This window comes from Ascidia mentula, chromosome 5 (assembly GCF_947561715.1).
Source record: "Ascidia mentula chromosome 5, kaAscMent1.1, whole genome shotgun sequence".
Lineage (NCBI taxonomy): Eukaryota > Metazoa > Chordata > Ascidiacea > Phlebobranchia > Ascidiidae > Ascidia > Ascidia mentula.
Genome location: NC_138570.1, coordinates 2,683,126 through 2,942,293, shown reverse-complemented (window position 1 = coordinate 2,942,293; position 259,168 = coordinate 2,683,126). Strand labels below are relative to the sequence as shown.

Here is a 259,168-nt window from a genome sequence, read left to right as displayed (position 1 = left end):
TTATCTACAAACGCTAGACTAAAAATTAAAACACAAAAATCATATGAAAATTCATACTCTACACAATCATCGCTTTTCCAGTTCAATTACGCCATGTTTTCAAGTAGTTATACCTAAAAATACAACCATCCCTACTAAAACAGCTTCCAAGCCATAGTACCCTTTATAAAAATGTTCATAACTCCCGAAATTGTGCGAATTTTAAAATAATTCGACTGTTGCCTGAATCAGTGTGAACATCAAGACGCAATGAAGCGAAAAAACTGGGTCGCTGCATTTGATATTTTTGAGCGACGGTACTGTCTAGTAAACTGAAATTTTTGGGAGTTATTTTGGTATAACCTACTTATACTGTTAGTTATTGCTTGTAAAAGGGCTTGTAAACTTTATAACACAGCTCAGGCGTTTGCTAACTGACAGCAGATGAATTTGACAGCACTTCTAAAAAAAAATTTTTTGTTTGTTTCTTTTTGTGTTCAACTGGTAGTGTATGTCAGCAAGTTGATGAAAAAGAAGGCATAACATCAAAGTATATTGATAATTGAATAGACAAGCCTTCTACCAGTGCATATAAACCTTTTCCACAACATAACAGAGACAATGTAGAAAAAAAACAAGGAAAAAAATCAGTTGTATGAAATTGAAGCTACCCTAATTACTGGGTGACGCCCACAGCCACACCCACAACTGTTGGATACTTGAACAAATTGCATGAATATGGTTCCATATATGATGCTTTGATAGCAAATTATACATTAGGGATGTTACAGAGGTGATTGTGACATGACCAAATCATCATCATTGAACTTTTTGTGGTTCTGTTTTGGATATACCCTTCCGAGAACAATTGGCGATTGCTATGCAAAGAAAAGAATATGAATAATTGAATATACAAGCCAACTACCAGTGTATAAGCCTTAGCCACAACATGACAGAGACACTCTAGAAAAAAGACAAGGAAAAAATCCGCTGTATGAAATTGAAGCGACCGTATTTACTGAGTCATGCCTTCAACGACACTCACAACCCTTTGATTCTTGAACAAATTGCATGAATATGGTTCAATATATGATGCTTTGATAGCAAATTATGCATCAGGGATGTTACAGAGGTGACTGTGACATGACCAAATCATCATCATTGAACTTTTTGTGGATATGTTTGGATATACCCTTCCGAAAACCATTGGCGATTGTTATGCTGAGGAAAGAATTACTCAATTGTCTATTGTCCGGAAAGCAAAAGCAGTGTTATGGAACCAGAATAAAAACCTGGAACTATAAGTAATGAAGGTGTTCTATTTTTTTGGGGAAATTGGTGTTTTTTTTGCTTCGGCGAAAAAAAAAAAATTTTTTTTGTTTATTTATTATAATTTTTTTGTTTATTTTTTTTATACTGCACCCTCATAATGTTTATTTCATGTTATGTACATTTCTTCCTGCTATTTTGTTGTTTTGTACGCAAAAAATACAGCAATACCACCAGTCAAAATTTGCATGCGCACATCTCGCCATTGTGACGTCATAGAGAGAAACGGAAACCGCCGATCGAAAGCTGAGACCCTCGCGCACAATACGTCTGTAGAACGTTTCGCGCTACTCCCAACGGATAATTGGCCATTTGTTGAGACATGCAATCAGACCACCTGCTGTGCTGGTTTATTGTTTATGATAAATCGTCATCACAAAGTGACTAATTACTCGAAAAATTTTAATGAGAATGTAAATTTTTTTTTTTTTTATAATAAACTTCAAGCTTCAAGCTGTCTGTTGGTGAAAACCTTAGGTCGCTAGGCCAATTACAACGGGAGATATAATTTTAGGTAATATCCTCCTTTTTTGGGCTGAGATGCGGCCCGTGGCAGTTAAAGGGTTCACAATGGGTGATGTTTTCTAACACCGTTTTACAAACAAGGCATGAATACATCAGTACTCATAGTAGATACAGCCATAATTCAGACCTTACCTAATGGTTACGTCTTCTTTGCACTCTATCAAGGGTTCTGTAAAATAAATATGTTGATATGTGATAGATGTGGAATTGTAAATGCGTTTGGTAAGCTGACTTAATCGGTTGAAAGGATTGATTGATTGATTTGATCAGCAGTGACGTCTGCTAACCCGAAATACACTTAACATGAAAACTCACGCAAAATTTAAAAAATTGATAAAAATACTGAATTTTTTTTGTACAATGCAAAACGTTTATCCTATGATTATTTGTGTACAGGGTATATCGTGCCTTCAGCAAAGTGGACCTTAGGGTTTCTATAAGCTTAGTATTGCTAAGCCAAACTCTACACGTCGCTAAACTTACCTGTATCAACTACAAGACTGAATCCACGTCTTTGCCCAAAAGAGTTGGTCACAAATGTGAGACGAAGTTTAGTCCCTGCTGTGTTAAAAATGAACGGAGACAAACTTTCACTTGCTCTCAGTGAAGGTTGGGTCAAGTCATCGGAGGATATCTATGTTGTGTTTAAACTACAAGTCTGAAGTCACCTTAACTTTTATGGATGTTATCCTGTTCAGACTTACGAAAAATGCGTCCCATGTCTCCTCGGTCAGAAAATCAGTGATATTTAACATGAACCTGTTATAAAGTCCGTTCGATATCTCCCATGTACATAACATATCGTTGCTGTAGTCACCAGGATAATTCGGAGATGTGATTTCAGCTGGAAAATTTGTAATGTTCGTACTGTTGCAGTTCGCTTCGACATCTAGAAACATTGGTGCGTTTAGTTTAAAAAGTGTAATATAGCTACCGGAAAGTCATTGTCGTCATGTTCACATTAAAATTGTACCACGAGCAGGTCGTATCAAGTGACGTGGTTCTACACCAATCAAATAAGTTAGTTTAAAAAGTCTGAAGATGAAAAAAATCATCACTAAGTTTGGTTAAATGTAGTTTACAGTTTACCTAACTTACATGGACAAACCCTTATCCTTATCGGATCAGCTGCATTTGTTTCATTTGTCTTGCAATCGTAATGGATGAAGCCATTATAGGAAAGGAGTGGACCGGTATTTGAACTGTCGCCGGTTATTCGGCCCAGCAGATTGTCTTTGGTGGAAGAATCATAAACCTGGTAAAAATAGAAAAGGCCGACATACACATTTTGATAAGTCGCTCGTAAATGTGCTGGTACCAAGGTAATTGTAACACAGCTCTCATATACCACCAGTCTCGTTGTACTTACGTCGCAGTAATCATTTTCTTCTAAATATCCTTCCCTGATAAAAGCGTATAGTGACAGCACCCCAGTGCTGTTAAATGTCCAAGTTGCAGAAGAACACGATGCTGAAACATCTCGGGTCGAGCATTGATCTGAATAAGTAGTCCCCAGTGAACAGGGTACTGAAACACCTGATCAAAAAAACAAGAAACATTTTTAGAATGTTTATTTTCTGCCTGATAAAGAAATGCCAACTGAACGACAAAAAAGATGCGATGGAACAAGGAAGTTTTTTCGATGTCAATGTATTGTGCAATACTTCACAACCAAGAGAGACGTTTGGTAACTACTTACAAATCTTACCCCTCAATACCTTTCTCAGGTAATGGGAGACCCATCATTGCATAAAATTGTACATCTTATTAGCTCCGTAAATCAAGTTTGTTAATTCTAACAATAAAGTAGCAACTAATTATTCTTTGTTTACTTACATTTTCCAGTTAGCAAAATCAAAAATAGAGCATAAGTGATCAAATTCATCATCCTGTAACGCTTTGTCCTCAACCCAAACGTACACAACACCAACCATCTATATGTAAGCGTTTAGGACGACGATCGCGTTTCCTGCTTGTTATAGCTGTTGTCCTACAAATGGACTGACTAATTCCGTGTACGGCGACAAGATTTGTAAAAACGATTTGTTAATTACTAAATTTGTCTTCAGAATTAGAATCATAAACCTGGAAAAATATCCTCACACTGGTTACACTTTCGGAACACACTCTGCACAGCGCGATTTCTTTTATAAGGCTACTTGGTCTTTTCAATTTAATTCCATTAGTTTTGTTTTGTTTTCGCCATCGTCATCGAGATATACAATGCAAATAGCGAGATAAGATTTCGCACCCTTTACCCATCAATATACCCTGATACGAATTTGATCTTTCAGTAACAGTTTGGCTCTGATAAAAAAACAAGCGTTTGTACTCAACAGCATCCAACACAAAAGCACCTACGCATCAACTCGGCTGCAATGCTGGCAGTGTTTACAACGACTGCGCATTGAACACAACTGCCTTCCTCGTTTCAAAGAGCTTGGAGTGCCGTAGCTTTTAACGTAAAACGTATAGTGCGTTAAATGTATCATTGACTAGGGCTTAAAGAAACATAGGAAGTATAATAATATTGTCAGGTGTGTATTGATAAATTTCTCTAAAGCGCCAAACATTTTTGTAGGAAACTGACTGTATCAACAAAATGGGCCTATGGTAAATGTTAAAATTGCAACTCCATACCTTCCTCGGCAGTGGAAGCAAAAAACAAATTTCGCACTACATGCGCAAAAATGCCTTTGCTAAAGAAATTTGAACACACGCACGAAACAGGTAAATGGAAAGTATGTAGAACAGAACTTAATTCGAATTCGCAAAAAAATTCTGATTTAGTCGAATAATGAGCCGGAGCGATTTAAACACATTTGAACAAGGTCATTGAAAAGACTCAGATAACCACCAACAATTAACCATTTATTAAACTTGTAACACACAAAACACCCCATTTTTGACAAATAAACAACTATAGATAACGAGTTTAATAAAATCAAACCAAAAGTAATTTTTGATTTTACAATTAGACAACCCGCGGCAATCCGAATAATATAGCAATTGTACTTTTACCGACACTGTTAACATTCTCAAACAACAGTTTTAATTTTTACGCAACGCCAGGTCATACCACACAAAACAACAAGAATGGGACAAAACAAAACAGGCGAGGTGAAAAGTTTTTACACACCAATAACACGAACCAGTGTACAAAACGGAGGCGTTAATAAAACTTTTAAATCCACATGCACAAAAATTAACATTCATGTTATGCTTTCACAAGCCTTAACGATTTCTCGGCGAGGTAAACGTACGCAATGCTGGAAGTTAGGTGGTCTTTTCAACAAGTGGTTCCTGTTGATGTTCAGATTACTTGATCGCCCACAATCCACCCAATAACAGCAACACAGAAGCGATGACCACAAGCATTGCAATGAACAACACATCGTCATCCGGTTCAACTTCACCCAACTTCTCATCCTCTTTTCCTACAACAAAGCTGGATTTTCCTATTTCGAATTACGGACATAAGAAAGGAATGCGTTTGTTTATGAACCTTCAAGACTGATGCTTTCTGGTTGAATTATGTTGATTGGACCAAATGAAACCTGTTGGTGGTTGCTCTCATCGAATGACCTCTTCTTTCGATCTGAGCATGTCTATCAACACGAAAACATATTAAAAATAAACTATCAGCAACTAAAATCTCAGATGTTATAATCCTGTTTATGTGTAGGGAATATACTGGATCAACGTAAGCCTGTCGGTTCAACAGAGAAAACTTTGCTATTATCAACTCAAACCTTTCCCGGACAAGATCCCGTTGAATTTTCACAGATTATGATGTCACAATGAAGAAAGATGACTTGCTGGTTATCGGACACGTTGGTCCAAACAAAACTTTCCAGCTTAAATGTTGCGCTGTCTATCTTGTAATTTCGAATGACGACCTTTCGGTTGGGACCTTCATCTCCACTTGGTGGCGCCGCGCATCTGTAAATATTGAAAAATGATTTTGACACATTGCGGTTGTAGTTAGTCGATTAAGTTGTTACCCGTTTCCTATGATAAGATAGGATGGTTGGTGGTTTGGGTTTTCGACGCTGGTGGCCCAGCAGTCCTCTGCCTAAATAGCAAATTGCCACAAGTAAAGATAAACAAGTAACTATAGTTACAAACGACTTACCTGCACAATAAAGGAATTAACATTCAAAGTTTCAGCTTGATTCATCTTTACTTCAGCATAAATATAGTTGGGTACAGTGATGGGTGAGTTTTCACTGACTGGCATGCTGAATCCCTGGTCACTGTAGACGTTCAATGACACATCGAACTGACCAACAACTACATCTCCTTGCACTTCAATTTCCCTTATTAATAATATGATACAAATATTACAAAGTTAGTGTTTACATGGCCTAAAGAATCGACCAATTTGGAGCTCGAAATAAAATTTTGTGTAAACGTGTGGTAAATGTCAGTGTAGCATCGTGATACGTGGGAATTTTCCCAATTTCAGAAATGAATAAACATTTTGTTTGATCGATAAAAAAGGCAAGGAAAATTACGTCATATTTCCATACAACAATTTAGAATTGTGTTTACATACTGTACAGCTGGTTTCACAAACTCCGGCGCCAGAGAATAATTTGCTGCAACTTCACACGTCACGTCCATGCTGTGTGAGACGTAACGTTGGATTAATGCCAAAGGATCCATTGCTTTAGCGTTTCGTATGGTGAAAGTGAATGACATCATGTTGCCCCGTTTCTTTGTATAAATGAGTACAGTGTTATGCAATATTTAATCGAAATCTATTAAACCCGTTGTGGACAAAGCTTTTGTAACAAAAATCTTTTATCTCTTTCTATTTTATCATATGGCCCATAGAGCGAATGAGAGCACTGGTCAACTACTACAGCAGACCTTCAACTTTGACTATTGAAGAAAATCGTCATATTTATAGGTCAACTAATAAATTAGGAACAGCTTTTGGCAAGCTTTTTATCTGCGTTTGTATCTATTAAATTTTTATGTGGATATGTTGCGGCGTTTGAAAAAAGCCCCCACCGTAAACTGCAATAAAAAAATAAATTGAAGCCTCTCAGACAAAAAAGACAGTGCTGAAAGTTCTGCAAGCTAGTATTAAACCATTGCTCGTGTGTACAATCTCTGTTCAAATTATTATATAGTCATACTTGGTAAATAGACTCGCATCGTGATATGTTGAAACGAAAAGCAGGAAGTGTTGCGTTAGTTTTGCATTCGGGAGGAACGCTGTCCAGGTTAATTTTTCGTTCAGGGGAAATATAAAGAACATCTCCATTTTCATAAGCCACTACTTCGGGTTTAAGGATTCTGAAAGTATTTCGTTTTATTTTTATTTTAAATAAGTCACATCATTGTGCGGCGGTAAACCGTAAATAATATATTTGAACAGTACAATATGCTACTGATGTTTCGTATTAGGCTGCTAACCGGATATTCAGAATGCAGGCTCTATACCGAGCATGACACAACCGGATGCAATTGATTCTAACGACGATCCCAGGCGATTTGAACACAATGGGTGATGCTTTTATACACCGTTTAACAAACAAGGCATGAATATATAAGTACACATAGTATTGGCTACTTAGAGCCTTACTTGGATATTTGTCGTACAATGAGAGACCTTACCTAATGGTTACTTCTTCTTTGCACTCTATCAAGGGTTCTGTAAAATAAATATGTTGATATCTTTTGGTTATGGTTGTGGGGCCGTAAATGCATTTGGTTAGCTGAACTAATCGGCTTTAGTTTTGATTTGATCAGCAATATCGTCTGCTAGTCCGAAACACATCAGAGCTTTCACAAAATTTTAAACATTAATAAAATCTCATATTTTCACAATACAAAACGTGGATCCTTAGGTAGATATTTTTAAAGCTTAGTATTACGACGACCAGCATAACAGATCGTAAAACTTTCCTGTATCAACTACTAGACAGAATCCACGTCTTTGTCCAGAACCATTGGACACAAATGTGAGACGAACTGTCGTCCCAGATGTGCTAAAAAGGAACGGAGACAAACTTCGACTTGCTCTCAGAGAAGGTTGGGTCAAGTCATCGGAGGATATCTGTTTGAAGTCAAAGTTTGAAGTCACTTCCACATTTACAGACCTTTCCTAGCGGATACTTACGAAAAATGCGTCCCAGGTATTCTCAGTCAGAAAATCTGTAACATGAAACATGAACTTGTTGTAAGTTCCGTTCGATAATTCCCATGTACATAATGAGGAAGAGTCGTAGTTTTCAGGATAATTCGGAGATGTTATTTCAGCTGGAAAACTTGTAATGGTCGTACTGCCGCAGTTCGCTTCCAGATCTAAAAACATGGCGCGTTTAGTTGTAAGGAGCAATTTAACTTTGCTTGCATCAATATATCCATAGCAAGCAGTGTTAAATGAAGAAGTTCTTCACCAATCAAATAACAAGTTGATGATAAACGCCCGAAATTTAAAAAGAACTTTAAACTGCTGATAAAGGCCTCGCACGTAGAGCTCGTGGCATAATGCACATTTGGTTGCACCTATTTTCATGACAAACACTCATTTTTATTATTGCAAAGTTTGTCTAAATATAGTTTACCGTTTATCTAACTTACACGCACAAACCCTTATTTCAACAAAAGTATTTGTTTCGCTCGTCTTGCAATCGTAATAGATAACACCACCATTTGTAAGAATTGGTCCAGTACTTGAACTGTCACCGGTTAGTCGGCCCAGCAGATTGTTTTTAGATGAAGAATCATAAATCTGGTAAGAATAGTAAAGGCTTACACATTTTGGTAACTCGCTCCTGGGCTGGTACCCAGGTATTTTATCGCCGTTAAACTACCAGTGGTTGTCTCGTTGTACTTACGTCACAGTAATCATTTTCTTCTAACTTTCCATCCCTTATGAAGGCGTATATTGTTCCCACCGAAAGGCCGTTGAATAACCAAGTTACAGAAGAGCACGATGATGAAACAGTTTGGGTCCAACAGCCATATGAATACGAAGTAGAAAGATCACAGGGCGATGAAAGACCTTGATCAAAAAATAAGAAATGTTTTTAAGATGTTTAATTCCAGCTTCATGAATAATGCCGCCAAAGCGAAAAAACATGCGATTTAAACAAGTTAAGGATGTTTGTCGATTTCAATGCATCGTGCGATATATCACCACCAAGAGAGGCGTTTGGTAACTTCTTAAAAACGTTATACCTACCTCAGGTAATGGGAGCCCGAGTATTGCATGCAATTCTACATCTTAGTAAATCCATTGAAAGTTAGTTGATTAAATCAATAAAGTTGCAACTAATTTTTCTTTGTTTACTTACATTTTCCAGTTAGCAAAATCAAACATAGAGCATAAGTGATCAAATTCATCATCCTGTAACGCTTTGTCTTTAACCCAGCACCAACCAAGGTCCGCACAATCTGCACGTATGATTTCGGTACGAGGATCGCGTTTCCTGCTGGTTATAGCTGTTGTTTAATAACTGCACTGACGTGGTCGGTGTCAGGCATTGTGTAAATCGAATTGTGTATTGCTAATCTATTTTCTATGGGCGCAAATCTATTCTGTACATGACACAGTGATATGTAAGCACATAAAGCCGGCTCTCACAAACCCAATCTCTAAGGATGCATTGAAGTTTAAAGCGTGTGTGATTTTTGTAAAACGTATCGTTATTGAGGGCAATGCAGCGTTGTAGCCGCCGATTGTGTTTAGACGTTCGCTTGCAGGATATGCACAAACATGCAAGCATGCTGGCAGTACACACCGAGAACGGGTGGGAATCTGTACCTTGCAAATTCACTGGCTCCACTTTACATATGCTTATTGCCCCCAAACCACGAAAGAGTAGAAACCAAACATGTTGGGCTGTTGTGTATAAGCTGCAGACAGAACGCCACTGTTTCGACCTGAAAGGTCTCATCAGTGCAGCTGGTGTGACTGTCTGCAGCTTATACACAATTCATATTATTGGCTCCACATTGCTTATCATATGTTGGGCTGTATTTGTTTCCCAATTCCAATTAAACGACTTTGTAATGCATTGTTTTTTTTTGCGACAGCTGCGAAGGCGTACACACTGCTCAGGGGGGTTCATGCTTACAATTGAACTCTCTGTTCTGAACGGGCCCTTGCGTATAGGCGTATGCTGTTAAGGAAATGTTTAGTGCTGAAAGTAACGCGGAACGGTCTAGAACAACGTTCCGTTTTTTTTTCAAACTTCAAATAAAACAAAAATCCATTCAGCGTTCATACAAGCTGTGGGCTTTGAAAATGACTTGCGGACAGGGCAACACTTGTGCAGATCACCTACACGTACATGAGGAGGCCCATGGCAAGTTGTGCACTTGCGTAGCTCAGTTGTGAGAGAAATGGGCCTGGTTAGCCCAGGACTGTGAGTGCAAACCTCACGGGGAGCTTGAATTTTCGTATATCGTTCCCATCGACTTGTTGGGTAAAAGTGACTTTACACAGATGATAAGCAGCACCTATAATACTGGTTTCCCAGTATTTGTAATACCGTAACGCTTTAACAACAGTAATCATTTCCTGCAAACGAACCTTTCGTGACAAAAGCGTAAAGTCGTTCTTTTCCAGCGCTGATTGAATTTTGTTTAAAGCGTTTAACACAGGTTTGCGCAAGAAGGTATTTTCGTCATCGAATGATCATGTTTGGTGTTAATGAGAAACACAGAGCACGTGATGTGACGTACATGGGAGGGCTTGCCGAAACGGACAAACTACATTACCCGACAGTTCAAGAAATGACTCGATTTTTTTCTAACTGAGTCATTGTAGCTGATACATGCTCTGACTAAGCGTTTTTCATACAACAATAATGTATAATTCTTGTTCCACGCTACAAGAGTTTAGCTATAAAACGTGAAGCTTGGTGGCATCAAAATTTAGTTCCTAAAGCACATTTTGGCGAAGTGGTAGATTTAATGCAAGGAATGATATGGATATATTGATAGACAGGGCACTTGGACAGCTGCTTATTTAAAACGAAAAGAAGTTTTTTACTCAGCTTTCGTCAGGCGGTGGTCATGTCTAGAAAAGTGTTTGAGACTGTGTAAATAGTGTTGACTAAGAAGTAACCCAATATTGGCAACCACAGTTTACCGGTAACTGCAACATTGTGTTTAAGAAGTGCTTGGATATGGATACATCATATTTCTAGTGGAAAAACATTGTAGTGGGCAGTAAGTCAACACAGCCATTCACGGAACGACAAATCGCCAAACAAAATAAAGTTGCGCAACAATGAGGCATCCTAAACGCGGCGTTTTCTTAAATAATAGTGGTTACATGACAAGTATACAATCAACATTATTGCCGCGAGTAGTGATGTGCAAATAAGTCCTTCACAGAGGCTATTTTGTCAAACACATTTGGTAAGCGTCATAGCTGTCTGTGACGTAACAGCGTGGTTGTTGCGTGTCTGGTCACGTGATAGAGGGTATTTTCTCAATAGATGCTCCAGTTGGTTTTGGTGGTGCAACGTGAAATAAGTGGTGTCGGGTTTACTGTGGTGTGGTGTTGTCATTACGAAAAAGCGGTACTGCCGTACATACATACCTGGTAGCCAGTATTTTAACGCAGCACAACGTAAAAGTGACTGTCCACAGATCTAACGTAATGAAACTGGCGCGCCTGAAGAATTTCTGTGTTATAATAACCAAGTAAGGTGAAAGAAAGATGAGGTTTTCAGAGTAGACAGTCAATTGATAAACGCAGGCAACTTGCTTAGCAGACTGATTCACACGCCAACAGTTGCTCAAGTATATGCGATGGGTTCTTATTTCACGTAGAAAAAAGCAAAAGCTTACAAATAAATAAACATATGAGTACAAATGTATTAAATGTATTTCTGGTTGTTTATTAGGAGAATATCCATAGCGAAGCTTGATTGTTAAACATAGAAAGCATGGCATATGTTGCTGTATTACATCACAACAAGCGTTTTGACTCCATAATGGGCGTTGCCATTGACGAAAGAAGAGCAATCAAATCGTACAAAAACAAAAATGTGATGCCGTTGGTGGCAAAAGCTTACAGGAACGAGCATGGGATATTAGTAGCAACATCGCCGTGCTCATGGGACGAGGTCAAAGTCAAGGTTAAAGCCGGGGATCTTACTTTCGGAAGGTCAGTGTGTTTTTTAGGCGTTTGGATAAAAGTTTGAAAAAGGCAAATCTCGCAAAATCATGTCACTAATTTGGATTTTGAATTTAATAAAACGTATCACTAGACACTTTTTACCACCGATGCTCTACATAAAGTACTATCGGAAGAAACAAAAGACATAGCTATCCCAATGACCGACACAGGTCATTTTAAACAAGTAAAGAAAGTCGGTTTAACGAAATTTCTCGTACCCAGAACCCCAGAACAGGCCCGCGTTTACAAGGAGACTTTGGACAAACTCAAGCAAGAATGGGACTCGATCGACAGCTATTGTCGTCACCGTTTCCTTGGCTACGATTACGTAACCAATACCCGCGTAACGCCCGGGGAATCCCCGAGGAATGTAAAATCAGTTAAAGACAACGCCCGACCAGGTTTTGTGTGTGTGTTATCGGTTGTAACTTGTTTAAACTGCATGGTTTGTTCATATTTTTTGCACATAGTCGACGTTTTGTTGGTATTGTGTCTTTTGAATTTTTTTAAATACTGCCAATAAACGTCAAAAAAATGCGCTAAAACTAAATAAAAGGGCTGAACTGGGAGTAGAATCTCCAACATAACAACAAGAAATTGTGCTGCTTCACAGATCGAGAAATCGCGCTGGTGAAAAACGATTTTCCCTACAATCTAGAGCCGGAGGTTGAGCATTTCCTTCTGTGGTCGGACGAGCCGAAGTCGAACACCGTGCTTGCAGGTATCATTGAGGGGACTTTCCCTACGGACCAATACGAGATATTCTGGTTTGAAAACATCGACAAAAACAAGTCGGTGAAGTCGGTTTTCCACATTCACCTATTTGTACGGACTCGTTTGAACGAGTTGCGACCTACGCTGTGATATTTGGCGTCTTCGTTTTTAACATTCGTTTACCTCTGAGTTTGTGTCTTGCGTGAGACTCGTTCGCGTGTATTATTGTGTTAGGTCAACGCATCATTTGTTTGTTCGCACACAAGCACCAGTTCCACTGTGACGCCATTTCCCGAATATTTTGTATTGAGTGTTACTTTGCACACTAAGTATTTATGTTGTAGGCACACCCAAATAGAAGGGATTTAGTATTTATTTTCGACGAAACATAAGTGCAGACGTATTGTGTAACCTAAGCATCTGCAAAGACTTAATCCAGTAATGGGGTGCTTTATTTAAAAGTCACGCTACAAAGTCAGCGTTTAGATCGTGTCATCAAACATCCACGTCCGCTCGCAACTTCCACATGAACATTCTGTTTATACTGCGGGTTAAAACACCACAGTAACCAGTAAAACACATGCACGTCTGAAACGTTTGACACATGGTAGGCAAACAGTGCACAGTCAAAGCAAAGGGCAAAGTGTAAATGACGAAATAAAAGGTGATTGAATGGATATAATTAGTGGATATTAAATATGCCAGTACATTCTGCCTGAGAAACAATTACAATACAGCAGAACTTTTTGGTTAATCTAGATACGATTTGCCTAACAAAATTTATACAGATAAAGCGAATATCTGAATAGTTCGAAGAGGTTTATTTCAAGCCTAATGTTGTGTAATTAGTAAGATATCGGCAAAAATAGCCAAAGATTAGACGAATTGACTGTTATTTCGTGCGCGCATGTAGGACTGGAAGTAAGCCAGAACGGTAAAGAATTCTTGCTGGTTAGCCGTTCCGAACACCCGCTGGTGTGTTCTAAATAGTTATGAGATACTTAAATGCCGTAACTTGATTCGCTTAGAAATCTCACCTATTTATTAACGAAAATACAATAGTTTATTTTCGCCCAGTATCGTTCCGGTAAGATTTTTTTTTTCTACCCTGTGGTTCAGCCAATTGCAATGAAAGTCAAAGCAATTGTTACGACAAAATATGTAAGAAACTTAGTTTGTTGAATGCAAAGTTAAAGAGGGGAAATCCACCTAAATACGAATTACGAAATGTCCATAGAGCAACTTTTGTACGAAATGAGCAACGATCCGGATTAATAATCTATATTATCCGAAGATTTTTGTCAAGAAAGCGGTTACAAATCATTTATACCTCAAGCTTAGTACGAATTCGGCGATATCTGCTCTAACCGAGTTATACCTACAACAGTGTTCTGCTGCTGTTTTAACTAACCCGATCCCATGAGCGAAAATCCTCTGTGCCATGCAGGAAATAAACGTTCGATGACGGAATCCGATATCTAATAACGTCATTCGGGTTAAAGAAAATATATATTGTATTAGTTTGTTTGCATAACAGTGTTCTGGGCGTATATATTAATGTATGGGAGCCAGGCGTATGGAAAGTAGTTTTATTGTGAACTCATAGATTCATGTACATACTTCAGAAGAGGTATAGGTTTAAGTTGTTCATACCCAACACAAACTTAAAAATGACCAAGTATGTAACATGGGACTCTATGTTTCCATAAAATCACTGATATCATCAAAGGCGTTTGAATTTACATACTGGCCCGTGCTATCTGCAACATGTTGTCAAACATTGGTTTGAATATATTTAAATAAGTCTTAATCGTACATTCGAGGCAAGTTTATCATGCATGTCGCGATTTTGCCCACATATTTGTGAGGTTAAGCATAAAACTATCACGTTCACTGGATAGTTGTTGGTAGTAGACGGACATACATGCTTCGAACAACTCAATTAATGTCGCTTAACTGTTTTTAGAAGGGTGAGACTCCATTTGGCTTGTGTAGATTTTATCAAGTTGGTTTAAGCTGTTCGTGTTATTACAACCACCGTAGATTTGTTGCACAATGTAGAGATATATTTGTGACAAACTGTGCTTTGTGTTGATTTACCATCAGATGTATTGTGGTATTTGGCAGGGTATCCGATGCGCTGTGATAGTGTTTATATCTGCACTTGAGCATGCGGGAAGAATTAATCAATCACGACCTCCGGTTCACTGACAACTTAACAGGAAAACTGAAGTGCTGCGCTCTAGAATAAAAGGGCAGTAAGCTTCAGCGCGAAGAACGTAGTTAAAGCCAAAACAAATGTCTAAATTTAAATCAATCTCTGTTAGGTCAAGCGTTAACTGGCTTGTAGCGATACCTAAGCTGCACGGCTCTCAGCGATAGTTTGCAAAACTCGAAAAGGCGCACTGTTGCAAATCAGTTCAGGAAGGATTCTTGACAAAGGAAACGTGTTCCTTGTTATAAACAAGCACTAAAACAATGTGTTAAAAGTGCATCGTAGTAGATAAGTTTTGCAACTGTAGGCCTATAGCTGTGATCTTCAAATACGTCAGATGGAAATTCACGCAGTGAATGGATTTAACGAAGATATTATGAAAGAGGTTGTTGGCTGCACGACCAACGTAAAGTACACTTGGGAAAAGTTAATGCAAGAAATCAACAAACCTTTCTTTGATCTCAAAAGGTTTGCGACTGTGTCTTATTGTCACATTCACATAGCGTGCCTGCAAATGAGTACATAGTTAGAGTACATACAATTTCGATGCCTTTCAAATAATGCAGAGTTTCTCAAATTGTTGTGATTGCGCTAATAGATTTACAAAAAAGGCTTCTGTCTATTTGACAAACTAATTTTATCAAAACGTTACTTGCCAAGGTCAGTCCAAGGACATTACAAGTACGCGATGGATACTCACAGACGGAAGGAGAAGTGGGCATCTATGGACAGTTACTGCAAACATGCCTTTTTTCACTTTCCTTACAAGACAAAACAGGTCGAAAACGAAGAAGGAGACAAAAGGACTGTAAAATACGTGGATGACAAAGACGTTCGTAAGTAACAACATGGTTTGGTTTGCATTGAAAATGTGAAAATGCAAGGAGCAATCGAAACGTTGGGGGAAAGCATTGCGTAAACGTTTTGACTTGAATGTCGACCCACAATGTTTCTGTTTGATTTTTCCACCAAATGTAGGTGAATTTTTACAAATTTGGGTAAATTCACGCGATTAGAAAAAGGTAAAAACGCGTTCGATAAAAAATCAGACAAAAATACTTCTTTGTTTTATGCAGGGCCAAGTATGACCTTATGTCGTAATAACTATCCGTACTATCTTGACGATGACATGACACACTACTGTCTGTGGTCCACTACGCATCTCAGCGCCACCCAGTGTGCAGATGTCGTTGAAATGCAATTTCCCAAGGTGTCGCACGACATCTTAATATTCGAGACGCCAGAAAAATTCAAGTCCATTCCAGATATTCATCATGTTCAAGTTGTTATCCGACCTCGAAAGACCGGAATGTTTTTTGTAAACGAGAACGGTTACGAAAAGCAAATTATAATGTCCTCATAGCGTTTTGAAATTAAAGCACAATTTATCACACATAGTTTATTTTACAATTATACTAGACAAGGCTTGAAACAAGCTGTGTGTGCGTGGTTATGATACGCCCACACAAAATATGCAAGTTGCTCGTCTGCTAGTTTCATTGAATTCTTAATACTAAATAGGAGATTGGTGTCGCTGATTAGTAAACAATGCCAACCAGAGGGCTAGATTCGGAAAAAACTAAGGGAACAGTATTGCTCGTTAAATATGCACTATTTTTACTCGTCAAATGTTTTGTATTGTAAGTTTTTATATCATGGTTCTTGGAAACTTTTGTTGTCACAGTTAATGAAATTACAGCAAAATTGATGAAACAAAAACGTAGAAATATGATATATAAGTACATTGCAGTTTTCTGAGACATTGCGTACGTGCGTTTGCACAAATTGGAAACTATGACTATGTGTTCGTGTGATCAGACAAATATGTTTCTCACATTGTGTGTAGGAAAGAAACCTCCCCAACCAGCACAAAAAAAAGAACACATTAATAGTGCTTGAAAGGTTTGCTTCGCCCTAGCTTACCAGCAGACTTACAGCTTCGGCTTCATATTTAGAGTTTATTTTGCAATTAAACTCCTAATTATTTTTTAATGACTCCACGCATACAAAATTCAACTTCCAACTTTGAAGCAACTTTTTTCATTAATGATTTGCGAATTTACTCTTTGTGCAAGTGACAAGGTGACTTTTGCAGTAAATTTAGTGTCTTTTCGCTGTGATGTATGTGGAGACTTATGGCTTAACCAATACGATCTGGACTCCACAATTTACGTTACAGACTACTGAGAGCCTTCGATACGCAAGTTTGTCAAAGCATTCCGCAATAGTTAGTGTGCACGGTAACATTACCAGACAGGCAAGAATCGCGATGGTTGGTTGATGGTTGATCACAAACCACAAACGCTCCTTGTATAAATGTGTATTTCCATCGAAAGTCAACGACCAGACGCTGAGGCAGAGCGATAAATACTAGAAAACGAAAACCGAAATTAACAGCCAATCACAGGTCGCCACGTCATCAAAGGCAATCACGGGTGAAAGGGACGAATTTGGGCTTTTCATTTTAAGGATCAATACAAATCAAGGCACTTTTAAAGTGAAAAAGACATCTGTATATAGCAGCCCTACTTCCATGCTGAGAAGACATCATGTCATGGTTCTAGTGGCGGCAATAGTTGGGCGAATTATATGCGCGACATGTGTGAAAAAAAAATCGTGGAAAGTTTTGCAGTGGGCCCAATATAATACTGTACCACCTATAATGCAAGGGACAGTACATGAAAAAGTTCTAATGTTGAAAGAGAGGACAGTGCAGGAGTCGAAATGACAGGTTTGCCGATATACAAACCGCAGTTTTTACCTTGCATTTTGCAGTGCATTCGTTTTACAAAAAAAGACTTTACAACACAACTATAACTGGTATAACACAACGGCACTTCTGCGACGACATCAACTGAATGCGAAGAAAGACAAATGTGACAAAACGACACGCCGTGACTACACATGTTACTACTACATTATATGTTATACTCATTAGAACTCAATAAATAATTCGGTTAAATTACACGTGTTTTTAAAAGAAGGTTTTGGGGTTATTTAAAGTGTCAATATTTTTTTCAAGTAATCTCAGTTCTGCACTAGCGTGGCGTGTAACTGTACAAGGTTGCGAATGAATGACAGTGGGAATCATGAATATATTGCACCATGAAGAAAACAGATCGCGTTATAACGAGCAGTTGGGTGTTGGAAACTGTTAGTGGGTCAGTATGATGAATGTGATCGGTTAAGATACTTACAACGGTGTGTGGTTATACAGAATTGATCAATTCCATATGAGGAAAATGTTATCAGCGGTCCCAGAACAAAAACATGAAACTTGTTATTGGCTATGTGTGCAGATGTTCTTGTGTACAATTATAGGGGATGGTATTTGGATGCTTTAAAACACCAGAGTTGGCCGAAAACGTTCAAATACAAAATAAGAAGTGTCCTATTGTTAAAAAATCGGCGGGGTGTTCCTCAGAAATACGGTTGCCTCAATAAACTTTCCTAAAGGCTGAAATAAGTACGTCCGGAAATTTGTGACTGTCAATAAAGTGACGCAATACAATCGGAGTTAAGTCGGCAGTGTGGGAGGCTTGTAGGGAAAATTAGCAACAAAAGACACAAAACAACTTGCGCATCCGACAAAAGGAACAAAAAACACTGGAAAATAGATTTGGTGGCGTCCATTCCATGGATGGTGAATGACAACATTCGCGGTCACTACAATACCTGACTTTATCTAACTGTAGTGACAAAGTAACTCAGATCCAAAAACACAAACACGTTTAGCAAACACAAACAAAAACGTTTAGCTGCAAACAAAATAGGGCCATGCTTAATTCAATCCAGCTGAATCAACAAAAAGCGGCGCGACCGCTGGGTGGCGGCAAAGAAGAAAACATGGAATTGATGGTGAAGATGAAAGGGTGGGCGGCGGAAACCAGGAAGCGGAACTCTACATTGGCGATTCGACGACTTGTGCAGTGGAAGGCTCGCTTGCCACCAGACGAGCCGGCTTGTATGATAGCAGGGCGAGACCGAAGAAGATAATGCTTGCACCCTGAAACAAGGTGTGATGGGCATGGTGCTCAATTTAATAGAAACCTTAATTTTAATTTATAAAACGGGCAAGAGCGTTTGTTTATCCAAACTTTCTGAAATAACAGTTAAGGTTTCAATAGAACTTATTTTTGTGCTAGGATTCGTCAATATTTGATTATAATTGACACCGTTGGTTGAGATATCTACTGACTGGGAACACATAGTCATATCTTCTCAATTAACTAGTAATGTTCCAGATCGAATTCAAACATACATGGACACCTAATCCTGCATGCAATGTTTCCTAACTACGCTTGGAATCGTGCATTGGATTTAAACAGGAAATATTGATTGCACGAAGCAAGCAGTAGCAACCTAGCGCAAAATTAACAACACTAAAAAAAACTATGTGTCTACTGCACAAACACAAACCGTTATTTGTTGTGAATCAAAGGTTTTTTTACCACCATTATAAAATGTTAGAAACCAGAATAGACTACCTATAAATTCACCTTGTATATTACTGAGAGTATAAGAAGACTGAATGACAACTCCTGGTTCTTGTAAACCATACAGGAGCCGTGGCCCTCGGAACATAGCTCGTTCTGACTCCAGATCTGACAAGTGCTGTCAATCATCGCCCCGAAGATGATGGGGCCGGGGATAGTCCCTAAGGTGCGAATCAGAATCCACTGGACTCCAACCGATAAGGAACGCAGATTTTGAGGAAAACACCTGTAACAATAGACTTGGCCTTATGCTGTTGTTGCTGCAAGGCATTGTGGTATTTGATAACACTCTTCTTCTGACTCAAACGTATGATCGTTCAGTTTAGGTTCTACTCAAAGTGTGAAAAGAGATTTCCGAAAACGTTCGTCAAGAAGAAATACCGACTTGAACGTAATAAAAACAATGTATTAGAAAACGGAAGATTTGTTTTCAGTCAACCCAATTTTTATTTTGCAGCTATACTGCAATTTCGGTGCGCCGAATTTAAAAAAGTTGCACGTGCAACATCAGCAAAAAATTTTATACATCACTGGTCCGTACATATATCATCAATCTTTTAAAGGAATCCAGGAATTTTTGTGACAATGCGGGATCGACAACGCCCAAAAGGGGTTTGCATATCCAGGATCGCAGACAGACAGACAGTCTGGCGCCCAGCATATGGTTTGGGTCTTTGTAATTGACCGCACTCAGGGTCGAGTCTGGGTGCCTACTAAACAAACATGTTCTTACTAGGGAACACGGAAGGTGAAAATCCTTTGGAAAATTTGTGACATAAACAAATGCCTGCATTTCATGGGTTTTAAGCACGTCCGTTTTTTTTAAAAAGCGTATTGGCATTTATATGCAGGAAAAGAGAGGCATGTCTTTGTTTCAACGCTCTGTTATCAGCCCCGTAATGTTTATGTTCTTTGTTGCAGTGGACATATACTCAATATGCCCCAGGGTTACCGTGCTTGTTTGTAAGTAACGTGCCTATTTTCAGTAGAAGTCCTTAAAACTTTTCATCTAAACGTGCGTTTTTACGTGGAGCATTGTGATAGACGTTTTATGACGCATGAAGTTGGCAAAAAAAAACAATCGTGTCTAAAAAAATTAGCGTCTTTCCAACGGAATAAACTATAGTTTTATTTAAAACCGCCAACCTGACTGAAATAAATCACAACTTTATCAAGTGCGTCATCAAGGAGCAGCACACCTTTAGGCCGACCACAACTCTGTGTATAGTGAGTTGTATAAATCGAAATGGTTCACATTGTCCCGCAGTTTGGCAACAAAAAATGCAAAGCAAAACATGGCGCTTGAAAAGCATGTTTGACCACCAACAACAGAAACGAACCAGCGTTTCCAGTAGGCCAAAAAATATATAAAAAAAGCCACAAACACGGACAAGTTTGACGTCATAACCGTAATAACTTCATGTGGGCAATAATGTGACCTCAATGAAAAATATCCGACAGTCTTACCTGAGACTGAGATCCACGCCAGGTACTGCGCACACGAATGTAGTCGAGATCACAAGGAACAATCCAACCAATATGACGTCATGCCACCAACAGTACTGGAAACATTTGCCCGGAGTCGCCGACCCGCGGTACATGAAGTCTGAATACATAACGAAAAAACAGGTTTTGATTTGTTGCGTTTAATCGTTAAGTCTCATTTTATGTATATCTTTGACCACACTATATCATGTGAAGAAGGCGATGGCATTTAAAAATATGGCAGCTGCATCATAATAACTTAATAATTAAGCAATACATGAAGCATACAAGCGAAGTTATTAAACCCGCAACTGCTTCACTCAAAGACAACAATACTTTAGAGATCATAGACGGATATTTTGGCGTAATTTCAAATAATTGACAAAAAAAATTCTAACATTTAAAACACTGTAGGTATGTATGTTGCTCACTTGTTTGATTATGTGGAGCTACGTCAGAAACAGAAGCTGTCCCAGGAACACAGGAACAATTGGTAAACTTCTGGAACCGAAAAACGGCGTTTGTTTGTGTAATTAATACATGTAACTTGGACAAAACAACAGACATCAGATCTACTGAAACTTACCTCCCTGTTCTGCGACAAAGCAGAACAACCGGCCAGACATGCAGTGTAGTACGTGTAACCATCTGATCCGCATACTGGCTCAAACGCCTGTGAAACGCAACCACAAGCTGCGTTGCAGGGATGGGAAGTTTCAAACTTGACATCTAAAGGCACTTCGCTGTAGACAGATGATAAACCGGCATAAGCACGTGTTTGTACAGTTCGCAGTAAAGAAGGTCTAGATTGTGGATGGTTTATATCCCAGAATGTATCGAACTGTATGAACTAGGGATTTTTCAACGACAGCATAAAGACTGAATTAAACCAGAATGTTTCTAACAAATGAAACTGACTTCATTTTTTCCTATAGTCTGACGCATGCATCATAAACAATGGATTATATAACACTGGAAAAACAGTGCACTTATTCTGAACTTCTTAAATTATGGATGGCGAACCCATTTGGGAACAAATTTTGTTTACCAATATGGAGGGATTTCCCAGTCGTGGTATACGTGAACACTGCATTCGAAATCTCCGAATTGCCGTACGAGTATAAAAGGTTTGGGAATCACCAGCTAAAACACAGCAGCACTTACGGTTGCGACTTGTAATGCACATTGATCCCGGCAAGCGGTATATCGTCACAATGCAAAGTGAGGGCAAACTGGGCGAAGAGACCCAGAACACTGACGCAGAAACACATTCGCAGGGAGTTTCGGTGATTCAGTTTTAAACTGCTCATCAATACAGACCCCATCAGCATTCCCCCGGCGCCAGCGGGTATACACACATAACCTGGGGGAATAAAAACAAATATAAAGACGTTATGTGGCTGTTGAAGCTTGAAGGTCAACCGATAAGACGCTTTGCAAAGCTGATTTAGTTGGGGTCAACTTTTCCGTGGTAGCCGTGACATTGGAAAGTTAAACATCATCATAGTATTGTTTTTTGTGACAAACTTTACCAAATAAATTTGCTGCGTCAGACGCCGATTTTCCGAACTGAGATTCAATGAACTTTGGTCCGAACGTAGAAAACCCTGACACTAAAGTTCCCAGCACTGCTGCGGCCAGGCTTAGGTAGAGGAACGCTTTGTTGGTGACCACAGTCCATAAATCTCTGCACAATAACAATAACCGTTTAAATATGTGCTTTCAGTGACCAGCATGAAATTATTTTTTTTTCAAAATACGACATGTAGAGTCTGTACAAGTAAAATACAAAGCCGTTGTCAACACGTAAAACCGGCCGACAAGTTTTAATTAGGTATATTTTTTGTCGTATCTGTTACCTTCCAAAGCGTTGTACGTGTTCACAGCTGGGCCAAGCGCACAGTGAGGGGTTGTCCCTGGTTTCTGAGTTCTGGTACGGAAGCGTTTGTGTCCCGGATGTTGTCTCTACGTCACAATGAAGTGGAATCGCCTGCTCGGACATTTCCTGTGATCCTACGAAACAATTTTATGTTTACAGTTTAGCGTAACAGCCAAAAAGTACATTAAGAAAAGTAAAAACATTTTAACTGAAAAAATATACATAGCCTGCGTTCTTGGGCAATACTAAGCACAATTAAATACTGACCGTAAAAAATTAAAATTTTGATTGCTTTGGTGTTACTTAAAGCCATACAGGCCTTGTCACACAACGAAGTTTGTTTACAGGAATAAAAAGGGAAATGAAACCGGGTAATTTCGGAGGAAAAACCCGTAAATTCAAATACATTAGGGAAGTGAAAGAGTCACAGAACGAGCGAAAATTCCGCCTGTGATACAAAGTCTCTCAATGTTGGGACATTTTGTGTTTCGGTATTTCGTTATATTGTAAACGCCAAGCCCTTGTTTTACGTGGGATTGTAATGACAGAGCCTAAAGTTATTTAGTGATACACAACACTTAAAATGATCAGGATTCACCCATCTGCACATGAAAGTAAAAGTCGGTGTCGAAAATGTTACTTACAGCAAATGTGTCACAATGAATTTTTAACCTTCCACGCTTGTGGCCCAGTGGATAAACTGTCACTGATACTAATGCTAAATAAATAGCAGTACAATGGTTAATGCTTTAATCGGAGATGAGGTGTTTTTGGGGGCGTTTTACTTGTTTTACAGACAGTGACGATATACTTTTCAACGAAATATATTTGGTTTAATGAAAGTCATCAAAACTTAACGTAGGAGATTTTTTCCATAAATGTGTTCAAAAAACGCAGGGTGGAAATAGTTGTGATGATAGGGTTAGAAATGAGGAGTGATTCTCGGAATCGTTTGATAGGAAGTTAGAGTGGATTGTGATAAGAACTTCTAGTATAGCACCAACATGATCTAAATAAAATATTACCACGGAACTGTACAAAGTAGACGCCAAAACGGACGCGGATTTAGAGAAACTGTTGACCTAGACAGGAGAAAGACAGAATCGCAATTTTCTGTTGCCTTTATTGGATTGAATGTATTGAGAGTAGCGCTTGAGAAAACCACAAGACGGGCGTTACGCAACCATAAGGGCTTTCGTGTCATTGCTAAAAATACACATGTTTGCTTTTACTCTTGAGTTTTTGGTGAAAATTACTAAGAAACTGCGTAGGCGAAAGTTTGAAACTGCAATGGCTTATGTAAATGCGCCACCTACATGAAATCTACTGAAATTTTGAACACATTTTGGTTTTAAAATGTCAGCACATGGTTTTATATTGAATTTGTAACGTAACACCCCGAACCTTGACACTTGCACAGCAGGAAACCGATACATCCGCAACATGTTAGAGCCGCGGGCGAAACCTTCTCTCGTGGTAAATTGATCCGTCGCAAAATTATTAAAATTGGACTATTCGGTTTGAGATGATATAATCGCAGAACTTTGGACAAGTTGTGCGTTCCATGCTAGTGCGGCGGACAAAAAATACAGGCAACAAAAATACACTTGAATCCAATTGTGTGTGCGGAAATATCTATAGGAGAACATGACTTATTCACATGCTAGGGTTAATTGGGTTAAACGCACGTACGAAGCTCGCAGCTTGTGTTTTAAGTTCGTCAACATTTAGGACAAGAATTGTAAATAAAGCTTTTTTTTTTGTTTTGACTACTTTAAGGAAAATATACAGAATACAAACAAATATCACCATTCACAGAGCTAAACCGTGTGGGAGTAAAGTTTTAATCAACTGTTGCCATGACGCAATAGAAGCCAAATTAAACTTACTTATCTGCCGCAAGGAATCTTCGTTACTCCTCCCGTTCTGCTTCCCACCCACGCTAACGACAACAATGTCGCTCATGCTGTTGGTATATTGCTCGGACTTGATGTTCACCATGGTACGCTTGCGCGTGAAGGTGCTTGGAAGTTTTCGGGGATAGGCGAGTACGGGGATAGATAAGATGAGAATAATGACGGCGCTAATGACAAAACCGATCCACCAAGCACCAACCCACTGTGGGCTATCCGGGGTGATTGTCGGGCTAAATAGGAAGTGAATGAATGTTATGCATTTGCATGAATTTTTATCATGACAAAATGTCATGAATGCCGAGAATACAAAAGATACGTAGCACATTAAGTTAATAAATACGAACGTGGCTTATAGAATATATTGCCCATTTAAAGGTCATTGGTCGTGCAACGCAGTGCCAAAAATACGCACGCACAGGTTTCTTCGAGAGTTGATCGAACCTATAGCATTTGTCAGTCTTAAGCGGAAACCAGAATTTCGCGGATTGAAAAATTCCTCAACACCCACGGGTTACTTTTTAGGGAGTGTGAAACATACAGGAGAATACAGTGAACACTTGACGATGAGGAATTTTTTAAACAATGTTTCGGCCACTCATGTGTGGTGTCTGCTTTATTCAGAAACCGGACTAAACCGAAAATACAAAAGTCTAACGTTTATAAACGCGCAAAACTACATACTTGTGGGAAGTTATAAAATTAGACGCGTTTCACGTCTGGTGTATTTGAGATTGTTTTCTGGCGAATTGCGTTGGCTGGTTTACCCTCCGGGAAGGACACGTTTATTTGTACAGGAGATAACTGTCGAAATTTTAATGCATTTATGAAAGACTCCTTTCATCCAAAGTGGATGTAATGGAAACGATAAGAGATGAGTTTAATCGCTGTACGTGACACCACCCTTTACAGCTAGTTTTGCTCAAAAAGAATTTCGAAGAATTTCAAAGAAATCTAAAACCTATAGATTTGGTGTAAATCAAAACGGACAATTTATTGAAAAAAAAACACAATGTTTGTAACTTACATAGTGCCGACGTCGGTGAAGACTTTGAGCAGTTGGCCACCCAGGATGAAACCTACCGCTGGACCGATAAGAGCTCCCATGTAATAAATACCTGAAATTCAACAAAAACGATCGTTTGTAACTTTTCAGACTTCGACTAAATGAGATTTTAAGACATCATCAATCATAGTTATGCAAACAAGTGGACGCACTGCAACCATATTCCTTACTTAAAAACTTATAGTTGAATTTATTTCGGGGCAATCTGTACCCAGTTATGCTAAAACAACACTACGAATTTGGTTTCAAACAATTTGTCAACTATGGTAAACAAATCAGTACAGTGATACATGTGTTATTTGAGTGTGGACACAAGGTAAGTGCCAGCTACAGATCAATCACATTGCTACGCAAACACAAAGACAGGTAGGTCCCGTTAAGCCGTCGGAAAAACAGACATGGATGCCTTTACCAGTCTGTGTTTGACAAATAATCACACCAGCAACACATTTTACGACCACCTGAAACTGTTGCATGTCTAATGAATTTTGCAACTAAACTTGGCAAATGGGCGATTCTGACCGCAATGCAATGGATATTCAGAATTTTGGTTCAAGGAATATGATAAATTTGTTTTAATCCTAGTTTATTTTACGGTGCATTATCTGTGGCAACTTACATGAGCATAGACTGTGGCACGTAAGTAATACCAACGCAGTGCGAAAGAAAAATTACTGTGAACCATATTTCTCAATTGTTTTCTCAAAAAATAATCAGACATGCACAGCTTCGTTGGATAGCAGGCGAAGCGTCGGTAACAAAGCAGAACAGTTTTCTTAAAAAAAGACATATTTTTGGCAAACCAACAAAAAACCTTGTACTCAATTTCTGCAAGGCGACAATGAAGACAAGCCAACCATATTATCAAGTAAACACTCTCCAGCTAAACCCATAGCGGTGTGTTATAAACCACAGTTTGACAGATCGTGTGATACGGTGCAGCAAACGAAAAATCTGGAGGTGTTTGCAGAGAAATTTGCGGCAATTGACAACAGCGAAGTGGTCGGAAACCAGATGGGAGCAAAAACTGCCAAACACACAAATTCCAAACAGCAGTTGGTCGCCAGTTCTGTACACGACTGAAACAGTTTGTTGATGACGCCGAAGTTTAAATGGAATTTGCCTTATACTTGGGATTTAAACCATGCGCTTGGCACAGATGAATACAATATATTAACGAGAGGTTATTATAACCTATTAGCAGGTGCAGTTGTGACATTTTTCCCGGGATAATTAAGGTATTTGACTTAATTCTTACACGAGAACCTCGGTAGATTAACAAAGTGCTAATCGGTTTGTTTTTATCTTCAACAACAGACAACTAAGGGGAACATCAACGAGATTAAGAAAAAATATCAGTATGTTTATAAGCCAAGCACACAAATATTGGGAACCTCTTCACAGCGTTAATAAGGACACTACCCTCCATTCTAATGTTCAAAACACATTTTTCAACCGGCAATCACGTGATCTTAAAACCCCGAACCAGAAGCTGAACCTTCTTTTGACTTCCGTCTTAAGCTTGGCAAAAGTTCTGTACTTCGTAATTGTTCTGGAAAGTTGGCCGCTGTTACGTTGCATCACCGCAACACGGAAACGAAGTGTCATGACTCGTCTCCCCCAATGCATTCTGTATCATAGTTGACAGCACACAAAACGACACATTTCATGAAACACAGGTGCAAGTCGTAAAAGAGCAACTTTCTCAATGTGTTGTTCTGAAACTGTAGTTTTGTTCGGCGAAGGGCAGATGTTTGGCTGGAACACTGAGTAAGAATCCAGAACTTTGTACAAGTTATGGTCATTCCACGCTTTTCACATGCACGCTTCGTAAAGGTATATTGAATGGGAATAAAATCACGGCGACAATTACCAGACAGACTTTCGAACAAATTTCCGAGGTCGCTTAACATAAATAAAAAGTTTTTTGTGGATTGTGGTCATATTTTTAGTTTTTTTTTTCAGCTACAATTTGCCTTAGCGCTTTTTTTACCTTTATCTTTTAAAGGAACTTTACGTTTTAGTTTTATGATTTACTTTTAAAAAAAACACTCTTTACCAGTGCGTCGTGCAGCACAAAGCAAACGTACAACAAGAAATTAATCATTAGCCTGCTAATAAGGAAGAACAGAAATGTTAATCAAAGTTGGTCAGTTATACTGGTACGTGCGGCTTCACGTATTTGATCGATAATCCAATTAGGGTGTAGCAAGTCGGTAGGAATCCCCGGTCAGTAGGGCCTGTACGTTGCGTTGTATGCCCCCGTGGGACTACGGTAACAGTGCAATGATCTACCTACATTTGTAAATGGGAAAATGCATTTGGGCTCGCAACAAAACACGAAATTGTACCACGTTGAGGGAATCCAGAGCGTCTAATGTTTCAATGAACTAATGTCCGTGACACATGGCTATTCTATAAAACTATCAGTGAATTTGAGAAAAATAATGACTCCATTTTGGCTTGCACAGAGAAGGACACGAGCAAGTCTTGCAGATTTTATCACCAAAGTTTACGTGTGATATAAAACCAGAAGCAAAACTCCAGCGATCACATATCTCCATGGCACGTAAGGGAGTAGGCTCATAACGAGTTGCCGGTTTCGTATGATTGCTTGTGGTATTTTGATCGTCCATTGATGTGGAGCGTACCAGGTGTCAGGCAATTTCCAGGTAACGTGTAGTTATTTCGGAATGGGGAAAAAACAGTATGTGCATACAACGTATTTCATTTTGTTGTTACGTTATGCGAAGTAAGTGCAAGGCACGCGTTTTTCAATGTAGATTCTGTTTCGAAATTAACTTTTCATTGTTCCAAAGTAAGCTAATTTTTTTCGCAGTTACCAACGTTTGATTTCCACCATTCAATGCACGTCCAGCGAAACTCACAGATAATCCAGCGTACAAAGCAACTTTTCAACCCCTTTGCAAAAGTCCACCACACGTGCAATAAAGCAGGTGCCAACTTGAGGGTCAAAAAGTTACCCAACCACAAACAACTTCAAATACCAGACGGTTTTAACAAACGAAGCGATTGCTGTCTACACTGTACGCCAAAATGATGGATCCACCTAAAATCAATGTTGAACTGCTAAATGTGGTTCAAAACGCAGTGTGTGGCAAGTGATGTGACTGGTCGCGTCATAAACATGTCGATGTTTCAGTGAAGTCAATGCGAGAATAGACGGCGATAATCCTGGATCACGATACACGTGTGGGTGGATTTGTTAGGTTTAATGCCACAAACCGGCGCATTGAAGCTTTTCTGTTGCAGGAGCGGAATGTGGCCCGGGTTAAGGTGACCCTGTGTAGACTTGGGTGGACAGGAATCATCCAAGTTGCCACTACTATGCCTGCCAAACGGCTTAAGGTCAATTGCTTTTCAGGCAGAATGAACTGAATAGTTAGGCAAGCCACGAAAAGGAAAAATTGTCCCACCCAGTTGTTGACAATAAAACAACTGAAAACGCACAAAGGTATCCAAATGAAAGAGTGTAATATGTTTACAATGCTAATTGTTTTCGTTGCGGTTTCCTGCGACAAAATCAAACAGACGCCAGTTTGTCCCTCTCCGACATGTCCAACCAAATACTTCAGACGTCACCAGCATGGCATGGCATAGGAATTAAACCTGCACAATGCCCGTGTTGCATAATGTATGTTGACTCCAATGTACAGGCAATGCGGAACGAAAAATCCAGCAGCAGCAGCAGCAGATAGTGCGGTGGTGTGACAAAGGCAATAGCAGATGCATTATTTATTTGCGAGATAAATTCCGCCCACTGTGCAAAGCAACCTGCCTAACCTTGAAGCCCAAGCAGTGTTGAAATCAAAGATCTCGCCTCCTGTATAGAAAGCACTGTGCTGACGCTGGAATCGGGACAATTGATATCGCTGCACACAGCAAAACCTTTCATTCACGTTTCCTTCGCCACTTCCTCTTCAACAACGGGAAACGACAGTTGTGACCGTTACAACAGCTGATGGCATCATTTGTAACGTGGTTAAATGCAGGATGCTACGAGGCATGCGTTAATTCGCAGAATTATGAAAGGCGTCCAACACAATCTGTGTTTTTGCCATCATAAAACCGATAATCGTGTTAACAGTGGTCCTGGGTGTCAATTTGGCAGAATTTGCGGTAATAAAGAAAAAAACAAGCAGGTGTTGATGTGTAGGCAAAACTCACAAAAACATAACCGCATATGCTATTGGTCGCACGGCCCAAACCTTTTTTTAGGAGTAGTTGTGACTAGCTGACAGCTGCATGTTACGCCTTGCGAAACCCCAAACAAACGCAAATCACAGGGACTACCAAAACCTGCTATTTTGCCGTGTTTCCGGTAACAACAGCCAACCGCAAATTTGGCCGAGTGCTAATTTAAAATTCAGACTGACCGTGAAACAGAGACCATTGTGCTAAGTGTATGACCTCGGGTCAAACGTGGGTTCAATGACCTTTTCAAAGTGAAAACGTGGCTCGTGTGTTTTTGGCCACAAGAGGAAAGTTGCTTTAACCCGAGTTTAATGGCCCTATTTTGAGTAAAATGTGGCTCTTGTGTTTAGGTTCAATGAGTGTCATTGAGTACCTTCAAGCACAAGTAGTGACGTGTTATTTTTCAACCTTGTGTGAATTTAGACACAGTGGGCACCCGTATTGGGAAAACAAATCTTACAATGTTCTGTATCATACTCTTTTTACTCTGTTTAAACTGGAAGTCTAATGCCATTAACAATGAAACACACAAGCGGTAACCTTCAAAAATTACACATTTGGAATATAAAAGCATACTGGACTTTCTAGGGATTATTTTCTCCATCAATATGCTTCAAATGACACCACAAAGCCATCTCATAAGTCTGTAGGGGAAGGCTTATTATTATTCCACTAACTAGCCAAGGAAGGCACGTGATCAACCTGTTTTGAATATCAACAGTTTCAAATTTAAAAAGTGTACTCAGCAAGGGGAGATGGTGCAATGCATTATTACTTCCTGTCATTGAAACAACAAAACCACTTCACTTGAAAGTCTATTTTAGTCAATGGGACTTTTTTCTTTTCCTGACTTCTGCAGGCCCCAGTCCAAAGTATTTGAACAAAACTTTTAAAAAACAAACACTCAAACCAACTTAATGTGTTAACAAACATTTCACTTGAATTTATGTTGCAACAATAACTATTATAGTTCCTTTCGCACCACATTAAGTTGCATATTGCTTTTACTTACCAATATACATGGGATAAACTTGTGGGTCCACGCTTTCATCAATAAACGTAACCCCAAGAACAGCGAGGGGTGTGCATCCTACACCAGTGAGAAATTGACCAAAAAGAAAGACATACTTCATTTGGCTGATAGATACGTATGATACAAGTGTCCGTGTAACATCATCACACTCAACTGCAAAAAACAAATAATATTAAACGTACGCACAACAACCCAACTCCAGCATTAGTTTTGTTACTGTCATAACTAAATATTTTTTCTTCTCTGAAGTGTTTCCAAATTTTTTTGGCGAGTGGTATCCATAAAATAGGTATGTACATTAGCAAGAATCCAATTCAAGTAAGCTGTATGTACAGCTAAACTATAAAACTGTCCTACCGATTCGATTGATTAGATTACTTTTGCCATCCTACAGTTGCTATGTGTACAATAAATGGTAGTCACTGATGTACATTAGACTGGAGAAAAGGTCGGGAAGATATCAGCAGCACATTTCAAGTTCTAATGTAATTACAAACCACTTAGCAAAGGTAGCATACTATAAGAATTCTGACCCAAATGTCCTGTGGCAAGAATAATCAGTTTGATATTGATTGTGTGTGTGGCGACGAAGAAACGAAACAAATCAAAAATAGTCGAATTTGCCAAAAATCAATATTTTTTTCAAGTCAGGTACACAAGAAAAACATGATGGAAAACAAATATTTTTGAGAAATTGGTTTTCTTTCAGGTCTTGCTTATAATATAATTTGTTATATATATTTCATGGATGACAATTCCCAAAACATATTCTCGAAGTTAATTTTACATCACAAGGAAAAAATTTAATACTCATGCCCATGTTGTTAAATGAAGGTATATATAACCACATGTCCATGTACTAAACATCATAAAAAGTAAAATAAATGCTTACCAGTGTTGTTTAATGAAGACAGGTTCTGTGCATCTATTACTTGTGTTGTTTGTTTGCATAGATATGACCCTGTTAGGTTTTCCTGAAAAAGTAGTAAAATAAAAGTCAAGCTAAGGTCAGTCTAACATCAAACCATGTTAATTTTTTTATGTGTATCAAATCAATTATCGTGCTGTAAACAGCTGGAACCTTTGGGCCAACGTTTGGATTTCATGGCCTATTTACACATTCTCTTGTTGTTTGCCCTTCTGGGACTTGATTAGTTGTTCACATGATTGCAGTATTCTATTGTCACCTACTCCAAATACACTCCAAATAACCAGCACAGAAACAAAAAAGCAATCACTTCATTGGCTTACAGAGAAATCAGCATTTGTTCCATACATAGGTCCTGGTGTCAGTTTGTACTCATAAGGTCCAGTAAGAAAATGAGGCAAAGCCAAAACCAAAGTACCAACACTTGTCACAACCAAACCCCAACCGATCCACCTCGGCTTGTGACCTTTTCCACCTTAAATTTAAAGTTAATACATCTAATATTAAATCATGGTCAGTTAATATTCTACACACAGCTTTCTGCAATAACTGCTTGGCTTATGAACTGGGCTGGTTCACATTGTTTTTAATAACAGAAGAGGTTTAAAAAATTACATTAATCCTACATACCAAGGTAACTGATAGGAAGAAGACTAAGGCACCCAGCAATGTCATATCCGCTAACAATCAGACCAGACTCTGAACTGAGAAGGTTGAATCTTCGCTCTATTGAAGTTACACTGACCTTTGGAGAAAACAAAAACACATTTAACGTTTTAAACTCTAAAACATTCTGTAGACCATTTAAAAAAATCTATGTTTTTTTCATGGTTTGAAACACCTTAAATGATGGAAACACTAACCTTTAACAGTCCATTGATAATAATACCCTGCATAATGTTGGCCAGAGTAAGAAGAAACAAGAAAGTCTTTGCATTGTTAAAGGGTTTCTGCAAACATCTGGGTTGAAACAAACCCCAGCCAAATTGATAAATAACATTTGGGGACAACTCTGAAGGGGCATTTTGGGACGACCCTTCATTTGATGATGATTCAGATGGCATGCTTTTCTATAACCGAACACTGATTGTTTTAGAACTCAAACAAAGCCCTGCGCTTGGCTGTGTTAGGATATTTTCAGCTTACGCTTGTACCACATAACTGAGTGTGTTTTGAAAACTCATGTTAAGTCTATAGCTTGAAATAATGACCTATAAATCAATAAAATATATATGTAATATTCTTCAAAGATACTTTCTTTGCATCACAATAATGAAGGTTGACCAATAGTTACTGGTGTTGTGGTGTACCCATAAACAACGCATATTACACAAAAATACATGTTCATACAAAATCTGTGGTACATTGTTGCAAACACGTCTCAAAATACTACCTAAAATTAAAACACACCAACCAACAGTGACTTAAAAAATAACAGACAATTAAATAGCAACACCCAACAGAATCTCAAAGAGCATCAGATAAATTGCAACCAGCGAAATGGGGCAAATAGTTTTAGGTCCCAGGCTATTACAGGAACAAAATACATGTCTGGCAAACTTCCTAAATGCTGCCTCCCGTCAATCATCATTTGAGCCGGCAAGTTAATCTGCTTCACGTACAAGTGCGAAATTTTTTTACTTCCCGCCGAAGCCGACGCGACTGGAGTTTTGTTTTGCGGGGCAGCCAGTGTTATTGTTCTCTAACGCCACGTTGCGGATTTGCGAGTATGTTAGTTTAGCCCAGTGAACGCGCCAATGCGCAAAACAAACTTTTTGACAAAGTTATGGCGCGCATCTGACAACGTCGGTAAAGATTTGGTTACTACCATTCTAAATATGTGCAAAACACCCATAATGGTTCGACACTAGCGACGACCATGCTAACGCCAGCGCAAACGAGGTAGGCCTATAGTGTTTATAAATTCTACAGATAAGCTCGACAGGCTTTGTCATTTCCTCCTGATCATCGTTCGCTTTTCCAAGTGATGTTTCTGGCAGGTATTTTTATTTTACATGCTTCCCACGTCAACTGCTATGTAACAAGAGTAAAGTTATCGTACCTGCATGCCAAAAGGCACTTGAAGTATTGTGTGCAATTGTGCATTAAGGTTGAAAGACTGAGATCATTAATAAGCGAAGGATGTCAGACTTTACGACTACCAATTAGCACTGAAGAATGGAAAACCGCCATCTGCTGCGCTGATCATTGCACGCCCGAAGAAAAATACCTGATCAGGATTTAAGGCCAGAACAACCTAGACTAGGGATGTTTACGACAAATAATATATCAGAAGCTTTATCATGGCTTGGTGACAAACGAAACAACTTGTCACGGGCTTACGAAATTTTTACATACTCTGGTTAGCGTAAGTGGTATGCGACCATTGATATCGTTGTATTTTTATCACATGCAAAAACATCAGCCGGTTTAGCATGCTACGTTTTTGCTGGAAGATACTAATACACCGCGACACAGAGTTTTTGGTAACTTGATAAAGCTGCTGACGTAATTTTTCTTCGTAAACAGATGTTCTGAAAATAACTTGTGGTTACATTTTTGTGCTGACTCATCCTTTTCGACGGGTGAAAAGTCACGTTTCACGGTTTAGTTGCTGGTCGCTCGAGCTGATATGGTTTGCATTTGCTCACAGTGTATTTGCACAGTTTACCTGAAAGTCCGCTGCTGTTGCAATTATTGAACTACCTATGGCTTCCCAAGCTGTTTACAAAAGAATTCCTGGAGCTTTTTACCGTCTTAACTTCAGTGAGTGACATTTAGTTGATAGAATTTTGTAAAAAGCTAAAACATTGTTGCTATTTCCTAAAGTTGTATTTCATAGGTTCAAGACAGACAAACGGGCTTGCAAGAAGATGTTTGCTGAAAAATTCTAGTTTTTCAGGGAACGCAATACAAAAACCACATTTGAATTCATCTGCTTTGTCAAAATCTCACATATTTCTTCCAACTGTAAGACAATTTACAGCTGATGGAGGACAACCAAGTGTGGAGCTTAGGTTTATTTTGTGCTGCGTACAAAAATACACAATAAAAACAATTCACTGTTTTAGTGAAATTGTGCAAATTCATGTTACTTAAATTTATGGTGTTTACATAACTTGTATTGTAAATACCGAAGGTTACCAATTATTCTGCAGGGATGGACTAACGATTGACGCTCATGATTTGATTAAAGCAGTTGAAAATGATGAGGTGTATATTGTTGATGTAAGAAAACCTGAAGAATGTACAGATGGTCATATTAAGGCCAAGCGATGGGTCAATATCCCTGTGCAGGAGTTTGGTTTGTTCATTTTTTTGTGGTTAAAAATCTAATTGAAGTAAGGTAAACTAAAAAATTAATGATTTGTGCAAGATTTATGTTAAAAAATATACCTATAAAATGGTAGCCTATATGCTATTATTTTCAGGGGAAGCAATAAAACTTGGTGATGATGCTTTTGAAAAAAAATATGGGGCCACAAAACCACAGAAAGAGGCAGAGGACATTGTTTTTCATTGTAGATCGGGTGTAAGGAGCACTGCAGCACTCTATATGGCTATGGACCATGGCTACCACAAGTAATATTTTTATAAAACATATTTATCATAAAATTTGTTCTTAAAGTTTGCACTTCAGCAGATAAACTATTTTCAACCAATAAAGCCTGTAGTTTTCATAGAATTGTTTAACAGAGCTCGTCACTATCCAGAAGGCTGGATTGGCTGGGAGGCACATACATATCCTATCAAAAACAACTAAATGATATTGCTACATTATTATTGCACCTTTACCAAAAGCTTTTTGCCATTTTAGTTATGCAAATGTTTGCGAACCTCAACATAACGTTGCACTGAACTTCTTGTGCTTTTGTTGCTATTTTCCAAATTTGTGTGCAATTTGTTTGTAATTAAAAGTTTTGCATTTCTTTGAGACTTTGAATAAGTATTGCAAAAATTTCAAATTTGTTAATGTTTTAAACTTTAATGTTAGTGTTTCCAAAGTTGTTTCTTGGTCGGAATAAAATAAAGAAAAACTCTTTGGCAGAAACCAAGACATTTGTATTGTATACAACAGTATTTCCACATCAAAGCTTTGCTGTTTAAAAGGAAAATCCTTTGTTTATCCAATCCATACAGCAGTGTTGGATTTTTTCACAGCAGTAGAGCTGCAACACAGCCCTCTGTGCAAAAGCCATACGAATACCACTGGCAGAGATTACATGCACCTAATACCAAAAGGTTTCCTTTCGTGGCGGATCGTCAATGCCATAAAGTCTCTTAAGTTCATCTTCCCAAAACTCCATAGTTGGTTTGTAGGTTCTTCTACAAGCTTCTTCTACTGATGTATCATTGTCTCCACACATATAGTATTGTTTTTCTGTGCCATCAGCCAAGATCTCAGGAGGCCTGGGTAAGAATTGAAATGTTGTTGCATCATGTGTTACACCAAGATACCACATACCATTAATTTAACTTAAAAAAATTTAACCAGTGCAAATTTGTAAAATCATGCCTTTACTATTCCGTATACAAAAGGCAACTTAGGCTAAATTCTTTTGAAGTTGCAAACTACCCACACGATAAGTTGTTTGTCATAATTTATAAGTAAAACATTTCCAGCAACATACCATTCAATAATGTGTCCACTTCTCCTGGAAACCCGTACCCTTCTTCCCCGTTCATTTACACGAAGTTCAACTTTAACTGGCTTTTTGTCTTTTGGGTCCAACAGACTGATCTAAGTGAAATAGCAAATAACTGGGTTGCAGAGCAAAACCATGGTCAAACTTATCACAAAATAACGTAGTTGGATTATGATAGAAGTTAATATTTATGTTACCTCATGATGTTGATACGGTTCTTCCATGCGGTTTGTTAGGTTACCTGAAAAAATTATAAGTAGTACAAATCAATGTATGCATTAAATTAAATTCCTACCTCTTTTCACATATTTGCAGTTCATTCCCCCAACAACAACTATGTTTCCTTCTTGTACAACCTGCAATTACACAAGCTTTATATATCACTTGAAAGTACATTAAAACTCATAGGGATAGACAAACAGCATTGATGATGGTAACTTGCTACAAAGTATTATGGAAAAAAAACTATCGTGGAAACCCAAATCATTGTAGGTTTCTATTCCAACTTATTTGAACATTCTTTTTTAACAATGCAAAATTTTTAACATGGCATACCATTTTTAAGTATAAAAGTAAAAAGGAATGAAAATTACTTGTATAACATCTCCCTGTTTCCCTTCATCTTTACCCACAAGAATTTCTACTTGGTCGCCTACTTGGAACAACCATTTATGACTGGGGACAATCTTCTGTCTAAAGAAATTGTGACGGTACCAGCCAATGTGTGCCCCTTGCTGAATTTTGGATTGTTCATTGGGATGATATGGAGAAGTTGTAGACCATTTATACCTGTTATTTATACCAAAACACTTTCACAAGAACATAATATATTTTACAATTTCAATAGAAACAAAATCTGTTCTAAGAAATGCAATATGTGTTTCTACAATATCAAAATATTATCATCGAAATTTGACTCTTACCAATAGGGTGGGTCTATAAAGCGAGACTGAAAATCTTTCCATTTAATGGGACCATGTTTTCTGAGTATTGCACTACCTGGTTCAATACCTTGCTTTCTTAACCACCCACGCTTTAATAAATACCTTGTCAATCGCATTTTGACATTAAAAATTGATTGTCTTGCTAAAATTGGACCAGAGGGACGTGAGTTGACAAAAAAAATCGCCAGTTAACAAAACTTTGAACGCGGGTTACTCGGCCGCCCGACGAGGTAGCAGCATGATTTTTTTGCACGGAAAAGTTCAGAGGCTAACCTTTCTAACGATATGAAATTATGAAAAAAAAAACATATTCTTTATCGGTTATGAATATTATATGCGTAATATGGCATAACTCCAAGCAACGACGTTTGCCGTTGAAATCCTCAAAAACAAATATTCTTTTGCCTTCATTCAAAATGGAAAATACAGGAATCAGCCTAGCAGGTCGGTGTAGATCTTTGTACGTATAACTTGGTACAATTACCATCCAATAACTAAAAAAGAGTGGCAAAACGACCAGCGTCAGTGTGCGTGATCTTATTTATACTTTTAACTTTTCCCCTAACACACAAACAAGACGTTGTTGTCAGTGTGTTTTAGTACGTGCCTTGTTATGTTCGCATATGTCACTGTAAAACCTTTCCTATTATAATTAGCAAAGTGACTTTTCTTGCTTATATGTAATGTGTGACTGCGTTCAGTTACACTAGCAATGGTTTTGGCAACAGTTTTGACCACAAACGGCCACGACAGACTGGCATGTTGTGATGACGTACAAAAATAACTTGGGAAAAGACTGTACAGTAACTCTGAACAGCATGCAGTTCAAAAAATTGACATGGGGCAGAAAAGGAGAATTTACATACCAACCCAACTAAGGTAATCACAGTCGACACGAGGGAATCAATCGGGGAAAGACATACTGGGCGCGATCAAATTTAAATTCAAGACCGCTGGCATATCTTGTGACACGAACAATCAGCGCCAGTTTCACACCCTTAAACTTTTTCATGAAAGCGTTTGTAATCGAGGAAATCCTTCAGCCACCACACGCATGGTAGGATGGCTTTTTCGAAACTACAGTGGTCTAGGGTGGACGAGTTTAAAACGTTATTGCTCAAGGTAGTTGAAGCCGTGGGTGGACAAGGTAAAAACATGCCAATATATTAAGACCTAACAGTAGCCTAATATGCGTATTTACCGTTCCGCTGCTGCGTTCTGTTGCGACGACAGTCAAATGTTGCATATTTTGTCGTTGTAGTCAACTTAGTTAAACTTGAATAATGAAGCAAATATTTGACTTTTATTTACTTATCAGTAAATACTTATCAGCCAACAGAGAAAAGTGTTTACGTTGTGCCAATAACATGTGAATAAGTGAACAAAAAGTAGATGAAAAATCCACAAGGCCAGCGGCATGACAAGCATTCAAGTTTCTGTATTAAATTGTTAACATCATGCAAAAACTGGGCTTGTATGAACGGAAATGGGCTTAAACTTCCACCGATAGGCCTGTGAAGTGTTTGCAATCAAGGAAGGACGCCGACAGTAATTACTTTGCTGCCTCAAACGAAACTGCGTTTCCAACTTTTGGTAGGTTTTGTCATCAAGTATAAAATAAAAACAGGCATAAAAATGCTATACTCGTGTTAATACTGCACCACTCGAAAAAAATTCACAATTAATGATGAGGTAAATATGTAAAAAACCATATATAAAGTTGTTGTGGATAAAATGTGTACATGCACCTGTTCGAATTAGCTTGCTATAAAAAATGCACATTACGCAGACGCAGAGTGTTATGCATACAGAGCACAAAAATGACAGGATAGCTGTGTAAATAATCCATGCAGTACAACATTTTAGCAGCAGGAAATTCTACCCACGAATCATGTGCAAATATTTTTCATTGCAATTTTGGCAGGAAAGTGCAGACTCTCGTGATTGTGTTTCTGGCGGCTCTCGTGACACTGCTGGAAAAATGACATTTATTTCTGTTTTTTGCATTGTGTCATATTGCTGCGTTCTGTTTGTTGTTCCTTTCATTTGGACGATTTTTTTTAAAGGTCTATTTGCTGTTATATTTGCATATCGGTTCGCTGTTATATTTGCATATCGGTTCGCTGTTATGCTGCTCCTTACAAATTTGAGGTTCCGAATTTGGCTCTGACACTAAAATAGGTTGAGAACCACTGAGCTAGATTGCATTAAATGTGCATCTATTTCCCGGATCGTTCCGTAGAACCCTGAATTGTTTGGGAAAAATTGCGACACTTTTGTTAAGGTTACTGTAGCATTTTTTCTTCGAAAAAGCGAACAAATAAAAAACGGGATTCGAGATATACTTCATGCCATACTGTTGGTGGCGATAATTTAAGCTGCAAACAAATCCATTACTTAAGCTTGGAAGCAGCGGCGGAAACAGGTCATTAATAATGTTGGCAACCAACTAAATTCCACGCAATAGCTTCTGTCGCTTTTTTCTGATCGATGCAAGTTTTGAGCCAACATATTGTAGTCAGTATCAGAGGGCTTACCGGTTACGATTAGCCAGCTGATCGCTTTGATTTATAAAAAAATGCTGTTTTCGATTGTTTTTTTGTAGTATTGTTGTAGTTATTAAACTGAATATTAACTTCACTTTCCCTGGTGGTTGTTAAATTCCGAGCTCACAACTTTAAAATGCATTCAAATAGGCCAGAGAGCTTGTCGGTGAGCCGCACTGCACAGTACAGCCTTGTCAGTGATGCACTATATTTGCATAAAATAAACGTTTTTAAATTTTAAACAGATATGTTTGGATGTATTTGTGCCATGTGTTTGTTTCTATAGATTAGTGCAATTCAACAACTTTGCAGTGCTGGACTGTACGTGTACGATAATCATACACCTAAACTTTATATTCTTGTGAACTCAAACGACGAATTAAATTATGATAAAAGTAAGATTGAACGTTTGGCCAGTTTAGATATATCTGTATCGAAATACAAGAATTGTTTTTTTAAAAACTTAAATGGAAGTTTCGTCAATTAAAAAGCTTTTCTGGCAATTTAAAGCTATAAGAGTAAATATTATGCCTGGCAGCGCCCGCAGAAAGTTATTAACTGGAAATTGATAATTATATTTTGGAGGTTACTTCATTTAAGCTTCATCAATCTTTTCTTCAACATGAGCGAAATGTGCCAAATAAATCACATTTGTTTGAACAGATTTCAAGAGCCATTCCATAGCCCACTTTAATTTTTATAAAACGTCATTTCGGTGTGAATATGGCTTGTGTTTACGACTATCCGCGGGTTAAACTAATAATTTTCGTTTTTAGCTAATGTTTACATGATCAAAGAGATGTACGACGTGGTCCGGTAATTTCTCAAATGTATTAACGTATAATCATAAACTGATCAGCCACTTTTTCCGGACAAGTAGGAGCAAGATGCCAATCATCCATTGCATGAAATAATACTGCGTAATTATCAACACTTTATATTTTCTTATACTTAATGTGTATTTGTTTAACTGGGAAATTATGGTACCACATACGTGGTACATTTCTTTGGTCATGTAAACATAGGCAAAAAACGAAAATTATTATAGGTTATTAAGCCTGTTTGTTTAGTTTAGTTGTTGTTGATCATTTCAATCACGCAATTTTAATGACTGCAGCGGTGATGGCGTATTTTGCTGTTTACCTTATATCAGCAAGTTCCGCGCAGTAAAGTGTTGCTGCCGTCACGCCCTATGATCACGGCGCGCTGCACTCGCACCAATTCCGCAGGTTATATATTTCTTTTGTTATACGCAGTTTTAAAGGACTTTTTAAACTTTGACCGCGTCAGCTAGAAATTGCATAAGTGCATGAAATTTGTTTTGTGAAGTATAGATTTGGATCGATTATGATTTGGTGACGATGACAAAAACTAACACCTTAAAACCGACGTTGGTCACACCAAACGCCTACCAATCGCTTGTTTTATTTGGGAAACACTGCCATCACACACACTAGTTAGAAACCATGCATTCATGCGAGCAAGGCGTGTTATGGCGCATAACAACTATTATTCAGGTTCCATGTTGCTGTGCTTAGTCGTATTGTTCAGATTCCTTGAGTTTCAATGTGAACAGTATCCAGATTTAAATATCTATTCGAGTTATTTGATGGAGGTTCATGTGTTACGTCTTTTAGCCTTGTGCTGTAAAACTTTGTAATTGTCGCGGCTTTTTCCAAGACAAATTTTTAATGCCAAGTAAAACACGTCCCACATAGCAGTCGCTCAAACATAGAATGGATCTTAGACAATGACGGTCGAATGATATGCAAGTATGTACAAGGCATAAAGCGACAATGTATAACAGTATGGCTGCATTGCTCAATTTAAGATCTAATATTACGTGGATTTGCCTAATCATGAATCTTTGATACAGATAAAGCCGAAGGGATACTGTCTGTACGATTGCCTTGTTTAGAACTGGTATGGTGCACGGCAAAAGAAGATGGGCACGATACTGTCTATTGTTGACCTTGTGCTGTTACATCGTGGTTTTGACCTGTTACGATGCATACGTTTTTGAGTCCGCCTTACTCATAGAAACGTGGGTAAAGACTCAGATGAGGATTAAATCGGATCATTCGGCTAAAGTCATGTTTTCTCTGGATAAAAGTTTGCTTAACCCAAGGTATTGTAACGCAAGTTTTTTATACAATGGTGATAAGAGTAGGTCACCTAAACTATAGATAGATTAATGATTATGATTTGATGATTTTATTCCAGAAACGAAAGCAGAAAACCACTCATTCTTTTGTGGAAACCGCCTTTCGGCGATGTTTGGTCCAATCCAGACGCGTGTTCCGGATGCTTGTTAACCTATGACCACAGAGCGGCGAGCGAGGCGGACGCCATAATATTTCATTGCGCGGAAACACGAAACTCCGTCCACTGGTTTCCATGGCAACACAGAAATGCATTACAGAGGTTGGTGAACAGAAAACTCACAAAAAATATTGCATGGTCTATGAAACTTGAAATTATAGGGTAGTTGCCCTGCAACATATGTCTCGAAGACCTGTTGGCTAATTGTCGACTTTTCCTCAAAATCTGTTGCTCGTAGGTAGCCGACCTATGGGGCATTTGCCTACAGTGGCGTATTGCAGAACTACAAGTGAAACTCTATATACCCCAAAGATGGCAGATGAAAAAGCGTCAAAGACAAAAAAATTAAATCATTTCCAGAAAAACGCATAATCAATTGGGTCACTAATGTATCTCGGAATGAGATTTGGTTGAATTTAAATGTAATCCAAATTAACATACTTTCGAAGAAGTATTAATGTTCAAATATAAGGAATAGAAACAAATATAACGCGATTGGGCAACCACATGTACATATCAATAAATCACGTGCATACGATCAAGAGTGAAATTTTTTTGTCCTCTGCAGGTGCTTAATTAGTTCAGTATGCAAATAAAACAACCGAATCGTTTATAGATGGGTTTGGTTATGCATGGAACCACCATGGAATGTAAGACACGTGTTTCAAAAAACTCTCACCGGCTTGAGGAAAGTTTTTAATTGGACGATGACTTACAGAGCTGATTCCGACGTCTTGTCATCATACAGTCACAAACCCTACGTTAAAAGGTATTTTTATGTCCGCGTAGCCTAACGTACGTGACTGTATTCAATGCATATTTTCGATATCCAACCACTCCGCTAAGGGCGCAACTGATCTTCAAGAGAATGGAGCTGAACGCCTGTCGAATTTACGTAGGTTCGAACTCTAATCCTATAATCCCAATAGGAAACACTGCAAGCAGTTTGTGAATGAGTATTTTTTGATGAATAATTGTCATTAAAGTCCATTTGCCTGAAGTGTTGCCAAAGCTCGTATAAATACACTGACGTTGCCAATCATGTTTCATTGCTGAAATTGGCCAGAAAACCTCGCATTGTCCTTGTCGGTTGTCAAAAACTGTTTTTCCTCTGCGCAGCACATTTGCAGAACTGAAAAAAAGAAAAAGTTCTTCCCAAATGGCTGCATGGGTTGTGTCCAATTGCCATTCTCCACTGAGGGAGAGATTTGTTGAAGAAATGAGGCAATACATCTCCGTGGACGTGTACGGAAAATGTAGCGGAAAGACATTGTGCAGAGGGCAATGTCAATACGATACTCTATCAAGGTAACATGTGTGGGTGACAAACACTTCCTTGTGACGTTCAGCTGCATATTCTGCCTTGTAGTTAATATTGTGCTTTGATAGACATACAATGAACACTAAAATACTTTTGATTTCGAAATCAAAGCTTGTCACATCGCATTATTGCACACATACAATGAAGTTCAGTTGCCTGCCCATCTCTGCGCTTTTTTTGTTGCTCGTTCGCAAAACGTACTGATGGTGAACGCAGCAAGTGTTCGAAACGTCTGCAATGTTTGACAGCATAACAGCTTTGGCTTTCCTGTTTAAAGTATTAAACTCCCAAGTGTTTTGCATAAATTCAAATATATAACAATATTATAGTGCAACGTCATATCAAAACGCCAGTTGTAAAAACTTTTTACTCCTCAAGCGAATTTGGTTCTAATATTTTGTTATGGTAAAATGATCATGAATTTATGCAAACGCCGAGTGTGTTTTGTTACAAAAAGGTACAAGTTTTACTTTTCCCTGGAAAACTCCCAGTGCCGGGATTACATCAGCGAGAAGTTCTGGTCTATGGGTCTAGAAAGCGGGGCTGTCCCCGTTGTGATGGGACCTCCTAGAAGTGATTACGAACTTGTCGCGCCTCCGAACTCATTCATTCACATCGACGACTTCCCTACGATAAAGAAACTCGCCGAATACCTCATAACAGTCAGCGAAAACGACACTTTGTACGAAACCTACTTCCAATGGACAAAGGATCCCAACTGGAGGGAAAAATTGCCTCAAAACGCCAAGGACCGCAATGTCGTTGGCCTTGTTGAAAGTCGCCAATACGGCCACGTTAACGGTTTATGCGCGTTGTGCCAGAAATTAATTCACGTTCCCAAGACGCAAGTCGACGTAGCGCACGACATCGACCAATGGTGGTTCGGAAAAGGGTATTCACCTAACGGGGATTCTTTGCCAATTTGCAAGTCCGGATCTACTCCAAGCGGTTATCCACTTAGGTGGGCGGTCACGCTCTCTTATTCGGGGATTTTTGTACTTGTAACCCTTGTTACGTTGTGTTGCTCGCGTTCACGATGCGCAAAAAAATGAATCATGCTAGCTTTTTCCCGTATTTGTCTGGCAAAATCTGCGCACAACCGACTATGGTTATACTTGTCAGGTACTACCCGAAAAACTACCAGAGAATAGCATTTATTTTGGTACGTATGCAACGTTAACAGAGAAGCTGGTCCTATAATAAACATCCGCTGCAAGGCAAGTCATTTCCTAAATGCTTGCACTCTAATTTCGTCGCTTGTTGATTTTCGTTTGCCCGCTGGTTACGAAGAACTACTTGAGGGAATGAACCAAACAACGTGGGCTCAGTTTTTCGTCAATCAGCTTTGGGCAAATCAAACCATTTTATTTTGCGTGAATGTCTACGACATAAGTTAGTCATACAAGGTCAAATAACGTGGGCACTGATAAAACCTTATAGGTTATCGAGTCAGGCGCCCATGTAATGAAGTGTTTTTGTGTAGACGAACGTCTGCAACTCGAATGCAGTAGTGTTAATCTCAAGTTATCAACCGTGTTAATACTCAGATGTCTACACGCGTTTATGCGAGTATATTCCAAACATATTTTTGCAAAGTTCAACTGTTATGCAATGTTTGTTTTATTGCTTTAGGTTATGGCGTGGACCGTGTGGATCGTACAGTTTCACGAGCAGTGTATTAAAATATGAAATGGCCTAATTTTGACTTGTGTTTTTGATATTTTCGTGCTTACTTTTACTTTTTCATCAAATACAGTTGGTTAGCGATATGACGCAGTAACAGTTAAAAAACAATGTATTGCCTGTACACATCAAAAAAGGCCATAACTCATTAAATTTTTGTTTCTATAACATTGTACTCTTGGCATAATTCATCCAGGCTACTCATCGTAATTTCGTGGTACCATAGTAATTTTACTGTAAACGCTGCCCGGGGCTATTCGTTACTCTCGCCTAACTGCCAGTTCAAAAACATCGCGAAATGTCGTAAATTTCTGCTTACTTCCAATATGCAGTTACTCATATCCGCAGCAGTTCGCCATCAATGGAGTTTCCTGAAATGTCGCATGTTCAACAAGCCTCACTTTGTGCTCGCAGGACGTGTTGAAATTCAGTATTATTGCATGGTATATAAAGAAGGCGTGTCGCGGAAGTCGAGAAATTGCTCGGTAACGATAGTATTTGGCCTCGGGGCTGACGTTCTCGCTGTTCATGTTACAGTAAAGCACAACTAAGGCAAAGGTTTGGGTTACTATTGTAAAGCATGTAAGGGATGTTCAAAACTTATCAGAGGAGAATTCAAGGCTTTTATGCGATTGGAAACTGAGCCTATACATATGTGCGCCTTTAGTGTCATGAAAATATCGACTATAACCAAACGGTCACGAAGAGAAAAGAAAAGTTTGCAGTATTATAGTATTCAGAAGTATCCACTGAGCCTAATCCTATCCACAGTCTTGCCAAAAGTTCAAACTTAAATAAAAACTCGCTTTTTTAATTGATTCACATGAAAAAAATTTACACACAAGATTTGTTACATTTTATGACAACAGAGGTTGATGATAGTATTTCGTTTTACTCACAAGACTTTGCAAACAGGCTAACACGTGACTGCCAGTTGCCAGAGCTGTTCAGTTAAACGACTACCAACGATCGGGTGTTGTTTTCGCAAGCCAGGCAACCAGAGATGAGCCTGTAAACTTTCACGAAACCAAAGCTCTGTTAGAACAACAATCAAAACAGGTCGTTTAGTTTTGGCACTTTCTGGAAATTGAAATGATATCGGGGTTTCTGGGTATTGAAATAATACCAAGTTTTGTCCCTGGTTTAAGGCAAAGAACTCTTCCACGATATTTTTGAGCAAATAAGACGTGTTAAAAGCGTAGTGAAGTGTTGTCAGTGTATATAGTTAATGCTTGATTGTGATGGAACCATTTCGAACGCTACTGGAAACATGAGATCTCTGGGAGGGTAACAGTCTCACACATGTGAGAATAATGTTTTGTCTGAAAGGATTATTTACAGTTAAAGACTATTGCAAATCACTAGCAACAATCAGTGAAAGCATTAACTACTTTGTCAGTGCATGATTTGCTTTTCAGTTGTGAACGCATCATTTCTACTATATTATTAACTAAAAGTTAGTGATGTTTGGTCCACGTGCGTGTGGATTCTATTACGTTTGTTAACATCGATGCAATAGCATGTTTTAGAGTTTTCAAAGCCATATTGTCCAAACGGAAGGCAGTTCGTGCATGCTGGCATGTCGTGCGGTCAACCAAAAGGATCGCGATGTTTTTTGCTGCTCACTCTGTGCTGTTATGTCGTGGTCTTTATTAGTTTTGACGAGTACATGTTTGAGTCGTCTGTCATCTTAGAAACTCGCGTGAAAACTCGGATGGCGTTAAATGCCAACGAATCAACAAAGGCCATGTTTACTTTGGACAGAAGTCTCTTGTACAGTGAGAGGTGGGTTTTGGCTTCATGTGATTTTTTCCAAGAATAATAACAATCGAAAAATGTTTCCTTTACTTTTCGAAAAAAAGAATAAGTGTGCCCTGCCCTAGGATTTACATGTGACCACTTTACCATAAATATAAACTGCATTGCACATTTTACATAAAGACTGCGATGTTATTAACATTTTTACATTCACCAGTAACAACAACAACAATAGCAGTAGCAGAAAACCACTTATCCTGATGTGGGAACCTGCATTCGGAGTGATAGTTCCTAATCCAAACGCATGCGGCGATTGCGTACTCACTTACGACCAGGATGTGGCGAAGGAAGCCGACGCAATTATTTTTCACTTTGCCGAAACGCGGAATTCTATCGATTGGTTGCCATGGCAACATCGCAACCCTGCACAAAGGTTATAAAGTCGCATCTGTTTACTATAGGACAAACAATACATCTGTATACCATACAATCACGATTTGCTTTGTCACTGTGCAACATTAGTGCAATTTTTCCGCATATATTTGCGGATGCTGGTGTCTGTTAACTTTTATCCAGCTAGCCTGTACCATATTTCACCTAAAACTCCAATTGCTGAGAATCAATAGAGTTACATGCCGGAAATATGGGACCTGGAAACCAAGTGTAAAAAACTTTTACTATTAAATACAGGTGGGTTTGGTTGTGTCTGGAGCCACCGTGGAATGTGAGACACGTATTTCAGAAGACACTCACAGGATTACGGGGTGTTTTTAACTGGACGATGACGTACAGAGCCGATTCCGACGTTCTGGCTTCTTACGAGAATATGCACACGACCACGATGTGGGTTATCGGAACCACTTGTTTATTAATTAATTGCCGAATAAATACCAAAAAGTATATTTAACATGTTTAGTTGAAAAATAAGGGAAAAGTGTTATCCAGGGCTGCTTTGGTTTGTTTTACGTTTCGTCTGTATTTAACAAATGATATTTGCCAGAGCTGTGAACGATCTCATGAAGAGAAAAGACCCCTCACTAATGGCGGCATGGGTTGTATCGAACTGTCATTCCCCTCCCAGGGAACGTTTCTACGAAGAGATAAGCAGCTACATATCTGTCGACGTGTATGGAAAATGTGGCACCAAGACGCTTTGTAGCAACAATTGCCAGTATGACGCGTTATCGAGGTGAAAACGACTCACAACACTTTCAGTTTAAATCGCAGTAAAATTGTTTGAGAATTGAACACATTTTGCTTCGGATTCTTGACTTTTGCAACGCAAAACCTTTTCCACTGATCCTGCATACACAAAATAAAACGAACTAATAACTCTTTCAAGTCGTCGTATTAAAGCTTCAAAAAACCTCATGATAAGCTTTGTATGTTTCCCTTCCGTATTGTTTGTCGGCAAAATATGACTTCTCCCCTAACGTTGATTGGTGTGGTAAACTAGAAAATCATGATTTTACAGCAGATTTCTTGCTGCAAAAGATTTTCTGTTGACCGGCAATTCCGTGATTCCGTCAAGTAGCGTAAATTAATCATACTTAGCGGTCAAGTGCCACACAATTTTTCCCAAAATGTACTATTTGCTAAATTTCAATTATTTACTTTTGGTTTATTGCAGTGCTTATGATTCCAGAAATCTTTGCAGAAATGACTGTCAAAGCGAAACATTATCAAGGTAAGATTTCTATGAATAAGTGTGAAAATTTTCGGTTTAATACAATACCATGACATAATAGAAATGTTATTTTTTAATGAACGCATTTTCCAGTGAAACAACTCTCGTCGTTTTTTATCACTAATCAGCAGTCTTTCAACTTTTGTTACGGGTAAAATGGTTTTGAATAAAATTTTTGTTTTAATTGAATTGTTTCGATTTGTGAACAAGGTACAAGTTTTACTTTTCCTTGGAAAACTCCCAGTGCCGGGATTACATCAGCGAGAAGTTCTGGGTGATGGGTCTCGAAAGCGGGGCTGTCCCCGTTGTAATGGGACCTCCTAGAAGTGATTACGAACTTGTCGCGCCTCCGAACTCATTTATTCACATCGACGACTTCCCGACCGTTAAGGACCTCGCGGAATACCTCGTCACGCTCAGTCGAAACGACACTTTATACAGAAACTATCTCCAATGGAGAGAAGACCCCAAATGGAGGGAAAATCTTCCAAAATCCACGGCCACTGCTCTCAAGGAGAGCCGCCTATACGGTAACACAAACGGGTTGTGTGCTTTGTGCCAAAAACTGAAGCACGCACCAAAAGACCGCGTGGACATTGCAAGTGATCTTGACGAGTGGTGGTTCGGTAAAGGTTATTCCCCTGAAGGGGATTCTCTTTCGATTTGTAAGTCTGGTTCCACGGCGAGTGGCTTTCCGCTTCGATGGGCGGTCACGCTTGGCTACACGGGCGTATTTTTAGTCTTGGTCGGGGCTTTTGTGTGCATTGCTCGAAAAATGTTTGCAAAAGGCGTTGTGTACCAGATTTTGGATGATGCTGCTTAACAGAGCGTGTCTTTTGTCGCACTTACCAATGCAAAAAGGCTTTTGGAGCCAGAATCTCTGTGTGATTTGACGCTGGCTGTGAAAAAAGATGTCGACAATGCAGATATTGTTTTTTTGAAATTGCAAATACTTCTTCGTACGTTTACTAGCTATGACCAACCCCGGGTGGGCTTGAGCTTGTTAATTCTTCGATACAATTACTGTGTTTCTTTGTTTTTTTTTTGCGCTAGCTATTCCCGACGCTTTTAATTTATACTTAATGAACAAATGGATCAAAGCAAAACGGATTTAAATGCACTAAACAATATGCTCGGGCCAGAATACATTCTATAGTAACTTGCACCAAAAAGGAGCACTTACACTGGATAAAGTAACTTTTCGTACCCAATGTTTAAGCCTATATACATTATGACTATGTGAAAATATTCGCATGAAGTACGAAACACACAATTAAATTACACATGTGGCAAATGTTGAAAATGTCCGCACAAAACCATTTGCATCGTGTCCCCCTTTTACTATGGTATTTTTCACCACAGTATGAGTGTAACAGTATGTTTCATGTTTGCATTGTGGAGAGTGACGCATCACCACCAAATTCAAAAAGTGGCAAATGAACTTGATGAAGCTTTGCCATCGCGGGACCTAACGTAGCATGCCAAAAACATCTGTTGCATAGGTCGTGAGCAAAACTTTTTACTCGGCTTTTTTAGTTTACAGTTTTAGTTTCTTCCTACAGTAATTTGACCGCATACAAACATTTCTGCAATAAAATTAATGAGATTTTTTTCTATTTTGAGCATTCGTATGACAGATATTCATGCAGAAACAAAACGAATGAATCGCATTGCAGTCATGAAGTAGCACTGTTACATAAACATTTGGAATCGACATTATCAATATTAATTACAACACCTTCGAGCACCCAATGAGGTGTCTGTAAACAACATATCTGCAAAACAATAACACGCATTAGGTCAGTATTAAACCCCCTTATAATCTCTCATTTGTACATCGACATCAAAATCCAACTCAATGTTCATATATTCCTTCAAAAATTCCCTTAGCTCCTTCTGGTTCTTGGCAGTCCGGACCATCACAGTCTCCTCGGTGTCCGGGTCGATATAGCGTTTCTCCCTTAATTTCCAACCCCATAACGCTAGGTCCCCGTTCTCTGTGCTTAAACAAGCTACTGTGTTAAATTTTAAAAAGCTTTTTTCGCTGTCGTGTTGGAAGTTGCACATCTCCTCAAAGTCGCTCCATTCTCGAGGCACGGAGTCGAACTTGTAGACTGGAGCCCATTGGTTCGAACTTTTTACGCTTTCTTCCTTACTCCCGTCTATAACAACACATTTATGGTTTGTGAGTATTTTAAACACAACTTTAAATTGAAGCATAATTTTGTTCGGAGGTAAACTAGAACGTTTTATTTCTTGGTAAACCATTTTGTGTGAAAAAATCCAGTCTTAACTATAGTTTCTTTGTGGCTCGGTTTGAATGCCTAACTATATAAAACGGTAGAACAACCATTACACACTGTAAGTTCGGATATATATGTTCATTCACAGATAAAAACTCACCCTGGAGCAACTTTATGTGAGTTTTTCCCCGTTTTTCCACCACGTATTCATCCGCACCAACTTTCGTAATTCGGTAGCGACCGTTTTTCTGAGATTGTTCAAGCGTGACTTCAAATTTCAGCGGTTCTTTAAACGAGCTTCCTCCCCAACCGATATCAACTAACCACAAGCTTTCGTCGTCACACGTGACCTTGCAATATATGTTTCAACCCAGTTATTAGAACAATTTCCAATCCCTTTGTTTATTATACTCAAACGGTTGCAGTTTATTCCATTGTTTGACTTTTCTCTCATTAAAATGTCATTAAAATGTCTTTTAACAATATTGATAATTATTTAAATGAAATCACTCGCGTTTTAGATATAGACTGGCATGGAGATTGTTTCTACGTCTATTGCCATAGTTTAAAACCATCGCATACCTGCATAGTCATATGATCAAATTTCGGGTTCCAAGAGTCGGTAGGTGCCAAATAGGCCTGACTCTGAAACACGAGCACTTTGAAGCCGAATTGTTGCAGCAACCAGCGAAACAATCCATTGTTTTCGTAACAAAATCCACCCCTTTTGTTTACCACTATGTCATCATAAACCTTTTCCAAGTCAAGCCGCTTTCTCGTCCCCCCAAACATGTCAAGAACTTCAAAGGGCACAGTTCGGGCATGGCAAGCGCAAAGTTGTTGTAATGTACTTGGGCTGTTATCTTTCGGGCCCTTGTACTCAATGCGATGAAGATACGCATTCAAATCCATCACTATAAAGGCTAATGGAATGTGCCAGGTATTTGCTTTGTCTAATCTGTGGACAAAATATAAACCTAGATCTAATTACCATCCACTGTAGCCATACAAAATGGCTATTACATTCACAAAACAAGTGCTAACAGACTTCAAACCACTCACGACTGTCTCAACTATAGCTATTGTACATGTCGTATCTATTATCTGAGTTTATGCTTACGAAAATTACTTATTAACTCAGCATGCATCGTATGGTTCGAGTAAATTCCCTAAACCAGCACGCACGAGATTTCCAAAACTCCTCTAGCGTTCCTGTAGCAGCCTGACATATCCTGTTTTCTCAGCTTATGGTTTGCGGTATGTTGCACCACAACTTGAAGCCTTCACTCGTTTGCAACAATCGACGAACAAGCGTTACTGGCAAACTTGTTTCGCCGTGTACCTTCGCTGTGCAAATAAAGCACACTTGGGTACCTCGGTAATTTTTAACAGATCAACGACTGAATAATTATCCACTGTACTGATTGTAGAGGTAACATTTAAAAAACATGTTTATATTTTTAAAGCAATAAAATAAAATGTTAACGTTAGTGGCCAGCTATAGATTGGGGTAATCAACATTTTATGACTTTTTTTATCAGAATAGTTATTTCACAAAAACTTTGCTTGATTGCCCCAAGGGTACACATGATTCAAAATCCCCTGAAGTACAGATTTTGAACTGAAATTTCGTAGTCAACTTCAACTTGAAAGTGTTTTTTAAGCAAAGCTTTTACTTCTTCCTGAGTTGTAGCTATTTCCACATTGGTAATGACCTCAGTGTCAGCGTCGACAAAGTGTTTCGTGCGAACCATCCAACCCCACAATGCCACGTCACCGTTCTCCGTTTTTCTGCTGCAAAGCGTGTTGTGTTTGAGAAAACTAGAGGCATCGTCTTGTTGAAAGTCGTTCATCGCTTTAAAATCGTCCAAGCAACGTGGGATCGTGTCAAAGCGATAGATTATCTCAAACTGGGGGTTGGGGCAAGCTTTGTCTTTGTAAGCACTGTTCCCTGTAAACGCGATACACTAATAAACTTTCGTACTTAGCAAAAACAAAGTATGTTTCAAACTGCCGTTGATAGCTTATACGCTGAAAACAGTACGACCGTAAACGTTAACAGTTAATTGCCAAAGAAAATACGGCGATCACCTATTCGAATTTCTAGTGTTGTCTACATGCGAAGATTGTCCGTCTGCTGACCCAAATGCAACTTATTCCTTGCACGACCATTACAGGTGGTTGTGGTTTTTCGGGTCTAGCGATAGTAAAGCAACACTTTCTCAGGAAATACCTGATTTGTTGTAAACTTGTTTCTGCCTCCGTTCCATGACGTAACTCCCATCGCCTCCCTCCCACAACCTCAACCTAAACACGCCGTCTCTCTGCTGCTGCTCCTCCATCTCAACAAACCGCAGAGGTTTTCTGAAGCTCATCGACGCCCCCCAGCCTACGTCAGCAAGCCACTTTGAACCGTCGTTGCATGTGACCTGCAAGTTACGTCACATTAGGCCAATTAAAAACATTATTCTACGTTTAAAGTTAAATGCATTAGCAAAAGACAGTTACTACACCATATCTCTACTGATTTTAGTCAATAAACATCAACCTACCATTAGCACCATGTGGTCAAACTCAGGGTCGTACTTCATGTGCTCCTTGACCCATGCGCGCGACTGCAACATATCCACTTTAAAACCCAAACTAGTAAGAAGCCAATAAAAAATGCCGTTGTTCTCGTAACAGTACCCTCCCCTCATACGATCAACCACGTTTGTGTAAATAGTCTGCAGATCGAGGATTTTCCTTTTCCCGCCAAACATGTCCAGGGTATCAAAAGGAACGTTGCTAAGTTGGCAAACACAAAGGTTCTCCAGGGCGTGAGGGCTAGTGTCGTTGGGTCCACAAAAGTTAATACGGTTCAAATATTTGTCTACGTCCATGGTTTGGGTTTCCAGAAACTAAAACAAACGCGGTACATGCACGTGGCAGCATGCAGGTTGTAACATAAACATGTAAGTTGCAAAATTGCTTCACAAAGCTAAATGAACACGTATTTTGTTAACCTCTCATTAGACTTAGTCTTGATAAACTTCACTAACATCGACCCAGATTCGTACTACCGTTCACTCTAGACCCCAGTGTGTGAGCAATACAAAAAACTAAGCTAGCTGTAGTTGGTGGTTATATTATATGCTACAAGCATCAAAATACATCAGCATTTTACATACTTACACGAAGAATAATATTTTCCTTACCCTAATGCATTTTAACTAAATCGCCCAATTACTCCAGGATTTTCTGCTAACAAATCAGTCATCAACGCAGCTTGTTGATACCAGCAGCCCTAAAACGTTCATTTAATGCTGGCCGTCACGCTTTATTGCGCAGCAATCGTAGCCACGTGACCCACTCTTGTAACAGGGTGGAATGTGAGACGAGTTGGGCCATTTACAAAAAGCGTTATTATGGTGGTTTGTTGGCGTTTATAGATAGGAGAGTATATAAATAATACTCAATTTGAATTGTTCCCTTTTGTAAACATCAGGCGAGATTATAGGAAAACGACAAAACGGGTATAATAATGCCCACATATTTCTTAATTACATGCAATCTATGACCAAATATACATAAAAACAAACATATGGGGTGGCGCCCCAACCGCTGTTACGTAACCATGAATCAATTTGTGCTGTAAGTCGTTTCTATCTTGTTTATTTCAGTAGGAATTCACCAATAAAAATCACTTCTTGAAATGGAGACAATGCCACTTTGCGAATCCCAATCAACCAATGTTGCAGAAACAATAGAGTTCGCTCAGGAAACTGGAAGTATCAACTCAAATTTGTATTGCACAAATACTGTTACGAACATTAACCATGGAATATATGACATGGGCACCTATATAGGCTAACCATATATAGGCTGGTCAGGTGCCTATTCCCAATATTTCGTGACAACATGTTTTCAGTTTGATGCAATTTTAATGCACGTGTTTGGTCCGCCTGTTAATTTTTAATGATTTCTGACCCGTGAATCGAGACGTTGCCACTCCTACTATATAGTGACCTTGTAGAAAAATACCTTCAAATAAATAATTCAAGGCTGATAGATTCGAAAAGTATTTTAAGATTCCAGAACATTCGCCAATGACGAATAGCGTCAAAAGCCCTTGTATTTCCTGCATGTAAATTAGACACTTGTGTTTACTTCACAAATGACACCATATGACGTTTTCTGTATTAGCAAGTTATAGCGGTCATATGCGTATTGATTCACGTAACCTAGGTAGGCGATATTATGTACAGTGTGTTAAACCAGGGTACTGTAAGTCAGGCCGGGCTTTTCGAGTCCCGGTTGAAGTTAAACAAATCGGGATGGGTTCGGGCGCGAATCTACGTCCTGCAACATTTCCGCCGCAATCAAATTTCCTTTACATAAATGTACATGGTTCCTGGTGACGTCAGTCATAACACTCTTTGTTTCATCACAGCGGTTTAAATCACACTCTGCCACATTTACGCAGTAATTTTATTTAAGAGCCCAAATTTAGACATTTTTTCCGCCCCAATCTAATCGTGCACTTAGCGTATAGCGTGGTCCAGTATTGCGCTAAGCAAAATATGTTTCGCTAGAAAGACGTTTTCTTCATCCAGATAGGCCACTGATGGAACCAATTCAGTAAACTTAATAGTCGCGCCACCTCTCAAAGAAACGTGTATGTAAATTACCGTCACGTAAGCTATGTGTCTGCGGGTGGTTCAAGTACATGCGTTCCTCTTTCGACATGTACTTCCTCTTTAAGGGAATATATAAGAGTCGGTGCATCTTTCTCTAGTGTTGGCATAGGTTTTGTTCACTGCAAGAATCTGAAGCAACTGAGCAAGGCAAAATGTGCGATGCGGATCTTCAGGCAATGGCGAGATACAAGCGCAACATTTACAATGCGGCACAAAGAACCGGCACAGATCCTGCAGTGCTGGCTGGTAATACAAATTTTCACACACCTATATAAATGATAAATGAATCATGGTTATGAGGTTTTCAGGCTTGGCAGCCCAGGCAATGCAGCCCAGCTGGATCAGCCACTTTTTCCTGACAAGTCGGAGCAAGATTTGGAAAATCAAGCTCCCGGTGAGGTTTGAACTCACGACCCTGGGCTAACCAGGCCCAACGCTCTACCAACTGAGCTACAGGAGCTCAGTGGTTTCACGGGGTATATTGTATTTCATGCCATTGCATGAAATATTACTGAATCATGGTTATGAATACTTTGTAACTTTCGTCTACCAGTGTGGACGCAAACCAAGTTAACAGAAGTCGCGTCATGCAATCAGATTGGGTCTAGCGTTTGCAATGGCCCATTAAGTGAAGTTATTCAATTATTGAAAATAAAGAGTGTACTAACTAAAAAGGTAAATCTAACTAGTGTGCTCAGTACTGCGGATAGGAAATTACACTGCTGGTAAGTTAAATTTAATGAAATGTATTGTGCAGGTATAATGAGCAGGGAGAGTAATGGAGGCCGAACGCTGGACGCGAATGGACTCGGTGACCATGGAAACGGATTTGGTCTCATGCAGGTTTGTTCCAGAAAAAAGGTTGACATAAAATATGTTCACAGTATTGCTTTGTAGGTTGACAAACGTTGGCATACACCGGCGGGTGGTCCATACTCGGAGGAGCACATCGTGCAAGGCGCAAGCATTCTGCGGGATTTTACAAATCAAATCTCTACACAACATCCGGACTGGAGTGGGGCAGAGAAACAGAGGGCCGGAATAGCGGCTTATAACGCTGGGGTTAACGCGGTTCAAGACCGTCACAATCCGGACGCGCGTACATACCAGGGAAACTACTCTAGTGATGTTTTGCAGAGAACCGAGTTTTTCCGCCGCCATGGCTACAACTAAATAATTACTATGTGTCACATGTTTGAGGTTTTGAGTAATAACAATATAATTATGTGATGTAATTCAATAAAAGAAATGACAAGCAGATTGTGTAACGCGCGCATACCTAAGTATCAGGTGACACTGGTATAACTTCATGCGTCACCACAGAAAGCGGAACCAAATGTGACAAAAAAATGGCATGCCACTATTGAAAGGGGGGTCACCCATATACATACCATGCTTAAAAAAGTTAGAAAATGTTAAGCTGAACAGACTGTCCTGAAAACTGCTACAGTTAACATTGTTACAGCTGCGCAATGTTGGGCAGTTTTCACAAATATCAAACTAGCTTTATCGTAAATCATTCGACAATATCAGCGCCGTTTTGTGGACGATTAATGTGATAGGCCTGTCGTTAGTTACACCTAACTAAGTTAGGTGTCGAAAAGAGGAACCAATCTGATAGAAAGGCTTGCCGCTTTAACTTTACGCCTGTTAAAAGCACAAAGAAGTAGTTCAGTTTTATCAAGCAAAAATTTGACCTTAAAGTTTTTCATAGTTTTCTGCGTTCTATTATCAACGGAGAATCTCGACATGGCCTATCAAAAAGACCTGAAAGCGATGGAAAAATTTAAGCCAGGAATATGCAAAGCAGCAGAAAAACATAACTTGGATCCTTCCATAGTTGCAGGTAATAATTGCTATAACAGCACAAACCTTTCCATGACCTTTGACCAAGAATGCTACTAACAATTAGATTATACCAAGTTGGGCACCTAAACTTAAGATTAAGACCAGCTGCAATCGCAGTAAAAAGTGCAAACTCAGCGAACTAAAAAGATTTAGTCAAGGTGAAGTCACTAATATCAGTGCCCGACCCTTACGGTAAAATTTACTAAAACATAATAATCCTACCCTAAGGTAAACTGTTAAAACAACGCCAACGTTTCAGGCATTATGAGCCGTGAAAGCAACGCTGGCAGGGCATTGGATAAGAATGGTTTGGGGGACAAAGGAAATGGCTTTGGATTAATGCAGGTAATTTTCCAAGAGCATCGAATATTCCGATATAATACTCATAATACAACTCGAAATACCATGGAAAACTTGGGGTAACCGTAGGTTTCGTGTTTAGGTTGACAAACGCTCCCACAAACCTGTGGGTGGACCTTATTCCAATGAACATATTAGTCAAGGCACGGGGATACTGAAAAACATGATGGACGGAGTCTCTAAAAAGCATCCCACATGGACACCAGAACAAAAGAAGCGTGGGGGAATTGCCGCTTACAACTTCGACGTTAAAAATGTGAGAAATCCTGATAAAATTGATGTGGGGACAACTGGAGGCGATTACTCATCTGATGTGATAAAGAGAGCAGCATATTTTGAGCAGCATGGCTACACACGTAAAGAATGCAATTTCAAATAGCATATTGAAATGTGTTGCAAAATCTATTTTCTTTGAAATGGATTATACTCAAAACTTTACTTGTACAAAAAAATAAAAGGGCTTGAAAATGGATTTTGTATAGCAAGGTTCAGGCAGGTCATGACTTAACAGGTCTCATCAGTGCAACTGTGGCGCGACTTGAAAAGATCTTGTCAGCTACATATCCAGAAAGAGGACTTGACTATACAGTCACTATTAACCATTGGGTACCACACTAGGTGTAACCTGTCAGAAATAAACCAAGGTGGAAACACTCTGGCCAAACAAAACCTAAAACCAACAGTATCGTCGGGCTCTACAGCACAAAAATTATATAAGTAACTTGTTGGATTTTGCAATATGCTTTACAAAATGTGGTCTTTTGCTAAGTGTAACATTTCTGTACAAATTATGGAAATAACACATCTTTGATTTCTTTTCTTGTTCAATATGCAAATCTTTAATTAATTTTATTTTTTGAAAAACTTTTCAAAATAAAAAAAAAAACAACCAAAACCGATAGATAAATTTTACACACTAGTTTTAAAGTGCTTTGTCAATAAAGCACTTATTGCAAAACAGGAATAAGGAAATGATTCATAGATTACAAACCTTCAAGTATTTTAAATTGACTTGGATTTTTTTTGTTTTTTTAAAAGCTTTTGCAAAACAATGCCAGCATCTGTCCTAAATTCATCAATGTCTTGATCCAAATGCTCCTCAAAGTAAAAGTTCATGAAAAAGTTTGCACTCTTTGCAGTGGAAATTACCCACTCCAAATCTTCAGTCAAAAACTTTGTTCTTCGTTTACGCTCAAGCCTAAAAAGTACACCACAGAGGCATTTGCTGGATAAATTTCTCACAAATGCAATATCACATAGGGTTAGGAGTGTTTTTATTATTAAACTACTATAAACAACATTGTTTAACTATTGTAAATGTGCTACCTTGTAGTGCCTCCAAATGCAGCGAGCCAACACATAGGAAGGCCAGTTTGTATTGCTTCAAACCATTTCACTGCAACCTCTCCTCTTAAGTTAGTCCGTTGGCCTATCACAAATCACAGAGTATTTCGATGTCAACTAGCCAATTGTCAAAATCTTAAACAAAAAAAACTAAAAACTTTAGTGTGAACAAAATATATAAATACATACCCAGTAACAAATGATTGAAATCATGTACTTCTCTGTATCTCTGGAGTACGTAAGCAAGCTCAGGGTCATCAACAAATCGAACAGGAAGTCTGGTGTCAGGTGTTATATCCTGCAAATAATAACTGAAAGATTCAACATCCAAATTAACAAAAAATAAATCATAAACTGTGAGCAAGAACAAAAGCATTAAGAAGAACAATTCAAATTTTACAAAAAAGGGATAATTTTCTATAACTCACCTAAAACGCAAATATTGAGAATTATCAAAAAGGTAGACAACTGATAACCTTACATATTTGTTAAGCATGTTGACATATTGACGGCCAAAGGTGGTTTCAGGCAAAGCCCTGAGCAGCGTTAAATCAATAGATGAACTGGAGATTCTAGGTTTTTCTTCGAGTATCCTTCTACCAGTGGGATCTTTCTTCATTCTGTTTCTCATATTCTCAAGAGATTTGCAAGCAGTGGTTTCTCCACAAACTGCAACCATGTCTGAGTACAAATTTATCATAAGTGTAACTGAAAACAGTTTTTAGAGTATTTTGTCTTGTTTTTCATAGTAAAACAATGCCACACTTAATCAAAGTATTACAAATTTATAACTACTGTCTCACCATCTCGGTAAGGATTTACCAAGGCTGCTAAAGCTGATCCAGTGCCCAGCAAAATCTTTTGGGCCAAATTGGTTTTTATGTGATGAGCGGCAAGGCCAGTCATTTTCCAATGCGACAGCAAAAGCTTAAATTGAAGACGTTTATTTCCTTGCCATCAGTTTGCCAAATACGTTTTTCTTAAAACTTGCGCAACAAAAGCACTTCTATGTTTAACCAATTTATGATTTCTTTTCCAAACCATAACATTGACGAAGTCACGTGATGCAAAACGGGGATTATTTTGTGATAATCCGCTATGACAGAATGTTAAATGAAATGTTTTTCCCCACTAGTTTAGTGTAGTTTGTATTTTACAGCGAGCATTTTTCTAAATATTTTGCACGCACCTTGTTAAATTATTTCAGGAAAATAATTCAGTAAAAAACAGGTGATATTTTTTTTCTAAATTTTCAATTATGACTGCAGTTCAGTGTAGATCAACTCAAACAGCTGACAGCTGTTACCACAATTACGTAACTTTTTGTATTCATCGTATTGGCTACGCAAAAGTAAAGTGACTAGACTTTGCAAGTTTGCATAATGAAGTTTTATAGCTTCATACATTAGTATTAAGTAACATGACTGAGCTCAGAATAGACTAACATGTCCAATTAAGAGGTTTTATTGTTATAGTGATTTATACACAGTTATCAAGCTCTGACTTTTTCTGTTGCTCAAACTATTTTTATTTTGTCGATAGGAAAAGAATATTTTTTGTTTATAAAAATGGCTGCTGAGGTTGCACAAGTTGCAAGAAGATGTATAGATGCCAAAGAAGGTGGTGCTCTTGATCTTTCAGACTGTTCCCTAACAGCTTTGCCGGATGCAATATTTTTTATGCTGTCTAGTGGCGAAAGCATATTGAAATGTGATTTATCTGGTAACTCCCTCAAGAACATTTCTTCAAAAGTCCCAAAACACTTTGATCAACTCCGGGAGTTCTCTTGTGCGTCAAACAAGGTTATATCAAAGCTGCCTGAAGAGTTTTCCCAGCTGCAACATTTGACTCATCTAGATATTTCCGGTAATAATTTTTCTTCCTGTCCTAAGCCTTGTGCTTCACTTAAAAAACTGAACTTGTCCAATAATGCAATTACACATCTAAGTAGCGATGATATTGAACTATTGCGTGCATTGAATGAGATTAATCTTCAAGGAAACGATTTGGATGATGAAACTAAAGAGCTAATAAAAAAGCACCATACAAACTTTATTGTTTAGCGTCTCTGGCAGAGCGAAGCAAATTAAAAGTATATGATTCTTTTTGGTGAATATTACATATATTGACCAATCAAAGTTTGCATGCTAGCTCTTTGTTTTTTTGAATAGTGTCCGCTTTGTCAAATTTTTATTACAGAAAGATTGTTTTTGTATTTTCTATGTACTTGCACTGTATGTGGATAAGCAGAACAATAAATGTATTACATATTAAATACAATTATGTAATAACCTACCATAAAAAACTGTTTTTTGTTCAGTGGGACAGAGGTAGTACAGAATGAGATTATGTGAGACAACCTAAGGCCAGAAAAAGATTAAAAGTTGGAGACCATGTAAGGTGGGCAAAGATATTTTTAGTTGTTGATCAATTTTGTTTTGAAACCTGTTACATAGTATTTTAGTCACCTGTGTATGAGTATTCAATTTAAGACAATCATTTGTGGTGCTGTAGGTGGAGCTATAACCTTTTTGTGTGTCAATGTGTTACACCATCAGTCATTAGTTGTTGTAATGCACTATCTTTTCAGCAGCAACAAGTTTAAATGAACTTAAAAACAGAAAACACTAGAACCGTTTTAGGTATAAATACATATCTCACCTACAGAATGGCATTTACCACATTGGCGAACTCCACATGTAAGGATGGAAAAATTTATTACAATATAATAGTATCTGCACGTCAATAAATATAGTGAAATAAAGACCTACGAAAATTGTCTAAAAAAGAAACACATTTTTGTTCTGCATTTAAGGCATCTTAGCTGGCATATTTTGTAGTCCAGTCTCTTGCCTTGGAATCAAATGCCCTTCTGTCTCTTTTGTATTGATTGGCGATGTCTGGCACCAATGGGTCGTCTGGGTTTGGATCTGATAAGAGAGAAGAGATTGACAATAACACTTTCATTGCTGTCAACGCCGGCGACCACATGCTTTTCAGTATGTCCAAGCAAATGTCTCCCTTGCTAGTGATGTTGGGATGATAGATCTTCGTTTTAAACCTAATCCGCGGAGGCTTAAATGGATAATCCGTCGGAAACTCAACGGATAAAACGAATATTCCGTTTTCGTATGGCGTATCTGGCGGCCCGATAATTGTTGCTTGCCACACGTACAAGTTGTTTTCTTCGGGGCTTGCCGATACATTGCTGGGAGGGTCGTTAACAAGGTCTCGCAGTTCTTTGTTGAGCCTTTTCGTTGCCATTCCTCCTCCTTTACCAGAATACATTCGTATTTTTATACCACTGGTTACAACTATCAACCCCTGTCAGTATTGCACCAATTCGTTTCACTGATAACAATATAGTACAGAGTATGAAACATACTCATAGCAAGAGATGACGAGGTGTGCAATTTTGACGTGCATCCGCCCAAATTACGTCATGTATATTGTTATGACGCTTAGGCGTATTGCGGTGACGCCGTGCATTTAACAACACGCTGTTGACGAAGCTACGTAACTAAATAACTGCAAATACAATATAACGAATGTTGTAGGCACCAACCTTTGCAAACGAAATCCCCCAAAATCGAATTAAAATGCTTCGGAAAAGAAGCCTATTTGCTCAGCCAGACTTGCAGCTGTGAATTTCACTTGTTCAAAACCGAAGAAGAATATCGCGTTATGAATCAAGTTTTGTGTCGTCATATTCGACCTTTACGCGACTGTGTGATGAATTGAGTGGAGTTGGGTTTCTCGGACTGTGAGATAAGACAAACACTTCATGATTCAACAATGGCTTGGTGTGGGTCAAACTTGCGACGGCAATATGTCAGTGTTACATGGCCCAGATGATAATCACTTTCATCGTTATCTTTTTCATTGATTTGCGCTCATTAGTGGGTGAAACACGGGATACCGCTCGAAAACTTTCTGACGCCAAACTTTAACTCCCAGCCGAACTTTTGCCTCAAATATCTGGGTTTGAGCACCAGTGGCTGATTTTTCTGGCTTAAAACCTTTTAAAACTAATGACAACAAAAAACTGCAAGGGTTAGAAGCGTTTATTTTACATGTTTTAAGAGCTTGCAGGTAACTTTTGTCGATACAAGAAAATCGATTCTAATCACATTCCGTTTTCAATTTTTTCTTGATTTTGTCCATGCTATCGCACGCAGCAACGAAACGCGAGTGTTTCGCGCATTTTTCCACGTTTGACGCCGCCGGGTTGTCGCAGTTGAACCTAATGTACTTGTCTCTGTTGGATTTGCACTTTTTGTCTGGTATGTAACGTTCCAGCATCGACTCTTCGGTCAGATGGTATTTCTCACTGCGTTACATGAACGTGTTTGTCAATTTGTGGTTTCGGGTAAGAGATTGTTGCCAAACCACTTACATCCACTGGTTTCCTCTTCTTGATCTTTCCTGGATGTTTCCGACAACGAAGAGGAAAGACCCCTCTTTAAAGTAGTTTGCAACCTGTGAAACATTTATGAAGGAGGACGTTTACAAAGTTTGGGTTATAGGCCAAATACTTTCCAGCCCAAGCATGCCTATAAAAGCCTGTAATTGTTACGTCCGTAAAAAAAACCTTAACTTTCAGAAAACACTAGTGTTAAAACCTTTTCGCCGAAATAATACTAGATTGCAAAAATAGCCACTGTTTCAGGCAACAATTTTAAACTTTGTTGAAACTAAATTTACATTTCCCGACTTCTGCGCAGCCGCTTCAAGCGCGGGGTCAATGCATTTCTTGCTGCAGTCGTTACGAGTCACGAACATTCGGTTGCTGCTCTTCGTTGCATTTATATCGGAACCTGAAAGTTGTAGTTTTTGATGCGTGAATTGGATGCGCTGTTATCTGAACATATAGGACGCAAGACGTACCTTTCTTGAGTGAATGAACGATCTCTCCCTCAAATTCAACAAAAATATTGTTGGAATCTCTTGGTATTGACGTAATGACTTTTATGACGAAAGCAAACTTCCTGCGAATAAAGAAATTGTTAAATGTGTTCACAAAAAAACAAAAGCTGGATGATTTTTGGCCGGGATTAGGCAACAGCAACAACGCACAATGCTCCCTCGTAAAACGTCTCAAATGAATTTCATCAGTAATCCTGTCCGGTTTTTGTCTATACAAACCTCGTGCATGCAGTGTTGTACATGTCCGGACAATTTCCATGCTCACAGTTGGCACAATACTGGTTTGGTTCCTGTCCGACGCAGGCACTGTCACTCATTTGCTCATCCCTTGTTCTGTGAGGTAAAATATTGCTTCAACATTTGACAAGGTGGTAAAAAGGATGGAATGACCTGTTAGAATATGCAGTTTTACAACAACATAGTAGTTCTTACTGCGACACCATACAACAACCCTTAAACTCCTGTTGTGTCTTATTGTGAGTTTCAGCCACTACTGATTCCAATATATCAGCGTAAACCAGACTCAATCAAATATGGTTTTAATATTATTGTTACCTGCACGTTGGACACCCGCCTTCGGCGCATCTGCACATTGAATCTCCCTGAGCACACGATGTTCTCACTTGATTCAAGTCGCCTGGGAGTGCGTAGAATTTTCCACAACGTATCTGAGACAAAGTGCAAGGTAGTTTTACACAAAGGTAATAGCCTACATTTACAGAAACAAATATTTTTACGTTACAGCCGCGCAGAGTTGTATTCGGATGGCGGTCAAATTTAAGATTGTTAAGTTTTAACAAAATTTTAGTTGCATGTGATTGCTTACAGATGGTTCGTAATAATCGTAAACGTTGACTTTGGCTGGGTTGGGTTCGGCCACTGGAATTGTTTGTTCCATGTTGAAAACCAGATTGTCGCCGATTGCGTCGATTTTGCTCAGGTAGAGAATTACCGACTGTTGGTTGACCTCGTATCTGTCGACTGAGAATCAAAACGTATAAACCTGACATCATTTAAAACTGAACTATTAATGTGGTTTTTAATTGAATAAACTTTAGTGTAGCCGCAATCTTATTGTCGTATCTTCGAGGGATAAAAGTGATTGCTCGCCAAATTAGCTAAGTGATAGGAAACTGAACATACGCCAAGTTCAATGGTTGAGCACCACATGATTATATACCAGAGAGGAAACTATAACGCCGAACTTTATAACAAACGCAAAGCTTTCCCGAGCAACATCACAGCCACCTACTCATTCCGTCCACGGCCAGTTCTTTTTGCAGCCTCGTGAGTGAGTCGGCGATTGGAACGAATCCTGACATCAGTCCCACCTCAACTATCGCCATTCCAGTCGGGTTTCCAACCGGTTTAGAAACTGAAATCTGTTAAAAGATTGTCTTTTACTCTGGACTGTTGCCGTGCGAGATGTGACAAAAACACAAAACACAGATATCTAAGCATGGAGCCACTAACATGAATTCTGTGAGCTGCATTGATGTGACCTTATAGGTCGAAACAGTAGCCATCTGTTTGCAAAAGTTTGAAACTGAACACAAAAAGTTGTGAAACAAGGTTTTCAGACGTGCTTTTCGTTACACGACGATAAAACTGGTCAAATATTGATGTTTTATATATTTATAAGATTTACCGATATCTTAATTCTGAGCAGTCCGTTTTCGGTTTTTTCAGGTAGCTCTGATACGTCAACATGCAAATCATAAGCACAAGTTTCCTCATCCACCTCAGTTCTATAGATACAGCGGTACGTCATCATTCCCTCTCCGATTCCTGCAAGAATTAAATATTAAATTTGCTGCATTTTCACTCAAATAGTCGAATACAGCTGGCTGGTATTTACGCCGCTGATTCACTGCTGTCGATATACTGATTGATTTAACCAAGCTCCCTCAGTCGGAATTTAGGGAAAATATTAATTTTGTAATGACGTCATGTTATAGGTTTTTTATGATTTCGTTTTTATGATTTCGTTGACCTAGGATCCTGATCACCATAATCTGACTTTTTTATGGTCGATCTCTCGCTAAATGCAACAAGCTTGCGACCAAGACAAGTTATTGTACAGCAGAATGAGGCAAAGATATTCTTTCGTCACGCACCCGTTGCTGTTACGCTGATTAGTTCAGATTGCATTACGTCATCGGGTACGTCGATCTGCATCTTAAGGTTTTGATATCGGTTGTCAAGTTGTCGAATCGCCTCAGTACCCGGCCCCCATTCCGTTCCAACCGCACCCCGAAGGCTCAGGGTTATGTCAGTGTTGATATTCGGGGGTTCCTGCAAAGCACGGAAACGTGTTTCTGTTGTTGAACTTATGTCTGTGACTAACCAAGCAATTGTGTTCTGGCATGCATTCAGTTCCACTAAAACCTTATCCCTAGATGTGTGATGCACAATAACGCTATTATCTTTCATAGTGTTGAAAATGATCCATAACGTCCACACGCTATTGTTGGCATTTTAGAACGTTTTTCTTGAGTGTAAAAGCTCGGTTTTGGCCTAATCAAAACTAATAATTCGACCGAAACCGAATCTTCGTCAAAATCGTTGATTTGGCTGAATAAATTCGGTACACCGAGGCTTCGGTACATCACTTTTAACGCCAAAAAGTCAAATGAGCTTTAACTGACCGAACATTATGCCTGGCAGCGTCAGCAACAAGTTGTCTTGACAAAACACTTAATACTTACAACGTTGTCAACCCAATCTTGATAGGTGGCGAGAGCTTGCAACCCGATCGTCGTGTCTTGCGTGGAGACAAAAGCACCTCCATCATTCCTCTGATTAATCAACCACTTGGTGATCTTTCTTGTCAGGTCAAGGTCAGCTTGATCAACTGGGCACAGTGTGTAATGTTGATGCTTGACTCATTATTTTTGCATAGTTACATAAAAAGCAAAACTAGCAATACTAAAACATAGCTTACTCAACCAGTAAGCAACGCATGTTCTTTTGGCTAGTGACAATTAACTTTCAGGATTATTTCCTTGGACCAAGAGTGTAAGAACAGTGCCTCAGGGTGAATAGAACACCATAAGTGTTATCTTGGAAATAATTCGATCAAATTCTCACTATTCTCTGATTAGGGAAAAATTGTGTTCGTCCATAACACAAAAAAAACACTGCCTAATAATAATATAAACATTAGCATGTTTTATACATTTAAGACGTTTTGATAAATAACTTGTCTTGTATCATAATCAGTTTATAAAACCAACTGGTAAACTGAGCTTATCATGGCACAACTTTCTGCATCATGGGCCAGCTTTGTTATTTTGTTATATTCGCGTCTATAGTTCGACACATGGTCCAAAATACGTACGTAAGTATTCGGTACGAACCCTTACCAGGATGTTTGAATCTGGCCAATTGCACTTGAGCTAACAGCGCGTATGCCGTGGCTTCCACTGTGACTGCTGTATGTTGTCGTCTGTACCAGTAGTTATGAATTCCGGTTCCTGCGATCTCTGATGCTGTTCGCGCTTGCCAGTAGACAAGCTTGTTGTCGTCTGTCGTCGATTTTAGGCTCAACAACCTGCGGTGGTCGACTTATGGTTAGTTGATGCTGCTGAACAACCGTATTCTGTATGCCGTATGGGTCCAAAAAGTCAAATTTCGCTTTTTACTGGCACAAAATATGGTAGCTGATTGCATTGCGAAACAAAAGTATTTTTTGTAGTCAACACAAGACTCGTTAAAATCTCGGCCAGACATATTTAAACACTAATGGACCATGGCCCAAACTTCTACATGTGAAAAATTCGTGCTTTCGTAAATACGGACCAAGAGAAAAATGTCATGTAGACAACATGAATCAGTCTGTTTTTGCTAGGGTGGTTGCCGACAGATCTGTTTTATCTTTTCAGGTATCAAAGTCACTCACAAAGAGCGATTTGGGATTCGTAAATTTTCTTACCTCCAGTTGTTTTTTTGCATCTCATGACAAAGTTACCATTTACAAAGTGTTTACCTTGCATTCATTTCCGTTGTGAAGGCAGAGTTGGGATTGTGAAGGGCGATAGCGTACGTGAGCAGAGCGATTCCGTACGGTCTGTGGAAAGCAGGCTGGTCTTTGTTGGCTTGCAGATAAGCTGCTACCCTCACTGCAGAAGCCTGGACCTGCTGGTTGACCTCTGGCAAGCAAAGACTTTGCGATTCTTCCAATGAGATTAACACGTACGCCGCCAGAGTAAGATCTCCTCCAACTGCACCCTGGAACATAATATTTCGTAAATCTTTAAATGTAAACTCGTCGAGTTTTGGGGAGATTTCTTCGTAGTAAGAAGGCCTCAGTTCTCTATAAAGTAGAGGTTCCAACTATATTTGCACTACGGACCGATTTAATTTTGGTAGTATTTCCACGGTCTTTATGAAGCAGCAATATCAAATAACGAACTGGATGGATATGTGCGCAACTGGTATTCGTAGCTGCTTGTAGTGTATGTACAACATATGGCACCCAAAAGTATAGTTTTCTTTCTCTATGGACCGGTTACAAACGGCTCACAGATTGTAGCTCTAAAATGGCCATCCGCCTGTTGTTAGTGGCGACCACGATTTTCGTCACAATAGCAACTATTATTTTGTGCCTTATTTTCCACCTACGTGCATTTCTTTATGTATAGGGGGCCTCAACTCTCTGAAATGACCATCCGCCTGTTGTTCGGTCAGGAGCCAGCGAAGTGAATTGCAGATCGGGGTGACGTCCATGGCTTTGTAATACAGCTTGGCTTTGGCGAAAACTTTGTTAATGTATGCGTTCAACCTGCCAAGAGAAAAATTTGTAACAGTAGAAACCAGGTATAAATGAGATTGAAATTGTTCGTTGTTTTGAAGGTCTAGCTCGTATGTGTCAATACATAGTTCTCAACCTTGAACTGGAGAACAGAAGCAAGGTACACTTACCAAGTGCTTGGTGGGTAGCTTGGATGGACTGCCCAAGGTCTCAATACATGGCGGTTAGTTCTGTATGCCACTTCACCGTTATAACCTGTCAAGCCAAAATAACGCTATTCGAATAAAGTGTTGCAAGTTTACTGCGACAAGGTTTCTATATAGGAATGATATTTTGTTAAAAAAGTGTTTGGGCGGAGTGACAAGGTTTCAAAAAACATGCGAAGTTTTTTAAAGATTTTTTATATTACCCACGTGCTATATGACTGCCATTATTTATGATATAGCTTAACTCAATAATACCCAATATTCAGTGTAATACCCACCCGCTTGAATTCGTGTGACCTGCGTGTTAAACGCTGGTGTTCCTTCTAATATTTTCTTGGTGTTAACAAGATACATGAGTGCGTATGTGTTTGGTCCAGTGGTTAACATAAGTTGCTCCCCGCATCCGTAAGGCTGTCTGCATGTGCGGCAACAGTTGTCCAACGAAGTACAACAGTAACTCAAGTTTAGAATAGTTAAATTTAAGTGAACACAATGGGTAACGTTGCTTTGCTCTAACTTGCCTGAAAATGCTTGCAATGCCTCTGGGCTCTTGGGTGATCGGGTCGACTTCAATGGCTGGTCCAAGAAAGTTACCTACAAGGTTGATAAAAACTTTAAAAACAAGTACACGCTAAAATACCCTGATATATTGAAATAACCTGTAGCTAGTAATATCTTTGATACTTGTACCGGTTAACACTGCACTTACTGTAGGCATAAATCCAACACTTTCGCGTTCCTATGACGTAGCGTTCTTGGAACGAAAATTCCATTACGAACTGGGTTCGTCTATCGTATTTCAGATCGATAGCGTAACTCTGCGATATGTCCTTGGTCTCACCAGCTTCCTGCAAAGCGAACATATAGGTGCTTTACTTTCATGTCATTGTTTTATTAAAAATGCTCTCTGCTTGCGATATAGAATGCTGAGAATTGGCGAATATTTTAACTTGAATTTTTAATTTAATAGTCTGTTCTTCTGGCACAATAAAAACGTAACTAGTTACGTTTTGCCTGGCAGCAACAGAAACATTATATTTGTTAAATTTTTAAGTTTTCAACACAAATCATAATGCAGTTTTCCGCTTAATATAAGGCGGCTCCAGACAGACGTTACCTCGATGAGAATTTTTCGCTCCACGGAGTCAAGAACAACTCCACCCGGTCCCTTCACGAGAACTTTCATAACTCCTTGTCCGTTTTGTGGAATTTTTAACGGCAAAACCGTGAGTGAAGCGGAAGTCGATTTTTGTGCTCTCACATTTAAAACAGCCACCTCGCTCCATTGCCCTGTGTATTTTAATGGTTGTTATCAGACGTACGTATTTATCCGTATCAAATGTGTGTTAAGGAACATTTATCTAACAAATGATTTTTCAAAAGGTTTTTTTTTTCAGCAGCTTCAGTCATGAGGTAGGTTTTGTTTTCCACAAAAATTCACGCGAAAATTAATAACAAAACAATAATAAAATAATGTATGTTCGAATTTCAAACGTTTAAACCAACTTCGATTTAATAAATATAAAATGTACGTTAAGGAAGGAAAGATGATAAACTCGAGTTATTTGAAGCCTTCACACCAAGTTATGAAACATCAACTTAAATAAAATAAAAAACGATGCAACTTTGTGATGCATACGTGTATGCTTACCTGATTTATAATAAGTACAGAACTCACTTCCGGGATTAACTTCCAAGGTTACCTGTTATGTAAAGTGCTTGGGGTTAAAGCTTATACAGCACTACTTGTGTTATTAATTCAAGTTGTAAATAGAACGGCCTTCTCTGGTTTAAGTATAAAGAACGATATTTGGACCAAATCTCCAAATCTTATCACTGCATTGTACCTCGATATCGTTATCTTTGTCATAATTGAACACAGAGAGCCGCAAATTTGCCTGTTCCATTTTCTTGAGGGAGTAGGGAACGTAAAGTTGGACGAAAACGGTTTTGAAACTGCGGACGGAGGTGGGTTTTGCAACACAAAATCCATCTATGAGTGAAAAAACGATTAGATAATAATAAGACCCGCATATTAATAGACGTAAAAATGTCACATTTTTAGTTAAAAATTGGGCAATCGCAAAAAATCTTTTCCGCTTCCACGGGTTTCTGTAGCGCGGTCATCACGCAATTGTATAAGGTCATATAATACAGGGGTGTAAAATTCAAAATGTTTAAATATTGTTTTGTACCTGCTTCATCTTTCATGCTGGCCGAATCGATGTCAAAAGTTGTAATGCTGTCTCGAGCTTTGGTGTTTAACACCCCATCACCCTCTTGGTTTCTGAAGTTTAGTGATTTCAGACAGATTGTTAATTATAAGTTATTAATTTTCCATTAACGTACAACAAATAGTTTCTGCTAGTGTTACTTCTCAGTTTGACCTACGCTTTACACTATCTTCGTGAAAGTTTCAAGTCTCCAATAAAAAGGTTAAGTATATGGTTACAAAAAGAGACATATAAAAACTGCACTCACAGAGTTACAGAGGAAAAAACCAAGCTCTCCTTGAAATCTGATCGAATCGAACTTTCTGCAATTCCCTGCTCTGCGTCTCTTTCGCTTCCTGATTTTCCCGAAATTGCACGAAGTTTGCGAATAAGTCTACGGAAAAACAGATTGCATTTACAAAAATATAACTTACAGCTTTCGACAGCAACGCTGACACATAATGGTTAATAGTAAGCAACAGTTACGCATATTACTAAATGCTGGCAAACAAAACCTTAAAAACCAAACGCACCAAGCGTTATTTTTGAAGCAAAAAAACTTTGACGCCTGTCGGACGAAGGTCATTCTTATGTAATTTTAACCTCGAAAAAGGAAAAAAAAACTTTTATTTTTTAAGTTGCACACCTTCTGATAAACGTACCTCGCTCGGGATTCTTTCACGCATTTCTCGTAAAAGATTGTCGAGCAATTTGGGTAAGTGTCATCATACTGATCCTTGACACGGTTCCTTCTAACCTCGCAATTGTCATTGTTGGGAATGGGGAGGGCACCTTGCAACTTGCACTTCTCCAGCTGTGTCTCTGTGCGTAAAACCAAGGCCCTTTTCATGTGTCACTTATGCAGGATCGTTAATCAGCCACTTTTCTGTGATTAGTGCCTTTCAAAATGAAGCTGTGTTTAAAGAAAAGCAATGTGCCACAGTCAACAGCAGCACTGATGAGACCTTAGAGGTCGAAACAGTGTGTAAACCTGTCTACAGCCCTCAATGAATATTATGGCTTTCTTGCACATATAAGGAAAAGGGTTATTTCCCAATCTTCACCTGGGGACTTACCCATGTCTATTATAACCACATCGTCGACGTCTCTCTTTTTTCTGTTTGCCGACTTCGGGCATTCAAGATTGTTAACCTCCTTCGGTTCGATTGCGTTTGTTGCCAAGTTGAGACCGGCTTCCTTTATTGCATAAAAGGAAACTTTTCCATTAGTGTTCAAAAACGTACAACTGTAATTTACGAAAAACGGTGTTTTTTGAGAGCGCAAAGTCCCAAAGGAAATATACTAACTTTTCATACTGAGTGTCAAGACAGACCACTTATAACCTATTTATCACAAAAAATGCCTCCAAATATTGTTACTAACGAGGAAAACGTCTTGTCCGTCCTTTCCTCCTTGTTGGCTGCAGCCTTGATCAAATGAACCCATCCTGTCGAACATAGTTGCTCGGGTCAATCTGCTTTTATCGTACAGAAAGTAGGCTGCTCTGTCCACACCCACCAAGCTTACAATACTGTTTGGTGAACCTGCATTAAATAAGATAGCTTGAAATTTTTATAATATGTTATTTGATAAGCATCAGTTATTTGATAAGCATCAGTTATTATAAAAACAACTATTATTCCAATTTTATGCATGTTTTTCTACTAAATATCCAAAGTCACGTATTAGGTAGTTTGCAGAATTTACAAAACAATTATGTGAACAACTAATTTTTATTTAGTTATCGCTTGTCCATCACTTTTAACAGTTACCTTTGATGGCAAATGTAAGTCGGGCACCCGGAAGCACTTCGTTTGGAACGCTCACGTTTAGCTCCTGAACAAGAACACATTTTGACGATTACAGGGGGGGAAACTAAGCATGAAATTTACTGAAACCACGTTGACAAAAAGGAGACTTGCAACACGTCCATTTTTTATCATTGTGCCAAAGCGTTTGACTGGATGACACTTCTCCTCAAACCCAAAATTTTCATCAAGTTTTTACTGCAGTATATGCAGGCTATTTGGAAAAGGCTAATACCAGTATCGCCTAAAACTTCCATACCTTTTTGCATTCGTTGACCACTTCGAAATAGGACGAAACTGACACAACCTCGTTGTCCTTGAGGTAGTAAGCCACCAACCTTGCCGATGGAATCATTGCTTGTGTAGCGGTGATGTGCTTTGTCAGTTGGTTGTTGTGGGCAGTCGGTTTGATGACGTCAGAATGGACAATTGATCCTCGGGCCAGAATCTGTGCGCAAAACATGGGTTCGTGGGAGTTTAAGAAGCTGCATTCAAGTGTGCATATGTGTCGATACGTAACTTACACTGAACAGAAAATCCCAGATGAACGCCAATCACATGATCGAAATATCAACAAACTTATCGAGGTATAACTCAGCATGGATTTCACTTTAAACTAAGTTATATATTAGTTCTAATGTCATTTTTTCAAAGCAGTTTGACACGAAACCGCGAAACGTTGTTTTCGTGGGTCGGTGGAAATTAACAATCTTGATAATTCCTGAACTACAATCTTGAAATAATCTTCACAAAAGATTTCATAACCTAAATTCTCTGTGTTGTTTTAACAAGCCAATATAAAGCAAACAACATAATTAAACACAGAAGCCACAAGATTGCACTTACCAGCACGCGTATTTCGGCGGGTGGCGGCAGAGGATGGTAGCTGAATGTAAATGCCATTTGTCTTCCTTTCTTAACGACTGGTTTTGTGTTACGCACCTGGTAGGAGAAAATACTTAATTTCGCATTGGTGTCCTTTTTTCAAAAAAAAAAACACTTCTTTTTCGAATTTCCACCTTTTATTGCAACCGAATGTTAACAAAGCCATAGAGTGAACTTAAATTAAACAGTAATGTGAATAATGATTTCGCATAGTACATTTCATCCAACTTGTTTTTACTGGTTTCCAACGCTACACACCTGCAAGTAGCTTTTGCTGGTTGATGAATATGGTTCTATAACGAAAACTTTGTTTGCCTGGTCAGCATTCTGCAACTCAGCCGCAGCTGTGGTAATCTCAATTCGCTGAAAAATAGTTGGATTCTTAGTAACGAACACCAATAGTTTCTGTAGCAGAAGCCTGTCCACTACAGTATATATTGTCTGTAAATCATCAATTTAACAAAAACAAAACAACAGCGGGAGAGGAATACCACAGCAAACAAGTTCTACAAAACAGAAAAAATTAGCAACCTGATTCCCAGTCTGGGTGAAGTCAATTAGGAAGTTGATTTGCCCATTGGGATCTGTGCTGGTCGGGTAAATTGCACTGTCATCTCCTTCTCCCACTAAAAAAGAGAACGCGAAACGTAGGTTTCATTGGGTTTGCCTTTACTGTTTTTCAAAGCTTTCCCAGGTTTCAACAATTCAATTGATTTTATTGTGAGTAAACACAAACACAACCGACAGGCAATATGTTTAAATATAGCAAAGGAATCCAGCTCCAAAAATGTGTTCCAAAGTGTCTTTGAATATTTATAATTTTATTGCATCTGAGCACATAAACTGATAGAGATCAAATAGTTATGGCGCGACATTGTTACATGATATTACCTTGAATAACGACCGGAACATTGTTAATGGTTCTTCCTCTGATGGCATCCCTGATGTCAACCTACAAACAAACAGCACACGGTTTGAGAAACGTTTGTGATTAACAAAGTTCATGTGTATTGGGACTTGAATGTAGAGTTTTGTGGAGCAGGTCAACAATGACAAAACCGAAAAAGTATTGTTAGAAGTAAAAATCCCATTAAGTCACAAAAAATGTTGAAAAATGTTGAGAATTTAATGATATTTTTACCTGGACACTGTAGCTAAGCGACGGAGTGTAATACTTAGAGAGTCTCGTAGCGTCGATCAAATAGGGGGATTTTACAAGCGGAATTTCTGGAGTTAGAGCAGTTTCCAGGACACCGTCGGCCGAACCTGGGACAGACCAATGCCAATGGTATAGGAAATTTTGTGTAATACCTCTGAGCGATTTACGCGGTTTCAAATGTAATTGCTAAGGTTTTATGTGCGTTTGGATAAAGCACAACTTACCAGTGACTGTAGCGAATATAATGAGAGAAGCGCCGGCATCAAACAAACTGTTTCTTGGAAGGTTTCCCAAGTTAACATCAATGAAATTGGCTGAGACGTTGAAGTTTCTACGTCCGTTTGTGATAAAAGCCTGGACAAACCAAAAACATACTTGAAAACCACCCATATGATTTAAAACATGAGAAGCATCCCATTAAAGTTATTGGGAGGCCAGATCTTTTATTCACCTGATATTCATTATTTCCCGGTTTTCTATAGATCTCTGATGGGTGACTGCTCGGTGTTTTCTTCAACTTAACCGACAAAAAGTAATTTCCAGTTACCTTCTCTCCGTAGCTGCAAAAAGACGATACTGTAGATACTGCATTAATTGTTTAACGAGTTGAATGCTTGTGCTGCCAAACGTCGACATTTTTTTCTAATTTGGTTATTGGCAATACTTCATGGTTGCAACGTTCAAATTAAAGTTTATCTTGGTAAGCAATACAAGGCATATTTTAAGGATAACATAAAATACGATGTCCACGTACTTTACAAGTTAACGCGTCTCAATTTTTCAGTGTGGTTTGTGAGATAAATAGTGGCCTTACTAGCTTTGACTTTTTTTCAGATTAATTAATAAGTATTTTGCACCCAAATGGTGGCCTCGATTTTGCATTTACGCGCAAAATTCTTGCAAAAAGTCATTGCCAATAATATAATGTACATAGCCCCGAGCGGAATGGGAAAAAGTTATACCTGTATTCCGCCTTAATTGCTCCTGTGATGTGTTTGTCAGACAAGAGCAAGTAGGGCTTGGTTTCAATCTCGACATTGAATGTTGGCAGCACTATACAGGGAAAAAGAAATGTTTTTCGTTTGTAATCAATTAACGTCCAACTTACCATATCTTTGCACTCGAAATGTGATGCTGTTGCTCGTTTCATAACCCTAAAATAGCAATTACATATAGTTAGTGTCAACGGCGTAATTAGTTTCCGTTAGATTTTGTAGTTCTAACGGGACTATCTGGCAATAAACCTTCCGATTTTACAAAGCTTTTTCGCGCGACACAGAACTGGCAAATATGTCAGGAAATGTAAACCAAAAGGTTTCTTGCCAGTTACAATAAAATAGTCTTGTTTGACGAGAAAATATGTAAACAAACAAAACAACCTCGCAATTCCACAGCTCCAGGCAACAAGTTTTTCATTGCCTGTGAGTCATTTTGCAACAATCGCTTAATCCTACAAGTGCAATTAAATAAGACAACACCCACTTCTTCGGAGTAAGATGCTTCAATCGACCAAACACCAAAAACCGGATTTTCCGGGACGTCAAACACAACGTAGATGAAGTCGTCAATCGGGCGATTCCTCGACACTTGTTCCACTCCGATTTTATCGGGCGTCTGCTCAAGCGCAAACCACATCACGTGAGGAGAAAAAATGAATTAACTTATGTCAACCAAGTTATTATTGCGTTGAATACTTAAGCCATTGTGTAGCGTATATGAGTTGTATATGGTTTACCGATTGTAAACTAATGTTTTTCTTTTAATAACCACTAGAGGGGGTTATTACGTGATATTGTAATTTTGCACTAAAGGGGGTGCAACATTTGGGTCAACAAAACAATTAATGTGATCACAATTAGTTGTTATGAAATAAAGAAATTTCCACAATTAGGATATCTAAAACACAATACTATGATTTGTTCTAGTGTTACAACTCGGTCCATTGCCTCATTCAAAACTTTTACCTTTATGGTAAGTGTGACTTGCTGTGTGGATGGCGCCATGGATTGCTTCAGTGGAAAAGCTCTGATCTTCACCTGGTCGTTTGGCCTGTAAGCGAATATCAGTGGGATAGGTAAGAACAGAGTTTCGGCTTACAGCAATGCTTTACTTAAGATATTTGCAAAATATCTGCAACAATTATCTTATCTGAGACCCAAAGGCCAGTAATTGTACAAGTTTAAAAACATGCATTTTGGTAAAGTTCCGGTTTTACTGTTACAAGTCGAAATTCATCAGGACCAGATATTAAGCAAAGTTTAAAAAAATACGTTTTCTGGCCTTTCCCCCCTTTTTATCACTATAGATGGACGTTAAGATGAGGAATCGATTTTCTGATAAAACAAAGCTGCCCATGTGTTTCCATATAGTTCGTGTCGAATTAATCTTACTTGTAAATAGGACGATCAGTTACAAGAAATATGTAGCCGCTGTCTTTGCTCACATAGAGTTCAACCGTATCGGTGAAATCGGAGCCACTGTTGGTAACTTCTACATTTAGCACCACCTTCTGTCTGTTGCGGAAAACCCCAATGTCACCACTCCGAACCTTAATAAGAATATATAGTGTTGGTTGTTGGTTGTTTGCAATTGCTCATAACACGGAGAAGAAAATGGAGCAATGTACAAGTTCTACTGTTTGAACGGAATAATTTTATCCAACCATGCAACTTAACCAAATGTTGCGTACGACACAAATTACAAACATTTAAATATGACGTTTTCAGAACTTGTCATGTCAGCAGAAATCACAAATTATCTTAAAACCTATAGAAGATTTTTGATAATTCAATGAGGGTTTGTGCACATCGGTCATACAAATAACTTACTTCAATTCATAACTACAACAGATGGTCGTCCCGAACTTTATTACTACAAACATACCATAAGACTGAGTTTTATTGGATTTTCGCATCCTGCTTGATCTAGAACCTGTTGCCCCTGACTGAAAATGGCTCGCTTCAAGGGCAGATCCTACAAGAATAAAGGAAAAATTAGTAGGCAAACAGGTTGTAAACTTGTTTTTTTTCAAAGTTGAGCTAGTTAGAAAAAAGAGTATTTTCAATTTTGGAAGATTATCATTTTTTAAACCAAATAATAACAACTGTGGTCATACTTTCCTTCCAACAAATGCCGCAGTTGTAACAGATTAAGTTTTTTAAACTGATACGTAATTTATACAAAACGTAGTTTTTTGCATGGTATTTAGGCTATAACATTTAACTGGAGTACTTAAAACACCTTCCAGACTATAAATAGAATTTCTGTGAGCTCCAATAGACTGTAAATAGAATATTTAAAATTTGTTGTGGATAAATTCCAAACTTGGAGCAAGTGAACGGTTCAACCACTACATATATCACATATGACACATATTGTTCTATGGGTAGTGTTAGTTGCAAGTACAATTGAGGTGTGTTACCTGGAGATCGTAAGACACAGTAGCTGCCGGATATCCATGCAGATTCAGAATGGCTGTTTCTTGTGCTCCAACCCGAAGAGCTTTTGGAGTGACGAGAGTGTGTTTGAAGCTGCAAAGTTTGACACAACATATACGCTATGCAACAACTATAATAGCGTTTCCTATTAATCATATTATATCTTGACCAGTTACTCACCAGAACGCAGTTTCTACCAGAATCAGCAGCACCAGAGTTCCAACCGCGAACTTCATCTTGCTTTTCCGCAAATAATCCTCGCAGTTTAAAACAATCCAAGGCAATGCAGCGCATTAAATACTGTTTGCTGCATTTCAGCGGTTTGCAATGAGAAAAACGTCAAGCATAAATGCCCGAGGAAAAATATTTCCCAATAATCCACGTTCTCCGCTGCACGTTTCTTGGACACCTTGTTTGTCTGAAACCAGTAAAGTGGCTGGTGATTCATGGTCGGGAATACACGCGCCTAATTACATTTCTGATTGTGTTGTTTTGTTAATAAAAACATTTTTATTTCAGCATGCAATTTATGGATAAACAATTAACGTATTCTTCTAGTTATGCTTTTTTGGAAACGTCTGTTTCCAATCTATTTGCAACTTTAAGCTTTGGGGGCATTATTGCACTTTTTTTACATTATTATGTTATTTTCATAAATCCGTGGTGTTTGAGCGGGGTCGTGCAGTATTCGGAACATAATTTTAGTCACTGCAAAAAATCATCCCCAATTGATTGCAGCAGGTCTAAATGTAATGCAGATTGCAACAAAAGTTGCTTAGAGGATGGCTAGTTTCGAAATCATTTTCACAACTTGCTTTTTTGAAAAACAAACGGCTCTTTCGAAAAGCCTGTTTGCGGCTCTCCTGCGCGCAGCAAAGCTTGATGAATCATTTTGCCCCGGGACAAATTTAAGTGCGAATAGCGAAAACACTGAAACATTTGGAAAGAAAAGTTTTGAATTAGAAAAAACTGCTTGCTCGGTTAAAGGGGAATGTTCTTGGTGATATGTTGTACGGTTGTTTGCTTTTGGATTATTTGGACACTTGACCGAAATTACACTAAAACTAATCATTAGCCCCGTATAGGTTTTACGAAAACATGTTGTTGAAAAAATACCACTTGATACTGAACTTTGCACTAAACTTTCAGCAACTTAAATTAGGCCTACATAGCCTCCGGCCCGGCTGGTGATGGAAAAATTTAAGTTGAGTGCATTGCATTTGATGCCAATTTTACTTTGTTTCAAATAGGGCAAATGGTTTATACGTCGTAAACCCACTTAAATTTAGTTGCCTTGTAACACAAGTGCCTTTTATGCTGCTGTTTTGCAGTAAAGGATTCAAACTGGTATAAATGTACTTAAATATAAATGGCGTGGCATCAAGCACATGATCAGTACAGTCCACTTTTCACGTTTCGGTACCACTCACCATTTCTGCTTGGCAGTGGCACCAGCTTCGTCTTCGAGTGTTTTTCCATGTATGTCCTGATGTTCCAAAAATGTGCTTTAAAACCACTTTACGTGCTGCAAAAAGTGAAATGCCAGAAGCGTTTTCGCAGCAAGAAAATGTAGGAATGTAGTTTAGAATGCTCGAAACTTGCTTGCGGTGGAAACTGCTGGAAGCGCTCTAGCTGCAGGAGACTGACTTGCATGCCACAAGTTGCTGCACGGCATTCGACTTTAACCGTAAATCGTGTACCTGGCTGATTAAAACAGCTGATCTTTGGCAGTGTTTTGGGCACGTGCAGATTGTCTGTGCGTGGCCAAACAACAATGTTAAATTAAGACAACATAACACCTACGACAAAACCCGGTGGAAAACAGTGCCTGTATTGCGTCACAAAGTGCGTTTTTGTCTATATTTTAATAAATAGTCTTGTTTTTTAAAACGGTAAGGAGCTCAAAAACCTTCGCGCAAATTACTACCTTTCCAACATGTGCATTGGCAATTTTGTTGACAGACATATGGTGATTTGTAAATATGGAAGTGGCTAATACTTGGTTACAGCACATAGAAATAACAACCCACTAACCAACCTTTAGGTTGACACTAACTCCATTTCTATCCTCCAACGAAAACCACTACTTACCGGTACGGAGTTAGACAATTGCAATGTTAAATCCTCCATTTTCTCTGAAATTACAAGGATTGGAAATCCTGGAAATGGGCTTTTAATTGTAGCTAAGTCATGTGTTGCAACTGGTAAAGTAAACTCGTAAACTCGGATTTCAAATTCAATATTATAGTTATAATAGGGCATTCAAAAACTATGTGAACATATTTGTTAGACTTACAAAAACATTACGCCAACGCCACATTAAGCACAAATCTGTTAAGTTGAAATATTTGCCATACCAGTAACTGCATGTTCGTTTATTCAATAAGAACGCTTTATTTCAATTATTGCAACCGATAATACCACAAAACTCAAGTATGAGCCATTGTTTCAAAAAACGCTTTTCTCAAACTTAAATAGAAATCATATCGTATAAAACTTGTTTAAAATGGTCCTCTAGCTCCATCGTGCGGTTACACTTTTATACAGTCCTCTAACCATAGTATACTCTTATGGTAGTGCAACGGCTCCTCTTTTCTTTGTTTGTTTTATTGTCTGTGGGAAACTCCGTCACGCATGATTTCCAGGAGATCAAATGCGACTTTTTGCATACGAAGAGATAGGAAACTTACATATAAATTCGAATTACTAAAAACGTGGGTAGAGTTTCGAGCTGAATTTTTAGTATGTTAAAATAAGTATTATACTGATTCAAATGGGTAAAAAAATAAAAAATAAATCATTTCCTTTTTTGAAATAACGCATCGTTTTTCTGAAGAATTTTTTGAAGGCCGTGTGCAAATGGAATTAAAAAGCGTAAGTATGCCCCTTTACATTTGTTTTTGTTGTTAAGTGTGTTTCAACATGCCTGTGCTGACGTAATCTAACTGTGACGTAATCATGACGTAGTTTGTTAGTACTGATATGGCTAAAACCGCTTTGTTTGTTGTAAAAAGACATTTTAAGGCAAAATAACGTAGTCTGCCATAAGTAGACTATATTTTGAAGTTATTCTGGGTCTTCAGATATTTATAAATGTGCTGCTAATCTATTTTTGCATGTATCTTACATCTTGATGTAATATTTTAATAGGGTTTGATCATTTGATGTGTGAATATGTATCAAAAAATAATTAAGTGACCAAACAAAATTAGTAGATTGTGGTATTATGTCACAAGTTCGCATGTTGCAGTTTAAAGTAAAACTCTACTTAATCTGTCTTCCTTGACTAAATTTGTATGTCCAAATTATCACATCCTATTTTGCCAGAACAAGACAGAAGTAAAAAAAATTCAGACAATCTACAGGATTCTCAGATGAAGAAACAAGATTTTTGTACCAACCTCCAGAAATTTATATCATTTGAATTCTGTCTCTGATGAAAACATTTAATGTGTTCATATATTAAAATTATTGTAAGTTGTATGGTGTATGATAATAAATTATAAATCAAAATGTATGACTAACTCCTGTCTAGTAAAACCAATCACCACACAAAAAGTAAACAGGATACTTTGTTTATGTACAATTGCAAAGGAAATACTCATTTCATGCTAGCATCAGAATATATTTCAACAACATGAAACCCAAAGCTTCTTTGAAAAAGACATTTTTGAATCTAAGTTAACAGGCACATTATGTATTGCTTATTTTTTTATCTAGTTTTGTTTCCCCACACTTTGAATTTTGTAAACAACAACCTAAAAGAATTCATAAGTATGTTTATGTATGGCAAATACACACAAGATTACATCTACACAACAAGCTAACTCACATAGAAAAAACTGTAGGTGATTATGAAACATATCATATTACAAAAATTTGTATGTGTATTCTTCTAGTTTTTCTTCACCAGTTTCACAAACATTATTTCAGAGCAAGCAGCCCCAAAGCATTTCGACCTTTGGTCATCTGATGATCTATATTGTTTGCATAATTGCTTGTAGTTAGGAATTGAATCTTGCATGAAAATCACAATAGCTAAAAAAACGCATTTTTACACTATAGGATACCTTATAACCATATTTCTGCCTGTAAAATGACGTCATGATTACGTCACTAGATTTATTACGTCAACACAGGTACGTTGATACATACTTAAACCAAATATTACGTAAGGTGGTACACTTACACTTTAAAACTTCCATTCACACATGATGTCCAAAAAACTAATCAACAAAACATCACCGTACCTCGGAAAGAAGGGTAGGAAATATTTAATATTTTTAGTTAATGGAATCAATATAGAACTAACTTTAACATACTAAAAATTCAGCTCGAAATTCTACCCACGTTTTGAGTAATTCCAATTTATATGCGAGTTTCCTATCTCTTCGTATGCAAAAAGTCGCATTTGATCTCCTGGAAGTCATGCGTGACGGAGACAATGGTTGCACTACCATAAGAGTATACTATGCTCTAACTCCATTGTGCGGTTAAATATTTTTTTAAACTTACATAGAAATCATATCGTATAAACCTTGTTCAAAATGGTCCTCTAGCTCCATCGTGCGGTTACACTTTTATACAGTCCTCTAGCTCCGTTGTGCGGTTAAGTATTTTTTTAAACTTACATAGAAATCATATCGTATAAACCTTGTTCAAAATAGTCCTCTAGCTCCATCGTGCGGTTACAATTTTATACAGTCCACTAGCTTTATTGTGCGGTTAAATGTTTTTTTTAAACTTGCATAGCAATCATATCGTATAAACCTTGTTTAAAATAGTACTATATGATTTTTATGCAAGTTTATAAAAATATTTAACCGCACAAGGAGCTAAACGACTGTATAAAAGTGAAACCACACGGTGGAGCTAGAGGACTAATTTGAGCAAAGTTTATACGATAAGATTTCTATGTAAGTTTGAAAATAATTTTGTTAACCGCATGGTGGAGCTAGAGGACTATTTTAAGCAAGGTTTATACGATATGATTTCTATGCAAGTTTATAAGAAATATTTAACCGCACAATGAAGCTAAAGGACTGTATAAAATTGTAACCGCACGATGGAGCTAGAGGACTATTTTAAGCAAAGTTTATACGATAAGATTTCTATGTAAGTTAAAATATTATTTTCAACCGCACGGTGGAGCTAGAGGATTATTTTGACCAAGGTTTATACGATATGATTTCTATGTAAGTTTAAAAAAATATTTAACCGCACAATGGAGCTAGAGGACTGTATAAAAGTGTAACCGCACGATGGAGCTAGAGGACCATTTCAAACAAGGTTTATACGATATGATTTCTATTTAAGTTTGAGAAAAGCGTTTTTTGAAACAATGGCTCATACTTGAGTTTTGTGGTATTATCGGCTGCAATAATTGAAATAATGCGTGCTTATTGAATAAACGAACATGCAGTTACTGGTTTTTGTAAGTCTAACAAAGATGTTCACATAGTTTTTGTAATGCCCTATTACAACTATAGTTATATATAAAAATTTAATGTGAAATCCGAGGTTATTTTACCAGTTGCAAGCACCCTTCTACAGGATTTCGGTTCTTAGCATTTACCGCTATTTTGGGGGCTCCGACAACTGATCTCTCCGACCTATGTACGTTATTACATTTCCTGCAAACACACGCACACGTGCGTTTGTTGTTGTTTGCTGCTGACTTTAGGGCAGGAGTTGGTAAAGTAATGGCAAACAACGACAAAGACAGTCTGAAACTTATTGACGTATCAGACAAATTAAAGGAAAATGAAATCTATTCAGGAACATTGCAACAAATCGACCACGTAAGTCGATACTGACAAGAAGTTACTAAAAAGCTCGTAGCAATGAAAATTATTCCATTAAATCCTGTATTTAGGAAATAAACTTGTTAGTGTACCTTGATTTGCAGAAAAATAATGACAAAAAGATTCAAGTCGCTTCTGGTTCTGGAAACAATATTGGATCTGAATGTAACTACTTGCATTTGGTTTTGTAATAGTCACATAAATACGGAAACAGATATTTTGTTTAGCAGTGAAGTCTGTTGAAGACAAAAAGAGCACTTCAAGGTTGAAAAAATGGCAAAAGAGGATGCGTTTTCAGCCAAAAAATGTCACCCTTGATTCTGGTATGTGTTGTTTGTGAATTTATGCATTTAAGAAGGTAAAAATGGTGATCCTAAAGTTTATTTTCAGAAGAGAAACACAAATATTACAAGGAGCTAGTGCCGGAGTTAAATGAAGAAAACTTTGAAATTCCAAGAGGTATAAATTCATAAATTTAGTAACTATGTACAGAGCCTTTCAATCAATCCTTTTGCATTAATCTTAGCTGTGCCTGTGGCTGAATATGTGGAAGAGGCAGAAAAGGAGATAAAAGCCATGATGACTGCGATTAAACAACATTCGGGAAGCAAAACTGCACTGCAGGTGCAACAATTATTGTTTTTTTTTTAAGTTATGTCTTAGGACATGGTATGATTTTTTATGTTACATCTTTTAGTGAAACTGCAGAAATTTGCACATGGTTGTTACTATACTATGATGTACATTCATGCAATTTAATAATTGCAGATTTTGCCGAAGCATCTGAGAAGACGTTCTGCTTCACACAATATCAAGCGTTTACCCACGAGACTCAGGGAACTTGCAAGTCAACAAATGGCACAAAGCAAGGTAAAAGTGTAACTTTCAATATTCCTGAACAGTTACATAGTTCAGTGGTTCTTCACATGTGGTGTCTTCTGCTTTGTTTATTTCAGGCTTTGGGTGGTCAAGATAAAAAGGTGTGTCGGAGAAAAAGGAGGCGGAAAGTTGACTTACAAAATGAATATGCTGAAAGAGCAGGTAACCAGACAAGATTATTGCTGTTGCTGAAAATAAATGTAAAAAATGCTTTGATTGGCAATATTTATATAACTGTTGCAGAGAAGCAAGGCTGGTTAGAAACACATTTGTGGCATGCCAAGAGATTTAAAATGAGCCAACAGACCGATCTCCACTTTGCTGATTGGAAAAAACGTGTTGCAATTCTCCCAAGTGACAAAAGTTTCAGAGCTTGCTACAGAGCTGTCGCTAAACATTGTCTCATAGAGGTTTGCGGAAGAAAATACACTGTTTGTTTTTAAGCCATCCAACTGTCAAAATTTTTAATTAAGGACATTTCATACTTTCATTTGCTGGAGCTAAAAGGCCAGGAGACTCATATTAAATTATTGTTGGGGGACATATTGGAAGATCATGATATGTGCAAAGTATCTGATACTAGTGATGCCAATGGAAAACTTGCAATTGAAGTAATGATGTGTAAAAAGGCAAATGGGAGTGTAATTGGCCCCGTGCAGGTGCTGTGGAAACCGAACGAAGAACAAGAAAAAGGTATTCCATTGTCATCACGAGTAGTGGAAAAAGGTGTTAATATAAAATTCGAAACCTAAATGGTATCCATAGCTTGTTTTTTTTATGAAATTATTCTTTATTTTTTGTTATTAAGATGGAGTCACTGCTTTGTGGTGCTGGGTGCATCCTGCTGCATTTACCCAAAGTCTTGAGTTGTTACAAAATTTTACATTTGAACATGGCATTACAATCAGGTGATCATATCATATGCACAATCATACCATAGCCCTGGTAGCTCAGTTGGCAGAGCATCAACATTTCAATATGTTGAGGTGGTGAGTTCGAACCTCACCCAGGGTATTGCACTGAAACACAATGTTCTATTATTGTCGCAAAAGTAATGTTTTGAGTTTTTATTCAGTGACAAATCCAAAGATCTTGTACGATTTCGTTTAACTGGACCAAAATCAAGTGTTACTTTATTGTCTGTATTAAACCCCATGAAACTGTTGGAGGATAGGTCGCAGACCGCAGGTAAAATTGTGGTGTACTCAATAAGTTTGTTATGTTTTTTTTTGTGAATTGGCCCGCAGAACATTTGAGCAAACAACTCCTATCATGGACTGAAGAACACGACTGCCAGATAAAGAAATCACGAGATACCCTTTTCAAAATATTAAGTGGTAAAAAAATCTTGTTTTCCATTTTATTTGAACACCATTATAATTTTTCAAAACGACTATTTCCTTCAAAAAGGGTACATAAAAGTTTTTTGTGTGTCACCACTATATTGACAGCCCAGTACGTTTGTGACTTAAAATACAATTTCAACTTTAGGCTACCATCGATCGCATTTTCAATCTACCTACCAGGACATGTTTACTGGAGTGCGTCATGGGGAGGTTTTATCATTTGTCTGTGATGACCCCAGATTGACCCTTCCTCTACAGAAAACTATACCAACCTTTAAAGCAACTGTGGCCAGCAGTGCAAGTATGATATAAAGCATGTCATGTTTTGCTTTTTTGGGTTTATTTAAAATTTACACTTACTAAAATTTTAAAATTTATTATTATTGTAATCACAGTCCTTATTAGAATTTATCAATTATTACTTTCATAATTTGGTTTTATTTTGAATTTCTATGAACTATGATACTAAAGTGATTATTTTTGCAGGTGATATTGAAAGTGTGGCAACAGATGAAAAATATTTTCATACAAGAGAGGAATTGACCCCATGGTCTCCACTGTGGGATTCTGGTATTCTTGATGAGGTATTTTTTGAACTTTTACATTGTTGATATTTGTCAGAGCATTATAAGCACATTGTGGGTAAAAACATAAAATTGATTAAATTGTAGAAAGAGGCATAAAAACTGTGAAGCTGTTTTCCATAATATAAAAACATTGTCATTAACTTCATCACTACTTTAAGTCCATTTTATTACAATTACTGCCCTGTTTTCAATTTTAAGAAAATGATGTCTGTATGTTTGGCAAAAATTAAGAGTTTTTGTTAATTTAAAGATCGCAGCTAGTAGACTTCCCGACCATGTAACGAGTACTCGGAAAAATGATGCAAAGTTTTCACTGGGTGAAGAAAAAACAAAACATTTGGCGTCCCTCTCCACTCCAGTACCTGTTCTGTTCATAAGAAGGAATGGATTCGTTCCCGAGCACGTTAAACAAAGTATAATAATTACTAAATGTGAATACTTTTATTTATTCTCCAGTACATGTAGTAGGGGTTATTATACTTATGGTTGTTTTATAATGACTGCGAATCACACATGTTATGTGTGTGCTTACATAATTGTGTTATAACTTCCCATTTGCCATTTTACATTAGCCTTTTCTTTTGCGGCCCAGAAAAATGCTGATTTACAATTTGTGTTCAAAGAATGTTTATGTTTTCTAAAGCTACTGGGCCACATGCTGGTCCATCTTCTGGTTTTGGGTCTGGTTGGGATCTTGTTCTTCCGAAGAAGTGGGCAACTGCTTTCTGGATTCCTCTCATCTATCACAGAGCACGTGCAGGAGGACTGAGAGAACGCGAGCATTGTCATTTGGTTTGTATTTATTGATACCTTGGAAACAAAACTGACAAAATAGCTGTGACATTTATAAAATGTATGTATATGATATGCTATAAGCTCCTAAATGGTATGGCAAAAATCTAATCAGAATTTTTGCAACCGACACGTACATAACATGTTAAGAAGGTCACAATTCTTTAAAGCTGTAAGAGTGTAAAGAAAGGTTTGTCCTACCATACTATCTGTGTAGCTTGTTTATGTCACAGGAATGTAAGGTGCCTTTCTTTCCACGGGACTTTCCAGAAACTGATGCTGGTAGAAAGTGGTGGAAAGCAGAAGCGGAAATGAATCGAAAAACTTACTATGGGTAAGTAATATGATAGTTTTTGGAGTCTAGTTTACCGTTTTCAGTATACAGACACTTGTGTTTCCTTATTCATGCTTTACACCTTAGAAAACCACCATCAAAGCGTGTCAACTACAGTGTTCTCGCCACGCCCTTTCCTTTTGCCCCTGATTGGCAATGCCTCTTTCTTCCAATGGAGGGAACCAAAGGGAATGTCCCTTCTGTTGAAATTGCTACAGTCAAGAAGGAACATCCTTCTGCAAATAACTCATCCGAAGGCCTTTTGTTATCAGACAATCAGAACTTTGCCAAAGTCAAAGGGGAATTAATTCGAAAACGAAAATCAGAGGTTGTTGGAGATGATGTCATACCTTGCAAAAGAATAAAAGGATTTGACGTCACTCCATTCTCTGTATTGCGTCACCCTGATAAGGTCGCTGAACTTAGGGAAATATTGAATGCTGGAAAATGTGGTGAGTTTGAATAAAAACTGGTTTGTGGGACAGTAAAAAATCTAAGGTTGCTTAGAAATGTGATTTCTTTTTAGCAGACGGCGCTATACAGTTTCTCGAATCTCTTCCTTTCCACACTCTTATATGTGTAAAAGTGTCCATGATCAACAGGGGAATTCCCTCACCCCAATCCATGCTATGTGCGCCCACCTGTGATGATTTTAATAATTTAAGAAGGGAATTTGAAGATTTGAACGGGGAAGGGATAAAAACTTGCACTGGCCCCGTCGAGCCCGGACATGACGACCCGTATCTTGACAAGAGGTAATTATTTAAAGTTTGTTTCAGAAAGAAATCACTAAATTTTCAATAGTTCAATTTTTGACGGTGAACTGCTGTTAGTTATATCTGGTCATAAACTTTTACTTAAAACACAGAAAACTTGCCACTGCACAAGCTAAAAAACGTCGAAAGAGGAAGGCAGAGGCAGAACACGTGACCTCGTCGGCCAATCGACAACCGCCGACGTTTGAAGTCATGCCCTCCAGACAAATTATTGGTTTTGTAACTTCTGGCGACTTCTTGTTCTCTTACGCCTCCGGTGGCGGCGTGGGCTTTGTTTCGGCGCAACACATGGTGGCGCTGCTTAAAAGTCAGTTGAAAAACGCGTGGCTTTGCGAAGAGTTTGCTGAACAGACAAAGCCACCATTGGTTCTTTTGCGCACGATCGATTCCACTCAATATCGGTTTGCAAGACTAACAGTTACTTGCTGACACGGTGGATTAAGTGAACATTGGCATTTTGCTTGCTTGCTTACGCTGTTGATTTGTAAATGTGCGTTGGGATGATCATTACTAAAAATTAAAGATATTTAAAGCTTTCTGCTTAAAAATTCGAATCATATTATGTTCAACAAGGTTTTGTGTTTAATTTTCGTAGTGGTCTGCAGACAGGTCCACCGCTCGACCCAAATACAGAAGTCCATGCAGCTTTGATGACTAAATAGCCAAGCCATAATCACCAAAGCTGTACTGATGGGACTCATTAGGTCAAAATGAGTGGCACTGCTGTCTGTAGCTTGCTGAAAACATTGGTAACTCTATTGCTTACATTATATTGATCACTTTGTTGTATGCCTATTGTTTTTTTTTGTTGAAGACACTACTCTTCTCTGGTAATGTTTTCGGTGGAAGGATGTTTTTTGTCATAGGAATGTTGACGACACGTGTTCCGTTACAAGCGCTGAGGAAGTGACGGAAAAATGTGTAGTGTTAATTGACTTGTTTTAAACTAGGTATTTCGAAATGGTAGCAATGGGAGTTTGTTGTCTGTGCTTCGTTTGCTACCAAGGTACAAACGGCCGATGTAGTTAAATATATTGAAAAGGGCAAATACCGGAAACTGGCTTCTAACGGTACGCAATTGTTTGTATACAACCTTTTTACATTATCCAAATTTTCCGTAGGTTTTGTTAATGCGAAAGCCTGGCGAATGTATTAGGTGTGGTAGCCTAATAGTTTTTGTTGTAGCGTCAATGCGTTAAACCTACTAGGTAGATGTTTACAAAGAAGTAGTAATAGTTTCTTGCATAAAAAAATGACTGTTCCCGACACGGCCGGAATTTACAAGTCAATTATCGACGCCCACAAGCGCATATCGCCTTACGTGAGGCGTACGCCTTTGAATCATTCAGTTTTTCTCTCGAAACTGACTGATTGCGAAGTTCACCTCAAAATGGAGTCGGAGCAAGTTACCGGCTCATTCAAAGTCCGAGGAGCGTTCAACGAAATGCTAGTTCACAGTAGAAAATCGGGCAAGTCCGGTCTGCACTTTATTGCAGCTAGCACTGGAAATCACGGCATCGGAACAGCTTATGCCGCTTCGATATTGAAAGAAAGAAGCACAATATACGTTCCAGTTACCGTCTCCATGGCTAAATTGAAAAGCTTACAACTTTATAATGTCGAGGTAAAGAGAATCGGTTCAACATACTTTGAGGCGAGCCAACATGCTAAGAAGGAAGCCACCAGGCTCGGGGCACACTTTGTGTCGCCCTACACTAATTTGGATGTAATCGGCGGACAAGGCACGGTTGGAAAAGAGATTGTGGAAGAGCTACCGGAGGTGGACGCTATATTTGTTGCTGTTGGTGGTGGAGGCGCAATAGCCGGCATCGCGGCTTATGCGAAGCATCAAAAACGCCCCATCGAGATAGTAGGCTGCCAACCGAAAAACTCACCTACAATGACGGAGTCGATAAGGGCAGGTAAAGTTGTTCAGTTTGAAGCGAAGGAGACTTTATCGGACGGAACGCCAGCAAGGTGCATTGGACCAGATACCATTACCTTCCCTTTGTGCCAGAAGCTTGTTGACCGTTGGATGCTGGTTTCGGAAGAGGAGATTGCCGATGCGATGTACTTGCTCCTGGAGGAGCACCGAAGGGTCGTGGAGGGATCTTCCGGGGTCGTACTGGCGGCGTTTCTCCGATGCCACAAGGAGTACGTGGGAAAAAAGGTTGCGTTGGTGATGTGCGGAGGTAATGTTTCGATGGAGAAGCTGAAGTTCGTCGTAAGTTCGGTTGAAGCTCGAAGAAATAAAAATAAAGAGGATAAGCAGTCGATCAGGAACATTAGAATATCCGAAGCGTGTTGACAAATATGCACAGCTTGCTTGCAATTGGTGTTATCCAACGTTTCTTTGTTAATAAATAATTGTGTTTGGTCGCGGTAATTGTATGAACTCAGATCAAGCTAAATAACATACAATGTATCCGTGACATATTTTATCAAAACTTTTTGAGTGCAAAACGCCAAACTTTAAAAAACTATGTTGTTATTATCTAAACATTTTTGTAAATTTAAGAATGGGGATAGCTTTGATTTTGATGGACTTTAAATATAAGTTATTACGAGTAAATTATACTGAATGCTGCGCTTTTCCCTGAATACAAATCCAAAAGCAGCGTGAATGTTTCTTGAAACCTAAAATCTCGATACGATAATTTTACCAGCTGCCTGCAACAGCGCAAGTTTTCTGTTCGTAGCCCGCCGGGACTCACAGATTCTCGTTCAAGAAACTTGCCATGCCATTACCGCTAAAGAAGAATTTTACGACCATTAAAGGTATCACGAGCATCTGCACAGGCTAAATGATTCTTTTAACAGCTCACGCTCTAACAGCAAAGTCACAACATTGCCGTGGGGCAAATCGCAGCAAGTTAAAGCGCTGTTTCCTCGCCGTAGCAATAAAAGTATTTCGAATAAAGCTTAAGGTCGTTCACCAAATGACAATTAACGTTCTTCAGTAGTTAGCTAGACGTATAAAGAGACGGACATGGCAATTTCTACAGCTCATAGTGGCAATTTAAGTTGAACACTGGCGCAAAATACGTGGCTTTATTTGCTGTTGCAGAAGCACTCTCACTTTGGTGTGCAGGTATTATCACCAAGGCTAAGACATGGACAAGACGCTCAAGTTTTTGTTAGTTACACTTCTACTGTTCAGTAGTTACTGTGGGAAGACGGAAGCACAGTATCTCAACAACCTTATCTCGCAGTTTCTGTTGCTAAGGACCTTCCTGGGTGACAACAATTCGAACACCGGGAACACAGGTATTGTGGACAATAGCTGATAGGCGCAATATCCACTGTTGAAATGTAAAACGGCGGTAAGAAGATTGCGTTAAACTTTCACCAAATTATAGTTAATTAGTAACAATGTACTTTTGCACAGGAACAACACCGGACGTTAATCCTCATTGCCCAACGAAGTGTCCAGTGAACAAGAAATGCCAATTTGCATATCGACGCAGGTTTCTCGGTTTCGCCTGCATGTGCAAAAAAGAGTTCTTCTTCTGCGTTGACAATTTTTGACCGATTTTAGAAATTTGTGTTGCAAAGCAGACATTTTGGTAAAAAATAACTTGTACATCTGTTGAAGGAGCCCATAGATTCTATCTATGGCTTAAAACATAACATTCGTCTTTGTGCGAAATAAAAAAAGTTGCCTAATTAGTTTGTTGAGCTTTTGCAGATGGTAATTAAAGCTAGAGGTGCACAGCAGGGGATGCGTGCCCAAGTTGTACGCGCCACCCGAGTCGCAATGTAATTGTTAGTAGCTATAGCAGTTGGGAATTTTACTCACACAAATAGTCATATGACCCAATGGCTCCAAGTCTAAAGATTAAATAAACCACAGTTTATTTGAAAATAAATTTTTATTTTAGTTTAGAAAAATTATCTAAAAATATCCGAAGGAATTTGTGGTCAAATAAGTTGTGAGGATATATATATCTTATTAATGTTAAAAAACACGTAAATTGAAGGAAGGCTTACATATCACTTGCAAAACTTCAAAATGTACGTTGCTAGCTTTGTTCAGTCTGCAGAATTAAGGTTCCTATTCAAAACATTACGAGTCTTCAAAAGTTTGTTGTTGTTGTTCTTTTCTTCCAAAAAAACACCGTGACGTCACGATCAGCTGTTCTGATGAATGGAGAAACGCAGGGAGACGTGACCTCACACCCGTTGTATTACGCAACCGTCCCGCGTGCGAATGGTCATTGTAGCATTGCTGTACATCACGTAGGCCAGGATTATAAAGCCAAGGTGGTCTTGTGCTTTACGTACTTAAGTTGATTTTCTGGGCATTATTTGCAAGTGAGGTATGAATCAATAAATACTTTAAATTAGTATTGCTAGGAATTTGGTGGACATTTGTACATTATAAGATACAGAATACAATAGGACATTTGGTGTTTATACATTATGTTATGCTTCTCTATAGTGGTCAACAGCTTGCAGATTTAAGTTTTTGTGTACTGTAACAGTGTTTTATTCTTGTTCACCTGTCAACTGGAACACAATGTCTGACAAATCTTACTTTACCCGCGCTTGGAATGAAGTCAAACGCAAGCCTTTGTTTTATGGAGGTAAAATTACAATGTAACTTGCAATAAAAACTAACTTTCCTGTAAATAACTTCCTCTATTTGTGACAGACTAACTGCTTAAAAACTTAATTGGTACAAGCTTTCGAGAGCTTTTTCTTGCTTCATCATTTGTAATAATAAAAAAACAATCACTTTACTAAACACAAGTTTATACAATACATGTTACCATAGGCTTCACTGCGTGTACTGGAATCGCTGCCTATGGATTTTATGGTTTGCGCCACCGTGATAGAAGACTTTCTTTATATTTGATCAACTTGCGATTGGCAGCACAGGGATCATTTGTAAGTTTGCTTTTTGTCAATTTAAAGTTTGTCTTGTACATTAATTCATGTTTACCTAATACCTGTTTTTTATACTAAACCCAAGAAACTATTCATAAAGTTTGCAAAACAAACATCACTGACCTAGAAATCATGTTTCATGGTTTTGCACATGCAATATTTTATATTTTTATCTTTAAATTATAATTTTTTGTAGGCTGCCATTCTGACAGCTGGTGTGACCTACATGATGTTTCAAAGATATGTAATGAAAAATGAAGATTTTGAACTTGTTGACAAGAAAGTCAAATAGCATTTACTTTTGTTGTTGTGATACGTAGATGACATTGTTTTATTATTTTAATAAAGTACTGATACTGAAGTGCCACTAATATAATTGGTGTACTGCAAGTGAATTTTTTTTAGATAGTAGGACCCTTCTGTTGATAAATGCCTCAAAAGCAGTACTTAATATTGTGTTGTTCCAGCACCAATGCCTCATTTGTGATGTCAGGTCACGTAAAAGTAATATATGAATGTTGTTGGGAATTTTTATATGTTTTGTTTGATAATTTGTCCAAACTGCGTATATAATTACTTTAAACTGTCGTTTGTACTCTTCGTTTCTCGTGGTAATAAAACGACACAGTATTTTTCTGAATAAATTTTTAAGGCCTTTTCACACCAGTGGTGGGATTATATTTTTATTGACAGGTTTCTACTTTCTGGAAAAAAAAACAGTTTTCACACAAAAGAAACAAACTGGGGGCGCACATGTGTAATTTTGAAAAACTTCAACATATAAATACAAAATAAGTCAACATAAAACATAACTATCATTGTCCAAAAAGTAATTATTAAAAAACTTTAACGCGGATGACTTTGCCATTTTACGAGGTAGTGCATTAAACACGTCATACTATTTTTGTTTGTTTCGTAAAATCGCTTGACACTCGTTTACAATTGTTTTTAAAGTGACCCTGCAGTCATTTTGGGTTGGAAATGTATTCAGTGTGAATTTATAAATACCAAGTTTTTAAAATGCGTTGCGTCTTTTCGGAAATATGGACGTTTAATATTTTCGAAATGGAAAACCCTGACCGAGATTTCAGCGTGGTAAAAAAACCGCAGTGGAGCACTGACGTTAGGTCACTTTTTTCGAAATTTATTGTGGAGATACGGTGTCTAAACGCTAAAACTGGCGTTGAAGCGTATAAAGTGATGTTGCTTTAGACCTGTAGCTGCGTGATAAACGTATCTGTATTTTTGTTGCTATCGTGCCTTAATTGCCGTACAAATTGTTCTTACCCGAGAAATGTTATAAGAAAGAGGTAAGTGCCTTTCATTTATTATCACTCTTTGCTTCTTATAACGCAGTACTGTTTCATGCAATGGCACGATTGGCTGGATCGCCTCACTGCGCAGGTCGTTTTATAGACGATCACAGCTATCGCATCGAGATCATTCGGTTTACAGGTAATCTGTAACTCTTTTCTGATGATTTAAAAAATCAAGTTCCCGGTGAGGTTTGAACTCGCGGCCTTGGTCTAATCAGATCCAATATACTTCGTATAGTGACGTTATATTCACGTACTCAAATCAAATCTAAATCAAATCATGTTTATTTTGCGAAAAAAGCAACTACGCATAAGAACAATATACAGAGAAATGAAATGGCATGGGCACCGATAAAACCATAAAGGTTATCGAGTCAGGCGCCCATGTAAAGGTGATTTCCTCACGGAGAATCACCGTCTGTCGTATAATCGCAGCAAGTCGTACTGGGAGGTGATGGGTTGCGACAAGCTGCATGTAACGAAAGGTGGCCACCCGGCCGTGCTGGCCAAAGCAAAGCCCATCGACACGCAAACGTCAACTCGGTAATCTTTGGTGTGATCATGACCTCTACTTTGTGCTGAAGTATTTGGAGTAACACACATTTTAAGAACATTAAGTAAGTTTCCGCACCAGATCATACAGTTTACCTAATACTTACTTCACGCCGCGCTATACTTTTCCTTGTATACATAATATGGGAGTCTACGGTTTTGTAACGCAAGTGCCGCTGTGCATGATTACTTTAATTCCTTTACCCGGATGATGGCCAGCAGCGATATGACCAGGAGAAAGCTAGCAGCGGTTTTGGTCTACAATGGACAAACACATTACATCCCAGCTGCTGATGGCCAGATGTCTGATTTAACTTTAAAGAGGAGACGAATTTCCTATATCTGTATTGACTCGCAGTTATCGGGTATAACATTTGACTTAATAAATGAACTTTTTGTCAGTCTTTGATAGGCCAAATTCTACATTGAATTTGTTTCAGAAAACTCCTTTTGTTTTGTTCTTCGCTCTTTCGGGCTAGATATGTTTAATCTGTACCCTAAACGATTTACTCTCAAAGATACCTCAGTTGTTCTCAAGTTCATCAAGGATAATTACACAAAAACTAAAAATAGTTCACAAAATGGCTGCAGTCTCTCCTCAAGCAACATAAAGAAGTAGATGCTAGTCTTAGAGCCATAGCCGATGTAAGCTATTTGTAAAATGCTCTTGTATTATTACAGGTCCGCCATGTGCGCGAGGTCCGCTTGGTACCATCTGATACTATCGGAGATTTTTGCAAAGTCTGCGAAACAATGTATTTTTTTGTGTTATGTTTACATAGCAATTCATCCTGTCAAGTTAATTCATACGTACTAGTCCAAGGCTGCATGGTACAAATAGAGCAAATATATTTTTACGCAGAAGTTGTAAGTGCTGCGTCAGAAAAACACGACAAGAGATGGTCGAAGCAGTCGCTGACGTCATGTCCAGCAAATAGCTAGCGGCGGTGTTAGTTTACAGTGGTCAAAAACACTTTAGCCCAGCTGCTGAGACTAACTATCTGCGCCTTGTTGTCAGAGAAGTTTTGTTGCTAACTGTGTGTTTGCAACTTAATATTGTTTATGCAGTTGTATATTATATAAGCAACTTTATGCAATTGTAATAGTACTAGTAGATGGTAGAATAAAGTAGATGCTCTTCTAAAAATTTTAGCTGATGGATTTCTTTGATAGCCAGCCGCGTTATGACCAGGAGATAGCCAGCAGCGGTGCTGGTATTCGATGGAAAAACACGTAACAGCCCAGCTGCTGATGTCCGGATGTCTGTGCCTTGCAGTACCTTCTAATACTACAAGTCTGTTATGTGCGCGAGGTCCGTTTGGTACTATCTAATACTATCGGAGATTTTTGAAGGACTCTATCATATGTTGCTTGCGTTGTGACGCATCTTTGTGTTGTTTCTTTTTAGTGTTTTTATGTTTGAAATAAAGCGGATGAGGCAAACATGTTAGAAGGTTTCGGAAATCAGTTATGCAGTACAACTTGTGGTGTAGTAAAAAGTTACGCATGAGGTTGCGCACAATGTTGTTGGTAAGAAAACCAAAGCTACTGGGAGTTTGATTTAACTTGAAGAGAAGACAAATTTCCTACACCTGTATTGACTTACAGTTATCTAGCATAATAATTGACTTTTAATAAAATAAACTTTTTGTCATTCTTTTTAATACACCAAATTCTGCATCCAATTTGTTTCAGAAACTATCCTTTTGTTTTGTTGTTCGTTCTTTCTGTCAGATATGTTTAATCTGTATCCTAAACGATTTACTCTCAAAGATACCTCAGTTGTTCTCAAGTTCATCAAAGATCATTACACAAATCTGGAAATAGTTCACAAAATGGCTGGAGTCTCTCCTCAAGAAACATATCAGTTCCATAAACTTCGTTGTTTACTTGCCCTGAAGCAAAACCTTGCAATAGGTTTTTTTAAAAAAACAGATCAGTTGGTGGCAATTCACTTGGCTACGTTACACACCAGAGACCGTCCAAAAATTGACCTGGATCTTGTTTTAAAAGAACGTGGATTTCAACCCTCGAAAGAGTGCCAAGCTCTTACAAGGTTTTATAATCTTTTTGAGGAAGACTTTTTCTCCAACTTCAACACCGATGTGTACGCTGAGATTGGACCCTGCTGCGTAATTCCTGAGTCACAAAATAAAGGAATTCTACATCTAACTTCTTCTTCCTTAGAGCAATTGATCGTCAGCCAGAATTGTCAATTTTTGACCACTCTTGCAATAAATACGTTCTCATGCAAAACTGCTTTATCCCTCGGTTACACTCCAATCAAAAGCATTGCGTACAAGGATTATGTGGATAGTGAAACTGGTCAACTTATGTTTACAAACAACGTCAAAGATGAAGACGAGGCAACGCTTTTGTACAAAGATTGTCGCCAAAAATAACACGTTGAATCTCGACAATAAGCATAAAAAATTGATGTTGTACACAGCTCACCCTTTTCACGCCTGTTTATGCATTGTTTGCAAAATATGGACATTTACACTGATTTAAATGCTGTGTTTAGATGCAGTCACTGCATTATTAAAACGCATTGGCCCATTCCATGCGTGTAAAACGTCCCCAACACCATATCCAGCACCTTGTCAACGCGGGTAGTTTTTGTAACCGACAAGCAACTTTGCATCCAGCAGCTAGAATGGTATAATTTTACTTTGATGACTAAAGGTCTTGAAGTCTTTTCGTGTTTAGTTTTGTTGGAGATGGTAAACAAAGCCGTGCTATATCAACAGCTGGCTTTTCTTCGACAGCAATGCTTGGCGAAGAGTTGATCATGGCGACAAATAATTTCTTCTCGCGAAAATGCACTTGTAAATATTTAACTACTTTCACCCTTATGCCCAAAGTCCCTTGGAAACTCATGTGTCGCATTTCCATACAAAGCAATTCATCCTGTCAAGTTAATTAATAGGTCCAATGCTGCATGGTACAAATAGTGCAAATATATTTTTAAGCAAAAGTTGTAAGTACTGCGCCAGAAAAACACGAAAAGGGAGGGTAAACAAAAGCCATGCTGTGTCAACAGCTGCCCTTTTTCGGCGTTCGCTGACGTCATGTCCAGCGAATAGTCAGCAGCGGTGTTAGTTTACAGGGGACAAAAACACTTTAGCCCAGCTGCTGAGACTGAGATCGTCTGCGCCTTATTGCTAACTGCGTGTTTGTAACTTAATATTGTAACTTTATGCAGTTGTAATAGTAGCCTACTAGTAGATGGTAGAATAAAGTAGATGCTCTTTTGAAAAGTTTAGCTGATTGAAGTTACTGCTCTTGTATTTAGGGCAAATCGTTAGTTAGTTATACGAAGCTACATCATAAAAGTATAAAAATTATAATCTATTCAAATACTTATATTGTAGCAATTAAATTAAAACTACGAGAAAAAGCACATTTTTTATGGGTATGAAGAATATAGTTATGAAAAGATTTTACCTGAAAGATCAAGTTGCCATCCTAAAGTTTGTTAAAGAACATTACACAAACCTAGAAAATGTTCATAAAATGGCTGAAGTATCCCCGGAAGAAACATTCCAGTTTCATAAACATCGTACTTTGCTCGCCCTGAAGCAGAACATAGCTGTTGGATTTACAGAAAAAAATGGCGATTTGGTGGCGCTAACCTTGGGAACAATTCACCGCAAAAACTATCCGGAAATTCCAATTGTTCAAGATCTAAAAAAGTGCGGCTTCAAACCTTCCGAAAGGTGCCAGGCCCTGACAAGATTTTACGATCATTTTGAAGAAGATTTTTTCCTTCAATTTAAGACAGACGTTTACGCGGAGTTCGGACCCTGCTGCATTTTACCTCAGTATCAACATAGTGGCTTATTGCACCATATGACAAAGCAGGTGGAAGAATTGGCTGTGGAAGCTGGTTGCAAAGTTCAGATACTGTTGGCAATAAGCAATCAATCTATTCGCGTTGCGCGTTTGTTATCTTATACCGAAATCAAAAGCATTTCATATAAAGATTATGTTGACAGTAAGACCGGTCGTCCGTTATTTACAACATCCATTGAAGGTCATGATCAAGCAACGCTTTTTTACAAAGAACACCGTTCAATGACTTCACGTTTGTAATACTTGTCATTACGATTTTGTATAGTTTTGTTCATTGTTAGCATTAAGTTTTATTTTCGTACATAAATAGCCTGCAAAGCCTGCGAACCTAATGGGGCTTTAAACTGAATAAACAAAAAAGGGTACAAGGTATTTTGTGTTTGTCCTCGATGTGGTGTCCTTGTTTAAAAAAATGATTTCTGGAACTCTGCGATCCAAAACGTATGACTCTTCGTTAGAATTGCAAACCCCTGGACACCCTTCGGTTGCCAAATTCATTGAAGCGTAACAAGATAGAAAAAAGTTTTTGGACGTGGTGCCCAGGTGTTTGCTGACCTAAGGTGTATGTTTAATGTCGACAAAACGTCTTGGAACCTTCTGTTGGGACAGATTAAATGTGCATGCCTTGTTGGCAGTATACTGTTTGTCAACTTGTCGCCAACCCAGCTTTAACAATTGTTTTTCTAAATTATAGACAAGTGGAACAGATTAGTTGGTGGTTGATTTGTATAGCTCAGTCCAGTTTAATGCTAGGAATTTCAAGAGAAGATGAATTTCCTACATCCGTATTAACTTGCAGTTATCGAGCAAAATATTCGACTTTGCGGTTCAGACTTATCCAATTTGTTTCAGAAACTTTCGTTTTGTTTCGTTCTTCGTTCTTTCTGTCAGATATGTTTAATCTGTATCCTAAACGGTTTACTCTCAAAGATACCTCAGTTGTTTTCAAGTTCATCAAAGATCATTACACGAATCTGGAAATAGTTCACAAAATGGCTGGAGTCTCTCCTCAAGAAACATTTCAATTCCATAAACAGCGTTGTTTACTTGCCCTAAAGCAAAACCTGGCCATAGGATTTTTTCAAAAACCTGATCAACTGGTGGCAATTCACTTGGCTACTTTACACACCAGAGATCGACCGAAAATTGACCTGGATCTTGTTTTGAAAGAACGCGGATTTCAACCCTCGAAAGAGTGCCAAGCTCTTACAAGGTTTTATAATCTTTTTGAGGAAGACTTTTTCTCCATGTTCAACACCGATGTGTACGCTGAGTTTGGACCGAGTTGCGTAATTCCAAACCTACAAAATAAAGGATGGTTATATTCTACGACAACGTCAATGCTAAATGTGATTGTAAACCAAAATTGCAAACTGATTACCGTTCTTACAATAAATACGTTCTCATACAAAACTGCTGTATCCCTCGGTTACACTCCAATCAAAAGCATTGCGTACAAGGATTATGTGGATAGTGAAACTGGTCAACTTCTGTTTACAAACAACGTCAAAGATGAAGATGAGGCAACGCTTTTTTACAGATACTATAGCCAAAAATAACAACTAGTATAAATTTTAAAGTCTAAAGTATTTGCAGTATCAAAATAAATAAAACCGCGTGTACTTTTATTCGGACAGTGTATAGGTTTCCAAACATCCCAGAATATAAACAAAAAGCAATAAGTGGTCGTGTTTCTTATGTAGATTTGTTGTGCGTGATTATGCATGGCAAGAGAAATAATGGCCATGGAAGTTTTGTGTGTGGATTAAATTGTTTTTTTTTATTGTGACACATTTTTTTGGTGTTCTACAACGCTTCGCGCTACACAATGTATTTTTCATGAATATTTTGTCACAAATTCAACGTTACGGCATACGCCATGCAATACAACGCCATAAATGCATTTCTTGACAACTTTCGACACAGTGTGTAGCACAGTTGTGAAAAAGTGTTTACCAATGACGCATTTGAAGAAAGGAAACACGTGACGCGTTCGCAAGGAAGTAATGCACTTCCAGAACGACCTCGTGGTCAAGACGTTTTAATACAAACCCTTTTTATGATTGACCTTATCGACTCAAGCTCCAATTCAATGTTTTCACAATATTGGTAATAAGCTCTGAAATATATGCAATGCGAAGTATTCCAATCTTTGTAGATGTGTTTACAAGGATAAAAAAAGTTCAATTTAATTACAACAAATGTACAGAAAAAATACATGTGGATTTGCATAGAGCTTTCAAATACAACGTTACATAATCGGTTGTTTTTCGTCATCAGGTCATTAGGTTTATTCATGGAGGTTGTGGCGTACAGCCGAGGAAAAAATCTAGCGCAGTACTAAATCTACCCTAAAACATAAAAAAATAGTATCAATGAGTTCAGACATCCTGTGAAAGAATTAACTTCTTTCCAAGTAATGCCACGCGTTTTTTTGGAAACATTGTTCAAGGCCTGTTCGCGCTATGCGGCGCCATCACCTCATCAACCAATTGAATTGCTGCCAGGAGCACTTGCATACAATCCTTCATTTCCTTCACAACGATTGAGTTGTAAAAGTTACGTTGCGTTTCCATATATTTCTTTTGCATGATTATTCATATATGTATTGATATTAATATGTGTGCTGATATTAATAAGTATAAAAAACCCTTTTCCGGGCAGCTTCTCAATAACCGCCGTTCAAATCTGTTCGGTTCTCGTCAGTTCATTGTGCTCGTTTACGGCACACATTTTATGGGTGTGAAGAGCACAGTTAGGAGAAGATTTTACCCGAAAGTTGCCGTCCTGAAGTTTGTTAAGAAACATTACACAAACCTAAAGAATGTTCATAAAAGGGCTGAAGTATCTTTTGAAGCAACATATACAGAACTTGGTTGGATTTAATGAAAGAACATAAAGATTCGTCACATTTGTAACATATTGATTTGCATCAGTTATCACGACAACTTTTTACAGTTTTTTTCTCATACCTCTTTGTTTTTGTCAACAAACACGTGCTCTTCGCGATCTGACACACTGGAGACATAATTTTAAATTAATGCTTTAGTTTATTTCGTAAATATTTGTTCCGTGTCATAGTCAGTACTTTTGGTCATTTTTTACACAAAACTTATAATTTTATTCGACTTTTGATATGCAATGTTGCATGCCCAGCAATAACCACACTTTAAGACATTCACCGTCTAAATGCGGTAAGATTGAATAAATAAATAAATGAATAACATACTATCTAGTGCACAATTAATCAGTCTTCTGTATGCACCAGGTGTATATTTATTTATGTCAATGTCATTGTTTACTTTGCAAGTCCGTACATAGTTATAAACCATTATGTTACAAAGCAATGTTCTGTGCTTCCTTACGGATATTTACAAACTTTCTGATTGCCCACGACAGTCCTTGTACAAGAGTGTAACTTCAGTATGTTTCGATGACATGTTTACAAACAAGGGTTTTCCTGTCATCTCATCTTTGTAGTCTTTGTAAGCAACTGTTTTAACCGGATCAAACGAAAGAGACAAACAGACAGCAGTTGTGTACCTACTAACACTCAAACCAATCAACACTTTGCAATTGTGATTTTGAATAACTTCTTTTACCAGATACGACATCATGTGATGCATCATTCCCTTGTTTTGATAGGTTGGAATTACACAACAAGGCCCAAATTCAGCATAAATGTCTGTTTTAAACTTAGCAAAATATCCGTCACCGAAGCTGTTGTAGAACCGGGTTAGAGCTTGGCATTTTTCTGAAGGTTTAAAACCAGATTGTTGTAATGACTCCTCGACCGCAATCTCGCCTTTGTGGTGAACTGTAGCTAAGTGGAGCGCAACCAAATGGTCCGTTTTGTCAACAAACCCAACCGCCAGATTCTGCTTCAGGGCAAGCAAAGTACGATGTTTATGGAACGGAAATGTTTCTTCCGGAGATACGCCAGCCATCTTGTGGACTACTTCCATGTGTGTGTAATGCTTTTTAATAAAATTCACAACAACAGTGGAATCTTTAAGGCAAAACCTTTTGAAAGCTGAATTCTTCATTTGCCTAAATAAGCCAACACTGCTCGAAAAGACATTCATTGGGTAAACACATATAGCTGATAAAAAAATACAATTATGTCCAAGCGAAAGTTATTTGCACATACGTTGCCATGTGGCCAAAAGTGCAGAATTGTATGTTAAAAATTTTTGGTATATAAATAGGCTGCGATGCCTGCGAACCTAATGATCTCGATACGATAGCCGTGACCGCCAAGGACCTACGCAATGGGGCGACCGTGCCTGATCATGCGGAAACATAAAGCCTAAAAAATATCAATTTAGCACCTCTGAAAAGAAATAAATTTAACACCTACTAAAATAACAATCTTTTTCACATGCCCAGCAGTTCCATAACATCAGGTCAATACTTCACCTACACATTTTGTGGGTGCAGTCGAAAAACAAATTGTGCGCAGGACTTCGCCTGCCAACGAAAACGTATAAGTCTGCGTCAATGGGGATGCTTCGCTTGCTAAATTCATTGAACCATAACCAGGTAGAAAAAAGTTCTTGGCGAATTGCCCAGCAATTTGCTGACAATGGTGATAATGCTTTCGGCCTACTGCCAGGCTGTTTACCATCAGCGGTTGCTTTATCGTCTAAACTTCGGGCAAACGGTTGGGAACGGAGCGCTTTGTCAAGTTGTGACAGAGGTTTCCGTATGTCTCCGTTGCATTTTGCCAACGATGTTTTCGCAATTTCTATTATTGTTTGTGTTTCGACTTAAAACCTGCACTAAACTTTTCTTTTTAGTTCATACAATTTTTCTCAAATCAAATGTAATTATTTAAAAAAAAGCAAAACAAAATATGGGTCAGTTATAGTCCAAACTGTTTGAAATTTAATATAGGAGCAATTGGTATATAACTATTATAGCGAATGTTTATTTTCCGATATGTTCTCGGTTGATTTGTTGTATTTGCATCCCAGCATGCAAGGTTTATAAACGCGACAACGTTTTACGACAGTCTTTGTATGAGTAAGTTGCCTCATCGCAGCCGTCAACACAATGAAAAACACCTCTATTCCTGACTTGAGTCAAAATAATCCTCATGTTCTAGGCTTTTACTGGGTTGAAAGCCAAGTACCATTGCAGCGCGCTTTGAAATACATTACGGAAATGTTTCGAAATTTTCAAATACTTGACACTATAAGTCTTCGTCAATGTCATTGAGCTTCAGGAATATTTCGCACACCTTCAACACAACAAATCTTCACACGTTTTGGTGCCATCAAGTTCATTCATCTCCCGACATCGCTAAATTTGCTCTAGGGGCTCTCACGCCATTTTTTACAACCTATCTCTGCGAGCAGGCATTTTCCATTCTAGTTGACATTAAAACGAAAATACGAAATAGCATGTGAAAGTGATCTAAAGGGTCGCACTTTCGGAAACTAAGCCACGAATCGCTTGTATTGTTGGCAAAATGTCCAACAAATGACAACTTTCCGTCTCAATGTTTTTCAAGCGCTTTCAGCACCATTTAAGAAAATAATGGTCATTTTGTCTGAAATTTTTTGATTGTGATCCATGATAAAATATTAACTGTAATTATTAATTTATCAAAATTTTTGAAGCCCTGTGCATTTCATAAGCACTTGACTTGCTGAAAATCAAGCGTGATGAAAATCCTCCAAAACAACAAGGAAACTAAAAGAGAAGCCATTGCACTTTTTCATGTGTGTAGGCCAGACAGACCGTGTCTGGTGTTGACAGAACGTTTTTGTTAGCCTTGGCGAAACATACTGCTGACTTTTTTATCGCTTACGTTTTCCTGATAATTGCATTCAGCAAAAATGAAAAAACGTACCCAACGAAATATTACTTTGTTGCAGATGCAGTCTAACATACACTGTAACACCAAATTGGGTAGGAATAGTTAGAAGGTGGGTAGTTGAAATGTACATTTAAGTACAGAGTGTTAAAAAGGCGATACACCACGATGGAGGAAGTTTCTTGTTTAGCAGTGTATATATCTAGTGAATATTTAATGTCGCAGCAGTGTTGCAAAAGTTTTAGTGTGTGTGTCTCTGACCATATAACTTGCATTCGTCTAATTTGTTTCAGGAAATTTCTTAGTTCTATGTTTCTCGGCGTATTTATTCATTTACGAAAATGTTTAACCTTCAGTTTAAACGGTTTTCCCTTAAAGATACCTATGTTGTTCTCAAGTTCATCAAGGATCATTACACAAATATGGAAATAGTTCACAAAATGGCTGGAGTCTCTCCTCAAGAAACATTTCAATTCCATAAACAGCGTTGTTTACTTGCCCTAAAGCAAAACCTGGCCATAGGATTTTTTCAAAAACCAGATCAGCTAGTGGCAATTCACTTGGCTACGTTATACACCAGAGACCGACCAAAAATTGACCTGGATCTTGTTTTGAAGGAACGTGGATTTCAACCCTCGAAAGAGTGCCAAGCTCTTACAAGGTTTTATAATCTTTTTGAGGAAGACTTTTTCTCCATGTTCAACACCGATGTGTACGCTGAGATTGGACCCTGCTGTGTAATTCCAAACTTCCGACAAAAAGGTCTTCTACATCTAACTTCTTCTTCTTTGGAGCAATTGATCGTCAGCCAGAATTGTAAACTTTTGACCACTCTCACAATAAATACGTTCTCATACAAAACTGCTGAATCCCTCGGTTTCACTCCAACCAAAAGCATTGCGTACAAGGATTATGTGGGTAGTGAAACTGGTCAACTTCTGTTTACAAACAACGTCAAAGATGAAGATGAGGCAACGCTTTTTTACAAAGACCGTCGCCAAAAATAACACGTTAAATCTAGGCAATAAGCATAAAAAGTTGTTTAGATATTAGCGCTGTATGGGAAGGAAACAGTAAACCCATGTAGACGCTTCGCTTGCTAAATTCATTGAACCATAACAAGGTAGAAAAAAGTTCTTGGCGAGTTGCCCAGCAATTTGCTGACAATGGTGTATATGACTACTTGGACGGATTGCAAGTGCCCTGTTGACAATGCATTGTTTAACAGTTGGTCGCAAACTCAGCTTTTTTAATCGCTTTTCTGTATTATCGGCAAGTACTTTTAAGACAAGTTTGTTTGGAAGAAAGAACAATCCAAACACAAACAATATTAAAATCGAGTTGCGTTTAATACTATTTGATGCCTTAAAAACATAGCGTCTTGTATAGAAGATTTGCGTGTTATTTCGTAACTTTATGGACATTTACAAATACAATCTACCAGTGTCTATCCAGCAGACATAAGTAATGTATGCTTAAAACCATGCAATATTCTGAAGAAGTCAGGTTCACTGCTTGCGACGATCACTTGCTGCGCTATTTTCTCACGCTAAAAAGTCCAGGCTGTTTACCATCAGCGGTTGCTTTGTCGTCTAAACGCTCACTTCGGGCCAACGATTGGAAACAGAGCGCTTTGTTAAGTTTTTACAGTGGTTTCCGTATGTCTCCGTTGCATTTTACCGACGATGTTTTCGCAATTTCTGTTATTGTTTGTGTTTTGACTTAAAACCTGCACTAAAAGTTTCTTTTTGGTTAATCCAATTTTTCTCAAATCAAATGTAATTATTTTTAAAAAAAGCAAAACAAAATATGGGTCAGTAGTCTAAACTGTTTGAAATTTAATATAGGAACAGTTGGTCTATAACTATTATAGGGAATGTTTATTTGCCGATATTTTCTCGGTTGATTTGTTGTATTTGCATCCCATACAAGGTTTATAATTGCGACAACGTTTTACGACAGTCTTTGTTTGAGTAAGTTGCCTCATCGCAGCCGTCAACACAATGAAAAACACCTCTATTCCTGACTTGAGTCAAAATAATCCTCATGTTCTAGGCTTTTACTGGGTTGAAAGCCAATTACCATTGCAGCGCGCTTTAAAATACTTTACGGAAATGTTTCGAAATTGTTAAAAACTTGACAATTTTGCTACATTTCCGTTGTGACAGAAGTTTTTCTGGGGTCGTGTTCCTCCGACTATAAGAAAACCGGCATTTTGGTATTCCTTCGTCACACAAGACTGCACAACGGATGCATACTTGTCTAAAAAGGCGCAAGCAAATGTGACGTAACAAAAGAAAAACAAATGGAACAACACGTGTCGCGTGGTTCTTTAAAGTCTTTTTTTATCGTTTGTTGGTTAGTTGGAACGTATCGAGATCCTGTAAACCTAATGATCTATAAGGACCTGCGCAGTGGGGCGATCATGCCAATCATGCCCTTTTGCATAAAACATTATTGCGTTGTCTGATTATAGTTGTAAAGATCCACTACATATATGTAAAGGTTGCCTGGCAAGTTGTGCGCTTGCTCACCAGTGTACCTTGGCCACAATATACCCCGTGAAACCGCTAAGCTTCAGAAGCTCAGTTGGTAGAGCGTTGTGCCACTCCGACTTGTCAAGAATAACCCAATGTGAAGCAATACAGCAGTATTGCAAATTTATACGTCAAGTGCGTAGAAAATAACTGGTTTATTGCTGGCTGCCGGACAGTCCAATGAGCGGTATGTCGAGCGCGAGGTGACGCAAAGTTGATTACAAACTGCCCATGTTTTGGGGGCAAATCGTTAGTTGGATTATATGAATCTACAAATTATAAAAACTATAAATTATATAAAGAAATCTATACAACAAAACAATTGTATATGGAGGTACAAAAATACTAAATAATCACGAGTGCCATCTGGTCACATGACCAGAAGGAAAACATGAAAACAAGATAAGAAAAATGACAAGGCTAAAAACAATTTACCACAAAAGTTTTTTATATATGGCATGCAAATACAACAGAAATACCAGCCACCTGTTCTGGGTCAGCAAACATGGTATCCTCAAAGGTACCAACTGTCATTTTAACGAAGTAAATTTCACGCACGAATGAATACAACCGTGCAGGGTTTATCAAAAACAAAACACATGCATACACATAAATTGGAACACAATGCCATCCAAAAAGCTTCAAAAACAACTTTTACACTACTATGTTCTAAATTTTTGAGGCAGCAATGCTGTGATTTTGATTGCAAGCATATACAAAGGTAGATAATGCAAAAGCCTCTTGATATAAGCGAACATCTAAAACCTTAGGATTTTTTTAATTTCATACAGAGATTGCCACAAGTTGTAGTTCAAAATTGAAATCGTCGCATCAAATGGGATGTGATTTCCATAATCGATAAACAAGAATTTTTAACAATGCCTTTATTAATTTGCTTCGGTTTTAGTCTTTCCCTTGCCTAAGGTCAAAGGTAAAAGACACACCATCGTCAAGGTCATAGATAATACATAATACACATCATCCAAAAGGTCAAACATACATTACTGCAGTTTCATTAAGTTTTTAATCTGTATAACATCTACTTTTTTACATACAGCCTAGAAATAACGTGTTATTTTTGGCGATGGTCTTTGTAAAAAAGCGTTGCCTCGTCTTCATCTTTGACGTTGTTTGTAAACAGAAGTCGTCCAGTTTCACTGTCCACATAATCCTTGTACGCAATGCTTTTGATTGGAGTGTAACCGAGGGATACAGCAGTTTTGTATGAGAACGTATTTATCGTGAGAGTGGTCAAAAGTTTACAATTCTGGCTGACGATCAATTGCTCTAAGGAAGAAGTAGTTAGATGTAGAAGTCCTTTATTTTGTGACTCAGGAATTACACAGCAGGGTCCAATCTCAGCGTACACATCGGTGTTGAACATGGAGAACAAGTCTTCCTCAAAAAGATTATAAAACCTTGTAAGAGCTTGGCACTCTTTCGAGGGTTGAAATCCGCGTTCCTTCAAAACAAGATCCAGGTTAATTTTTGGTCGGTCTCTGGTGTGTAACGTAGCCAAGTGAATTGCCACCAACTGATCTGGTTTTTGAACAAAACCTAACGCAAGGTTTTGCCTTAGAGCAAGTAAACAACGAAGTTTATGGAACTGAAATGTTTCTTGAGGAGAGACTCCAGCCATTTTGTGAACTATTTCCATATTTGTGTAATGATTCTTGATAAACTTGAGAACAACGGCGGTATCTTTGAGGGAAAACCGTTTAAACTGAAGATTAAACATTTTCGTAAATGAATAAATACGCCGAGAAACATAGAACTAAGAAATTTCCTGCGACAAATTAGACGCAAAATATTCAAAAGCGAAAGACAAATATTTTTCGTATGTAATCGCACAAATGCAAGTTATATGGTCAGAGACACACACACTTAAATGCGTTTATTTATTATCAACTTCCTGTAACTTTTGCAACACTGTTGCGACATTGAATATTCACTAGGTACAAACACTGCTAAACAAGAAACTTCTTTTATCGTGATGTATCGCCTTTTTAATACTCTGTAGTTTAATGTAGATGTCAACTACCCACTCCTTCTAACAACTTTTACCCAATCTGCAACAACGTTATGTTTCGTTGGGTACTTTTTTCAATTTTGCTGAATGCCATTTTCATGAAAACGTAAGCGATAAAAAAGTCAGCAGTATATTTAAACGAGGCTCACAAAAACGTTCCATCAACACCAGACACGGTTTGTTTGGCCTACATATAAGAAAGTTCAGTGGCTTCTCTTTTGATTTTCGTGTTGTTTTGGAGAATTTTTGTCACGCTTGATTTTCAGCAAGTCAAGTGCTTTTGAAATGCATCGCGCTTCAAAAATTTTGATTAATCTATATTTACAGTTAATATTTTAACATGGATGTGTACATTTCACAATCAGAAGAAAATTTCAGACAACTTGACCAACATTTTCTCAAATGGTGCCGAAAGCGCTTGAAAAGCTATTGAATCAGACTTGTAAATGGGAAGTCCTATGTTGTTCGGGTGGGGTTTGGGACTTACCTATCCAAAGTTACTGTGCGTTCACATTTTTATCAGCGCAAAAAATTGAGACGAAAAGTTGTCACTTATCCCAGTTTTGGAATGCTTTTTGTTGGATATTTTGCTTCACGAATTTAGTATGCTAAAACCCAGGAAGACGGAAACAACCGGCGAGGCTTTTGTATACCGTTAATATAGTTCAGCCAAGCCTTTACCAGCAGTTTGGCGAACAATATGATTATGGCTAAGTCCCAGTGAGGGTCACAAATCGGAGTACCATGTTTTGGCGGAAGCACAATTCATGCCACACTTGAAAAGTCCCTTCTTTTGAGCGATTAGCACGTATCATGTTTGTTGATTCCAAGTAATTATGATTAAAGTTTAAACAGAACGTACAAATTGAATTTCGAATTGACTGGAGTCACAAACCAAATGTGGCAAATCGTAAGACAACTAAGTAAAATACAAGCAGTAAAGCTTGTGTTGATATTTATTTGTTAACTTTTTTGTTAATCATCTGGCAAATCACCCACGATCACGAACGTTTGTCGAGAATACCACGGTTCAATCAATATCAGCAAAACTTTTCTTAAAATTAAAAAACAGAACGTAGCCGGTATATCACATTTCAACCGCAAGTCTTAAGTGCTGCGCTCGAATTTGTCCTCGGCTGTACGCCATAACCTCCATGAATTAACTCTGACCTGATGACGAAAAACTGTCGATAATGTAACATATTAACTCTCTTGGCTTGGAGCTTCAGTCGATAATATGAATCAAAAAAGGGCTTGTATCAAAACATCCTGATAACGAAGACGTTCTGGAAGTCCATTACTTCCTTGCGAACGCGTCACGTGTTTCCTTTCTTCGAATGCGTCATGACACGTTTTGGTAAACATTTTTTTAAACTGTGCAATGTTTTCAAACCTTCAAAACTGGTCACGGTTGCTGCAATGATGAAAATGCGTAAACAACGGTGAGCATTCAATTGCTAAAAAGAAAATCATGACTCTATCACACAACACGTAACACTATCGTAACATATTTTATTCGAAAGGGACGACTGAGAATATTATATTACCGAAGAAGGTAAAAGGAAACCGGGGTATGTTGACCGGGGGCGATATTGACCAACACTCTAAGAAGGTAACAGACAATAAACTCTAAAGTGATGTTCACGGACGAACTCAACGCTTAACAACATAGTTAAGCGCTACCTATTGCAAAATGACACTATGCGAGACTTCTTATCGTGAGAAAATAGCGCAGCAAGTAATCGTCGCTAGTAGACTTTTTCTCTATGTTCAATACCGATGTGTACGCTGAGATTGGACCGAGTTGCGTGATTCCAAACCTACAAAATAAAGGATGGTTACTTGGGTGCAAAATAAGTGGAGTTGATAACTTTGAAAAGGAAAGCCAAAGCCAGGCGAATTCGCCCAAAGTTCTACACAATTGTAACATCAAATCTAAACTGCTCATTCTGGAAACACTTTACATCCAGCAACATAAACCATCACGGAACGGAGATGACAGCTCCAAACCCCTAAACCTGTTCAACATCTAGGTCTGCACTGCAGCTTGACACACTGCTAATGATGACGTCGCTGCTGTGCTATCGAAGCTGCTGTCGCCCTCCGGCTTGTTACTCGATGTTGTTACTGCTGTTTCCCTTTCAGTCCTTTATTAACCCGACGCTTTTCTGCAACCAGTTCATTGTAGTAATACTGATGATGAACCCAGTATGAGTTCGAAACGTTTACTTATGGAATATGATTAACAGCATCCTAGCTTTGGCTTTCCGTTTCAAGGATGGTTATATTCTACGACAACGTCAATGCTAAATGTGATCAAAAACCAAAATTGATTCGCTCGGTTTTACTCCAATCAAAAGCATTGCGTAAAAGGATTATGTGGATAGTGAAACTGGTCGACTTCTGTTTACAAACAACGTCAAAGATGAAGATGAGGCAACGCTTTTTTACAGATACTATAGCCAAAAATCACAGTAAAACGTTTAAAGTCAGTATCAAAATAAATGAAAAAGCGTGTACTTTTATTCGGACAGTGTATAGGTTTCCAAACATTCCAGAATATAAACAAAAAGCAATAGGTGGTTGTGTTTCTTATTTAGATTTGTTGTGCGTGATTATGCATGGCGAGAAATAATGGGCATGAAAGTTTTGTGTGTGGATTAAATTGTTTTTCTTATTGTGACACATTTTTTTGGTGTTCCACAACGCTTCGCGCCACACAATGTATTTTTCACGAATATTTTGTCACAAATTCAACGTTACGGCATACGCCATGCAATACAAATCCATAAATGCATTTCTTGACAACTTTTGATACAATGTGTAGCACAGTTGTGAAAAAGTGTTTACTAAAACGTGTCATGACGAACGACCTCGATATCAAGACGTTTTATTACAAACCCTTTTTTTAACTGACCTTATCGGCCTAAGCTCCAAGCCAATTCTTCAACAATATTGGTATTAAGCTCTGAAATATATGCAATGCGAAGTATTCCAATCTTTGCAGATGTATTCAGACAGATAAAAAAAAGTTTAATTTAATCACAACAAATGTACAGAAAAATTACATGTGGATTGGCATAGAGTTTTTAAATACAATGCTACATAATCGGTAGTTTTTCGTCATCAGGTCATCAGGTTTATTCATGGAGGTTGTGGCGAACAACCGAGGACAAATCTAGCGCAGCATAAAATCTTCCCCAAAATATCAAAAAAAAATAGTATCAATGAGTTCAGACATCCTGTGAACTTCTGGCCAAGTGATGCCACGCGTTTTTTGGAAACATTGTTCAAGGCTTGTTCGCGCTGTGTGGCACCATCACCTCAGCAATCAATTGAATTGCTGCCAGGGGCACGATTGGGTTGTAAAAAACCCTTTTCCGGGCAGCTTCTCAATAACCGCCGTTCAAAGTTGTTCGGTTCTCGTCAGTTCATTGTGCTCGTTTACGGCACACATTTTATAGGTGTGAAGAACACAGTCAGGAGAAGATTTTACCCGAAAGTTGCCGTCCTGAAGTTTGTTAAGGAACATTATATAAACCTAAAGAATGTTCATAAAATGGCTGAGATATCTCCAGAAGTAACATTTTTCGCCCTAAACAGAACTTGGTTGGATTTACAGGAGAAAATTGCAATTAGCACCAAATTTGGTGGCGCTAACCTTGCAACAATTCACTGCAGAAACTACCCGGTAACTCTAATTGTTCAAGATCTACAAAAGTCCGGCTTCAAACCTTCCAAAAAGTGCCAGACTGTGACAAGATTTTACGATAATTTCGAAGCGGATATACTCGCTGAACAGTCGTCAAACTTGTAACATATTTATTTACATCAGTTATATATCAACTTTCTACAGTTTTTTTTCATATCTTTTTATTTTTGTCAACAAACACGTGCTCTTCGCGAACTGACACATTGGGGACATAATTTTAATTAATGCTTTAGTTTATTTCGTAAATATTTGTTTCGTGTCATAGTCAGTACCATTACTCACACAAAATTTACAATTTCGATTGACTTTTGATATGCAATGTTGCTTGCCCAGCAATAACCACACTTTAGGACAATAAAGTTCACCGACTAAATGCGGTATAAGATTGAATGAATAAATGAATAACAAATTATCTTTTGCACAATTAATCAGTCTTTTGTATGCACCTGGTGTACATTTATATATGGTAATGTCATTGTTTACTTTGCAAGTCCGTACACAGTTATAAGCCATTATGTTACAAAGCAATGTTCTGTGCTTCCTTACGTATATTTACAAACTTTCTGATTGCCCACGACAGTCCTTGTACAAGAGTGTAACTTCAGTATGTTTCGATGGTATGTTTACAAACAAGGGTTTTCCTGTCATCTCATCTTTGTAGTCTTTGTAAGCAACTGTTTTAAGCGGATCAAAAGAAAGAGACAAACAGACAGCAGTTGTGTACTTACTAACACTCAAGCCAATCAACACTTTGCAATTGTGATTTTGAATAACTTCTTTTACCAGGTACGGCATCATGTGATGCATCATTCCCTTGTTTTGATAGGTTGGAATTACACAACAAGGCCCAAATTCAGCATAAATGTCTGTTTTAAACTTAGCAAAATATCCGTCACCGAAGCTGTTGTAGAACCGGGTTAGAGCTTGGCATTTTTGTGAAGGTTTAAAACCAGATTGTTGTAATGACTTCTCGACCGAAATCTCGCCTTTGTGGTGAACTGTAACTAAGTGGAGCGCCACCAAATGGTCTGTTTTATCAACAAACCCAACCGCTAAGTTTTGCTTCAGGGCGACCAAAGTACGATGTTTATGGAACGGAAATGTTTCTTCCGGAGATACGCCAGCCATCTTGTGAACTATTTCCATGTGTGTGTAATGTTTCTTTATAAAATTCACAACAACAATGGAATCTTTGAGGCAAAACCTTTTGAAAACTAAATTCTTCATTTGCCTAAATAAGCCAACACTGCTCGAAAAGACATTCATTGGGTAAACATATATAGCTGGTAAAAAAAATACAATTACGTCCAAGTGAAAGTTATTTGCACATACCTTGCCATGTGGTCAAAAGTGCAGAATTGTATATTTTAAAAGGTTAGAATTTAGAACTTAACGCTAATATAGTCATTACACGGAATGTTAGAATAAGAGATATTTATCAAAAACTTACAATTTAGAAAAATTGATTGAAAGGTAAAAAAATTATCCAAAAATTTAAGACAACTATTATGAAATTAAACTCTTTTCTACAAATCGTTGTTCTGTTAATAAGCTGATTGTAAACTTAAGATAAACGTTGAAAAACAAGTTACTGCTGACACCGCACCATAGGTCATTCGCCTGTTCAAATAAAGAAAAGCATTGGTTGAAAAGCTGCGACGCCAACAGAGGGTCTAAAAATTGTTTGTCACACGAAAACCATCGTTGCGGAACCGCCAGACAAATGTCCACTTCGCCAATAAAGATTGGGTTTCCAGTCGGAAAATAATCTTATAGAGCCAGCAGCGAGGATCCGATGTATTTGCCTTGTTAACTGATACCGTTACTTCAAACAGGCGACTCTTTACAGAGGTTGACCAAAAACCTATGTATACATTCACAAATTTCATCTCGAATTGTTTTCAGTATTACGGACTTATCCTGATAGGTAGATTGAATAACGGCAAAAACGTCGACAGAATAATAAGTTTTGCCAAAAGGGCTTCGAATTTATTGAACAATGTTTTTTTTTAACGAATTCTGAAGAAACATATTTTTGGCACAACTGCCATGTGTAAAATGGTAACATATCACGCCCAGGGCCACATAACATGCCAGAGGCAAAGTTAAAACTACTGCATGTAGCGTCGCGAACAGCAGATATTGCCAACAGCGATGTGCGCTTACAGCAGTCAAGTGAAACAGATTTGTTGGTAGTTGATTTCTAAAGCTCACAGTAGAATGCTTTTTTCAATAGAATAGAATCCAATAGAATGCTTTTTTCCAATGCAAATAATTTGTCTGTTTAATAAATTTGTTTGTTGGTAGAAAACCAATTCTTAGAAATAGAAAGGTAAAATTTTAAATTTCCTCAAATGCTTTCGGATGGAGGTTACTCTTTATATTCTTTGTTCTTATGCACGAATATTTTCAGTGTCGAGTGAAAGAAATGGAAAATTTGCGCTTTAAACGATTTTCTCTTGAAGATTCTGATATCGTCCTCAAGTTCATTAAAGATCATTACACGAACCTAGAAATAGTTCACAGAATGGCGGAAGTTTCTCCTCAAGAAACCTATCAGTTCCATAAACATCGTACTTTGCTCGCCCTGAAGCAGAACCTGGCGGTTGGCTTTGTTGACGAAACAGATCACTTGGTGGCGCTCCACTTAGCTACAGTTCACCACAAAGGTGAGATTTCGGTGGAGGACTTGTTACAACATTCTGGCTTCAGACCTTCGGAAAAATGCCAAGCATTAACCAGGTTTTTTAATAGCTTTGGTGGCAATTATTTTACAAAGTTTAATACTGACAGTTACGCTGAATTTGGACCCTGCTGTGTTATACCAAAGTTACAAAACAGGGGATTGATGCATCACATGAAAACATATCTTATGGGAAAAGTTGTTGAAAACCACAATTGCAAAGTGTTGGTTGGCTTGAGTGTAAGCAAGTACACAACTGCTGCTTGTCTGTCGCTTTCCTTTATTCCTGTGAAAAGTGTAGCGTTTAAAGACTATGTAGATAGCAAAACAGACAAACGGTTATTTATTGACATATCCACAAAACACCCAAATGTTACGCTCTTGTATAAAGACTATCGCCACCAAGCATCCAAATTATAATTACATCTGAATTTAGTGTTATTCTATGTGCATGTGATATTTAGCCAGTGATAGAATGTAAAATAAACAATATGTTCAACGATTCATTTGTTCACATAGGTTGCCTTCAACTTTTATTGGCCGTTAGTGATGCTGCTGACAAACTTTCATTGTTAAGATCTGTCTAATTGCCAAAGACAAGCGGTTTAAATTAATTACATTGATTTGTAGGTGAACGATTGATAATCATTTAACTGCACTTTTTGCAGTGCTAAGTTTTAAGCATGATAGAATATAGAATGTCTGTCTGGCCTAGGTAACGATTAGTTATGATTATCATAGTGTCTGGCACTTGCAAAGCGAACAATAGAAAAGAAATCACAAAACCAGCGGAGCGTTTAAACAGCATTTAGAAAAACTAAACGGCCTTACTGGTAGGTTACCATGGTCGTCGCTAGTGACGTACAACGTTATGGCTATTTTCACATATTTGTGAAAATGATTACAAATCCTTGCGTTTCTCACCAGCTGAATGTGTTAGCGGGATACAAAATACATATATTCAACGAAGAATTGGTAAACAAAACACAATTGCATACACAAATAAATATGCAAAAATAGGTTCTTGGGTAGAAACAACACACAATAATGAACACAGTAAAATACAAGCGTACTAAATTTAGGAAACTTTATTGGTTTTCAAGTTTTATGCGTTCTTTCAGATTTTTGGAAACACAATTTGATATAAGCGAGGATATGAAATACGGCATTCATCTTTTCATGGCAAAATCTCTCGTTTCGTGCAATGTTCTTTCATTAAAACCTGAAAAATCTTTTCAGCTATACAGAAACTCATAACGCATATTTGTTAGAGGCATTTTTTTAACTCATTTCACTTGATTTGTTGTATTTGCATCCCATACAAGGTTTATAATCGCGACAACGTTTGACGACAGTCTTTGTATAAGTAAGTTGCCTCATCATCATCATCTACACAATAAGGAAACAATTCAATACCTGACTTGGCGTCAACATAACCCTTATACGCAAGACTTTTACCGGGTTTAAAGCCAAGAGCCAATAGAGCGTGTTTCGCATACACTGATGTAGCAATGCTTGTCATTACGTCACATTTCCGTTTTGACAGAAGCTCATTTGAAATCTTGGATAAGCGACCAAGTAATCCGGCATTTTTGTATTCCTTCATTACACAAGAAGGCCCAATTTCTACATACAAATCGGTGTTGAACTTGGTAAAAACATCTTCTTTTAAGTTGCTGATAAATCTGAACAGAGCCTGGCCCTTTTCTGATGGCCTAAAACCCGATTTCTCCAGCTGCATTTTCATATTATCATTACTACTATCGGTTTTGTAATGAATAGTGGCTACGTTTAGAGCCACGATGCGGCCATGTTTATCCACACACCCCAAAATGAGATTTTGTTTCAAAGCTAGAACGCAGCGTGACTTCCGTTTGAAGATTTGGGAGATTTCATTTTGTGAAAGTCCGCTCATTTTGTGCAAAAGCTCATGTTTCGCGTAATGTTCTTCCAAAAACTTCAAAATCTCGGACGAGTCTTTTAAAGAAAGTTGTTTGAAAACCAAATCATTAAAAGGTATTTTTTTAAAAGTGGCCATTTCAATTCCTATTAGTTGGTTTGATATTTTATCTTACAACCTATGTATTAAGAATATAATTAGCTCACAAATCATCTCACTTTTGTATCGTGCAAATCCCAAACAAAAGTCATTCCCTTCTCGGCAAATTCTCTGTCACTCGCAATGATATAGACCTTAACAAATAAAGTGTACGCAACCTTCTTCCGTACAGTAATACCATGATACGTATTATAATAACGTTGGTGTTACCCAATACCATTTCATGCGCCTCGTAATTTCCAGGAACACAGCTCCTTCTTTCCATTTTATGCAAGGTTTTTAACAACAATGCATAAGTTTTTGGCATTAAATATACCTCCAGACAATGAACAATAATCTGTCTGAAAATGTTAATTTGTGGGTTTATTGTAATGTTAAGTGGTTATATCTAAAATTAGTTGCAAGGCATCTGCCTGAAGGTTTTCAACAGCTACTTTTTAACAAATATATGAAACACAAAAATTTCCATGTCTTGAGTTTTCTTTGAAAAAAGAACTACCAAGCGTGGTAAAGATCGGATAAACTGACGAAAGCCTCAAATAAAAAGACGCACAAAACCTTTAGACGTAACAAAAGCAAAACAAATGGAACAAATACGCGTCGCGCGTTTACAGAATTCCCCACCCTTACACCTAGTGCTTCTACGCAAAATTTGTTGTCAGTGTTAATAAACAAAATTAAGCAATACAGTATTGCAAATTTATACGTCAAGTGCGTAGAAAATAACTGGTTTATTGCTGGCTGCCGGACGGTCCAATGAGCGGTATGTCGAGCGCGAAGTGGCGCCTTCGGCACCGTCCGGACTCGAACGCGAGTTGGCCACAATTACGTTCAAACGATAAAACTCGTTCGACTTGGTCGTCATCATGTAGTTGCCGTCGTTGCTTGCGTAGTTGTGATTCTTTGTGACGTCACGCCGAGTAGGTTGTTGCGGTATAGGGGGAGGGGCTAGATAAACGTAGTCGTCGAAGTTGTTTCCCGCTTGGTGGCGTGCGAGGTTGTCGTGCGAGTTGTAGAGGCTGTAGCGTTTGGCGATGTTTCGTGCGCGGGAGCGACTTCTGCTCGTTGCACCGAACTCGCCGTCACGTGATGACTCAGGGGGAGAAGCTGCGCGAACATCCAATGGGTCGACGCTTTTGGAGCGGCTTGTTCCGCTTAATGACGTCATTCCTGGTCGGTTCTGATAGTACGGTGACGTCAGAGGAACCTGGGGTACTCGATCGGGAACTTTTTCTCGAATTGATTGCTTTAACCTAGCCACCAACGCATCAATTTCCGCCCTGTAGTCGGCGGATGGAGACATCAACCAATCAGCGTTGAGATTCTGTCGCAAACGGTCGCTGTTCTCGTATTGTGGATTGTTACGTAACAAAGATCCTGTAGACTTGGCGGGTGCGAGATTGGTGTAAGGTCTTCGTACAGGTTGACGCTTTGTATTCGAAACCTGCGGTCGCATGACCTCATAATTTTGATTTGTGACGTCACACGAAGAGACCAGCGGTTCCAGCATGACGTAGTCAGATTCTGCTGGTTTTACTAACATGGACGCGGGTCGCCGGTTGACATTTCGGCGTGTATTTCGGTAATTGCAGGTTGTCGAGGGCGAGGTTAGGTTAATGTTCCTATTGGCAAGGTTACTGGTGTCAGTGGAATGATTGCAAGCTTGATTAATTTGCTTCGTTATGCTCGGCTGCACACACTTTTGTGCAATCATCTTCGATACGGTGGTACTTGATGAAGAAGAGTCGATGTCTTTCGATGTGAGATCAAGCAAACTTGTACATTTCATCTTGCTGGGAAGTTGCTTCATGTCAACATAGTACTGTGACTTCTTTTCCGTCAGAGATGGCTTTATGTCGTCACTATTGGTTGTGTGACGCGTGAAGTTGGCGGGATTGTGGTTTACGTTTCCTGTGCTGACGCTTCTCTGCTCGGGGCTGATACGTCGAGGAGGCGATTCCGGGTTAAACACCGACAGGACGGGCCTTCGTGGCGTCAAATATCGTCGCGGCGATTTGGGTCCCAATTTCTCGGAGAAGCTGCGTGACCTTCCCATGCTAACGCGCGGGGTTTCGACACAGTTTACTACAGTTTGGGATTCGTTCGATCGCTGGTTACGAATCGTTGTCTGATCACTGTTCAGAGAGCTGTTGTTATTGTTCTGATTTCTTTGTGACGTATAAACAGACGGTTTGGGTGTCGAGGTAAGATTGGGGGAAGATGTTACAGGATCACCTTCTCCCACAGAGGCCTCGTGAGTGACGCCATATCCTTTGATGACGTCATGAATCGTTTCGTCATGTGCTTCGCTCAGTTGAACAATCACGTGGTTCACAGTTCTCTTCCGAGCTTCGGCGTTTGTTTTCGCGCGCTTTTTGCCGAACCCTGCGTCATCGCAAATGACGTCATTCTGACTATCAGCGAAGTATCGCTTGTTTTTTTTGCCTTTGCCGAGAAGCTTGGCGAAGTAAGATCCAATGCCGCGCGATTTGGGTTTCGAACTCACACGTTGTTGTGTCATAATAATGTCTTCGTGTTCTTGCGACTGTATGACGTCACTGGTAGGTTTTGCTTGTTTGTGTCGGCGACGCAGAATTGTTTTTCGAAAACTAAATCGTTGAGGACGTGACTTGCAAAAATCTAAAAAAAGAAAATCAATTAGACTGAAACTAAAACAACGGCATGGTAAAAAAACTCAATACGCAAAACTAAATGGCCTAAAGTCGTGGCAAAACGTGTGCTTTTTTGTAAACAAAGCTCCTGAAGCAATGTCCCGTGGACTCAGCTTAACAACCAAACCACATACTGCGATTCCAATTATTGGCTCTATATTCTTCAAACATGCTGCGATTCAAATTATTGGCTCTATATTGCTTAAACATACTGCAATTCAAATTATTGGCTCTATATTGCTTAAACATACTGCAATTCAAATTATTGGCTCTATATTGCTTAAAACATTCTGCAATTCAAATTATTGGCTCTACATTCTTCAAACATGCTGCGATTCAAATTATTGGCTCTACATCAACTTCGTCCCACACTGGCTACCAAGTGATGACACAGGCAAAGAAGCTCCTGTTAAATATTACGCGACTGGTGACCCTTTTTTCGTTCGCGCCAAGGAGAGAAACTTCCCTGCGCAAATCAAGTGCACCCGCCGGGTTGTATCAGATTGATATTGTGAGAGGTACAAGCTCACTGCGGGAGGGCAGGTGCACCCCCACCGAGACAGCTAACTCCCAGGGTGTTGTTCGACATCGAAAACAACGAATATATTAAAAGCAAGTTTAAATAATTTGAAGTTTATTGTGACAGACAACTTTACCCGCTCAATTATATATTATCATATGTAACAGTAAGTTTAGATTCCAATGAAACACTTCCGGGAACCACTCCGCATTCAAGCCCAATGATCATAACGATTTTTACGTTTCATTTGACCACATTTATGGAAACATATTCTACATAAACAAGATACTGGAGACGCTTTTAAGCGAAATATGTTTGTTGGAAAATGTACTTTGAAAATATACGTTTTTTTTGTAAATATGGACAATATAAGTCTGGATATCTATTGCTGTTGTCATTTGTAATATGCGCTTTAACATATAAGTATGATTTGTGCAACGTTTTATTTAAAGGAAATCTGTTCGTTAGTAATGTAATATAAAACGTACAATGTACTGCTTTTCCAAAAAACAATGCACGGGTTAAGTAACAATTCTCTTCGAAAAACGGTCATTTAAAAATACAACGTAAAAAGACAAAACCGATTATAAACATTTGTAAGTGAGCCAGATACCTTTAGTTTATTTAATTTTTGTATGTTTGCTGGAAATCAAGTATCTGAACATCGACTAAACACAGCTTGGAACCCACCCACTGGCTTGATTGAGATCCTTACTCAGATAATGATAATGCACATAGCGCTTCTTATCAATGACAAATGTGCTGAATGAATTCGGTTATCAAAGGAAACCCACTTAATTATCAGACCACTGGGTGATACAGACGATCAGTTCTTTGTGTAAAAAAAACAAACTTAACAAACAAATTGAATTAGGAAAAAACGTCGACTCGTCATGCTGCACAAAACATATATCACTAAGATTTTCTCAATCATTAAACAGCCCGAAATGACACCACTTCAGAAATTTAAATTTGGTTTATTAAAGTATATTTATCTGCCTGGGTGGGTAAAAATTTTAACACAAACGCTTTTTTGAAGTTTTGCTTGAAAAAAGGTAAAGATATTTTCAACCCCAATGACAACCCAAAGAACTCCGTTATCGCTTCGACCTGCGCACTCAACCCATAACATGACTCACCCCGCTAAGAGATGAAAGTGCCAACCTTTCGATCCGTCGAGTTCGAGAAATTTGACACCGTTCGACTCGCGCCCGCGATTGTTGTCACTGCACACGGCGAACCACTGCCTTTGTTACGCAACAATCTAAACGCGTTGCCATTTAAGTTCGTAAATTATTGTTGTTTTCGCTGTTTCGTAAAAAGAGTTGTTGTTTGTTTAAACTACATATTATCAATCATGTGTACCGTTTTTGCTTGGGAAAAGCAACTAGCTTTCTCGATACCTCTATGCATTCATCAGCGACCGTGTGTCTATTTTAAACTAATGCAGTACCAAATTTGGCACGCACGTTCAGTGTGATGCACCCCTGTCTTAAAACCACAGAAACAGACTCATTCCCACCAACTGCGATTTCTATGTGTGGGGTTGCAAGTGAGCAAGTCTGCGGGTCGTTGAGTTAAAATGTAGGTTTGAAATTTCACACCAACAGGAAATCTTCGAATACAGGATAACTCTGCTGTTTTCGCAAGCAGACAGGGGAGGTTACGGTGGCTTAACGCGATTACCATGTTGAAGATGCATTCGATAGTTTTTCGACGCCGCCAAGAGAAGTCCTTACAAATTTGAAACCAACAAACGCATTTTCTTTTTAAACAACGCGGGTAATATTACGGCTATGTTTTGGTGTTCTGCACCAGGTCAAAAATTTACAAAAAAGAAAAGGATTTCATTTGAAAAGAAGCGAAAACCCATTCGTTGTAAGGTACATAAGTTTATGATAAGGGCAACTCGTTTTTGGACGGCAAGGCCAATCATGAGTAACACAAAACTTGACAAAAATCCACCTGCCAAGACCACTTAACAGATCAAAGCATTGTGATTTAGTTTCGCAACAAACATCTTCTGTCAACCAGAAGCTTTTTTGGGAGTAAAACCAGTTTTTGGAAAATAATCTCACCAAAAATAACCACAAAATAAAACTAACAAAAAAACGTGCAAATTGAATCGTTTTAACATAAAGTTTTCAAATTCCAACGGACAAATTTTGCGCTAGAGAAACGCTATCCAACACAAATATCGTCGTGTGTTTGTTACGTCAACAATAAATTAGACCCCGTCCTCCCACGCACTCGCGCGCACAGGAAACGACTTCCAGAAACGTCAACAAGCAACTACGCAACGAGACACCGAGCAATGTGACGTCACAGACGGGCACAAAAAGTGCTTTGTGGAACAGCTGACAATTCTTACCTTAGCCATGACCTCAGTTATTCCTTCGCTACTTCCATGAAAAGGCAGTAAAAAATAAAATGTAATGTGGTTAATGCACTTACGGGAATGCCATGTACAAGTGAAAGTGATTTGATCATCGCACTTGAAACTAGGTGCGACTGACAGGTTATGCTCACCCGCGCTATTTATAAACACGCGTCATTTTTAACCTCAAAGGTGGCAGTAGAATGATATTATTTCCATGCAACAATAACAACTACAGCATTCAATAAATTCTTGTCAATTTAGTTGACTGTTGATATTCATACAGCATTTTAGATTTCCATATCAAATTACTTGGGCACTGAAAATCTTACTTTGTGACGTAACTTCATTGTTTGGTTTTACGTCACAGGATGCGGCGATGACGTCATCCCGATGGTGATTGTTCGTCGCTGCACAGGAAAAATAAATTTCGTTACAGCGAACCGTCCAAGCGGATCGGCACGACCTTATAGGGGCAACGACTGCTAGAGGCTAAAACTCGCGCGAACATCACATCATTACAACTCGACAAAAGGATAAATTCGAGAGCGCAGCGTTTAAACTCCAGCTTCAAGTGCGCACGGAAAGTCAAACACGAGATTAGCGTTGAGTTTTGGGCGCTTTTCAAGTAATTGCGCGATTCTTGGCGCTATAAATATAAACATGTGATTGCGCGTGGGTTAATTGTTGAAATACGATCGGTTTATAATGGCGGAAGGCGTTGATTGTGATGACATAATGAGATTGCTTGGAGTTTAAGTTGAAGAAAATTCTTGAAAATGAATGCCGGTCGAAAAATACCACACCATGTCATTGATTGACAGCCGAACGACTTAGTTTTGTTGGCTTATGCGAAAAGCATAACAAAATGCTGACGAAAGTTACTTAACGTCACTGAAATTGATCGTAGCTTGATCTGGAGTGGTCACGAATGCGACATTTGTGGAAGCATGTTTCACAAGTTAGCCAAAAAACGCGTGAAGCTTATATAGAAATCGTTGTGTGTGGCTGTATTTCGAGTATACCAGCCAGCAGTGTCACATTCTATTCTCTTTCATAACGCTTTCAGAATGAAAAAGAGTTGAAGAGAAACCAACCGTTTGTGTGGGCACCCGAACTTGCGGGGACTTCACCTATTTTTGTAACACCGGTTCGTGACGTCACCACATCGCTGGTCTTTGTGGTTGTTCTGTTGTGATTGTCATCTATTTGAGTTGTCGCGCTGTTAACATCGGGTCTTTGCTTGATTGCAATTCTGATTGTAATGAAATAAAATCAATGTGAATTATTTCCACTGAGTATAATTTTTCCTTTTTAAGTTTGGATGCCGTTTACAGAATTGACGGTGACAAAAATGAACCATAACAGATCGACTCAAAACTGTGATAAAGACAAACTAGCGTGAAAAATATAGTATGATAAAACACGACAAAGCGACAAGTTCAGAAACAAGACAGTGTCACATGTTGTATGACAGGAACCTGATTTTCTTTGTCACAAATGAATACTCACCGTTGTTTGCTTTTGCGTTTTTTCATCATTGCTGCAACCGTGACCAGTTTTGATGGTTTTTTGATCATCTACAATAAAACAGTCGGGTTCTTCTGTTAATTTCGATGGTTACTGCATACTGAACACACAACTAAAACTTTCTCAAACAAAACCGTCCACTACAACGTTATCTCCCCGCACTTAAAAAAGTCCTTTTGTGTTGTATACAAGAATCTTATCATATACTCGATCATATAAAAATAATAAAAACAAACAGTATCTAGTTTTACATGAGCTACACACCAAATGATACAGTCAGAAAATGTCGTTACGCCACAACAACCAATCAGAAACAATGGAATATCATTAAATAGTATAGACATTCTAGTCAATTCGTCGAAATCGTTGCAATATTTCCACAGCACAATATGCTTACCGATCTTGGAAGGAAGGTCTTGCTAATTTTCACAAACAGTGAGGCGCTTTCTTGGTCTGTTAATTGCACGTGCCGGAATCCTGCACGAAAAAGTACGACATTAAATTACGGACAATAAACATATACGAAGAATTCTTCTTGGTAAATCTCAAAAGAAACTTATAAAAGCAAACTTACCCGTTGCCATGGCACACAGAGCTACAGTTCTCTGACCAATAAAATCCCTCCCTATGGGGTCGCTGTCCCACACCGCAAAGCGAACGAAAGCGAGTTCCGGGTACCCGATATAGAATTCGAACCGTTCATTCCATACCGGGTTGAAGCCTGTACAAATGATGACTCGTTTTAATTTGCAGGAAAAGATGTCGAAATTCGCATTTCGGTGCTACAAATGTTTTTGAAAGGACTTTTTGTCGTTCCAGAGAATGTGTTTAAGGGTATCTTAGTCAAATTAACAACAAACAAGGATTCCCTTTTCCTTTTTTGCATATTTTGCCGTTAATGTCCATTTAAGTTTTTTGTTGGTGCGAACTAATTTCATCATGAAATCTTAAAAAAGGAAAAGATTATATCTTAATTGTTATATCTTCTGCAATGTTTGGTGCCTCTGCCTCTAGCACGTGAGTTGACAAGCGGTGTCAACGTTCCCCTTTTTTGCCTTTTCTTTTGTGCCTCTGCGTGTTTCAGTGTGATGCAATTGGTGTGTTATACCTGATGAAGTCTCGCCGCATGGCAGACGAAACGTCGTAAAATACAGTACGTTTATGCCAGAAGAGCAGTACATTTTTAATTTCATCATGATCACCGAACACAAAACAAGTTTAGGCCACCGTAAGATTGGTACCGTTTGGTTCCGACATCTTACCGTTATCATCGACCACCGTTGTTTGTTGCTTGGAAGAATCGCAAATCGTCCCCAACACTTCAACCTCAACAAACGGGTCAATTATCTGCAGAGACAATGCAAAAAAGTTGACAACTTGACAAAACCTGGTGCCAGAACCGGTTTTGCAATACGGACCGGTTGTATTTAGGGACAGTTTCCAGGAACCGGCCTTTAAACGTGTGGCAGATAAATACAGAATAGCAAAAAAGGAATGTGAGGATCACGTAAGACGTAAGTTATACAACTTTTCATAACGCTGTATTAGTGGGAGCCTTGACAAATACAAGACACCATGCCACAGTTTTCGGAACCGGAAAATTTTATTCCCAAAAAGAGTAATTTTGTCTCGAAATGTTGACATAACGTCTTACCTCCCCCCGTTCACCCAGGACGCTGTTGGGGGGTTTGGGAAGTTGCTGACCGCTGATGACGTCAATCACAAGATGCATGATGTCTCGATTGCGCGGCAATGACGTAGAAAGCGGGTTAAAAAATTCGTCCTGGTAAACAAAAGTTTTTTTAAAAATACTTGCAGCATTTGAAGCACAGTTGATTTTAAATAAATTCTCTTACTTGCAAAAGACAAGTTGGCTTGGGGACATACCCACAACCACCGTTTAATTCGAACATGGAATCATTAAGATGCATGGCTTTGTCTCTGGTTTGATGGTTCAAAGCAACTGTAAGTGAAAAAACGGCAATATGAATTATAACCGCAAACTTGTGAGGCACTTTTAAGTCAGATTGGCATCATAACCCAAGTGAAGTCAATTAACATTTAATTGTTTGTGTGCTTTAAATGCATTTTGTATCTTGGTCTATGCAAAAAAGCTTGCACAGTTAAATGCTGTTTTAGAAACAACATCAGGTCACTTTAAGTCAGAATTGCTTTAATGCCAAACTACTTATCATTATCGTACGAATTCTTCTAGCCAACAACAAAAGGAGTGCATTGTGACAAGAAAATGTCGATTATCTCACGAACAGGAAACGCAACAATCCGCATTTTGACGTCAGCATTAACGCGCAGTGCCAGTCGATTCTAGTGGGAAACAAGTAAGATTGGAACAAAATATTGTAGCAACTATTATCTAACTGGAATGCTGCTCAAGGGTAAAACTGTTATGTCGGCGTCTGTATTGTTAGTATTCTTCAACCTCTGTTACATCATACACATGTCTTTGGCACAGGTAATCGTGACGTCAGAAAGGTTATGGCTAATGTTCCGAATGGCGCCGGTTAAATATTTTGTGATAACATTGCAGTGTGTGTAGAATACAATGTATCTGAATGTGTGCTGTGACGCCTTGTGTGAAAGCTAATGTTTTTTATACCATATGAATGTACAAGTTTAAGCTTTGTGTTGCAACCTTGCTTAAACATCAGCATAGTTGCATTAAATAACTGCGTTAAAAAATGTGTTAACCTACAGTTGTACTTTGCAGTTTACCGTTCCTGTTTTGTCAACCAATGACATTTACCCAATTCACTCAACTGACAACAAAACCGAGTTTTCCGATAGAATTTGCTCGTGCTCGCCATTTACAGGTAGACTTGCGTGTGCGATTTTACCCCATGCCATATAACAACAATAAATAGGTCATTGTGTGTGTTTGTTTGTTTAATTAAATTTATTACATGTGGAACAGTTACGCAATGGAGTGCGTGGTCAGTCTGTGCTGGAAGCAATCAAAGATCTTTTCGTTGTCACAACGGTTTATCATTCAAAGCGAGATCTTGCAGAGTTGGACTTTTGTAAGTAAACCTGTTGTCGTGTCTGGTATTAAATCAGATGATGTTCTGACCAAAAAGTTTTCGTCATTGAATTGGGTCAGTCTGTTTATTTGTTAGAAATTGGTTGCATTTGAACACTTTAATGTGTTATTTCTATGCAAAGCAACATTTGACCGGGTTGGTAATGCCTGGGATCACCCCGATATATCGCACATAAACATATACGATATCCCACAAATATAACAGGAGTTGTATTTAAAACTTGATTATGTTGGGTTCGGCATATAACGTAGATTTAATCGTGTTCCTTTTTACAAAATCTTTCTGAAACATTTTTATTCATGGTAACGATATCTTTACTGCTAAATATATTGCCTAGTAGAATTGGTGATCATTAAAAAAATTAAATTTTCATCGTTCCGACTTTTTCTTTTGATACACACTTGCTTAAAAGCAAATCCATTAAAGGTACGTCCGGGTATAAGCCAATAAATTAATGTTATGTTACTCAAAACTTGAAGGATTAAATTTATCCATGATATTTTGCGTTTCATTCTTGAACTTAATTTACCCGTTTGACGTATAACACACCCTCATTATGACGTGACTTTCGCGCAGGAGCGAGAACTGCATTCACCGAGTTTGGCGCTACTGTTACCACGAAACAAGTTGTAATGGTCAATGGGTGGAATGGGTCGATCCACAAGGTTTGTATGACGTAGATAAGTTACGTCACTGAATGACGCTGTGGGGATTTCGCAGAGGTGAAGAGTTGTTCGAGGTCGTGCGGAGGAGGTGTAAGAGTGCGTGTGAAGTTGTGTATGGTCGACGGAGAAATAGGACTATTTTGTGCCTCGACACAAAGAAAGCCTTATGACGTCATATATGAAGTCTGCAATAATCACAGGTGTGAGATTGCTTATGTTTGCAATGTTATAGGACATGGATTCGAACCGCATTACTGTTTAATATGATGTTCAGACGTGGTTTTGTTAATTCAAAAATGCGATCGGCATAAAATTTTGGTCATCCAAGTCTTCTTTGGTAATTAGTTAAAGCAAAATAACTTTGATTAGTTTTTCGATTGTGTATCGTGGAAAATGTTTTATTTCTTATTAGTTGCCCGGCAACAGCCACGATTAAAAGTCCAACAACGGTCACGATTAAAAGCCCAACAATGCTTTCAACAGCAGAGTAAGTAAAACGGAAATGATAAAAAATACGATCTTTGATTTCAGTCCATTTAACCAAGTTTTCCTTTTTAGGCCGCCAAATAAACCAGGGATAATGTACAAAAAAGGTTGGTAATGATTAATTTTTGAATATAGTGTCTCTGTAATTCCGGAAAAATGAGAAAAAATGTATCGGTGAACTTCAAAGTATCTAATGGTTGTTTCATTTTTTTAGTGGGACAGTACGATTTTAACATCTTGACGTGGTTGTTTGTGGCCGTTTCTGTCGGACTTCTATTAATTGTTTGTATTTTGTCTGTCTGTCTCATTGTAACTAAAGCCAGATTGAAGAAGGTCAGTTTATGGGGTTCGCAAACAGCGAAACTTTTTGTAGAACTATTGTAACAATACAAAGTGTTCATAATACAAGCGGTCAACATTATACATTTACTTATTACAAACAACTTAAACCAACTATTGTTTTTGCAGACCCATTTCAAGCCAATCCCATCACACTTGAACAACCAGGTAATAAGAAACGGAACACCAACCAGTCCCGATTACCAGCACTTGCAACACCATCCCATGGCCATCTTTGCAACCAGCACACCAAATTCATCGAGCCTGAACCATCTGAATGGTTCCCTGTCATCAACGACAAGACCTGTCAAGATGACGTCACAATCACCCGGGTCGTCCACTCCCCGTTTTAACACCCCGTCGCGTTCACTACAACCCCCCATTCCTCCCCCTGTTCTGACCGGGTCGTTTACTGACCTCAGCGGTGACGGAGTTGTGACGTCAGACGTAGCGTCATTTAGTTCAAGCGTGGATGTGGCGGAATACGAAGGCACAAGTTATTTAAAGACGATGCCCAAATACAGCAAAGGAGCCAAATTTCGCGTTGCCGATGACTTAGACGAGCGTCCAATGACATCACAAAGAAGTGACAAGAGGACGTTTGATACTGGTGATTCGCGCTTCGACGATGATAATCATTTGTACGCCGAAATACCGAAGTGACAATTTGTAATGATGATGTTGTTTGATGTTTGTACAAATTATTTTACATATTGGCGCAATTTATTTGTATATTCTTAAGTGTTTGAAATTCGTGATGATACAAAAGTTTTGAGAGAAGTAATTTTCATTTGAAAATTGTGGAACTTGACAAGCTTTAATACGAAAGTTGATTGGCATAAATCCTTAACTCTCTACTGCTGCACTACCGGAAAATGACATAACTCCATACTACCACTCGGTGACGCAAGAAAGAATTACAGCAGATGGCCCGAGCAGTGTGGTACCTAAACGCAAAGTAATAATGAATATACAGTTTTCACGTTATTGGAGCTGGTTACGCAAGTTTTCTACCCTATTTGCTATGTCATGAAGGGGTTAATTTCGCAAAACAGCATCACACCAGTGCAGAATTGCAAAGCATAAACACAACCCCAACAAAATCACAGCCATTTTAACTGACTGAAAAATTATCATAAAGAGTGTTAACCCGGAAGTTTTCGAGCACAAGAAAGCAAGGCCTTGCATTTAAGGATGTTTCGGAATTAAGAAAGTTACAATTTGTCGTCACTAATGATTTGCTTGCTCTCACACGGAAACCCAGCACGGACTCTGTGACGTAATAATTGAAAATCGTGATCGTGCGTTGGCCGGAAACTCAAGACACACGCGACCCTTGTGAAAATAGTAGAAACAGATCACGTAGGGTTGCAGCTATATCGTGATATGTTGTTAGCAAGGGATTTGTAGGCTTTTACACAAGGTAGTTTTGATCACTGGAATGTTGGCGGTCGTGGTGTTGTGAGTCACCTGGCAAAACGGTGCCTAGGGAAATCTTCTGGCAAGCCCTTGAAGAAATAAAACCAGATTACGAAAGTGAGAAAAGCTTTGAAAGAGAGAGCCCACATGGTGGATGTTTCACACGAACAATGCTTATAGTAAGAATGTACAACGGTCAGTGCCATTATCAGCTGTTTTCGAAACTATTCCGTTAGTTTCGCATTACGAAAACGACCAACGATGTAATTACAAAACGATTTTGCAAGAACTTGGAATCGTGACTTCATACTGTTTTGCAGTTGACTAATGATGTTGCACGAAAAATACATCCCAGCAAAGATTTTATCATTCTTAGTCACGAATCGCCGAACTTCTTGCAGCAGAGCGACTACCAGGTATTGCTGGGTATCTCGAATCCGGATGCTCGACGCGTTTTGTGATTCAGAACTCGTGGTTTGAGTCATTGAAGTTAGCTATTTCAAGTACAGAACGTGGCTAAGTTCCGTGTTACCCCAAGTCATTACAGTTGTTTGGTCCAATTCCATTCCTGGTTTCCGACATCAATGCTATATAAAGCTAGCGACAACTAGCGCTAAAGGTTTAGATAAAATCGGATTTAACCTGGGTGTGCAGCCGTGACAACCGAGATTTCGTTTGAAAGCCGGGAAATAAAATCTAAATTTCAAAAGACCAGAACCCATGTACATGTGTAGACCAATAAGAAAGAGGATTTTTTTGCAGCAAATTCATCGGTGACGCGTACAACTATATCGTCTTTGAATCAAAGTAGTTGAGGGGTGTGACAACCTTACATCGGTCATAAACCAGTAGAGTCACATTGGCATAATACTCAGACAAGAAATTTGCTTACCGACTGATACAATCTATGACAACTATTCGTCACATCCTGAAGGACAGGGGTAGTGACGTGGCAAATGACTTTTTGACGCCACCCGCAAGGGTTAATATCGCGCGGGGTGTGGATTTGAACGGGGCAAGTCGGCGGGTGCGTGCGATTGACAAGCGACAAAAATTTGTTTTGAATTTTAGCAGACAATCCACACCAATATAAATTAAGATGAAACGAACCTCGGTTCCTGTATTAGTTGAGATTGAAATGGGAGCATCTATAACGACAAGCGAGAGGGAAAGAGTGCAAATTCACAACTACTTTGTATCCACATTTGGGCGCTTGTAAACGGAGAGTCCTTCGTTGTTAGTTTAAGACTACACTTTTATCTATGTAGAGCAGACGATTTAGTTTTTTTCCAGAGATATTTATGTAAAACAAATGTGGATTTTGTGATAAGGTGTGAAATATTTGTAAAAAATTTACAGGAATTTTTTCACGGAGTAATAAAAAAAGGAGCAATGTTTTCTGCTGCATCCCAATCTTGCTTAATTGCATTGTTTGTCATGTTTGGTGCTACCTTTGCCCTTGACTTGAGTTCAAACAGTTTATCACGCTGCACGGTGAAAGTGCGCAACTGTCAAGCAAAGTGCAAGAGACCCGGAAGCGTGATTGCTGTAAAATGGTCAATAGACATCTTAACAGGAACGGTTACGTGTTTTGAAAAAATGTCCGACGTCCCGGTTGCAACAAATATCGGTAATTATGTAACAACAATGTGGTAAGAATGATAAAAGTATTTGTAGTCGAATGGTTTCAATATAATCAATTTATTGAAGGGAATTTCCCAATTGATTTGGTCAAAACTGTTTTTCTCCAAATGGGACGTTTTCTGCTTTAGCTTTTTATATTTTTATATTTTTGTGGTTCTAGTGGAAACTATTACGACCACGACTTTTGAGGTCCGCTGCTGCGAAGACCTCCGAGAGCTGCCCAAGGAGCGGTCGAACAACCAGGGGTGTCCGAACTGCACCCAAGAAATGGCAAATATGACCACGAGACTCGAAGGTATGACCAAGGAGCTGGAAGATATGACCAGAGGCGTGGGAAATATGGCCAAGCTTCTTGCCCAGCAAAACAGCATGGAAAAAACTTCGCGCATCGAAAACAAGAAATCTGCAGCCAAGTTGTCCAACACCGCTCAACTTACATCGGTGATTGCGGGCTCGACATTGGCGTGGGTCATCGTTGGCTGCGTTCTGATTATTCTCTACATGTTCAGTCAGCACACGAGGTGGGAAGTAATATTGTGCATGGGTCTGAATACTTTTAAAATAGTTAACGTGCTATAGCATTTTTAAAGGGCATCGCCAGGTACCAAACAAACCTCGGTTTGTGACTGTAATGAGACGTAGACAAATTGCGTCCACGGTCCCAATCTGGCCCATTGCGTCTTTAATTTTGACCCACCAGAAGTGAAAATAAACAACTTTTTCACTTTTTCATAGCACAGTTGAATACAATTAAATCAGATTTTTCGGGGTTTCGGTTGCATTATTAAAGCGCTGATTATTGTCCATTTTTACTCACGTGGCCAATTGGCCTGTAAATTTTTTAAAAATTTCTGGCCAAAAAGGTTGCCTTCCCCTTCCACAAATCAACCAGAATTTGTTGTCATTTGTTGCTTGTAACGATCTAAGAAAACTATTTTTTGAGCTTAATGTTTAAACCCCGTATTTTCATTTAATCCCTGACAAATTTGATATTTGTCGGAGGAACCGAAATGAAATAGTAAAATGGCGGATGAGTAGTGTCTCGATGATTGGATATTGAAGGGAAAATATGGCGAATGATAAGAAAACAACGTAAAATGCGGTCGACGCGTTATGCGAACGGCCAACTTATCCCTTTGTTACTAATCACCACCTCATCAAATTGATTACAAGGAAATCTTAACGTCTTACTTATTTTCGACGCCAGATCCCTTATGACGCAGTTAAGGGGCGTGTCGTGTTTCATGGGTGCCAATCGTTCACATTATTTTACCATTTTGTTTACAAATATAATTTATCGAGCCCCATATTACCACGCATCGGCTGCACGTCTCTTCCGGGCAAAAGATCACCATTTCAATCCCTAAGTCAGGCTTATTTGCATTCTGGGAGTATTGTAATATTTGGGGATCTATTTTAGAGGGGCATAACGTCTGCAACTTTCTCCATGTTTTGATTTCTGTGTGGGCTGTAATTGAGTTGTGAGGTTGGTTCTAAGTTAATGCCACGTGGAAAACTCGCGCGTATACTTGTTGAACTTTGGGAACATAAACAGATTACTACGCCAAAGCAATCACACCAGAAAAGCACTCTAATATCCAAACGTATTTAAAAAACTTAAGATTTAATTTTGCTAAAACGAATTAGGAATTTATAAACAACTTGGGTTAAATACTGTACGTCGGGCATTAAATTGTTCCATATCAGTAAAAAAACACCGGAAACTTAACACAATAAGTAGAAAATGGGACGGAACCCACTGGTGAGCCAATAAATGTTTGAAAGCAGTCCAAAGACGACATGACGTGACGTCAAACCTCGACCAACAGATACGAGTAACGTGACGATGGGCAACCGAATGTTGAACAATAATATGCATTTTGACGTTTGGTACCCTGAAAGCTTGTATTATTCTACTAAAAACAACCCATACGAGCCTTTAAACTAAGGCACTTTCAACTAATTAAAAAGCTTAAAAAAACACCCTTGGGCTATTACTGCGGATTTGGACGTAAATAATGAGATCAAAATACAAAGCTACCATGTAAGTGTAATCTTTACTTCACGTATACCTCCTTGCCTAACGTTGGGACAAATAAAATAACGCAGAAACGTTCATAGAAGTGACGACAAGAAAGGAACTTTAGTCTTCTTCGACGCAAGTGTCAACTTTGGGTCAAAAGCTTTTTTTATTTAACCCGAAAGTAACCTTGTCACTTGCCGTTGATGTGCAGAAGACCAAAATAAATTTGCATATTAGGGGACTTAACTTGCCATACTTTTGCCAAATGTCATTATTCATGGCAATCATCATCCGGTTTGGCTGATGAACGAGTTGCACGCGGTGAAAATTTCGCCACAACTGAATGCAAGAAACTTTTTTTTATTTTAAACCTTATTTTGGATTTATAACAGTATCTCTCAACCTTGTTGTAATCACTGACCCCTTTTACATGAAGTCGCCTATCCTATTGGCCCATAGGCTTTCGTGAAGTTGTCCATAACATAAAAAATGGGCTTTAATTACGTAAAGAATAAGTAGGCAAAACATTCAAAACCAAAATCCGCGAACCCCAGATTGGAAATTATGGTTTAGCACTTTAACACACAATACATTGTTTGACAATGTTTTAGAGCCAATGTGTTGCAATGATTCGAAATGACTTGAGCCATGTTTTGGGTGTAGTATGTCATTTCAGTTGGTGCCAACACATTTATGATGGCTTACAATGGCGCTTGGAAGCGAGAGCAATCATGCAGTTGTTTTTTACGGCTTGTGTTAATCTGGCGAATTTAATGAGTTCAGTGCATTAGTCACGAATGACCAACACGTGTTGGGCGGGAACTAATTGTATAAATTTCCCGCAACTGCTCCCGTTTTTTGAATTATTTAAAGCGTGTAACATCTCGTTTCGCATAGGAAGTTGACATATCGGAGACTAAAAGTTCCAAATTTTGTAAATTGGAGGAAAGAGATCCCCACGTTTTGGCGAACTTTGCCACAAGCTTTTGGAAGATGATTGGGCACGCGTAGTTGTTGAACAGCTTTAAATAAATCAATGGATGTATAATATATACACACGCATTACATCGTCTGGCTCGTGCCGTTTTACAGTTTGCACTGCACCTTTCTAAGTCCATATTTGGCGATTAGAATTGTATCGGTACTGACAGCATTTATTACGTGTTAAACGTGTTATCCACTGAAAGCGATTATTGTATTGACGAACCCGGTTAATAGCATTTGTATATTTTGATTAGTTGCAGAACCAAAAAGACTGAAAAAGCCAAACCCCAACCCAAGAGCAGGAAATATCATGAGAAGAATGCGAGCAGTGTCGTCACAGTGATGGGTGAGTTACAGAACGTAATCGGTTAAACGTAATCCGTGACAGCTAAGGAGTGACATATAACGCATTTGTCTATGTCTAAGAAGTGTCAAGTTTTCCTGTCCCTCAAAAGTGTAAACTTTGAATCTGGCGCAGATTCGGAAACGAAAACGGACAGTGACGCCTACATATCGCCGAGTCCCAACTTCAAAAAGCGGGAACCCCCCTCAAACAGAAACCAAAATTCCGCTGTTGCGAGAACGTCGCCCCAAACCACCTTCGCGGCGACTACGGGTCAAAACGCGATGAAACTGGGACATGAGGGAAAAGAAATTGATGTTTAAAGAGTGGTGTGGGTTTTACAATCCCACTCAAAATCACGAAAAAGGAGTTTTTGGTATATTTCCTCAATTCGTTCGCAACACGATAACCGCCGGCCGGTTTCGTAATAATAAAAAACACGGTTGGAGACGCGGACAGACACACGGGTCAATGAAAGCACGCGGTGAATTTTCTTTTTATGTCGTTTTATGTTGTTTTTTACGATTTGACACAGTGATTAACGTTTAAAAAAATCTGCCCATAATATCACCCACACACCAAACAATTTACAAGTGTTTTTTCCGTCTATGTTGCAACAGTAACAAAATGCCTTCAATTGTTACCACAAATTAATTGCAGACAAAATCTTTTCCGAAAAACTTGTTCGTTTGTTGCAATTTTTACTTGGTTGGAACAAAGAAGACCAAATGTTTTGCAAATATTGTACTTGAAACTTTGCTGCAAATTTCGCACAACTGATTGTTCAAACACATTTCCATGTCCACTTTTGCCTTGGTTACGTCAGCAACATTTGTATGTTGTCACAAATGTTGTTTTCCAAAAACTCGTAATTATTTTACGTTTGATAAATGAGCGTTGCAAACCATTAAGTCCACGAACCCATCCCTCAACAACCAATGTACTGTTACGTCATAGCACGACTTGTGACGGAACAACAGCTTGTCTTTTTATGGGCTGCTTGCCTGAAGTTGAAATTGTGGTAATTTGCCTAACCTATTTGAAAATATTCGTACAATATTTGAAAAGTATATGCATTTAAAATTGACATGAAAGATTCGCACTATTGACTGTACTTTTGTTTTGTTTTTGAATAACATTGCTTCGAACATTCTTTGGGACAAATAGTGTCAAATAAACATTTGGAAGGGTTCTACTGTGATGTTTTAAACTTGCTTCCGCGCTCTAAGACTTTACCGACGGCACAGAATCATCCACTATACAAACCAAAACGCACATATAATTTTCAAAAAGAGCTTTTTAAAACCGTAATAGAGCTTCCTGTATGGATAAGACTTTATATGACGCAGATATGGCCCAATGGGTGAGACAGTTCCCGGAAATATCGCAATCATATCCACGTCATGGTCGCAACACATGAGAATTAAGCTTTGTGACTGCAATACACTGCTGCTTCCATATAGTTTACCCTATTCTTAACCCTAGGAATGACATCGAGTAATAAGATGCATATTAGGTTACGACAAATAAACCTTTCAACCCATAACAGCGCACCCAAATGCACATGTTTTAGTAAAATTTCTCGTGACGATTATCACGACCACGATATAACCTCGCACGTCAGAATAACATGATGTCCCTGCTGCCAATGCTGTTGCCAAGTAACTGCTGTCAAGGGAGTTGAAGGCTTCTTTAGTTGATTCTTCCTTTTAAATGGTGATAAGCAAGCTCACGTTTTGGTGCTTTGAAGCAGAGGTTTAACTGATTTAATTTTAGTTATTCTTTATATGGTCCGCATGAGGCAGTATACTACCATATACCTGGCATAGCAAAACAACCTGATTCCCAGATAACCTGGGCTCGAAACCCATTGTTGTAAAAGTCGTTTTGAGGTTTTCAATTTAAGTTAACCATATTTAAAAAGGAAAACTTGGACTGACAAATTTCTTTGATAAGTTGATGTGCAAGTTGATAAGTTGATACTTAGGTTGCAAAATCGATATCTTTCAAGAAAGACACTTTGCTGACAATTCTCACAAAACAAAATGTTGGCACACATCAGGGTTAACAATGGAAGATGTTCGCGCATGCGAATATACTGCAGCAACTGGGAAACTCAAGTTATTCGTACTGACCAGCCATCTGTTGCGCACAACACGATTTGCGCCAAAACAAAATCACACAAACCCATTTTTTTAAGTATAATATTTAAAGCTGACATAAAATCGCTTTCTTACTGTTCAATCACAAACATCAACGTTTACCAATGAAGTAGCTTTCCGCACGTACGACAACATTTTGTTGCTAAGGCAGACAAACCATAGTTTCGGGGTTTATACACCGGCTCAGGTAAGACAACATTTACACATAACTCGCTTACCGAGTTGACATCCGGCGTTCCAGTAGTAGACCGGGTTGAAGTTGCTCGAGCTTACTCGTAGCGAAGAAGGATAAATCCTACTCAAGCGGTCTCTGTTCACTTTCACCATTTCGATCGGACGAGACGACACAAGACATTGCGCTCGCTTCTCGCTGAAAGACCAAACGTCGAACCCGCCTGAATAGATCGGTAATGGTTTTCAACGGCACAGTAAGAATTCCTAATATAATCCGTACTTTCACTAATGGCGTGGAATCCGGGAAATTCGATCGATCGAGTGTACACAACAAGATCCGATAGATGGCGCGAGAGGATACGACAACCTCTGGGTTGTTCTGTGTTCAAAAGAAAAAATAACTTTGAGGGTTTGTTTCAGTGAGGCAACCGTGCCATTGGTAAAAAAAATCATGAAATTTCATCTTTATGACAATGTAGGTGACTTTAGGTTCCGTAGATAGATGGATATACGCGGGCAACTTAAGGTTTATTCTTGGACTTTATCTTATGAAAAACTATGCCCCCTTGTTATTGATACTCTGTCGGTTTATAATTTAGTAGATTTCAGTACAATATCGCTTAAAAGCAAGATAAAAATTACCTTCAACGGAGGAACTACATTCATCGGAATTACATCTGCTCGATGAACCAGTTCGTGAAAACGGCCTCTGAAAAGCATACAAATAGACAACAAAACACGTCAGATGTTTAACCTGCGATAGATTCGATAGATGTACAAGGAAGAACCGGAAAAAAATTTGAAATCAAATATATACTCTTCAACCTATCATTTCCATGCAACACCAAAGACAGGCAACATTATATACCACTATTACCGTTATACAAACCAAAATAACGATTATTATTTTAAGCACTTCGGTAAGATAAGGTTTTATCACTTACACTTAGATGCTGTCTTATCTTTAATCTGAGTGAGACGGCGGCAAAGAAGGATAACTTGACATCTCCCCTGGATGTTGACGGATTGGGAGATTTGTTAAAACTCCGAGCAGTTTCCAGTGATCTGCTTCGCACTTGCTGGAAGAAAATAACAAACACAGTTTTTTCTGTTGCCCGATCTCTTGCACTTTGTTTATCGAAAACATCCGCCTGCTATATAGTGACAGAAAAAAAAAAGAATAACCTTAAAGAACTCTTAGTACATTTTAAGTATAGTTTTAATCACTGATCTTTATTTGCGTAAATACTGGAGGCAGCATTGTGTTTTCACAAGTTTTGCGGTATCAAAAACATTATTGCTTCAACAAAGCAAGTTAACTAAATACTTCACAGTAAAGCTTTCACAAATGCAAAGCACTGAACAGTGATTTCGACGTAATGTTCTGATACAATAGAATCGACCAAACATTGACAATTTAAATTTTAGGCAAAAAAGGCGTACTTCACTGGTTCTGGCGAGGTTCTTGTTTAGAACTGATCTACTTCTTGTTGACATTCTGTAACTCTATTTGAAAGATTTGTGGTAACTGAATTTCCGAACAAAACAATAATTCAAAACCAAAATGCGCCATACCTTCTGGCATCCAGGCCGGTTACGTTCTTTTTCCTTGGTCGCGTCATACTTGCCCGCCTCGCTATCTACGTCATTATCATCGCTATCTGTGCTCACTTCTCCCTCCATTTTATCCGGGTCGAGGTCGTCAGGAAGTTTTTTGCACTTAAAAGCATAAGTGGAAACAATATTCACAAATGTATTTGGTCTGGGCATTATGCTCGGGATTTTAATGTCTGTGGATTGCGTGAAAACAACGTAAATTCAGCAAAATTATATTCTTTTACATAATTTTGTTAAACTTAAATTTGGTTAATTTTAGCCAATTCTAAAGACGCTTCAAATACGAAAATATTGTTGGCTTTGAAATAAAACGTTCAAGTTCACCTTGATAAGAATTTTCCCGCGAAGTTCGTGCGGGGAGGGAAGATGGGTGGAGTCGGTGTCGGCAACATTCAACATTTCACCAAAAACATCCTTCATTATTTCCGCCATGCGTCGCTGCTGAGTCAAGCCGCAGTGGTTCTCGATTGAAAGAATTACAGGGTATCTATGACAAGTATTACTAGGTTCTTCACTTTGCACTGGTTCTTTTGGTTTGAGACAAAACACTGGCAACTGTGCCTAATATTAGCCTTTTCTCACAAAATACTTACGGATTATCGACAAATGCGTGCCTCTCGATGACCTTTATGACGTCATAGAAGGAGATTTTGGACGTAAAAGTGTAACCGTGATGAATAATAGGTTCACCAGCCGGACCGTCCCAGCAATCCACTAAAATAGAAGGACTACGTGTAAAAAATCAAGCACATTGCTGGTTTGGGATTTTAACGGCAGCATCTTAAACCTGTAAAACGCCAGTTCCGAAAGGACATCAGATAGTTAATTGTTTTTATCTTTATGCAAAATTCTTTTTTTACTCACGTTCCACACAGCGACACCCAGCGTTAAGGGCTTTAGCGTAAGCCAGCGGTGAACTGTGACTGGTCAGCTGATCTCCAACTAAGTACGTGTTGTGGGAAGAATTGATAAAAAACTGGGAGAGGGGTCGCTTCATTTCCTCCTCAACAATCCGCAACTGTTCGTCGTCAATTACGTCACAATGTTCACTGTGCAGGAAGTTAATGAAGCCTGCAAAACACGTGAGGCAAACACATGAAACGAACAGACCGAGAACGTGCACAGCAAAATGTAATCAGTCAAGCCTAAATCGTAATGAAAATTTCAAATCGATGAACTTTGCCTTTTGGCTACGTGTTTGCCATCCAGTTAGCCATTTCGATTTTTTTTTTCACCCGTACTAGGGGTAACTTACAGTAACGTAATGATATTTGTGTCTACGATTACCTTCCATTCCCAGGATGTTGTTTCTTTTGTTGACGTCACTTGGCTCGTAATTTTGAACAAATCGTTCGCAATCTTCCTCGGAAATAGAACGCTGTATAATAAATACTAGTTTAAACGTTTTAGGACTGGCTTACTAAAATTAGAAGTATCTAACCCTCGCTTAGCCATGGCCTTATCTCTGCGACATCGAATTATTGCAAGTGTTATGTATGGCATTGCAGGAACAAGCTTCGTGTTCATGTCAGCTGATGTAATAATTAGAAAAATCGATTTCGCTTACTTCCTACCAACATCATCAGTTTGAAATAGATCAAAACTGATTATGCTTATATGAGCGAGCGAAATCGATTTTCCACATAGTACATGAGTTGACAGGAGCACGAAGCTTGTTGATGCATTATTGTACATAACTGTTTGAATTCAAGTTGTTGATCTCTGACAAAGATTCTTCACGAGCTTTTTGCGAAAAAGTAACAACTTCAAGTATTTTTTAACCTTCGTAGATCAAAGGGATATGGGAAATATGAGGAAATCGCGGTGATGTTATTGTGTAAGATATGCAGGAATTAACAAACAACTTACGACATTTTGCACGGACTCTAAAAACTGTATCAATTGTGACGTAGTAATGGAACGTTTGTTTCCGCCGATCGACTCCATCAGCTCAACAACTTCGCTCCGCACTGACACCTTGCGGTAGAAAGAAAGGAACTCATCGTATTCCAGATACCCATCGGAATCGTCACAGGCGGTGTCTGCCTCCTGTACGAAAAAATTATTAACCTCATGCTCTGGCGATGTTTTTGCCGTTAAAAAATATAGCAATAATCATCACCCTATATGCTGCGAAAACTGCAGGCCCAACAATAATGCTCGGTCTACTCTCGCAGGTAATTGATACTATACAATGACATTTTGTACCCTTCCATGTACTGAGTAGCAAACTATTTCACAGTAGAACAGATACAACTTAAGTAAGGAAACTTAAGTAAATTTAAAAAAAGGCTTTTGTAAAGCCTGCCTAATGGGGTAGTTTTGAACGATTCAGCATTATTTTTTCACCTTATCTTTGCGTGTCTAGTGACAAACACATTTTTCATTTACATAATTTACATCAACCGTATATGTGCGTACCTGGAACAGCTTCTTCGCTTTTCTCTTTGAAAGGTTAATGTTGAGTTTTCTCATCAGCATCATGATCTCCTCCATGTTAAGTTTCCCATCACCATTCTTGTCCGCTTGCTCAAAAGTCTGACGGACCCAGCTGCAAAAACGACGATTGAAATTATTCCCACCTTTACCCTCGGAAACTTTGCACATAAACAAGATAACATTCGTCAAACCTTATACGTTTTTACTGCGTTAGATAATCACGAACGTGTTGGAAAAAAATTATTTTATCGTAGTATGAATTAAATCGAAAAGGCAACGAAAAAAATCATTTCCTTAATGGGTTATCAGTGCAAGGATTAGTGTATGATCCGCATCAATTATTCATAAGTCCTAAAAGTAAGTGTAAAGCCCTCATTTACTTTTCCTGGGTCAGCTTCGGAGGTTTAGTCGGCCGGAACTCTTGCGCCTTCAAGCGGTTGTCCATAAGTGCTCGAACAGCGAGCGCCCACTTGCGGGCGGTGGTCGGTGAATCCGCATGGAGGTGAAGTTTCTTCGACTAAAAGGGTCAATAAAAATTGGTCTTTATATTTTTATGTTTAAAAATTAGAAAATACTGCGAAAAACCACCTCAGAAAAAAAACTCACAAACAAATTCAAACTGTTGCTGTCAACTTGTTTGTGTAATTTTTCTTAATTTCGACTCATATTTCGTTTATGTCGTTCAGTTAATTTTCAACCTGCGCCCAACCTTTGCATACTAACCTGTCTTTAACGTAACCCATTTGAGGGAAACTCGATTGGTATTGCTACATAATATGAATATCTTGCATTTTAACAATTTTGTCAGAATTTTATACAGCAGTGAAGCAACAGATGTTGCTAAAGCTTGGATAAGATGCAACAATCAAGAAACAAACGTACCGGTTGTCCATAAGCCATTTCAATGCAACATTCATCATTTCTGTTTTCATTCGTGTTTTCTGGACAGGCATTGTGACGTATTTCCGTTATCGACGATACTAAGACTGTGAAACAACCAACCGTTAGCTTTATTTTCGTCAAATTACAATCGATGACCTTTCAAAAACATTTTAATAATTATACATGTATCTACTGGTCTTAGACACTGGAAGATTGCTCTCTTTTATCATATACAGGAATATGTTTGCTGAATAATGATGCTTATTGTCTGATATTAACAATTTACACATTTTACACCACTTTGTCTCTAGGACTTACTCATGCACTTTCGATTCTTTCTAGTTTTCCACTTCAAACATTTCCTCTCCGGACAGAGAGAGAGGAAAATCTTTTTGTTGTTGGATGATATCTTCGTAAACTCAGCTCCGATTTGAAGCGCAGAATACGGATATTCTTCTGCTAAACACAAAGGTATTGCTTAACGTTCAGTTTATCTCTGCCCCTCCAAAAAAACACATCGCTCTCCACAAATCGCTTCAATAACAAAAAAGAAGAAATTATTGAAGTAGTAAGCCATAACAGGGATTGTAAGGCGTTTTCTGCGTTTAAGTTTAAATTGTGATCACAGAAATACACACAACTGCAAGGAACAGTCACCTTCGGCCAGTAAGTCATTTATAAGGTCCTTTATTTGGCTGCAGGCAAAAAGCGCCTGCTCGATAACCGTTGTCGAATAAAAACACATTGGGTTTGAAACAGTTGGTCGATAAGCAACATTACGGTATGTGTTGTGCGTTTACAACCATTTGGACATTTTAGAGCTTTTTGGACAAGTTTTTTTTGACTTAGTAACAACCTGTTTCCATATGGTTTGTGTCGTAGTTCATCAAACAAAATAAATTCGACATTCGGAAAAAAAAGGTGAGATCAAAACCACCGTGATAATATGAAGTTTTTCAAACCTTTTCCACTCGAAGTCCTTGTTTTTATGTTGGCCAGATCTCAGATCGCTTAATAAAAAGTGAAACAAACACAGACTGTTCAGTCATGCACGATTTTTAACAGTGCAGTAAATTTCGATTTTCATTAGAAACTTATCCCCTTAATACGCAACCAGGACGCGCGTTTTTATCGATTTTTCCGCTACATGACAAAGGGATAATGGAACCCCGAACTTCCTTGTTCGACTTCATTAAAATGTCGTGCCACCAACATGTTTACCTAGTCCTACTTTGTCCATGTATTTAAGAACGGATATTTTCTGGCCGTGTTTAAGGAGTTTTAGACGTATCAATGCAACCTTATAACGCGTGGAACTAATGCACATCACCTACAAGATATGTTACATTAAAATTTGTTTGTATTTTCTAATGGGAAATACATACTATTAAAGTAGTGACGAACGAATTGGAAGTATCTATTTTACGGTATAGCTCATTACTACACCATGCCATGAAGGCGTTAAAAAATCGTAGGACATAAACATAATTTTACTTGTTGTGGCAGACGAGCCACGTGGCAATGACAACATTATTCCAGTATTACACATGAAAAACGTCAGAATGGAGCACACTTACCTTCATTCTTCTTTTGCTCGTCCATTGTTGCGTCACAATGGCATCTTCGTCATAGTGATGTCACACAGCACAGGACTTCAAACGCGGCAAAACAGAAGCAACTTATAGAAACGTAAAAAGCAACCTTGCAGCAAGATGCCTTGAAAAATAAAGACAACTAAATACACCCAACGCGTAAACGTTAAGGGTTCCACATAAGCGTTGTTTAATATTGTTGCGAGCATTTCAAAACATGGGCTGAATTATTAATTAGCGCACTATTGGACAGGCTTTGCTCAGAGCCAGTGGATCTAATTACGATTACGCGAGTCCCACGAGAAAGGGCCTTCGCTGGGAATGTGTAATGCCCGACTTTCGAACCGAGTTTGCCGAACCAAGTGGCTTCTGCTCAGGCAACGCGCGCGTTATGAATATTCATGCACTTGCGATAACGGAACCGAACCAACGCTGGTCGTCAACGGCCTAAGGGCGGCGAGAGCATGACGTTTAATATTTTATGAGCGAGCGTAACGCTGATTAAGATACCGACCGCGGGCAGAGGGTGTCGCATATGCACCCCTCGTTGCATAAAGGCTTTCGCATACACACGTGTGCCAAAGGTTTCCCTACTCTCCCTTTATTACTATGGATAATGTATCGGGTCCTTGGAAGACGATCTCGGCTTTGTGGCGTCATAATCTATTAGTGACATCGATGTGACATGTAATACGTTCGTACTCTAAATGCACATTTGCAAGTCGCGTTAGATGACAGTGCAATGTTTTGCCGAGCCATATGATTAAAATTTTATATTCATTCGTGCAGACACAAGAGGTCATGACATGGTATACTGCACTCGTAAAAATAAGCGGCCAATTTAACTTTTACATTAATATATGAACAAAATTTAAGAAAATTTAATTGTTGTTTCAAAGATCAAATTATGTGCAATATATCTTTCCTCTTTGCACAATTGCTGAAAAAACTCAATTGCACCTGGTACAAAACTGATCTGAACTTCTCTGGCAAGTACCACACATAATAAAAAATTGTCTTGGCCTCTTCTACACTTACACCTCATTCATTTTACGACCCCCGTAGCAAGACAAAAGAAATGCCACCAAACAGCCACAGCTTACATGAATATACGACACAGAACAAAACTTTTGTCACCTCAATAATACATGTGGCAAGAGATGATGTCAATTGTCTGTGGTAACATAAAATTTGATTTAGGCTATTTAGACTGCGGTGCTTTTTATCTTAGAGTTGTGGATTGTTATTTTGCTTCAGTCCACACGATTAGGCAAATCTTAAATCCAAAAATTTCAAGTTTTTGCTTCTGAGGGAAAAGATAAGCTCGCAAATCATTTTACCGTGGGTGCCAATTTATCTGAACACAAACAAAGCGTATTAAGAGCATTATCCACCCAAAGACGATGGAAACACAATTATTTATCGATTGTGTTCTTGCAGTTAATACACAATTTTGACAGCTATTTGAGTGGAAACGTAATTTGAATTTACATGAAGATCAATGCGAAATCGAAATCAAATCTCCGCCAATCCCGACCAATGTTCTTCGGGGAAAAGGTCAACCCACAGTTGCAAGTTCGCGGTTTACATTTTGCATTTCACGATAACTAAGGCAAAACTAACAAACAGAGCTTGCTGTAAGCAAAGAAATACAGGAGAACTACCGTTGATCTGCTGCGTGTTGCAGGAAAAGGATAATGTATGTCGATTTCAAAGTTAAATATACAAGACTATAACATTGTGTTTTCTTTCAATCCTTGCGTTTACAATACAAAGGCAATTAAACATGCCATTTTTCACGTTTAAATCGAAAGACGCAGCTTAAAAGTAAAAAGCATGCTTTAGATTTGACTAATTTTTTTGCCAATCCAATTTTTTTACATCAAAGTGTATACGTTTTGGTACATATTTATTCGGTAACCAAGCGTTTTTTATAATGGCGGTTAATTCCAACCTGCCGGTTGCCTGTTTGTTCCAACTTGTGTTAGCTTACGTAAGGTGTGAATACTTGACACAATATATATTTAGTAAGCAAGTAAAAAAAAACGGAAATTGTTCCAACTGATCAATTACAAAATGACCACCTCACTTTGTACATGTTGCGTAGACTTCCAGGCGGGCGCGAGTTATTTACAAAATGTTGTAGACATTTAATGTCCATTTGACTCATTCGGGTCGGTAGGTTGGGCAAAAACGTACCGCACACAAAAAGTTACTGCAAATGCATCGTCATGCAATATTTAAACTTTCGCTTCACGTTGCTCGTGTCTGCCGAGAGCGATCACTGAAAGTTAAGAATCCAATGCTTGAGGCACGATCCCGATAAAATACAAATTCCTCCACGAACTTTTAAAGTTTTGTAAAAGTAACAGTCGCGGTCTGTTGACTGTGCCTTGTTGATTGGAAACAAACGATTTTCACAGCCAACAATCAATGAACAAAAAGTCGCTGTAAAAAACGTTCAGGCACAAATGTGTATTGATTTTCAGAATTGGGGCTTTTACCTATAATTTCAAATTGACAAGTTGGTCTTTTCATCCTATCAGTGTAGTTGTCATGGAATGAGCATGCAAACACATGCAGCACCACAAGTTAGAAAATTTTTATATCCAGCAAATAACAAAAAAATTATTGCTTTCCAAACCTTTAAGCACTAACTTATACTGTGTGTCTGTACTGGATTTAATCTTTTATAACAGCAAAACTAGACAATTGCTGGTTCCTTTGCAATCCCAGAGACAACACCGCAAACGACTTTGCCGTGGCACTTAAGATCGATTTTTTGATCACCGCCTGTCCGACATTGCAAACGAAGTTGCAAAAAAGTCACAACCAGCCACACTAACGAGCCATAACGACCAAGGTCGCTGAACCAACTGCACAATGGAAGCGCTAAAACATCTGTGGGCTCTCGGTCCCAGCGGAGTGGTCGAACGTGTTCTTCGGCCTGCAACGTCAACTTACTGACCTCATGTTCCCTGCCTCGTTAACGTCACATGTGAAAGTTAATCAATTACCGCCAGGTTGGCCACAAACAAATTACCTTATTGTTGCTCTTTCTTTAAGTGCAAGAAAATAAGTTATGACCAATGTCTTATTAAAGCACTAACATTTCGTCGTTTTTACCGAATGCATTTTGAAAAGTACAATTTCAAATGCATATCTTCGCCTTAACCGACAAACAACCAAGCAACATGAGAGTCACAATGAATAAGTAGAGGACAAACGAATCACAACTTGTCGGGACGCTGACTGGTGAATAATTCAGGTGCAAAGCTCGAAAATTAACCCAAGAAGGTCAATGTAAAATAACGCGATTAGGTTGAGAGTGTTTACCCACTGAAAAAAAAATGGCAAAAGTTTTTAAGGTGTGTTTTTATCTAAAGGGACACCTAATGAGGATTCGCCCGCGCAATATTTTCAAATCCCAAAGCAGTACAATTGAAAACAAACAGGGGAATTTGAGAGAGGCTAACTTACACATAGACCAAAATTGTCAAACAGAAATCCAAACAAATGGCGTTGTATAACGTACAGAGGAACCGTCTGCAGCTTTTACGATTCAGCCGTAAAGTTAGGCATGTAAATTAATGTAAAAATAGTCACTACGAAAACAATCCCGGTAACATGACATTAAAATTTAATGTGATGAAGAAACAGTGTAGTGATTGTAACATGCTATCGTTACGTCCGAACAAATTGCAAGTTACATATTAACAAAAAGTAAATATCAGCTGAAATATGATTAAACTCAACACATGCTACAGCTAAGAGACTAACCTACTATTTTGAATCAGAACTCACTGTTTTCAAACCTATTATTTTTAGCATTATACAAAACTGGGACTGTTGGTCCACCTCCTGTACGCTACACTGCATCATTTGCACTTAATATTACTTTTTAAAGTGGTTGTCATTATCTAGTCGACGCTGTGTGACCTCACTACCTAAAATCGTTCACATTTCGCTTTTCAATCTTATAAAACGCGCTTACGATGGATGATCTTGATCCATAAGCGCTTAAAAGAGTCCTTAAATACAGATAAGGGCTTTCAAATCGTCTGTGACAAAAGCATGGTGGAGGACCCTTTTACTACTTTTTGTGACGGTATCTAAAACTCTACAAGGCAATTATCTGAACAAACACAGTTTTCGCAGTTTGATCGCTGCATATTTCTCACTTTGGTCATATAGTAATGCCTAAAAACGACCATTTTTCGTTTGATTAGGTTTGCTATGCTAATATTTTTGTCCAACTGAAGCAAATGCAGCGCTCTAAACATAATGCCTACAGGTAACCAACGTACAAGTATTATTTACATTGGCCCAAAGCAACTCATGTGGTGACACAAACAATGTTTGTGCGACTGCTATATTGCTACCACTTCACTTACAACAGCACACTTTAGTTTCAAGTGTTCTCGTTTTCGATTTGGCCATTTGCTTGGTCTTTAAAATATTTTACTGTATGTCCATCAACGCCGTTACGACGAATACCATGGATTTTATTGCTGATACAAGATAAAGAGTATATACACCACAACTTTGTACTAAATAGCCGACATTTGACAATCAAAAATATTGTATGGTAAGGGCAAAATTTTTTTCTGGTCTCTATCTAAGTGCCATAAAGTAAGAATGTTTTTTACGGAATAGATGAAATTTTCAAAGATTTTTCTTGTAAATTATTGTAGTGTGCAGGATAAATATTTTGCTTTTTTTGCCTACCGGTAATCGCAAAAGAGAACGTTGGCGAAGTGCGTGATCGTATCGTAACAAAATGGGGAAAAACACCCGAAAGCTCAAACGATTTCAAGTTCAACGCAAGGATGTTTTTCAAAGACTTAACTTTTTGTTACAGGTTTGTAAAGATGTAATTCTACAAAAAAATAGTCATTTGATTCAATTGCTTTAAATTGGGCACTGCATAACGATAGCCGGAAAACTAAACTTATTTTTCCAACTTCTAAATTGGAAGTCTTCGTCTCTTTATGCATATAGTTTATAACAGATATTTGTTTATCCGCAGGCTGCTCATCTTGCTTTGACGAGTACTCCACCACAAAAGGCACTGGCAAGACATTACACACAAACAATGAAAACATTAGCTCACAAAAATGTTGTAAGGCTGTAAGTTTATTGCTTATATGCAAGTTTACCATTTAACGTTTCTTAAAAATCACCATTCAGTCCATAATTTTTCAGGAGCCCTCATGTCAAGCGCACTTTATGCAAGAAATGTGCGATTGTTTTAATACCAGGAATAACATCAGTTGTTCGCATTAAAAGTAAGTTGCCAGGAAATATTTTAATGTTGGTGAACACAAAACCCTCTTTTTCCATTGTTTGTAAAAGCGTCCAATCAGATAAGCCAATTTAAATATGTTAAATCAAACATGTTAATTATTTGAAAGTTGTGTTTTTTAGGAAAGGTTAAGAAGAAAATTCTTATTACTCACTGTCTTGAATGCAAAGCAATGAAGTCATTACCAGCAGAAGCTGATTACATCTTGTGGCATGACAAAGAAGAAAATATAGCAGAAATTATTGAGCTAAGATGACAAACAATTCTTTCTTATATCGAATGTTACTCCCCGAAGAAGACTGTTGGGGCATATACAAGTCAAAATGTTTGTACAAAATATGAATGGGTGCTTGTGAGTTGCATGTTGAAAATGCTATTAATTCTTGATCAACTTAAGTTTTCCTGTTGTGCTGACTGAAAACTAAAATTTGCCGACAGACTTACTGTGTTCAAAGCTTGTGTTATTCCTCTCGCCATATACATGTGAAAAAAATTATGCGTAAATGAGTTTCTGTTACTACTTTGCTGAGCTACTACCTAGATATAAACATACATTTGCAGATAAAGGTACTACTATATTATATTCTGCATATACACAAGTTAATGTGTGCATAAACCAAATTAAGGCATTTTATTACCATAATGCACATATTATTTTCCAATGTAAAAGGAGTGTAGTTATGCAAGTGGAACATTAGAGGGGATTTATTTGAAATTTTTCCATTACATTGACCACAAATAAACTTCGGTCCATTACAATGCCACTTGCAACATACTGCATTATAGCCAGTATTTTCATACAACAGTACAGAAACTAAATCAATGTAAAATACTGAACTGCAGTCTCTGTACAACATGATGTACAAATGTTTATATTTTTAAACGTGCAACAATGGTTGATTATAGAAGGGTATATACACTAAGGCAATCTGCATAGTTGCAAGCGGCTCAGGCATTGTAGGAGGACGAGGAAATTTGCCCACCATGACCGGTCCAGTTTGTGTGATGAAATTTGCCAGGATCTGAGAGCAACTCGTAAGTGTGAGCCCCAAAATAATCCCTCTGGGCCTGTTAATATACATAGTTAAAACAGTGATGACAAAGTTTTGTTTGGCCACATTGGAGAGATAATAACACAGAAAAAAAAGGTTAAGAGTACAACAAAATATATGGTATGTTCATAAACCAACAATTTTAAACGGTGGTTAGCATTTAAAAAGAAGAAATCAATGAATTTTAGCAAATAAAATAGGCAACTCCAGAATCTTTAATATCCTAAATTACCGTTTACCTGAATAAGGTTTGCAGGCACTTTTTCAAGGCGGTACCCATCAAAGAAGGACAAGGCAGTGCTTAAACATGGGGCTGGGACACCGTTAGTTGCAGCAGTTGCCACAACTCTTCTCCATCCCGCCTGAAACCAATTGAAATTACAATCAAATTAGTATCACTAAATCCTTGTTTTAAGACATTCTGTTGCATACATTCATCAAAAAAATTGTTGTAGTTTTGATTTAATTGTTGTTATTTTGTTTAGTATTTTTCTGCCTTTTACTTTTAAATTTTTTGGGGTTATATTATTTTTCAAACTCTTTGCTGCCAGTGTCAACGTTCACAAAGAGATGTGGTCAGATTGGCAAACAAGAAACAAAAAGTTGTTAAAGTTGAAGACCCAATATTTACTAAAAGATTGCCCTATTGTTCACATAGCAGGTATTTGCGCAAAGTAATGTGGTGTCATTATGGAGTACCTGAGCTTTTTGAATGGCTTCCTTGAAAAAGTCATCAAGCAGCAAGTTTATAAGACTCTTGTTCTTATCAAAAGCTTCCTTGATTTTCCCCAAAAAGACACTAAACAATAAAATTCATGAAAACAGTTACTGAACAAATGGGTCCAAATCAGGGGTGTACAGACTGAAATGAGAATGTGACAAAACATTTCATGTAATCTGGTCACATGCCTTACTTTATTGTTGTAATAAACAGGACGATTAAGTATTATACAATGAACATGTTGTAATCTTTTTTGTGTGCCACATTCCACTAATGGTGTGTCAAATGTGTCATGCATGCCTTATGTGTATTCCAGGGTAATTGTTTCAGTTACACTTGTGATAATATGTCATCACATGTGTATTTAATCACAACATAACAATACCTTCGAATAATGCATCCACCTCTCCACATAAGTGCAATTCCACCATAGTTCAAGTTCCAGTTGAACTGTTTGGCTGCTTCACGCATGAGCATGAAGCCTTGGGCATAGGAGATGATTTTTGAAGCATATAACGCCTGACATACAAATGAATATAACATTAAAAATATGCAGCATTAAAATGCGTTTTCTTGACATTTTTTAGATGATCTGTTGATATCTTCATCAGAATATCAAAACAAACATTTATTGCTTTGAGACTAAAATGATAAAATATGCACAACCTGTTTAAGATCTTCAAGAAACTGTTTGCGATCTCCACTAAATGTGACTTCGGGTCCTGTCAGTTGTTTAGAAGCAATAACTCGTTCCTCTTTAAGAGATGAAAGACATCGAGCGAAAACTGATTCACCTAAAATTACAACATACATTAATTAAGTACAGTTGTGAACCTTTCACAATACAATAACAGAAAACATTGGTGGTAAGTAGAAAAGGTGGAAACCCATTCATGCTTATTTGTTTGTGTTGAGCTAGTTGACGGTGTTTAGTGCAGTAGTACATATAAACATACTATAAATGCAGTTGTAACACAATTGTAAAATCACAGCCTCTATTACCAATGAGTGTCAGGGGCATTCCCTTGTCAAGAGCAGAGATTGCTGTCCATTTTCCCGTTCCTTTTTGTCCGGCAGCATCACGGATTTTGTCAAGAAGATGCTTGTTATCAGTATCACGGAACTTCATAATGTCGCGTGTGATTTCTATGAGGAATGAATCAAGTTCACCCTTGTTCCATTCGGCAAAAACCTGTTGCAGATAAATGTATGTTGGTTTCTACTTTCCATTGAATCAATGTAGCACACATGATCAAAACCAGCCAAAAGTCATTTTGAAATAACATGGCAATGTTATGATATATTATCATCCTGTGATGTTTGGCAAACACACGGTTGTGCAAATTACCAACAAACTGGTTAACATCAGAATATTGTAGTTTGTATTATAGAGGATGTTGCCTTGTTACCAGCAGTAATGTGATGACTTGCCCAAAGCACAATGCCTATGTGTATATAAGTGGGAATTAAGACCATCTTAACAAATATATATTATCACAAATATTTTAGACAGTCATGATAAGTCTACAGTATACCTGACATATTGTAATATTGACATATTTAACAAAGAATTCAAAACATCTGTTTGACTTTGGTGGACATTTTCAGTTAGTCAAATACTTTTTTGTACATCTATTTATTGTAAGAACTCCATTTTATGCGTCTAAACAACATACAAAATAGTTTACCTCAGAAATTGAATCATTATCCATTTTTAGAACTGTTTTCATTAGATGATAGATTTCACATATGAGCTGCATGTCTCCATATTCAATGCCGTTGTGAACCATCTTAACATAGTGACCTGCACCATTTTCACCGACCTGTAGAAAAAAAAACAATTTATATGATACACATTGACAATCTTCGGTCTGAAAAGTTTCAACAAATATTGACACAAAGAAAAAACAATTTTCCGTTGCAAAACTTACCCAATCACAACAAGGCTCATTTCCAACTTTGGCTGCAATTCCTTGGAAAATTGGTTTGATGTGAGGCCTAAAAAAGTTACGGCATACAATAAATTGATTCAATTTAGGACAAATTTTTTTTGTAAATATGTCTTGAACTTTTTTATTATGGATTTAGTTACCATGCAGCAGGGGATCCGCCAGGCATGAGGGATGGTCCATATCTGGCGCCATCTTCACCTCCGGATACCCCGGAACCAACAAACAACATTCCCTTGGCTTCAAGGGTTTTGCAACGGCAAATGGAATCAACATATTCTGAGTTACCTCCATCAATTATAATATCACCAGCCTCAAGATGTGGAACCTGGAATTTTATTGTTTTTCATGTTGTTTAGACATTGGCATTTTTGAAGACGTAAATATATTAGATAAGATGTAGTAATAGATAATAAGTGGCTGTTTTACCTTACAGTGTATATCCTAAAGTAAAATATCAGTTCAGTATATTCACCACAGCCCAGTCTGCAGAATATGGCAGTTCTCGACGAGATCTCGGGCTTGCAAGACTAAGGCTTTTTGTGTGCGCGCGTGCATGACCCCTAAGCCCGCATGCAACGAAAACGATAAAACGTCTTTCTGATAATTGTTTTATATACAGACATTCGCGAAAATTTTTAGCGTGCATTCGAAAAAATTTGGCGTGCAAACATAAAAAGTTTTTAAAAAACTTGCACGTGCAGCTGCCATACTCTGCAGACTGGACCACAGCAATGGTTGCCAATTAAGTTTGCAATACTATCCACATACAGTGGTTTATTACCTCAATAGTTCAGTAAACACAATTAGTTCTTCATTATCGGGACCAGGCATATAATTGGAAAAATAAAATCAAAACAATAGTATATACCTTTACTTTTAAATGCACAATTCGCTTTATGATGCATAACACAGTAACAAAACTTACTATCTTCTCAATAAAAGCATCAACTGCACTTCCAGCTTTTACCAACATCATAATACGACGTGGTTTCTTTAGTTTAGAAACCATTTCTTCAATTGAGTGGGCCCCAACAATTTTTGTTCCCTTTGCCTCATTGGCCAAGAAACGGTCGACTTTTTCTGTGGTGCGATTAAATGCACAAACCTGGAAAAAAGTAATTACAGACATATTGATGAAAGTACATGTTGTAAAATTATTTTACAGCAAAGTGGTTGTTTAAAAATATATCTATTGTAATGTATGTCAATTGGTCCAATTAAGCATGTAATAGATGTGGAGCTGTACACTGTACTTACGACAAACCCATGATCATTCATGTTCAAGATTATGTTCTGGCCCTGTAAGAAAAATGAAGACTATTCAAGGCATACACCAAATCATTTAGTATAAAAACAGTTGAATAAATAACCAACTTACCATAACTGCCAGTCCGATCAATGCAATGTCAGCTCTAAAAAGTACAATTCTATGTGTTTATCACAACATTTAGTTGGTAATAAAAAAAAATACGATATGTACATGCCAAAAACACATTATTTTACATAATTTAATTTAAAGCGTAAATTCCCAACTTACTTGGGTTCTGCCATGATTTCTTGTGTTGATACCTTTAACAAATAAACTACTACACTAAACCTGTATTAAACAGATAACCTGGTTAGCATGAGCAATATGCCGCAACAAAAAAACGTCCAGTCAATTTGACTTGCGGCATGACGTGCAAAAATCTTACACCGGTGTCTCTAGTACTAAATTGTGACGTGACTTTCTCCTTTCCGCACAATGCTATGTCATCACGCTAAATGCTGTTTCATTGCGATCTCGCAATTGCGTTTGCTTTGTCTATACGGCATTCATACCACAAATATGGCAACGCCGACATGTTATTCTGGCACTTTCAACTAAGTATGTGAAAATGCATCAAAGCTGCCCCATTCCATCAATCAGTATATGCAGCAACAAGTTTTGCGCAATTTTGCTCGCCTGATGCGAGGTTTTGACATCTGCTTCTGCAACACTGTGTTTTAGATCCGGTCATTTGCCGTGTCCTGTTTCTCCATAGCATGTCAGGACGCTGCGAGCTTTGCGGACCGGCGTGATTGCTTTGTCATGACACGAACCTCCTTTCTGAAATCATACGCACACACACTGAAATTTTTCGTTCTGTAATGCTGCGCGTTAAACAGCGGAAAATTACTAGTGTGGTGAGCTCCGTAAATCAACCGTAGAGATCACTCTGTCGCAGGCAATTGCAAGGCAGACTTGAACCTTTGCAGACATTTAAACGCGATGTAATAACTGCTCATAACCCCCGTAATGGTCATGTGTTAAATACGCTGCTAGTAGTTTTCCATCAATTTCAAAACATCATAATTTCATTATGTCTGTCATGAAAGGGGGAGCTACAGACTGAACATAACAGTGCACATTCGTAAGTTCCTGAAGCGCAACGCATATTTCAGTTTTCTCAACACACCTGCCTTGTGGCTAACTACATGAAAAACTAGCTGTCTGAGCCTGTAAGGGGAAATCCACGCGTTATCGGATGGCGAGAGGAAGCCAGCATAACGCACAGGTAATCAACCATGCCACATGTACAATGCAGCCACAATAAAGGCATGACGCCCAGTTAACCGAACACTTCATCTTGCATTTGTTCTGCAAACCAGAGATCCGTTATCATGTATTTTCATGGTTTTATTATTATGAATTATTTTGAAATAAAATAAAACACCGCGATCGTATCCAAAGTACTTTCGCTATATATGAGGCCAATTAGGTTTTCTCGGATAAACCATAAAGCAAAGCCCGATGATTTACAAATTACATTAACAGTATTATTTTACGGAAACACGTTCAAATCTTTCATATGCTTCAATCACCACGCCCAGTTATCCAGAAAAGAGTTTGTTGAAGTTTCTTGCTCAGGAAAACACAAGTGCCCGTAGTCAACAACATAAACCTCAATTCGCAGCATTTGTCCTTTTCGTAACCAGCAGGTGCGAAAAATAACTTTTTTCACTAAGATCTTTAATGCCATTGAAGGTGCTTAATAGTTCGCATAGGCAAAATACATTCACTAGGTCGTGCATTTGTATTTCGTGTCCACATAACAGTTAACAATGAGCTACCAGTTCTTCCTCATCAGTTGGCAACGAACTTGCCTTGAGCGAAGATACCAAGGCTTGGGTTATTTAATTCTTACACTACGGACTAGGCCCGCTCTGATGCCCGAAACCTCGCCACTGTATTTCTGTAGTTCAGGTTTGTGGACCCGGACTTGGCTCTTGCGCTTTATCGCCGCCTTGCGGAAACGCTCACGGTGTTTGACGCGTGGGTTGCGGTCAAGTTTTCTTTTCTTTCCTTTCAAGCCTTCGTTTTTGTTCATCTGCAATGAAAAAAAAAACGTCTTATATATTTATTAGACCGGTGAATATAAAATTATTTGGGTGGAAGGAATATTCCTTTGGTTTATTGTTTCCGTGAAATTGCATGGCAGCGAATGTAGGGAGAGCAATTCCCACACAGACCAAACTGCCGGCAATCTTATAAGTGGGAACAATAGTTGTATTTATTATTTATGTAAAACCGAAAAAAACTCGCAATTACCGCGTAACTGATTGCTCTTCTTTCCTCTTCATCATCATCAACTGTTTCTTTCTCATCCTCTTCATCTCGTTTGCTAGAATAAGAAATCAAAAAATGATTCGGCCATGATGCAAGTAGGAATAAGAATCCTTTTCACAATACCTATTTTGTTCCTGAACAGCTGTGGGGTCCAATTTTCTCTTTTTATGCAAACTTGTGTAGTAATTTATTGCATTTAGGCGGTGTGCAGTCTTCAGCTAATTACAATTAACATATTTAGATGCAAATAACCTGGAGTAAAAAAGTAGAATACAAAAGTTACAACAATGTTCGCAAACCCTCCAAAGAGAATAATCATAGCCATGTTCATTATTTGGTTAAGTTAGTTAATTGTAGCTTTGGCAACCCTTTACACTGATGATTTAGCCACAAAAATTGAAGATCTTACAGATGTTTCTTCTTCCGAGCTGGGCTGCTCAGAATCTTCAGTTTCACTTTTGGATTCATCTTCACTTTCAGAGTTACTTAAAATTAAAAACACTTTGTTGTCAAAAGATTTTAATTAACATTACAATCAACCAACAAACCTTTGAATGGTGTTGTTTTCCAGTAGGAGTTCCTCAATTTCAGAAGAAAGTTTAGAATCCAAAGGCTGCAATCTGTTTATCAACTGGAACATACCAAAACACGTACAGTGTGAGGGTCAGTAAAATACTATGCTTACAGACATGTTGTTAAACAGCTTATTTTGAATTAAATAAGAAACAAATCATGTCTATGCAGGCTTCACCGATTGAACAAGATAAGCAAAGTCTGTTGCTTTATACAAATTTATACTTTATTCACAAAAACTAGAGTGACATACAAGCCAGATTTTGTAAAATTAAACAGGTAATCTTACGTAAAGAACTTTGACCACAATTGTCAAGTGAAAATTACCCTACCGTGCGATATTCGACCAGCCTCTTTATTACAGGATGATTGCGAACTGATATCCGTTTACTTTTTAATGCCATGTAGAAGGATATGTTCATGAGATACATAAGGGAAAGTTTGTATCGACATGTGATGTAATCTGCCCCTTTTCCCTTTATTATATCTCGTTGAACCAATTCCACTAAAGGTTGCAGGTGGGTTGTCATTTCTGCAGATTTATCCTAAAAATATGCAAATACAAGATAAAAAAGTGGGTATTTGCAACTTAACATCACATAGCAGTCTTTTAATAAAAACACAAAATGTGTCTACTTTACAAATGATGCACCAAACATAGTTGCCAATATCACAAATGAAAAGCAACCTTGAAGTCATTTATGATGTCTTTAAGTTCAGGAGATTCCTGCTTCAAAAGTTTCCACTGTGCCTTGACAGATAGTTGACTGACATCAGTTGAAATCCCTTCAGTGGACTTCTCAGCTTTGCGCTCAGCATCTATTTGAGTGGGTTGCATCTGCACATTATAAAACAGTGATGGTGAACTAGATATGGTATCATGATTAAATATTTAAACCAAATTTACCACAGATTTTGATTAATGTAATTTTAATTACTTTTCTGGTCACACCCTTTAAATACATGTTATTTTAAATTTCAAGGCAAAATTGTTTAAATTTTAGAAAAAAGTAAATTATGATGAAATTCTTACAGAAAACATGTCAAGCTGATCCTCATCAATCTCCTCCATCAGCCTCTGTTGAATCTTAAGAGCCTCTTCTTCTTCTTCATCTTGAACTTCATCCCGATCCAAACCTTTTATACAACACTGTCACAGGGATTGCTAGTTTCCTTAAAACACTTTACTTAAACACCATTGTAACCTAGTGGCACTACTGTATTATTTCCACTAAATTGTAACTGAAATGAATATTTTGGAAATTTTTTAACACAAAAAAGGGAAAAAAAACATGTGGGTACCAGTAAACGTCCTGTGCAACTTACAACTGACTGCAACGTGACAAACAAAACAAAAGACAAACCTTCAATGTTTTTTCACCTTGGAAATGTTTTAATCCCAACTATTCGGGTAGAAGTATATATTTATTTACCTTGTAGACCTTCCAGGGATTCTGCACCATAATATGAAGATTTCTTTCTTCCCCAAGCTTTGCTGCTTGGAATACCTAAAAATAAGTTTGTGTAAACAATTATAAACAAATGTCACTGATAAATTATAAGTGCTGTGAGAATAACAAAACCACAAATACCATCTTTGTATTGAGCTTCATCATCTTCTAAGTCACTGTTGTCATCGTCAATATTATCATCAACGTCATCGTCTTCTTCATCAAGATATCCTAAGACCTCCTCCTCCTTAAAAATAATAACACACAGTAAGTATAATTCTACATACACGAGATTTTGGTGTGATGTTATGGTTTATCAGTGAAGTGATTCATTTTTACGAATTTATTAGAGTCAATATACATTACACCTAATTCTTGTGGGTTGCATTAAAAAGAATTCGCAGGCTCCTGTGATAAAGAACCTTGATGCAATAGTCATGCAGCAGAACACAATATCCTACATTTTCTTCATCAAAACTGTATTCTGAGTCATCCTCAAGCAGGAACTCTTTTTCTTTATCTTTGTGGAATTTGTCAACTTCATCATAGAAAAACTCATCATTATCCTGATGATAAAATGAAAAAACAATTTGAATGCATAAAATTGCAACTTAAATTAACAAGGAAAGTTTAAGATACCGGGTCTGGTTCTTCATCATTTAATTTTATGTCATGTGATTGGTCTTTGCGCTTTATGGGTCTGCAATACAAATAATTGATAACTGTATCTGTATGTAATCATTGACATTTAACGCAAACCACGCTAAATTTGTTAACCAAAATTAGTGAACAACTTACTTGCTACTAACCGCTCTTGCTTTTCTTCCTCGTGCCATTGGGTAGCTGAAAAAACAATTTACGAAAAAATTGAAAACAGAATTGCAAGTAAACAAAATTTCACGTGGTTAACCACGTAAGCGCTCATCCGCATCCAAAAGTTTGTTTAATCCGGAGCCGGACTACCGGGGAGTCAATTCTACTCACCACTGACGTTTGGTTTGTTTTTTATACCCCGTGATACGACGTATGGTAAATAAATACATACATTTATTTTCAATCAGTTCAATTTGTATCAAGACACAATCGCATTTACGACTGTCTTCTTTATATTGTGTTTTTACAAATGATTAACCAGGCATAGCAAAATTTACCTTGCAAGGCAGGCCTAACTCATATTTCAAGCTTCGCTGCTAGTTTGGTGCAGTTCAATATTTAAATAGCGGCTTTAAAGTTGCAAGTTAAACAGAAACAAACTACAAGAAGCTGACAAGGGCAACGCTGTATTTTAGCAGTTAAACAGCGCAAGAGTTTCTCTGTAGTAAACATGGCCCAAAATGACAAACATCATGTTACGGATACAATGAAGCAACATTTTCGCGATAAAGGCTATATAATTGTGCGGTCGTTACTTAACGGAGCTGAGCTTGCCAACTTGTCAAAAACAGTGGAGGAGGACGAATGTTTTAAGGTGACAAAACTAAAAACCGGTTTCTTGTTATGGCCAGCAAAAACTAAGGCATCAAAATATTTAGGTTCATTCATATGGTCGTGATGATGGTTCCGGTAGAAAAACTAAGCTTGTTCTATGGAACGAGGCTGGAAATGACGTAACTGGAATAATTGCGCGCAGTGATAAAGTGGCTGGAACAATGGAAACGGTATTTCTTTTATTGCTAACTTGGTAATCTTTTTATTGTTAAATAAACAAAATATATTTTATGCTTTTTCTACCAGTTGCGTTGGGTTACAGTTAAATGATGTTGAACGAACATATGCACATTAACAAGCATAATTGTCATGAGATTTTGACAGTTTCGTTAAGGCAAAATTCATTGTTGTTTAAGCTTCTTGGAGGGGAGGTGTACCATTATCACTCCAAACTGATTATGAAAGACGCCCAGACCGGCGGTATGCACGTCTGGCACCAAGATTACGGCTATTGGTACAACAACGGTTGTCTGTTCCCCGATATGGGGACCGTCTTCATAGCGATAGACAAAGCGCACAAGGGAAACGGTTGTCTAAAGGTTACGTATTTTTTGCTTTCTGTAAATGACAACAAACAGTACCCATAAGGTGCACAGGCTTCTCACCCCAGGCATTGCAGCCCAGTCGGATCAGCCACTTTTCACGTAAGCCAAGGGTTGCAAGTTTTTAATAAGCCGCAGGGTCATGGGTTCAAACCGTACCGGGAACTTAACTTTTTTGATCTTTCTACGGATTGTCGGGAAAAAAGTAACTCACCCGACTAAAATTGCAATCCCTGTTAAACTCATGATCTGGATAGACAGCTGTGATCTCCAAGTAAGGATCTGCGCAGTGCATGGGGCGATCCTGTCGATTATCCGATTGAATGGAACATTGATGTTGAAACTGCAATCATTTATAAATATTTTTAAAAATAGTATATTTTAAAACTACTCTTAGATTATTGAGGGTTCCCACAAAATGGGGAGATTGGATCACGGGGTTATTGGAGAGCAAAACGGAATCGGAGAGGAAAGAATGAAGCACATCTTGGACCGGTTTAATATTACTCACGTTGAGCTTGAGCCGGGTGATGCTTTGTTTTTTCACAGGTGGTACTTTGGCTAACGATCACTAAACGCTTTCTTATATCTGCAGACTGATATAAGTTACTTACAAGGATACTAAATATACTTTTATGATTGGTGGATTTTTGCTTATTGAAAGCCATCCATTTTTGATTGTTTCGTCTAATGCGACCTTACGTTTTATCAAAAAATAATAATTATTTTCATTGTGTTCTTAAAAAAATGTAGACATGCCAACAAAATATTTCTAGTAATATGATTCACAAGAGTGACCAAAACTGGAGTAACGACCGGCGGTGGGCGCTGCTGAGTGCATATAACCGTGCCGATAACAATCCGGTTTTGAAGCACCATCATCCTAGGTACACCAAATTGGTAAAGGTAAAGAAAGTTACGAGTTATTAAGTGTGTGGATTTAAAGCCGTTTTTTTTCAGGTTCCAAACAAGGAAATTGCAACTTGTCACCAGAATGTGATCGCCGCAGAAAAAGATTTCTTCCAAATTTTGAAAGACATTAGTGTCAAGGGACTAAACGCCAGTATCAAGCAATAATCAAGACAACAAAATGTGTCGAACAATTTGCAACAAAAATATTTTAATCTCCAAACACTTTCTGCATGATGTTTGTATTTGTGGGTCGTATGCAGAAACCTTGCCTAATCCGCGCTTTAACCTCCAAACCCTGCTTGCAATAATAAAATATGCCTATGGTGAAAGGGGTTGTGACAATTTTGTACTCTGAACTAAGAATCGGCAAATATTTTATGTCAGGAATAGCCAGTGTTTTCTTTTGCTTTAATTGCTTAAATTGGATCAACTTAATTTCTATGTTTAAAGGTATTGTCTGTTTTGGTTGCACCAAAGGGAAATCCCTTCGAGGGTGAATGCAGTTCCGCCTTTTGTTGACAACTAGTTTAATATTTTCATAAAAACAAGTTGCATGTGTTAGTGTAAGTTGGACAACTGAAGATGTCACATCAGAGACCTTTATCCACCTCTCAACGGTAAGTTTTCCACTTAACTCTTACAGCATAAAGTTCTTTTGTTATTAAGCAATGTCTGTTTGCCTCTAACCCTGTAATTGTGAACGAAACAAACACGAAATAGTTGCTTTTAAGGTGGTGGATATTATATTTTTTTATTTTCATATTATTTTTTAAAGGTGTACTTTAGTTTTGCTTTTAGATATCATTTTATGTCGTACTAAATGTTTTAAGCAGTGCTGCTTTTCCACAGACCATTATTTTTGGTGGTTTAAAATCTTTTATGCTTTTTTGCATTTTAGGGATTTATTCATTAACTAACAATATCTAAACTTACAGCACACGTCATAACAGAGCTGAAAGACAAAAGCTGGATCAAAAGCTAGAAAAATCTCTAAAAAATGGAGATCTCAGAAGACGTCTTTTAAAAAAAATTAACCCAAGATCGATTATACAACGGATGACATGTTTATGTGATGTCACTAAGGTAGAACTTTAGTGCTATGATTGAATAAGTGTTACACCTGCTTTTTTTACCTCTAACAGCAACAAATTGAACGGGAAGAAATAACTGTAGGGTCTGAAATGGCTGCAGGAGTGCTTTTAAATAATATTATTCGTTTTGATGGCTGGGGGGCACAATTTCTTGATGCTCTACATGGAACTGGGCAGGCAACTTTGGCTTATGAATTACATGGAGGTATGAAAACATATAGTTAAGTCATTTTTTCGAATGGCATTTATGTTTGGTTGTGAAAAATATATGTATTTTCTAAAAGAGGTTTTTGTAGACTATGTACCTCCATCTGATGATACAGATGATGCATCAGGTTATCCACCCGATCATCCTCCTGACTCACCTCCTACATACAGTGAAGCTCAGGTATCAACTGAATGATAAACCTAGTTGTGTCCAATGCTTTTGTTTGCAAGGAAATGAATTCTTTTGGCAGTAAACCTAAATGTGGTATATTTTATTGTTAATTTGATTTTTTTGTTTAAAGCGAGATAACCAATGCCAAACCAACAGTAACACCAATCCGAAATCAACTTCATCCCAATCGCAAGGTGGAAGCTTTTTATATCTGTCGGATCAGAATTCTGCTTTAAAAAAATATTCATTGAGGTCAGGCGATGATTTCAGAAGTCAGCTCCCAACCAACGTACCAAGCAGAATCTCTCAAAATAACACTTCTGCCCAATACAGTAGAGATCAACCTTCCAGTAGTTCATCAAACCCTGTTAAAACATCAGAAGTGCACGGAGAAGCAGTAAATGATTTGTCCGGTAGACCTTATACTGGTGCTTTAACTGTCGCAGGTGTGCCAGAAGGTAGCAAAGTTTCATGTGACACATTGTCCTACAATCAACCGACTATACAACACAGCAAAAGCTTAAATAAAAACTATCAACATCCCTCCAATGGTGATTTCACTACATTTCACGATACTGATACAGTGAGAAAGAACAATATGCTTACACAGCTAAATACCCAAGATTTAGAAAAAATTAACCAGAAACTTGTTGAACAAGATAATAATAATAATTTATCATTTTGCACTGCATCTTATTTAGATAATACTCAAAGCGAACAAAAGCCAAGCACATATTACACCAAAGACATCAAGTGTTCTGAAATTGGAGAGTCTGAAGGTACATCTATCACAGCTACAGATGAGAAGCATACCAAAAGTAACAATGAAAAAGAAGTAGACATTCCCGCAGAAGCTGTGGAAAAATCATTGCCTCAAGCATCATCGGCCATTCATAATGAAGATAGTGTTCCTGGTCCTGAAAACAGCATTGCTGCCAGGCTAAATGCAACAAATATAGCCAATCTTGAAGAATCTGCCTCCTTATCAAGCAACCAGTCGAATGAATCTACAGATCAGATATCAACTTCATCAGATGCATATACTAAATCACAAAGGTGTGTCTCAGCAAAAAATGAGACCCATCATGAAACTGCACAAGTTCATAAATCTTCAGACGCTCAAATGATATCTGATGCTGAAAGTGAAAGTGTGGAAGTGGTAAAAACTGCGAAAAAATTGCAAGAAACTACATTGACGACAGAAACAACAACAACAGAAGAAGCAGCGGTCAGTAGTACAGAAAATCAGACTTCAGATGCAATGGCTTTAGAACCTAAGGCATTGGACAGTGAAAACCTATCAAAGCCAGAAAACAACTATCAAATTAAAGAAACCGGTTTTAATCATTCAAAAAAAAATCTAAAGCAAATTTGCCATGCTGGAGTTTCAGCTGAAAAAAAGTTTGTAAGTCTTCCGACAACACCTGATGTAACGTTAGCTCAAAACTCAACAGGGTTTACACCTAACATCAGCCTTCAAATGCAGCTAAAAGCCAAAGGGAAAAGTTATTCTGAACCAAAAACTACAGTGCCAAATTCAAACCAAGTGGAGGAAATTGGTCAGAATATCAGAACAGCTCTGTTACCTGTGGAAAGTGAAACAATAATTGGGAGTCCAGTGACTGAGCACTTGACTGAAACCAATTATGAAATTGTGAATAAATCATGCATTGATAGTGTGAGCTTCAACAAAAATGCAATTTTAAGTCTTCAACAAGTTGTTGACGATAACCTGGAAAATGTAAAGTCCTGTCCACTGGATAGTAAGGGTCAACAAAACATTAGCAATTCTGCTGATGCTGGAGCCACACACGATTCAGTTCAAAGTAAAACAGATGAACCAACTTGTGCAGTAAAGCAAGTCGACTTCGACAAAATGCAGTGTAACACCACAGAAACACCAAATGATGGTGAGGTGCAGGAAGATGAGGGCCAGGATCGCACAGAAAATCAAAGAGCTCCTGTTGGTGAGGTAGTTACAGAAACTGGGGAAATTATTTATGCTTTTGATCGTATTTAGTTGTTTCTGATTGAAACTTTTAGGCCAAGTGTACCAGTTTTAGTCTTTAATGCCATTGAACTGTATTTCCTGATTATAACTGTGGCCTAAATTAATTTTCATAGGGCAAGTTTTTGTAATTTATTTCGTTTATTCTCATTCTATAAAGTTCATGAAGAATGTATATCATGTTGGTTGGTGCAGCCTATATTCGGCATTTTGCATTCTAAATGCACTTGATTACAAGGTTCACTGGAATCACAGCCAAGCTGAATAAGCCATGTCAAGCACTTGATTATTTTGGAATATAATTTTTTTGTATGTAAAAAACACGATTCAGTGTATGTAAAAAAACAGTATAGTAAAGTGTGAAATATATTCGTCTGGAATAAACTCACCTTGAAGTCAGACACATATCTTTCCATAAATGTTGTTTACATTTTATGTCTTCCATCATGTACAAATTGTTAGTGCTAGTTGAATATTTCATATTTAAAATTGGTTTCGGTGATGACAATATTCTTGTCCCAATAATTTAATTTGGGAGCAGACTGCAATCTAATTGTAAATTGTTTTGTATGTGTGTTTTCAATTTTGTGTTTATGCTTAGCATAAAGGTTCAATCCACTGCACCATGTAAACTTTGTCTTCAACGTTTTATACTTACCCGGCAATGGTGCACAAATGTGTTTTAGCTGTGGCACAAAATAAATGTAGTTTCAATAAGTAAATGCTTGTCTTTTTCAAACATCTTGAATTCTGAAAATTCCATCAAATGAAAGTGATACACCGGCGTAACACGAACTAAAACGTTAAAACCAATGGAGCGTAGCACTACACACGTTTGCAAAACAGCTTATGACGTCACAGACCTGGCTGTGGGAAAGTCCCAGGTACAGTAGTTTCTTCCCTTCTGGTGATTGTTGGGAAACATCATGTGATGAAAAAGGCGCTCCTGATGAATAAGGCGTGGTGCCAGTTATGTATGTGTTGCCGCGACGAGGCTAGTTAAAGTTATCCATTAACATTAAACAAACAATGTCAGGATCAAGATCAAATGAAGGTAAGTGCATTTTCCCTATTTGTAGTACTAGTAGCACAGCAAAATCAAAGTAATTAAAATTTGTGGTTACATTGTGTATACAAGTCAGAGTAAAATTTAAAGGCACCAAAGACGTGTTGGAAGCATATGTATTGTGTGACGCATGCACAAGTTAGTCAGTCTGGCATTGACCCACATTGTGCATTTGTTAAATTTTTAACAAATCTGCAAAAAAATAAACTAATACTTTGATATACTGGTCTTAATTTCCATGTTATCGTAGTGGTTGAAAAAAAATTCCTACATAAAAATGACAAACATACCAATATTGGCATCTATATTGAGAAGAATAAATGAAGTTTGCTATTGATGTTTAAAAAAATTCATTTAATAAAATTGCTTTTTCTCTTTTTAGGTTCCAGTTCTGGACGAACTTTGAATGCCGAGGATGAAGATGGCAGCGTTTTTAATGTTGTTGTTAACAATTACAATCCTCAAGGTATTGTGCCTACACATTTGCATCTTACAGCAACAAGTTCAACACTTGACCCAAGATCACGGTATTGTCCTGACTTTTAATGGAACTATTTTAATAATTTTGATTGAGGCGACATAAAATCTGTGGTAAATAAAATTTGTTGTGCTACATTCTACCTGGCACAATGTGAGCAGATTTGTTTTTTTAGATTTGTTGTTTCTACACTGATGAGGAAAATATCGCAACAGTTGTCAGATGAACATTTCAAAGAAATACATCAAGATACTGGGCTCACTGGGTTATTTATGTTAATATTTTTTGTTCATAAACCTATACTGTAACATATAAAAACTTTAATCGCCTTTAACAGGCATCAAGTAGTTATTTACCTAAATCTTCTGTAGTTATTTACTTTATATCTTGCTGTCATGGCATTTGTTTTTATAAACTAAGCAAAATCCAGTCCAGTGATATATAAAGTAGAGCCAAAGTTTGTAATTTAAATTTGTTTGGTGCTCAATAGATCATTTTCATCAAAGTTAGAAATGTTGCAACAACTTATGTACAGTGAGGTGATTGGAAGGAATTTTGTAGGTTGGTTATTGCTATGGATATTAAAATTGTATTGTGCACTGTTGCTTTCTTGTGCAGAAAAGATGGATACACTTTATTTTTTGGTTTCTGTTCGAAACGGGGTACTTGCTGAGGATATTAAAGAGACAATGTCAAGTAAAACAATTTGTGGAATTCATGTTGAATAAGTAGATTTGGGTTGTGTTCACCAGAAACATTTTTTTACAGGGATTCCATTTTTAATGAATGAAGACCAAACCTTTCTTCAGAGACTAGGTCCTCCTTCAGGTCACCGACAAGGATTGCCAGCTCGTAAGTTTTCTTTGATGTACTGTGTAGGATTTTCTTGGTGTTAAAGGAGTGATTTACACAAAGTTTTTTAGGTGTAGCACTGCTATGTTTAGAATTTTTCTGCTTTGTAGTTTGTTTTTGATCTTTTTGACCATCACATTGTAATCCAATTTGCACTTTCAAGCCCAACAATGGTTGCATGTAGTTGTATCTCATCTAAAATATTTTTTGCCTTGTGTGCAGTTTCTGAAAGAAGTGATGAGGCAAGCAACATAGACAGATGTCCCCCTACTCAGGAGGAGACTACTACCTCAAATACAGTTCCAAAACAACCAGGAAGTTCCAGCCAAGGTGGCCAAAACCTTTTAATTCAAGCAACAGCATAGCACAAACATTCCTAATTGGTTTCAATTTGAAAGATTGAATTTTCTAGTCACAGCTGTAAATATAGATGACCAACCGAACTTGTAGGCATAAAAATGTGCACTGTTTTATTCTAATGTGTTTGTTTTTTGGTGAAAGCACTTTTTCCATTGATAGTTGATATTAATAGTAAAATGAAACTTACAGCAAGAACCTACAATACTCATTGAGTTCATAAATCACCCCCAAACTGGTGCTTTAATTATAAAACACTTGCTGACCACTAGATTTTCAGTGACTGAGGTTTATTGAAAATGTATCTTTGATTAAATTATGTTTCCAATTTCAGTATTACACATGCAGGTGTCCAATCTGCAGTTGTTGTTGCACAAAGTACTGAAGATTTCTACTCCAGACATTTTGGGAGTAAAATGGTATATACACAGATATTTCAAAATCTTATATTATGTTAGTTTGTGATTAGTACTAAAGTAAGAAAGTAAGACTGAATAACACAAAATGCTAGTTTTTTATGGTAAACCTAGTCTTGGTACCTAAACCACCATGTCAGGTCTTTGTTGTTGAAAAAATAACTGTTAAATCAATGATTTTATTTAGGTTGATCAAGTTCAAAATAACCCCAAAGGGCATGCCTTGATTATGGATTCTGTTCTTAAATCATATGCCAAGGGAACTATCTATACTATCGATACATTATGTATCATTATTAGTGCGCCCCATGGTAGACTTGGTAAGTTGTGGTTTTAAGTTTTTCTTAAGCCAAATGTCAAATTTGTTCATAAATATTCTGTTGAATATGTGCACTTTACTTGCTGTTGTTTGTATGCAATGTGTTATTAGCAGAAAGCCAACAGCTGGATCAAAAGCTGGAAAAATCTCTGAAAAATGGAGATCTCAGAAGACGTCTTTTAAAAAAGATAAACCCAAGATCGATTATACAACGGATGTCATGTTTATGTGATGTCACTAAGGTAGAAGTTTAGTGCTATGCTCGAATAAATGTTACAGCGGCTTTTTTTACCTCTATCAGCAACAAATTGAACGGGAAGAAATAACTGTAGGGTCTGAAATGGCTGCAGGAGTGCTTTTAAATAATATTATTCGTTTTGATGGCTGGGGGGCACAATTTCTTGATGCTCTACATGGAACTGGGCAAGCAACTTTGGCTAGTAAATTACATAAAGGTATGAAAACATATAGTTAAGTCATTTTTTCGAATGGCTTTTATCTTTGGTTGTGAACCAAACTATATATTTGTATTTTTTTCTAAAAGAGTGTTTTGTAGACTATGTACCTCCATCTGATGATACAGATGATTCATCAGGTGATCCACCAGATGATCCACCTGACTCACCTCCTACATACAGTGAAGCTCAGGTATCAACTGTTTTGTTTGCAAGGAAATGAATTCTTTTGGCAGTAAACCGAAATGTGGTATATTTTATTGTTAATTTGATTTATTTGTGTTTAAAGCGAGATAACCAACACCAAACCAACAGTAACACCAATCCAAAATTAACATTATCCCAATCGCAAGATGGAAGCTTTTTATGTCTAGAGGATCAGAATTCTGCATTAAAAAAATATTCATTGAGGTCAGGTGATGATTTCAGAAGTCAGCTCCCAACCAACGTACCAAGCAGAATCTCTCAAAATAACACTTCTGTCCAACACAGTAGAGATCAACCTTCCAGTAGTTCATCAAACCCTGTTAAAACATCAGAAGTGCATGGAGAGGCAGTAAATGATTTGTCCGGTAGATCTGATACTGGTGCTTTAACTGTCGCAGGTGTGCCAGAAGGTAGCAAAGTTTCATGTGACACATTGTCCTACAATCAACCGACTGTACAACACAGCAAAAGCTTAAATAAAAACTATCAACATCCCTCCAATGGTGATTTCACTACATTTCACGATACTGATACAGTGAGAAAGAACAATATGCTTACACAGCTAAATACCCAAGATTTAGAAAAAATTAACCAGAAACTTGTTGAACAAGATAATAATAATAATTTATCATTTCGCACTGCATCTTATTTAGATAATACTCAAAGCGAACAAAAGCCAAGCACATATTACACCAAAGACATCAAGTGTTCTGAAATTGGAGAGTCTGAAGGTACATCTATCACAGCTACAGATGAGAAGCATACCAAAAGTAACAATGAAAAAGAAGTAGACATTCCCGCAGAAGCTGTGGAAAAATCATTGCCTCAAGCATCATCGGCCATTCATAATGAAGGTAGTGTTCCTGGTCCTGAAAACAGCATTGCTGCCAGGCTAAATGCAACAAATATAGCCAATCTTGAAGAATCTGCCTCCTTATCAGGCAACCAGTCGAATGAATCTACAGATCAGATATCAACTTCATCAGATGCATATACTAAATCACAAAGGTGTGTCTCAGCAAAAAATGAGACCCATCATGAAACTGCACAAGTTCGTAAATCTTCAGACGCTCAAATGATATCTGATGCTGAAAGTGAAAGTGTGGAAGTGGTAAAAACTGCGAAAAAATTGCAAGAAACTACATTGACGACAGAAACAACAACAACAGAAGAAGCAGCGGTCAGTAGTACAGAAAATCAGACTTCAGATGCAATGGCTTTAGAACCTAAGGCATTGGACAGTGAAAACCTATCAAAGCCAGAAAACAACTATCAAATTAAAGAAACCGGTTTTAATCATTCAAAAAAAAATCTAAAGCAAATTTGCCATGCTGGAGTTTCAGCTGAAAAAAAGTTTGTAAGTCTTCCGACAACACCTGATGTAACGTTAGCTCAAAACTCAACAGGGTTCACACCTAACATCAGCCTTCAAATGCAGCTAAAAGCCAAAGGGAAAAGTTATTCTGAACCAAAAACTACAGTGCCAAATTCAAACCAAGTGGAGGAAATTGGTCAGAATATCAGAACAGCTCTGTTACCTGTGGAAAGTGAAACAATAATTGGGACTCCAGTGACTGAGCACTTGACTGAAACCAATCATGAAATTGTGAATAAATCATGCATTGATAGTGTGAGCTTCAACAAAAATGCAATTTTAAGTCTTCAACAAGTTGTTGACGATAACCTGGAAAATGTAAAGTCCTGTCCACTGGATAGTAAGGGTCATCAAAACATTAGCAATTCTGCTGATGCTGGAGCCACACACGATTCAGTTCAAAGTAAAACAGATGAACCAACTTGTGCAATAAAGCAAGTCGACATTGACAAAATGCAATGTAACACCACAGAAACACCAAATGATGGTGAGGTGCAGGAAGATGAGGGCCAGGATTGCACAGAAAATCAAAGAGCTCCTGTTGGTGAGGTAGTTACAGAAACTGGGGAAATTATTTATGCTTTTGATCGCATTTAGTTGTTTCTGATTGAAACTTTTAGGCCAAGTGTATCAGTTTTAGTCTTTAATGCCATTGAACTGTATTTCCTGATTATAACTGTGGCCTAAATTAATTTTCATAGGGCAAGTTTTTGTAATTTATTTCGTTTATTCTCATTCTATAAAGTTCATGAAGAATGTATATCATGTTGGTTGGCGCAGCCTATATTCGGCATTTTGCATTCTAAATGCACTTGATTACAAGGTTCACTGGAATCACAGCCAAGCTGAATAAGCCATGTCAAGCACTTGATTATTTTGGAATATAATTTTTTTGTATGTAAAAAACACGATTCAGTGTATGTAAAAAAACAGTATAGTATAGTAAAGTGTGAAATATATTCGTCTGGAATAAACTCACCTTGAAGTCAGATACATATCTTTCCATAAATGTTGTTTACATTTTATGTCTTCCATCATGTACAAATTGTTAGTGCAAGTTGAATATTTCATATTTAAAATTTGTTTCGGTGATGACAATATTCTTGTCCCAATAATTTAATTTGGGAGCAGACTGCAATCTAATTGTAAATTGTTTTGTATGTGTGTTTTCAATTTTGTGTTTATGCTTAGCATAAAGGTTCAATCCACTGCACCATGTAAACTTTGTCTTCAACGTTTTATACTTACCCGGCAATGGTGCACAAATGTGTTTTAGCTGTGGCACAAAATAAATGTAGTTTCAATAAGTAAATGCTTGTCTTTTTCAAACATCTTGAATTCTGAAAATTCCATCAAATGAAAGTGATACACCGGCGTAACACGAACTAAAACGTTAAAGTCAATGGAGCGTAGCACTACACACGTTTGCAAAACAGCTTATGACGTCACAGACCTGGCTGTGGGAAAGTCCCAGGTACAGTAGTTTCTTCCCTTCTGGTGATTGTTGGGAAACATCATGTGATGAAAAAGGCGCTCCTGATGAATAAGGCGTGGTGCCAGTTATGTATGTGTTGCCCCGACGAGGCTAGTTAAAGTTATCCATTAACATTAAACAAACAATGTCAGGATCAGGATCAAATGAAGGTAAGTGCATTTTCCCTATTTGTAGTACTAGTAGCACAGCAAAATCAAAGTAATTAAAATTTGTGGTTACATTGTGTATACAAGTCAGAGTAAAATTTAAAGGCACCAAAGACGTGTTGGAAGCATATGTATTGTGTGACGCATGCACAAGTTAGTCAGTCTGGCATTGACCCACATTGTGCATTTGTTAAATTTTTAACAAATCTGCAAAAAAATAAACTAATACTTTGATATACTGGTCTTAATTTCCATGTTATCGTAGTGGTTGAAAAAAAATTCCTACATAAAAATGACAAACATACCAATATTGGCATCTATATTGAGAAGAATAAATGAAGTTTGCTATTGATGTTTAAAAAAATTCATTTAATAAAATTGCTTTTTCTCTTTTTAGGTTCCAGTTCTGGACGAACTTTGAATGCCGAGGATGAAGATGGCAGCGTTTTTAATGTTGTTGTTAACAATTACAATCCTCAAGGTATTGTGCCTACACATTTGCATCTTACAGCAACAAGTTCAACACTTGACCCAAGATCACGGTATTGTCCTGACTTTTAATGGAACTATTTTACTAATTTTGATTGATGCGACATAAAATCTGTGGTAAATAAAATTTGTTGTGCTACATTCTACCTGGCACAATGTGAGCAGATTTGTAAAATAAAAAAAAATGTTTTTTTTAGTGTTGTTGTTTCTACACTGATGAGGAAAATATCGCAACAGTTGTCAGATGAACATTTCAAAGAAATACATCAAGATACTGGGCTCACTGGGTTATTTATGTTACTATTTTTTGTTCATAAACCTATACTGTAACATATAAAAACTTTAATCGCCTTTAACAGGCATCAAGTAGTTATTTACCTAAATCTTCTGTACTTATTTACTTTATATCTTGCTGTCATGGCATTTGTTTTTATAAACTAAGCAAAATCCAGTCCAGTGATATATAAAGTAGAGCCAAAGTTTGTAATTTAAATTTGTTTGGTGCTCAATAGATCATTTTCATCAAAGTTAGAAATGTTGCAACAACTTATGTACAGTGAGGTGATTGGAAGGAATTTTGTAGGTTGGTTATTGCTATGGATATTAAAATTGTATTGTGCACTGTTGCTTTCTTGTGCAGAAAAGATGGATACACTTTATTTTTTGGTTTCTGTTCGAAACGGGGTACTTGCTGAGGATATTAAAGAGACAATGTCAAGTAAAACAATTTGTGGAATTCATGTTGAATAAGTAGATTTGGGTTGTGTTCACCAGAAACATTTTTTTACAGGGATTCCATTTTTAATGAATGAAGACCAAACCTTTCTTCAGAGACTAGGTCCTCCTTCAGGTCACCGACAAGGATTGCCAGCTCGTAAGTTTTCTTTGATGTACTGTGTAGGATTTTCTTGGTGTTAAAGGAGTGATTTACACAAAGTTTTTTAGGTGTAGCACTGCTATGTTTAGAATTTTTCTGCTTTGTAGTTTGTTTTTGATCTTTTTGACCATCACATTGTAATCCAATTTGCACTTTCAAGCCCAACAATGGTTGCATGTAGTTGTATCTCATCTAAAATATTTTTTGCCTTGTGTGCAGTTTCTGAAAGAAGTGATGAGGCAAGCAACATAGACAGATGTCCCCCTACTCCGGAGGAGACTACTACCTCAAATACAGTTCCAAAACAACCAGGAAGTTCCAGCCAAGGTGGCCAAAACCTTTTAATTCAAGCAACAGCATAGCACAAACATTCCTAATTGGTTTCAATTTGAAAGATTGAATTTTCTAGTCACAGCTGTAAATGTAGATGACCAACCGAACTTGTAGGCATAAAAATGTGCACTGTTTTATTCTAATGTGTTTGTTTTTTGGTGAAAGCACTTTTTCCATTGATAGTTGATATTAATAGTAAAATGAAACTTACAGCAAGAACCTACAATACTCATTGAGTTCATAAATCACCCCCAAAATGGTGCTTTAATTATAAAACACTTGCTGACCACAAGATTTTCAGTGACTGAGGTTTATTGAAGATGTATCTTTGATTAAATTATGTTTCCAAACACACAATTTTTTATTACAATACAGTATTACACATGCAGGTGTCCAATCTGCAGTTTTTGATGCGCAAAGTACTGAAGATTTCTACTCCAGACATTTCGGGAATAAAATGGTATATACACAGATATTCAAAATCTTATATTATGTTAATTTGTGATTAGTACTAAAGTAAGAAAGTAAGACTGCATAACACAAAATGCTAGTTTTTTATGGTAAACTTAGTCTTGGTACCTAAACCACCATGTCATGTCTTTGTTGTTGTAATAAATAACTGTTAAATCAATCATTTTTTTAGATTTATCAAGTTCAAAATAACCCCAAAGGGCACGCCTTGATTATCAGCAACACAAGTGACTTCCAACATGGATTTGACCGTCAGGGTGGTGAAAGAGATGAATACTTAATTGAAAGTCTATTCAACCAATTGGGTTTAAAAACAATTCTAAGAAGAAACTTGACAGCATCAGTAAGTATGCGAATTGTCTTAAAAATCCTAATAACAGAATTATTGTGATGTTATTCGTTTGCTTCAGTTTAAGTTTATTTACTGTGTGTTTTATAGAAAATGGATTCTGTTCTTAAATCATATGCCAAGAAAACTTTCCATGCTGTCTCAGATATGTGTGTCGTTGTTATTATGACCCATGGTGGACTTGGTAAGTTGTGGTTTTAAATTTTACCTGAAGCCAAATGTCAAATTTGTTCATAAATATTATGTTGAATATGTGCAAAAAAAGCTGTAATAATTGATTGCTGCAGACAGGGTGTACATGCACTGTTTCGACCTGTGAGGTCTCATCAGTGCAGCTGCTGACTGGGGCACTGTGCTAGCTTTTACACTAGCGGGAACACTGATTTCCACGTTGTGGTGCCAAAGTCAACGTCTGCGCTGATAAGACCTCACAGGTCGAAACAGTGCATGTACATTCTGTCTGTAGCTCTCAAATATTATGTTGATTTAACTAAAACACAAACACCATTTTACTGACATTATGCGCTTAGGGGTGGTTGAATTTATATCTTTTAGACCCAACGACTAATTCAAGTGTCGTCCACGGAACTGACATGGAACCAACACCAGTACACTACATTATTAACTTGTTCAACAACCGGAATTGCAAAATGCTGCAAGGAAAACCCAAACTTTTTTTAATCCAGAGTTGCCGAGGATGTAAGTTAAATGTCCAACCAACAAAATAATATACACTTCTTGTAACGGACTACTTGGTTTCGTCAGTTTGACCAGGAGTCAGATTTATAAAACATGTCATGTGAGTTAACAGGTCTAGGGATGTTCAGGGTTCAGATTAATGAGATTTGATTGTACCCTGTTTATTAACTGTTTTTTTTGGATTGAATTTGTTTTAACAATTGTCTAAATGGAATTTGCCGGACATTTATTTCTAGTATGGCAATGGTATAAACTGTTTCTGAACATGGATAAACACAGATTTATACAACTATTTAAAAGTTTTATAATTTTAATCTACATTTTATTGTTTTTAATTTAATACTCTGGGCTGTGTTTTGCATTACCATGATTATTTGTTTTGCAGTTAACCATGACAGAGGAGCATCAATGGTTTCCCCACATAAAGGTTTGACTTAGCCCTTTTTCTCTGGTAGTTAAAAAAATGTTTACACTTGTACTATTTTTTGACAGCATTGGAAGAGTTCAAAGAACCAGATTTTGAAAAGGAGCCTGTGATTAAAGGCAAGAAAAGTTACTGCTAAAAGTAAAATGCCTTAAGTTCAAAGTTTACAAATATTTCGTAAAATGTTTTTCTTCTGGTAAGTGAAACCAGCTGTTTTTCCAGATATTCACATTGCAGAAGATGGTGCACCTGTTAAACAAAACACCTTACCTACACAAAGTGATATATTCATCGCTCAGTCTGCCTTGCCAGGTAAACATTCTTTTTTCATGTTTTATTTGCTGTTGTTTGTATGCAATGCGTTATGTTTCTTGTGTCATCTGCTATGAATGATTATAAAAAGTAAAGCGATTGGGAAAACGCCAATAGATAAAAATTATGATTAGGTTACTCTTCATATCGAAGTACTGAAAATGGAAGTCATTTTATTAACGCTGTCACGAACGTGTTTATGGAAGGTGCCCAAACCACACATGTTGCTGATCTTATGACAGAGGTATAACAGCCAATTAATGTGTTGATAGGACTACATGTAAGATGTATAAAATTTCTTTGACAAATTTTTTTTATTCTTTTTGCCAGTTGGTACAGTATGTAACCAAAACCAGAATTACATAGATGCAGAAACTCATTGTTTGGTGATTATTTCACTGGTGTTTTTGCCCTCTAGGTTAAACATGTTCTTGCGCAACAAACAGCCAACCTTGGTCACCGTGGTGATCATAAAATGATGGCTGATTGCACTGATTTGCTGACAAAGAAATTTTATTTCTTTCCTGGTTTTCCAAAACAAGATGATGATACAACATCGTGAGTTTATTTATGAAATTGGCCGCTTACATTCTGCCAAAATATGTTTCATTTTACACTTGTTACAAAATTATGGGCAGACATTGATTTGAACTGTAGACAGTTAATTGTAAGTAACTTTGAATAGTTAAAAATTGGGATCTTAACCATACACCACAGATGCTGTCCTGGTGATCACTGTACATTCCACAATGGCAATATGCACACAAAGCACTAGCTGTAAAAATACATTCAGCCTGACTTTATATATTCCAAAAACAGCAAAGCTGATCCTGTTTTTAAAGCCTTGTGTGTATAATTGTGAATAATTAGTTTATTTGGGCAAGAGAATGCAAAAGTTAAATATAGAAACTTTCCCATTGTAAAATAAATGTTTTCGCTCATGTTTATTTTGTGATATTTTCAGCTATAAACAGTATTACGCACCAAGGCGAAAGTATGATACTCTACTACATACAGTGTTGTTGGGGCCCATCCGTAAAAAAGTATTAACAACAGTCAATCCAACCACCCTGATGCTGTACATGTATTGTATACCCTCGAAGATCCAGGTCCGTACAACATGTAGCTTCCAGTTAGTTTGAAACATTACATGTGCAAAAGTTTATTTATTGTTTACCTTAACATTAAAAGCAATTGGTTTTGTACCATAGCATGGACTTTATGTTTACTTCTCAGCATTCCATAAAGCGGACACAAGAAGTTGATGGAAAAAAGGAAGCTATGGAACAACTGCTGAATGAATTAGTACCGTTTGATGACTGGGGCAAGCAGTTTCTTGATGCACTTTGGTACAGTGGCCATGCTGAACTGGCAAGGGATTTATACGCATGTATTGAGGAAGCGTCTACTCCAAGGAATCCACTACGTAAGAATTTTTCTTTACTGAATCTCCTCTTGTCTAGTAGTTGATACAAAACAACATAATATAAGAGAAAAATACAAAAACTGTCCGATATTTATTTTTACAATGGCTGATAATTATTTCAGCAATCAATTTGGTAACTGAACAAACACCCAACCTCCCAAGGTCACCTCCACCACCTTACTCATTGGTAAGATGTTTTGTTGTGGTTTGTTTTATTTTAAATGACACTTCTTAATTACTTTGTGATGCAAAACATGTGAATTTAACCATCCTCTACACAATCGGAGCAACAATAAATGTACATCAGTTTTTGTTTCGAAATAAAGAGAATTGCACAAATTGGTTTACCCAATGATCAATATGTGTTTCTATTTATTTTAAGCTCTCGGAGAGATCTGACCAACCAACATCAACATATGTACAAGACCAAGAGCAAGCTCTTTTGAAACACAGCACAATTCAAAACAGCTTGTCAGAAACTCCTGCGCATCCTGTTGAAGCCCAAATACTCCATGCTCAGGCAGAGCCCGTCAGTTGCATGTTGCAATCACCCCAAATAACAGAAGCAACCAATGCACTTACTGAAAGAACAAATCATCTTGAAAACCAAGGTACTCTCTTTCCATCATCGTCCTCTGCTAGTGGTGCTGTGCAACATTCAAACAACACCAATGAGAATAATGATGAACTGTCAGGCATTGAGTACTGTGTACCAATGGATGTAATCAAAGCTAAACTGAAAGAACAGTCATTGGAAGACCAATTACCACTGTTTTCCAATGATGATAATGAAAATTTGCTGCAAGAGGAGATAGCACTTGAAGAACTACAGGAGATAGAAATACCAATAGAAGCTGTTGAAAAGTCAAACTCTTGCCATAGAGATAAAAAACCGCCACCAACGCAAGACAGACTTCCAAGTGAATCTGGTAATTCTGGACCACCAGAAATTTCTTGTTCTATCAGTCCAGTACGAACTGAAACAATAAATCGACCATCACATACTATAACAGAAACTTCTGGGCAATCAGGTCCAACACCTACAACTGGCGGTGGTCAATTACCTCCTAAGAGCAGATCAACTGTTGAAAGTTTATCTACCAAGGAAAATCAAATCCGTCTGTCTCCAACCATTGGGCATGCAAATAGCAGTTGGTCACAGGATGATGAAGGCCTCAGCACTGTGAGCTTTTACAGCAGTGAACAAATATCTGATAGAAGTTGCTCAACCTACAGCGAGGATGAGTTTATATATTCTGAAAGTATTGGTCACTTGAATCACATGCCAGCTGGAATGACAGGTCAAAGCCTGCAATCATCAGCAGGTAAAGATTCAACTTCACAGCAGGAAGAACTTGGTGCAACTCAAAAAAGGTCTGTACCTCATATGAATCCAGACAATGGTTTCAGTTTATCTGGTTGCATAAACAGTGAATCAGCTGCCTTGGATCGCTTACGTGACCCTGAAAATGAAAATGGAAATTCAGTTTCACAAAGCAGTCAAAAAATAAATCAGAGAAACAAAACTGTTTGGCAAAGAATAAAGTGTCGAAAATCTAAACCTGTCTATGATTACAATGGCAAGGACACTTATGGAAACACGTTGTTCCCGGGTCCTGATCTGGCAGATGAACTTGAAATATCTTTTTCTTTTTAAGTTGTGATGTTGCATCCCGATATATTCTTCAAAAAGTGGGGTCTTCAAAAAAGTGTTTTGTGCCAAATGGTATTAACCTCTATATTTTTTTTGAATAACAATCATTTTACCTTTGTTGCTTCGTTAAAAACTACACATGCGCATTGAAAGACTACAGTATATTTTTCCCTGTTTGTAAGAATTTTCGTTTTACCTTTTTTTTTCGATTTAATAAATGCCATAAGGCTTAAGAGTTTTTTTATGCTTCTTTGATGAGGCATTTTATTGTTAATACACTATTACATTGTTGGGATTTCGGCGAGTAGGATGGGGTAAGGTCAAACAACCCCCGGAAAAAAAGAAAATCACATATACCTTTAGTGGGGGGGGATTTGATTTTTTGACCCCTGAATTTTAACACATTACGTAATTTTTATGGCTGAGTTGTTTCGCTTGGACGATAGTTAATATTTAACGCGCTACCCCGTCGCAAATCCAATTCCACTTATAGTTCTGTTCTCCGTGACCACGACTAGCTTGTTAACACTGAACAGGAGGAAGTAATCTACAGGTCTAGCGTAAACCCGACACAGCACTAGAATATTAGTTGGGAAATATAAATATCTGCGAAGAAACATTAGCGTGATGAGCTTTGTTTACTAGACATTAGGCACAACCCAAACACTTCAATGTTAACATAGTTAGCTGCAACTTGGTGTGATCGAAGATTGGATTTTAGCTCGACCATCTTGTGTTGCAGCAAACAAGTTTTCGCCAGGTTTGTTGTCAGCTGTTTTGGAATGATGATTAGCTTTAAACGCTGTGTTTAAAAACTGACCAAATGCAGCAAACGTAGAGTAATAGTTCAGTAAATAAAGTCAGTCAGTAGCGTAAAAGCAAGCAAGAATAACTAAATCAAAAAGCATACGAATAACAAGCTTTAGAGTGGAATATTTCATACCTAAAGGACAATATTACACAAAACGTGTAACAATTGGGTACAAAATATTTTGAGTGAATAACTTGTTGAATCAACAGCATTTTAGCTTTGGGTTTTTGGATTTTAGCTCATTTCGTGTAATAATTAATTAACGTTTAAATACACGAGACGAATCTCGATGGTTATGGGATAAATCCAAAAATTTTCAAAAAAAATTAAAAAAACAGTTTATTAACTTTCATGCCAGTTTTACTTTCTAGCAATAATTGAAAATAAAAACAACCCTCTACTTTACTCTTCAATGCACAGTTTTAAGTAGGTATGTGAAGTGTGGCTTGGCCCAAAAATTTCCTGCGCTACATGAGTTCAGCAACAACCACCTCGCAACAGTCCGAAAATAACAATGATCAAAACGATATCAAGTGGTTGGAGGTGTTTATCGCATTTGCCGTCACATTGTTCGTCTTCATGCTCATTCTTCTCTCGTGCAAGTGTTTGATGGACAAGTTCTTCAAATGTTACTATGGTAACCGCGGAAACGAAGGATCTTGGGGAGAAGAGACAAATCGGAGGCGGTCTCCGATTTCCGGCTCAGAAGACACCACTGACCTGCCTCCGGACTACTTCAACATCGCAAGAGGATCTGTCATCTTCCGGGTTGCGACGATTGAGGATGACCTCCAGAACGTAGCCTCGAGAAGTCGAACTTCCAGCGAAAGCGAGAAGCTTCCCTCCTATGACGACGTAATGACGGGCAGAGTGGACAACAAAGCTATATTTGTCATCTCGAACGAGCGCATTGTCACAGCAACTGCGGGAGTTGACCGACCGACAACCTCTCAGGATGCCAGCGAGATTATCGACACTTCTTCTGAACTCCGTGTCGAAACGTACACGAGTCACGCATTGTAGTAAAACTAATTCTTTCGTCAATTTCCCGTTTTTACCAATTCTATGCACGTGTCTTTGTCCATCGGGGGGTATTGTTTCTTCCGAGACTTTATTATGTTCGAACTTGTAAACGCTAAGCTTATTCCAGTGTATATAGTCTATATGATTGGTTGGATACCAGTGTTCTATATTGCTATGCACTTTGTCTGTATTTATGTTAGTACTTAACCAAAATGTTTTGCAGTTCATTACATTTCTTCCTCGTTGTTGTGGCACAATTTGTGTATTTTCGATTATTGCAAAAAAAAGTAAAAATGTCTTGTACCAAGATTTATTACAATAGAAAATACTAGAGCAGTATTTTGGATCGCCACCAACAGTCCGATCGACACGTATTAGCCGTTACGACGTGTGTGCACAACTATTTATCAGTATTTGCAGAACTGCGTAATGGTTATGCAACGCCACCCTTATGTAATATTATCCATTATATTCGGTCAAGGGTCATTACCCAATGACTACTTTTGTTGAAACTGGAAATCTATTACCTGACCATTGCTAAACTACTTAGTTCCAATCAGGACCTTGGCCTTTCCGCCGTTTAATGTTATGGTGGGTGGATTCGAAGCTTGGTGAACAGAACAAGGCCACTTGAAACTTGTGTACGCAGAGCACCTTACTGTGCAAATAATGACTTGCGTTTCAGTCAGTTAATATTTGACGCATTAAAAATCCGTGCTCGAAACCACGTTCTGTTGGCGTTGCTACATTCACATTCTGTGGTTTACTTGTCAACACTAAACAGACTCAAGCGAGGTCGCTTGACTTCGGTTGTCTAGTGGTTCCTGTTTAGTTTCGGAATAATAAGTTGTTAAAAAGAGAAACTTTCCGATTACTCTGGCGCGAATATATCTGTAGTGTTTTAGATTGTCATTTATTGTTTAAAATATTTAACTACGTAAGCACAGGAAAGATCACCCCGAGGTTTAACAGTTTATACTTCAGGGTTAGGTTTGGAGTGGCGTTGTTTAATTAATGTCCTGTACTTCGCATAGGTTTAGAATATAGTATTGGAATTACGTATTTTTGTGATGTTGCGGCCTGTTGGCTTATTGCACTGACATTGGATGTAAAGCGATGTGAAAATTCTTTTGAAAAATACTGAAAAAACGACAATTATTTGAAAGATAGAAACACAACGAACAGAATCCAATGTTTTAAACTTGAAAATAACATGTCACAGTTTTGTCTTGTGGTGTCTGGCAAACTATACAACAACACATATGTACTGTAAATATGGAGTACAAACTCATAATCAGTCAGGTCCCTGGTATTACAGTAATCGGTAAGGTGAAAGTTCCTTCGTCATGCCCGGGTAAAAGTACCAGTAAAACTCTTGTAACAACTCTGCTACGTCATCTTTTATTACTTACTCCCCGATGTTCGGTTTTGTAGTTGTAACCTTTACGTCCTTTTGGGCCTGTTTACTTTCAGTCTGCAAACAAACCGTCATGTGGACGTCGCGACTTGCGCCAAGCCTTTACACAGACCCTAAGCATAAACCATAGCGGTAGTTACCACGGATGTCAAACATGGATTTGCAAAGCAGAAAAATGTTGCACAAATTTGATGTGATTACTGTTGCTTAGAACAGCATTTTAGGTGTAAAGGCATTGTTGGTTTAGCGGGTTACTTTCGCTTTGCTGATTCCCTACAGCGTCAGGCTGTGAAAGGATTTCTCATTGTGGGCTGAAGTATGGAAATCTCATCTAGGTTTCTCTTTGTGAAATTTTTTCTTTGTGAAAGGTTTGTCGTAAATGGCAGTCGTTTTTAGTGTTTTGCTTCTTGCACAGTACAGTAAGTATTTGTAAATATTATTTTGGTGTTTACTGTTGGTGACTGTAGTAGTAAAATAACTGATACGGAAACTAGACCTAGAGCAGTTTTAAATTAAAGCCAATCAATCACAAGAATACCGGAACAAAATTTCTCAAATCCAATTCTATAAATAACTATTCTGTAGCAACTTGCCTATAAATGTTTTGTTTTGCATTTAATTTCGTGATCAAGTTGTTTCATGAAATAACTGTATTATACGGAATAGAAAAGTCAAAGCTAATATGTTAATCATTATAAGCAAACGTTTCGAACACTGCTGGGTTCATCATTAGTGCTGTAAACGCAATGTTCGAAACGAAATTAGTTTTGGCTTTTCTACTCAATGTAATTAACTATAAGCTTTTCGCACCTAATTATTTTACAATATAACAAACGTGCGACATGTTTTTTTCTGTGAAATATATTTCCTTCTAAAATTTGATGAAGTTCAATTATTTCTGCCACAGGCCCAAAAAGCTTGTCGTGTGAAAGGTGGGGTTATGTTTTGATAAGAAGGTACATTGGCTTGTTGTTTAGTAACAAAATAAGTCGCCTGTCTGTGACGCAATACCTGTGAAATTCCCCTTGTAACGTGTACAAGTGAAGAAGGAGGACGCGATTTTGCCATCTCTGTTAAAAAGCCAACTAAATGGATCCGCCGACATCGACGACTACTTCTATGTCTGGCACGACTACTAGCACTGCCTCAAGTAAGGATATAACTTTCTGAATAGAGTTTTGCGAAAGGAGTGAAATTGCAGCTAAAAGATACTGTTGGTCGACTTTAGATTGCAACAAAAAAATAAATTAAAATCTTCGCCTTTCTTCTCGAGTTAGTTCGTCAGTGGTTCTTCAGTTGTATATCCTGTAGTGGTTTCTCGTATAGATCTTGGAAAGTATGATGCTTTGTTTAGTTGATTGCACTAAATATTTTAAACACAATTTTCAGACATTTCGACATTATTCACTCTTTTAGTAGAATTTTAACCGTGATATTTCGAATTTCGTGCAGCTCCATGTAACCCTTGGTCCAACTCCTCTTGCGGCGTCCAGTGGTGGGAGGTGGTGGGTCCGATCTTCGGCTTTCTCTGCGTCTTTATCCTCCTTGTGGCCTCGTGCAAGTGCTTCATGGAGATGTGCAGAAAGTGTTGTTTTGGCGCCCGTCAGGGAGAAGCTCGAGAAGAGGAGACAAGTAACAGAAGGAGAAGAAGAAGAAGGAGGAGATCTGGAAGTCCAAATCGCGTGGAGGACGGTCACGAGAATCCAGACTTTGCCGGCGACGATCTGGATTTACCTCCGGACTACTTTAACATTCGGAGCGGCTCTGTAGTCTTCCGGGTCGCGACCATCGAGGATGACCTTCACAATTTGGGGTCTCGGAGTCGAGCATCAAGCGCAAGCGAGAAGCTTCCTACTTATGACGACATAATAAAGGCTAAAGAGGACATGGCACTGGAAGAGGGGCACAAGACTATTTTCGTAATCTCAAACGAGCGAGTTGCAATGACGACTCCCGTGCCAGTCGAGGAGCGACCCGCAACTTCCCAGGATACAGATGAAGATGTTGCGGTAAGTAGGTCCTCATCCCAGAGCTCAATAGATCCTCCACCGTATAGTGATAAAAGTCTTTGACACGGTTGATGCCGGCGTATGCCACAAACAACAAGGACATAAAATTATAGAGTGAGTGTTCCAAACGTTTGTGTTCATCATAATTACGCACATTGTGCAACTTTACGTTCGCAAATTATGCCCTGGTATGAAATGAAGTCTACGCTTGACTGGAGGCAACTGCAACGACCCAGTAACTGTGTTGAAAAAATTCTACATTAACATTATTTTTTCAATACGCTTATGCCTTACATTCCATGTCAAAAAGTTAGTAATGGTATCTGTCATTTAAAATCGTGCATTGACTGCCATAACTACATACAGCGTTTTCCACTAATTATGAATCTTTTTTATTATTTTGATCAATTTCTATTATTTTGTTTGTCAATTCCCTATGTGTTTCATATTGTATGTCTTACGCGCTACATGCTGCACTTGTGTGAATAGTTTGTCCTGCTTTGTTATAACGTTTGTATGTGTATGTGTGTTTTGCTGTTTATTATTGTTTTATTGATAGCTTTTTGTGACGAATAATTCTACTAAAAATGATAACAGTTGGCCCTGCCCTGACAAATAGAAGTATTTGTTAACCCCGAACACAAAACGTTGTATAAGAAAGTTAGTGAATTTTTTCAAAGCTAGGTCCAATAAAGAATTGATCGATATTAGGCTCAGCAGTTACGGTATTATAAATATGCAAGTTTGTGTTCTTTATCTGAACTCACTGAAATGCCTTGGACAATAAGGCAAATTTAATTAAACGAGAACGTCACAAGTTTCGTAAAGTGGCAGTTGGTCACCGCGTCTCGTTAAAAAGAGAACATCAAACATCGAACCGACGGCAACGAAACCTGGTAACCAGACCAGCGAAAATAAACTTTTCTATTTGTTAAAGGCCCTAGTCCAGCATTCCTGCCTTAGCACGAGTTGTTTTACTCAGCAAGCATGATGCACCATATAATTACGCCAAGTCATCACAACAAAAAATTGTGAATTTGGTTGGTTTCAGATCAATTTAGGATATTGATTAATGGTAAAAGTAATGCCATGTTTTCGCATAGCAAGGCAGGATCGCACCACTGCGCAGGCCCTTTATATTTAGTGATCACAGCTCTAATATTCTGATCATAAAGTTCACAGGCATTGCAGCCAAGCTGGATCAGCCACTTTTCCCGACAAGTCGGAGCGAGATCTGAAAAATCAAGCTCCCGGTGAGGTTTGAACTCACGAACCTGGGCTAACCAGGCCCAACGCTCTACCACCTTACCAGAAGGGCGAATATCGTTCTTACGTAATATTGGGCAAATCTCTTCTATCCAAATACAAGTACGGGGAACTTTTTTATACGTTGCCTTGGGATTTGGCTGATGAAATACATAGCATACACAATAGTCAACAGTGGGACATGATTGAGAATAATTGATGCTTTAAATTGTTTTGGGTCCCACTATCTCACCAAAATATGCAAGAAAACACAACCCTTTATGAAAAACTTCGCGGTGTTGAGGCGTTTGTCCTTCGCTGATAACACTTTCGTCAGAAGTTATGTTTCTTTTACCAACAGTGGCGCGGAATCAAATTTCAAAAACAATGAATACCCTTCTCGGGGTCGCATTACCGTTTTTGTATTGTGCAGATATGGTTCCCGTGATACAGTAACACGCCATCCAGAAATCAGTGGGTATGTTATTGTTGGAAAGTGGTACTGCATATAGTAAGCCATATGTTAAAGAAACTAATATTTCAGGAGTAGTTACAGTGGGGTTGCATGGATACTAAACTATTTAACTTCATGGGAGATTTTTATGGAGAAATTATAAGGAAACACTAGAAATGTGACTTTTTGTGTTAGCTCTTTATACGTAGTCTGTACTGTTTGAAATTTGCCATCGAGATATTAATGGTTTGTGTGTCAATTCACATACGATTGAACGTAATACACGGGAAATGGTTCACGTCACCTCCATTCAAACATGAACAAAACGCTTACATGCTTTGGATTTGTTTGCGCGTTTGTAACAAATGTTTACTTTGTAAGTTGTAAGAGAAAGAGTGAGTACGAACTGCTGCAAAATGTGATCGCACGTGACTCGCCTAACAAAAAACAACATGGGAAATATATTCCGGAAGCGACGTCGTCCACAACTACGGACTTTTCATTTGAACGAAGATCAAGTAAACAGTTTGGCTGAGCGCATAGCTGGAACGTGGCCAGACTGCAATATGGATCAAGCCACGGATTCCCCAGATTTTGAACTCCACTGGCACCGACAGAACTTTTCACCTCGTTCTCCTCTCACCGAAGCGTTTGATTTTCAACACTCGCAAACTCACTCTCCTGCTCTCTCGCACGACACTGAACAAGATTTTCAAAACTTATTTTCTGTCCTTTCAAACAGCGACGATGATTTGAGAGAAACTGTCCAAAGGTTGGAAGATACTGAATTTTCAGAATCGAATTCTTCAAGCGATTTTGATGATCCGCCAAACAGCTGGGGATCGTTCTCATCTTGGTCTGCAGGCAGTTCCCATTTTGTGACAAACAATCGCTTGGCGGAATTGGATGACGATGAACAACACGACGAAGAAACGCGCGGCTTAAATCCGGATCAACCCAGCACTCCCAGGAACACTCAATCCAAGGTAATTTATCGTTGATATCTAAAACAGGTGTTCCCAATTGTTTATGTGATATGTCGCACTTTTGTACATTCGTCGTTCAACTTCTACAGACAAGACTTTGTTTCCTGTTTTTAGCTTTTATACCAGGGGCAAATGAATTTCGTCATAAATCTAATTATCATTAAATTAAAATACACAATCAAAAAAACGAATTGTCACCGAACAAAATTATTGTCAAATATGCTTGTCGTAGATCTAATATATAATGATATGAAGGTTTTCTGAACAGCTTACGTATAGCAACCATCTTTTTCCTATAGGAGCGAAACAACTCAAGTAACAGGGAATGTGAAATTTGCTTGGACACAACTAAAGACATTGCATTTGTTCCTTGCGGCCACGGATCGTGTTCGAAATGTTCAACGCAACTCACACACTGCCACATATGCCGATCTGCCATACAGTCTAAACTAAGATTGTATTTGTGACTGAAACGATTTTTATTCTGCGGTCTATTGTAAATCTGTAGTATCTCCCACAAAAACTCCCACCCATTCGTAATCACTCATGCGCGTCGACAATATGTGATTGTAGCAGTGTCAAAGTTTGAATCCAGATACTGGCAGATACGCATGTTCTTGTTGTTTATACACATAGTCGACACCTTTTGTAACTATTATAAATCCCTTTCTGTGAGCATGCCGACAGATGGCCACTGTGTCGACCTATATGGTCTCATCTGTGCAGCTTTGTGTGACTCTTCTAGACAACTTTATACGGTGCTTATATTATAAATCAGTCCATCAACTTTTTTCTGTTTAATCCCGACGCCAAGTGCTAAACCTAAAAAATGTAGACCTATCTTTAGAATGATGTATCAAATATTTGTGTTAAGTCTTGTCGTCAAAACGTGCACAGAGCATATTTGTCAAGCGCACTTGTCGGGTGATTGCTGCTTCCTGCTCTACAAGCGGCATTACCAACTGCCCGTGTTACACACTGTAAAAGATGATGTTCCTTGGTCTGTACACAGTGGTTCTTAACAGTATTGTAGGTGGGTTTCTCTTTAAACTGAAAGAGGGGAAATGAGGGAAACAAGATTAAGAACCACTGGTCTGTACACAGTTAGTTCATACACACGCAAATGACAAACTACCAGTGTTTCCGACCACGTGTGTAATATTGTTGACCACCTACCTATACATCCTTATATAGGACCAATGTTTAAAGGGTTTTTTTCGAGGAACCATAGTCATTTTTCTCACGGTGAGAATATGTTTAGATAATTACTTTTGAGGAATGAACATTTGCGTTTCCAAAAATATTTCGTCGAACTGTATATGCAATTCAACATAAAGACTGCAAAAACGAAACCAGGTTTCACACAATATTATTGATGCAAATTTTGATGCCAATACCGGTCATAACAACCCTTCACCATAATATTAGAGGGCACTCAACGGTCAAATCAATAAACGATTGTGTAGCTTTTTATTGGTTCAGGAAATAACCTACATTACACCATTATTTATCATGGCCTCGACTAGAGCCTGATGACGTAACATAGTTGCAGCATTGCATAAATTTATAATATTGCATTGTTAGAGGTAGTGGCCGCTTGTGCGTTGGACATGCTCCCATGAATAAGACCACGGTCAACATACTGTGGTTGGAAATATTTCTTTTGTGGTATTTCGGTGTCTCGCTCGTTTTTTTCGCACAAAATTTTGTGCGAAATTGTGTCAAAACGCGACGAATGACGCTGGTCGTTTATATCTCGTTTGAAAGCGGGTTTTGGTAATCGGCCAATCGTGCTTACATTGCCAAACACGTGCACGGTTATATCGACGTGTGTGTGTGGAAGTGACACCACACCAAAGGATATGTGAAAATTTAAAGCCGTTTTAATCGAAGCGACTCAAATGAATAATGCTTTGTCCTCACAAACAAGACATTAATTATAATAGTTGAGGACAGCAGAATACGTAAGTTGCCGTTTTTACACGTATTTGCGACGAAGTTGCCGCAAGTTGCGGGCACGTATTTGCTACGAATTACACGTAAAACTGTACGAGATAACATTTTGTGATCGCTTCATTCGATTAATCATCGCTGCTAAACGGCTGAAATAAGTTACGTTTTGACCAGACAAACAAGACATTAACTGTAAAGGTTGTAGACAACAGAATACGTAAGTTGCTATTTTTAGCTAACACGTTTTTGCTACAAATTACACGATATGCGTGCGTCCGTTGCATGCAGTCATCATGCTTGAAATGTGTCAAGCAGCTTGCCTTTTGCGCAAAAATGCGTTGTTTACAAAATATGTACGTATTTTCCTTAAAACTGCTGTTATAAATATGTGAGTCTGGTTAACAAATCTAAGCAAATGTTTCCAGAAGTAGAAAAATTAACACTATAGTGGATTGGACAGATAGATCAGATCAGCTAAGTCACTAATCCTGCTTTTGTAGTTATAGTGGATCTTGCTGTTGAATCGTGTATAGTACGCAAGCCTACAGGTTATAAGTGGGATTGAATTTTTGCAACGGGGAACAAGATGAAGTCTGTAAATAACGGGCAAAGTACTTTTAATCTCTGTCGTTATTACAGCTGACCCACATTATAAATTTAAAGAATGCACAATAAAATCTACGAAACTTTTGTGCACCAGAATGGCAGTTCTTTTCAATTTGTAACCTTCTTTACAACGTTTAATAGTTACATAGTTTGTTTTACCATGGGAAATGACGTGAATAAAGCTGGTTATCAAGTGCAAGCGGAACCGAACTCTTTCGTCGATGAAAAGTTAAGTTTGGAAGTCCAAACTCTTCCAACTTTTTCAACGAGCGTCACGGAGTCTATTGAAACACAAGACGGGTGCACCCTCAAACCGGCCGGAAAAATGGGTCAAATTTCTCAAAGATTTTACTCACCGTCCATGTCATCCCAAGTGTTCCTGGACCAATCCTTGTCGATGTTTTCATGTGAGTCCGAAAGTTCCGACTCAACTAGCAGTGGAGATTCAAGTTCATTCAGTGACCGGGAAGACGAGGACTCGGGAAGCGAGTGGAGCGATTCTGAATCTTCTGCCACATCCGATTCTGATTCGGAGGAAGAAGATGTGTTTGAAGCTGCGCCGGAAGCAAGAACGTCACTTACGCAAGATACATACAGCGTATACGAAAGAGATAATGAATACGCGGTGAGTTTTTGCGCAAAACAAACTTTTCATACATATTGTTACGTCAGCCGTTTATTCAAAAATTTACACCGGTACGTTGATATTTTATTTATGTCAAAGAATCATTTAACTATATCTTTCGTATAGTACAGCTTATTTTAGCGCTTCAAGATGTTCTCTTATATATATAAAAATATAACCTACGCGGTACATAAAAGGATTAACCTAGTCATTTATTCTATAGGAAGGACACAACTCATGCAACCGGCAGTGTGAAATTTGCGTGGACAAAACAAAAGTCACAGCGTTTGTTCCTTGCGGCCACGGAGCCTGTTCGAAATGTTCAGCGCAACTTAGAAACTGCCATATATGCAGGGCTTCAATAGAATCTAAACTGAGGTTGTATTTGTAAATGTATCGTGTTTGACACTTCATGATATACCTACTTTCAGATGACCAGATGTTTTTATTGTTAAAAATGGTGCTTTATTCATTTTATTTAACGCTAAATTATATTTTACCAGCGCAATGTGATAAAAATTGGTTCATGGTAATATGTCCATACACAAAATTAATGAAAAAAATGTGTGGAAAAATTCATTGTATCATGCAAGTGAGTCCGTGGTGTTAACAATTGACCCTTTTCCCATGCATGCATGTCGCAGGTAGTGTATCTCATAGAATTAATATACTATTAATATAATAGTATTAATGTTAGATGGGGTGGGTCAGTGAACTATGGGTTTAATACATCTATGATACTCAAAGCAAAACTATCCTTCCACCGTAATCACTCATGCGCGACAAAAAGGTCAATTATTATTCTCCATACGATAGTAATAATTGTAGCTTCATAAAGACCCAATTTACATCCTTGAACTGACTGGCATGAGTGTTTTTGATGTTTGTTTGTAGTTTTCCTGTGATATTTCGTATAGATTGACGTGTTGTACAATTGTTAAAAATTTGTTTTCTATTTTCTTAAACTTTAGTCTTGGCGCCAAGTACGGAATTTGCCAATCACACAAATGATGTAACGTCCATAAGGTATCAATAATTTTTGCACAGCCTTTCTTCCTACAAAGGACATATGTTATGTGTTTTATGCACTTATAAAGTGATTACGTCTTCCTGTACAAGCGGCATTGACACTTACCCATTTTATACACCGCAGAAGATGTTGTTCCTGCCCTGGGTAAACAGCACCTAGTACCTACACGAACTATAAACAATTCGCGCATACGCTCATATTATAGCAGGGTTTTCGCCTACACGCATAACTTATATAGAATCAATGCTTATTAAGCCAACCCATGGCCCCAACCTTAAATTTTCTAGGTCCAAAAATCCACCTTTGATTGTTCCTCGATAGGATTATTTGCGAAAATATACAATAAATTGGATTACAAATAATGAATCGTCTATTTCATCTATCTATTTCTCACAAGTTATCATCCGGTCGTTACACGTTAACGACTAACTTCAAGCCTCGTTGCTTTCTGCCGGGGATTTCCAAGTGCTGATCGGTTAATGTTTCACAAATCCGCGAGCGTCCACGGGTAATAACTCAGTTCCGTCAGGAAAGTAATATGCTGTGTCCATTGTCTTCATCAATGATTTACTTGTGGTGGCGAAATACATTCTTTACAAACGTAGTTACGGATCTTTTACTTACTTTATTAAAAAAAGCAGTGCGAATGATGTAGTCTACGATACATAGATATACCTTCAGTCGTGTTGATTTTAAGCCAATGAGCATGTGAGGATTGATGGACGTGGTTCAGCCTCACGGCAATTCTAAGTGGAAAGATAGAAAAAATCTTGCATCATAGTCGATATGTGGTTTCTATTTTTTTAAAAATCCAGAATACAGGTTGCTTCAAATAATAAAGAACACCATGGGAAATGCGATGGGGGAGCGATTTCGAAAACTTAGGCAAGCATGTAGGACTGATTTATCTACCCCTGATGCGGATATTGATGTTGGAAGCTGGCCAGACACTTCATCTAACATTTTAAATTATGGTGTCAGTTCCACCGGATTAACTAGTGATGATGGTGACTGCCCAGAAGTACATCACTTTGGGAGGACAGCAGTTGAATGGGAATACAGCGAAGCATTTCAATTTCCGCAATGTCTTAATGGAGTTAACGGAAATAGAAACATGACGGTACACTATACAAAGTTTGTGTTACTTCCAACGCCTGATAATTCATTTGATTCTAATACAAAAGCACCACGACCATCAATTTGTAACCTACATGCTATATTTTTTTAGACGTTTCCGACAAGACAAGAGCCTAATTATTCACATATATCGTTAAGCAATAACACCGACGATGGAATGAGAAGACCCCACAACCCTCAGGTACGGTAGGCTACACATAATATTGTCGCCAGTATTAAACTGCAGATGGGGTGCAGGCTTATAGTTTATAAAATATTATGTCCAGCAGGCGTCTGTGAGGACAATGAATGAACCGGATTACGTAAACTTGGAGTCGATCCAAAACACCGTTGGTGGGGTTAATCGACGTGACAGATTGGGATATTTCAACAATTCGACTTCCAGATTACCAGAACATTTTTTGCCCATCCAAAACGACCCTGAAGAGAATGAAAGAGAACAAAGACGAACTCAACCTGGCAGTGGCGAAAACAGTTATTCCACAACAAGACTATCAATTCCAGTAAGTGTTCGTTTTTATGCTATATGGGGACATTTTGTATCAAACAAAGCAAGCCAAAAATTCTGGTGCGAGTTTTTGACATGTAACAACGTTTCACGAAGCAAACAACACTGTGTATGCAAATTATGTTTTAAACCCAAGCCTTACTTACATATTAGGAAGGGTCTGTTATGTCCTCTTATTTAAAAGATCGGAACTACTGCACTATAAAAGATGTTATCTTGTTTGTTGTCCGGGGTACTTTGAATGAATAAAATCGAATAAAAACCAATTTTAAATCATTGCAGTCAATTACCAATACGGTGCAGTTTTAAACCTATGTGTCTCAGATATGTGCAATATTATATTCAGATATTTTCAAGAACGAGATTGCCGAGTTACGAAGACTTTATGTTAAGACGTAACATGGGTGGTGAAATGCTAAGACCACGAAACTTTCAGGTACAAGACATATATGTTTTTGTCAGCAACGTCTAAGTACCACAGTGCATAACTACTACAGTTTACAGAAGATGATGTATTAAACCAATACAATTTGCAGATATCTCCTAGGGAAAATGATGAACCGAATTACGAAAACTTGGTGTCAAGCCGTCACAACGTTGGTGGAATTAATCGATTTACATGCGGGTATGCATTGCGACATTTTAACAGCGTCGAATTAACGCAGTCAAGCAGTGGCGAAAGCAGTCGTTCCCCGACAAGAAATTCAATCGCAGTGAGTTTAGTTTTCTCTTTGCGACAAACCAAACCGCAAAATGGCCAATTACGCAAACCTGGCACACATTTGCTTCAAATTTATAAAGTCATGACTTGTCAAATCTGCAATTCATATTAAGCTTGTACGTTATAGCACAGAATACAATGTGCTGCAATTTACGAATCTCAAACGTGGGAGATCTACCGGCAAAATACACACTAACGTCGCATAAATTCCCTTAACGTTTGACTGCTTGATAGTTGAAGTCATATTGCACTGTTGGAGGCAGGATTTTATTTCATTTGGATTTGATTCAATTCATATTCTCAAAACCAATTATTCTATGTTTATTGTACCAAGGGACAGCCGAACAAGTGTGACAGACGATGCGAAGTTTGCCTTGATACCACAAAAAACACAGCGTTTGTTCCATGCGATCATGGAGCTTGTTCAAGTTGCTCATCCCAACTTACAGAATGTCACGTGTGCAGAAGTACGATAGAGACCAAACTACGATTGTACTTTTAGCATAAGTGCGTCTTCAGTTTGCGCTCTGGCATTCAAGTTTCACTAGGACGGAAGTTCTAGGTTTTGTTAACTCTGCATGTCCAGGCAACATTCAATACCTTGCTCACATTCCATTTTTAATTCAATACCTTGCTCACATTGCCATTGCCCTTTCAACATGTATGTTGTCACACACTACTGCAACTTGTATGTTAATACTCATGTCTATCATAAACAATAGCGCTGATCAAATGCAATTCATCCTTGTATACATCTAAATTTTCATTTCTGTTATCAATCTAGAACAGTAAAAGATGGCGCTAATATTGCAGTTTGAAAACAAGCTTTTTCATGTAATTGCAATATATTCCATGTGCAATATCAACAGGAAAATACAAGCATAAGCCATCGGCACTAATAAATTGCCACTTCAGTGTTAGTCGCATGTTGTTTTTCTGAATATTATTTGTATAAAAGTACATGAAGGCATTGGGAAGGTAAACAACCAGCAGGGAGCAGTTATTCCCACACCACTAACACAACAACAAGCACCATAGTGAACACTCTACAATGTAAGGAATTCTCAGCTTCATAAACATATTATCTTACGCAATCACAAAACATTTGCCATTTGTGTAAAGAGAAAATTAAAACAGGAACAAAACACAATCAAAAAAGTTTTCTTTACATACTGTGCTTCATCTTGCATTTCCAACAATACAACAGCATGGACTGAAAACAATTGAGCAAAAGAAGTATCTACAATAATCCTCTTTCAGCACCCATATCACTTTATTCCATTCAAAAATTTGATAACTTCTGCATGGAACAAATCAGGGTTGTCAAGGTAACAGGGATGCTTGCCATCAGGAATAACCAAGGAAGAACTATTTGGGATTTTGGCTAAGATCTTGTTTTTCTCTGGAGCTCCAGTGTCCAATGACCCAGACACTATGAATGTAGGAACCAATACTTTAGTGAAGTCATCATCTGAGTTGGTCATAACTGGTGCAATAGGGACAAAACCACCCATTTTGTTTCCATATTTAAATAAATATGGGATTGAAAAGGTGCCACTCATTGAAGGGCTAAAGATGACAGGATTCTCCAATCCAAGTTTAGTCACTAAGTGATCCAAAAATTCAGCTTTGTCCAGAGTTTTGGGACTTTTGTCTGATTTACCAAAGCCTGGCAAATCAACAGCCACAGTTTTAAAACCTTCAACAGTCAGTTTGTCAATTGTACCCAATTTTTTCCAGGTTTCTGCTGAAAATGCAGCACCGTGTAGTAAAAGAACTTGTGGTTTGGCAATGGACCCTTGATCTTCTTGGTTTGAATTGCCTTTGATCACATGTATATTCAATTCATCAACTTCAATGGTTTCTTCAGTGGTTTTAGGCATCGCTGATGAACCAAGCTTTCCATCCTTCTGAAAACTTTTTACTGCAGATTTCTCATCGTCAACAAACTGCTTCGCTTGGTGGAAAAAATCTGCAAATTATAACAAACATGTGTAGATCACAGTTTTATGCATGAAATCATTAAGAGTTTATAAAGGACATGTACACACACAACTAACAGAGTATTTAGGTCTTTTCTACTTGATATTGACATAAGCTTAATAAACTTCTTTTACTCAAAAACCAAATCATACATAAAGCAACATACCATCCTCCTTTGCTTTGTCTGGAAAAAAAGAAATCAAAACAAAAAGACTGGCTACAAATAGCACTCCAATGCCAACCACAGCTCTTTTGCTTAACATAATGGAAGTATCTGAGTGAATCACTAAAAACTGTCTCTGTTATACAAAGATCAATTAAATTGTTAAACGGGATATGTTTTACATATTATAAGGCATTATGTAGACTTATAGCGATCGCATAAAAAACACGTAATTTTAGACACGTAGAGTTTCCGAAACTACTGCATGAATAAACTGCAGTCGTTAAAGCGAAATATTTGTCATGCAACAAAGAGTAATACTGAATATCCAATACTTTCCACGATGTTTGTAGGCAAATAGTATTTGCAATTTGCAGAGGGCGCAAAAATGTAAAAATAAGTTTTACGAATTACAAAAACTTTTTTTTGACAAATTTTTTTAAAAAGTTTTATTTGACTGCTTTGCAAACGAAGCATGACCAAAAAAGTCCCAGGGGATTTTGTTGATGCAAAAAAGTGAAAATTTTAAAATAATGTATTTCTGTGTTTTGCGTAAATTTTCAAATCTCTCGAATTCTGGGATCGTTAGTTACGTTAGGTGGTATTCATCTCGTTCTGTACCATTAACATCACAAACATATAACGTTGTTCGGTAAGTTTATATGCCTGTCAGAGAAGCATTATGTTTATATTAGGTTTGCAACTGCATTGCAATAAAACTATTAAAAAAAGAGATGATTCGTGAATTGTTTCATGTTAATAGTGGTAACCAAATAATTGTGTTTAGAGGGAATTTTTCTGTCCTTACCAATGATGACCTGAAACATTTTGAATCTGTTGTGGGGAAGGAACATGTTGTCACAGATCAACACGACTTGGAAATGTTTAACATTGACTGGATGAGAAGTGTGTGTGGTCAAAGCAAGGTTTGTATATAACAAAGCCATTTAGCATTATGCGTTGATTTTGCACCTAAAATTGGTTAACCCATTGAATGTTTTGTCAAAGTTGCTGCTTAAGCCTGGAACGACAAATGAGGTTTCTGAAATTCTCAAGCATTGCAATAATAGAAAGCTTGCTGTTTGTCCACAGGTACAGCTTACATTATTTTTTCTGTTCAATTTCAATTATTTGAAATTATTTATGTGCTTATTAACCAAGGGAGGAAATACTGGCCTTGTCGGGGGAAGTGTTCCAGTACACGATGAAGTTATAGTCAGCACTCAGAGAATGAAGAATATAAAATCTATTGATCCTGTTTCAGGTCCTTTAAAGTACAAATAACATAAAACATATAGATTTTAAGTTGTTGATTGTTTAATTGATTTTTGAATTGAAAGTTATTTTGTTATTGGCGGCATAGAAACATATTTTTATTGCAGGTGTTATGGTGTGCCAAGCTGGATGCATTCTTGAGGCAGCAAATAGTGAGCTTGCAACACATTCACTTATGGTACCATTGGACCTTGGAGCGAAAGGAAGTTGTCATTTGGGTGGCAACATTTCAACCAATGCTGGTGGTTTAAGACTGCTTAGATATGGATCACTGAGGGGCTCAGTGCTCGGTGTTGAGGCTGTAAGTTGGATTTGTGTTAATAAATAACTGTTTTTACACTTATATTGATTTGTACACATACCTTGAGCACACTATATCATGCAATAATAGGTGCTATATGATTTTTTATGTGTGGTTAAGGTTTTGCCAAGTGGTGAAATATTGGATTGCTTGTCTGAGCTCCGTAAGGACAACACTGGTTATGACTTAAAGCAACTTCTTATTGGATCTGAAGGTACATTGGGATTTGTTACTGCCCTGTCCATTCAGTGTGTACAAAAACCTCTTTCGACAAACCTAGCTTTTTTGGGTAAGTAACTTTGAAATTTTGTGTTTTTGCAATGAAGTAGAATTAGCAAATAGCATTATTTTGAAAACAAATGATAGAACAAGTAGAGCAATAAATATTGCATTTTGCTTTTACAAAAATACATTCAAAGCCATGGAACATTTTTGTTCCACAACTAATTTGTGTACAACCAGGTGTTGAAAACTTTCCAAATGTTCTGACTTTGCTACGAGAGGCACGCAGAGACTTGGGTGAGATTTTATCTGCAATAGAATTCATGGACCAGGATGCTATGAGACTTGTCACCACTTATCTGGATTTAAGCAACCCAATTTCTTCCCACCCTCTGTACATGCTTATTGAAACATCAGGTAATAAAGTGTAAATTTTTATGTTAAGTATGTGCAAAAAAAGCCATGATAAAATTGGTAAGCTGCAGACAGGGTGTGTACATGCACTGTTTCGACCTGTGAGGTCTCATCAGTGCAGCTGTTGCAGTGCACTGATGTTCGTCTCTGTTGTTTGGTACTCAGTATAGGGTACCCAACAGATCGACGTTGACCGGCCAGGTACCACAAAGTGGAATCTTGTGTGCCTGCTAGTGTAAAAGCTAGCACAGTGCCACTGCAACAGCTGCACTGATGAGACCTCACAGGTCGAAACAGTGCGTGTACACACCCTGTCTGCAGTTTATGTAAAGTGTATGTCAAATTTGTGATTGTTTTGAGTTAAAAACAATCTTGCTAAATGGGGTAAAACTGACAAATGCAGTTCCTTGAACTTGACTAACTCATGGCCCTGTTTTAGGTTCAAACACCAAACATGATGAAGAAAAACTGTCAGCATTTCTTGAAAAGATAATGTCTATCGGCCTGGCACTAGATGGCACCCTCGCAACTGACGTCACCAAACTTCAGGTCTGCATTTTGTAGAAATTGAAGGGCCTATGACACATGGAATACCAGGGTTTGTGGGCACAAATACAGTCAATGTATTTTATATATGTTATAATTTCATGGACGCCGACAATTAAAGAATTATTAAAAAGAATCAAACGCATTTTTCGATTAACTGTGTTTGGTTGTTCACGTTATAAAACAACAAGCTATGCATGTTTTTGCCAACTATGATTGTCAATTAAATAAATTCTTCGCAGGCAATATGGGCTCTGCGCGAGCGAATCGCCGAAGCCACGTTGAGAGAAGGTTACAACTTCAAGTATGACGTTTCACTTCCCACAGAGCATATGTACACTATGGTTGAGGAATGCAGAGAGAGATTAAAAAATCTTTGCCTCTCTGTGTTTGGCTACGGCCATGTTGGTGAGAATGGATGTTTTGAGTGTTTTGAAACATCACATTAAGATCGTCACCTGGTTTTAGTTGGACTATATTTGTGTCGTCTGTATAACATCTCGAGGTTTGGAAGATATATTTGCTAAAATTATGTATTTTCTTCCGAGCAGCATTTACACACTTTTCATCCAAATTTTTTTTTTTAACTCGTCATGTTTGGAAACTCTTAGTATAAACTTGCTATTCTGCAACTGGCCCCTGGGGAAGATATAAGGTTTTTTAAATGTTGTTCCTCAGGCGACGGCAACTTGCACCTGAACATGACATGCCCGAAGTTTGACCCCAAAGTTTTGTCCGCAATTGAACCTTACGTGTACGAGTGGGTTTCCAAATACAAGGGGAGTGTCAGTGCAGAGCATGGAATGGGGTAAGAAAATATCCTCTGATAAAAACTGCTTCGAATTTCTTTGGCCGAAATCTAAGTAAAATGTCTGTCAAATTTGTGATTGTTTCCAATTGTTTTTGGGAGTTTAGGTTTTATAATGCCTGACAATATTTCCGCCTCCTGCAAGGTGCAGTATTTGCCTAACATTTTTAACCTTTATTATACCTTGAAAATTAGCGGAAACTGGGAGAAATCGTCAACGTTTCCAAAAATAAACATGGTCATTTTGTTTAGCTTCAAGAAACGCCAATATATGTCATTCACCAAGAGTGCGAGTGCCATAAATATGATGCATCAGATAAAGAAGGTGTTCGACCCAAACGGAATTCTTAATCCCTACAAAACCCTCCCCGATCCATGAGCATTGCAAATTTCGTTTGTTTTCATCTAGCTTCAAATGTAGTTACGGTGTTGTAAATTCTATGCAATAATTGCCCTTAGACATACTTTTTTTAATTTTTGCTTTTGCATAAAAACTTTGTTGCGCTGCTTTTCAAGTAAACGTAATAAATATAGATTTTTCTGTGTTGACGTTTCATACATGGTCAATTACACCATGTGGAAGGAAATCAGCCGCAGACAGCTTGTCTCAGTGAGCTGCAGACAATGCAGCTGTTTCGACTATGTGTTTGTCAGTGCAACTGGTGATTGCGAGCGGTCTTGTCTGCTAACTGTGTCAGGTTATAACGTATATTCATACAAACCGTATATACATATGATTATTGATGCAATGATTTACATAAGACACAAAAACTTAAACAGTTTCACGAATAAAACCACCCGTTTTACCACAAAGTTTCTTAAGTCTGATATTTATACACTGCACACAAGCACAAACACGTCAAATTTTACTGTGAAACGCGCTTTTTCGTCTTGTATTTGAAACATTCTCATCACTTTATCCTTCAACCTTTCATTCCCAAACCTTCCGTCATGTTGACGCATGTAATCGTGATACCAAGCCAAAGAATCTTCAAATCCCACAATATCTTCCAAACCCCATTCGCAGGACATCACGAAATCATTACAACGCTGCTTATCTTCCCATGGAATCGCTTCGAAAATATTTTCATACTTGCTTCGAACTTCATTCATTCTTTCCACATTCCTTTCTGTTGTAATGGGTTTCAGGTGGTCGTATATAAGAGAGGACATGTCAATAACAGCAGAATGGTCGTTTCCAATCAGTTCCATACTTTTATTAAAGTAACCCACTATAGCAAGACAACCTCCGGGCTTTAAAACCCGTTTTGCTTCATCAAAAAACTTGGGTAAATCAAAAAACTGAACAGACTGGGCACTCAAAACCATGTCAACAGTTCCGTTTTCAAGCTTGATATCTTCTGCGGATCCAACTTTGTAAGCAATGTGATAACAGGCATTACTTTCCACTGCTTTGTTTATCTGGGCTGCGCTTAAATCGGTAGCGATTACTTTCTTAAAGTAAGGGGCAAAAATATCTGTCGCCTGACCTGATCCACACCCTACTTCAACCATTAAATCCATTGTTTTGTCACTGGACCTGGTTTTACTGATATAATTGATGACATACCGTGCAACGTCATCAGGATATTTTGGTCTGTACTTTTTGTAAGATGAAACCAGTTCTTGTATGCTGTAAAGTTCCAGGGCCATTATATACAGATTACAACGTCAAGACGGCCAAGTTCCAGGCCTATATAACAGAAAATATATATTATTTGTACCTTTTGGCTGAAGTATCACTTCTTACTTCGTTGTAACATGCACAGCATACACTGTCACGATTCAAACACGTTCCATTGTTCAAAAATCAAGGCCAGCACGCACAAAAACGATTGATCATATCTCACCAATTGACTTATCACGATCAGCAAAGTGACAGTGCCGCTGGTTTCTCAATCGTTTCCACAGTCATTTGTAAAGCTATCACAAAGACCGAATATTATTTGACTCACCGATCAACAGTTTTAGACTTCCCTTAAATAAATTGTTTTGTCGTAAACCCATCACCTTTAATCGCAGGCGCGGATGAATTTGAACACTTTGTCTACAGTAACTATTCAAGTTCGTTGCAGCTAGTCATGCGTAACGGAACAATGGTATTTTCAAAAGGCACTGGGTCTCGGTTAATAAACCAAGGTTACCTTCAACCTAGACCAAAAGTATAAAGCACGTCAATTTTCTACAATTGTTTTCAGTCACGTTACCCATTGTTATGACCACGGAACTACACATCACACCCTTCGTCAAATATGGATCACAATATCTCGACGACGCCGCGCGCTACCTCATCAATTTTATTCAAGAAGGAGATACATAAACAAGCTACCTGAAAATCCCTATGTCTTGTGAGAAGTAGGATGAGGGTCAGGCAACACGTCAATAATTCGCCCTGTGCTTCTTGCTGAAGTGCGCCTCCCAGTGGTTAGCAAACAAGCTCGACCGCTCGAAAGATGGCGCCGATTGCTGTTGGCTGTTATCCCAAGGGCGACGCTTCAGCAGTTCGAACATGTGAATTTTTTTTACCAAGGTGAAGAATGTAAGAATGATCAAGTACGATGCTATATACAAACTCAATAAATACGACGTCAAATTAACCTTAGATTAATGCGTTCTCGAACTTTTAGTTCATATGGATTATTAACTTATACCTTATGCCTTCAGAAACCACCAGTGTTGCCACCTATATGCCGAAAGTTAACTCAAAGCTGGGTCTTGGGAATATGAATTAGGAATTGATAAGAAAATCGTATTTGAAGAGTGCATTTGACATAAGGTCGCACGTGAGTTCTTATTGCGGTGTCTCCTCACCTGACTTTAATTAAAAACCCGATGTAACAATTACGCCACTATTAATTATATCACGATTAATCAGTTGATGAATGAGACATACGTAATAATAACTACACGTTCGATATACGAGTTCAGAGCGAAAACGTAAAGTAACGTTAAATTAAGTGAAATGCGGTTAAGTTGAGTTAAAGTTAATGCGAAGTGTAAAAGTTAAAGTTAAATTAAGCAAGTTTAAAGCAAAACAGTTCAAAATGATAGTTAAATTTATTCATTCATTCATTGGTTTATTTTGGCCCAAAGTATTTCAGCAATAAAAAGATGGGGAATGCGAGAGTATGAGCAGGGGGATTAACCTTTAGGTTTTCGGTGCCAAGCGTCACCCTTAAATCAGGATACCATGCACTTTACATAAACTGGAGAGAGGCGATTTGAAAAAGGATTGTTTAAAGACTGAGGACAAACAAAAAGCCCGAAAACATCAATGGACATTTTACACAGGAAAAATGGTCTCACGATGAGGGCTGAAGCAGACATTTAACCGACCAGGAAGACAATCAAGTGGGAAACAATTTACATAAAACCGGAAAAGAATATCGTGGGAAACTAACATCGCTTGGAAATAAATTACACTTTGAAAGCGAGATCGAATCGTGAAAAAACAAGTAACTGTTTCTCAACACTCCGAAATGAGATGCGCTGAACGCCTATTTTTGATGATTTATATACAAGGGAATAAGAAGATTCCCGAAGTTAATGACCTTGTCTAGCTATTATGTGACCAATGTTACGTAACAACCATTTTCCGCTCTTCACACTTCCTCGGTGCCTTTTACACCATATGTGCTCCAATAAACAGCGTTCAACGCTTCCTTGTTCGTGTTTTCACCACAGGCACGAAGAGGTCATTATCAGAAAGAACGACAGATAGAAATTTATATTTAACCAAATCAGGATATCGAATGGTAAAAATGTACAAACATGTATTCAGCGACGAGAAACTTGGTATGAAGTACAGTAAATACAGACCACCGTATCCATCTCAAATTGCAAACTATGTTATGAACTACATACGGGAAACACCGTTGTATCACAATCCTAAGGATAAATTGGACCTAATGGTTGAAGTCGGATGTGGAACAGGCCAAGCAACCCGTATATTCGCACCTTACTTTAAGAAGGTGATCGCCACCGACTTAAGTCCTGCTCAAATTGAGAGAGCGATAGATAGAAATAGTTTTGATCACGTGACATATAAAGTAGGATCGGCCGAAGAAATTGAGGTCAGCGACAGAAGCTCAACATTTCTACTCAGCGCTTTGTCGGCGCATTATTTTGATTTGCCAAAGTTCTTTGCTGAAACAGAAAGAGTTCTGGAACCTGGAGGTTGTTTTATCATAATGGGTTACAAAATGGAGAGCATAACACCAATTGGAATCGCATTCAATCCAAACATTGACACTTCCCAAATTTGGTACGAACACGCAAAGCCTCTTACAAACCATCAGGCTGAAGTTGCCATCTTGGATAAAATCAACAGCAATTACGCAGAAGTATTCGAGGCGATACCATGGCCGGAGAAGATGCGAAATGAGGACTTTTCCATTACTTTAGAATGGAATTTCGAGGATATTCAAGGATATGAAGAATCACTGGGGGTTTACCACAATTATTTACGTAGGCACGGAGGCATATTTGACAAAGAAAGCCTAAAAGATGCAGTGATTAGAATATTTGGCATTGAAGACGACAGCGTCCGCTTCAAGGTCGTTTTCCGATATTTTGTGCTGACATGTCGAATATCTTAAACTTTTGTTCAATTTCGACAAGCCAAATATAATGATCAACTACGTAGACTCACGTGCCTATTTCTACGCCTTGTATATACATTTGCCTACCTTAGAGTGTTCCTGCATCAGTGTAAATTGTAAATTTTACAATCTTTGTCCTGGTACAGAAATCCCCAACCCAAACGATTGCTCTAATTATGCTTTCTATGAATAATGCCTGCTGTTATTTTTTCTGTCCAAACGTTTTGTCGAATAAAATTGCAAACCTAATATTTCCCTATTAAACATTAACCCGTGCTTATGGGACAAACAGGGCTGAGCAGCAACGAAAATACTAGCTTAAGTTTTTAAACCAACGTCAGTTAAGTGTTCTAAAACGTAACGCCTTTTATCGTGGCATTAACTTTGCCGCTCCACAAAAATGGGTGAGATGATTCTTGTCAATATACAAGTTCGTTTTTGGAACTGTCGTTATTCTCACAAAATCGGGTGTTACAGCGGGAAAATACTACTACACAAAGTTTTTTCCAAACTTGATCCACATATAAGTATGCGCAAATCAGAAATTGTGCGAATTTAAATGATTATGCTTAAACGGGGCCGCCGCCTGTTGTTTTTGTTTATCAATTTGAGTTGAAATACTACACGAAATCGTAGCGTTAATATTCGCACAGATTTCTATGTTTCATAGGCTTATATGTGGATCAAGTTTGGAAAAAACTTTGTGACCCGGTGTAAAAGTAGCTTCCGTGACAACGAGACTAACGCTTGATTGTTTCGCGTTCACGTTGAACCAGTGAAGTGTTTTGTATTCATCCGCGCATGAGTCTGTCTTTTGGGACAACATGTTTGTAGGATGAAAATGTACTGCTGTTAAGAGCTAACTTTTATCTGGTTTCTATTTGAATAAGGGGTAAGACATAATGATGTATTACGTTCGTGAAACCTCTAACCGCGGGCTAGTAGAGACATGGGTCACCCCACAGTTGGTACGTTTAGTTTTTACTTGTTGTGTAAGCTACAGACAGATGGCCACTGTTTCGACCTAAAAGGTCTCATCAGTGCAGCTGGTGTGACTTTCAGACGACTTTGCTGACCAATTCATATTATTGGCTCCACTTTGTTTATCTTATAGTTTTTACTTGTGTTTTGAACTTGTGAAGTGCTTTGACTCGACGACATAATTTGCGAGTCTTATACATTTGAAATGCAACTAATGCAATTTGTTAACTGTGGCAGAAGGCATAACTTCGTCGCACATTGTTTGCAGTACTTGTACTGTGACGTGACCATCTGTTTTATATGAATGATGTGGTTTGCGGATAAACCGCTACGCTCGATGTACTTGCTACATCACAACACCACCATTCAAATCAGTGGGTCTTTACAAGCGTTCGTAACATACAGGACAAGATTAAACAAGTCCTGATAGCCAAGGAAGTCTCCTTCGCATTGAAAGTTCATTCCTTTACAAACTTGATTTCGAAAAAAAGATTTATGAGATTTTCGTGTGTTCTAGTGCTTTACCCTAATTCTTGGTGAACGCAATGCATGTGTATATTTTTAGGTCACATTTCGACTCGGGGCTAGCAGAGCCTTTATCCAGCGCTGCTGCATGTTGACTGCTAGTAAACAACTGAAAATGTTTGATCAGATCGTATCAGAATCAAGGAGAGTTACCAAACACGACAAGCTGCTTTTCTCGAAAGGTTGGCACCATATAGCACTGAGTACTTAACTACTACCAAGGTAGCTTTGCAAGGCATGCGCCCAATCGCACTATATAGCCTATGGCGCTTCCTTTTCTACTGTATTGAAGATTAAATTAAAGTTCATATATGCGTAGCAGGTTTGCTGTGTTTTAAAACGACAATCGTGAGGTTGGAGTTTAGACCTGTAGAAAGAATATGCCTTCTGGTATATATGTCAGTTTTGTCCCGAGAAATGACAAAACTCTGTGAATATAAACCTATTTTGTAGTTGTGTACCAATACATGTTTTAACTCACCGTTGTATCTGAAAAGCATATTGGGACAAGGAAATGACACGAACGCCTGCAGAAAGTCCATCGTGGAAAGGTGCCAAAAGTATGCTGCGTCGCTGGTTAGAAAAGTTGCAGTTGCGGTCCCAAGTTTTAAGTTACTAAATTTAGCAATGGATTGAAGGGAAAGGGGAATTTAGAGCTTCTTTTATAGTGCCTTAATTATTAATATAAAACCCTGTGAAACATGGAACAAAGTCGCATGCCCACATTCCTTGCAAACACAGAAGGCAAACGTCAACAGATAGCCAGGTTTGCAAAAAATAAAAGTCAAACAGTAAAATCGTTGCTATTGTAAACCATGAAAATGCGTACGTTATTGTATTTGTCACGCTTGGATGCACTTGTTGACTGTAGCGCCAGCGGGAGCAGTTGTACATGCAAATGTCGCTCTCTTTACATTGCATTACAACAGGCTGCACTGCGCTGTCGAAAAGGAAGTTACCAAAGCTGAAAGTGTTAGCTACAAGAAGGCGGGCACAAGTTAGTCATTAATCTTCGTCATTTTATGTCGGACTGTTTGTCGAATATAAACACGTGCTGTCAGCAGTTTGGATTTGAATACTTTGAGGTTTGACAAGCTGTGTAGAGCAGCCAAAATGTTGGGGGTAGTTTCAAATATCGCCCAAGGACAGAATGTTTGAATATATTTATATACATTTGTGACAAATTTGGCTTCACAGATCACATCCATGGCGTGGTGTGACAAATACCAGTAGAACTGAAGCAGATTATTTGTCATGCGCTTGTACCATACGATCAAGTTTTGGATTTCCGACACCAAATTCCTTGTTCGTGTTTTAACCACAGGCACGAAGAGGTCATTATCAGAAAGAACGACAGATAGAAATTTATATTTAACCAAATCAGGATATCGAATGGTAAAAATGTACAAACATGTATTCAGCGCCGAGAAACTTGCTATGAAGTACAGTAAGTTCAGACCACAGTATCCATCTCAAATTGCAAACTATGTTATGAACTACATACAGGAAACACCGTTGTATCACAATCCTAAGGATAAATTGGACCTAATGGTTGAAGTCGGATGTGGAACAGGCCAAGCAACCCGTATATTCGCACCTTACTTTAAGAAGGTGATCGCCACCGACTTAAGTCCTGCTCAAATTGAGAGAGCGATAGATAGAAATAGTTTTGATCACGTGACATATAAGGTAGGATCGGCCGAAGAAATTGAGGTCAGCGACAGAAGCTCAACATTTCTACTCAGCGCTTTGTCGGCGCATTATTTTGATTTGCCAAAGTTTTTTGCTGAAACAGAAAGAGTTCTGGAACCTGGAGGTTGTTTTATCATAATGGGTTACAAAATGGAGAGCATAACACCAATTGGAATCGCATTCAATCCAAACATTGACACTTCCCAAATTTGGTACGAACACGCAAATCCTCTTACAAACCATCAGGCTGAAGTTGCCATCTTGGATAAAATCAACAGCAATTACGCAGAAGTATTCGAAGCGATACCATGGCCGGACAAGATGCGAAATGAGGACTTTTCCATTACTTTAGAATGGAATTTCGAGGATATTCAAGGATATGAAGAATCACTGGGGGTTTACCACAATTATTTACGTAGGCACGGAGGTATATTTGACAAAGAAAGCTTAAAAGATGCAGTGATTAGAATTTTTGGCATTGAAGACGACAGCGTCCGCTTCAAGTTCGTTTTCCGATATTTTGTGCTGACATGTCGAATATCTTAAACTTTTGTTCAATTTCGACAAGCCAAATATAATGACGTAGACTCACGTGCCTATTTCTACGCCTTGTATATTCATTTGCCTACCTTAGAGTGTTTCTGCATCAGTGTAAATTGTAAATTTTACAATCTTTGTCCTGGTACAGAAATCCCCAACCCAAACGATTGCTCTAATTATGCTTTCTATCAATAATGCCTGCTGTTATTTTTGCTGTCCAAACGTTTTGTCGAATAAAGTTGCAAACCTAATATTTCCCCATTAAACATTTGCTCGTGCTTATGGGACAAACAGGGCTGAGCAGCAACGAAAATACTAGCTGAAGTTTTTAAACCAACGTCAGTTAAGTGTTCTAAAACGTAACGCCTTTTATCGTGGCATTATAACTTTGCCGCTCCACAAAAATGGGTGAGATGATTCTTGTCAATATACAAGTTCGTTTTTGGAACTGTCGTTATACTTACAAAATCGGGTGTTACAACGGGAAAATACTACTACACCGGGTCACTAAGTTTTTTCCAAACTTGATCCACATATAAGTATGCGCAAATCAGAAATTGTGCGAATTTAAATGAATATGCTTAAACGGGGCCGCCGCCTGTTGTTTTTGTAAATAAATTTGAGTTGAAATACTACACGAAATCGTAGCGTTAATATTCGCACAGATTTCTATGTTACATAGGCTTATATGTGGATCAAGTTTGGAAAAAACTTTGTGACCCGGTGTAAAAGTAGCTTCCGTGACAACGAGACTAACGCTTGATTGTTTCGCGTTCACGTTGAACCAGTGAAGTGTTTTGTATTCATCCGCGCATGAGTCTGTCTTTTGGGACAACATGTTTGTAGCATGAAAATGTACTGCTGTTAAGAGCTAACTTTTATCTGGTTTCTATTTGAATAAGGGGTAAGACATAATAATGTATTACGTTCGTGAAACCACTAACCGCGGGCCAGTAGAGACATGGGTCACCCCACAGTTGGTACGTTTAGTTTTTACTTGTTGTGTAAGCTACAGACAGATGGCCACTGTTTCGACCTAAAAGGTCTCATCAGTGCAGCTGGTGTGACTTTCAGACGACTTTGCTGACCAATTCACATTATTGGCTCCACTTTGTTTATCTTATGGTTTTTACTTGTGTTTTGAACTTGTGAAGTGCTTTGACTCGACGACATAATTTGCGAGTCTTATACATTTGAAATGCAACTGATGCAATTTGTTAACTGTGGCAGAAGGCATAACTTCGTCGCACATTGTTTGCAATACTTGTACTGTGACGTGACCATCTGTTTTATATGAATGATGTGGTTTGCGGATAAACCGCTACGCTCGATGTACTTGCTACATCACAACACCACCATTCAAATCAGTGGGTCGTTACAAGCGTTCGTAACATATAGGACAAGATTAAACAAGTCCTGATAGCCAAGGAAGACTTCTTCGCATTGAAAATTCATTCCTTTACAAACTTGATTTCGAAAAAAAGATTTATGAGATTTTCGTGTGTTCTAGTGCTTTACCCTAATTCTTGGTGAACACAATGCATGTGTAAATTTTCAGGTCACAATTCGACTCGGGGCTATAGCAGAGGCTTTATCCAGCGCTGCTTGCATGTTGACTGCTGGTAAACAACAGAAAATGTTTGATCAGATCGTATCAGAATCAAGGAGAGTTACCAAACACGACAAGCTGCTTTTCTCGAAACGTTGGCACCATATAGCACTGAGTACTTAACTACTACCAAGGTAGCTTTGCAAGGCATGCGCCCAATCGCACTATATAGCCTATGGCGCTTCCTTTTCTGCTGTATTGAGATTGCAGATTAAATTAAAGTTCATATATGCGTAGCAGGTTTGCTGTGTTTTAAAACTACAATCGTGAGCTTGGAGTTTAGACCTGTAGAAAGAATATGCCTTCTGGTATATATGTCAGTTTTGTCCCGAAATGACAAAACTCTGTGAATATAAACCTATTTTGTAGTTGTGTACCAATACATGTTTTAACTTACCGTTGTATCTGAAAAGCATATTGGGACAAGGAAATGACACGAACGCCTGCAGAAACTCCATCGTGAAAAGGTGCCAAAAGTATGCTGCGTCGCTGGTTGGAAAAGTTGCAGTTGCGGTCCCAAGTTTTAAGTTACTAAATTTAGCAATGGATTGAAGGGAAAGGGGAATTTAGAGCTTCTTTTATAGTGCCTTAATTATTAATGAGAAAAACACTGTGAAACATGGAACAAAGTCGCATGCCCACATTCCTTGCAAACACAGAAGGCACCCTCGCAACTGACGTCACCAAACTTCAGGTCTGCATTTTGTAGAAATTGAGGTGCCTATAATACATGGAATACCAAGGTTTTTTGGCACAATTACCGTTAATGTATTTTATATATGTTATAATTTCATGGACGCCGACAATTAAAGAATTATTACAAAGAATCAAACGCATTTTTCGAATATCTGTGTTTGGTTGTTCGTGTTATAAGACAGCAAGCAAGGCATGTTTTTGCCAACTATGATTATCAATTAAAAAAATTCTTCGCAGGCAATCTGGGCTCTGCGCGAGCGAATCGCCGAAGCCACGTTGAGAGAAGGTTACAACTTCAAGTATGACGTTTCACTTCGTTTTTGCCAACTATGATTATCAATTAAAAAAATTCTTCGCAGGCAATCTGGGCTCTGCGCGAGCGAATCGCCGAAGCCACGTTGAGAGAAGGTTACAACTTCAAGTATGACGTTTCACTTCCCACAGAGCATATGTACACTATGGCTGAGGAATGCAGAGAGAGATTAAAAAGTCTTTGTCTCTCTGTGTTTGGCTACGGCCATGTTGGTGAGAATGGAAGTTTTGCGTGTTTTGAAACATCACATTAAGATCGTCACCTGGTTTTAGTTGGACTATATTTGTGTCGTCTGTATAACATCTCGAGGTTTGGTAGATATATTTGCTAAAATTATGTATTTTCTTCCGAGCAGCATTTACACACTTTTCATCCAAATTTTTTTTTTAACTCGTCATGTTTGGAAACTCTTAGTATAATCTTGCTATTCTGCAACTGGCCCCTGGGGAAGATAAAAAGTTTTTAAATGTTGTTCCTCAGGCGACGGCAACTTGCACCTGAACATGACCTGCCCGAAGTTTGACCCCAAAGTTTTGTCCGCAATTGAACCTTACGTGTACGAGTGGGTTTCCAAATACAAGGGAAGCGTCAGTGCAGAGCATGGAATGGGGTAAGAAAATATCCTCTGATATAAAATGCTTCGAATTTCTTTGACCGAAATCTAAGTAAAATGTCCGTCAAAATTGTGTTTGTTTCTAATTGTTTTTGAGAGTTTAGGTTTTATAATGCCTGACAATATTTCCGCCTCCTGCAAGGCGCAGTATTTACCTAACATTTTTAACCTTTATTATACCTTGAAAATTAGCGGAAATTGGGAGAAATCGTCAACATTTCCAAAAATAAACATGGTCATTTTGTTTAGCTTCAAGAAACGCCAATATATGTCATTCACCAAGAGTGCGAGTGCCATAAATACGATGCATCAGATAAAGAAGGTGTTCGGCCCAAACGGAATTCTTAATCCCTACAAAACCCTCCCCGATCCATGAGCATTGCAAATTTCGTTTGTTTTTTACTAGCTTCAAATGTAGTTACGGTGTTGTAAATTCTATGCAATAATTGCCCTTAGACATAACTTTCTTAATTTTTGCTTTTGCATGAAAACTTTGTTGCGCTGCTTTTTGAGTAAACGAAATACAACTCGAAAGCATTTTTCTGTGTTGACGTTTCATACATGGTCAATTACACCATGAAGAAAGCAAATCAGCCGCAGACAGCTTGTCTCAGTGAGTTGCAGACAATGCAGCTGTTTCGACGTATGTGTTTGTCAGTGCAACTGGTGATTGCGAGCGGTCTTGTCTGCTAACTGTGTCAGGTTTTAAAGTATATTCATACAAACCGTATATACATATGATTATTGATGCAATGATTTACATAAGACACAAAAACTTAAACAGTTTCACGAATGAAACCACCCTTTTTCCCACAAAGTTTCTTAAGTCTGATATTTATACACTGCACACAAGGACAAACACGTCAAATTTTACTGTGAAACGCGCTTTTTCGTCTTCTATTTGAAACATTCTCATCACTTTATCCTTCAACCTTTCATTCTCAAACCTTCCGCCATGTTGACGCATGTAATCGTGATACCAAGCCATAGAGTCTTCAAATCCCACAATATCTTCCAAACCCCATTCACAGGACATCACGAAATCATTACAACGCTGCTTATCATCCCATGGAATCGCTTCGAAAATACTTTCATACTTGTTTCGAACTACATTCATTCTTTCCACATTCCTTTCTGTTGCAATGGGTTTCAGGTGGTCGTTTCTAAGAGAGGACATGTCGATAGCAGCAGAATGGTCGTTTCCAATCAGTGCCATACTTTTATTAAAGTAACCCACTACAGCAATACAACCTCCGGGCTTTAAAACCCGTTTTGCTTCATCAAAAAACTTGGGTAAATCAAAAAACTGAACAGACTGGGCACTCAAAACCATGTCAACAGTTCCGTTTTCAAGCTTGATATCTTCTGCGGATCCAACTTTGTAAGCAATGTGATCAAAAGCATTACTTTCCACTGCTTTGTTTATCTGGGATACACTTAAATCGGTAGCGATTACTTTCTTAAAGTAAGGGGCAAAAATATCTGTCGCCTGACCTGATCCACAACCTATTTCAACCATTAAATCCATTGTTTTGTCACTGGACCTGGTTTTACTGACATAATTGATGACATACCGTGCAACGTCATCAGGATACTTTGGTCTGTACTTTTTGTAAGATGAAACCAGTTCTTGTATGTTGTAAAGTTCCAGGGCCATTATATGCGCATCTTCCACAGTCTGATGTACATGTATAAGTGTACAATATACAGATACAAGACAGTCATGTTACAGGCCTATATAACCTATAAAATACATATTATTTGTACCTTTTGGCTGGAATATCACTTCTTACTTCGTTGTAACATGCACATCATACACTGTCACGATTGAAACACGTTTCATTGTACAACAATTAAGTCCAACACGCACAGAAAAAAGATTAATCATTTCAAACCAATTGACTTCTCACGATCAGCAAAGTTACGGTGCCGCTTTTTGGAGCGGCAAAGTTATAATGCCACGATAAAAGCCGTTACGTTTTGAAACACTTAACTGATGTTGGTTTAAAAACTTAAGCCGGTATTTTCGTTGCTGCTCAGTACTGTTTGTCCCATAAGCACGAGCTAATGTTTAATAGGGAAATAGTATAGGTTTGCAATTTTATTCGACGAAAGGTTTGGGCAGAAAAAATAACAGCTGGCAATATTGCTAGAAAGTATAATCAGAGTGTAAATAACTCAAAAGTGTCTCATAGATATTTAACAGTGCCTCGATTGCGAGATGAGCCTCTTGGATTACAAAAACCTGCTTCTACCTCGTTCTGTAAAGCAACCAGAACTCGGATAATTTCCCGAATAACTATTGTATTGAAAACTATTACCAGCTTCATTGAAACGGTACATTACGAAACTCTGCAATATGAACGTTGATTCTACCAGGTGGAGAGAGACTTGCAGTTCATATCAGAATAGAAGTATAACAGTAATACGATAGAATCGAATAGAATAGAATGAGTTTCATGTGCAAACTGGGCTTCAAAGGTCTCTATACTGAAAGCTGATTGGTCAATAATGTCACGTGATATCATGAGCTGCTTGAAGCAATATAATACAAGAACACAAAATGCAGGGTATTGTCAGCCAGGAGACATCGAGGTTATATGTAAGCCGGATTTAGGTGATATACGTGTGCTGGAGATTCATTGGTGAACACGTTCTGATGCAACACGAAGAGATAGTTCTCGTGTTATCTGGGACGCATTCAAATGGTTAGTTTAATACAAGTCTAAAAATGTATCCTGTATAGGAATATTTTATGTGGTAAAGAGGATATTAAATGAATCACTTGACTCGAGAACATTCGATGCGTTAATCATTTAGGTTGCATTAAGAGGTTATGTTTACTTGGGTCGGAAGTTGCGAAATATTCAATAAATCTGGTAATGGGCTTGCAAATGCTTTTGCAATGTTGCAAACGAAATGAATTATGCAATACTTGTGCAATGCTTCACACAAAACATTACGCAATACAAGCACGGGATTCTATGATGTATGTTACAAGAGTAATCGTTTGGATTGGGGATTTGGAAACCAGGATAACGATGGCGAAATTTACAATTTGCACTGATACAGGAACACTGTAAGGTAGGCAAATGAATATACAAGGCGTAGAAATAGTCACGTGAATCTACGTAGTTGATCAATATATTTGGCTTGTCGAAATTGATAAACAAAAGTTTAAGGTTTTCGACATGTCAGCACAAAAATTCGGAAAACGACCTTGAAGCGGACGCTGTCATCTTCAATGCCAAAGATTCTAATCACTGCATCTTTTAGGCTTTCTTTGTCAAATATACCTCCGTGCCTACGTAAATAATTGTGGTAAACCCCCAGTGATTCTTCAAATCCTTGAATATCCTCGAAATTCCATTCCAAAGTAATGGAAAAGTCCTCATTTCGCACCTTGTCCGGCCATGGTATCGCTTCGAATACTTCTGCGTAATTGCTGTTGATTTTATCCAAGATGGCAACTTCAGCCTCGTTTGTAAGAGACTTTGCGTGTTCGTACCAAATTTGGGAGGTGTTAATGTTTGGATTAAACGCAACTCCAATTGGCGTTAAGCTCTCCATTTTGTAACCCATTATGACAAAACAACCTCCAGGTTCCAGAACTCTTTCTGTTTCAGCAAAAAACTTTGGCAAATCAAAATAATGCGCCGACATAGCGCTGAGAAGAAATGTTGCGCTTTTCGTGTCAACGTGAATTTCTTCGGCCGATCCTACCTTATATGTCACGTGATCAAAACTATTTCTAACTATCGCTTTGTTAATTTGAGCAGGACTTAAGTCGGTGGCGATCACCTTCTCAAAGTAAGGTGCGAATATACGTGTTGCTTGGCCTGTTCCACATCCGACTTCAACCATTAGGTCCAATTTATCCTTAGGATTGTGATACAACGGTGTTTCCCGCATGTAGTTCATAACATAGTTTGCAATTTCATCCGGATACTGTGGTCTGTATTTACTGTACTTCATAGCAAGTTTTTCGGCGCTGAATGCTTGTTTGTACATTTTCACACCTTTCTCATTCTGTGAGGAAAATTGTAAATTAACTCAAACTACAAAAATAGGTCAGATTGACATTAACATGAACCTGTTGCCGTCTAAACTTTCGCAAATTTACATCAAAAAGTTACACATTAAAGACCTTCCGTGTTTATGAGGACGCACCACATACCTTGCTTGAAAACCTCAACGTTGCAAATGCCGGTCAACCGTTAAATTTGCCTCTGGCCAGTGATCCTGATGTTGGTGTGTGAAAAAGGGCGCAAAGGAGCACCTAACCAAAACCTTACCCTGCAAAAAGACGGTACTTGGGCGTGAAAACTTCAACTAAGATGATTCAAAAAATGATAAATAATCCCAAGTGGTCTGTCTGTTTCAAGTTTTTACGACATATATATTTCGCCTGTCTGTTCAGGCATCATCAGTATCGCTAAAAAACAACACAGCAACGGAGTTCACCAACAGTAATGCAAATGTAAGCTGACGATAGCGGTAAAAAATGCCGGCGGCGATCTGGCCCTACGTCATTGATAAGCTTGTCACAATGACAACACAGTTGGTGGACACTTCAACGGTAAACGGAAGTAAAAACAAAAACAAAACCGACACTTACATTGTATTAGGCAATATAAGGGGGTTGATGTTAATTTTTGCCTTGATTTTGTGAAACCATTTGTCTTCACATATATCCAATAAATGCACTGGGGGCTGTTCTACGAAGACGACTTTGAAGCATTTTGCCATGTCAACATGTCGGTGCTGCTTGTGTTGTGCGTGGTAGTGGTGGAGCAACGCAGCTCGGTCGGTATTTCCGTTGTCTTTTCCCGTTTTCCAAACGGCTCGATGTCCGTTCCATCGAGTGGAAAACTTGTTTTTCGTTTGGCCAACGTATTGGTCACCACATAAAAGGCAGGTACATAAATGCCATAGTTTCGACATGTCAATGTCTGACGGAGTGAAATTGGCCCACTGGGTGTTAATAACTGGTTGGTACTTACAACCATTGATGTGTGGTTGCCGAAATTCCCACAGAGGGCGCAATGGCCGCAAGGCTGTGACAGTCCTGTTTTGTGCGGGTTTTGATCGTCACAATGAGCGATGCCTCTATACTTGGTGAGTATACAAGCGAGAGTGTGTGGGCGCTTGTAAACTACCATGGTATGTGGATTGAGGATCTTCTCTTTAGGACTTGGTCGGAGTAGGTTTACGAAACTTGTAGCCCATATGTCCAGTACGGATGTACAGCGGGTGACACTGGGGCCAAACCTTTCCTTCCAGTCTTTCTCCAGGTTTAGGACGTCGTTAACCATGTTTTTCGGAAATCGCGATCGTATGGCTTTAGATTAGAGGTTTTCCAGGCTGCTATGGTAGTCCTCGTCGGATTCAATCAAGCGGCGCAACCTTTTTGCCTCTCCATGTAAAATACCTTTGAAAATCGTCGGAGGGTGGTGAGAATACCCGTCAAGAAAGCAACGGTGCAAAGCAGTGGCCTTGGTGTGGTCAATGGTTCTGAATGAGAACGGAGATCGGGTGGAATAGACATGTTCTACGTCGAGGAATGGTATGCCTGGCATGTCTTGTTGTACGTGTGTTTTATTAAACGTGAGTTCCAAATTACATTTGCGGAACACGTTGTCAAGCTCATTGTTGACGTGGTTGGCTGTTTCTTCAGCAAGATTCTAATCACTGGCTTTCTTTCTTTTAGGCTTTCTTTGTCAAATATGCCTCCGTGCCTACGTAAATAATTGCAAAATTCCATTTCAAAAGTAATGAAAAAGTCCTCATTTCGTATCTTGTCCGGCCATGGTATCGCTTCGAATACTTCTGCGTAATTGCTGTTGATTTTATCCAAGATGGCAACTTCAGCCTGATGGTTTGTAAGAGGCTTTGCGTGCTCGTACCAAATTTGGGAAGTGTTAATGTTTGGATTGAATGCGATTCCAATTGGTGTTATGCTCTCCATTTTGTAACCCATTATGACAAAACAACCTCCAGGTTCCAGAACTCTATCTGTTTCAGCAAAAAACTTTGGCAAATCAAAATAATGCGCCGACATAGCGCTGAGTAGAAATGTTGATCTTCTGTCGCTAACGTGAATTTCTTCGGCCGATCCTACTTTATATGTCACGTGATCAAAACTATTTCTATCTATCGCTCTCTCAATTTGAGCAGGACTTAAGTCGGTGGCGATCACCTTCTTAAAGTAAGGTGCGAATATACGGGTTGCTTGGCCTGTTCCACATCCGACTTCAACCATGAGGTCCAATTTATCCTTGAGGATTGTGATACAACGGTGTTTCCCGTATGTAGTTCATAACATAGTTTGCAATTCGAGATGGATACTGTGGTCTGAATTTACTGTACTTCATAGCAAGTTTCTCGGCGCTGAATACATGTTTGTACATTTTTACCATTCGATATCCTGATTTGGTTAAATATCAATTTCTATCTGTCGTTCTTTCTGATAATGACCTCTTCGTGCCTGTGGTGAAAACACTAACAAGGAAGCGTTGAACGCTGTTTATTGGAGCACATATGGTGTAAAAGGCACCGAGGAAGTGTGAAGAGCGGAAAATGGTTGTTACGTAACATTGGTCACATAATAGCTAGACAAGGTCATTAACTTCGGGAATCTTCTTAATCCCTTGTATATAAATCATCAAAAATAGGCGTTCAGCGCATCTCATTTCGGAGTGTTGAGAAACAGTTACTTGTTTTTTCACGATTCGATCTCGCTTTCAAAGTGTAATTTATTTCCAACCGATGTTAGTTTCCCACGATATTCTTTTCCGGTTTTATGTAAATTGTTTCCCACTTGATTGTCTTCCTGGTCGGTTAAATGTCTGCTTCAGCCCTCATCGTGAGACCATTTTTCCTGTGTAAAATGCCATTGCTGTTTTCGGGCTTTTTGTTTGTCCTCAGTCTTTAAACAATCCTTTTTCCAAATCGCCTCTCTCCAGTTTATGTAAAGTGCATGGCATCCTGGTGGAACTCTAACTATCATTTTAACTGTTTTGCTTTAAACTTGCTTAATTTAACTTTACCTTTTACACTTCGCATTAACTTTAACTCAACTTAACCGCATTTCACTTAATTTAACGTTACTTTGCGTTTTAGCTCTGAACTCGTATATCGAACGTGTAGTTATTATTACGTATATCTCATTCATCAACTGATTTAATCGTGATATAATTAATAGTGGCGTAATTGTTACATCAGGTTTTTAATTAAAGTCAGGTGAGGAGACACCGCAATTAGAACTCACGTGCGACCTTATGTTAAATGCACTATTCAAATACGATTTTCTTATCAATTCCTAATTTGTATTGCCAAACCCAGCTTTGAACCAACTTTCGGCATATAGGTGGCAATTCTGAAGGCATAAGGTATAATTCTGAAGGCATAAGGTTTCTGAAGGCATAAGGTATAAGTTAATGATCCATATGAACTAAAAGTTCCAGAACGCATGAACCTAAGGTTAGTTTGTTTTCTTCTAGCATCACATGTAGTTACGGTGTTGTAAATTCTATGCAATAATTGCCCTTAGACATACCTTTCTTAATTTTTGCTTTTGCATAAAAACTTTGTTGCGCTGCTTTTTGAGTAAACGAAATACAACTCGAAAGCATTTTTCGGGGTTGACGTTTCATACATGGTCAATTACACCATGTAGAAGCAAATCAGCCGCAGACAGCTTGTCTCAGTGAGTTGCAGACAATGCAGCTGTTTCGACTATGTGTTTGTCAGTGCAACTGGTGATTGCGAGCGGTCTTGTCTGCTAACTGTGTCAGGTTATAACGTATATTCATACAAACCGTATATACATATGATTATTGATGCAATGATTTACATAAGACACAAAAACTTAAACAGTTTCACGAGTAAAGCCACCCGTTTTAACACGAAGTTCATTATTTATACACTGCACACAAGCACAAACGCGTCAAATTTTACTGTGAAACGCGCTTTTTCGTCTTCTATTTGAAACATTCTCATCACTTTATCCTTCAACCTTTCATTCTCAAACCTTCCGTCATGTTGACGCATGTAATCGTGATACCAAGCCATAGAGTCTTCAAATCCCACAATATCTTCCAAACCCCATTCACAGGACATCACGAAATCATTACAACGCTGCTTATCATCCCATGGAATCGCTTCGAAAATACTTTCATACTTGTTTCGAACTACATTCATTCTTTCCACATTCCTTTCTGTTGTAATGGGTTTCAGGTGGTCGTATATAAGAGAGGACATGTCGATTGCAGCAGAATGGTCGTTTCCAATCAGTGCCATACTTTTATTAAAGTAACCCACTATAGCAATACAACCTCCGGGCTTTAAAACCCGTTTTGCTTCATCAAAAAACTTGGGTAAATCAAAAAACTGAACAGACTGGGCACTCAAAACCATGTCAACAGTTCCGTTTTCAAGCTTGATATCTTCTGCGGATCCAACTTTGTAAGCAATGTGATCAAAGGCATTACTTTCCACTGCTTTGTTTATCTGGGCTACGCTTAAATCGGTAGCGATTACTTTCTTAAAGTAAGGGGCAAAAATATCTGTGGCCTGACCTGATCCACACCCTACTTCAACCATTAAATCCATTGTTTTGTCACTGGACCTGGTTTTACTGATATAATTGATGACATACCGTGCAACGTCATCAGGATATTTTGGTCTGTACTTTTTGTAAGATGAAACCAGTTCTTGTTTGCTGTAAAGTTCCAGGGCCATTATATACAGATTACAACGTCAAGACGGTCAAGTTCCAGGCCTATATAACGGAGAAAATATATATTATTTGTACCTTTTGGCTGGAGTATCACTTCTTACTTCGTTGTAACATGCACAGCATACACTGTCACGATTCAAACACGTTCCATTGTTCAAAAATCAAGGCCAGCACGCACAAAAACGATTGATCATATCTCACCAATTGACTTATCACGATCAGCAAAGTGACAGTGCCGCTAGTTTCTCAATCGTTTCCACAGTCATTTGTAAAGCTATCACAAAGACCGAATATTATTTGACTCATCAATCAACAGTTTTGGACTTCCCTTAAATAAATTGTTTTGTCGTAAACCCATCACCTTTATTCGCAGGCGCGGATGAATTTGAACACTTTGTCTACAGTAACTATTCAAGTTCGTTGCAGCTAGTCATGCGTAACGGAACAATGGTATTTTCAAAAGGCACTGGGTCTCGGTTAATAAACCAAGGTTATCTTGAACCGAGACCGAAACTATAAAGTACGTCAATTTTCTACAATTGTTTTCAGTCACGTTACCCATTGTTATGACCACGGAACTACATATCATACCCTTCGTCAAATATGGATCACAATATCTCGACGACGCCACGCGCTACCTCATAAATTTTATTCATACATAAAGCTACATAAACAAGCTGCATGAAAACCCCTATGTCTTGTGGGAAGTAGGATGTGGGTCAGGCAACACGTCAATAATTCGCCCTGTGCTTCTTGCTGAAGTGCGCCTCCCAGTGGTTAGCAAACAAGCTCGACCGCTCGAAAGATGGCGCCGATTGCTGTTGGCTGTTATCCCAAGGGCGACGCTTCAGCAGTTCGAACATGTGAATTTTTTTTACCAAGGTGAAGAATGTAAGAATGATCAAGTACGATGCTATATACAAACTCAATAAATACGACGTCAAATTAACCTTAGATTAATGCGTTCTCGAACTTTTAGTTCATATGGATTATTAACTTATACCTTATGCCTTCAGAAACCACCAGTGTTGCCACCTATATGCCGAAAGTTAACTCAAAGCTGGGTCTTGGGAATATGAATTAGGAATTGATAAGAAAATCGTATTTGAATAGTGCATTTCACATAAGGTCGCACGTGAGTTCTAATTGCGGTGTATCCTCACCTGACTTTAATTAAAAACCTGATGTAACAATTACGCCACTATTAATTATATCACAATTAATCAGTTGATGAATGAGACATACGTAATAATAACTACACGTTCGATATACGAGTTCAGAGCGAAAACGTAAAGTAACGTTAAATTAAGTGAAATGCGGTTAAGTTGAGTTAAAGTTAATGCGAAGTGTAAAAGTTAAAGTTAAATTAAGCAAGTTTAAAGCAAAACAGTTTAAAATGATAGTTAAATTCATTCATTCATTCATTGGTTTATTTTGGCCCAAAGTATTTCAGCAATAAAAAGATGGGGAATGCGAGAGTATGGGCAGGGGGATTAACCTTTAGGTTTTCGGTGCCAAGCGTCACCCTTAAATCAGGATACCATGCACTTTACATAAACTGGAGAGAGGCGATTTGAAAAAGGATTGTTTAAAGACTGAGGACAAACAAAAAGCCCGAAAACATCAATGGACATTTTACACAGGAAAAATGGTCTCACGATGAGGGCTGAAGCAGACATTTAACCGACCAGGAAGACAATCAAGTGGGAAACAATTTACATAAAACCGGAAAAGAATATCGTGGGAAACTAACATCGCTTGGAAACAAATTACACTTTGAAAGCGAGATCGAATCGTGAAAAAACAAGTAATTGTTTCTCAACACTCCGAAATGAGATGCGCTGAACGCCTATTTTTGATGACTTATATACAAGGGATTAAGAAGATTCCCGAAGTTAATGACCTTGTCTAGCTATTATGTGACCAATGTTACGTAACAACCATTTTCCGCTCTTAACACTTCCTCGGTGCCTTTTACACCATATGTGCTCCAATAAACAGCGTTCAACGCTTCCTTGTTCGTGTTTTCACCACAGGCACGAAGAGGTCATTATCGGAAAGAACGACAGATAGAAATTGATATTTAACCAAATCGGGATATCGAATGGTAAAAATGTACAAACATGTATTCAGCGCCGAGAAACTTGCTATGAAGTACAGTAAGTTCAGACCACCGTATCCATCTCAAATTGCAAACTATGTTATGAACTACATACGGGAAACACCGTTGTATCACAATCCTAAGGATAAATTGGACCTAATGGTTGAAGTCGGATGTGGAACAGGCCAAGCAACCCGTATATTCGCACCTTACTTTAAGAAGGTGATCGCCACCGACGTAAGTCCTGCTCAAATTGAGAGAGCGATAGATAGAAATAGTTTTGATCACGTGACATATAAGGTAGGATCGGCCGAAGAAATTGAGGTCAGCGACAGAAGCTCAACATTTCTACTCAGCGCTTTGTCGGCGCATTATTTTGATTTGCCAAAGTTTTTTGCTGAAACAGAAAGAGTTCTGGAACCTGGAGGTTGTTTTGTCATAATGGGTTACAAAATGGAGAGCATAACACCAATTGGAATCGCATTCAATCCAAACATTAACACTTCCCAAATTTGGTACGAGCACGCAAAGTCTCTTACAAACCATCAGGCTGAAGTTGCCATCTTGGATAAAATCAACAGCAATTACGCAGAAGTATTCGAAGCGATACCATGGCCGGACAAGATGCGAAATGAGGACTTTTTCATTACTTTAGAATGGAATTTCGAGGATATTCAAGGATATGAAGAATCACTGGGGGTTTACCACAATTATTTACGTAGGCACGGAGGCATAATTGACAAAGAAAGCCTAAAAGATGCACTGATTAGAATTTTTGGCATTGAAGACGACAGCGTCCGCTTCAAGGTCGTTTTCCGATATTTTGGGCTGACATGTCGAATATCTTAAACTTTTGTTCAATTTCGACAAGCCAAATATAATGATCAACTACGTAGACTCACGTGCCTATTTCTACGCCTTGTATATACATTTGCCTACCTTAGAGTATTCCTGCATCAGTGTAAATTGTAAATTTTACAATCTTTGTCCTGGTACAGAAATCCCCAACCCAAACGATTGCTCTAATTATACTTTCTATCAATAATGCGTGCTGTTATTTTTGCTGTCCAAACGTTTTGTCGAATAAAGTTGCAAACCTAATATTTCCCCATTAAACATTTGCTCGTGCTTATGGGACAAACAGGGCTGAGCAGCAACGAAAATACTAGCTGAAGTTTTTAAACCAACGTCAGTTAAGTGTTCTAAAACGTAACGCCTTTTATCGTGGCATTATAACTTTGCCGCTCCACAAAAATTGGGTGAGATGATTCTTGTCAATATACAAGTTCGTTTTTGGAACTGTCGTTATACTCACAAAATCGGGTGTTACAACGGGAAAATACTACTACACCGGGTCACAAAGTTTTTTCCAAACTTTATCCACATATAAGTATGCGCAAATCAGAAATTGTGCGAATTTAAATGATTATGCTTAAACGGGGCCGCCGCCTGTTGTTTTTGTTTATAAATTTGAGTTGGAATACTACACGAAATCGTAGCGTTAAAATTCGCACAGATTTCTATGTTACATAGGCTTATATGTGGATCAAGTTTGGAAAAAACTTTGTGACCCGGTGTAAAAGTAGCTTCCGTGACAACGAGACTAACGCTTGATTGTTTCGCGTTCACGTTGAACCAGTGAAGTGTTTTGTATTCATCCGCGCATGAGTCTGTCTTTTGGGACAACATGTTTGTAGCATGAAAATGTACTGCTGTTAAGAGCTAACTTTTATCTGGTTTCTATTTGAATAAGGGGTAAGACATAATGATGTATTACGTTCGTGAAACCTCTAACCGCGGGCTAGTAGAGACATGGGTCACCCCACAGTTGGTACGTTTAGTTTTTACTTGTTGTGTAAGCTACAGACAGATGGCCACTGTTTCGACCTAAAAGGTCTTATCAGTGCAGGACGACTTTGCTGCCCAATTCATATTATTGGCTCCACTTTGTTTATCTTATGGTTTTTACTTGTGTTTTGAACTTGTGAAGTGCTTTGACTCGACGACATAATTTGCGAGTCTTACACATTTGAAATGCAACTAATGCAATTTGTTAACTGTGGCAGAAGGCATAACTTCGTCGCACATTGTTTGCAGTACTTGTACTGTGACGTGACCATCTGTTTTATATGAATGATGTGGTTTGCGGATAAACCGCTACGCTCGATGTACTTGCTACATCACAACACCACCATTCAAATCAGTGGGTCTTTACAAGCGTTCGTAACATACAGGACAAGATTAAACAAGTCCTGATAGCCAAGGAAGTCTCCTTCGCATTGAAAGTTCATTCCTTTACAAACTTGATTTCGAAAAAAAGATTTATGAGATTTTCGTGTGTTCTAGTGCTTTACCCTAATTCTTGGTGAACGCAATGCATGTGTATATTTTTAGGTCACAATTCGACTCGGGGCTAGCAGAGCCTTTATCCAGCGCTGCTGCATGTTGACTGCTAGTAAACAACTGAAAATGTTTGATCAGATCGTATCAGAATCAAGGAGAGTTACCAAACACGACAAGCTGCTTTTCTCGAAAGGTTGGCACCATATAGCACTGAGTACTTAACTACTACCAAGGTAGCTTTGCAAGGCATGCGCCCAATCGCACTATATAGCCTATGGCGCTTCCTTTTCTACTGTATTGAAGATTAAATTAAAGTTCATATATACGTAGCAGGTTTGCTGTGTTTTAAAACGACAATCGTGAGGTTGGAGTTTAGACCTGTAGAAAGAATATGCCTTCTGGTATATATGTCAGTTTTGTCCCGAGAAATGACAAAACTCTGTGAATATAAACCTATTTTGTAGTTGTGTACCAATACATGTTTTTACTCACCGTTGTATCTGAAAAGCATATTGGGACAAGGAAATGACACGAACGCCTGCAGAAAGTCCATCGTGAAAAGGTGCCAAAAGTATGCTGCGTCGCTGGTTAGAAAAGTTGCAGTTGCGGTCCCAAGTTTTAAGTTACTAAATTTAGCAATGGATTGAAGGGAAAGGGGAATTTAGAGCTTCTTTTATAGTGCCTTAATTATTAATATAAAACCCTGTGAAACATGGAACAAAGTCGCATGCCCACATTCCTTGCAAACACAGAAGGCAAACGTCAACAGATAGCCAGGTTTGCAAAAAATAAAAGTCAAACAGTAAAATCGTTGCTATTGTAAACCATGAAAATGCGTACGTTATTGTATTTGTCACGCTTGGATGCACTTGTTGACTGTAGCGCCAGCGGGAGCAGTTGTACATGCAAATGTCGCTCTCTTTACATTGCATTACAACAGGCTGCACTGCGCTGTCGAAAAGGAAGTTACCAAAGCTGAAAGTGTTAGCTGCAAGAAGGCGGGCACAAGTTAGTCATTAATCTTCGTCATTTTATGTCGGACTGTTTGTCGAATATAAATACGTGCTGTCAGCAGTTTGGATTTGAATACTTTGAGGTTTGACAAGCTGTGTAGAGCAGCCAAAATGTTGGGGGTAGTTTCAAATATCGCCCAAGGACAGAATGTTTGAATATATTTATATACATTTGTGACAAATTTGGCTTCACAGATCACATCCATGGCGTGGTGTGACAAATACCAGTAGAACTGAAGCAGATTATTTGTCATGCCCTTGTGCCATACGATCAAGTTTTGGATTTCCGACACCAAATTCCTTGTTCGTGTTTTAACCACAGGCACGAAGAGGTCATTATCAGAAAGAACGACAGATAGAAATTTGTATTTAACCAAATCAGGATATCGAATGGTAAAAATGTACAAACATGTATTCAGCGCCGAGAAACTTGCTATGAAGTACAGTAAGTTCAGACCACCGTATCCATCTCAAATTGCAAACTATGTTATGAACTACATACAGGAAACACCGTTGTATCACAATCCTAAGGATAAATTGGACCTAATGGTTGAAGTCGGATGTGGAACAGGCAAAGCAACCCGTATATTCGCACCTTACTTTAAGAAGGTGATCGCCACCGACTTAAGTCCTGCTCAAATTGAGAGAGCGATAGATAGAAATAGTTTTGATCACGTGACATATAAGGTAGGATCGGCCGAAGAAATTGAGGTCAGCGACAGAAGCTCAACATTTCTACTCAGCGCTTTGTCGGCGCATTATTTTGATTTGCCAAAGTTTTTTGCTGAAACAGAAAGAGTTCTGGAACCTGGAGGTTGTTTTATCATAATGGGTTACAAAATGGAGAGCATAACACCAATTGGAATCGCATTCAATCCAAACATTGACACTTCCCAAATTTGGTACGAACACGCAAAGCCTCTTACAAACCATCAGGCTGAAGTTGCCATCTTGGATAAAATCAACAGCAATTACGCAGATGTATTCGAGGCGATACCATGGCCGGACAAGATGCGAAATGAGGACTTTTCCATTACTTTAGAATGGAATTTCGAGGATATTCAAGGATATGAAGAATCACTGGGGGTTTACCACAATTATTTACGTAGGCACGGAGGCATATTTGACAAAGAAAGCCTAAAAGATGCACTGATTAGAATTTTTGGCATTGAAGACGACAGCGTCCGCTTCAAGGTCGTTTTCCGATGTTTTGTGCTGACATGTCGAACACCTTAAACTTTTGTTCAATTTCGACAAGCCAAATATAATGATCAACTACGTAGACTCACGTGCCTATTTCTACGCCTTGTATATACATTTGCCTACCTTAGAGTGTTCCTGCATCAGTGTAAATTGTAAATTTTACAATCTTTGTCCTTGTACAGAAATCCCCAACCCAAACGATTGCTCTAATTATGCTTTCTATCAATAATGCGTGCTGTTATTTTTTCTGTCCAAACGTTTTGTCGAATAAAGTTGCAAACCTAATATTTCCCCATTAAACATTTGCTCGTGCTTATGGGACAAACAGGACTGAGCAGCAACGAAAATACTAGCTTAAGTTTTTAAACCAACGTCAGTTAAGTGTTCTGAAACGTAACGCCTTTTATCGTGGCATAAACCGCTCCACAAAAATGGGTGAGATGATTCTTGTCAATATACAAGTTCGTTTTTGGAACTGTCGTTATTCTCACAAAATCGAGTGTTACAGCGGGAAAATACTACTACACCGGGTCACAAAGTTTTTTCCAAACTTGGTCCACATATAAGTATGCGCAAATCAGAAATTGTGCTAATTTAAATGATTATGCTTAAACGGGGCCGCCGCCTGTTGTTTTTGTAAATAAATTTGAGTTGAAATACTACACGAAATCGTAGCGTTAATATTCGCACAGATTTCTATGTTACATAGGCTTATATGTGGATCAAGTTTGGAAAAAACTTTGTGACCCGGTGTAACAGTAGCTTCCGTTACAACGAGACTAACGCTTGATTGTTTCGCGTTCACGTTGAACCAGTGAAGTGTTTTGTATTCATCCGCGCATGAGTCTTTTGGGACAACATGTTTGTAGCATGAAAATGTACTGCTGTTAAGAGCTAACTTTTATCTTGTTTCTATTTGAATAAGGGGTAAGACATAATGATGTAGGCCTATTACGTTCGTGAAACCTCTAACCGCGGGCTAGTAGAGACATGGGTCACCCCACAGTTGGTACGTTTAGTTTTTACTTGTTGTGTAAGCTACAGACAGATGGCCACTGTTTCGACCTAAAAGGTCCCATCAGTGCAGCTGGTGTGACTTTCAGACGACTTTGCTGACCAATTCATATTATTGGCTCCACTTTGTTTATCTTATGGTTTTTACTTGTGTTTTGAACTTGTGAAGTGCTTTGACTCGACGACAAAATTTGCGAGTCTTATACATTTGAAATGCAACTGATGCAATTTGTTAACTGTGGCAGAAGGCATAACTTCGTCGCACATTGTTTGCAATACTTGTACTGTGACGTGACCATCTGTTTTATATGAATGATGTGGTTTGCGGATAAACCGCTACGCTCGATGTACTTGCTACATCACAACACCACCATTCAAATCAGTGGGTCGTTACAAGCGTTCGTAACATATAGGACAAGATTAAACAAGTCCCGATAGCCAAGGAAGTATTTTTCGCATTGAAAATTCATTCCTTTACAAACTTGATTTCGAAAAAAAGATTTATGAGATTTTCGTGTGTTCTAGTGCTTTACCCTAATTCTTGGTGAACGCAATGCATGTGTAAATTTTCAGGTCACAATTCGACTCGGGGCTAGCAGAGCCTTTATCCAGCGCTGCTGCATGTTGACTGCTGGTAAACAACAGAAAATGTTTGATCAGATCGTATCAGAAACAAGGAGAGTTACCAAACACAACAAGCTGCTTTTCTCGAAAAGTTGACACCATATAGCACTGAGTACTTAACTACTACCAAGGTAGCTTTGCAAGGCATGCGCCCAATCGCACTATATAGCCTGTGGTGCTTCCTTTTCTGCTGTATTGAAGATTAAATTAAAGTTCATATTTGCATAGCAGGTTTGCTGTGTTTTAAAACTACAATCGTGAGCTTGGAGTTTAGACCTGTAGAAAGAATATGCCTTCTGGTATATATGTCAGTTTTGTCCCGAAATGACAAAACTCTGTGAATATAAACCTATTTTGTAGTTGTGTACCAATAAATGCTTTAACTCACCGTTGTATCTGAAAAGCATATTGGGACAAGGAAATGACACGAACGCCTGCAGAAAGTCCATCGTGAAAAGGTGCCAAAAGTATGCTGCGTCGCTGGTTAGAAAAGTTGTAGTTGCGGTCCTAAGTTTTAAGTTGCTAAATTTAGCATGGATTGAAGGGAAAGGGGAATTTAGAGCTTCTTTTATAGTGCCTTAATTATTAATATAAAACCCTGTGAAACATGGAACAAAGTCGCATGCCCACATTCCTTGCAAACACAGAAGGCAAACGTCAACAGATAGCCAGGTTTGAAAAAATAAAAGTCAAACAGTAAAATCGTTTCTATTGTAAACCATGAAAATGTGTACGTTATTGTATTTGTCACGCTTGGATGCACTTGTTGACTGTAGCGCCAGCGGGAGCAGTTGTACAGGCAAATGTCGCTCTCTTCACATTGCATTACAATAGGCTGCACTGCGCTGTCGAAAAGGAAGTTACCAAAGCTGAAAGTGTTAGCTACAGAACGCGGGCACAAGTTAGTCATTAATCTTCGTCATTTTATGTCGGACTGTTTGTCGAATATAAACACGTGCTGTCAGCAGTTTGAATTTAAATACTTTGAGGTTTGACAAGCTGTGTTCTGTGTAGAGCAGCCAAAATGTTGGGGTAGTTTCAAATATCGCCCAAGGACATGGCGTGGTGTGACAAATACCAGTAGAACTGAAGCAGATTATTTGTCATACGCTTGTGCCATACGATGAGGTTTTGGTTTTCCGACACCAAATGCTATTGTAATGACAATGAAATAGTTTCAACGCTTTGAAGCACCATGTTATGACACAGCAGTGCAGAATGTTTTTAAACGATTGTGGCCTCAACTGCCGACTTCTTTGCAAAGGATCGGAAACAGTAACACGTATCTTCCAATCATAGGATCATAGGCTAAGCACTTTTCTTGTAGAGAAAGCGAACTTTTTGGTTGATGTTTGGATGTACTTGTCGTAACTCGAGATGGTCGCCCATGCGTAACGAAGCAAACGCCTGAGCAAAGATAGGGCCCTTGACCTTTAATTAGTCTGACGACAAATACATGACTTAAAAACACGCATGTTACTATGCTCAGACCCTTGTGACAATGCAAACTCTTCCGGTTAGGAAACTACTACACTTATGTGTGTTTTATGTTACAGAGTATTCCCAGTACATTTCGTAAGCCCAGTACATCACGCAATGAACACCAAAATAAAAGGTGACATGTACAGCCTCAAGAGGCATGCGTCTTTGTACGACAAATACAGGCCTCAATACACCGATGACGTTGCCCAGTGCGTTGTCAACTACATTCTCGGGAATTCCCCTGATGAAAAAGTAAACGACAAGTTGGACTTAATGGTGGAAGTTGGCTGTGGGTCGGGGCAGGCCACACGGCCTTTCGCCCCGTACTTCACGAACGTTCTTGCAACCGATTTAAGCCTTTCACAAGTGCAAGAAGCGAAGAAGATCAACACTTTCGATCACGTGACCTACGAAGAAGGGTCGGCGGAGAAAATGAAGGTCAAGGACAAATCGGTAGATTTGGTTTTGAGTGCTTTGTCGGCGCATTGGTTCGATTTACCGAGATTTTTTGCCGAGGCGAAGCGTGTTTTAAAGCCTGGAGGTTGCCTGGCCATTATCGGGAACTTTATTGAGGACGTCGCACCAATTGGTAAGCCAGGCATCACTAAAACCCATTGGGGAGACTTGATGCAGGATCATCTTTACTCCTTTGTGTTGAAAGAAGAGAGCGAAAAAATGAATGATATCAGAGATGTCAACACAAAATACTCAAGAATATTTCAAGCTATTCCGTGGAAAGAAAAGTGTCGTTTCGACCAATACAAGATACACCTGAAGTGGAGTCTGCACAACGTGGAAGGATATGAAGAGTCGATGGGGCTGTATCAAAACTACATGCGACACCATGCGGACGAACTGCAGGGTCGTGACGTCAGTGTGATGGGTAAAGAAAGGTTAAAAACAAAAGCGAAGCGTTTGTTGGGTTTGGGTGATGACGTTGAAGATGATAAAGTTTTATTTGATGTCGTATTTAATGAGTTTGTTGTAGTAGCAAAGCCATCATAGTCAACCTTTTCCTCATGGGGATGTACCGGGCCGAATTCGAATATGGTCAGCGAATCCGCATATTGGCAGCGAATCCTATGTGCTCACCTCAAATTTAGCTTTAGTTAAACATATAGCGATGTCGCCACTCATCAACGAAAATACCATCTGTTATTTTTAGTGAAATAAGTGTTTTTCGACCAATATGTAAATGTATGACGTCATCATGTATTTTGATTTAACCGAAGTTGAATATTTTCTGTGTTGGGCTCATCGGTATTAAACCTTGCATATACGTTTGTTTGCCGACAGCAATTGCTTTTTCAAAAAGAATCAAAAATCGGCTAACATACCAAACTGTAGTATTTGTTAAAATAACGCGTTTACGCGCAGATGTCAAACTATATCAACTTTTTATGATTTTATTGTGTTTCTATTCGTTAAAAAATTCATTCTAAATGATTGGTGTTAGTCTTACGACTGGCCGCCTTATGGTATGTTGTATTGTCTTTCAGGAAAGATAACCTGAGTATAGACAAGCTTCTACCTCAAAATAAACATGTTTCCGTAAAGCTCGTAATTTTGGAATAAAAGCATGGAAATATATTGTTGCATTAGCAAACGAGGCAGACATTTGTAAACACACGAACTACTTATATTTTATTTTTGCAAAAGCACAGCTCTTTTTTTTGCTAAAAAGTTATTGAAACTTATCTGTGCGCTTCCCAATTTCAAAATTGTCCACACTCTTAACAGCAAGACGGTCGTTTTGCGAACTGTTAGCATGGCGATAAAGTAAAATAGCGGTTAATAGTCAGATCATACACCAAAATATGCCGGATTGTATCATTTTTCTGCTCCGAATTTACGACTGGAGGATACTAGCATGGGAATAAAAGGTTTTAGATTATGTAATGTAAGGCGTTTGAAAAATCAACAAACATTTTTTTAGTCGACTGTGTATCTGTTAGGGGTATCGAGCGCCTAAAACCTTCTTGCCCAAGGACCGGTCATTTTGTATTTGTTTTATCTCCCAGGTGATCTTGGACAAAAATCCTGTTTCGGAAGTATCTTGCAGGAGTTTTTCGCAATGTGCTCTGTTGCGACATCATGTACATTTGTTGCAATGTTTAAATTGACCGCCTGATGGGGGTATAGAGCAATAAATCCAAACTGTGGTACGCTTGCGTGCGTGCGTGAAGGTCTTTTAGTTGTCAGGCGAAGAAATAGTTTAATTTATTTACTTGTGAAGAAATCTCACCTTATACGAAAACCCAATGGTTTATTTTATTGTTAGAATTCAATCGTTCCGGTTAGAATAGTTTTTTTACTTGGAGCACATGGCAAGCAACTTATTAACGTTGTCGAGAGTTTAGACAAAATAATAAAATTTGCAAGGACTGGTTGATTACGCCATGTGCAATATTACTTCATTCGGTTTTCAAACGTTCATAACGCGTTACGCAAAAAATGCAAAAGCCTACGACACCCGGTATTCCCAGGCGGTCACCCATCCAAGTACTAACCGGGCCCGACGTTGCTTAACTTCCCAGATCGGACGAGATGGGGTGTTCTCAACGTGGTATGGTCGTAGGCGATAGACCGAGCTTAAATGCGGCTTATATTTCGAAAAGCCATTGACACATCATGCACATTTTCTGTTTGGGTTCTATATGTTAATAACGCCACACCCACGTTGTTATACAGAAATACCAAGACTTTTATTTCAGATTACGCATATCTCATTATTCTGTAATGTTATGTTATTGTTTGGCTTTGGGGTTTCCTGCCTTTTACTGCATTTTTTTAATTTTTTGTGTGTGGTGCTGAACGAATAAAGAATAAGCAAAGCTTTTTGCGGCGAGTTCACATTTGCATGGGGATAATGATGAGGTGGTTAGTTGGACAATGAATTGCGCGCGTAGTGCACTGTTAATCCAAAACACGCACAAATTGTGACATTATATTTAGCAACCTCTATGGTTTTCATTGAAAAATAATAAGAATGCAAATATGTCGCTTCATTGGCACTGACTTATCCTGTTTTTACATAACAATGTACTTTTGAACCTTTCATTACATTACTGGATAAAAGCCCAGTTTTCTGATCAAATCGCTGATTGCCTTTACCCACTTTAGACATATGTTCTTGGAATCTTGGTCTCCCAATAAAGCAAATAACAACAACAACAACATAATTTTAATATTTGATCAGGGTGCTTTGCTGGCAGGAATGGCCACACGCGTAAGAATTGCCTTGCAAGGCGTTTAAGCTACATGAACAAAAAATAAGAAAGTCGGTGTGAGTATTTTCGATTTGAACCCTGTGGCGCACGAAGTGCTCTACTTCTCATACTAGGTGCTGAACAACTGTTACCTCCAGCATTTAATGTATCACTAAAATGCTTGCAGATGTTCGTTGTTCCTTTGTTTGGTGGGTTTTAGCGCCTTGCCCCCGAAGCACCTACCGCGCGACAGGAGACAATTACTCCGGCCGCGTAATAAAAGCTTTTACGGAAGGCGGTGCGCGCCGCCGCGCAAAAATGATCTTAATTTGTAATCTCCGACAACGCGTAGACGAGGCCGCGCGCTCGATCTGCAATAAAAGAACGCCGCGCCCGGAGAGAAACGATATTGCCGCGCCTGGAACCGACGAGCGTTTGGAAAAAAGGGAACACTTCTTCAAGAGAATAAAAGAAACAAAGAAATGGATTGATGGGACTTGAGGGCCCGTCGGACTCCAGTACGCTTTGCTTGACAAAGTCAGATGCCCCGAGGAATGTACAAAGCACTAGCAGTAGTTGTACTAGCATAAGAAGTTGAATTTATGTGAAGTTTGTCAGTCAAGGCAGCTTATGTGAGCTTCAGGTTGCACTGTTTTGCGACACAACCAGATGTGGAGAAAAAAACTTAGGGTGATCAATGTTTTGTTCCAACTGTGAAAAAATAAAATACTGCAAAATGCAAGGTAAATTTATTTGGATAAATTGTTTTTGGGCTACAGTGGATAATCACTGACTTCTGGCATTTCATGGCAGTCAGTAGCCTCGGTTCTTGTGCTTGGTTTCTGAAAAAGTAAAACTTATCTTACTACCGGTATGACTAAAATTAAGCTTCCTTCCTTTAAAACTCTTAAGGCATAAACAGTGAATTCATTTTATACGAATTTAACGCTAAAATGCAAGTTCGTTATGATAACATAAAAACGATTGTGCGCGGACGTCGTGTAGCAGAATATTATTTGGCCGCAGTTTGACTCTCCAGTTTCGGCAAACAGCAACTACGCGCATTTGATGTGAGTAAATTTGAACATGTAAGCCCGTTTTTTCAAGCGCTGAAATGTTGTTTATTATATCAATAATTGTGTTCTTTGTTGGGACACAGTTTGTATTGTTTGCGCATAGAGTTGCTTGTGAAGTCATTTTGGACCTATCTGATTCTTAACTACGTGTGTGAACGTACAGATTGCGTTTGTAGCGTTCATTGCGTGCCCTGCTTGACATAGATTGTAAGTAACGCCACGAAATACCATACCTTTAAATAGCAATCGCGTGTTTGTAGTCAGTTGTATGTGGAAGCGTGGACCTAATGTAGTGTAATGTAGTGAACTTATCGCTGTGTTTAAAGAAGGCAAGAGTCCACGTTTACAGGAAACCCAAGACAAATACCAGCTCGCCTGTCAGGGAAACTAGCTACTCGCCGCGTGCTTTTGTGTGGTTGCTTGACAGGATGCAGCAAGACCTTTAAGTTAGGACTGTACTGTTGATTTTACCACCAACATTAGGTGGTTTGGTGATGTATGTAGCCTATGTTGTTTAAGCTACAAACTGCTGTTTAAATAAAAGAAACGAGACTATAAAGTGTTGTAACGCATGGTATGGCGGAGCTATGCACTTTTAGTATCATGTGCTAAGAATTTGCAAACCGCATCCATGCATGCTATGTTGGTACATAAGCGGGCACGCCGCGTTTTAATAGACTGGCTGCACCACGTGATGTAACGCGTCCGGCGCTTAGCGTATTACGTGACTCATTGTGAACGAGACAAAAGCGGATTGTTGTGTCACAATAACAAAGGACCTGAGGGCGGTCGCGCTGACGCGATAGTAACAGCGTCGATCGGCCGGTGAAGGAGTAGCTTATGGCCTTCCGCTAAATATGGAACACCCTATTGTTGCCAAGTTAAAAGCATTTAAAGTTCGCGGTTGCGCTTGTGGGAAAATTTGCAGGAACAAAACCCAGTCTGACTATTTAAGAATGCTTTTCGCATTATGAAGGCATCGCTCAACTGCAAACCTTTTTAAAGTGTTTCTCTGTGGTGTAATACATTTGTTTGATTACAAGGGTGTCTGCAAATTTCCAAAGATAAATCACAAAAAGCCATACTTTAATTAAATCAAAACTGGTTAGTCTGTGTATACTTACTGCTCCAAAACCGAGCGGCAATTAATTTTTCGTCTTTTACAATTTTTTAGGCAGATAAACAAGACAAAAACTGTACTTGGCAAGCACTGTGATGTGAATAAATCAACTGTTTCTACCTAAAGCATCAAAATAATGGCATCAGAATCGATTGTCTCTCAGTCTCATGGGATTTCAACGCCCGAAGACAAGCAGACGAACGACAAGTTGATTGACCAATCAGAGTCCAGGAACGACTCAGAACGAGGCTGCGACGAAACTACATCCGGTGATGACGATTGGAGTGATGACTTTGAAAAATTGGTGATTGACCTTGGCAACGACAATGACCCTGAAAAGTCGAGCAAAGAAACCAAGCCATCGGGCAGAAACACGCCGATTAGTAACATCAACAACAACAATAGTGTCAATTCTTCTCCCAGCAAGCATGGCGGAAGCCTTCACGATAAGAGTTGCAGCAAGACTAAATCATCCTTGTCGCGAAACAGCAGTCCTGTTTCCAGCAAATCGTCGAAAAACAAGACAAAGAAGTCTAGCAAACCTTCGTCAAGCAAACATCATCAAAATGCCGGCTCGCCCTCTGGTTCAAGTGGTGAAATAGTGGGCAATCCAACAACCAGCAGCAGCAGCAAGCAAACACACTCTGCAGATAGCAAAACCTTGGCCCCGACCTCGCCTGAAGAAGGGAGCAGCAAGAAAAACAAGTCATCCAAAAACCGTAGCCACAAGAAACACAAGGAAAAGGGACAAGACAAAGGACAATCAAGCAATGGCAAAGGCGATGGCGAAAAATCAAAATCAAAGCAAAAGCACGGGTCGAGCGCCAACTCAAACAGCGCACATTCATCGGCTGGTTTCCCGCAGGCTGCTGGCAGCCACTTCTTGCCGCCACACGTAGCGCCTGTACCAGCAGCCTCTCACGCCCAGGCCAGCAAACAATCTTCAGCCCGGCGTAGTGCCTCGCCTAGCGTTACAAACCAGCCAACCGTCGCGTCTGTGGCCAGCAAATCGCACCAAACGCAGGGTCGTCAGCCGAGCAGAACCGCGGTAATGCCCACCAGTAGTTTGGGTGTCAAAGCTAGTTCGCAACAAGCAACCATTAGCGACAAGGATCACAATATCGAGCAAACAAGTGGACAGTCCAGCCGTAAAAAGCACCGCAAAGGGCCGCATGGCCAGGCGACTACGCAAACAAACGCTTGTGGCAACAGCAACGATCCTACCGAACAATATAGTCGAGTTTTCGCGGCTTTGAATACCCCAGTTCAAGGAAAGAGAGAGAGAAACACTGGTGGCTCGACGGCTAGTCACGCGACGGCAATGGACGGATCTGGACCGAAGAAGATTAAACTTGATACGGTAAGCCGATTAGTTTGTCTTTTGATTAGCTGCGAACGACGTGCGGCATTTGTGTGGTGTTTGCTTTATAAGTATTGTACCCATCGACCTTTTCAGCCGCATGCGCGCCTGGCCCCGGAAGCAATATAAGCTTGTTGCTGCTGTGCAGTTGTATTGCATTGTGGGGATGGCAAGGAAATCGATGCAATTTATTTTGCTCTTTACGCACTACAAATGCCGTAAGGTCGCAAATATTTTGCAGATTACCGGAATTGTTTCCCCCACGGGAAATCTGTAAAAGTTCCAGCAAAGTGTTCAAAACGTTCCAGCTTTACTAGACACATAAAATAGCATAGGATTTTATTATTTATCGCTCTCCGATTGTCGCATGTTTTTCGGATAGACTGTTTGAAGGACTGCATACGTGTTAAAAGTATGTGGGCAATAAAACTTCATTCCCAGGCAACTCGCCAACACAGCACTGGAGCGCAAACGAGGCGCTAATTCGCACTTGTCGATGTCTTCATGTAACGTCTGGCAGATTAAAGTGCAAAATTATGAGCATGGCGAAGTTTCCAAACCTTGTGCGCAACGACTTCGTAAGTGGCGTGTCTGTGCCCATAAGTTGGAGACATTTGCAGCGAGACGCACGCCAACAAACAGCGTAGCAAGCTGATCGATATTTCTACTAACCAAGTGAAGCGACTGCGTGATTGTACTTAACACAAGGTTCGGATGGCTTCCCTCTTGAGCCGGGGGCGCCCTCGACAACGCTCTTCATCCATTTTAGTGGCGGGGTGCGGGCAATTTCCAACAACCTCCATACGGTACATCGCGCGCCCGTCATGGCATATTTGGCATCGATTTGGGAGCGCTGTAGCACGACCGCGCGCCTGGTGTGAATGATTTATGCGTCAGGATCGCGCAGTCTGTGCCGAACGATTGCCAGCCTGTGTGTGTCTTTCGACCCGCCTTGCGCAGCGTGCTACTTTGCGGCCTGCTTTATCAGACTGAAGCTCTGATTAACTTAGCAGGGCAAATATTTGCTTTGTTTGGCCTGTGAGTAAACGAGAGCTTCCAACCAACAAGAGGACTGGACGGTTACAAATTAGTTAGGTGATATTTTTTTCAACTAGAGTTTACTTTTGTGCTTCTGTTTTGTTTTGTGGTGTTGGTTTTGTAAAATCTTGGTAAACCACATTTGTTTTTATCCTTCAGTATTGCAATAATAGAACCTCTCTTGATCATTTTGGTTTCATGTGACACAAATGTTCAATGCAGTTGTTTCAACACACGAAATTGTAACATAAACACACGAGTACCCCCACACGTCTGTTCCTCCACACATATTATTGATGAGATCAACTATTGATTCATTGTCCTTGATTTCAATCCTGATAATGGCTATTGTGTCTCTGGTTGTACATTTTGTTGTGCAAGTGCAGCACTCATAATTACTAGTAAACTGTGTACACTCATGGGTTCGCTTGTGATTGGTAGTGACAAAAAAGCAAAACATAAAAATACTTTTGGCACATTGTTTTTATACTTGCTTTTGGACCTTTAAAATGCGTGTAGTTTGTAAATTTACCCGGCGGTTGTGTGAAGACAACCGAAAAATATGGGATTGTCGCTTCAAGATTGCCAAAAAGTCGTCGGAAGCCGCTACAATACACCCGGTGGTCTTTTTAAAATCGCTTGAGCTTTCCAGCAACCTATCGCGCTAGCTCGCTTTGCGTGGTGTAAACGGCGTGGCTTTTGAAGTGGCTCGAAGCGGATAGCGCCGACCTCTTCAAGTCTGCGCTGGCTGTGTTTGCTTTTACTCTACCTACTGACGCCCGGACAGACGGCCACGGTCGCTAAAAGCGCTTCTCTCGGCTTAAGAACCAACATTGTGGTATCACGCCGCTGGTCCTAGTTCTCCGCGATCGTTCTCATTCGGATTACACTAAAACGGCTAAAACGGGGCGTCTGGCTTGGCTATCGTAGGCTGCTGAAACCAGCATTTCGTATATTTCCTTTTCATAGTTATGGCGTTTCGCCCACTGCCGGTTGCTGATCCGTTGTTTATTCATTACTGGAATGCGCATGGTTTAAACACCTTACGTAGCCACAGCAAACTTTCTACAGAAACTACTTGGTGCTGTTCATGGTATAAGTGCAATTTGCTTTGGTTTTGTCCACACTGAAATAGAACACAACTTTTACTTTAATGGTTATGATCTTAAACAGTTTGATTATTATCTGATTCTATATCAACTCACACTTGAATGCAAAAAAACTATGTTTGTGATAGAAAAGCAGCTAACTTGTAAGGAGGAACTCCAGACCTTTAAAAAGTGGCCGAACATGAAATATTAATGCTGCTCTATTTACATGTCATAAAAAGTTTACTCACAGAACATACCTAAAAATGATTTGTTTTGCTTTGGGAATAGATCTCATTTGTATACATTTGTTTGATACATGTTCCTTGTAAATGACTTGCTACTATTCTGTTTGTTTTTTACTAAAATTTGTTGGGTTTTTACTAAAAAAGGCCAAAGCTAGCTGTCCAGTAGGCAAACTCTGCATAATTAAGTTGCAGCAAATTGAAGTTGAGTGGACATTCCTCTCGGTGTGGTGAGTAATTTAGTCTTGTTGCAAACCGGCAAAAGCCCCTAAAGCTATTCGTTTGAGACAAAGTTAGTAGCGGTCTACCATGGACTGTCAGCTATTTTCACCTTAGGCGGATAAACATTGGCTCTTCGACACTGCGGTGCATGTTTATTTATCGCCAATCGATCAAGGCGACCAACGACAAGCGAAAGCAAATCTCGTAAAACGGCCGATAATCCCTGACGAGCCCGCAGTTGGGTTTCGCCGCGCTGTGCTGTTGGTGTCACATTTCCGCGCCTGTTGGTATTCAAGCCTCTTGTATTAACGCTCCACGTCGAAGGGCCTCCCTGCTATCGGGCTGTACCGCCTGTCAAACTCAAGTGCCCTGGCGTTGCTTTTAGGTGTCGTTGAAGGGTGATTAGCGAACCTCGTGCTACTCGCTTGCATAATCGTACATGGTGTTGTTTATTACGTGCTGTACGTGATGTGGCAATTATATTCCTTTTTGCATTTTTTACGTAGGTTGTTCTTAAAATTGTAACTAAAAAGACGGAAAAATTGTTGTCCATTTCAAAATCGTGAGATATGGCTCAAATTTTTTCTCAGAACCCAAGTTCGGTTTCTTTCACAGAAACTTGTGTCCCAACTTAACTTTTACACATAAATACCCGCATCGGCGATAATTCAATTGGTTGCTGGAAAAATTTTGCTTTGTTGTGCGGGTTGCTCTTGCGCGTCCAGGATACAAAAGTTTTTAGCAGATAATAGAGCGCCTCTGGTAGTAGGTCGAGCGCAACCGACAAAGCGCGGTGTAACAATGCTCATTGTCAACGCAGAACGTCAATAAATCGCCGCCCGCTGCCGCGCTATTGTTGCACGAGGTCTTTAGAGAAAGCACGCGCGGTCATGGAGCGTTTTTTCGCGAACAAGCTCCCGAGGCGTCTGTTACGTTAATGACCGCCAGTGGGGCGTTGATGAAGTGCTTTCTCCCGCTACCGACTTCTCGGCGTAAAGTGCCTTCTCCCGCTACCGACTTCTCGGCGTGATTATTGCCGCTTGGGTGAATGACGACCATTCTTGTGGCAGGTAGAATGGAGATCTCGATGGAGCAGTCGGCGATGGCAAGAGATCGGCTAAAATCAATAGCGTCGCTAATGTGTATTATATGCGTAGAGACATATGGTCAGTTTCTTTACATGGGTTTAAGACTCTTATAGTTAGTACTCAACTCGTTGCACGGAATGCCCTCGCTGCTCAGTCTTGTTTTCTCCAAGTTTTGAAACCATATCAATAGATAAAATATGTTGAACACAAAAGTAAAATTTTTAATATTGTAAAAATTAAATTTACATATATTGCAAAGGAGGTGAAAAGCCGTTCTATGTCATCAGCCATTTCTGCTTTTCATGTTATGCGCCATGCAAACGTGAACAAATTGATGCTGTACAACCAAATAGCAAAACTTCGTGGTCTAAATTAAGGCAGCTGCATACAATTTCAAGACCGCAAAAACGAACCCACAAGCAGTGAAGGTCGCGCGTTTCGCAGGGAGAAAACAATTTGGTGACGCCCAACGCGTTAAAAACCATTGAAGCAAGACACGGCGGAAATTCCATTTTCAACATTGCGGAGCCTCCATGAAATGAACCGACTTTCCACACTATGAAACTAAATACCAAGTTAATAGCCTTAACCCGAAAGCTTATTGTATCTTTAACGGTATGTTACAAGAAGAAGTTTGTAAACCTGTACGTCATGCAGTTGGATCAATTGAAATTCAACCTTTTTTGGTGAATACCAGGCATTATTTTTTTCATCGCAGCTCTGTCTCATTGTCTTTTCATGTTTCACTTGTTGGCCTCTGTGTCGTGAGAAGATCGAGGCGCATTGTAACACGTTTGCGGGAAAACCGAATTCCTTACGTCGCCGATGTGTTTTCGTCCGCCAAGAGCCAATTTTGTCTTATTGCAAAAAATGTTACGCTTTAACTGAAAAAAGATTAAAAATATCCCGTAGTACCTTGTTTGAACTAATTACCCCCTTCCTCAAAGAATATATACACATCACATGTATATTTTTGTCCCGAGTAAATTGGAGACCGTTTTTGTTCGGAAATCTTTACACTGTTTCGTGACAGTAGACACAGTTATCGCTCCTCATAATCCGAAGTGTAGTAATGGAGCTTAGTCTTATATGAACTGTAGCCCCGATATGCCAGAATACTTCTGCTGACTGCGAGTTTTATTACTCGGTTTATTAGTTTGTTTTGTAGCTGCTAAAGCACATGAACATACGATAAAACGTTTAACAAGGGGTTTTACTGTCGTGTGTCATCAAACCCAGTGTAATTGATTTTCCAGGAATTCGGTTAAGAGTGATATACAACTTGTGTCGCAGCGTAGGGCACTTGTGGAACACAAAATGGCCTTTCAGCAATGGAAAGAAGTAATGCAATTTACGACATATTTCGCAACACCAACAATCAAAAGATTCTTTCAAATTAAGCAAGTCATTGTATGTAAATTTTCCAGGAGCCCTCCGATAAAACTATATTTTTAACATAGCACTGGGTCTTCACAGATTGTTACCGCTTTTGTTAAATTAGTCCAATATTGGCACTAAACAAAAGCACAGCGCGCACCCCTCTTGTCAACGTCCTCAGGCCAACCCTTAACCTTCGGCCGTGAAACAGTGGGCAGATGTTACGCGCCAGCTTTCCAGTTCTCTTCTTCTGTGCAGCGGAATGTGGTAATCGTTGCCAACCTCATTCTGCTGCCTTGTACTTTGCCTGTTGCGTTTAATATCCCGTTTCGGCCGTTGGCTGTTTTCGGGTTAAGCTGGAAGCGGTCGTTTGACGCGGAATAACTGTGGAGGTACTACTGTTGTCATTAATATGGCAATGGAAGGCTGCCTGTGATTCCCACAGATAAACAGAACTTTCCATATTCATACGTCCAAAAAGTAACAGTTTAAAACCCGGAGTTATACGCTGGTTCTGTTGTGATCATGTGATTGAAATCAGGTATATTTTTTGACCAGATATTGTTGGGTAAAATTGCGCCTGACATGGCACAGTAAATAAGGTTGTTTTGATGTAGGAGTACACAAGTTTGAAGTGGCGCAAGCTGTTAAACGGATTTCTCTCTCCGAATTCTCATAAATTGTTTTGCGCTCACTTTGGCGGTCGAACCACGTGACATACGGCCGCAAAAAAAGCGTTCTAATCTGACAATTAAAGGCGTGACACACAAGACACTTCGAGCACGGTGACGAGAAATGCCGTGCGACAAAGCTTTCCGCGGTCAGGCCTCCTATCGTCTATTCCAAACGACCCGAGGCAAAAATACAGCAGGTCGAGGCCGCGCAAAGTGGTTTCTGCGCTAACTAACGACGGAACCAGTTATTTGATATCGAGCGTCGCCACTACCAGCAGCCTCAACCCTGTTTGCTCGCTTTTTTTCTCGTCGTCAGGCCCGGTGCCCTCGACGCTTTGTTGGACCGCGTTTCTGCTTCGGGGCTGTGCCAGGTCGCCGCGCCGCAACGGGTGTTTATCCCGAAACACGAGGGGCCGCCGGGGCTAATGAACTGTGCCGTAACAATACCACGTTGTTTGCATTCTTCGACACGAGACGATCAGCACAGGGAGGCAAGTTGGGACTCAGTCGTGTTTGTGGGTTTGGTCTAAAACCCGTTCTTACGGTGTTAACTTTCTGTGCTGGCCCAGTTTGCGTTCCTGGTGAAATCACTCTTCGTCCACACATCTGCGCCGTGCTTATCGACAGATTGGAGTTTGTTGTTACTCACCACAGGGAAATAAACAAAGATAATCTTGCGTGCGAGGTTTGGGTAAACGGGCAAATTTGTTCAAGTAAACACCACTCGTTCTCTTTTACAGTTACAGCCAAGTGGTCTTTGTATCAAACAAAATTTTTTTATCAATTGTTTCCATGGTCACACTTTTGCCGCTCGCCTTTTTTTTTGTCTGACTACGTAAAACTTCACACAGCAAGGCCCGACAACGGCCAACTGTGACGCCATAAAGCGAGGCGGTCATCTCGCGGTCTTAGGCTTCGTTTGATCTTCCTTCAATAGTAGCCGACATTTATTGACGTTTTCTCTTCGGCGCTGGGTAACCGTGACTTGCGGTCTCTGCGCGGTCGCGATCAATACGCGACCAATATCTGACCCTGACTGATAATAGGAGAACACGGCTGGGGTGCGGTGTGTTTTTCAATGCTATGTTTGCAAATTGATCGAGAGCTTGTCCCTTTGCAAGAAAACGCAGATTAATTGTCTAACGTCTAAACGCATTTGGAGTGATTCCTGTATGCTTGCAAGTAGGGTTAGTATCGATGGAAAGAGGACACGGTGACTCGAGAATCGGTCACGAACGTCTGTTCAATTTTGTCGAACCAGCGAAAAACGAGTTACGTCGATTTTGTCTCCCCATGTCGCAGCGGCTTAAATTCTTTGTCATTCCTGTTTTTCCGTTGTCGATTTTTAGTAAATTAGGTAAACGCCAGGCACCAATCGACAAGATGCCTCGACTAAGCGTGAAAGTGGCAGTTGTCGTTCAGGCCCCTGTGTCATTTCGCCACAGGCATGCCCTTCTAACACGTGTCAGTCCTTTTGCGGCATCCTTATCTCTCTTGTTACGTCACAAAGCAGACAGCTAAGCGATCCTCGCCCCGCGCTCGCTTGTTTGTTTAACCACCTCGAGATTGGACGAACAGAACGCGAGCTCGTCCAAATCGTGCAGGTCGATAGAAAACAACCCCAGGAACTTGTTTGCCTTGTTTACGGAAGAAAGATTTTAACCGAAGGAACAGCAATTTTTGTCATACATGATTAAACGCATAGAATAGCATTGAGTGCCAACGAAAAGTAAAAAAAATCGTCCCTTGTTTTCCTTTTTTTTAATTTTTAGGGGTAAACATGTTTTTATAAAGAATTCGAATGCACGTAAGTGCGTACATGTCTTCATCCTGTTTCTACTGGCACTTGTAATGAAACACGTAACAAGATTAGCGGTTTTGACAGATCCGTGCGCCCTCGTCGTCAGCACGCGTTGCGTCGCGCCACTTTGGTAGTCTTAGCCCGCGGCTGTGCTGAAAAAGTGAGTCGGGCCATAAACGGTCGCGAAGTGGTGAGATACGAGAGCGGAGAAGTGTACGGTCGACTGGTTGCTTTCACCACCACAATCGTCGGAGATCAGGTGCCTCAAACCGCGAGATTACACGCTTTGCGTTGTCGCTTCTTGGCGTTTGGCAGCACTTGGTAGCCGACAGCTGTGTCTGGCATACTACCGATAATTTTCGAAATGCCGTGGTGCGTTTTAGGGCGCATGTCCATGTTTTTTTGTTATTACCGATCGGATCATTTTCACGGGAGCAAACAAAATGTTATTCCTCGCTGTTATTGTTGCCACGATCCAAAATGTTAACGCCTGTAAATTGTTTTAACGCAAAAAAAAACAGCGCAAGGAAGTACTAACACAGATAATTTGGAAAAAAAACACATCTTATCAAGCAGTGCAACCGGTTTTGTGTGAGGTCGGTGAAATTGTTCCATTGCTCTGTTACCAAAGATAACGCCCCCCCCGCCCTTTTCGAGCAATTTTCCTCGCTCAAACAACTCGTTGAAATCTGTCCAATTTTCCCCTCTCGCTCCGTGTGTTTTGTGTTCACAAGACCGCTGCGACCTCTCTTATGCTCGACGGACTGGCCAATTTGCCCCAATAGGATCCATGCGAGCCCTCCAATTGCGCTTTTATTCAACACTCGCACTTTCGGGATGGCGGCCCAAATGTTCTGAACCACTCGGCCGCGCGCCTTGTGTCGTCACAAAGCGCTTTATTTGCGAAGGCACTTCTTTTGTTGCGTGTTTGTGGGGAGGATTCAGTCCTTCCCTTGGAGTTTTCGGGGTTGGGAAATTAGCACATCTGTTAGGTCCTTTCTCTTGTTTATCTATGGTAACATTATTGACAAGCTTTTTTATTTTATGCTTTTTTGTTGTATTCTTCCATTACCCTTAAAAGAAACATTCGAATTTTGTATTGTTAAGGATACAAAACAAAGAAGCAAGGATGGCAACAACAGTGCGCGAACCAGCCCCGACCGCAACGAGACGGCCCGCCTCGTAAAAACATCGTCAGGCGGAAACATTCCCCCGCAAAATGGTGCTCAAATCCCCGCCACACCGCCTGTCTTCGCCCCTTCCAGCATCTTCGCTACTAGTACCATTTCCCACTTTACGGGTCCCTTGACGCAGGTCGGGTCTTCTCAGACATCGTCTGTGTGGTCAAGGCCCTCCCAGCAGCCTGCAACTGCCAGTACCAACACGTCATCCACCATGACGTCATCTCGTACCGTAGGTACGCTTACGTGTACTTCAGATATCGGAGTGATGACAGAGCCGGATGTGTTGGGGCCTTGTGAACCCGGGACCAACGTGCATTTGGATGGAATTGTTTGGCACGAAACCGACACAGGTAATTTGAGTTGTTTCTTTCTGTATTTAGTCTCTATTTCAAAAATGGCTCGGAAAGATTGCATCCTGTAAGGTAAAAACGTCTAGTGGTGCGACGTCCAGAACCACAAAAATATTTACCTTCCATCATGCGCTAACCCAATACCTAACTGTCATATGTCTGGGATATTAATCTTTTCATATTACACGTGTAACGATGTGCGGTACACAGGTTGCCCACTGGCGTTGCATGGGTCTTGTCGCGCCTCAGTCATTGTTGACTTTTGAATCGCGAACTCCGAAACCGGCCTAATGACCCTTAACGGCGTTTTTAGTCGAAGAAGTTGCTTTCACGCGGAGTTAACTGGGCTATCTGTACAAAGCAGAACCTAAATTAGCCCTCCACTCGCGTTATGTGGCACACGTAAGATTGTTGCATACGCCTAATTCTGATGCATTGAGATTATCCAACATTTAGAACGAGGCAATTGAATTGTAAATAATTGAGTTTCAAATATATTCCTAAAGTTTGAAACCATAATATGTTGTTAGTTCCAACCACACTGTTCTCCCAATGTGTCAAGCATTTTTAAACGTCACGCGTTTTTATAGTAAAAATTGGCACCGTGCGCAATCCACATCCTCGCGGTTAACCAACCAACACGCAGGAGGTCAAATTCAATTCATTACAAACGGCAGCGTTAAATTTCGGCAGCTCACAGGCGTTTTAAATCTAAAGCAAACAAGCGCTGTGGGATATCGAGATAGCAGACATGAATAGCTTCCTCGCCGATATGTCCATTGTGTGCGAGACCGTATTCACACTTACGTAGTGTACAGAGCATTACCAAGAAGTTATCACGCGAACCGGCTGTGGTCGCACAAACCTACAAACGGTAACTATACAAAATTATACCAAAACCTTGTACTCTCAGTTTTTGCGCTTTAACTGATTAAGGGCCAACATCACCACCAAACTAGGTAGGGTTCGTCGCCCGAATGCGTGCGGAAGTTGTTGGTATTTCAACAGAGCGACTTACGCCTCGCGCGCCAATGCGGTAGATTACTCCCTTTTTCGCGGCAACGCCGACTCGAAACCGCGGGTTTTATCGGGCAGGAACCTGGTTCGTGAAACACTGCGAGTCGTAAAATGTTGCGACACCATTGGTGGCCAAGTCAACAACCTTGACGACGGACATGCAATGACCTTGAAAGTAGGTGGTGCATGCCACATAGGAAGTAATTAAGCGGGCGTGTGTTGTGTGCAGCAAGGGACAAAGGAGGAAGCCACGCTACCACAGCCTTGTGATTCACTCCCCAACAATGTATCGCTCAACACTTCACAACAATGTGTCCTGATGTAAACGGGATAACATTTGCTTGTTTAAGCGCACACTAATTTGACACAGCTGACACAAAAACATGTTAGAAGAGAGCAGGAAAAAACACGAATGTTAACTGCTGGAAAGCTGATGGTTGTAAAGAAATGACGAAACCTGACTGTGTAGCGTAAATACTTATTAAGTACCGTGAACCGGCATAAGACGATATTGTACCTGAGGTATATAGTTACCGACAGTGAGACCTGTATCACAAGTAACATCACACGGCTAAGCCTTTAACACCGACCTAGGGGCGAGAAATCGCAATTAGGCGATTGTTTGCATAATGCAACAGGCCGAAGCTGGCAGAGTCGCCTGTCCCGAGTATCGACCCTGCAGCGCCTCCCCAAACCGTTCCGCTCGTCTCTGTAAGCAGAACGCGGTTCGGCGGCGGCACTAATAATCAATTAGCCCACAGGGGACGCATTGGGTGTAATAACTCAGCTACCAGCTCACCGAACGCCGTTTGCTCTTAACGTCTGCGCCCTCTTATACGATCTAGGATGGCATCTCGCGGTTTCTCAGTCGATCGATTTTATCGGGCCACAGGTTCTGCCACCTTTTGACACAAACGTCGCCTGGCGGAGATTTTGTCTCCCTTGTCGAATGCGCGCTGTTTGCTTATGGCAAGGCGCACTTTGAAGAGAAGGATTGCGACTCTGTTATTCCATGTTTAGCAAGCTGAGATATTCGGCTACTGTGGTGCATAAAATATTACACATTGGATATTAACAGTTGTCGTTGCACCTAACGTCGAGTTTCTATCACATCAACCGTTACTACTGCTACAAATAACTTGAGAAGTATTGATTTTTGAGGCAAGTTCGCTACAGGTTGCTGGAAAGAAAGCAAACGAAATCCCACAAACAAGAGCCAGCACACTTGTTTCTATGGCTTAGGCTGGTCGCTTTTAACAATATAATTTTTCCAGGTGTTCTGGTTGTCAACGTTACATGGAGGAATCGTACATACGTCGGGACGTTATTGGACGCCACCAAACACGACTGGGCGCCACCGAGGTAACGTCATAATTTGGGTGTGACATGGCGGATTTTTACTGTTGCGAAAGCGAGGCAAATATATTTGAAGACAGACATTTATACGACAAGGTGTATGCTTTTGAAAAACTACTGTCCTTCTGGCACTAAAACAACAAATGTTATATATTATGTCAAATGGACAGATTTTTCTCTCTAATACAAAGCCTGGTAGCAACTGCAGTAACAGCAAGGTGTGGCGTTCATTAAATTTGTCCTAATGGAAACAGTGTTGAATGGGGAGTGATGATGTCGTGCCCTTGGGTTTGTTTTTGTCTGTAGCGCCTTTGAAGAATTTGCCCTTGCGCACAACCCGCATTTCGCGAATCAACTACGTCGCCATGACCGTAAATCAATTACCTTTCATTGATTTGCCCTCGTTTCTCGTCGTTAGTTGTCTTGCCTTGTCAGCCCGCGCCTGTCGTACGTGGAACGCCAACCATTTAAAAACCTCGACCAACCGTGAGTCACCTGTGTACACGAAAAACTTGCCGCAATCGCGATCATCCGGCGAAGCAGAAACCGCGCACCCAACCCTGTTTCGTTTGTCCGCCTGCTCCACGGAATAATTCGGGCTTTTCGCGGCTTACTTGTGTCTGACTCACTGTTTTGGATGATCGGCAAAAGATAGCTGGGCTCCCTGTGGACACGCTAAGTCCAGTAAGCATGGCTGCGTTGCCTCGAGCTCGCTTGATCAGGAGAAAATGCGATTAAGCAAGATAGCACATGAAAGTAAATAACAAAACAAATATAGGGCTGCCGATTTAATCCAAATTTTGTTGCTGTCTTTCCACAACCGGAATAGTTTTGGGTAAAATGCTATAAATCTACACCTGTTTGTACTTCACCGTTTAAAAAAAAATCTTTCAATACCTTGATAACGTGTGACGCAAAGAGGATTGATATAACACGTAAGTTCGGTAACCAACTGTGTTGCCGTAGATTTTCCGATTGCGATGTGGATATGGAGTTACGTGGAAAAAACGGAAGACCAAAGAGATTAAGAAACGGGGCCAATGAAGCCACGACACGCAAGGGGAGATCGCGCGGTGCTGTAAATGACGACATAAAGGGAAGTCCTTCTTCCGCGGCCAAAAAACGAGGCAGCAAGGTCAGTGATATTTGTGACATTCTATTTTTTTCCCGGCCAACTGAAAAGAAATCGGCCGGAATTTGAAACTAAATTGACAGCTGATCGAAAAGAAGTTTACCGATGTTTTTGGCAAAAAGAAGTGGCCGAAGTATAAACTGTTGTGACTGATGTCTTTTATCGTTTGTTAAATGCACGTGTATAACTTTTAAGCCCGTCGTTTGTCCATTGATTTCTGGTTAATTATGTTTATTTTTCCCGATGTCACCTGAACAGACCTCCGAGTCAGAGGCGAACGAAGCGGATGGGACCACAACACCTAAAACGTTATCAAAACGTGCGAGACTCGCTTCTTCCAGAAACGCTAACAGCATTTCACAACAACTCCAACAACTGCAAAATGACCGGAATACAAATGGCTCGAACGGAGGTTGGTTACTTGACAGCCAGGATTGTTATTTTGGATAAATAACGCCAATACCCAGAATTTTCAGAGACATTAACACATATATTTCACTACAGGGAGTGGTTCGTCGACTTGTTCTTCGCCAGTTTTCATAGAATGTCCACACCCAAAGTGTAGCAAGAAATACAGGTGAGTTGGTAAAAGCTCAATAAAACGTACACATTTTTTAATTGTGCCCCAAAATGTTTACTGGTTGATATCAGTTCAGTTTACAAATTGTTTGCCTCTTACCAGACACGCCAACGGTCTAAAATATCACCAAGCCCACGCACATCTCGATTACGACGAGAATGACGTCAAGGATGACGTAACAAATCACGTGGACGAGGGAGACGAACGCATCACTGATTCTGAATCGGCTCCAAAACGGGAAAACCCCGGCAACGAGGATGAGAAACCAGGCCTAACTGACCAAGTTGCCGTGGAACCAGGAATTCTCCAACCAGTGACTCCCGAAGCCGCAGCACCGAGCGTTCCCGCTACAAGCGCGTCGGACGGTTTCACGAAGGATCAACAAATGGAGGTTTCACCGAGTCCAAAGACTGGAAGTCCTCCGACTTCAATCGAAATCCCCAATAAACAAGGTAAAGTGCGCACGTAGTTTGGGTTGAAATGCGTAAATTTTCCGTTGGGACAATGTTTGAAAAAAAACGCGTCCAACCTTTTGGCAAAATTAATTGCTTTTTTCATTTTGTGCAAATGCCTTCAAGGTTTAATACTATATCACTAAACGCCTGAATTTCCCGCTTAGATTCCGCCCCCAGCTTCCAGTGTCGCCCGAACGACATCGCGACCTCAGCAGCCGACAGCGAGAACGAACTAGCGGTGAAGAACCTCCTCAAGCAGTTGGGCGACGGTGACGATCAAGTCCTCCCCGGTCTTACGGCACCCTACAGCCAGGATTCTCCTGCCCCAACCCTTTCTTTGTCCAGGCCCGAATATGCGGCCCCAGGAGGCCCATACAGGGACACATCTGCTGATTATTCGTTTGTTCCCTCGTCTGAAGCTCCGCGACCTGCTTACTACCAAAAACCATCGGTTTCTATGACGAAACAAGACACTACTGTGACGTTATCCGGCACTTCAACTTTTGGCAAAGTTCCCGCGGATATAGTTGCCTCAGCGGCCACTGTTCCTGTGATGCCACCTAGCGGCCCAAGTCAACCCCTTCACCAACTGCCGATGTCGGTGTCGATTCATTCGACCGAATCGGGTCACGTGAGCGCCGGAAGCATCCACTACACAAGTGGGGAATACCCGAGCGCGGCTATGTCCCATCCCAGCGGCGTTAAGACAGCGAAGGGAAAGACTGTTCCCATCCCGGTTGGATCCACTCAGTCTTTATTGCCCTCTGGCAATATGACGTCACCGACATCAGCAAAAAAGAACAAACCCAGAAAGAAGAAAATGCCCGGCGAGGGAGGCGAAAGCACTGTTTCCGTGAAGCAGGAATCCTCGCACTCGAGCGTTGAAAGCGCAGGCAGTGGCTCGGCCAGCATCCAATATTCAAGCGCCACGAGTGATGTAAACACCGTCACGGGGGCACAAGAACGCCCACAGCAACCTCCCCGTCCTCCGCCACAGCAAGAAGCCATGACATTGAACACACCTGTTCAAGGTCAAACCATAAAAAGTGAGCCGGGCGCGCGCTATCCTCAAACATTCCCTCAGCAACACCATGTTGCTCCCAGGAGGATTCAAGGAGTGGTTGCGCCCGCTTCGAGCAGCGCTGTTCAGAGCACTCACAACGTGACGGTGGCTGGAACCTTTCACCCCTTCCCGGATCCACACAAACCGCAGACGGCGGTGTCCGCCCAAGCCCAGGATCGCCTACGCGCTTCCAGGAGTCACTCGCCCACCAATAGCTCGTCCAGCAACAGAAACAACAACAATAAACCTTCCGGAAGCCGCTTGGAGCAAAGCCAGCAGCAACTAGTTAAACCTCGTAGTCAGGCTCCTACTGAAGGAGGGGAACCTGAGGGAAACTACCGCGGGAAATACCCTGACCCGAAACCTCGCACAAGCTTGGATCATCACGAACATGCATTCATGAAGATGCAGGACAAAGTGGTAAGCACCATTGCGAACGAGTACAGACTGCAGACGTCCCGAGCGAAACCACCCGGCGTTCCTGTCGTCGAACCCCAGCGCCACCAAGAGTCCGCTTCGGTACGCTCCTTGTCTCCGCCGGAGGTCGCCAGACACGGCGAGGAGCCGAGGCCCAGACAAAGAGTCCCCAGCCCCGCTAGGCCACGGACCAAGGAAACACCACAAAGTCAACGCGAAAGCGAGTCTAGACTTGCAAAAAGTTCCGGGGACGCCCAGTTTGCCACCAATCCCCATGCTCTGCTAGCTCAAATGCCTCACCTCTATCCATCCTACCCGTACTTTATCAATCCAGCTGCTGCAGCTGCCTTGGAAACGCAGGCTCCCTATCATTATATTCGGTAAGTTTAATAAACTGTAAATACCTGATGACCGACTCCGGGAATCACTCCCCATTCCTGACCCATAGTTGCAACGATTTCCACCCTTTGCTTTTGACAATATTGCGGAAAAATATGAGTAAATTTTTGGGATCAACCAAATGTTTATATTTTAGAACTATGGAGTTTATCCAAGATTATCAAAAGCAACAAATGGCGCAACAACAGCAGCAGGCGTTCCAGCAACAAAAAGCCTCAGAAGTTCGACCTCGTAAACCCGCTGAGACTGTAGAAAAATTGATTAAGCCTGAACCGAGCAAACAGGTCGGGCCCCCCTCACAAACGGAAAGTGCCCATGAAAAAACAGCATTGTGGGTAGCCAATCAAGCGAAGCGTCTTTCAACGGGAGCAATCTCTCCGTTTCCTAATCAGGTAAAAATGTAGTTAAAACCTAATGCTGCTTTTGTTCAATTTCGAATGATTTGCGCATAAGAATAAAGTGTATGAAGTTGTGTATCCACACAAACCATTCTCAACTGTTCTTACATCGTTGCAGCCGGGCAAGGAAAAAAGCCCCTTTCAGACCCCGGTGCATTCTCAAGCCCCCACCCACACCCGCTACAAGTCACCCCAACCCCCGCATCAGCCCCAACACGCCCCTGGACCGCAGCAGCGGTCTCACTCGGTGGCGCCAGTGAGCGTTGGGCCTGGGGGCCACAGGAGGACGGATTCGGGCGATCGATCCCACAAGAGATCGGAGTCCGGAGAGCGCCCTCACAGGAGATCGGAGGTGAAGGAGGAAGCAAGGAGCACTCCGATTCGAAAGCAGTCGACTCCTACTCAATTACGCGAGGGCAAGAGCCCAGAGAAGGTACCGTGCTTCCACTCACTCATTCCTCAAATTAATTGACCGTACTTGGAAGTACGTTTTTAACCATGGGGTTGCAGTGTTGTCATTAAGTTGTCATGACAACCAGCTACTTCCATGTAGTGTTAAACTTGTGTTTATAAGTTTTATTTGTACAACTTGTACTTCAGTTACACAACTGCTTGCCGTAAACGGTTAAAACCGATATACTAACTCCCTTTTTTCCGTTTTACAGTCGAAGGAAATGGCAGGATCCATGTACCGTTCCACCGCTGAAAGTCCAGGACACCTTCAATATTACGCCACTACGCCAGGTGGACCCTACGCCCCCTTATACGACCCTTCCCGACCCGCTTACAGGGGAGTCCCCTACGCTGTGCCTGGTAAGGGTAGAAAATAGCTTGTGTGTAGCTACCATGGTCTTCTGGTTACTACTAAGCTTTTTCACTTTCAACTTCCCATAAAGCTTTCGGTTCTTACATAAACACCGCGAAAAGCGGATGTGATGGTATTGAATTTATCTTATTTGTCTTATGTGCAGGGTACGTTTACCCACAGACAGCCCCAATGTACCCCGCTCAACCAGGTTGGGCCCCACCAGGGTCCCAGCCCCCGAATCACGGGAAACAGTCGCCACCTTTAAAGGAATCGAAGGAGCGACCTTCCAGCGTCCCAAGGTCAGTTGCTGGGTTGTCATGTTGGGGTTTTGCAAACCAATAAATCTCACTGGTCTTTGTGGTTGAAAGATTTTGTTAAGGACACCTGACTCTGACTGGATAACCTTTGTGATTTTATCTGTGCCATTTTATTTCTTGTTTGTATTATTCTTTCGCGTTGTGTTTTATTAGTGATTTGATTTAAGTTTAAGAAAGAAATGGAATAGTGTGAATTGATCGTTAACGGCTGGCAAAGTGCATTATGTTGCTTGTAAACACAAATGTAAAATTTTTGTGTATTTTCATGCAGGTCTCCCAAGGAGGATCGACCGAGAGTTGACCCAACCGACCAACACCATAGTTTTACGAAGGAAAGACCGAGAGAAGGTGAAACAGACAAAAAATATTTGCATTGCTGAAACGGACGAAGGTTTAATGAATAAATAAAACGTTGCTAATTTCCTCAGATTTTGACTTAGTCGTCTTTTGATAGAAAGTTAGCCCATGTTGTTAATAATTTGAAACAGAACTTTCGAGATGTGAGGCTTCGTCAGTGCAGCTGGTGACTGTGGCACAGGCTAGCTGGTAGATTATCAGATGAGACCTTATAGGTCGAAACAGTGTGTACAGCAATTAACTCGTATTGTTGAAGCAATTTATTTGGACACACATGTATATTAGCCTGCTTACTTGACAGTGGTTTAACAAAACTTTTCATGTTGTAGGTCCTCCGTCTCGTAAAACCAGTCCCAGTCCTGACCCCAAACAGTCTGTCAACGTGGGTCCAAACCGCATCCCCACCAGCAACCCTGGTGAGCAGAGAATACCCTCGCCTCCCACCCAGCGGCACCTGCACACGCATCATCACATCCACGAGGGTGTGCCGTTCAACCAGTTCATTCCTCCGCCCCAGCATTACCCTTACCCCGGTATGAAGATTCATTTTTTGTTAATATTTGTGCTTGGAGGAGCGATCTACCACGCATATTTGCATAACGTGGTTCCTTAAACTTTGGTTTTACTTGTGTGGAAATTTCTTTCAGAAGTGCTTGGTCATTGATAAAACTTGGTTTGCATTCGATTAAAAGTTGTCAAATTTTCCGCCAACATATTTTCTTCACTATTACAGCCGCCATTGCACCTCCGGCCGTCATAGCACCCAATGGAGAAACAGTGGCCGCAGCAGTTTATCCACCTACCGCGTTCAACCAAAAGAGGTAATACGGTACATATGCCTACAAGTTTACAAGTTTCGTGTGGTTTTATTTACTTTTTAGCGTTTTGTCCCGAATCAGATGCGTTGTATGGGTCCATTTAAAATACTGCCGCATACATTAATTCTAAACTCGTTTCCGCCGACATACAATAACAGAATTGTTGTTTTTAGGGACTAACTCACGAAGTTGTTCTTCTCTACATGGTTCAAGTTAAGCGGTTGTGATCACGCCGTGAAATCATAGTTGCTGCGTGATCGTCTGTGTATCACGCCGTGATTATCCTGTGAAAGCAATCGTACATTCCTTGACAGTTCAAAGTGATGAAAAGATGAGGCGATTGCCATTTTCGTGCGTCCGTTTTTGTGACGTCGTGCAGTCGCGAATCGTCGTAAGCTGAAGAAATTCGTTGTTTGACCGAACAGAGCTGATTGTGACGTCACAGTATAGTGTTCGTTGCGCTTCTTCATTAGCTTTTCGCGTTTATTCTTTCTCGCGGTTTCCAATTTACGAATATGAGTTTGGATGACGCAATTACACATTGTTACGCAATGCTTTCACGCAACCGGTGTTTCAAAATCCTTGTGAAACCAATTGCTTTGACAAAAATCGGGAGATATACCTTCCGCTCATCCGCTTATTTGGACGTGCACTGTGCCATAGCGCATCTCGTGGCAAAATACGGTCACAATACAAACCTGCGACACTGGCAGTGTGTGATTTCGTCTTGTCAGGAAATTTTAAACGCTGCTCGGCCTAAAAGTATTGCAAAGTTTGACGTTTTCACGAATGAAATAATAGTTATATGTCTGTCGACAGACTTCAGAGCCAAGATTCTTAAATTATAGATGGAAAATATTTATTATGTCTGCCTGGCCTTTTTTAAACTTGAATCCATTACAAACCTCCAGTTACACAACGGAAACCAGCAAATCGGAATACAACATAAGCCTACAACCATCCATCGGGCAGCAACATGTACTAAATTTACACCATTTTAGATAAATTGTGGGCAATGCAAGCAAATTATTACTGTACGAGTTTCAACCCTTTATCAAGTCCTAACACAAACACATGGTGGCAGTATGGAGATCACACGTCTTTGGAAACTTGCATGTGACGTCACGATGTAAGTCGAGGGGCAAGCAGGCCTACACATGCAAAGTTTTATGGATGTGCTGTTGCCAAACCGTGTTTACTCTATCCATGTTTGTACGAAAAACAACTCTGTGTCTGAATGTTACTCCATAGTTGCGGACAAGATGGAGTTTAGGTTTGTGTTATTAGGCATCACTAGAAAAGTGAAACCTTATCTCCAAAGCTGACAGAATCTAGCCCCTGGTGTGGCACAGTCTTAAAACCAGCGACAGCAATTAGCGGATAGGAAATGTTTGAAACAAAATGTTTCTAAGTACCGTCAGTCGGTTTATTTTTGAAATATGAAAAATTGATTTCGCCTACAAAGGCACCATCAGTATCTGCAAATAAAATGCTATAAAGCACTCGAAGCTGCCTGTACACAAAGTAAGCAAGCAAATAAAATAAAACTAAATGGTGAACACTGTGACCCCTACCACTGCATCTACACAACTATACGAACTGCACTGCTGTGCAAAGCTCTCTAGCACCGGAGGCAGAAAGATAAATTTATCAGAAGTGATTTAGAATTACAATTCCATGGTTATTTTTCATTCAAATTTAATTTACCCGATTGCCCAATATTGATTCATGCAAAAGTGATTTGCCAAGGCAAAATCTTTCATTTTGAGATTTATTAAAGCGGTTTAGTGCATCCCAACAGTCAAATTTCTACTTTAATTTTGTTGTGTGAGTAGTCCAACAACCGTCTGATGTATGCAGACTTTTATGTGCAATTGATCTGTGGGCAAATATTTAAGCTTTTAAACAAGAACTCCACAGTTACCTGGAATTCGTTTATTACTTTTCTGTCATAGATCAGCCAGTTGTGGGTATAAAGGTGGTGCGTGGACCCGACTAGGAGTGTTTGGTTTCGTGACTATAGTAATAAGCACATACACGTGTCACAAAGTAAAGATTCGAAGATGGTTCGTACTTATACCATAAAGTTGTAGCAAAGTATGATTTTTATCGTTGGCGTCCTATTTTCCTACAAAAAGATTGACCTTCCGCTTGAGGGCCCTGTTAAGTCGCAGGAGGAAGTGAAGTCGTCGTTTTATACCGAATATTTGACAAACGACATTTCGTGTATGATGTTATCCTTAACGTTGCATCAGCATCAATATTTGCTCGTCTCCCTTTTTAACAAATTTCTTTTTTACCAATTTCTTAGACCTATTTCTCGCACACTGCTTTTATTTGTGCGTCGTTTTTGCGCACCCACAATTTTACCGTATTTCGTCAAAAAATAAATTGTGATTATAAGTTACGATGCAAGGAAAGAAACTTGGAAAATCAGAAAGCCGTTTCTCTTTTAATTTCGATGTCCCGAGAAAGATTCCTGAACGTTTCTTCGAAATTGCCGCTGGCGAAATTGTATAGTTTGCTACCAGAGATGATAAACCCTTAAACACAAATAGAGTATGAACGCTGTACATATGAATGCTTACAACATGTTAACCAAAGGAAAAAATCGATTTCATGATTTGTCTATAATCATTCGTGTAAACCAACATATTATACCATAGTTACTCACGAAGCCAAGGATCCGCCTGAAATTTGGATTGGACTTTAATGATTATCATTCGTTTGGTATAATCCGCTGCTAATGAAGCCTCCTGTTTGCAAGGAGCGCTGTTGTTGTAAGGGTTGGAGAGACAGAGTAACACAACATCAGCTTCCTTCATTGCCTTGCCCGCTTCTTGTGGAATGCCGTCCACCTTATTATCAATCCACACTCTGTGGCCTGTTGCCAACAAATCCCTTGCCAACTGAAAAGGCAGTGTTTTGCCACATAAATTTCAAGGCAACTTAATCAACCTAAGTAAATTGGGCGGCACTATTGCTTTCGGCATGTGGGCTAATAACTCGTCTTCCAACACGCTGTTTGAGTG

At 38.9% G+C, this 259,168-nt stretch overlaps 42 protein-coding genes and 2 non-coding genes across 52 annotated transcripts; 26 read left to right on the top strand and 18 right to left on the bottom strand.

Moving 5' to 3' along the window:
* The first annotated feature begins 11,712 nt into the window (after nucleotides 1-11,712).
* LOC145903385 (uncharacterized) lies at nucleotides 11,713-13,334 on the top strand. Its single transcript, XM_082991466.1, has 3 exons — nucleotides 11,713-11,974; nucleotides 12,209-12,387; nucleotides 12,600-13,334. The coding sequence occupies exons 1-3, from the start codon at nucleotides 11,754-11,756 to the stop codon at nucleotides 12,848-12,850; spliced, it is 651 nt and encodes a 216-aa protein (XP_082847592.1). The 5' UTR covers nucleotides 11,713-11,753; the 3' UTR covers nucleotides 12,851-13,334.
* A 1,918-nt stretch (nucleotides 13,335-15,252) lies between these two features.
* Nucleotides 15,253-16,278, top strand: LOC145901905 (uncharacterized). The gene is made up of 3 exons (XM_082989718.1): nucleotides 15,253-15,383; nucleotides 15,576-15,751; nucleotides 15,992-16,278. The coding sequence occupies exons 1-3, from the start codon at nucleotides 15,253-15,255 to the stop codon at nucleotides 16,276-16,278; spliced, it is 594 nt and encodes a 197-aa protein (XP_082845844.1).
* Nucleotides 16,279-17,225: 947 nt separating this feature from the next.
* LOC145902140 (solute carrier organic anion transporter family member 4A1-like) lies at nucleotides 17,226-33,137 on the bottom strand. The gene is made up of 15 exons (XM_082990012.1): nucleotides 32,794-33,137; nucleotides 32,561-32,675; nucleotides 32,254-32,405; nucleotides 31,895-31,976; nucleotides 30,982-31,155; nucleotides 25,716-25,806; nucleotides 24,665-24,921; nucleotides 22,756-22,909; nucleotides 22,429-22,583; nucleotides 22,061-22,259; nucleotides 21,483-21,639; nucleotides 21,328-21,397; nucleotides 20,879-21,017; nucleotides 19,415-19,637; nucleotides 17,226-18,921 (listed from the first exon to the last, which is right to left on the bottom strand). Exons 1-15 carry the CDS (start codon nucleotides 32,992-32,994, stop codon nucleotides 18,817-18,819), a joined length of 2,274 nt encoding a protein of 757 aa, XP_082846138.1. The 5' UTR covers nucleotides 32,995-33,137; the 3' UTR covers nucleotides 17,226-18,816.
* A 1,391-nt stretch (nucleotides 33,138-34,528) lies between these two features.
* Nucleotides 34,529-35,970, top strand: LOC145902142 (rhodanese domain-containing protein CG4456-like). Its single transcript, XM_082990014.1, has 5 exons — nucleotides 34,529-34,696; nucleotides 34,773-34,947; nucleotides 35,089-35,234; nucleotides 35,362-35,512; nucleotides 35,627-35,970. Exons 1-5 carry the CDS (start codon nucleotides 34,639-34,641, stop codon nucleotides 35,691-35,693), a joined length of 597 nt encoding a protein of 198 aa, XP_082846140.1. The 5' UTR covers nucleotides 34,529-34,638; the 3' UTR covers nucleotides 35,694-35,970.
* Nucleotides 35,971-36,113: 143 nt separating this feature from the next.
* On the bottom strand, nucleotides 36,114-37,731 carry LOC145902141 (large ribosomal subunit protein uL24m-like). Its single transcript, XM_082990013.1, has 6 exons — nucleotides 37,500-37,731; nucleotides 37,170-37,365; nucleotides 36,872-36,932; nucleotides 36,774-36,817; nucleotides 36,562-36,671; nucleotides 36,114-36,340 (listed from the first exon to the last, which is right to left on the bottom strand). The coding sequence occupies exons 1-6, from the start codon at nucleotides 37,634-37,636 to the stop codon at nucleotides 36,160-36,162; spliced, it is 729 nt and encodes a 242-aa protein (XP_082846139.1). The 5' UTR covers nucleotides 37,637-37,731; the 3' UTR covers nucleotides 36,114-36,159.
* Nucleotides 37,732-38,884: 1,153 nt separating this feature from the next.
* Nucleotides 38,885-45,366, top strand: LOC145903432 (alpha-(1,3)-fucosyltransferase 7-like). The gene is made up of 6 exons (XM_082991515.1): nucleotides 38,885-39,113; nucleotides 41,943-42,194; nucleotides 42,290-42,490; nucleotides 43,005-43,157; nucleotides 43,508-43,696; nucleotides 44,167-45,366. The coding sequence occupies exons 2-6, from the start codon at nucleotides 41,992-41,994 to the stop codon at nucleotides 44,759-44,761; spliced, it is 1,341 nt and encodes a 446-aa protein (XP_082847641.1). The 5' UTR covers nucleotides 38,885-39,113; nucleotides 41,943-41,991; the 3' UTR covers nucleotides 44,762-45,366.
* A 1,454-nt stretch (nucleotides 45,367-46,820) lies between these two features.
* On the top strand, nucleotides 46,821-50,421 carry LOC145903301 (alpha-(1,3)-fucosyltransferase 7-like). Of its 2 annotated transcripts, XM_082991378.1 has the most exons (6): nucleotides 46,821-47,177; nucleotides 47,368-47,583; nucleotides 47,841-47,993; nucleotides 48,151-48,339; nucleotides 48,781-48,837; nucleotides 49,048-50,421. In XM_082991378.1, the coding sequence occupies exons 1-6, from the start codon at nucleotides 46,972-46,974 to the stop codon at nucleotides 49,658-49,660; spliced, it is 1,434 nt and encodes a 477-aa protein (XP_082847504.1). In that variant the 5' UTR covers nucleotides 46,821-46,971; the 3' UTR covers nucleotides 49,661-50,421. The 2 variants fall into 2 exon arrangements, with proteins under 2 accessions (XP_082847504.1, XP_082847505.1); XM_082991379.1 differs by lacking the exon at nucleotides 48,781-48,837.
* A 222-nt stretch (nucleotides 50,422-50,643) lies between these two features.
* LOC145901902 (arylamine N-acetyltransferase, pineal gland isozyme NAT-3-like) lies at nucleotides 50,644-51,992 on the bottom strand. Its single transcript, XM_082989712.1, has 3 exons — nucleotides 51,663-51,992; nucleotides 51,241-51,430; nucleotides 50,644-50,999 (listed from the first exon to the last, which is right to left on the bottom strand). The coding sequence occupies exons 1-3, from the start codon at nucleotides 51,990-51,992 to the stop codon at nucleotides 50,644-50,646; spliced, it is 876 nt and encodes a 291-aa protein (XP_082845838.1).
* A 507-nt stretch (nucleotides 51,993-52,499) lies between these two features.
* LOC145903539 (arylamine N-acetyltransferase 2-like) lies at nucleotides 52,500-54,297 on the bottom strand. The gene is made up of 4 exons (XM_082991624.1): nucleotides 54,255-54,297; nucleotides 53,633-53,980; nucleotides 53,314-53,509; nucleotides 52,500-53,031 (listed from the first exon to the last, which is right to left on the bottom strand). The coding sequence occupies exons 2-4, from the start codon at nucleotides 53,960-53,962 to the stop codon at nucleotides 52,673-52,675; spliced, it is 885 nt and encodes a 294-aa protein (XP_082847750.1). The 5' UTR covers nucleotides 53,963-53,980; nucleotides 54,255-54,297; the 3' UTR covers nucleotides 52,500-52,672.
* Nucleotides 54,298-55,433: 1,136 nt separating this feature from the next.
* LOC145901743 (lysozyme g-like) lies at nucleotides 55,434-56,935 on the top strand. The gene is made up of 3 exons (XM_082989514.1): nucleotides 55,434-56,005; nucleotides 56,517-56,602; nucleotides 56,657-56,935. The coding sequence occupies exons 1-3, from the start codon at nucleotides 55,912-55,914 to the stop codon at nucleotides 56,930-56,932; spliced, it is 456 nt and encodes a 151-aa protein (XP_082845640.1). The 5' UTR covers nucleotides 55,434-55,911; the 3' UTR covers nucleotides 56,933-56,935.
* On the bottom strand, nucleotides 56,146-56,219 carry Trnat-ggu (transfer RNA threonine (anticodon GGU)). The gene has a single exon. It is a non-coding gene; the product is annotated as a tRNA-Thr (tRNA).
* Nucleotides 56,936-57,357: 422 nt separating the features above from the next.
* On the top strand, nucleotides 57,358-58,439 carry LOC145901742 (lysozyme G-like). The gene is made up of 3 exons (XM_082989513.1): nucleotides 57,358-57,605; nucleotides 57,867-57,952; nucleotides 58,050-58,439. The coding sequence occupies exons 1-3, from the start codon at nucleotides 57,509-57,511 to the stop codon at nucleotides 58,344-58,346; spliced, it is 480 nt and encodes a 159-aa protein (XP_082845639.1). The 5' UTR covers nucleotides 57,358-57,508; the 3' UTR covers nucleotides 58,347-58,439.
* Nucleotides 58,440-58,583: 144 nt separating this feature from the next.
* LOC145901741 (ubiquinone biosynthesis protein COQ4 homolog, mitochondrial-like) lies at nucleotides 58,584-60,359 on the bottom strand. Its single transcript, XM_082989512.1, has 5 exons — nucleotides 60,115-60,359; nucleotides 59,793-59,992; nucleotides 59,501-59,609; nucleotides 59,294-59,396; nucleotides 58,584-59,165 (listed from the first exon to the last, which is right to left on the bottom strand). Exons 1-5 carry the CDS (start codon nucleotides 60,215-60,217, stop codon nucleotides 58,970-58,972), a joined length of 711 nt encoding a protein of 236 aa, XP_082845638.1. The 5' UTR covers nucleotides 60,218-60,359; the 3' UTR covers nucleotides 58,584-58,969.
* A 498-nt stretch (nucleotides 60,360-60,857) lies between these two features.
* Nucleotides 60,858-70,428, top strand: LOC145903627 (uncharacterized). Its single transcript, XM_082991732.1, has 3 exons — nucleotides 60,858-61,177; nucleotides 61,632-61,711; nucleotides 70,293-70,428. The coding sequence occupies exons 1-2, from the start codon at nucleotides 60,880-60,882 to the stop codon at nucleotides 61,643-61,645; spliced, it is 312 nt and encodes a 103-aa protein (XP_082847858.1). The 5' UTR covers nucleotides 60,858-60,879; the 3' UTR covers nucleotides 61,646-61,711; nucleotides 70,293-70,428.
* On the bottom strand, nucleotides 61,671-62,758 carry LOC145903625 (uncharacterized). Its single transcript, XM_082991731.1, has one exon. It carries the CDS (start codon nucleotides 62,597-62,599, stop codon nucleotides 62,132-62,134), a length of 468 nt encoding a protein of 155 aa, XP_082847857.1. The 5' UTR covers nucleotides 62,600-62,758; the 3' UTR covers nucleotides 61,671-62,131.
* Nucleotides 63,358-78,964, bottom strand: LOC145903624 (A.superbus venom factor 1-like). Its single transcript, XM_082991730.1, has 43 exons — nucleotides 78,879-78,964; nucleotides 78,683-78,791; nucleotides 78,145-78,234; nucleotides 77,652-77,809; nucleotides 77,226-77,310; nucleotides 76,744-76,875; nucleotides 76,370-76,415; nucleotides 76,224-76,314; nucleotides 75,713-75,821; nucleotides 75,486-75,615; nucleotides 75,244-75,368; nucleotides 74,994-75,054; nucleotides 74,634-74,728; nucleotides 74,361-74,465; nucleotides 74,064-74,159; nucleotides 73,477-73,665; nucleotides 73,182-73,245; nucleotides 72,793-72,953; nucleotides 72,486-72,606; nucleotides 72,072-72,231; nucleotides 71,678-71,803; nucleotides 71,392-71,483; nucleotides 71,044-71,189; nucleotides 70,848-70,899; nucleotides 70,314-70,486; nucleotides 69,906-70,044; nucleotides 69,714-69,790; nucleotides 69,475-69,607; nucleotides 69,161-69,245; nucleotides 68,861-69,020; nucleotides 68,226-68,467; nucleotides 67,603-67,790; nucleotides 66,946-67,091; nucleotides 66,355-66,532; nucleotides 65,886-66,025; nucleotides 65,490-65,619; nucleotides 65,064-65,218; nucleotides 64,793-64,905; nucleotides 64,457-64,570; nucleotides 64,199-64,299; nucleotides 64,016-64,128; nucleotides 63,708-63,790; nucleotides 63,358-63,641 (listed from the first exon to the last, which is right to left on the bottom strand). The coding sequence occupies exons 1-43, from the start codon at nucleotides 78,932-78,934 to the stop codon at nucleotides 63,434-63,436; spliced, it is 5,277 nt and encodes a 1,758-aa protein (XP_082847856.1). The 5' UTR covers nucleotides 78,935-78,964; the 3' UTR covers nucleotides 63,358-63,433.
* A 5,147-nt stretch (nucleotides 78,965-84,111) lies between these two features.
* On the top strand, nucleotides 84,112-90,163 carry LOC145902250 (ribonucleases P/MRP protein subunit POP1-like). Of its 4 annotated transcripts, XR_014402587.1 has the most exons (21): nucleotides 84,112-84,499; nucleotides 84,607-84,667; nucleotides 84,730-84,825; nucleotides 84,893-84,961; nucleotides 85,029-85,126; nucleotides 85,271-85,372; nucleotides 85,459-85,543; nucleotides 85,625-85,791; nucleotides 85,855-86,074; nucleotides 86,190-86,289; nucleotides 86,457-86,569; nucleotides 86,629-86,718; nucleotides 86,873-87,028; nucleotides 87,214-87,311; nucleotides 87,565-87,727; nucleotides 87,958-88,106; nucleotides 88,340-88,440; nucleotides 88,528-88,892; nucleotides 88,967-89,195; nucleotides 89,309-89,965; nucleotides 90,031-90,163. XR_014402587.1 is itself a non-coding variant. In XM_082990146.1 (20 exons), the coding sequence occupies exons 1-20, from the start codon at nucleotides 84,401-84,403 to the stop codon at nucleotides 89,643-89,645; spliced, it is 2,895 nt and encodes a 964-aa protein (XP_082846272.1). In that variant the 5' UTR covers nucleotides 84,112-84,400; the 3' UTR covers nucleotides 89,646-90,156. The 4 variants fall into 4 exon arrangements, 3 of the variants coding, with proteins under 3 accessions (XP_082846272.1, XP_082846273.1, XP_082846274.1); XM_082990146.1 differs by having other exon boundaries at nucleotides 84,733-84,825; nucleotides 89,309-90,156; XM_082990147.1 differs by having other exon boundaries at nucleotides 84,717-84,825; nucleotides 89,309-90,156.
* A 305-nt stretch (nucleotides 90,164-90,468) lies between these two features.
* On the top strand, nucleotides 90,469-91,524 carry LOC145901900 (L-threonine ammonia-lyase-like). Its single transcript, XM_082989711.1, has one exon. It carries the CDS (start codon nucleotides 90,469-90,471, stop codon nucleotides 91,522-91,524), a length of 1,056 nt encoding a protein of 351 aa, XP_082845837.1.
* A 1,988-nt stretch (nucleotides 91,525-93,512) lies between these two features.
* LOC145902727 (HIG1 domain family member 1A, mitochondrial-like) lies at nucleotides 93,513-94,767 on the top strand. Its single transcript, XM_082990822.1, has 3 exons — nucleotides 93,513-93,802; nucleotides 93,994-94,106; nucleotides 94,303-94,767. The coding sequence occupies exons 1-3, from the start codon at nucleotides 93,736-93,738 to the stop codon at nucleotides 94,396-94,398; spliced, it is 276 nt and encodes a 91-aa protein (XP_082846948.1). The 5' UTR covers nucleotides 93,513-93,735; the 3' UTR covers nucleotides 94,399-94,767.
* Nucleotides 94,768-119,089: 24,322 nt separating this feature from the next.
* Nucleotides 119,090-145,717, bottom strand: LOC145901891 (1-phosphatidylinositol 4,5-bisphosphate phosphodiesterase eta-2-like). Its single transcript, XM_082989700.1, has 25 exons — nucleotides 145,583-145,717; nucleotides 144,324-144,461; nucleotides 144,006-144,109; nucleotides 143,504-143,640; nucleotides 143,106-143,235; nucleotides 142,554-142,733; nucleotides 141,972-142,062; nucleotides 141,549-141,755; nucleotides 141,278-141,398; nucleotides 141,009-141,171; nucleotides 140,643-140,786; nucleotides 140,498-140,573; nucleotides 140,012-140,142; nucleotides 139,710-139,776; nucleotides 139,348-139,446; nucleotides 139,112-139,288; nucleotides 127,626-127,732; nucleotides 127,424-127,552; nucleotides 127,032-127,116; nucleotides 126,344-126,490; nucleotides 126,167-126,246; nucleotides 125,752-125,819; nucleotides 125,337-125,494; nucleotides 124,572-124,649; nucleotides 119,090-121,364 (listed from the first exon to the last, which is right to left on the bottom strand). The coding sequence occupies exons 1-25, from the start codon at nucleotides 145,605-145,607 to the stop codon at nucleotides 119,371-119,373; spliced, it is 4,836 nt and encodes a 1,611-aa protein (XP_082845826.1). The 5' UTR covers nucleotides 145,608-145,717; the 3' UTR covers nucleotides 119,090-119,370.
* On the top strand, nucleotides 128,094-131,070 carry LOC145902132 (uncharacterized). The gene is made up of 9 exons (XM_082990001.1): nucleotides 128,094-128,242; nucleotides 128,498-128,600; nucleotides 128,702-128,807; nucleotides 129,405-129,493; nucleotides 129,549-129,693; nucleotides 129,906-129,980; nucleotides 130,052-130,086; nucleotides 130,194-130,312; nucleotides 130,448-131,070. The coding sequence occupies exons 1-9, from the start codon at nucleotides 128,153-128,155 to the stop codon at nucleotides 130,979-130,981; spliced, it is 1,296 nt and encodes a 431-aa protein (XP_082846127.1). The 5' UTR covers nucleotides 128,094-128,152; the 3' UTR covers nucleotides 130,982-131,070.
* On the top strand, nucleotides 133,112-137,833 carry LOC145902133 (uncharacterized). 2 transcript variants are annotated; one of them, XM_082990003.1, is made up of 4 exons: nucleotides 133,112-133,367; nucleotides 133,542-133,902; nucleotides 136,649-136,734; nucleotides 136,867-137,833. In XM_082990003.1, exons 1-4 carry the CDS (start codon nucleotides 133,130-133,132, stop codon nucleotides 137,052-137,054), a joined length of 873 nt encoding a protein of 290 aa, XP_082846129.1. In that variant the 5' UTR covers nucleotides 133,112-133,129; the 3' UTR covers nucleotides 137,055-137,833. The 2 variants fall into 2 exon arrangements, with proteins under 2 accessions (XP_082846129.1, XP_082846128.1); XM_082990002.1 differs by having other exon boundaries at nucleotides 136,643-136,734.
* Nucleotides 145,718-150,338: 4,621 nt separating the features above from the next.
* LOC145903445 (ribonuclease P protein subunit p21-like) lies at nucleotides 150,339-151,403 on the top strand. The gene is made up of 4 exons (XM_082991526.1): nucleotides 150,339-150,458; nucleotides 150,627-150,727; nucleotides 150,803-150,885; nucleotides 151,025-151,403. The coding sequence occupies exons 1-4, from the start codon at nucleotides 150,378-150,380 to the stop codon at nucleotides 151,156-151,158; spliced, it is 399 nt and encodes a 132-aa protein (XP_082847652.1). The 5' UTR covers nucleotides 150,339-150,377; the 3' UTR covers nucleotides 151,159-151,403.
* Nucleotides 151,404-151,510: 107 nt separating this feature from the next.
* Nucleotides 151,511-156,246, bottom strand: LOC145902228 (6-phosphogluconate dehydrogenase, decarboxylating-like). The gene is made up of 13 exons (XM_082990110.1): nucleotides 156,165-156,246; nucleotides 156,006-156,039; nucleotides 155,885-155,926; nucleotides 155,553-155,732; nucleotides 154,768-154,952; nucleotides 154,607-154,673; nucleotides 154,364-154,498; nucleotides 153,678-153,867; nucleotides 153,342-153,469; nucleotides 153,061-153,194; nucleotides 152,654-152,753; nucleotides 152,194-152,316; nucleotides 151,511-151,970 (listed from the first exon to the last, which is right to left on the bottom strand). Exons 1-13 carry the CDS (start codon nucleotides 156,176-156,178, stop codon nucleotides 151,851-151,853), a joined length of 1,452 nt encoding a protein of 483 aa, XP_082846236.1. The 5' UTR covers nucleotides 156,179-156,246; the 3' UTR covers nucleotides 151,511-151,850.
* Nucleotides 156,247-157,277: 1,031 nt separating this feature from the next.
* On the bottom strand, nucleotides 157,278-161,134 carry LOC145902586 (something about silencing protein 10-like). The gene is made up of 13 exons (XM_082990619.1): nucleotides 161,039-161,134; nucleotides 160,880-160,940; nucleotides 160,702-160,806; nucleotides 160,382-160,487; nucleotides 160,223-160,297; nucleotides 159,823-159,926; nucleotides 159,478-159,627; nucleotides 159,122-159,334; nucleotides 158,765-158,847; nucleotides 158,626-158,701; nucleotides 158,340-158,434; nucleotides 158,199-158,271; nucleotides 157,278-157,977 (listed from the first exon to the last, which is right to left on the bottom strand). The coding sequence occupies exons 1-13, from the start codon at nucleotides 161,074-161,076 to the stop codon at nucleotides 157,780-157,782; spliced, it is 1,377 nt and encodes a 458-aa protein (XP_082846745.1). The 5' UTR covers nucleotides 161,077-161,134; the 3' UTR covers nucleotides 157,278-157,779.
* A 286-nt stretch (nucleotides 161,135-161,420) lies between these two features.
* LOC145903442 (L-proline trans-4-hydroxylase-like) lies at nucleotides 161,421-163,490 on the top strand. The gene is made up of 6 exons (XM_082991522.1): nucleotides 161,421-161,708; nucleotides 161,773-161,898; nucleotides 162,085-162,267; nucleotides 162,668-162,819; nucleotides 163,047-163,176; nucleotides 163,231-163,490. Exons 1-6 carry the CDS (start codon nucleotides 161,565-161,567, stop codon nucleotides 163,345-163,347), a joined length of 852 nt encoding a protein of 283 aa, XP_082847648.1. The 5' UTR covers nucleotides 161,421-161,564; the 3' UTR covers nucleotides 163,348-163,490.
* Nucleotides 163,491-163,673: 183 nt separating this feature from the next.
* Nucleotides 163,674-167,376, top strand: LOC145902500 (uncharacterized). The gene is made up of 5 exons (XM_082990494.1): nucleotides 163,674-163,799; nucleotides 164,118-164,265; nucleotides 164,325-164,478; nucleotides 164,570-164,661; nucleotides 164,783-167,376. Exons 1-5 carry the CDS (start codon nucleotides 163,765-163,767, stop codon nucleotides 166,670-166,672), a joined length of 2,319 nt encoding a protein of 772 aa, XP_082846620.1. The 5' UTR covers nucleotides 163,674-163,764; the 3' UTR covers nucleotides 166,673-167,376.
* A 199-nt stretch (nucleotides 167,377-167,575) lies between these two features.
* LOC145902233 (uncharacterized) lies at nucleotides 167,576-173,507 on the top strand. Of its 3 annotated transcripts, none has more exons than XM_082990117.1 (13): nucleotides 167,576-167,714; nucleotides 168,109-168,253; nucleotides 168,380-168,469; nucleotides 168,695-168,765; nucleotides 168,823-168,900; nucleotides 168,973-169,056; nucleotides 169,279-169,386; nucleotides 169,762-169,832; nucleotides 170,017-170,149; nucleotides 170,263-170,390; nucleotides 170,450-170,603; nucleotides 170,705-170,796; nucleotides 170,893-173,504. In XM_082990117.1, exons 1-13 carry the CDS (start codon nucleotides 167,690-167,692, stop codon nucleotides 172,780-172,782), a joined length of 3,069 nt encoding a protein of 1,022 aa, XP_082846243.1. In that variant the 5' UTR covers nucleotides 167,576-167,689; the 3' UTR covers nucleotides 172,783-173,504. The 3 variants fall into 3 exon arrangements, with proteins under 3 accessions (XP_082846243.1, XP_082846242.1, XP_082846244.1); XM_082990116.1 differs by having other exon boundaries at nucleotides 170,260-170,390; nucleotides 170,893-173,503; XM_082990118.1 differs by lacking the exons at nucleotides 167,576-167,714; nucleotides 168,109-168,253; nucleotides 168,380-168,469; nucleotides 168,695-168,765 and having other exon boundaries at nucleotides 168,848-168,900; nucleotides 169,748-169,832; nucleotides 170,260-170,390; nucleotides 170,893-173,507.
* A 169-nt stretch (nucleotides 173,508-173,676) lies between these two features.
* LOC145902232 (uncharacterized) lies at nucleotides 173,677-181,095 on the top strand. Its single transcript, XM_082990115.1, has 20 exons — nucleotides 173,677-173,829; nucleotides 174,224-174,368; nucleotides 174,513-174,602; nucleotides 174,828-174,898; nucleotides 174,956-175,033; nucleotides 175,106-175,189; nucleotides 175,412-175,519; nucleotides 175,915-175,985; nucleotides 176,169-176,339; nucleotides 176,436-176,529; nucleotides 176,901-177,044; nucleotides 177,430-177,471; nucleotides 177,537-177,587; nucleotides 177,691-177,780; nucleotides 177,915-178,024; nucleotides 178,199-178,338; nucleotides 178,745-178,889; nucleotides 179,017-179,206; nucleotides 179,329-179,393; nucleotides 179,589-181,095. The coding sequence occupies exons 1-20, from the start codon at nucleotides 173,805-173,807 to the stop codon at nucleotides 180,861-180,863; spliced, it is 3,189 nt and encodes a 1,062-aa protein (XP_082846241.1). The 5' UTR covers nucleotides 173,677-173,804; the 3' UTR covers nucleotides 180,864-181,095.
* Nucleotides 181,096-188,202: 7,107 nt separating this feature from the next.
* LOC145903352 (uncharacterized) lies at nucleotides 188,203-190,439 on the top strand. Its single transcript, XM_082991429.1, has 2 exons — nucleotides 188,203-188,805; nucleotides 189,105-190,439. The coding sequence occupies exons 1-2, from the start codon at nucleotides 188,272-188,274 to the stop codon at nucleotides 189,270-189,272; spliced, it is 702 nt and encodes a 233-aa protein (XP_082847555.1). The 5' UTR covers nucleotides 188,203-188,271; the 3' UTR covers nucleotides 189,273-190,439.
* A 5,705-nt stretch (nucleotides 190,440-196,144) lies between these two features.
* On the bottom strand, nucleotides 196,145-197,716 carry LOC145902747 (putative protein-lysine deacylase ABHD14B). The gene is made up of 2 exons (XM_082990846.1): nucleotides 197,535-197,716; nucleotides 196,145-197,357 (listed from the first exon to the last, which is right to left on the bottom strand). The coding sequence occupies exons 1-2, from the start codon at nucleotides 197,629-197,631 to the stop codon at nucleotides 196,654-196,656; spliced, it is 801 nt and encodes a 266-aa protein (XP_082846972.1). The 5' UTR covers nucleotides 197,632-197,716; the 3' UTR covers nucleotides 196,145-196,653.
* A 330-nt stretch (nucleotides 197,717-198,046) lies between these two features.
* Nucleotides 198,047-201,613, top strand: LOC145901939 (D-2-hydroxyglutarate dehydrogenase, mitochondrial-like). The gene is made up of 11 exons (XM_082989759.1): nucleotides 198,047-198,183; nucleotides 198,319-198,457; nucleotides 198,540-198,623; nucleotides 198,693-198,795; nucleotides 198,914-199,107; nucleotides 199,228-199,396; nucleotides 199,570-199,746; nucleotides 200,183-200,292; nucleotides 200,532-200,697; nucleotides 200,968-201,097; nucleotides 201,350-201,613. The coding sequence occupies exons 1-11, from the start codon at nucleotides 198,065-198,067 to the stop codon at nucleotides 201,474-201,476; spliced, it is 1,518 nt and encodes a 505-aa protein (XP_082845885.1). The 5' UTR covers nucleotides 198,047-198,064; the 3' UTR covers nucleotides 201,477-201,613.
* Nucleotides 201,614-201,928: 315 nt separating this feature from the next.
* LOC145901889 (putative methyltransferase Mb3374) lies at nucleotides 201,929-202,750 on the bottom strand. The gene has a single exon (XM_082989698.1). The coding sequence runs from the start codon at nucleotides 202,748-202,750 to the stop codon at nucleotides 201,929-201,931; it is 822 nt and encodes a 273-aa protein (XP_082845824.1).
* Nucleotides 202,751-204,858: 2,108 nt separating this feature from the next.
* Nucleotides 204,859-205,695, top strand: LOC145901886 (putative methyltransferase DDB_G0268948). The gene has a single exon (XM_082989694.1). It carries the CDS (start codon nucleotides 204,859-204,861, stop codon nucleotides 205,693-205,695), a length of 837 nt encoding a protein of 278 aa, XP_082845820.1.
* A 5,969-nt stretch (nucleotides 205,696-211,664) lies between these two features.
* LOC145901882 (D-2-hydroxyglutarate dehydrogenase, mitochondrial-like) lies at nucleotides 211,665-213,043 on the top strand. The gene is made up of 4 exons (XM_082989690.1): nucleotides 211,665-211,739; nucleotides 212,101-212,266; nucleotides 212,535-212,664; nucleotides 212,917-213,043. The coding sequence occupies exons 1-4, from the start codon at nucleotides 211,665-211,667 to the stop codon at nucleotides 213,041-213,043; spliced, it is 498 nt and encodes a 165-aa protein (XP_082845816.1).
* A 459-nt stretch (nucleotides 213,044-213,502) lies between these two features.
* On the bottom strand, nucleotides 213,503-214,324 carry LOC145901881 (putative methyltransferase DDB_G0268948). The gene has a single exon (XM_082989689.1). The coding sequence runs from the start codon at nucleotides 214,322-214,324 to the stop codon at nucleotides 213,503-213,505; it is 822 nt and encodes a 273-aa protein (XP_082845815.1).
* A 1,520-nt stretch (nucleotides 214,325-215,844) lies between these two features.
* On the bottom strand, nucleotides 215,845-216,678 carry LOC145901849 (putative methyltransferase DDB_G0268948). The gene has a single exon (XM_082989654.1). The coding sequence runs from the start codon at nucleotides 216,676-216,678 to the stop codon at nucleotides 215,845-215,847; it is 834 nt and encodes a 277-aa protein (XP_082845780.1).
* A 1,540-nt stretch (nucleotides 216,679-218,218) lies between these two features.
* On the bottom strand, nucleotides 218,219-218,929 carry LOC145901845 (uncharacterized). Its single transcript, XM_082989648.1, has one exon. The coding sequence runs from the start codon at nucleotides 218,927-218,929 to the stop codon at nucleotides 218,219-218,221; it is 711 nt and encodes a 236-aa protein (XP_082845774.1).
* Nucleotides 218,930-220,587: 1,658 nt separating this feature from the next.
* Nucleotides 220,588-221,440, bottom strand: LOC145901844 (putative methyltransferase Mb3374). Its single transcript, XM_082989647.1, has one exon. It carries the CDS (start codon nucleotides 221,407-221,409, stop codon nucleotides 220,588-220,590), a length of 822 nt encoding a protein of 273 aa, XP_082845773.1. The 5' UTR covers nucleotides 221,410-221,440.
* A 2,080-nt stretch (nucleotides 221,441-223,520) lies between these two features.
* Nucleotides 223,521-224,357, top strand: LOC145901842 (putative methyltransferase DDB_G0268948). The gene has a single exon (XM_082989646.1). The coding sequence runs from the start codon at nucleotides 223,521-223,523 to the stop codon at nucleotides 224,355-224,357; it is 837 nt and encodes a 278-aa protein (XP_082845772.1).
* Nucleotides 224,358-225,320: 963 nt separating this feature from the next.
* On the top strand, nucleotides 225,321-228,100 carry LOC145901840 (putative methyltransferase DDB_G0268948). Its single transcript, XM_082989644.1, has 3 exons — nucleotides 225,321-225,335; nucleotides 225,903-226,044; nucleotides 227,187-228,100. Exons 1-3 carry the CDS (start codon nucleotides 225,321-225,323, stop codon nucleotides 228,098-228,100), a joined length of 1,071 nt encoding a protein of 356 aa, XP_082845770.1.
* Nucleotides 228,101-231,271: 3,171 nt separating this feature from the next.
* Nucleotides 231,272-232,646, top strand: LOC145903526 (uncharacterized). Its single transcript, XM_082991612.1, has one exon. The coding sequence runs from the start codon at nucleotides 231,302-231,304 to the stop codon at nucleotides 232,190-232,192; it is 891 nt and encodes a 296-aa protein (XP_082847738.1). The 5' UTR covers nucleotides 231,272-231,301; the 3' UTR covers nucleotides 232,193-232,646.
* Nucleotides 232,647-233,648: 1,002 nt separating this feature from the next.
* On the bottom strand, nucleotides 233,649-233,767 carry LOC145904105 (5S ribosomal RNA). Its single transcript, XR_014402716.1, has one exon. It is a non-coding gene; the product is annotated as a 5S ribosomal RNA (ribosomal RNA).
* A 1,324-nt stretch (nucleotides 233,768-235,091) lies between these two features.
* Nucleotides 235,092-256,845, top strand: LOC145901593 (uncharacterized). 2 transcript variants are annotated; one of them, XM_082989329.1, is made up of 17 exons: nucleotides 235,092-235,139; nucleotides 236,647-237,952; nucleotides 246,593-247,019; nucleotides 249,311-249,398; nucleotides 250,359-250,527; nucleotides 250,783-250,936; nucleotides 251,029-251,101; nucleotides 251,207-251,556; nucleotides 251,724-253,419; nucleotides 253,575-253,830; nucleotides 253,955-254,269; nucleotides 254,502-254,649; nucleotides 254,808-254,943; nucleotides 255,233-255,309; nucleotides 255,648-255,851; nucleotides 256,052-256,139; nucleotides 256,310-256,845. In XM_082989329.1, the coding sequence occupies exons 2-17, from the start codon at nucleotides 236,729-236,731 to the stop codon at nucleotides 256,314-256,316; spliced, it is 5,412 nt and encodes a 1,803-aa protein (XP_082845455.1). In that variant the 5' UTR covers nucleotides 235,092-235,139; nucleotides 236,647-236,728; the 3' UTR covers nucleotides 256,317-256,845. The 2 variants fall into 2 exon arrangements, with proteins under 2 accessions (XP_082845455.1, XP_082845454.1); XM_082989328.1 differs by lacking the exon at nucleotides 256,310-256,845 and having other exon boundaries at nucleotides 253,539-253,830; nucleotides 256,052-256,143.
* Nucleotides 256,846-259,168: the final 2,323 nt, after the last annotated feature.

Bases quoted from the DNA above. Each gene is read 5' to 3' on its own strand.
- LOC145903432 (XM_082991515.1), top strand. From the start codon at position 41,992: ATGGTGCACGGCAAAAGAAGATGGGCACGATACTGTCTATTGTTGACC. The intron at 42,195-42,289 runs GTATTGTAACGC...ATTTTATTCCAG, and splicing joins AAAAGTTTGCTTAACCCAAG to AAACGAAAGCAGAAAACCAC. The intron at 43,697-44,166 runs GTAACATGTGTG...TGTTACAAAAAG, and splicing joins CAATACGATACTCTATCAAG to GTACAAGTTTTACTTTTCCC.
- LOC145902233 (XM_082990116.1), top strand. From the start codon at position 167,690: ATGTCAGGATCAAGATCAAATGAAG. The intron at 168,901-168,972 runs GTAAAACAATTT...ATTTTTTTACAG, and splicing joins TATTAAAGAGACAATGTCAA to GGATTCCATTTTTAATGAAT. The intron at 169,387-169,761 runs GTGGCCAAAACC...TTACACATGCAG, and splicing joins ACCAGGAAGTTCCAGCCAAG to GTGTCCAATCTGCAGTTGTT.
- LOC145903625 (XM_082991731.1), bottom strand. From the start codon at position 62,599: ATGTATTCTGGTAAAGGAGGAGGAATGGCAACGAAAAGGCTCAACAAA.
- LOC145903352 (XM_082991429.1), top strand. From the start codon at position 188,272: ATGGGAAATATATTCCGGAAGCGACGTCGTCCACAACTACGGACTTTT. The intron at 188,806-189,104 runs GTAATTTATCGT...TTTTTCCTATAG, and splicing joins CCAGGAACACTCAATCCAAG to GAGCGAAACAACTCAAGTAA.
- LOC145903445 (XM_082991526.1), top strand. From the start codon at position 150,378: ATGGGGAAAAACACCCGAAAGCTCAAACGATTTCAAGTTCAACGCAAG. The intron at 150,459-150,626 runs GTTTGTAAAGAT...GTTTATCCGCAG, and splicing joins GACTTAACTTTTTGTTACAG to GCTGCTCATCTTGCTTTGAC. The intron at 150,886-151,024 runs GTAAGTTGCCAG...TGTGTTTTTTAG, and splicing joins ATCAGTTGTTCGCATTAAAA to GAAAGGTTAAGAAGAAAATT.
- LOC145902142 (XM_082990014.1), top strand. From the start codon at position 34,639: ATGGCTTCCCAAGCTGTTTACAAAAGAATTCCTGGAGCTTTTTACCGT. The intron at 34,948-35,088 runs GTTTATTTTGTG...ATTATTCTGCAG, and splicing joins CAACCAAGTGTGGAGCTTAG to GGATGGACTAACGATTGACG. The intron at 35,513-35,626 runs GTAATATTTTTA...ATTGTTTAACAG, and splicing joins ATGGACCATGGCTACCACAA to AGCTCGTCACTATCCAGAAG.
- LOC145901743 (XM_082989514.1), top strand. From the start codon at position 55,912: ATGTGCGATGCGGATCTTCAGGCAATGGCGAGATACAAGCGCAACATT. The intron at 56,006-56,516 runs GTAATACAAATT...TGTATTGTGCAG, and splicing joins AGATCCTGCAGTGCTGGCTG to GTATAATGAGCAGGGAGAGT. The intron at 56,603-56,656 runs GTTTGTTCCAGA...ATTGCTTTGTAG, and splicing joins ACGGATTTGGTCTCATGCAG to GTTGACAAACGTTGGCATAC.
- LOC145902747 (XM_082990846.1), bottom strand. From the start codon at position 197,631: ATGTTAAGCAAAAGAGCTGTGGTTGGCATTGGAGTGCTATTTGTAGCC. The intron at 197,358-197,534 runs GTATGTTGCTTT...TATAATTTGCAG, and splicing joins AGACAAAGCAAAGGAGGATG to ATTTTTTCCACCAAGCGAAG.
- LOC145901881 (XM_082989689.1), bottom strand. From the start codon at position 214,324: ATGGCCCTGGAACTTTACAACATACAAGAACTGGTTTCATCTTACAAA.
- LOC145902500 (XM_082990494.1), top strand. From the start codon at position 163,765: ATGTCACATCAGAGACCTTTATCCACCTCTCAACG. The intron at 164,266-164,324 runs GTAGAACTTTAG...TACCTCTAACAG, and splicing joins GTTTATGTGATGTCACTAAG to CAACAAATTGAACGGGAAGA. The intron at 164,662-164,782 runs GTATCAACTGAA...TTTTGTTTAAAG, and splicing joins CTACATACAGTGAAGCTCAG to CGAGATAACCAATGCCAAAC.
- LOC145902228 (XM_082990110.1), bottom strand. The intron at 153,470-153,677 runs GTAATAGAGGCT...TTGTAATTTTAG, and splicing joins AATGCCCCTGACACTCATTG to GTGAATCAGTTTTCGCTCGA. The intron at 152,754-153,060 runs GTATTGTTATGT...TTTATTGTTTAG, and splicing joins GGTGGATGCATTATTCGAAG to TGTCTTTTTGGGGAAAATCA.
- LOC145901900 (XM_082989711.1), top strand. From the start codon at position 90,469: ATGACTGTTCCCGACACGGCCGGAATTTACAAGTCAATTATCGACGCC.
- LOC145901889 (XM_082989698.1), bottom strand. From the start codon at position 202,750: ATGGCCCTGGAACTTTACAGCATACAAGAACTGGTTTCATCTTACAAA.
- LOC145903539 (XM_082991624.1), bottom strand. From the start codon at position 53,962: ATGGACGTAGACAAATATTTGAACCGTATTAACTTTTGTGGACCCAAC. The intron at 53,510-53,632 runs GTAGGTTGATGT...CGTAACTTGCAG, and splicing joins TTGACCACATGGTGCTAATG to GTCACATGCAACGACGGTTC. The intron at 53,032-53,313 runs GTATTTCCTGAG...TCGCGTTTACAG, and splicing joins ACAAGTTTACAACAAATCAG to GGAACAGTGCTTACAAAGAC.
- LOC145901840 (XM_082989644.1), top strand. The intron at 226,045-227,186 runs GTTGGCACCATA...TTTTAACCACAG, and splicing joins CAAGCTGCTTTTCTCGAAAG to GCACGAAGAGGTCATTATCA.
- LOC145901939 (XM_082989759.1), top strand. From the start codon at position 198,065: ATGTATTTCTGTGTTTTGCGTAAATTTTCAAATCTCTCGAATTCTGGG. The intron at 198,184-198,318 runs GTAAGTTTATAT...AATTGTGTTTAG, and splicing joins CAAACATATAACGTTGTTCG to AGGGAATTTTTCTGTCCTTA. The intron at 199,397-199,569 runs GTAAGTAACTTT...GTGTACAACCAG, and splicing joins GACAAACCTAGCTTTTTTGG to GTGTTGAAAACTTTCCAAAT.
- LOC145902586 (XM_082990619.1), bottom strand. From the start codon at position 161,076: ATGGCACGAGGAAGAAAAGCAAGAGCGGTTAGTAGCAA. The intron at 159,628-159,822 runs GTAAGAATTTCA...TATAATGTGCAG, and splicing joins ATCAGCTTGACATGTTTTCT to ATGCAACCCACTCAAATAGA. The intron at 159,335-159,477 runs GTTGCTTTTCAT...GCATATTTTTAG, and splicing joins ACATCATAAATGACTTCAAG to GATAAATCTGCAGAAATGAC.
- LOC145902132 (XM_082990001.1), top strand. From the start codon at position 128,153: ATGCTGCTCAAGGGTAAAACTGTTATGTCGGCGTCTGTATTGTTAGTA. The intron at 128,243-128,497 runs GTAATCGTGACG...TGTACTTTGCAG, and splicing joins TACACATGTCTTTGGCACAG to TTTACCGTTCCTGTTTTGTC. The intron at 130,313-130,447 runs GTCAGTTTATGG...TTGTTTTTGCAG, and splicing joins CTAAAGCCAGATTGAAGAAG to ACCCATTTCAAGCCAATCCC.
- LOC145901905 (XM_082989718.1), top strand. From the start codon at position 15,253: ATGGAAATTCACGCAGTGAATGGATTTAACGAAGATATTATGAAAGAG. The intron at 15,384-15,575 runs GTTTGCGACTGT...TTACTTGCCAAG, and splicing joins CCTTTCTTTGATCTCAAAAG to GTCAGTCCAAGGACATTACA. The intron at 15,752-15,991 runs GTAAGTAACAAC...TGTTTTATGCAG, and splicing joins CGTGGATGACAAAGACGTTC to GGCCAAGTATGACCTTATGT.
- LOC145901741 (XM_082989512.1), bottom strand. From the start codon at position 60,217: ATGACTGGCCTTGCCGCTCATCACATAAAAACCAATTTGGCCCAAAAG. The intron at 59,610-59,792 runs GTAAGGTTATCA...TATTATTTGCAG, and splicing joins TCAACATGCTTAACAAATAT to GATATAACACCTGACACCAG. The intron at 59,397-59,500 runs GTATGTATTTAT...GATTTGTGATAG, and splicing joins TTTCAATCATTTGTTACTGG to GCCAACGGACTAACTTAAGA.
- LOC145902133 (XM_082990002.1), top strand. From the start codon at position 133,130: ATGTTTTCTGCTGCATCCCAATCTTGCTTAATTGCATTGTTTGTCATG. The intron at 133,368-133,541 runs GTAATTATGTAA...TTGTGGTTCTAG, and splicing joins CCCGGTTGCAACAAATATCG to TGGAAACTATTACGACCACG. The intron at 136,735-136,866 runs GTGAGTTACAGA...AATCTGGCGCAG, and splicing joins CAGTGTCGTCACAGTGATGG to ATTCGGAAACGAAAACGGAC.
- LOC145901902 (XM_082989712.1), bottom strand. From the start codon at position 51,992: ATGGATTTGAATGCGTATCTTCATCGCATTGAGTACAAGGGCCCGAAA. The intron at 51,431-51,662 runs GTATGCGATGGT...ATATATTGCAAG, and splicing joins TTGATCATATGACTATGCAG to GTCACGTGTGACGACGAAAG. The intron at 51,000-51,240 runs GTGAGTTTTTAT...GTGTTGTTATAG, and splicing joins TCACATAAAGTTGCTCCAGG to ACGGGAGTAAGGAAGAAAGC.
- LOC145903442 (XM_082991522.1), top strand. From the start codon at position 161,565: ATGGCCCAAAATGACAAACATCATGTTACGGATACAATGAAGCAACAT. The intron at 161,709-161,772 runs GTGACAAAACTA...CAAAATATTTAG, and splicing joins AGGAGGACGAATGTTTTAAG to GTTCATTCATATGGTCGTGA. The intron at 163,177-163,230 runs GTAAAGAAAGTT...GTTTTTTTTCAG, and splicing joins GGTACACCAAATTGGTAAAG to GTTCCAAACAAGGAAATTGC.
- LOC145902232 (XM_082990115.1), top strand. From the start codon at position 173,805: ATGTCAGGATCAGGATCAAATGAAG. The intron at 175,520-175,914 runs GTGGCCAAAACC...TTACACATGCAG, and splicing joins ACCAGGAAGTTCCAGCCAAG to GTGTCCAATCTGCAGTTTTT. The intron at 177,472-177,536 runs GTTTGACTTAGC...ATTTTTTGACAG, and splicing joins AATGGTTTCCCCACATAAAG to CATTGGAAGAGTTCAAAGAA.
- LOC145903385 (XM_082991466.1), top strand. From the start codon at position 11,754: ATGGCATATGTTGCTGTATTACATCACAACAAGCGTTTTGACTCCATA. The intron at 11,975-12,208 runs GTCAGTGTGTTT...TCTCGTACCCAG, and splicing joins GGGGATCTTACTTTCGGAAG to AACCCCAGAACAGGCCCGCG. The intron at 12,388-12,599 runs GTTTTGTGTGTG...GCTGCTTCACAG, and splicing joins TAAAGACAACGCCCGACCAG to ATCGAGAAATCGCGCTGGTG.
- LOC145901842 (XM_082989646.1), top strand. From the start codon at position 223,521: ATGTACAAACATGTATTCAGCGCCGAGAAACTTGCTATGAAGTACAGT.
- LOC145903526 (XM_082991612.1), top strand. From the start codon at position 231,302: ATGAACACCAAAATAAAAGGTGACATGTACAGCCTCAAGAGGCATGCG.
- LOC145903301 (XM_082991378.1), top strand. From the start codon at position 46,972: ATGTCGTGCGGTCAACCAAAAGGATCGCGATGTTTTTTGCTGCTCACT. The intron at 47,584-47,840 runs GTTATAAAGTCG...TATTAAATACAG, and splicing joins CATCGCAACCCTGCACAAAG to GTGGGTTTGGTTGTGTCTGG. The intron at 48,340-48,780 runs GTGAAAACGACT...GGTTTATTGCAG, and splicing joins CAGTATGACGCGTTATCGAG to TGCTTATGATTCCAGAAATC.
- LOC145901882 (XM_082989690.1), top strand. From the start codon at position 211,665: ATGGAACAAAGTCGCATGCCCACATTCCTTGCAAACACAGAAGGCACC. The intron at 212,267-212,534 runs GTGAGAATGGAA...GTTGTTCCTCAG, and splicing joins GTTTGGCTACGGCCATGTTG to GCGACGGCAACTTGCACCTG. The intron at 212,665-212,916 runs GTAAGAAAATAT...CATTTTGTTTAG, and splicing joins AGTGCAGAGCATGGAATGGG to CTTCAAGAAACGCCAATATA.
- LOC145901886 (XM_082989694.1), top strand. From the start codon at position 204,859: ATGTACAAACATGTATTCAGCGACGAGAAACTTGGTATGAAGTACAGT.
- LOC145902727 (XM_082990822.1), top strand. From the start codon at position 93,736: ATGTCTGACAAATCTTACTTTACCCGCGCTTGGAATGAAGTCAAACGC. The intron at 93,803-93,993 runs GTAAAATTACAA...ATGTTACCATAG, and splicing joins CAAGCCTTTGTTTTATGGAG to GCTTCACTGCGTGTACTGGA. The intron at 94,107-94,302 runs GTAAGTTTGCTT...AATTTTTTGTAG, and splicing joins TGGCAGCACAGGGATCATTT to GCTGCCATTCTGACAGCTGG.
- LOC145901849 (XM_082989654.1), bottom strand. From the start codon at position 216,678: ATGTACAAACAAGCATTCAGCGCCGAAAAACTTGCTATGAAGTACAGT.
- LOC145903627 (XM_082991732.1), top strand. From the start codon at position 60,880: ATGGCTGCTGAGGTTGCACAAGTTGCAAGAAGATGTATAGATGCCAAA.
- LOC145901891 (XM_082989700.1), bottom strand. From the start codon at position 145,607: ATGGACGAGCAAAAGAAGAATGAAG. The intron at 144,110-144,323 runs GTAAGTCCTAGA...GTTGTTTCACAG, and splicing joins AAAGAATCGAAAGTGCATGA to TCTTAGTATCGTCGATAACG. The intron at 127,733-139,111 runs GTAAGCGAGTTA...TTTCACTTACAG, and splicing joins GAACGCCGGATGTCAACTCG to TTGCTTTGAACCATCAAACC.
- LOC145902141 (XM_082990013.1), bottom strand. From the start codon at position 37,636: ATGCGATTGACAAGGTATTTATTAAAGCGTGGGTGGTTAAGAAAGCAA. The intron at 37,366-37,499 runs GTAAGAGTCAAA...TATAAATAACAG, and splicing joins TTTATAGACCCACCCTATTG to GTATAAATGGTCTACAACTT. The intron at 36,341-36,561 runs GTATGTTGCTGG...ATTCTTACCCAG, and splicing joins AGTGGACACATTATTGAATG to GCCTCCTGAGATCTTGGCTG.
- LOC145902140 (XM_082990012.1), bottom strand. From the start codon at position 32,994: ATGCCATCTGAATCATCATCAAATGAAGGGTCGTCCCAAAATGCCCCT. The intron at 31,977-32,253 runs GTAAGCCAATGA...CTACTTTTTCAG, and splicing joins GAACAAATGCTGATTTCTCT to GAAAACCTAACAGGGTCATA. The intron at 21,640-22,060 runs GTAAGTGCTGCT...ATCTGTCTACAG, and splicing joins GTGCATTACAAGTCGCAACC to CGAAGTGCCTTTAGATGTCA.
- LOC145901593 (XM_082989328.1), top strand. From the start codon at position 236,729: ATGGCATCAGAATCGATTGTCTCTCAGTCTCATGGGATTTCAACGCCC. The intron at 249,399-250,358 runs GTAACGTCATAA...GTGTTGCCGTAG, and splicing joins CACGACTGGGCGCCACCGAG to ATTTTCCGATTGCGATGTGG. The intron at 254,944-255,232 runs GTCAGTTGCTGG...ATTTTCATGCAG, and splicing joins CGACCTTCCAGCGTCCCAAG to GTCTCCCAAGGAGGATCGAC.
- LOC145901844 (XM_082989647.1), bottom strand. From the start codon at position 221,409: ATGGCCCTGGAACTTTACAGCAAACAAGAACTGGTTTCATCTTACAAA.
- LOC145901845 (XM_082989648.1), bottom strand. From the start codon at position 218,929: ATGGTTGAAGTCGGATGTGGAACAGGCCAAGCAACCCGTATATTCGCA.
- LOC145903624 (XM_082991730.1), bottom strand. From the start codon at position 78,934: ATGAAGTTCGCGGTTGGAACTCTGGTGCTGCTGATTCTGGTAGAAACT. The intron at 77,810-78,144 runs GTATGTTTGTAG...ATTCTTATTAAG, and splicing joins CAATAAAACTCAGTCTTATG to GTTCGGAGTGGTGACATTGG. The intron at 76,315-76,369 runs GTAAGTTGGACG...TTCCCTGTATAG, and splicing joins ATTTCGAGTGCAAAGATATG to TGCTGCCAACATTCAATGTC.
- LOC145902250 (XM_082990148.1), top strand. From the start codon at position 84,401: ATGGCAAACAACGACAAAGACAGTCTGAAACTTATTGACGTATCAGAC. The intron at 85,127-85,270 runs GTGCAACAATTA...TAATAATTGCAG, and splicing joins GAAGCAAAACTGCACTGCAG to ATTTTGCCGAAGCATCTGAG. The intron at 86,290-86,456 runs GTGATCATATCA...GTTTTTATTCAG, and splicing joins GAACATGGCATTACAATCAG to TGACAAATCCAAAGATCTTG.
- LOC145901742 (XM_082989513.1), top strand. From the start codon at position 57,509: ATGGCCTATCAAAAAGACCTGAAAGCGATGGAAAAATTTAAGCCAGGA. The intron at 57,606-57,866 runs GTAATAATTGCT...CCAACGTTTCAG, and splicing joins GGATCCTTCCATAGTTGCAG to GCATTATGAGCCGTGAAAGC. The intron at 57,953-58,049 runs GTAATTTTCCAA...TTTCGTGTTTAG, and splicing joins ATGGCTTTGGATTAATGCAG to GTTGACAAACGCTCCCACAA.